Here is a 278,900-nt window from a genome sequence, read left to right on the forward strand (position 1 = left end):
CAAAAGTAGGCCTAGAGAACTACAGAATAAATAAATGCCTGATTTTAAGTAGAAGATTAATTCTAAAATGATTTGTTATAGTTTTTAATAATGCATTTTAAATATTTTACACTTTTTTTATTTGGACACTGACACTAATTATAATGTTAGGATTAGTAATGAATATGCCGTGCTTGTATTTTTTCTTCTGTCTGAATTAATTTTTTGTCATTACTGAGAAGACTAAAAAAAACCTGACATATCATGTTATGTGTAATAAACACATACTGTCTTCCCATAAATAAAACGAATTGCATAATTCTTATTTTTCGTGAATAATAGGGATTATCCACCACCTACTATATACCTAGTCAAAGTCAATTGTGAAGGTTTATATATCAACGTCACTATCAATAAGGTCATATGTAAGGCTGCAGTCGCGTGCTCAAGTTAAAAAATCGGATTAGCTTTTTGCAGCATACGTGCTCACTCAGTTTTGTTTTTGTTTATTTCCAAAATATAGTATAATTTTCTGGCTGAAATTCAAATATCAGCGAACAATTATGCAGAGCCCATGTGTTGCGATTTTAATAATAACGTTTGTTTGACTGTATTGACTAACTCCCTTCAAAATATACAAAGTAAAACTAAGTATTATATATTATGGAGGGAGGGTTCCCTGAATAGGATTTCCTTGCCCAAATATCAATTTGTGTCATTTATGAAAAATGTTAGATATCAAAATTTAATTTTCAGGTCCGAGAAATAAAGAAATATTATCAGGTAATACGTCATCTGATTTCATTTTATTTGTCTTGTTAAAATGGGTAGAACGCAATTTTTTTTTATTTGTATTTTTTCAACTGTGTCCAAAAAGTATAATTCATAATTAACATTTTGGTAGCTAAAAGAATTATTGTTAATGCGGTAAATTACATGACAACAACACCGGCAAACCATTCTCTTAATTATTAGTTTGCTTGTTTCCTTTCATTAAATAATAATTAATTACTGATTGATTGAATTTATTTGATGCTCAACATTAAAATTACATACAGACAAAAGACAAAATAACGAGCATCAGGAACACCCATTAGGCCGGAAAAAACCAGCCCATTTTCAATGGGGTCCAAATTGCACATAATAAACAATAAAAAATACAACATTTATAAAAAAATACATAAATATATATATATATATATATACATTGAAAATATAGCCCAGCAAAACAGAAAAATATAAAGAGATAGCAAAAAAGTAAAGAGTAAGATTGCACGTTGTCAAGTCCATTATAGTTATCATAATTATTATTAATATTAAATATTAAATATTACTTTCAAATAGTAAATAAATAATCAATATTTGTTTGTCACGTATACCTAAGTGGGTTTTATAACGATTTCAATAACAATCCTTGGATCGAAAGCTATTCTGACGTAATAATAATTAATAATTATAAGATTATCCTACAAACATAATTATACTTCTTCCAATTACTAAACAGCGGAGGTGAAAGCTGGTTTTATTGATTATTCGTTTATTCTGTACACATATATTTAATGCAAACTAGTAATAAATATATTGTGGTCAGGTAGAAAATTACTATCAAATTGTCACGTATGCTTTGCTTACCGTCACGGGAGCTTAGTAACTTAGGTTGAGATAGCTTCCTGGAATCGGAAGCTGTTCTGACGTTTTTAAGAAACGGATATTTAAATACAAGTTTTGAGAAGAATACAAAACAAACATCTCTTAAACTTGATTCAGTAGACCTACTGAGAAATCAACAATCATCGGGTAGCACGCAGTACTAATGAAGAGGACATCTACGAAAATGAGATCTTTGAGTATTATATTATCTTTATCTATGATTCAGTTGCACATCGCTGTTGGACAAGGTGGGTGATTGGCCATGTATTATTGTTAATACTTTCAGACAACTTATTGTATGTCATTTAATTGGCCTACTACTAAATGTAAACGGTAAAATACAAAAATGTTGTTTCTCTCTAAACCATCCGTAAAGATATATTAGGGAAAAATTTCGTTTTTATTGTTATGTTTGCATAGGTTCTTTGATCTGATACAAAAGTGTAGCCTACATACATTTAATTTTCTTGTTTTCTTTCCAAAACCATCCGTAAAAGTATGATGGAGCTTTTATTTTATGTGATGTATTGCTACGGTTCTTTAATCTGTAAATCGTACTACTATTCACCATATGGAAATAAGCTACTAAGCTTCTATAAATGTATTTATCTGTAATTTATAATATAAATTTACGTAAGGGCAAAATTCGGTAAATCGCGCGTTACTTCTAGCATTTTTACTCGATGATATATAAAGTTGGTTCATACTTTCGGTACTGATTTATTTTAACCACCTGACGTAACCCTGTTTACTAATTAAGTTGAATTAGGTAATTAGTTATTGATGATTAAAACTAATTTAGGTTCAACGGTTTTCCGATCGTGGTATACATTGTTTAATGGATGTTGATGCTGAAAAATATGAGGATGCTTCGCATTTACCTATCTCCTTCTACGATAATTGTCTTAATAGCTGGAAACCGATTAAACAGCTCGAGAACAGCATCATCATCATAATGTTGAAGACAAGCCGATTTTCTTTAAAAAATACTATTTTGATAGATTTAATAATACGTTTATACAAAAGGATTGATTGGCGATGAATGGATCTCTCAGTTCCCCAGTATAAGTATTTGGTATAACGCAAGTAGGTACATTTATGAGCCCTTGGGGGATAAACTTAAAACCTTTGACAATAAACTTTTTTTTTTGGCTATTTGAAGCGCAAATTTCTTGTGTGAGTACTGTTTATGCACATAATTATACAAATAAACTTTTTTACTGACAGTTTCTTCTCAACGTTAATTGTAATAATTAATAATTACAAAAAATATAAACGTTGTAGTGGTGTATCGTTACATGTACTTTACTATTTCAATCACCTATGACAGTTTTAACAAAGTATTAAATCGCAAATATTTTACTGTGTTTAGTGCATAAACTATATGTATAAAATGTATAAAACATAAAAACAAATATTTCGTTACGGATAAAAGATATTATTTTAAAATGTTTCCTCTATTTGTACCCATCCTCTTCATAATCCTTTAACCCTAATGTTACATAAAAACACAAATTGGGTTTGTTTCAATTTGACTCAAGTAATTCTCAGGGTGCTAATTTTAGTTGACTACATAAATCACCGTGTATATTTATTCATATTATAATCCTTTGGTACGTAGGCTACATTTGAAATCGCCAGTTTTGATTACGCTGACATTACTGTGTATTCGAGAACCATCTTGTGTAAGTAATTAACGTTATTACTTTTCCCATTTTCCAAATAAATTCAAATTCAATAAAAATGTTATATTATAGATTTCAATGCGTGTGGTAATCCTAACCCTTGTCAAAATGGAGCAGAATGTATAGGTATTGTCACGGGCGATTACACATGTCAATGTCTCTATGGATGGGCCGGGAAGGACTGTGAACTGGCTACAAGTAAGTATTTACATTTATTTCTAGAACTCTCTCATGCTATATATATATTTAATTATATGAATTGTTTGTGACGTCACTTTATCGGACTTATCACTAGGATGAAAGAATGTCTAAATTCCTTAACATGGGAATTTATCGTCAATGTTTATCTTGCGTAGTAAAAATTGGCCTCAAAATATCACGAATTTCTTTCAAAACGCACTATAGACTTCTACCTAATTTGATAAATAATAAAATACTGATATTATAACATTAAACTAATCGGCGGTAATATAAACTTCTATGTCGGGGTGCAATCAAATCTCATTAAAGCGGCCTCTGTGTAAATTTAGTTAAGAGAAGCATGGAGGCTACACTCATCCTTCATGATCGAAAACGGAACTGCCGCGAGAGGGCGTGCAAACTAGGAAATCTCTAAACGAAGCGTAAAATAATTTCCTACTGCGGGCCTTTGCTTAACTCACTACAGTATCTTGAGAGAAACCATGGCAAAATAGTTATCTTTTATCAAGTAATGAAACATGTATTAATGAAAGTTGAATCCAAGTTGCTTAGGCCAACATAAGAATTTTGAACGAGCGCTAGATATTCCAAATCATCTCATCTCTTGATTGGCCAGGTTCTCATGCGCGATTACGGAAATAACTGAACATGACATTCGGGGAAAAACTCTATTAATAGGCTTACTGTAACTATAAGTGTACTGACCCTACGATTTTAATTCAACAGCACATACTAGGCCTACAAAAACAAGAAAAAAATCATTTGAAATATTAAATGAATAAAATCAATTATACTCATGGAGTATAAAATCTGTTTGTATTAGGCCTAAATTAATCAATACAAGAAATAGTTATATCTGTAATATCAAATATATGCAATCAAAAGCCAAATATCCAAGTTTAACATAATATTAAACTATTTCCTTATTTTAATATACAAATTTATCTTGGCATAATAATGGATACATTTTTTATGTCTTAAGTTTTTGTAAGCATATAGGCCTAACAACTAGTTCAATCGCTCGTGCTGTCACATATTGATTACGCCAATGCATTGTATTATGGTCTACCTGCTAATACCCTTGCTCCAATGAAGAGGTTACTGCACCAAGCTGCGAAAATAATTGTCAGGAAAGGTCGGTATGACAGTGCAACTAACGCCATGCGATCCTTGCACTGGCTTCCGATGTCTCATAGATGTCAATTCAAAATAGCGTGTCTTGTATGGCGTTCGCTTAAAGGTTCCGCTCCAAGTTACCTGAGAGATATTCTTACTGTGCGGAATGTTTCTCGCAGTACTCGTTCAAGCACCAGCAATTATAACCTGACAATCCCACGAACTAAACGAAAGACATTTGCTGACCGTTCGTTCGCCGTAGCAGGACCCAAAATTTGGAACAGTTTACCAAGTCACATTAAACACTTAGACGACTATAATCAGTTTAAAAAACATTTAAAAGCACTATATTTCAAACAATGTTACGATACTAATTGATGTGAAGCGCCGCTGATTATAATTAAATGTTGTATAAATGTGCGCTATACAAGTAATAATAATAATAATAATAATAATAATAATTGATTTTTGTTTAACTTTTAGATCAAAATTGCGGTTATAATTTATTCGCAAGAAGTGGAAATCTAACAAGCCCTAACTATCCGGAGAGCTATAGTAACAGTGATGAATGTCATTACTATGTACGTGTACATGGTGCTAAGCAACTAACATTCACTGTAGAGATGTTTGACACAGAGGTACGTAAAATCGAAATTAAAAATCTGCAATGATTTAAAAGTAATAGTAATAACGCAATAATAGAAATAATAATGTCACTTTTCAATAACATCCTTCTCCTAAAAGTTACTTGACTAACAAATAAAAAGAGCTATATCCCACTACACATTGTGCTCAGTCAAGGCGTACTCTTGTCTGGACATGGAAATGTGCAGATTTTTGTGGCACTGAAGTGTATTACACTGATGGTGAGATGGCGAATATGAACGTTTACTTGTCCAAAAATTGCACTCTTACACTAACAATCTCTATACGACACCATAATTCAGAAAATTAAAATAGGAACTATAAAACTGATGTTAGTGTTCCAATTCAAAATTAATACTTACAAAGTTGAAAACTTCAGCCATAGCATAATTTTAGGTGTGAAAATTAAGAACGTTAACATGCAGTACTTGCATGGATATTGCATCCATCCTTACACTAAAAAAAATACTAACTAAACTGAAGGCCATTATACATTTTGAAACTGTAAAAATTAAAAACCTGAGCTGCATGCATGTTGGAGCTGAGATAGAAAAACACAATCTAAAGGTCTGTTTGAATTTTTGTACACAGATTTTACTAATATTATTACACTTAATATATGATACATATTTTTTAATTGTAGTTTTCAAAAGATGTGTTACAGTATGCCCCTGGTGTTCGATGGAATTTTAGTGCAAATACTGCACTAGACGGAAACTTGACAACAGTTCCAGAGCAGTTTACAGTTGAAGGAAGCGACGTGTGGTTCGTTTTTGAATCCGATAGAAATATTGTAAGACCAGGATTTTTAATATCTTACGAACAGAGTAAGTGCACAACAGAATAATGTTATTATGCATGAATTAACGTCATTTTTAAACGACAAATTCAACTATATAAGCCTCCATGAATGCACAGCAAATAACAAATCAATTCATATCCTTACTGTTTATCATTGGTTTTTATATGGTTACATTGAACAACCAGCTAGCTTTTTCCAAAGTTATTTTTTCTGTAACGCCGTCTATAAATATAAACAGATTTTCCCGCCGATTTATTTTATTATTTTTTTTTTATGTGATTTGGTATTTTCGGGGGAAAAATTGTTTAACATAAAAAGTATTATTTTTTCTGTTTTGTTTTTTTATAATTGAAAGAATTATTTTTGCTCGTCTTTTTTTTTCTACAGAAGTGAATAACAGTAATCAAACTGTAAAATGGCCTATTCAAAGTCTGATTTTATTAAACAATATTGTAATTTACTGATTTCTATAATTACATAAATAAATATTTTAACAGTCAATATTTTATTTTGATTAGCTGATCCAAGTAACTGTGCATCAAGTTTGTGTCAAAATGGTGCAGTTTGCACTGATCTTACAAACGGATACTATTGTGACTGCCCAGCAGGATATGAAGGATCAAATTGCGAAATTGGTAAGTTTGTTCTTTTTCATTGGAACGCACTTAAAATAATAACAATAATCAAAATGTCAAAACCAGCTACATGGAGCATTACTGTGTATGTTCAAAGTGTATAGTTAAATTAGTACGATCAATTAAATTTAGTTAATTATTTTCTTCTTCTCTCAGACACTAATGAATGTGAAGGTGTTGTGTGCACAAATGGTAAAGTGTGTGTAGATCGTGTAAATGGTTACGTATGTCAATGTCCATCAGGATTCACCGGTCCAAATTGTGCTGATTGTAAGTTATTTTTAATGTTTGATGAAAAGAAAATGCAATACAAATGTTCTGGCCTCACGGAGACCGGCTGCCCGCTATCCAGACAGATAACCACACCGGTTACAATACAACACGAACACAGCACTTTGGATCCGTACAATTTAATATGTAAAGCGGTTATATGGTAACTGAAACAATAACAATAACAAATGTGTAAATAATAGAGCACGGGAGCCAAGTCCATCGGGCACACAATACGCAAATCCCGGCTATGTGAAGTGTTACCTACAAACAGTAGCACACCAGCCAATGCCGGCGAGAAAGCTATCATAAATAATAGGCCTATATGTACTAAGATAACAACGTACAGTAGTAGTAATCTATCAAGATCAATTTTAGGTTTAAGTTAAGTCAGTATATCGTAAATACATTATTATAAACTTAGCTACTTACGACAACTGTAAATGCACCAGCATCGCACGATACAATCCCTTGCATGATATGACGAATGTATAGTGATTCGTCAACTAGAACTACGTATACATAACGAGTCATTCGTGCGCTAAAATACTATTCAAATGAGCCACGCTTTACGGCGGCAGGTGCGCTAAGCCGGCACAACAAATATTATAAAATACCAGCTACTGTATTTGATTAGTTGATTTCGTGTAATGTAGTGGTATTGGTCATTTTGTTCCATTCAACGGCAAAAGTTTTCTTCAATAGCTGGCTAATTGGCAATATTTCGAGACTTTTGTGTCATATAAATGACAAATAAATAATATAATAATAAATAATATAAATGATGCGACATTGAAAAGAACTCACTTTAATAAAGTAGTTTGTATTTAATTACAGCATGTATGAATACAAATTGTCATAATCGTCTACATCCAAAATGTGGCAGCGATGGACAAACTTACCGCAACAGATGTTACCTGCAAAACGCTAAATGTATGGATCCAAGTTTAACGATGGTTTCAAGAGGTGCATGTCCTGGAGGAGGTACAATGACATTGATTAGTTTATGAATCAACATTCATTCATTCATTCATTTTTGTTTATTCACACAATACAATTACTATAGAGCCCCTCCTTTAGGACATCCCTATTTAGGGAACACTCATAATAAAGAATGCATACCTGTTATACGAAAAAAAGAAACCGGACACACATCGCGTCGGTCTTAGATCTATTTCATAGACACATACATATACATTATTATTCGCAATTGTCACGGTGCATTTATTTATTTTTTTTTAAATAAAAGGACCTATCGCAATCATAGGTGGGAACCAGCGCACGTGTATTACAGGTGGGGATAGTGACAGTAGTGATTCAAGCATCGAATTTACTCAATGCCCTGCAGGTATGTAGATCACAAATAACTTATTCTATCAGTTATTCTATCTTTCAACCTACACTTAAACATAGATAGCCTACATTTAGTACCAGTTTCGATACAATTTTACTGGTACAATAATCGAAGTCTTGATATGATCACTTTTCTCTGTTTCTCTATATGTATTAATTAACTTGTGAGAGTACTGGAACCTCTGTGCAAAAACCTTTTAAAAGTAATGTTTGGTCATGTACTAGAATATCTATGTCACACCAACCCCTGTGATAATGATATTTCTACTCAGCACTCCACTTCCAATGTGTAGATTGTCTGTATGCAATGTTTTGCTGAAACGAAGAAATAAAATAATCTTTGTACTGAAAGGTATCAGTATTAAAAATAAACAAAAATAAAGTAAATATATCTTTCAGCAATGACACACATTTCACCATTTAAAAAATGCAAGTATAAAAGTCGATTCCTCTAACTACTAGTAACATTCTGAATAAATATGTTTTTCTTTTTTTTGTAGAAATTACTACTGCACTACCAAATCCGATTGAGACAAATACTCCAACTCCAGAACAGTGTATTGATAACTGTCCTTTAATTTATGAACCTGTATGCGGTAGTGACGGACAGACCTATCCAAACCTTTGCAAATTAGACGTCGTGAGATGCTTAAATGACCCAGCACTAATTGCACTGTATGTTGGAGAATGTGTTGTTATGACAACTCCTTGCCGTGGAGATTGCTCGGCAAATGCCCCATGAACTCCATAAGTTTATAAACAATGCAAGTATGTAAATTATAACAATTATTATAATATTATGCTATTAAATTCAACACGGATGTAACATTTTTTTCGTTTAGGCCTAGGCCTAAATCTATATTTTCTAAATTGTAAATTATATCAAAAGTATAAAAAAATAGTATGTTTTGCAGACCCTTTAGTATAATAAATTAGATACTCGTGTAAACTAAACTACGTTTTTATTCAGTAGAGAACGAACCAAGGGCACCGCGCATCAAAAATACATATATAACACATTTCTCCTATTATTATTATATATTATTACTGCATTCATAATTATAATGTGTCTGTATGGTTTATCTTTTAAATGTAATAATAAAGTTCAACTTAAATCAACTTCTTGTTTCATGTTTATTTATGTATACACATTCAGATGGTTACTCAACAATAGTACGTATTCAAAAATATTATAACATTTGGACCCATTTCTTTCTGTGATTTACAGACGTACCTTACTTTGGTTGTGCAAACTCCTGGAATTTATAAATAGTATTGTCTGCCTCCCTGGAAACCCAGATCGTCAACAGCAATGTGACAACACAATATAAATAATTTTATAGATTGTATACTGTATAATGTTAGATTGTATGTATGTATAAACAATGTGGGGTTCGATAACCATGCAATGACTAATTTCCCATCGGAGCTAATTCCCAGAGTGACAATAACTTTTGACAAATTTAAATTTATCTCAGGTGGCTTTAAATTAATTATACATTTTGCACTTTCCAGTTATTTACACTAATGTTTACAAGTTAAAATATACGCCCTACCCTCACAAACAATAACACGGTAGTTTTAAGAAACATAGGGTTCTGTTAGCACGAAAATAATGTCTCAAACAGCTTTCCTGCAAATCTGTAAACTCACTCATGAAGACAGTGATATTTATTTAATACTAAAAACTAGGTATCAACTAACATTGATATCATAGGTAATGTCCTGGGTATAACATTGAGCTACATTGGGTCGAACTGTCCGAGGACGAAACTGCCAACACCATCTGGTAGTCTTTTTAACCGTTAAGTTGGATGGAGGCATGCATCCTGTAGATAAATACCAGTTATTAAAGCTTCAACAGTGGTATATTTGTCTTTCATATAAAATACCATTAAAAATAGTTTAAATCTGTTTTGAAAAGTGGGGGAAAATGATACTGTTGTGAGCGATGCCTGGCTTTCTGAAAAAGTGTAGGCTAGGTGGATTTAATCGGTTTACGATTACGTAAAACCTCGTCTATAATAAGAATGAGGTAGGTGGATGTTTTTTTTCTGTGTCCAACGGCTATCCGTGTGTATGCGATTAATTTAATTTTTAAAACGATACGGGAATAAAAACAGAAGCTGAACAACCTATATAACCCGGAACGGAATTCATTGGTGGAGGCGGGGTTATTTTCTACTGTTGACGTTGAGTTCCGTTTAGATTTCAAATCATAAAGCCTGTTTTACTGTCGAAGTCGTTGAGCTGTTGCGGCGAGTTACGCTGCATTGCGTTGATGTCTGTAGTTGAGAATATACTTTCGTGTACGTATACTGATACTGTACGTATTTTTTTCAGAAACTATGAACTTGAGTTGATTGTTGCCCCTCTCTTGACCAAAAAAAACAAAATCTTTCTTGAAATATACGGTTGTAAAGATAAAATTTTAAATAGTGTTTTACTCAAATATACGCCACTGCTGAGTGCTATTGAACAGAGTTATACAGCGTTTTAATTAATATTAACAGACCATAATTTAATGATTTATCAAACGACAAATGTTGACTGAGTCATTGTGTTGTTACGTAGAATGAGTGGAGCCGCGTATTCCTAAAATGGATAGACAATAAAAAGAATTGTCATTGAAGCAATTGTGCACACACCAGCAGTAACTAACCCACCAACACACTATATCGTATTAGCTACAGACCAGGCTGATGGCAGGCATGAGGATGAACATCTTATTGTATGTTTTGACGTTTTTGATGTTGTCCGATGCTCATAATTATCAAGGTATGATCTCTTTAAATCCTGTTTATGTCTTCAAAACATTAATACTGTATTTTATACTTCTGTTTATGCTTCTTGAATTATTTTGTCTCTAAACTGTAATGTAAAACAAGAGGCCTGTATAACTAATATATTACTGTATTTAATACACCAATATCTTGTATTGTTGAAACTGTTTTGTTCCGTTAGAAATGTATGTATTATTTTGAACTGTATCAAATATAATATATACAAATTTGTGGCATTATTTTGTATTGTTTACACGACATAATTTACCAAACTTAAATTAATTCTCTAGAAAATTATAATTAATATATCTGGCCTTTCAAAAAAAGTATATTATAATAGTATATTTGAGTATTTAATACTTCATTATACTAATTTTAATTTCTCTTAGTAGCCCGCCGGCTAAGTCCTAGATATTCAACTATCGCTACCTCATTATCGAGGTAGATTTTAACATACACGACTGTACTTCATGCTTATATTTAATCAATACAAAGAGATGACAATTAACAATTATTTAACATAAACTGGTTATAACATATCCAATAACATGATGTACATAATTAATGTTATGACAGGTTGTAAGAAGAACTGTCACAACATACGCTCTCCAAAATGTGGAAGTAACGGTGTGACGTATCTAAACAGATGCTATTACATAAATGCAAGATGTGATGACCCTTCGATTTATATTGTTAGTAAAGGAGAATGCCAACAGTCAAGTAAGAGCAGTTTGTATTTATTTAAATGCTATTTTGATTGATATATAATATTAAGCATGATTGATTATTCACGTTGCGCAATATAATATTTTAGTAATTCGTTTGATAGGCCCATATATAGAATTATTTTAAGCTCCATGAGTATTACATTCTATAAACTGTAAAAATGGTATTCAATATACTAACATTGTTTGCTAGCCGACAGGCAATAATAATATCATGAATGATTCCAGATTTCTGCTTAACCTGATCGGAGAAAAAATAATACAGCCGGCTTCTCTTGGCCAAGAAATTAGACAATTTTTTAATACAAAAAATGGCCCAACAAATACAAATATTTTGGAAAAAAATAAATAAATTTTAATATCGAAAATATTTAGAGTAAAATATTCAAATAGTTTAAATTGTCTATATCTATTATAATGGTGACGGGAATGGAGATCCGTAAATTAAAGTATACAGTAAAAATCAATAATATTATTAAATAATTGAGTATTTTGATAACAAATTATTATAAAAATATTTTGAGTCTTTTATATTTTTTCATGGTGTCGATCAAGCTCAATTATATGCAAAAACACTAGGTAGCTTGAATGACTGTCACTCAAGCCCAGTAATGTATGATTGTTGTTGTCGCCAACCGTAAAACTATTTCGTATAATGATATTGTAAATATCAACCAATTATATGGCTACATTTCATTATTGGTGTTTTAGTTATGACGCAATGGAGCAAGCGTTAGAATCTAGTACACTATGATCTGAAGGGAAGCGTGTTAACCAAAAAGCTACAGACCCCGTGTATCGAATTGGTAATGTACGTTTTATTAATTTTGACTAGAAATTGAGCAAGAGCATTCGAGAGTCAGACTGTGTTTAAATGTTGGAGGAAGTGATAGTGGCAGTGACAGTGGGGAAGCAATGTTTGTTGACTGCACACGTAAGTATCAATTAAATATTCGATTTAATTAGATTGATTATTTATGCACACTGGTGTGACTGTATGAGATAATAATGATGTTTTGTTTCACAGTCGGTCTTTCCGATCAAAATCTAATGTGAGGGTAACGCTAATTGTTAATTGGACTCGGAAAGCAGGAAAAAGGCATGACCAATAAACTTTTTGTCCAGCGATTCTAGATTATCATAATTCGCTACATTTCGTGATGGTTATATAAAGCCATGAAGAATTCATAGTACTGAATACTGAGTATAGTACTGAATTAATAAATGTTAATGGTTATATTATATAAGCATAAATAATTGTAATTCTTTTTCAATACAACTAAAATTTAAATGCTTATTATGATGTAAATCAACCATTAAAAATAGGTGCTCATCTTTATTTGTTACTTGTTTTGTGATGGCTATGGTGTGTTGTCAATTTGTTTTTCTTCCTGTTAAGATGTTAGCGGTAATAACCGAGATAGAAATACAGGTAACCAGGGAAATACAGGGGCTGGTGGTGGTGGTGACGGCACAACCAACAACGGTGGTGACGGAACTGGCGATATCATAAACGTCAATAATGGTGGTAATGGTGGTAATGGCAACAATGGTGGTAACCAACCTGACGGTGGTGATGGCGCTAACGGTGGTGATGGTGCTAACGGTGGTGATGGTGCTAACGGTGGTGGTGGTATTAATGGTGGTGGTGGTGCTAACGGCGTTAATACTGGCGGTGAAAAAGGAAATGGTGAAGAGAATAATATAAATGACGTTACTCCGTCCAACGGTCTAGGTAGTAATGGGCGTGGAGACGTTGTAACTGACCCTAACAGTTATCCTAATGGTAACGGTGGTGTTACGGCAGATCCAGCCGGTACATTATCTTATCAGCGTGGTGAAACCACTAACATTAATTCAAAACCGTTAACTGAAAGTGCTTGCCCTGATAACTGTTTAGCATTTGGCATGGCTTGGGTTTGTGGTAGTGATGGAATTGATTACAGCAACGAATGTCAATTGAACTCTATAAAATGCTCAGTTAAGCCTTACCTATACAAGGTCAGAGATGGCAGGTGTCCACCACCTCGTGGAGATATTTAGTAAACTCTGGTGGTATACTGTATACATACATACTTTCTGCGTTTGTTATTTGATGTGGATTTAGGTATCATTAGATTAAGAAAGTTATGTTATGGCTTATATTTTGTTAAAAAATGTCGTAGTCAGCAGCATTGTTTGGTTTTTTTTCAGTACATTATTGTGGTACATTATCATTTTAATAAAAAAAACCTTTTTTGCAACCCGACCGAAAGTGTTGTTTCTTTTCTTATTTATTTATTTATCTGGTGCGCGTGCGTACAATTGAGGGACTAGTGGTGTTCCGCCGTACCACGCCGCCGAGAATGTTAAAGAGTCGCTATCCAATCAATCAAGTTTGAGCAATACCATAAAAGCCCCAGTGGTCTAATGGTTAGGATATCTGCATATCAAGCAGAAGGTTCCGGGGTCGAGTCTCGGTTGGGGCATTCTCCCAGATTTCCTCATCTTTATCGTTTCCAATTCAATTCAATTTTCAGTATATCACCGGGCGGTTTAGAATTTATTCTGTGCCTGTGGTGTTTATATAACCCGATGTTGAACATATAACAGTTCCCTGAATACATGTGTTCATTATAATGCCAACCAAGTAATGTAGAACTAATGAGGGATAATGATTGGATTTTTCTGATGATGGCCACATTGCGAATTTCCGATTCATGGAAGAAAGGAAGAATACAATTATCATGTAATCACTATACTACTGTAATAATTATTTCTGTGGCAAAACTCATTCCTCTATAAGAATCTTCAAATATTTTGCTGTGCTTACTAAACAACTGATCTAACTGTACCATTTCCTAATATAATCAGGTTGATCTTCAAAATGTTGGTATAATTTATAATATAATGGTCCAATATAACCTCACTACTATCAGTATGGTGAAATATAACTATCCATTGTACACAAGCGTAACAAAGATAAATGTATACGCCCTCATTTTGTAGTATATTAATTAACATGGCGGGATATTTTGACATGTATATAGAAAACAAAACCACCTAGTGATATACTGGAAATTGATTTTATTGTATTGAATTGTGAAGATAAGAAAAAACTGTGAGCGTGGGAATAAAAGCATTACTCTCCAATACAGTAGACCAATATCATATTTATATCACAATTTCTTCAAGTTAAATGATGCACTATATTAATAATAGTCTTAAATTGCCCTGTATACACGTTAATAGAATCAGTTGTTAATTCAATTTCCGTCGTTCGCGTGTTCAAGTGGATAATACGACTAACAACCAATCCGTGTGTATCCTGATCGTTTCCGTTAAACTTGAATTTAAGAAGCTTTAAAGAATGTTTAAAACTTCTGTAATCATATTACTAGAAACCACTTGACGCTAACACAGTTACATTAAAGCATAGTAAAGGTAAGTGTCACTGTTTTGTTGTCGATATGTTTTAACTTTCATGTTATTATAGATGACACCGAGTCAATGTGTTGAATTAAAGAAGATAGAGATTATAATATCGCAACGCTTTCCTGATTGAACATGAAATATGTTTTTAATGTATTACAAAACTACGACATGCAGTTTCATAATACTGTTAAAATATAAAAAGTCCATCACGGTTTGTTTTGTTTTTCTATGATTATTATAATACAATTAATTAACATGTTATTTAGGTGCGTGTTTTTTTAAAGTATTAATTTATCACAAGACTTAAACAACAGATACGATCCAGACAACTTTTAGAAATATAAAAATAGTAGTTGTTTAGATCAGCAAATCGTAATACAAAATGATGATTAGGCTTGTTGAACACAGAATAGAAATCCAAATATGAAACTAAAATTACGGAAAAAGTCTAGACTTTACATTCGATTTCAAAAACAACAATTTCGGTTGCAAAGAAAGAGGTTTTATTATTAAAATGATATGTAACAAAACTGAAATTGATATAAAGGTGAGGAAAAGTCTCAGTGCAATGAGTAAAACATGTAGACTTTAGCACAATAACAAACCATCCTGCCCAAAACAGAACAATATGGAAACAAATCGTGGAAATCGTAATGACGGAATGACGGAAAGGTTTCAAGACAGAGAGAGAGATGATAAACAAATAGTTACAAAATATTTTAGATATATAATAACTATATAATACTACTTACTATACTAAAATAATTGATGATTGTTACTACATATTTGTATGTTTTATTTTTAAGCAATATATTATCGTTTGTATTCAGAATTATCATATAGGTACGTGACATTATATTGACCACATCCCCAATAACAAGTATGTGGCGCTGTATCACGGAACTATCAAAATAAAATTAACAAGAATCACAGATCACATTATCTCGGAATCAGGTGGTTCAAATACACCAAATGAATACTATTTAAAATTCTTTGCATATTTCAAATATTACTATTTAAGTTAACAACGTGTTGTACGTATAAATATATATATATATATGCATGTTATTATTACCATTATATATATATCATTGTCTGCAATATTACCATTTCCTTGTCGTTATCAGCATTTTTATTAAATGTATAAACACATGTCTATTTTCGTTCTAGATGGGAAAATTACTGGCAATAACAGTATTACTATGCATCATTGTCGTAGTAGAATCAATATGTAAGTCGTCTATTATTAGGGTCAGGGGATGTTGATGTATTATAAGCAAAGTAGTATTATTCAATAACCAGAACAAGTTTCGTGGGAACAGGATACGATGACGCATTTAAGGGATTTAAAAGTGTCGTTCTAGTAAAACACAATCACTGTAAGTCTATTAAAAGATTTTCCAGAAGAAACTTCTTTCTACCTCTAACTCTTACACGTCAGTATCTAAATAGATTTTGCAAAATGTAGAGTCCAAAAATATTTAAATTCACACTACTTCATCTACCAATGGTTTAATATTATGATAGACCGTCATAGTGCATCACATATAATGTATCTGGCTCGATACAGGTCATATGTGACAATGTTTTTGATACACATGTAGCACACTCGACAAATTGTGCTGCATGTCGTGACGAAATTTGGCTGTACCTGAAAACCCGCCACAATAATAATCTTATAATTGTATGCTATTTTGTTATCCAGTTACATGCGACAAAATCTGCCCAAGACGAAGAGTTAGAGTTTGTGACCAGAATGGTGTTCGATATCGAAATCTCTGCGAATTTCAGAAGGCAAAGAAGTGTTTTGGGGGAGACCCACGACTAATCAAGAACAATTGTGATAAATTTGGTAAACTTGCTTTTACGTATCTAAATTAACATTATCACTATCATAATCCTCATCATTATCATAGCATCGTAAAGAAAATACATTTTCCCGGGATTATCATATATCAATCTCTATTATACTACTTTTTCTGATTATAGAACAAAATCAGCAAGTTAACGTAGCAAACTGTGCCTTGTCATCAAGTGAAGAAATGCAACCAGGATGCCGAAGGAAACATGGCAATAAAAGGATACCATGTAAGACACTGTCTGTTATTAATAACAATTATTTCTATCATTTTTAAATGTTTAAAGGTGACATATTATTCTACAAACAGTACCATGTGATATGTTTTCTGTTGAGCCAAAAACGTATTAGTGTTTTAAATAGATATTTCCTGTATTTTGCATGATTCTGAAACAGTAATCTGTTTTATAATTCTTATAATCTTTTCAATGTTTAATTTTTTTTTGTTGCTAAATTGTCTCTTTGGCACTAATAGGTTTCAGGTGTCTATAGATAATGTTAACACTTATTTATAGAGATATGAAAATGATAGCAAACCAATATTCTTATCTTTTTTATTTAAAACAGAATATATGATGTTACCTATATCCATTCATTCTTATTTAGTTGTGACTAAAGCACCAGCAATTCCAACAACCGAAGCAACCGCAGGTGTGTACTGTGAAGAAAACTGCCCTCTAGTATTCGAACCCGTTTGTGGAAGTGACGGAATTACTTATCCATCGAGATGTGTTCTTGATGCTCTGTCGTGTTCAAGAGAAAGAGAAGCCATCCTAAGTGGACAGACCAATCACATAAAACTAATACCTGTATCCGTCGGTCAATGTCCAATTCCTTCTGCTAATCCAACACCGATAATAGGCTAACTAAAGTTAACTTTAAAATGCAGCTACTGGATAGTTGCTAATAAAGTTGACTGGTTTTCTTTGTAAAAAAAACTATAAATCTAGACTGACTGTTATCCTAGATTCATTTAAATAAAATAGGCTAAAGGCCCATTTATACTAGGACTATAACAATCGACGATAAATAGATAGACGTATATTTTACATGCATAAAAGAAAAAAGGAAATTTAAAAATATTTCTTCATTCTTCATTTCTTTTGTTTTTTAAGTAGGGAAATGTATATTTATCTAGTAAGTAATCGTTGATTGTTACCGTCCCAGTATAAATGGCCTTAAGTTGCACAGTAATTGTAAAGTGTTGCACTTCTGTCTTCAGTACTATCGTATTAATTGATTTACTTGCCTTCAGCATGAATGTTTTCAGCTGCTGACAAGGCATTACGAGCCTATTGAAAAGGTAGCCACTACCCCTCTAGTGGGACATCTATTTCAGTAATGCATGGATGGACATAAATACAAGGGAAAATTAGTAATTAAATAATGTTATTCTTAAATATTAAAATATCGGTTAATTAATATATGTTTGAAGTTGAAGTTTGGTTGACAATAGGACGCAACACAATATGGTAGACGCACAACGTATCAAGGCAAACCTCAGTAAGAAAATACCCTTGCGTGTCACAAGTGAAAACCGCAAAAAGGCTGCAAATATTTCAGGAAGGTAATCCACGGAGTGTTGACAAAATGCGAGGCAGCGAGGCAAGCGCGGTATGCGAGACAAGCGCAGTAGGCGAGGCACGCCAAATATTTGTGCGAGGCATCATTTTATCTAGTTTACAATTTCAAAATAGTGCGAGGCATATCTTAACGTGCTATTAGGCTATATTACAGAACTAATAATCAATTATTCAATAATTAATTATTTATATAATATGCCTAGCGTATCTAAATGATTCGTGTATACACTCATCATGTTGTTTATTTTTATGTAACGATTGTTTTTTTCAGTCAAGTCATATCGTGTCAAATTTGACTTTTACAAAAGTGTCCAAACTGTTCACAAGTTGTCTGTCAATTTCAGTGTTTTCCTGCCTCGCACTTTTAGGAAATGATAAAATGCCTCGCATTTTTTGATGATGGTAAAACGATGCCTCGCATAAATTTCTTACCTGCCTCGCGTGCCTCGTTGCCTCGCACTTTGTTACTACCCTAATCCACGTGGCATTTCGGCAACATTGTACCTACTTTCTGTAATTCGTTCCTTTGCTTTTGTAAATTAAATTCATAATGATGCCAAATAAAAAATCTCCTTCTAACATTTCTCTAGAAAAAATTAAAATATATATATAGGATTTATTTGTCATGATATTATTGAACGATTTAGCACCAAAATTATGTTCATATACATGGTCTAAAATTGGAGTTACCAATCATGTTCCAAAATAGGCGCCATTTTGAAATTCAATATATTGACCGCCGCCAAAACACAATGTAGTATAGAATGAATTTCAAACTCAAAATGTTAACTTTCGGGGGCCTGGAGCGGCATATCTAAACAGTTTTCGTGCGGCCCGACACGAACTTTACAAACGTCATATTTGTTTCAACTTTGCATAAGAATCGTACGAAACTTTGAAAATTATTCAAAAACCAGCCTTAAACGTCAAACAATGACACGTGTATGTTTTTAAAACTATTTTTATCTGCAACAATTGTTACTATACTATAATAATATACACACTTTAAAAACGTTTCTCAAAAACAATCATTTAAATGCAATACTCGGCAAATAATTCGCATTTAAGTAACGTGGACAGCGTGTCTATGCACTGTATTTTGCTTATCATCTTTTTTCGGTAGATTTTACAAGATCAAACAATTATTTGTTCAATTTTTTTTTTTAAATCATAGAGTAATGTAGGCTAATCATTTTATTGCGCAAATTATGTCCATATGACTTGCCGTTAAATAACTTTTTCTTTTTGAAATCACGACTACAATCTTAAACAATCCACAACAATAGACACGACATCTCGTTAATATTGACAATACTGTATGCTAATAACTGAAACGCTGTAAAGTGTTTCCATTGATTGATTGATGATCTATTGATTGAAGCATATAGACCTGTCAGCATGTAATAGTAATAATATCATCGAACAAATTACCAAGTATGATAAAAGTACTGAGAGTGTAATGTATTTAGAAAATTAGTTTTAAACAATCTGGCATCGAAACGGCATAGCATCTAAATTTAATTTGTAGTCGCGTGCAACGCGACTCTACAGCTTGTCGGTCGGTTGGTCGGTCGGTCGGTAAACACTAACTTGAGCACGCGACTGCAGCCATGTATATGGCCTTGTTTTCTTTATTTAAACTTTGTTTTAGCTCAATCAAGGACTCCAATGGAAATAAACGTGCGTTAATGGTTTTGAACGATCCAGATCAAAATCACTTTGTCCCCCTTTTTATTCATATTTTTATGAATTTTTAACAGTTTTTAAATATTTTAGAAATATTTTAAACATAGTTTATACGGTTTTAAATGTTTGTGTTGTGTTCATTCATGCATGAAATGTGCCAATAGAGGGGGTTGTCAATACTATACTAGCATGAAACATGGAATGTTTGATGCTAGTGATGGATGGCGTGCACGACGGAGTTTCCATGATTAATACACATAATGAATGAAAGTACAATGGTACAAATCATTTCATTAGGTGAAAGATGAATGCCTATTTTTCTCGAGGGGAAGGAAAGATCTTCTTTAAAGAGTCATGAGAATATAGTGTTCCAGAGAAAATTGTTGTGATTAATATAACGGCAGTCATACATAGCATCACAAACAAATTTGAAATCATAACACTCAAGATTGCTCCAAACTATTGATGATCAGATTTTAGCTATAATTATTATTCATAGTTTTTAACTATTTCATAATAGATCATCTTTTTTCCATCATGGGGAGCGTACTGATTGTCAATGACAGATAACATGTTCTATTTGCCTTTATGACAACCTCTGTCATCATTTAGCAAATAATATACCTAGATAAAAAGAGCAAGGGTCATTAACACACCCTAATCATTGATAAATTGATGAAATCAATCTTCAAACAATAACTTGAAGTTAAGTGACAATGTGTAGCAATGGCGTCGAGATATTCGATTCAGATATTGAAATGATTTTTAGTAAAATAGTTTTTCTTCTTCTGGCGTTTCTCGCGCTTTCTTCTTCTCCTGCTAGATTGTGCTACAAGTAAATACGATTCTCTATTCATTTATTTGTATTCATTTACTGGCATTATCAATGTTGATTATGATTATGTCTTTTAAAAAAGTTTCCGGTCCGTTTTTGTTGATCCTATGTTTAAAACTATAACAATTATTCCAAGCAAGCGTGCTGGGTTAGTGTTTGCTCCTGACAATTGTATACCAACCAGTATATGTTTTGTTCTGTATCCAAATTTTGGCTAGAGAAATCGAATAATTCTGAAGTATAATGCATGACGCTCATGTGTGAGTCATGGGTACGCGTCTATCTGCTATATGTGTTATTAATTATAAATACGATTTTTATTTAATATTAATACTTTTTATTAATAAGATTTTCTTGTAATTTTTTAACTTGACTGATTCATATTATGAATGTAACAATGAGTATCATGTGTACTGTCTGTCACACTTTATATTACCATGGTAATTATTATTAATGGTATCTGTCACACTGAACGAATTGTCGCACTTTGTAATAACTGCACTCTTGTTTTTAAACAAACCACCGGTACCGTACGTTTCATTCTAGGATTCAAAACAGTCCTGCTAGTTTCCCATAATTTTTTAATTTTTAATTTTAATTTTTTTAATTTTATGTCTTTAGGCAATGTGGCCAAAGATTACCAATAGTGAATTAATCACTGTCCTATCAGATAGGTGGTAATCCGCCTGAGACAGGGGTTATTTTGTGAACCAGTTCACCGGGGTAAAACCCTACTCTTTTCGAATAATGAACTGGGTTCACACAGGTTATAACTGTGTGTACACTGGACCTACGGTTTATAGTCCTTATCCGAGAAGACTTGTTCCGCCACCAGAACTAGGAGCGAGTCGGCCTCGAACCCTTGCCGATGTTGTTGGCTCTTTAGGTACGGTAAACGGCGCCTCTGCCTAAACCGCTAGGCCATTTGACCCATTTGAATCAAATAATAATAACACACATGGTCAATAAACTACATGTTTCGTGAAATACCACCAGATTCTCACTGTTGCATCCTTTTTATTAATAAATTGAAATCATTTTCGTTTTGAAAACTTTCTTTTAAATGAAAGACTTAGCATACATATTATTTATAATAAACATTGGTATCAAAGGTAACAACGTTAGGTTAATGTCATTGCACAGAAAACAACAAAACAAACATTCGATAATGTCTTTATTATCATAATCGAATCTGATAATAAGCCAAATTACTGTTAGCATAAACCAGGTGCACCGACACTGATATTGTACACTGCAGTACGTATAATATATTACATACATATTTTGCTTTTGTTTACTGACCAGGTGGGGGCCCATCCGGTCCGTTCCCCTTAAATTTCGCAAATTGTAATGCAAAAGATAAGATATCAAATTAATCTCAGCCCTTCAATTCAACCTTTTTAGGCCTTGGCGCATCCATCACTCTACCCACTATTTCAAAATCCTGCATTCGCCACTGCTGACACTAAAAAAATACCATTTATCGTTTAATTAGTTATCAAACCATCGCGTGGTTTAGAATTTGTTCTGTGCCTGTCAATTGTAACATAACATAAATCTCTTTATTTATCTCATAAACAAAAACAAGTGAGGAGTAAAACATGTTTTAAACGATGAAAGGGACCTCCAAGAAACACCAAGGGGCTTGTGATAGGAGGCCCACTAAAACTAGTTACATTGATAAATAAATAAATAAATAAAAAATAAAATAAATAAATAAATAAAATAGACGAGTAGACCATAAATTATAACATGGGACGCGCGAGAGAGAAAGTTAGGGAATACCATTGTCAGGACAACCAAATACCAGATGAGGTTCGAAACAGAAGCAGAAAGGTTAAATGAACCCACATAGGCCAACAAATTATGTTCAGGTGGTCGATAGATGACACCAATGACAGTATTCTGATTTTTTCCTTCAATTTCAATGAACAAGGATTGGGAATTAACGTCATTGATATAAATGTCATCACGTATTTTTATATTAAACTCATCTTTAATAAATAGACAAACACCACCACCCGATCTATCAGTTCTATCTTTTCGATAAAGACGATACCCATCCAGTGCTGTCAGTGCTGCGTTATTATCATTTATCCACGTTTCAGAACAGCCGATAATGTCAAAATCACAGTCTAAAACAAGCAGCAAATCTGACAGTTCATCCAGGTGTTTAGAGAGGCTCCGCGTGTTAAGGTGAAGAATGGACAAAAGGTTGTTTTGACAATAGGCATTCCTAAGATTTTTTACGTAACAGGGTTCGTAATACCTGTCAATGTCAACATGAGAACAATAGGCGTCCGCGTTGTTAAAAATATCTTGGTCAGTGTCTAATGGCGTGCTCAGCACCATGTCAAAAAAAAAAAAAAAACAACAATGACAATGTAAAGATAAAAATTACAATAAAAATGGCAATATATACAGGTTTTAAAAAGTTGATCGCTTGTTTCAAGCGCTTAAAGTACCGACAATGAGAGAATGCAACCGAATACACCGGTTCATAACTACAACATATTGATGGAAAACATAAATAATACAGTACAATTACAATTTCAGTTTGCTTAGATCTGATTTCTTAGTAACTACGAAACGTCTATTGTCCTCAGATAGAATGTTAATTCTACCGTCTTGAGTCCAAATAGCAATAGTTTTATCATTATAGTCCTTCTTTATGTGTTTGAGCAGTCCAGACCTGATAGCAGTAAGGTTTTCATATATACACACATAGATATTACCCGACTTTTTCCTCTTTAGTTTCCGCTTAGCCTTGTAGACTTCGTTGCGCTTTTTGTAACTACAGAATTTTACGATGATTCCCCTAGGTTTTCTATAGCCAGGCCTCTTTGGTGGACCGAGCCTATGGCTCCGGTCGATATCCTTGGGGTCTATCTGTACATTTAGGTCAGTAGTGATTAGTTTTCTTACCAGTGTGTCCATGTTTTTCCCTTGCTTCTCTTCCACGCCCATTATGACCAGGCAATTTCTCCTGCTGTATTGTTCAGACAAGACTAGCAATTTGTTTAGCGAATCAGAATTACCTTCAGTGGATTTATCAATATGTGTCTTGATGGCATCTTCTATCAATTTCAATTCAATTTTTCCTACACCTTGGTCCGATTTATTTTTCCCGCCAGTGGACACTTCCGCATCGGCCATGATCATTTAAGGTGTGGTATAAGAACAAGCAAAAATCCAAGGAAAATTTAGTAAAACAATAATAATAATAAAGTAAACGATGTGGTATGACTTGTAGATTTTAGAGTAGTTAGAACCGGTGGTCAGTGGGAGCTCAGTTAAGCACGTCCGTCTCTCATGACGATCAAAGTAATATTGACCAATTTATACTATAAAAGGGAATCAAGTAGGCCTACACTACATATACATAAGATGAAATAGTTGTAAGTTACTATAATATCAAGGGAGAGTGAGATTAACAAATATATAAAAATGAAGGGAGCAATACCTTTATATACCGTAGTAGGCCTATAGGTAAAACATAATGAAATTGTATGTAAAATTTAAAATAAAGAAAATGTAAATGAAAATTATTAAAGTTATTTAGACACTCTGTGCATAGAGGTATGTGCATCTCTGTGTTAACCTTACTATGTTATTGTGTGACACGCTTAAAAACAGGTACTGTACTTTGTTTTGTTGTCTTGCGGACATTGATGATTATTACCACCATGAATGATGTAACATCCACAAAACTAGACTGATATTAATAGTCGTCAAGGACAATTGCTTCTTCCGATATATTATATTTTTATAAAATGTATGATTCAAGTAGAAGAAACATCACTATGAACTTCAATGTGCCAACGTAAAAGACACATATAATATAACTGTTCTTTCTATCTAATTAGTAAATTAGAGCTAAAGCGGACAACTTCCACAGCCACCCGACAATTGTTTTACAATTAACATATAAAATACTGAAATTCTTTTTAATGACTGAATATATGATTTTAAAATAATATACATAATTAAATTATATAACTTTAAAGGCAAATTACTGGAAAATGACAATGGGTCTAAGTGGCTGGATCTTAGTAGAGATACAACATTTCTTGAATTGAATTGAATCGAATTGAATTGGGTTCCAGAGTTACGTCATAAATGATTATTAAGAAGTTAAAAGGACGTCCTCTATATGATATTATGGTTTACGTAATATTCAACGCAGTCACAGGTAATTGTACAAAGGAAGCGTGATAGATAATAATAGGCTTATCTGTAGGTGAGGGAAATCAGGTCCAAAGTTCAAGACACCCTAATATCAGCATTAGAGATGAGTGATATTACAGTGATATAAACGAATTTATCAATCATACCGTAAACATCGTTCATTGAAGAAAGAACTATCTTGAGAACGCAAATCGATTCTGTTGTTATTAGTAAGCATGGCTTCGATTATTCCAGAACAGAAAAATAACAATGAAACTAACGGTGGTATCGCTGTTATTTCCATGAATGAATTTAAATCTGATGAAAGTAGCAAACACGTGTATGAGGACAGTGAAGAAGAGGATGATGAGATTGATAGAGGAGGTTGGGGTAGTAAAATGGATTTCATCATGGCGTGTATTGGATATGCTGTTGGTCTTGGTAACGTTTGGCGCTTTCCATATCTTGTGTACAAAAATGGAGGAGGTAAGACTTAATGAAATATTTTTCCCCTCAAAAAAGGGGATTTTGTTGTTTTTTGTTGTTGAATATTCTATTTTGTCTCAAAATAGTTATTTTAAGCAAAATATAGTCAAATTGTCTGTCATGGTTTTATTTTTTGTTGTCCAGTTCCAATACTGTCTGTCTTTTGTCTTTCTGTACCAGTTGGTAATTCTCCAGTACTACACTACTATGAATAAATAACTCGATATGGTCTACTGTATTAATGTTAACATTTACTTACGTCTATTACAGTAGGTTAAGATTAAGTTTAAAATACCATTACTTATGTAACACTGTATTTCATGTTCAAAAGGTTGATACTAAGCGTATTTTATGAACATTTCACTTAAATACAATAGAAAAATCGAATCAATTACCGTTATAGTGCTCAACCATTCTATAGCACAAGATAAATAGTAACATGTATTTATTTTGTTCATACATTGCATGTGCATTTAGTTTAAAAAAATATAAATTAAACAAGCGGTGTTAAAGTTGAACCTTAAATACAATAACATTTGTACTGCTTACAATTAATAATGTACCGTATTAAAGCAGCCATTCTGCCATACTGCTTACAATCAATAAGGTACCGTATTAAAGCAGCCATTCTATTATTTTGCTTGGGTTGGTTAATAATTAACATGTCATAGTTTACGAATTTTTCCACTTGGGATGAAATATCATATCATTATATAAATACATAGATAATGATCCCTATATACATAATCTATTAGCTGATGTTATCATTGTATAATCATCCGCACTTACGTATTTTATTAATTTTCTGCAACTTTATCTAATCTCTTGATAACATAATTTCATTTAGGTATAATTGAATGCAATACAAGGAACTTAACTACCACTACATACAACCTATTGCGATCATCTAAACGACTGATATAAATATTAACGAACGAACTAAAGCCCTTTATAATAAATTATAATCCAGAAATGGGTACAGTATAGAGTAGCATTATCAATATACTTTTAGATTAGATGTTAGCATGGAAATTCAACTTTGTATGACTTTATTCATCCCTCAGCAATATGGTACAAAAGATAACGAATTGACGCGGTCTGTGAACATTACAGATGTTTAATACGTTTACCAGTGTACTCAATTTATTATGTTATCCTAAAAATAATTCGAAATTACAAGACAATATAGTTCACAGTTGTTACGTTAAAAGTTTCGCTTTAAAAAAATTAGGACTATACTAAAGTGTGATGAATTTAATATTATTATTATTACCAGAGTTTTTTTTTTATAACTGTGTAATGTTAATTTATTCCTACCTAATATTACCGGTACTTCTTACTATCAGTTTAAAGTCATACGGTACTTTATCAACACCATTTTCTTTCAACTAAATCAAAAGATAAAAAAAATACATCACTCTTAGTAATTGGTGAGTTTTTAATTACAGAGTCATAATTATGAACGTTTTGTTTACTTTCTATCAAAATACTAAAGATACACCAATAACTAAACGATATAAATCGATTGTATTGACGGTCATAAACGTTTTATATTCATTTGTGTACATTATGTTTATAGTTTAATACCCTAATATACACATACAGTACTGTTCTCCACTTATAACAATATTAACATTGGTAATTACCGTGATATTTATGATGATGTATTTACAACAGTGTGATAGGTTTTATTAAATGACCAAGCGATTAATAGTGTAAAGGTCAAACACATAAGTCTATGTGTACATAAGGGGATGTCCAATAATTCAAAAGGGTCACGAATTTGTAAGGGCGTGCCTGTGATCTATTATTCCGCTGATGGATAGCAGCTATGCCAATATTAATTTAACATAAACTTTATCTTATCGTAGCGTGATGTCAATTGTTTGAAAACTATATGACCAGTCGTTTAGATATGCCTCTCGTTCTGTTGTTCCGTGACTGTATCTAATATGAATATACCAGTAGAGCTTATCATTGCATTTTTAGAGGTTGGCCACTACCAAAAGACATCTAAATTAGCATATAGGCCTATACCCACCAAAAAAAAGTATTGAACGTCATGATATTCTACAATTTGTTGCCTAAAACTAATTACTATATGAATTTAGAATATATAAAGAAACAGAAACAAAAGTGTCCGTCTTCATGCCTTTTGTATAATACATTTCCTTCGAAAAGTACGCCCAACGTCACAATAGCATATATGTATTATTAATTGAAGGAAAACAAAACTAGTAATTTTTGCTGACTATTACCATTCTTATACTAATATATTATAATTAAATTTTTGCAGGTGCTTTTCTTATACCATATTTCATTGCCTTGGTCATTTGTGGCGTACCTTTGTTTATGTTGGAAGTCACTATGGGACAACTTCTAAACACTGGAGGTATCAGTTCCTGGGACATTTTTCCAATACTGAAAGGTAAATAACGCTACTCGTTTAGCTAATTACTGATTTACTTAAACTGAATTGAATTGATCCATCAGAACAATATTACAACGAATCACAACACAGAATGATTTGTATAAAATTAAAACGATATAAATTGTATTTCATTAAGCATTTGTGCTTTATATATATATAATTTGGAAAAAAATATATAAACAAACGCCTTAAAAGTGTTTATTTTCTTTACAGGTGTGGGCTTTGCAGCCACAACAATATCAGCGATGTTGAATATATATTATATTATTATCGTATCATGGTCGCTGTTTTATCTGTTCGCCTCCTTTCAAAGTGAGTTGCCCTGGGGAGAATGTGACAACTCATGGAATACTGCGTACTGCAATGCTATCAGCAATCAAAACGATACCGCTGGCACGGGTTACTTCAGATCAGGGAATGGTACATTGTATCCAGTAGAACTAGGAGAGTCACCAGCTCAACAGTACTGGGAGTAAGTGCCAACTAACCCATTGTGCATCACAATTAATTCTTCACGCATCCTCGTATATTGAAATGTCCATAATGTTAAACTCAAATCCTTACTTAACAATAATCTGTTATTGATATCATTGAAATGTTTTATTGATCGAACACCCAATTCTCTCGCATAGTACACTATGTGTAGATTACCGCTTTTTCAAACGTTAAATATACGTCACATCTATTTGGCTGAATGGTTAGTGCTTTAGTTTATTAGCTACTATCACTACTATAATTTTACATTTTACAGACGAAGAGTTCTAAATATAAGTCCTGGAATCGACGAAATAGGCGGTCTTCAGTGGGAGCTTGTTGGATGTCTTGCACTAGCCTGGGTTCTTACATATGCGTGTATTTGGAAAGGTGTTGCTCAAACTGGCAAGGTACGTATACATTAAACATATTGGTATGTCTTGAACAACCATCAGTTTAGGGTTATATGTCAAAGTGATATTGGTAGAGCCAGAAATAGCCGTGGTTAAGATAGTATATAATATGATGACGCATTATATTTACGTGTCTATGTTAACTTTAAAATCATAAAATGTAAAAAAAGAAGAGATAAAAAATGTTTACCACAAATAATTTGACATGGCGTCTATCTCTCCTGTTTACCACACAAAGGTTATATACGATAAACCATGATTGTTTAAGGGTTAATGGTTAATAGGTTTTAAATTTACATAATTGTTTTCATTTTTTTTAATTATGAACATTTGTTGCAGATTGTGTGGTTTACAGCGTTAATCCCATACGGAATATTGACAGCACTTCTCATACGTGGTTTAACTCTAGAAGGACATCAAGATGGTATTGAATATTTCATAACTCCTGACTGGGAGCGCTTGAAGACACCAACTGTCTGGGTTGATGCAGCTACGCAGATTTTCTTTTCTTACGGAGTTGGAATTGGTTCTTTGATCTCACTAGGAAGTTACAACCCTTACCGAAATAACAGTTTGATGTGAGTAAAAGGTTACTTTACCATCATAAATCATGACAAATATTATTATTCTCCATCTATTACCAAATGTAAGTTAAACCTTGCAAATTCTACGCTAAACATTAATTAATTAAACAATTTTCAAAATCAATTCAAAATGCTAATGTTCTGTAAACTGCAGTTGCTTTAACGGACACAATGGTATTATTATTAAAGCCTGTTTTTCAGTAGACGTTAAAGTTTAGAATAAATAGCAATGGTGATCGAGCCGCATCGCTAATATTTAACATTTTTAAGCCGGCCACGTGTTTAGAAAGACAACATCAAGTGAAAGACAAGTAAAATGCTTAAACTCTAAAATCAAATTATTTCTTGATTTCAGAGATACTTTAGTTGTTGGAGTCGTAAATGCTGGTACAAGTCTTTTTGCTGGATTTGTCATTTTCTCAATATTAGGGTTTATGGCTAACGAACTAGGTCTTCCGGTCTCAGAAGTTGTTGATGAAGGTAATTAAAGTTGTTTTTTACAGTTTAAATAAATTAGGTTTATTAGCAGACTGCGATCAATGATTACAATTCACTAATTTACAAACTATAAAATACAAATCGTAAAAATAAATTGTACAAAATAATGTTCATGTTTACCATTATAATTTATTTCCATAGGTCCTGGACTTACCTTCATTGCGTACCCGACGGCCGTGTACCAAATGCCACTTGTTCCTCAGTTATGGGCCGTCATATTTTTTCTAATGTTGATTATGCTTGGTCTTGATAGTCAGGTAACTAGTAAAGCTCAAACTAAGTCTGATAGGCCTACTCCTACTACTTATTTTATTTTGCAGAAGAATTATATTTATATTAAAATGATAATAATTATATAATAAATAATATATAACAGAGGCTGTTTATAATATCACTGCTTGTCAAATTTAGCCCCAAACCTACATCAAAGAGGTTTTTCTCTGACAATACACACAATCTTAAGAGTAAGCATAGCCCTACATTTCCATGGCATTTTATGGAATTGCGGCTTCACAATTACGGTTGAGCATACTGTTGTGAATTGTTTAAATGTAAATACAAATAATTAATTATTGAAATAAAGCATTTATGAATGTAATTCTTCCCAGTTTTGTGTGGTTGAAGGCTTCGTTACATCTGTTATGGACTACTGGCCTCAGTACAAGTTACGCGAAAACAGAACTGTATTTCTTTTGGTTGTTTGTGTAATCGACTTTCTACTTGGATTGGTCTGTGTTACAGAAGTAAGGTTTTAAAATATTCTTTATCATCACAACAGAAACAATCCTATTTAATATTCATATTATTAATAATTTTAGTATTATAAAAGATAATACTCATCGTACCGAACCCTTAATGCGTGGTTCCCACTAGAGACACAACGAGGTGCTTCTCTGGTGGGAACCATCACGCTTAAAGAAAATATCTGCCCCAGCTAAATGATGCAGTAAGTAAAAGAGCGAAGTGATTATTTTAAAAAGTGTATTAGTTTATGGTAATTTGATGATGACAATCAAAATAATATTACTCAAAATTTTGCTTTTAAAGGGTGGTATGTATTTTTTCCAATTAATGGACTCGTACGCTGCAAGTGGTATGTGTTTACTTTGGGTTGCAACATGGGAATGTGTGGCCATTTCATTTGGACTTGGAATCAAGAACTATTACAACGCCATTTCAATGATGATGGGCTTTACACCAGGATGGTTCTGGATTATCTGTTGGGCAGGTACAGCACCAATTGTCAGCTTTGTAAGTTTCTTTCTTAACATTCGTTTAGTTTTATAAATATAGCCTAATTTTAATTTAATCCGAAAGAGGGAGATTTAATTATACAACGCTCCTATCATCCTATCCTATCATGGACAAAGAACCAACTTTCGAACCCTGAATGGTATATTAAAGATTTAATAGCGCTTTCTTTCATTAGAGTTGACAAATCATATATTATACAAATATTGAATGTTTATGAGTGGGATGGTAAGAATATTTCATGAGTTGAAAAATTAAGTGCTCTATTTTAACGAGGCGGAGCTGAGTTGAAAATAGAACAGTCAATTTATTTGAATGAAATATTCTCTCTATTCAACGAATACGAAACATTCATTATATATTTTATAAAACACCTACTTTTAATCAATGTATCCATTGTAATTCATTGACGCGACCTAGGCCGAGAAGCTATAGGCCATTAAAAAAGGCAGTGCTCCAACACGCGGAGTAGAAAAGTTATAGACAACACGCAACAAATTGATTTCCGAACGCGATCAGTCAACGTCGTCGCGTGGTAAAAATTCTAAAAAATGTTTACAGAAAGCTGAACGTGCATTAAAGCGCGTTAAGTATCACTATTGGATATTTTTCGTTACATATGGCTAATTCAAATTGACACGTGATGCGTAATTGACTAATCAAATTGCAAGAATGCAATCAAAAGTGTTTTGAAATGAAATAAAACATTTACATTATTTACAACAGGGAATATTCGTGTTTGGCCTTGTCGATTATCAACATGCCAGATATGGCGAAAGTTATGTATACCCAGTGTGGGGTGAAATTTTGGGCTGGTTTATGGCGCTGGCGTCAATGCACTGGGTCATCACATACGCTGCATATATACTGCTAACCACAAAAGGGTCGTTCTCTGAGGTAAGTTTTTACCAATTTTACCAAAGTAGTTTTCATATTTTTTTATTAACAGTTGTAACTATTATTATTACAAGCATCTTGTTAACATGTTCAATGGCACCGCCGATGAATGAACTATTATAGTAGCAAACATCACAAAGAAGATAATGTGGTGAAAATAATGACTATAAACAAAACAGGATAATTTTATTCGTTATCAAATATTTTAACGAATATTCAATATTACAGAGATGGGCATCCGTAACAACAAATCAATTCGATTTTATGAAGAGAGAATTGAAAGAACAACGAATAGAGAAAAGATTACAATTGAAGCTACAGCAGGAAGAAGCAGAAGCAGCAGTGAATGTAGAAGGTGTCAAAGATAACAATTCCGATTCTATGCAAGCACGTGACAATGTCAGTACACCACCGGAATATGACAACATAGCGTACGAGGCCGAACAAGACGAAAAGTTGACGAAGATGTGAACAAAAAATCAAAATAGATTGAAGAACTGAAGAATATGAGGCAAAAACAGCAACGACTCATGAAACAAATAAAAATACTACAGAAATACGGTTTCTATATTTTGAGACTCAACATTTTGTCGTATTTTGTACATCCATGGATTAAGAACAACATGGCACTTTATGTAACACACAAAGTCAGATTTATTTGTACTATTATCACTATTCACAGTAACAATTAATGTATAACAAAATATTTTTTTTATTTCAAATTAAAACAAAATGTCAACAATAATTATAGGCCTATATAAATACTGTTCATTGTTTGCATAAGATCAATCTTAACAGTGTTTTTTCGTTCTGTAGAATGACTTTTTTCAAACAGTTTATTCAGAACAATGCTGTCATAAATTGAGGTATTTTACGTATCTAGTAGCCGGTAAAAGGGTTCATAATTAATAATAACCAGACTTCACGTAAATACTATATTTTTTGCAAAAGTGAATTATGTAAGAGCCTTACTAAGAACATTTTCTTTTTGAAAAATTGAAAAAAAAATGTTACAATCAAAATATTTTCATTTTCAAAATTGCTGTTCAGCTATTTATTATACCAATGTACGATATATATCATGCATATATTCTACATACATACAAGTCTTTACCACAGTCATGATAATTGTCTTTTTTTATGATTCTATAAAGTTTTTACACGGGTATAGGTAATAAGAAAATGAACAAATCGTTTGTGATTATATGTGACACAACTGCTATTTGGTTCACCGTATAGATATGTATATATATATTGTGTACATACGTTTGAGAATTTAATTAGAGGGATACAGTAAATATCATAATGTATAAAGTTTAATTGTGATTTGAATAAAGATATATCATTTATGGTATTTACGATTTTATTTGTTAAACCCCGGTGTTGCTAGGTTGATGTGGAGGGTCTGTCTGAAGTTTCTCGAAGTTTTGAATTGTCACAAACCCCGGGGCGTCTCCGGAGATCACTGCGGAGATGGGTATGAAAGGGATATAATTATGTATATACCTATTGACACCCAGGACGATATCTTAAAAACTGTGGACGTTAACATGCAAACAAAAAACAAAAGAAAGTAAAATATAACTCTGGAATTTACTAAGTTGTCTCAATGGCATCTTTTAAAAGAAGACTGAGGACCCTTCCCCGGGAATAAAGGGTCAAGTATCAAGTAAGTATCAGATGAAGCACTCAGAAGCTGAGGGGAAAATATAAATCCGGTAACACTACATTCGGAGAAAGAGGGCTCACTACATGATATTTGTGGTCCATGTTAAAGCAATACAGAGGGCGTGCTAGTTTTAAATATTGAAAGATACAGATATGTCAGATTTTAATATAATAATAAGCTTTTGTAACACCCAAACATTAAGACAACAGCATAATAATCGTCATAGCGAAAAAAAACCCAATAAATATAGCAAGTTATGTTGCCAAGTACCATAAATAACAAATGAAATCACTCAGGGAAACTATATTCGGGTAGAGAGGACTCAATACCATATTCTGGCCCAAGGTTAAAAGAATACAGAGGGCGTACTATTCAATATTTAGCTGACAATGACGATATGATTTATTTCTTTTGACGACCCTTTTTAGGGTATGAAAGAATATTTTGTCAACAGTTGTCGGACATATATGCTTACCTCTATAATTTATGCTTTTTATTATAAAAGTTTACAGATTCTTGGAAGAAATCATGCATTGTTTCTGTGCTCAAACGTTCTGTTTCTGAGATCTTAGACCAGAAATGATTTGTCGGATATTTTGTTTGTACAATAGCCTACACTCGTGTATCAAGTAGGTTTTCCCATATACTATTCCAATTCAATGGTGATGGTGTACGATGATGATTCCCACTATATTGAAGAAATTCATAGTATTCAGTCATGTGTGTATTATGATGATAATTATCTAGAGTTGAATACATCTAAAACTAAGAAAACGATTGTTGATTTTATAAAACAGAAGATTAATTAATGAAAAAAAGAACAATGTTCTTATAAAAAATAATCATATTGACCGCGTTGATAAATTCACATACCTTTGGAACGTATTTAATAATTCTTTTAATTGGGATGATGATCACACTGATTTTGTAAATACAAAGTTAAACTTGTAAAGGTATAGTTTCAATAAATATTATTATATAGACACGTCCTGCGTCATCAAAACTACGTTATGCTATATCTGATCGCAGCATTCACCTAGTTTTCGCCCTGGGTTTGTTTGTGAAGTTTTTATCTGAATCTCACCAAACGTTGACACAGTGACATGACCCAAAATATCGCCGGAGTTTGATATTGACTAGGATAGTTCATTGTTCATTCAGGGACAGGGTTGATCAAGGTCACAATCTAAAAACTATTTTTAAAAAATTCTTTATTATAATATGTCATTGGCTACCAGAGCATTGTCCAGCTTGGCCGTAAGGTTCTGAGTCAAATGTCACGCCACAAAAAAACCTATTTTTGAAAATTACGATAAAATTTCATTTGCAAAATAATAAAATAAAATACACTCAGCAACAATTGAACCAGAGCACCTATAAAAAGCTGGATACATAAACAATGTACATTTACTTGAATTAAACTTGAATACTATAACGCACAAAATTTAAACAAATAGTAATTTGTAATAATAATAATAATATCTTTACTGTTAAATAGGCCTATTACTGTTTTTATAATGCCGACGGTTGCAAAGTTCAATTTCGACGATATACAATATTGGGAACCTTATCTGTGTAATGTGTGTGTTTATAAGCTGATTGTTACTAATGAACATTTCATTCCACAACTGATTATGAATTAGTTCTCTTTGTGGTGTGCATGTAAAACCGATTATTTGAATTTAGATCTGACTATTTTGTAAATAAATGACGCTAGATTCTGATCTTCAACAATAACAATTTTGTTGTCAAAATGTTTCAAAATTCAGACAGAAACGATTTACTGAAAGAGCAAGATATAAACGATGGAAGTAAAAAGCAAACTGAAACTGATGGAACGGATGGTGGGTCAGTTGCAAGCTTATTAAACGTTATCGGCAACCTTGGAGCATCGGTAATCAGAATATCAAGTACTGCAAGAAGGTACCCTGAACAGTTCAACAGCCTAGAAGAGCGAACCAAACGAATTCTCACAGTACTTGTAGAACTTAAAACGGAGTTGGAAAATAATGATTTGGCATTAACCGTTTTACAAGACATTAGGTCAAATCTGATAAATACAGAGGCTTTTTTACTCAGTCGCTTGGGGGATCGACGAACTTGTATGGGATTGTGTTTATCTTTGCTGAGACATAGATGGGTAGATCATAAATTGCAATTTCTTCATCAAAATCTTGATAGCTGTTTACTTAATATTCTCGTAATTCAATCACAAGCAAACAAAGTAAGTTTTAATTTACATAGAGCATGGATTAATGAATTCATTAATCCATGCTTTTAGGTATGGATTAGTTATAGTGACTGAAATGTATAAATCTAGAAATTCAAATAAACTAAAAGAAATCAAAAGCAAAATACACAATGTACCAGAATAGTCTCAGTTAAACCTAACTAAAAAATAAATAATAAGTTTGAATACGTTATTTTCTAATAGAAATGAATGCACTAGACATCTAGACACATGTTTTTGTTATGCTGTGTACTGTGCTTCATTTTATAGAATGTTCTAATTCGGTGTATAGAAGACGCAATACACAAACGAAATATACCTGAAAATAGGGACGTGTTCACACAAACAGGTTAGTACTGTATGTTAGCTTTGATCTGGAAATATGTAGGCCTATTGCTGAGTATATAACGATATACTGCACCGAATGACGGATAGAGGGCGCATACCTATTGTCTCTCGAGACAGACGGCTGCCAACATTGAATGTGAAAGTAAATGAAGGAAAGGAAAAATATTTCACAATGCAAATTATTCCACTTTGACCTGTCATGATAAATATGATCTGATACCGAAATCGGTCCGATGATAAGGCCTACTAATCGGTATATACGATTTGGGAATGCAAAATTTGTATCGAACATAACGCTTTAATTTCTAAATTTGTTTTCTGGCAGATATATCTGATCCTACGCCAACTGACAACGCATGAACGACATTCTTAAATGGAAAAGAAGAAGATAAAGTAGTATTATTGAGTTAGGAATTAGGAATTAGGAATAACAATAACAATTGTTATTAGCATGATATTTACGGATGCCATCATTTGTAAATATTATCAGCCTAAAATTGGTATTTCATTGCCTGTTTAACGATACCGACTAGTCGTGGCTGTAGGCCTATAACACTGTCGAGTATTTTCGTGAAACTGTAGAGTCTAGACAGACTCTTGTTGTTATTTCTTTGCAAGAAACATAACTATGTAATGATGAGCTTTATTTCTTGAAAACTTTGCATAATGATTTTAATTGTTATCCCACGTCTTCTATTGATACAGATCGTGCCCGTTATTCGAGTCGAGCGGTCTCAATCAATAGTAAAGATTGCTTTTAATAACAGTTTAATATGTATCATTAGTTTATTCCTGCCTTTCAGAAGCTACAATCAAAAGTAATCTAATATTATACACAGCGTTTCGTAATTAATAATTAATTTAAGGAAATGAAATTGCATTTATATAGTCTTTTAATATGATTCCCAACGTTGAAACATTTTAAAAATTACTGTTTCGGGTTTTCAACTGATCCCGACTTATGTAGGCCCATGGAGAAATGTCTCCATGGCAGGCCTCGGAATTACCTGAGATTTTCATTTTGATGAATAAATAGAAATAACATCCAGTTGTGTATCTACTTTGGTTTGTGTTACGAATGCAAATATTAATTTTCTTTAATAGCAAAATAATACTGTATCTCAGTCTAACCAGGAGTACCTGGAAACCCTGTACATAATAATGAACATATTAAATTATATAACACATTAGGAATTGTAAACAGGGCAAACTTATATAAACGTCGATTCTTACAATTACGCCATTACGTCATAATAGTGATTATTTTCTTGTACTAAACTGAACTAAACTACTGTATAACATCTATATACTTTGAAACCTACAGTGCATGTATAGGCACACTGTAAGCCTACGTATAGGCCTACTATGATTTCTAAACAAAAGTATCATCCTAAGTTTTGAATCCTTGAACATAATGTAGGCCTACGGTAAATGTTTAGATCAATTAACTTCAACGCGTGTCCACCCAGATTCATCTGGTTTATATACAATGTTATCATAAGCGTGTACGTTTTTAATTTCATCATTTTGATCATCGTCTGGTTTCTTTATACTACTCTTGATTTCTGTTAGTTCTGTAACCAACGTTTCAAGCTTTTGTTTCTGTCGTTCTTCTTTTCTTCTTTCTTTAAGTTCTTTTGCTTCGAAGTCAAACTTGTTTGTTGTGACAATGGCCCAACGCTGCAAGTAAAACATTTAAGTGATTAGTAGGCAACAACAATTTTAAATAAGCCAAAATTCATATATTTTTGTTGAAATATTTGGCGTTCAGTTAAGTTTTAAAACGGATATTGATTTACTTCATAGGCTATAATAATCTTGTCTTCATTAGGCCTATGTTAAATTAAAATAAATTAAAAACGACAGCGTAATAAATTAAAGTTACCAAAAAAATCAAGCCCGTCGTTGGATCTAACGATTTATTAAAGTTCCAAACACACATTTTTCGAATATCATAATTGAAAAATAAATAGTTACCAAGTTAAAAAAAATTATGATACAATTATTGTTTAATTTAATGACAGTTAATGTTTGTAGCATATACAATAAGTTACAAGATCAAGTAAAGCATCAAGTTAATATTATCTTTGATGTCGATCTTATTTTTTGAATTGTTTGTATCTATGTTTTACCTCAGACCAAGATCCTCGTGTCGTGAGTAATATGTATACGGCATAAGTGATGATCCAATGCATTGATGCTAGTGCCATAAACCAGCCTAAGATTTCGCCCCACACTGGATAGTAGTAGTTTTCTCCATATGTGGCGTGTTGGTAGTCAACAAGAGCAAACACGAATATACCCTGAAATTATAATTTGTTTATACTTATGTATTTATTCTTTTGAAATGTGTTGACCGTATACATATATTTTGCTAGCTGTTAACCTTCCCGTTAAAAATAAAATACCGTATAGGCCTACTGACAATATTTACAGTAATATTTTGAAACTTACTAAACTAACAAATGGAGCCGTAACAGCCCAGCAGAATGGCCAGAAAAGTCCAGGAGAAAATCCTATCATAGTGCAGACAGCGTGGAAGTATGTTTTTATTCCAAGACCATATGATACAGCTACACATTCCCACATTGCTACCCACAGTAAGCACATTCCACTGACACCGTAGGAATTCATCAATTCAAAGAAGTACATACCGCCCTTTAACCAGAAGAGACAACAGACAATTATTGAATTATTTATTTTCTAAACAAATATACACCGTAAAACCTCGAAAAGAAGCCCATGGACTAAAGGGGATGGGGATTCGTTTCGAAATAACTGTTAGGATTTTCAAAACATTATCTGCCAATTTTACATAATTATAATTATAAAATACCATTTTAAATTGTAAAATAAATGTTTGATAAACTCGATAACATCCATTATATCTGCATCACGAGTTATCTGGCATTATATCACCTTGTTCCTTTGATATTCAAATAGTCCATCTTGAAAAGATGGGTTTCTTTTCGAAAGAAGCCCAGTTGGGTTTCTTTTCGAAAGAAGCCCAGTTGGGTTTCTTTTCGAAAGAAGCCCAGTTGGGTTTCTTTTCGAAAGAAGCCCAGTTGGGTTTCTTTTCGAGGTTTTACCGTATAACGTATTCCAAACTGTATTAATCCATCATCAAATAATTGTAATTATTATTGTGCATGATAGTAAGTTGAAAAATATCAGTAACTTAGAGTTAGTTTGAAAGGTGTATATTATGGACAATGGGTTAAAATGATAATAATATATTTTACCTCTGTAACACAAACTAACCCAAGAAGAAAATCTATGATGCAAGTTACCAGCAAAAACAGTGACCTGTTTTCTCTAAGTTTATATTCAGGCCAATAATCCATTGTCGATGTTACAAAACCTTCAACAACGCAGAACTGTAAAATATATACACAAAAGTGATACAATGCAAATTAGTCCTTAATTTTAAATCCATAATAAATAATAGATTCAAAGTTAACAAGAAATAAACATATGAGTTATTATTTAACAAAGGCAGGAGCCTGTGTTGCAATGAAACAGAAAACAACATAACAACAAGAACAAAGCATTTGTCATTTAAACGAAGGAACTGTGGAAGCTGACTGAATTATTATGAAATAGTAATTATAAATGATTAGATTAAAACAATTACATTGCATATTGAAGTAACAAACATTTAGTAAACACTTTAAATTGTCTTTAACGATTTAGCGAGTTTGGCATAGTTGGGCAGAGAGCATTCCCAACATTTGGACATGAGGAAAAAGTAGTTTGACCTTTGTTTGATTGGAATTAAGATATTACTGTATGTTTATTTCTAGCCTGGGTATTGTAATTATATTTACGATGAATAGGCTGTAAACAAGTGATTATGTGAACCTTGTAGCTTGATGTTTCTACGATACAACGTAAACCAAATCACAATTTGCCTTTAATGCTAAAAACGGTATGCTTATCTATAGATAATATCGACATCACTGCGTATAATCGGAAAATCAGTAATGATTTCTTTACAGTAACAATAAATAGTTATAAAATAGTTATAACACAAACCTGACTATCCAAACCAAGCATTATCAGCATTAGGAAAAATACAACTGACCACAATTGAGGAACGAGAGGCATTTGGTACACAGCCGTCGGATACGCAATAAAAGTAAGACCGGGGCCTAACAAAACAATGCAATCAACGTTTCTTTAATACGTAAGAAAAATATTGTTATATTTTACAAAAAGTTTCATTTTTTTAAATGTATGTTAGAAAGGCAGTGTGATTCCTTGTTATCTGACCTTTATAATTGATACCATAGGCCTAAACAATTATTACAACAAAATTATTTACCTGAAAAAACTGTAAAAATGTAACCGTTTTTATTGTCTTTTTATAAATGAGATCATTTTTTTTTGCTAAAGTGATTAACTTTATTAAAACTACAAAATCTGATTTTATTGATCTTCATTTTTCCTGTCTTTTGACTGTTTTCACTTTCATAGACAAATAAGCCCCCAAAAACAGTCTGGTAATATTAAAACTTCATCATTGGTTTATATCCTACCTTCTGATACAACTTCAGAAACCGGAACTCCAAGTTCATTTGCCATAAAGCCTAGAATTGAAAAGATAACAAATCCGGCAAAAAGACTGGTTCCTGCATTAACTGTTCCCACAACAAGAGTATCACTGTAAGATAAGTCACGTAGTATCCTTTCATAGTTAACTGATTTAATTTATTAAATTTACTAGCAAAAACCAGATATTGCACGCTCTCTATCTAATGTGAATTACGGGTTGGACGACGATACTTGGGTTCCTCCACAAGTGTTAAGTGTTAATGATTTAAATGGTTTAGCCAGAAATTATTTCTGGCAAAACTTAAACCACCTCCTCTAACTAATTAATGCCGACATAAGCAGTGAAGCTATTTTTTTGTAAAATTATCCAAATTATAGTAATTCATAACAAAAACGTTTTAAGGGTGACATGCTTACATTAAACTGTTGTTACGGTATGGGTTATAGCTTCCAAGTGCGATCAAAGACCCGATACCTATCCCGTAGGAAAAGAATATTTGAGTAGCTGCATCGATCCAAACGGTTGGAGTTTTTAGACGTTCCCAATCTGGCGTAATATAATAATCAATACCCTGCTGATGCCCTTCTAATGTCAACCCACGTATAAGTAATGCTGTCAGAATACCATACGGAATCAATGCTGTGAACCACATAATCTGAAACGACAGTAAACATTGAGAAAATGATGAAAACTGAAATCTCAAAATGGAATATGTGACCATTAAACATAATCAAGATACACTTAAAATAATATATTGTGTAAAGGCTAATTTCAATACAAACTTTATACCTTTCCTGTTTGTTTAACTCCTTTCCATAAACATGCATATGTCAGAATCCAGGCTAATAAAAGACATCCGACAAGTTCCCACTGGAGACTTCCGATCTCATCAATTCCAGAACTAATCTTCAAAACTCGTTTTCTGTATTAAAACAATAACAATAACCTCTAACTTCTGATTTAATTATAGATTTTATGTGGGCATCTTACACTTTCTCAGGAGTGCATATGCCTCTCCAATTTCTAACAGACCATGTCATGTTAAGGGGTGCCACAAATTCATAAAGATGCATGTCAACTTACTCCCAGTACTGTTGAGCAGGAGACTGTCCAAGCTCTACCGGATATAATGTTCCATTCGTTGCACGGAAATACCCTGAGCCACGGGTCTCATTTTGAAGTGATACGTCATTGCAATAAATCGTATTCCATTCGTTGGTACACGTGCCCCAAGGAAGTTCACTTTGAAACGAGGCAAAGAGGTAGAAAAACGCCCACGATACAATTACAATGTAGTAAATATTAAGTATTGCTGAAATAGAAATAGCAGCAAATCCAACACCTACAGTGGAGAAAAAATTTAAAATTTCGTTTTTTTAAATCAAATCTTGACATACTGACATAGGCAATATTTCTATCTTAGGAAGATATTATAAAGGGTTTTAAAACAAAATTTCTTATTTCATCGGTAGATTTTCAACCGTATGCGGTAGAAGTAATTTCCGGGTTCACGTTGAGTCAATCACCTTGCAACTTCCTAGTTTCAACTAAGTTGGCCGTTTGTGGCGATACCCATTTTAGTTTTTTATTTATTTCCACGTGTGTGAAGGTACATTAGTTAGCATCAAATTAAATATATTCATAAAGCATCGGAGTATATTGTGGGGAATAGTATATAAAATTACATCGGGGGAACTGATGATAAGACCTTTTGTTTGAAATCGGTGAGTAAGCTGGCAGGACTATTATAAAACTGTTCGATATCTGCGTCCCGTTAGGACCCTAGGATACTTAATCTGCCCATGTTGCAAGCCGTCTAAAACGTCTTTCGATCCTTGTCGCGGAATAATGTATTAATTATACCATAAATAGGATGGTATTTATTTGAATAAACGCCCAGAACACCTCCCAAATAAAACATCACTTAACATAGTAATCGGTTTTCATTTAGAAAGATTAATTTAGATTGATTTTATCACTTCATTGAACTTTTTATTAGGAATTGAAATGGATACTACAAAAAGAAATAATATACTTGTACCACGAACTATTAAATATATATACAGTAGAAGGTGATGGGTGTCAAATACAAACACGCTAATATTGTTTGATTAGTTCCGCTCAGATTGCAATGATATATTACACGGTAGATTACTTATTTTAAACTCACCTTTCAGTAAAGGAAAAATATCCCAGGCACCAATACCGCCTGTCGTTAAAAGTTGTCCCATAGTTACTTCCATCATAAACAGAGGAACGCCACATAGGACTAATGCCATCATGTACGGAATTAGGAACGCACCTATATAATTTTAAAATAAGGCTACTGTTCTTAAAATAAAATTTTCCAACATTTAAAGAACAAAATTAACTAAATAAAAGTATACGTACTATGTTTCAATTTTACAAACCTGAAACATCAATGCACCTTTCTACCATTTCTTCACATTAAAATATTGGAAAATCAACCTCCAATTAAACTGACACCACCTACTTATTATTTTGACGTGGTAAGCGGCCATCTCTCTTAAATGACCACAATGATCCCTTACGAGAGGTGGTGGTCCTTTAGAAGAGGCGGTCGGTCGGTGATAACCTTTCCCTTATGAGGATATGTTCGATTACGAGTCGCTTACGGGGTCATTTAAGAGAGACGGCCGCTTACCAGAGTCAGTCAATTATGAAAAGCGGTCCCTTAGCAGAGGTGGTGGTCAATTATAAGACGCGGTCCCTAACGAGAGGTGCTCGTTTAAGAGAGGTGGTCACTTATGAAAGGTGGTCGATAATGAGAAGCTGTCCCTTAAGAGAGACATAACACATTGCAGGATAAACAGACAAACGTTGTGAGTATATTAGAGGTGATGATCGTTTAAGAGAGGTGGTCACTTATGAGAGGTGGTCGATTATGAGAAGCTGTCCCTTAAGAGAAACATAACACATTGCAGGACCCTAAACGACAAACGTTGTGAGTATATTAGAGGTAGTGGTTGTTGGTGGTCGATTATGAAAGGTGGTCGATTATAACCTTCCCTTTCCCTGAGAGGATATGGTCACTTACGAGAGGTGGTCGATTATGTCAAGAAACGGTCCCATAAGAGGTGGTCACTTACGAGATGGCTGTTTTTAAAAGTCGGTCGTTTTACGAAAGGTGGATACTGATAGCTATAGTATAAGTAAAGAGATGTATTTGCGCAAATTTAAGCGTAATGTTTGTAAAAAACACAGGATTAAAACTGAACTTCAAAAAAGTCCAAGATTTCCAACTTACAAGAAATTTTCCACAACAAAAATACAGAATATTTTCTAAATTCAAACATATCTCAACATTTTCTAGTGTTGTTACGTTAGTGGTTACACTTTGTTACGTTAGTGATTGATTTTTTTTACGTTAGTGGTTAATGTTACATTCGTGGTTGATTTTGGTTGCATTAGTGGTTACTGTCACATTAGTGGTTGATTGTTACGTTAATGAGTGATACAGACGCAACGCAAGGATAACACAACATAAGTGATTTGACCAATTACAATTGATGGATTATTCGAACAGTGGCTTGTCATTGGCCAACTCGCTTGCGTTGCGCGTACGTCTTTGTGTTGCGTTGGAAACCACGCTTTAGTGGGTTATACATGGCCCACCCAATCGTCAACAATATTGAAATGTACAGTACTGTATATTGAAGTAGCAAATACAATAACATACCGCCTCCGTTTTTGTAGACTAGGTAAGGGAACCGCCAAACATTGCCAAGACCAACTGCATATCCAATACAAGTTATGATAAAGTCCATTTTACTCCCCCATCCTTCTCTTTCCTCTTCTTCATCTTCGTCTTCATAATATTCATCCTTCGTTTTACCATCAGTTGAATTATTACCTTTCAAATTTTTTTCAATGGGAAACTCTGACATAACAATTCCGTTTGTTGATTCGTCATGCTTTGATGGATCTATCGAAACCATGGCAGTAAACCTACACTTTTAAAACAATGAAAAGCTTTGAAAAATAAAGGTTTAATTGAAACAACAGGCTGTCGGGTTATTAAATGGGTGTTGCTATTTCAAGATACAACGTTCAATGAAAAAACTTAAATTTGTCTAATGATTAGAGGTCAACTGATACGGAATTCATTGATTAAATAATGACCTTTAGCGATAGTTAGATAAACTGAATCAATAACTTTCGCAATATAGTTTTCTAGAGTAGAAAACCACGCAGTTTGATTCATAAATGGTATAATATATTTTTATTAATACCTTTTAATAGAGCTGTTCAATTTATTAGGATGAAAAGTCAACCTACCTGTATACTACAAATTACACTGAATAAAGAAAGTTACATCTTCACTGTCAGCGAATCTTTTCAGTAGCATGCAGACAATCATCACTATCATTTCGTTTAAGTTACACAATTGCTTATCAACAGTGTGAAGTTTCTCACTACGTTTTTTTAAAGCGTATTAAAAAATATTAAATAATTTTGTATAAGCATTACTGTTGTATGGTGAAAGAGAATTTTATATTGTTGTTGATTGAAATGGTAGGCCTAAATATGCGATATCGTATTTTATAGTTTTATAAATCGTACATTTGTTTAAACTTGTTCACTGCCAACTGTAATCTTTTATTTGTATTCTAAATTGTTTGTCAAATTGGCCTGCAAACGATAGCACCAACTTCTCTTGAACATACTAAATATTTCTTACAAAAACGCCGCTCGACTATTTGACAGTTTTAATTATTGCTTTTCTTCGGTAATTCTGTTTTTTTTTTAAATTGATATTCTATTTAAAAACATATTCAATTCAATTATTTTTGTTAACAGAAGCAAACATTTTGTGTAACGTAAATATAGTCTGAAATGAACAAAGTCCGTGGCCTACTGTACAGAACACAAATATAAAACTTCTGTATAGTACTGTATTCCGGGGTGGGGTCGTTACCCCGACCCACATACCCCAACATCTAAGTAAACAAATTTGTTTAAATTTCCAGCCGCCGACAATTGTACTCACTAATCAAACAATTCTTCATCTATAAGTTTCCGCGTGATACAGTTGAGTTAACTAATGATTCCGTCGTCCTCTTGAATAGAGAGTTTACGAAACACGACGGGAGCTCAGACAACGAGTGATTGACAGTGATAGCCCCGCCCACTGACGACACTGCGCCTGCGTCAGTAATTTCACCAGAAGTTGTCGTCTGGTCGAAGACAACATGCTGTTCACAGTGTACGAATAAAAAACACAAACAATGACTTCTCAATTAGCTGCCCAAAGTATGTATATTTGGTTATGTTTATATTTAAAATGATTATCAATTAAATAATGGGATCCTAAATAATGTTTGCATCGATTTTTAATTTATGACCTGATTTAATAATAGATAAAATTATCACTTAAAATAAAGTTCCCTCTGCTGCCTAAAAGTAGGCTAGAATAGGTCTACCTACTAGACCTAGCCCGTAGTAGGCGCACCTATGCTAGTAGCTATCTATCTAGGCCTAGGCTACTAGGCCTAACTAAACTACGGCCTATTCTATGCCTAGTCCTACATAGGCCTATACTAAGTCACTAACTAGGCCTAGCTAGGTAAGTAGCCTAGCTAGGGCCTACTAACTTTCTTAATTAGGCCTAGCTAGGTAGTAGTAGTAGGCTAGGCTAGGCAATGCCCACTCTGGTCTAGTAGTAGGCCTAGGCTAGTACTAATAATAGTAGCTACGGTAGGTCATACCAGTAATTTTTCATCCAGTCCTGTCTACATTAGTTATACCTCACATTTGTTCCATCTAAGTTGAAGTCAAAAGATGGTGAATTATTGTTTGCAATGTCTTTCCATACTTTTCCACGTTGCTGTGTTCTTTCTCTGTACTGGAAAGGATCCAGCGTAATCATCTCCTTCACTAGCTGGTCATCCTTTTCTGGAGACCACTTTGTACATTTAGTGCTTAGTAATATGTTTATTTAAATTACATCCAAACACCATGAAGTATGGTCTTGTGATATTTCTCACGACTCAATAAATCAATTAGCATTTTCTATATCAGACCCTCATAGGTCATGAAGTTTAATAATAAAAGTGTATATATAAAGTAATTATAATTGTGCAATATCTGTAGTAAACATTAATGTGCAATATAAAATTTAAACAGTTTAGTTAATTTACAGTACTATAAATGCATTTTTTTTTATTGTTACAGCATGAAATTATATATTTTTCAACTAATTGCATATACTGTAATACACATTGTAAATAAAAGTGTATAAATAAGTAATTAGTAAATATGAAATATTTAAAAAAATGCAATAACAACTTTTAAAGTGAACAATATTATACGGTATACAAAACTTACTGAGTAATCTTAATGGATTACTGTATTAAAATTAATAATATTTAAACATTTTAAAATCATTTTTGTTTTATTAAAACTTGTATTGCTTGTGTAACTTATCGAAAATATTCCTCAAGGGCAGGCGGATCGAGTTGAAAGCTTCTTGACGTAATATTGCCATAAAGACAAGTGTGGGCATTTGTCAACAGACAACAAACTACATAGATTTTCCCAATTGCACTCAGGCCTATTTTTTGTGTTTTCTTAAAGTCTACAAATTTCCAGTTTTCTACAATGTCTCTAAACAGCCATCAACAGATACTCTAACCTGGCTCATAGATCTGTTGTAGTCAACTTGAGCCTGTGTTAAGTTTCCTTTAAAAGGAGCCTGTAAATGAACACGAAGGGGGTATGCAGGGTCTCCATAGATACAAAGGGGATCTCCATTTCGACATACAGCATTGCGTTCTAACTTGTGTAGTAGGTTTGATTCCCTCAACATGAAGGCATCATGACGACATCCTTCGATGGGTCCAAACAGATTTGCTATAAGTCCATTTGGCGTGACGACTGATTGAAATTTTAATGAGTGAACACGCTTATGACCATTATAAACTATTCTTTGATTTTCTCCGGGCCTGCAAATCGGACGCACTGTCCCATCCACGAAACCCCAACAATTGTCAAGTGCAGCACCGGAACTGTGTATTGCAGCAGCAAAACGTTCCATATTGCCTGGAGATAGCCAAGGCTGATCAAAGCAATTGCTAAAGAGATGCTCAAATCTGTTGTATGTCATTCAGAGCCATATTGGTTATCATGCATAGTTGGGGGATGGGCCTGGCAAACATTGGCACCATATCAATGTACCTGCATGGATATGCAAGTCTCTTAAGCAAAATGCACAATGTTTCAATGCCAGTAATTTTAAGTCCATTTACACATCTAATTTCATCCTCTATCCGTAGAGCTCTCTGCAGTCTGTAGATATCTTCTTTTTGAAATCTTTAAATAAAAATTAAAGCTGTGACTAACTTGATATTAAGGATAGGCCTAGGCTATTATATAAATATGTATGTGTTAATGAATAAAATATCAACAATAGTATGACCAACAGTCAACTTGGTAACATTAATTCAGACACTAATTTATCTCTAGACAAGGTTAAGTCTAGTTCGCTAGTATAAATAATAAATGCCTACTTTCTAGCCTAGGCCTACAAATAAATAATTAATTTAATTTTAAATGTTGTTAATTATCAAATTACACTACTTGTATTAGTAATGAACCTATTGATGTAAATTCAATTGAATTTAGACCTACTATCAGCTATTTGCTTTCATAAAATATAGGCTTTACTAGATTCTTACTTAGGCCCTATGATTGGTTGGTGGAGACTTACCTGAAAAACGCGTTGCATTCGTCGTCATTGTACGATGCAAGATTAAAATTATTGTAATCTTTGTACTGTACATTTATATTATTGCTTTTATTAAAATCATACAAAAGTAAATACTCCTCGGGGTCAATTATATCATTGTAAAGTGCGATATTTAATGCATCTTGTAGGAGTAAGGGTTGTAAGATATCCATGCGTAAAGGCAAGCAGACAAGACAATTGATTCTTGTGCGGTATAAAACGGTTCAACGGTACAACCCATGTTTGATGGAGAGGGAGCCATCAGGGTGGGTGGTAAGATACCCATGCACAGAGGCAAGTAGACAAGACAATTGATTCTACAAAAAAAAAGTTTTATTTAAAAGATAATAATTTTCAGACAACATAAAAATGTTATACACACGAGATAAAACAATACGCTCAATGAATGGTGATAGTCTATACACACCACGTAAACAAATACAGTATATTTACAGAAATAAAAAAACATTTTCTCAATGGTTTTTTATAGCAACAACTTAAGTACGACAATTGTATTATAAGGGAAAAGAGTGAGATTAACATACTCACTCTTGTCTGATACTATACGCTACAGTAGCTACACCACTGTCTGGAATACAGCAACTTGGTCAATTAAACTGCAAATGTCATAAAAACCGAACATTAATAGGCATCTTCTGGGAAATATGAATTTGTGGATAATTTTACAGAGCATTGGATAATGCATAAAATATTATGTTTGAAGCATAATTGCAATAGCATGCAAACGTAACCATAACCATAAACAAAAGAAAATTAATGTAATCAAATTAAACAATAACAGTACTGTTTATTGTGTTGGTAAAGTTAACATATATTTAGAAAAACCTTTGAAAAAAAAGAAGGAAGCCCTAGTGATATTTAACGCTTTGTTCATCTTTAAGAATAAATATACTGTACCGATAAACCATATGAACAGAATATAATTCGAAATAATCAATCACTTGCGCTTACATCCCTTACATCCCTCGGAGTTTGTCTTTTATAATATTTATTATTAATGTTATTGATAAATACTTATCGTTATAAATATAATAATATACTAGTGGCCATTTCATCGCAATCTATTATAACCATGGTTAATATGCATGTCGCCATGTTGATGGACCATATGTTGCAAGATTTTGACATTGTTGATTGTTATCATGCATGTCTTGGTCAAAATGAAGATTCTGCTGGTTCGGTTGACAATTTGAAATATTTTGTGGAATCTCAAAATTGTGTTGGTTACCATACCATGGAGCATTCAGATGGTTGTTGGGTATATCAAGTTCATTGTTGTTTTCCTGCTTCGTGTTAGGTTCATTGCATCGGATATTTGTTTGATTATGCATTTCACTTATTTGGTGGTTGTCATTGTTTAAAATCAGTTCAACATTCTGCTGCCGGAGTTCTACGTTCTCAATAACTATTCTTCCATTTTGATATAAGACATGTTTTTCCACATTTCGTTTATTACTCATTATATGTTGATTGTTGTGAGGTTCAGTATGTGGATGAATCTGTTGGGGGATATTAGACCCATTCGGTGTATTATTCATCATTCCACCACATTGGTTAGCTGGCACCTCAAATTGTTGATGGTTGTCGATCATCGACATTTCCGGGTTATTGTTTATTAGCATTCTCTGTTGATTGTTGTTAATTATTGCTGTCAGTTCTTGTTTTAAAAGGATCTCAATTTTCTGTTGAGTTCTTAGTATTCCAGTTTCAAGTTGATCTCTATTTACTGATATAAACTCATTCATCACTGGTATACATTGTTGGCTGTTGACAGGTTGATCCATAATATGAAAGTTTCTAATACCTCTTTCTATTTGCTGGTTACCATGTATTGACATATTTTGTTGGCTTCTTGGATCACCCGTGAAGGTGTGTTGGTTGATAGGTATTGACATACACTGTTGGTTTCTTGGATCTCCACCCATTTGTTGCTGGTTGCCATGCATTGGTATACACTGATGGCTTCTTGGATCTCCAGCCATGTGTTGCTGGTTGTAATGCATTGCCACACATGGTTGGTTTCTTGAATCTCCACCCATTTGTTGCTGGTTGCCATGCATTGGCACAAATGGTTGGTTTCTTGGATCTCCACCCATTTGGTGCTGGTTGCCATGCATTGGCATACATGGTTGGTTTCTTGGATCTCCACCCATTTGTTGCTGGTTGACATGCATTGGCATACATGGTTGGTTTCTTGGATCTCCACCCATTTCGTGCTGTTTGCCATGCATTGGCGCACATGGTTGGTTTCTTGGATCTCCACCAATGTGTTGCTGGTTGCCATGCATTGGCGCACATGGTTGGTTTCTTGAATCTCCACCCATTTGTTGCTGGTTGCCATGCATTTGCATACATGGTTGGTTTCTTGAATCTCCACCCATTTGTTGTTGGTTGACATGTATTGGCACACATGGTTGGTTTCTTGGATCTCCACCCATTTGTTGCTGGTTGACATGCATTGGCACACATGGTTGGTTTCTTGGATCTCCACCCATTTGTTGCTGGTTGCCATGCACTGGCACACATGGTTGATTTCTTGGATCTCCACCCATTTGTTGCTGGTTGACATGCATTGGCGCACATGGTTGGTTTCTTGAATCTCCACCCATTTGTTGCTGGTTGACTTGCATTGGCATACACTGTTGGCGTCTTGGATCTGCACCCCTTTGTTGCTGGTTGCCATGCATTGGCACACATGGTTGGTTTCTTGGATCTCCACCCATTTGTTGCTGGTTGCCATGCATTGGCACACATGGTTGGTTTCTTGGATCTTCACCAATGTGTTGCTGGTTGCCATGCATTGGCACACATGGTTGGTTTCTTGGATCTGCACCTATTTGCTGCTTGTTTCCATTCATTGGCATACATTGTTGGCTTCTTGGATCTGCACCCCTTTGTTGCTGGTTGCCATGCGTTGGCACACATGGTTGGTTTCTTGGATCTCCACCCATTTGTTGCTGGTTGCCATGCATTGGCAAACATTGTTGGCTTCTGGGATTTCCACCCATTCGTTGTTGGTTGCCATGAATTGGCACACATGGCTGGTTTCTTGGATCTCCACCAATTTGTTGCTGTTTGCCATGCATTGGCACACATGGTTGCTTTCTTGGATCTCCACCCATTTGTTGCTGGTTGCCATGCGTTGGCATACACTGTTGGCTTCTTGGATCTTTACCCACACTTTGATGGTTACTATGCATGTTATGTTGCATAAGTTGCTGGTTACCATGTGCCGCAAAGCGCAGTCGATTGCCTGCTCGAATGTGGCTCTTTTGTATGTTATGTCTTTTGTATATAGATCTGCTTAACCTGGAGAACTTCCATGTTTTATATTTATCTTGTACAGATTTAGAATGACGAGACCTATCAATGGTGTGACGTACTTGGGCACTATTATGATGTCGATACTTTTTAGCCTGAATATTCTGTCTATCATATTTAATCCTTGTTGCTCTAATTTTGTGTTCACTACCTCTGTCTTTAGTGTCATGACCTTCTTTATAATTACTCCAACACTTTTCTTTAATTGAATCAACAATTGGTTTGCTTTTTTCCTTGAATCTGTAAGCCTTATCACTTCTCAAATTTGAAACCTTTTCTTTTTTTACCTCGTATCTATTTTTATCATTACGTGGATGGTGTTTTATTGATGTCATGTCATCTTTTTTTGTGATTTCATCATATCTTCTAAAATTTCTTGTTTTAAAGTTATTTTCTTTTTTAACTATGACACTTCTTAACACATCTTGTGTTTTCTTTCTAGCTTTTTCACTAACTTCAACTTTCCTAATTGGAATATCATTAGGTCCCTTTGTAATTTTAATTTGAATATCTTCAATATGTCTACGTCTGTGATCACTTTCATTACTTGTTTCTTGTTTTCTGTTGTGCAGTTTTTCACCAGCATCAACTTTTCCACTTTCTTCAATATCATGCCTCCTTTTAGTAACATGTTTATTTTTATCCTTACTTTCAATGTTGCTAATTACATCGGTTTCCTTTTTTATTTCTCTTACCGTAGTGCGGTCATCAATATTCACTTTTCTAGTCTCAGCTTTGCTGTGCATATTTGTAACTTTAACGTGAATATCTTCAATATGTCTACGTCTGTGATCACTTTCATTACTTGCTTCTTGTTTTCTGTTGTGCAGTTTTTTACCAGCATCATCAACTTTTCCACTTTCTTCAATATCATGCCTCCTTTTAGCAACATGTTTATTTTGATCCTTACTTTCAATGTTGCTAATTACATCGGTTTCCTTTTTTATTTCTCTTACCGTAGTGCGGTCATCAATATTCACTTTTCTAGTCTCAGCTTTGCTGTGCATATTTGTAACTTTAACGTGAATATCTTCAATATGTCTACGTCTGTGATCACTTTCATTACTTGCTTCTTGTTTTCTGTTGTGCAGTTTTTTACCAGCATCATCAACTTTTCCACTTTCTTCAATATCATGCCTCCTTTTAGCAACATGTTTATTTTGATCCTTACTTTCAATGTTGTTCATTAGCTTAATCTCATTTTTCATTTCTCTTACCATGGCGCTGTCTTCCATATTTACTTTTCTAGTCTCAGCTTTGCTGTGCATGTTTGTAACTTTAACTTGAATATCTTCAATATGTCTCCATCTACGTTTTTGATCACCACCTTCACTAGAACTTCCTGTTTCCTTTTTTCCATCAAGCAGTTTTTTCTTTCCTTGTTTGTTTTGCTTCTTAGCATTGTATTTATCTTCATTTTCACAATAACTTTTGCATGCACCATCATTGCTGTCATTTGGTAAACATGTTTCATTCTTGATGTAAACTTTTTTCACATCTATTACTTGCTCTTTGTCTTTTTTGATTTCTTTTTTAATTATTTCTTTACAGTCGGTTTTGCATCTGCCAAGCATGGTTCGCTTTTGGTCTTCTTGAAAAATCATTTCAGTGTTACCATTTTCTGTACCTTTGCATACAGTGTTATTATTGTCAGCTGGTAAAAATGGTTCAGTTTTGATTTCTTTTTTCATATCAATTTCCTTGCCTACCCTCTTTTTTATAAAATTACACTGTGGACTAGGATTTGTTATCAGATCTATACATTTAGTTTTGCGCCTACCAAATATCTGTATGATTCGATCACATTTTTGGTCTTCTTGAACAGCAATGAAACCATCTATTGTTTCAGTATTGCCTTTTTCTGCAACATGGCTTGATTTGTTAAAGATTGTAACTTCTACTTGGCATTGTTCCGTTTTAACCAAGTTTTTGTCAATTAAATTTGCAGACTTCAATTGTGTTCTTGATAATTTACCATTTTCACTTTGTTTCCACTGAGCGTGCTCTGTTTTCAAGTCGGATACACATGCCTTAGTGTTTTTTTCTGCTTGACCATTGTTACTGAAAAATCAGAGAAAAATCATGTTAATCGGCATAATTATTTTTTTTAAACATAACAATAATAAAAAAATATTTTTGCATACTCAATCAACTAAAATTATCACTATTCCTTCAATCAAGAAAATAAATGTTAAATTCCAATATGATGTATAGCTTCTTAAAGTGTTAATTCTTTATAGCTAAACAATGAATCTTTGTGATAAAAAGTGTGATCACTTCCAAAATGATGTTGAATAATTATTCTGAAATATTCTAATTTAGTACAGATTCTCAATGCTTTTAATTTGTTATGCACTTAAAGTAAAAGAGAATTTGATAGTTAACATTATAACATGGCTTCAAGGATGTAGCCAATCAAACGCGGTGAAATGAGTCATGTGTGCGCTCTTTATTTTTTCACTATCATGCACGGGAGTGTAAAAAGTGCGCAGCAAAAAAGCATAACAGCACGACTGCAGGCAAATCGTATACCGATCACGCTGTACGATTTACGAGTACGAACCAGGTCCTGCACGATGGCTCAATTAAAAAACAAACACACACCAATCTTCTACATTCTGCTCTAGACTAGACCTAGGCAGACAATGATTTGGTCGCCGAGCAGTGGTGCTTGCCGTGTATAAGGTATAAGTAAAAATAGTTCATAGAACCATGTTATACAACAAGTAATGCACAAGTCTAAATTTGTACGTTAGTTGAGATGCGGCGCACTCTCAGGTATTCACAATGTCGTGCAACATGCACATGTCGCAACCTGACTTGTGAATTATTTGTATACTACTGTTTAGGGTATGTAATTACAACTGACTTACTTCAAATCTATAGTGGTAATTACATTTTGTAGAATGTTTCTATTAGCATGTCACTTTAAAAATATAAAAAATATAAAAAATATTGTTTATAATTAACCTGTTAATACTTTTAACACAGAAAAGACACTATCGTGTTTGATACAATTCTGAAATAATTTAATAGTATGAAATTTCAAGAACGAATTCTGAAATATGAAATGGATAATACAAGCACAATACTATAACAACATAACAACATACACATCTAAAATACTGATGCAGAACATGCAGATGTGAAATATTGAAGAAATAATAATACAAACATAAGTAAATATTCATAAACAGCAAAATGATTTTTTTTTAAAAGCTATGCAAAACATAAATGGAATGTTTATAGTAAGGGAAACATGTAACTCGCATGTTATTGGTAAACATGTAAATGCATGGTACATGTTAATTAGTAAACATGTTAATGATGTAAATGGTAACATTTATCAGATGAATTATCAGCTGGTAATTATGGTAAACAAAATATATATTTTTGCTGGATTCTGTAAAAAGTTCTACTTAAACAGGTTCATCAATTTTTGCAGTGAAAAACAAAGCAAACTGTGAAAATTGTGCAACATGCCCTAATAACAAATATTTAAAATTATATTAGACAGGTCCAAGCCAAGAAAAAACTGCCATTGTCAGTGGATTTGTCATCCCAACACTATACTTTACGAAATGAGCTTGGGGGCCACCCCGATTTTTTCCCCAAATTCAAGATGGCGGCCAAAATCCAAAATAGCTGCCAATTTGATCTAAATTTACAATGCCTGCTAAAAAAATGCCCTTTAAAAACTTTTTAGAGTGGATATTTCATCCTCAGCACATATAATATTGAGAAGTTATAGTAGGGTCTCTGAGACACCACTATAAAGAACAAAATATTTTGAAGTTTTAGTAGGGTCTCTGAGAAACCACTATCAAGAACATAATATTGAGAAGTTTTAGTAGGTTCTTTGAGACACCGCCATTATAGTTCCTAGTTCATTTTATTTGTCCAAAAGGAAATTCATGTTGACACACAATTGCTCAAAATTAGTTGAAGGTTAGTAACACAGAAAATGACAATAATATTTTTTTTAAAAAAACAGAGCTACTAAATTACTCTGATAAACAATGAATGATTAAAAAACCTGATTGAATGTGTGGAATAAAATATTAAATTAAGGAATCGTTTGTTCAACCTCGAGCAGTCATCAATCGCCTTCCAGATCTTAACCATTGATAATCACTATGAGTGGATGGGCCTTGTCTTTCATTATGATACTAACTTTATCATAAACTTTAACATTACAAACATCATGATTAAAATTGTCTGATTAATAATTCTACATGCCCTATTTACTAAACATTGCACATTCTTTGGGTCTGATTTCCTTAAAGATGTATTGTCCCTTGAAACACAAAAAATGAAGGTCAAAATATTCTAAATTTAAATTGGCCCTATCAAAGTAATATTAAAGTTATTCACTTTAAGTCGAAAATTTGAGGCAAAAACAAAAATTTTACGTAATTAACAGCTAAATTAATTTGATAACATTTCGTCTGGAAAATCGAAATTGAAAAAGTAAACAAAGATTTCAAACCATGAGTATACATTATGCATGATGCTAATTAGGATTGTTTACAACTCGTCACGGTTGAGAAGGTGTTTTCACACAGATCGCGAGGAAAATTTTATGATTATGCATACAGAGTAGCCAAATAAGCCCGTTGCATTATGAGATATGTTTTGATCGAAAACTTTGACTGGAAGTCAAAGTTTTTTTTTTTGAACCAAAAAACGTCTGTATTTCAGTTAAATGATTTTTTTCCGCACTAATTTTTGGTGAAAGTTAATAACTATTATGATACTTCAAAATGACCCAATTTTTTTTCGAAATCTTTTTTTTTTTTTGGGGGGAATTTGACAAAGGGACAATACATCTTTAAGCTACTGAAACAGCTATAATTCAAAACACTTTGCATAACCGACTTATAAAAAAGACCTAGTATTTGTCAACATTTAAATGAGTTTGATTTTCTTAAATTACCATACCTAGATATTTATACTTGGATACAATATTGACAAGTTGTAATCAACTTTCTGTTTGTTGAAAAGAGAGATCTTATTTATCTTCTCGATATTGTGGGCGGTCTCTTTATTTCATAAAGTATAGTGTTGGGATGACAAATCCATTGACAGCAGTTTTTTCCTGGTTTGGATCTGTCTATGTGAGGAAACAATAACACAAGACTTTTGCATTAGAAACAAAGATAAACTTAATCCATTAATCAACAACATACTGTTTATTACAAAACACAATCTATTTTTTCATTTGGCTTTTTAAAGAACACATTAGTAACAAAAATCACAGAACCATGCAGAAAACCATCAATACATTATTAAAGTGCGGATGTCTGCAATTTACATCTACAATACAGAACAGATCAAAATGCGCTCAATCAAAGTTGTATACCTTCAACAAAACTAAGCGTTTGCAACCTTTAAAACATTCTTCTGTAAAAATAAGGTATGTAGTTTTTAAGAGTTTCTTCATATAATAATAATAATTAATAATCACATATCATTAAATAAAACAATATAAGAACCCTTTTAGTTTGTAAAGCCCAGCCTATTTTTTTTTTTTTTTTTGCCTTATATTTCAAAGGTATTATTATAAAGGCAAAGAAATTAGTGTGTATTGCAGAACTATTGTAGGATGATAACTTGTATTCCTAATAAAATTCCTCCAAAAGTTTGATAAAAGCAAGATCCAGGGTGGGCACAATCATCAGCACAAATCTGTATTTTTTTCTATAATTTCAGGCAATACTGCCTGCATTTAGGCCATTGACATATAGATCGAAAATATTTTACTTTTTGATCATAGTGCACTTTTTTTATACAAATCTGTATGTACACGTACTTCATACAAAATTGGTGAAAAAAAACTGTATACTATCAATAAAATCATTTTTAATCAAGGATAAAAATGAGTTCTTTCATTAACTATGATAAGTTTTTTATCCTCTAGTAGATATACAATTGAGTACAGTATACTGTGTGCAAATAATATCTAAATTTGTTGAATAAAGGATTACCAAAATTTATTTCCAAATACAATATTTAATATTATTATATCGAGTTTTACCTTCACCAAAAACTTATTAAATTGTTTATGAAGTTGAACATAATTTGCATTTTTTTAAATGCTGTAAATGCAAAATTGACAGAACATGGTATAATTTAGATATATATATATATATATATTATAAATATATTTAGATACTTAAGACATAAGAAACTAAAAAAAAGCATTGAGAACCTTTGGTTTTTTCTAAATTGATTATTTGAAATAAAACATTTTGTTGGAACAAGAGCTGTTAAATCTGTTCATGCCTATGCCTATTGTTTGCTCCTACCAAGATTGTGCTTAATATGCCAAATAAATATCATTATTATTATAAAGTTGTTCAAGATTATATAATTAATGTATTGCATTGTTTGCAAAAAAAATATGAAATTGTAAGTATAGCAAGGAAATGAACAGTTTGAGTAGTTTGTAAGTGTATTATCATGTGATCTGAGCAAGCAAGAACAAATCCTCACCTTGTATCTTGGATATTACTTGTGTTTATGCGACCCTGGACACTACTATCTAAGCCGAGAATTACAGATGTAACCTTTATCAAGAAAAATATTTTTTAAATTATTATGTACATGAATTATACTACTCTAATTTGAAAAAAGAATATACTGTATGTTTTCCATAACCACAAATAGATGTAGCCACTACCTTAATTTAGCCAAAAACTAAAGTGTATGTTATTTGTCGTAAGTTCTGGAAAAGAGCTTTATTTTTTAAGAGGAGATTATATTTGTTAGATCTGCTGACAAATGGTATTACATAAACATGGACATTAACAAAGTTGAGGTTCTCAGAAACAACAATTAAAGTCTAACGTTTAAAATCAAAGGTTCATCACCAGTGATTTCAATCATGTATTGGACAGCATCAAAATCACTAATGCATCAGCAAGATCTGGATTTGACTGCTTACATATCCATAAATAAAAACAACTCAACACAATGCTAAACTGTCAACCTCAAAAATGCGTATGCCATCTTATTGATATATGAGTTCAGTTCTCTAGAAGCAGTTCCTTAACAATCACTTTATTTGAGTAGTCATTCCATGCATTTTAGACAATGTAATGATGAACTCTGAATCATCATTTTTACACCTGGGTGGAGAGAGGAAACGTAAGTGTAAGCTTGCATATGGATACAAGCATGTGGCGATAGTTGGATTCAAACTCACATTCACAATGTCACAATCAGTAACCCAATTTCCAACACACTGCACCATACGCAGTTAACATAGAAATGAAGATAATTTACCTTTTGAACTGATCTGGCAGGATTTCCAATTGTTTGATTTCCGTTTAAACTTATTGATAATTTACACTGATCTTCCATTTGGTGACAACTTCCCAAATTAAGAGAGGTGGGATCCTTTTGAAAAATACCAATCATTTGTTGTGCTTTTGATCTTGACTGTGGTTTATTAGACCAACCATCAATCTCTTCTTGTTCTGGTGGATGAATAGAACAATTTGCTACATCAGCAACAAGGTTCAAGTTACACTTTGCATTGTTTACTTCTTTCGATTGAACAGATTCAAGACTATCTAATTGATAACCACTTTTTAATATAGATGCAGGTTCCTTCAAAGTAACATCGACCACATTCCGAGTTTCTGACCTTGATTCTTGTTTGGTATCAGAATAACCATCAAGCTTTTCTTGTTTGGATGGATGTATAGAAGGAGTCCGACTAGTTTGTATGTCAGAAACAAGTTTCAAGTTACAATGGACGTTAACTTCTTTTGATCGAACTGATATTGGACGATTCGAGATACGACTTTCAATTCGCTTCACACCAGTCTTTAAACTCTTACACGCTGCAGCTCCAATGACAGGAATTGGTGCTCCTTCGGCAACAACTTTTTTATTACAAGCAATATCATCCATCGGCTTTTGCGGTACCGCTTTTTCCTTGCTAATAAATATTGAACTTGATTTTGTCAAATTTAGTTTGATGGGCTTAATCTTTGGCAGCTTCTTGGTAGCTACGTTATCTTCATCTTTCACGGTGCAACCTTTTCTCTCTGGTCCATCTTTTAAGTCAACATTCTCATGGTCAGATAATGTTTTTGAATCAACTTCATGAAATGTTTTTACAAATGATTTGAGATCTCCTTGACTATGAGACAGAATTTCATCCTGAATATCATTTGAAATATTTGGTTTAAATTCCACTGCACTTGCTTTAGTAAAAGGAACAGCAGGTACATCATAATTGTACAATTCGTACAATTTTTTACATTTTTCCCGGAATGAACCAGACTCAAACGTTTTCTTACATCCAATCTTCTCTACTTCTTCAAAAAGTAGCTTATCTTCTATATCCGAGACAGACACTGTATCTGACGTTGTTTCAGTTGAACAAATTTCTACAACCTAGTTTTAAGATTAAATAATTTTTTGTTATTCAATTTCTATAATTGCTAGTATAGTTCAAAATAGAACAACCAGATAAAGTTCACTAGTTGTAATGTTTAACAATAGATAAAAGTAGGTGTGATTGCATGTATGGACAATATGTGCCATACATTACTTTTAGTTTTTTTTTATTTAAAAAAAATTTATTTACAGCATTTTGGAATGCTATTAAGTATTTTGTTGACTTGTTTTTGACATAAAATGTGAATATGACACCGCATTACTCCCCACAGGGTAAACTGGAAATGCCTGTGATTACACTCTTTGTTCAATTGGATTAACCATTTATTTAATCAGGTTTAATTAAGTGTATTTTCTTTGTTTCCACAATGATTAAACTTAATGCAAATGGTCAGATCATTCTTAATTAACATTCTATGGACAAAAAAATTGTCACTGCAATTTTTTAGTCCTGTATCTAAGATTCATTCAATTTCATTGTAGCTGTAATTTTTAATCTTTCTATTTATACTAGTTTCGTAGAGTGTATGAATTATGTTACCTTATTTTTGGATTTCATCTTTTTCCTGTGGACTGTAGACAGTATTCCATCAATCAAAGATTGACTCATATCATCACCATCTATGCTCACATTTCTAGCAAAGTAAACAAAATGCAATCATATAACAAATGTACTGATGGATACAGCATCAAGTATTGCACCACCAAAGAAACCAAATGACCAATGATCAGTTGAGGACAAGGAAATAGAGAAATTAGATTTCAGAAGAAAGATACTCAGAAAAATTAAAGAAAAACATCAGTTGAAAAGTAAGAGTACACAGAAACAGTAAAGAATGTAAGGAATGCCATTAGAGTAGTAGCAAATGGAAACATATTAGAAGGCGGAAAAGAACCAAAGAAATTTGAACAGATTGAAAAACTAAATTATTTAAAAGTTTTTGTGTTCATTGACATTAAACTTTTGGGAGATTTGTTGTACAAAATTTGAACAGATTGAAAAAAAAATAATAATAAAGATTTCATACAATAACAATTTTATTCTAAATGGTCACCTTTATTACCTCAGCTCACCACAGGTTATGTGCAGTCTAAAATAGGGCAAAGATTTTGTTGCGCAATTTGAGAAGCAAATCTTCACAATTTCAAGATTATTTCAGCCTGTATTATTACAATTAAATACGCTATGTGGCTATATTGAAACATATTATGTTAGAAAAGCCTGTGTATTAGAATTAGGTTATTACATCAATTTTAACTAAACTGATTTTGGTTGAAGAAAATGATTTGCACATTTTTAAAATATCAGTTGCACATTTAACGTGAAAACTGATTTTTTTTAAATTTTTATACATTTGATGGTGCCATTTTTGCACAAATGTGGTTGAGAGGAAGCATAAGAGAAGATGGAAAGATAAAATAACCAAATACACAAACACAGCAACAAGGACGAGAATGGCATATGATAGAAGAAAATGGAAATTGCTAGGGGAGGGCTTTACCCAACATGGATGAACACAGCCTGATGATGACAACCAAACCTTTAGACTTTATAACAAAATGCAATCTCAAATTAAGGATTTATACTAATTGCATTATTATCATACCTGTTCATATGTAAGCTATGGAGAACACATTTAACAAGTTCATCCTCTTTAGATGTAGCATTGGCCCACCAGTTCATACGGTTTATACCACAAATAACTTGTATGGTTAAATCATTTCTTCCTTTGCGTTTTACAATCATGTTAGGCCTTGATTGACACAAGGTCTTTATAAAACTCTTCCGGCCTTCTACATCACTGCTACTAGAGTCTTCATTAATACTGCTAAGGCGGTTTTGAGGCTTCTTTATTCTATGTACATTGTTATAGAAATGTAGTATATTCTCTTCACTGGAGTCAAAAGCACTGTCGGTCAAGGTATCTCTTTTTAACTTTTTATCCTTTTTCTCAGAAAAATAAGATGGTGCAATGAATTTTCTTTTAGAGATCAAATCTGTATTGTGAGTTGTCACAGAATGTATATGTGTTTCAGATGATTGACAATGGAGGGTTTGAAACATTTTTCCACTTGACTCATCCGACAATTTCATATGCGATTCTTCAGATGAATGTTCATGTTTAATTGGAAGTTCATATGATTGTCTAACTAGTTCTTTAGTTGACTGCTTCTCGTTCTTAGATGATGGTTGAACATCTACCTCAAACATCCATTTGTTTTGTTTCTCATACAAATGATGTCCTTCAGATAACTGTCTGATTTGATTTGTACATAATTTATTTTCCTCGTTACATGATTGATAACTGTTTACACAAGACCATGGTTTAATAGGTTGTTCAGATAAATGTGTAGTGTTCACCTCTGATGCCTGCCTGATTGGATGTAGAGATGATATACTTCCCTCTTTAAATGATTTCTGACTTTCCTCCTTAGACAATAGTTTATTTTGTTCGTCAGATAAATGTTGAATGTGTACACTAGATGATTTCAGATCTGAACATAATGTAGTTTTTTCATCTCTTGATCGTTGATTTTTCATTTCAAACAATTGTTTGTTTTGTTCCTCAGATAAATGTTGACTGGGTGCATCAGACGATTGCTTTAATAGATCTACACAAAATCCATTTTCATTCTTACATGTACTTGGTTTTTCTACCTCAGGTTCTTGTTCTTTAGCTACAAGTATACTGTTTACAGTTGACGATTGTCTGATTTGATCTGTTTGAAGTGATCTACTTGCATCCTTCGATGATTGTTCAGTTTGTACTTCTTCAGCAGAATGAGTAACTGTATTCTCAAATGAATTACACATAGATGGTAGTTCAATGCTTTGCTTATCAATTTCATATGTATGTTTACTATTGTATGTTTCATCAATATTCGGCTGGTGTTCCTCGTCAATATGTTTCTGCAATTCTTTAGACTTGAAGACGGATTGATCTGTAGAGTTTCTTTCTGTATCCCTTTTTTGTCCATCAGAGACTTGCCAACTAGAGATTCCTTCAAATTTTGAATCTGCAGTCTGGTCTTCAGAATTTGTGATTTGTTCATTTTCATGTTGAAATTTCTGGGGAATTATGGATTTCAATAACTCCTTTTCTGTTACTGACTCATTGACTTTTGACATTTCAACATGTTTCTCAAGGTATTGACTCTCTTCAATAGTATTTGAGATGTCCTCATTCTTGATAGCTATGCTTTTGGAAATTTGAGTCTCTTTACTTTCTCCAATTTTTACCTTTGTGGTGTTAGAATTATCTGCAGATTTACTGTTTGTGTCGAAGCAAAGGTATTTTGAATCGGCTTCAGTTGTTTTGGAGTTGTTCCTCCTCTTAGATTTGGACAATCCTACACCAGCATTCAGTAAACCTTTAATGAAAGAATATAGGCAACATTACAAACTATAGTTTCTGTAATTCTGTTTACTGTATGTGTATATTTTTCTGTACAATTCTAACCTTTTTGTTTTGATGATAAAATAGTAATTCAATGTATTTTTGCAATGAGTAAAAATGAAGCCAGAATTTTAAAAAAATATACGTTTTAATTATTTTCCTTAGACCAAGTCCTCAAAAGTACTTACATTTATGTTTTCCTCTATTAGAGTTATTAGTCTTCAATTTTCCATGTTTTGATTTTTGCTTGGATTTTATTGTGTAGGAATTTAGAAACTCTTTCATTTTGTCTACCTCACTAAGTTTATGACTTGAATGTTTTAAGGCAGTATTCAAGTATGCTTTCATATCTGAGGCTGCAGAAATAGTCTGACAAACTTCAAATGAACTTTTTTCTGAATCATCTTCAGACATCATTTTTACATTTTTTACTTTGTTCTCCTTGGATTTGCAAAATGATTTCACCTGCAAAGTTTCTTTAGAATAAATTTGCTTAGAAAGTTTCTTTAAATCATTTTCTGGTAAGTGCCTTCTTCTTTTACCTTTTATAGTGTTTTTGGAAATGTGTAGTTTATTATCTTTAGATTTACATGCACTAGGATTATTCTTACATTTTGATTTGCCTTTCACATTATTTCTTACATGCTGAAACTTGCACCTTTTGTTTAAAGGTTCTTGACCACTGGTTGAAATGTGGATTTGTTTCTTTTCATTTTCTATTTCTGGATTAACTGTTCTCTTATCTTTCCCTTCATTTAGTTTTGTAAGAGGATACGAAACAACAAGGTTTGGTAGGCAAATACTGTGTTCTGTAATGTTTAGATCTGGAACATTTGCAGGAGTGATTTGCGTATACTCAGGACCAGAATTGTGCTTTAGCATTTCAGTTGTGTTTACTGGAACAGTTGAAAGAGTATCCTTATCCAATGAAAAACATGTAACATCTGATTTTGTTTGACAGGAAAATGACTGTCTAGCACTCTGTGATTTGCTAGGTTTCTGTGAACAATCATTTAATGTTTCTGACACCTCAGAATCTGATAGAAACTCATAGTCCATGCCAACTGATGTGTAGTCATCAAAAGAATCGGTTGAATAATGTTGGGCACTTGAAGCTGTATTTGGTGGTGGGAAGTTGGTAAACCTCTCATAGGTAGCACAAAAAGAGTCACCATAACTGACATCAGAATTATTTACAACAGTTGAAATAGAATTATCTCTCGAACCAATATTGATACCGCAAGTAGCATATGGACCATTAAGCTGACTAGAATCAAGTCTATAAGTTTGTGAATGACTGCGTGCAGGTCTGCAAGGTAAGGCATTTACTGTTACATCCATGGATTTGGCTTTTTCTGTTATATCTGTAATTTCTTTTAATTTTGTAAAGACATTGTCAGGAATCTTCACTTTATCTAGTGCAAATGTGTTGGATGCATTTATTGCTAAAAATCCAATATTCTCAATAGTTGGCTCTGGACTTGCTGGTGAAAGGAATTCATCCTGTTGTGGATTAGTATGTGTAGGTGTGTTGATATTATCTCTACTTGACATCTGAATTTCTTCCTTCTTTATTTGATGTACAATATGCATACTTGGTGTGCTTGAATGAAATACAGGCTTGCCATTCTATGAATTTAGAAAAGTAAATAAACTTCAGAAGAAAAAATGAAATTGATTTTCAAAATCTTTAGTATTCTGTGCCTCCTCCTAGATACAATATATAAGATATATAAATATGTATATGCAGAGACAAAAGAAATAGTGGTAGACATGGAGATAAGAACATCGTTAAAATAGACCTGCTAGGTCCCCAGAAAATGTAAATGAGGGTGACTTATAGATGGTAAGGACAGAAAAATACATTTTTCTGTAATATGTTTTCCCCCTCTTCTTTATTGTAAAGAATTATTTTATTTTATTTTGGGTGAGGGTGATCCATCCATTAGGGACCCTCAGAGGTTCACAAGCCAAACATATACCCAAGATGCTCTACATAAACAAAGTCTTATTACAAGTCTTTGGAAGTGGAGTTGTAAATTTGTCCTTAGAAAAAATTCTGATATGTGACGGGACAGGACCCTTGGAGTGGTAGCCAAGCATCATAACCACCAAGCCACAATGTCTAAACTTTACTTACTTTACAATGCCCTAAGCAGTGTTTTTCGAAGAAAACTTATTTACATTTATTAAAAACTAAATTAGACTTTAATTTTCTACATAATTGCAATTAGAGATTAAGTTGTGTTGTGATTTTAAAATAAATAATATTTGTAATTTACAGATTCTATATTTCCAATTTTAGTATCAATTTCAACTTAAATCTTCTAAAAAATGTCAACGTTAAAAATTTGAATAATTATTATACAAGATCAATGGGAAAATTAATAAATGGGTCTTTGGTTCTAATCCTGTATTTTTCATGACAATGACACTTTCTTTATGTTGAGTGTTTTTGAAGAAATTGATATTTGACAATTTTCCTCAATAATATTAATTAAACAAACCTGAAGAGATTGTGGTGATCTTTGTTTGTTTGCTTTTAGTTGAGTAGTATTCTCAAGCTCCTCTCTTGCCCTATGCAATGCAAACAGCTGCTCTTGCAGTTGGCGCAGTTTTCTTCCTTGAGACTTAATCATTTCAGTGTCATTAGAAAAATCAACATTCTGTTCCTGTTCTTCTTCCCTAATGTACATTAATGAAACAAGATATAACTATGATTGGATATAAATTTAATAAACATGATAAATGTGTGAAAAAAGAGGACACATCTTTCCCAATGTGCATCAAAAGAACAATGATTGAATATAATTAATAAAATTAGGCCTAAAATGTTTAAAATTGCTAAAAGGCTGCTCTCGTCTTAACATATTTTTCTAGCCTAGAGGACGCTATAAAAAATCAGTCATGTTTGCAATTTAAATTTTAAAAAGACGTTTGACTGAAAGATGCTTACGATAAGCTAAGGGCAATGCAAGCTAAGTAGTTGATTAGGAAATGATTAGGAAAATTGCTTTTTAATTTTAAATGTGCTTTTCAAACAATTTCTACCTAAATACCCAAAAAAGACAGCACTACATAACAAATATGTTTAGGCCTTATGGCAATTATAATAGCAATACCGTAAAATAATGTAATGACAACACACAATTTTTAGAATAACAAAATGTCAGGTCTGAATAATTGAATACTGTAGTACAGAGCACATGTCTTCCCATGGTACATTACAGTATTAATGATAATAAACAGTGATTGATTGAATATAAAATAACATCTTTTTTTTCCTCCTCAAATATAGGTATAATGGTAATGTATTATATATAATACATGTATACATAGTGTTTTACTATTTAAATCATTGATTATTAGCATTCTAAAGTGTATTTATGTTCATTATAATATTACCCATTTTGACACCTAATCACTGTGTTGTACTGAATAATATATATGATTAGAATTTAATGAATCACTCTCTGTTTATAGGAGTTGTAACCACCTGATGTGTGCATTATTGCTCTTTTATTAAAATAATGCCTTAATTACTTTAAACTAATGCAGTAAATAAATTTTAAAAATCTGTAAAATATATGAATCTTTGTAAGACTGTAGAATGAAAAATGTTGCAAAATTAAAACTGACTTCTGTACTGTATCTATCATTATCTAGTGTAAAACCATCCCATACAATTTTGTTGAGAAAAGGAGATTTAGAAAGTAGACACCAATTTCAGGTCACATGACCACATAATTATGATCAATAAAAACCACTCCAAACAAAAATATTAGTAATTTCTAAAATTATAATTTTTTTGACATATTTAAAATTAAACATTTTCTTTCAACAAATATTCAGAACAGAACAACAGTGAAAGGCTTACTAATATGACTTTTGATTTCAATACACTTCAACAAAATACAGTATGCAGTTATTTTGAAACTGTTGAATAATAATTTTTCCCATGCTCACATATTTCTGAGTGTACATAAAATGACATAGTCTAGACTCTGAAATACTGTCAACTACAACATGCTGTTTAATATCAGACAATAAAGAAACTTACGGTGGTGCCCATCCACTCCCAAATGTACCATAATCAGAAGTGTCAAGAACTGGTGGAATAATAGGGGGTGACTTCATTTGAGGCTTGGGCGATAGTGATGGCCAAGACTCAACTGGACTCAGTTGAGGAGAAATTTCAGACACATTTTCTGATGGAATTGGATGTACTCTGTTAATTGAAGGATCAGTTGACAATGACAAGGCTGTTGGGTTGTTCTTCAACAGCCTGGGATCTTTTGTACTTTGTGTAGCCTCGCTTTGGTTTTGTTTATTAGCTGGCTTCTTTAATTGTTTCACAAGTTGTTTTAACAATTCTGTTTTTGCTTGCATTTCCTCGATATGTTTACATTGCTCAGTGAAAATCTTAACTAAGCGTTCTTGGGCGAATGGTATCTTCTTTGGAAATGGTAACAAACCATCTGCTTTATCATCAGATACATCTATAGATACAAATAAACTATGTGACCATTTCATTGAGATATTGTTTTACATTTGTTAAACAATTAAAAAGAAGCAAACGACCAAATCTGTCTACCAAACCCCTTACTTGATTTAATTTTATTTCCTTATTCCTTGTCCTTGATTTTTTTCCTTTTATTTTTGTTTTGAACTTGTTAGAATATGATAACTTAAAAGTAAACAGCTAGCATTTTATGCTTCATGTTATTGTATATTTCAGATTCAGATTTATTATTCCTTACGGAAATATGGAAATTCATGTCAGACTCAAGATTACAAAAACAAACAAAATTAAAAGTAAATATCAATAAAAAGAAATTAAACATTAACAAATACACAGATATAAAAAGACAAACTTTATAAAATAGTAGCAATAAAAAGGTCTTCATTTAAGGCATTATATGCATGAATGGAATGAGGAATGAATGTTATCAAATAATGATTCGTTTTGCATTATAAATATTAGCTTGCCTGACCGTAACAAGATCAATTCATTATACAGAGGGTAATCAATGTTAAGCAATATTAAATATATACTTTACCTTTCAAATTGCTCATCATCTTCGTCTTTGAAGAAAAGAGACAATAAAGTGCATCAGATGCTTTCTCAGAGGAATAGAAGAACAATTCATATGTCCCTGGCAATCTAACAACAGACACCTGTAAGAATAAAATAGTAATGAGTGAAATGAACATTAAAACACTGGGGTATATCACTATATGTCCGATAAAATTTACCCTTTCACTGCATATACTCGTTACTACTGGGTATATACAAATGTTGTGAAAATGTGTATATCGGGTATTACGGGGTATAGGACAACTAAATAATTGTTTTCTCCACTGTAACTCTCTCTATAGTTTACATATCAATATTTTGAAATTCATTCTTGTGTAGTAAAAATATCTTAAACTTTATGTGCCCACTATTGATTTATATATTATACCTAACATGTCCTTCCCAGGATTGACATCATGCATCACATTTCCATACCCCCGGGGGATGGGTTCCGATACTAAGTACATGAGTAACAGCCCCACCATGGTTGGGGATGTGACAAAGCGATTTTTGGAACTCAATCATCCCATCCAAACATTCAACATTTGTATACTACACCACCATCTTAAATGTTTTAGTGCAATTTATCACTACTATTACTACTTTTTGCACCAGTACACTTTTATTGTATTTGAGAACAATCTTCAATTTTGGCCCTAATAACCTATTAAAAGGCATGCATGAATTAACACTAAACTATTAATTGGTATACCACATGGATGAGTGTACAAGTTATAATACAACAAGAATCATGAAAATCTCAATAACACTATGCACAACAATTTTTTTTACTCTCAGTAAAAGAAAATAAAGCTTACAATTCTGTGTTTTTGAAGGTATGAAATTAGGTTTTGTATCTTTGTTTTTTCACCAAAGCTGGATTTGCAGATACAGTTCAAGTAGTATCTGCCATTCAATTGTACTGAAAAAAAAAAAAAGAGTATGTATAAATTCACAAATGATAGGCTGCATAAAAATGTAAATGATTTTGATGATTCTTTCTAATCCTTTCATCTTCCAAAAATTAATTTTACTGATTTTTGTACAATGCATAATCATTGCACCAACAAGATACCTGTTACTGCAACAAAGTAGTGAAATTATTTAGCCTGAAAAATTGAACACAAAATGTATTAGCAATATCAGTCAAATTTAAAATTTAAATCTGAAACCTAATTTAACAAGAGATACTAAGAAAATAAATACCTTCCAATAAGTTCTCTGCTGATACGTTGAAGAGTTGTTCAGGCAACTGAGTTTTCAACCGTTCAATTGGCACTTTCATAGTCAAATCTAGGTAATTTGGTCTAAAATAAAATTTTGAAAAGAGGACATTAATACTGATATTTATATTACTATTTTCTTTTAAAAAGTCAGTAATTAAGTGAAGTAGGTTAAATAGGTTTCGCAAAGTTACAAATACAATAACAAAATGGATACGTCATACATTTTAAGCTAATGTAAAGTGTATTTAGTTTTATTAATATCACAGTAAAAAGTGTGTGTGACTTACAACTTGAAAGGAATTATAGGAACTCCTTTTGAAATAAGTTCAACAGTAAAAAGAGGATTCTTCTTATTGGTCAGCTTGCCTTTCCAAATAATGTAACTGTCAATCATACCTGCTAAAGACAGAAATCCTTCAATCAATATTCAATCAGTAATTTTTCATGTACATATAAATATATATACAGTATTGTACACCAAATTTAGAGTTTGAATTTACTATTTTACCACATTGTGTCTTTTGTATTTTTGTTTCTAATGAAGTGAATATTTAAATAAGAATGTATCAGACTATGATACAATGGTAGAACATGGTAGTTGTCGATTGTTCAAAAAGAAAAAAGGGTTTATAGAAGTTAGAACATTTTAAAAATAATTCAAATAGAAATACAAGCAGCTCTATTTTTCAAAATTTTTTTACAGATGAGCCCAAGGCTCGCACTTACAATTTTGCACCCCCGGACAGCAACCAGCCTACGCCTCTGTGATTACTAATATACCTCGTGGGTATGTTTTACGTTCGCGTATATTTTCTATGCTACAATTTATCCAATAAATATAGGCATATTGTAAACTTTAAAGTTCACTTCATTTTTAAAATTGAAAGAATGGATTGACACAGTCATCGCATCAGACCTTGTGCAGTATTTTATTTATGTATTATAAAAAATGGAAAAAGTGGCTACCATAAATCTGATTAAAATGGCCTCAAATGATACTAGAACGCATTGCTTCCGGGGCCTTCCGGGTTTCCCCCAAATTGTATAAACGGAGCCTGGTAAAAACAGAAAGACTGTTTATGGGTTTAATGTTTTAAAGTAATATGCATTATTTTTACTAAATGTCACAAATTATAGGGAATGGGTCTAAGTGTTAAATCAAATAATAACGATGACCTTATTCTTATTCAGTCTAGAATAGATGCATATGTATTACTAGCTAGGCTTAGTTTTGTAGGCCTAGCTGTTAAACATTGGTAACGTACGAACATCATACGCTAGCTATAGGCCTAGCCTGACGTATAGTTGCTGTATTAATTGTCTTTCTGTTTTTGCCAGAATGCGTTGATACAAATTGTTTTGGCCTCACAATCGATCGAAAAGTGGGTGAATTACAGAATAAAAAAGAAAATATCAATCCATGTGCAATGCATGTTGGGATTTATAGCGGGCGCTTAAATTATTAGAATTGGCTTTTAACATTTTTAGCCGTTTAAAGACAAAAAAAATTAGTTCAATAGGACCATAGTATTTATTTTTACATTAAATGTAGTTTGTGACCTTAAATTAGATATAAAAACGTAGGGAATGGGACTTTTAACTTGTTCAATCGATTGTTTTTCCTGACCAATTATACGTTATGCAACAAAAAGAGGTTTAAGACTCCTTTGAGTAGGCTTTAATTTTAAAGACTGCTTACAGGTTAGACCGCGGTATAACAATGGTCTATAATAAAGACTATTTGTTATATCACGAATTACAGCGCTAAAACCGTTTATAGACCGCTTATAGCAATCCGCCCCTGATACTGTCATTGCCTAACATTTTAACATATATACCTGACTTCTTGGTAAGGGTCTTTTCTTCAATTACTGGTTTTTTCACATTCACAGTTGATTGAGTCTTGGCCACTGTGTTATCTGAGGAAGAACTTGTAGACGGCAAAGGTTTTGTGACAGTGGATGGCAAGATTACTGTCTTTGGCAAGTCTTTTTGAACCTCTTTAACGTTGAATTTTACAACTGCATATGGATATGCATGTCTTGGTCTGGCAACCATATCTTCGTCCCCATACTCGTACAAATATACCTTTTAAAACAAAATTTAAATGTTAGGTACATCCCGATATTAGTAAGTCATGATTTACTAGTCAATACAATGGGAATCATTTAAATTGTTTAAATGGTTAAATACATGCCGTTCAGTATTAGTTACTGAACGGAAAAGCTATATTTTGGCGATATTAAATGGTTCTAAATCGTCCAAAATCAGAGTGCTGACTTTTTAAATTACCTAGTTGGACCACAGACTCCTGCATGCCTGTTGATTGATCAGTATCTGAAACTAATATCAAATTCATAGATAGTGCCACTGTTTACCTGATTGACATCATAATTTGTCTTCTGTTTTGCATTTTTTGAAATATGACAGTCATAGTTTGGGGTTGGTTCTAGAGTAACTGTATTTGAGTAGCTTTCCTGAATTGATTTTACCTTTCCCTAATAAAAATCAAAAATGTAATAAAAAAAATTAATAACAAGATCTCTGATGGTTCCGATTCCTGTTTATAATTATTTGGTATTAAAATAGTACCGTATTGTGTCTAATAAACGCCCCATTTATGTTATAAATGTATTGTCAATTTTACTATGTAATGTTGTTTTTAAAATTTAAATTAGGAAGTTGCAATGTTTTCAATGTGTTCTTTTTGTATTTGGAGACCCAAATGGAAATAAGTTTTTTTTTGGGTTATCCTCAGTTCATTCAAGTTAATATGGTTTTCTTGTACTTTTCTTTTTAAAAATTGTCTGTTTGTAAAATTGAATAAACTGAAAAAAAATGAAATGAATAGGTCCTTTACAAAGGCGAGTAACTCATTGTGAAATTAATATTTTCTCTTACTAATTTAAGGTCGCCAGGCTCCTATGGACTGAATACACGTATGCTATTCTATTGAACACTCATTATAATATGGAAAAAATCTCAGAGGGGCGTTTATTAGAAGCAATATGGTAAGTATTTTATTTGTTTGTTTATTGAATGTTGTATTACTTAAACATATTACCTTTATTATTCTAAAAATAACCAAGAAATGTTCTTGAGAATTTGGTACAAACAAAGCAGGTCTTACAATATCAGAATGACGGCTAACATACACACCTGAAAAGTAAATTCAAACAACAAATGTTAGTAAAGCAATTTCATAAAATGTTTACATCTAAGGATGTACATTATATTTACATAGGTTAGTCCTCTTAAAAACAAGGTGCTAATACACTCTGAAAAGACTAAATAAAAAGAATGGGGAAAATAAGCAAGTTTAGTTTAACCCTCTCATCCTCTTTGTAATGATTACTACCTATACTGGAATTTAAGTAAATCCCACTTACAAAGTCAAAAAGTAAATATCATTTATCATGTAATGTTAATTTTATTGAAAGACCTTTTATGTGCCATACAATTTGTATTTTAAAAAACAGAATTATACAAGAAAAGATAAACTGAAATTTAATCAAGACTTATTAATAAGACCTGTGAAACTATGCAGGGCCATGATCATATTATCTTTGGAAAAGCAAGCCACAAAAACATGAGGCCATTTGTTATGAACAAACTTCTCTATTTTCCGTGCACATGTTTAGTGTTTTTTTTTTTTTTTACACCATATTTAAAGAGGGTGATCCATCCAGCAATTGCTGATCATTAGGGACCCTCAGAGGTTCACAAGACAAACATATACAAGATGCTCTACATAAACAAAGTCTTATTACAAGTCTCTGGGAGTGGAGTTGTAATTTTGTCCTTAGAAAAAATCCTGACATGTGACGGGACTTGAACCCAGGACCCTTGGAGTGGTAGCCAAGCATCATAACCACCAAGCCACAACTCCAATCCAAATTATTGAAACCCCGCAATGGCCTATACAGACTAAGTGTGCAATATTTTTTCTCAATTCTACAAACGATTAAATATATATATTTTGTTCATTTTATTTTCTTCAAACGTAATTTAAATGGTTAATAAGGATTTTCAAGCATTCAAAGGCTATGGTTTTTTTTTCTTTTACTGCCTTTCTACGGTATACAATGAGCAGCAAATATACAGTACTTCGCGTCCACTGAGCTTTTAACTCTGTAATTTGTCTTACTGTTTTTAAAATGTATAATTAATAGGCCATAAGTGTTTTTCATGCATACAATCAATGCCCTTTGCAAAAAAGCCATATACGAACATATACAATTTACATGTTTTGTGTATGTTTCGAACGAATGCAAAAAGGGACTGTCGCACTTTTTACAAATGACACATCAAATTTGCAAGGATGATAGCGTACGTTGGTAGCTATAGACTTTGACATTTGTTACTTGAATTTACTCTTTTATAATAATGTTCAATTTACTATACTTTATTGTTAATTTTGTATATATTTATTGTATGAAGGCAATTTGCAAAAAAAGTCACAATAACGTACATGCATGCAAATCTGTACCGAATTGTTAAACGTAATAAATTAATAGAACAGAATTGTGATGAAACAAACATTATGTCCGATTTATTACCTGATGCCGTTTTCACTGCAGTTATAATTAATACACTACATATATTTTTATATTCGACTCGCATGAAACAATTTTTGAAATTCTATTTTGTGGATTTTTTTCTTGTAGTGTACCTCAAATGAAATAGTTTTTCGCATTAACACGCTTGGTATTTTTTTTACCAGAGGGGGGCTTGTACGTAATGGAATTGTTTTTTCAACGATCGTTCGGCTCGCATGAACACAAATGGTAATTTTCTTACAAGAGGGGTGCGGTGTACGTCAAATAGAATTTTTCTTTTTTTTCGAACGAACATTCGGCTTGCATGAACAGTATATTAAATAAATATTCTGTATTCCATCTCCATTTTACGTTCTGCTACTTATATCACGATGTTAATTCTATGTGAACGCTCTTCCTGTTAACGTGATATTTAACATCATGATACAAAAGCACGATAACATCTAAATGTGAACGTGGTTATTGTTTATTAATCTAAATCAAATTCTTTGTGTACATACTAATATGCTAATTAAAGTGTTCATGGGGAATGATTGTGGGTTGAATTAATTTGGTTCAATTGTTTGCGATTATTTGTGACCTGAATTTTGCATTTAATTTTTGTACAGTTTACTTTATATTGAATATATAGGTCTATTTTTAGTTAATTTTTAATTGAATTTTATGTGAATTTATGTATAAGCATGGGAATTGTCTGATTAATAAAATACTATACAATAGATTATATGTAAATGCATGCACAACAAATCGCATAGACGTCAAGAACGGGTTTAGGAAATTAAAAACCCTCTTTATTCGATCAATCTTCGGACTTGTAATTTGTTTGGTAGACGTATTGTTGGTAGACGTATTGTTTCTCAACGATTGTAAACAGACCTGAATCGGGAAAGAGATTCTCCGGATACAGTAAAAATATATCAGTGCATAACGTTCGTAGACTACTTGTGCAATAACATTTATTTTTTAAATGATGACTATATTTGCCTGCATGATTGAATCGTGAAATTCGCTGATGTAAGAATTTTTTATTGCATTTATGGCTGTTTTTAGGCCTACAGCTTTGACCTGTCTACACTGCCGATGGGATAGCTGAAATCTATGTAACCTCAATTTCACGAATATTTTGAATGATGAACAGCAGCAGGCCCGTACCAAACGTTATTGTACTATACTTACCCATGGATGGATTTCCTAAGCATTTTATCAACGATGTTTTAATTCTTAAACCTCTTGCAGCAATTTCTTTTGCCTATAAACAGAAAAAGAAAGAATAATGATGTAAAGATCACCTGTTTAACTAACTTTTTGTATGTAGCACTATTTATAAACCAACTAGAACTTACTTAGTAGTACATTTTGATTCAGGTTCGCAGTATTTACTCAATAACATTTACATGGTTCATACACATGTAAGCTAGTAAAATATCAGGACATTTCAAGGACATTTAATGTCAAAAGTTTAAAATTTCAAGGATATATAACATCAATATTATTAAGTTCAACAGAATAACAATTTTTAATTCTTAGAATTTAAAATTTCGTAGTTATGATGTTTGTCAGAAAATTCAAGTACTGTAGCCACTAAAACATACAGTTAAACATGCACGCTTTTGTATTATGACGTCATCGACGAACATATAAAAATTGAACTTAAAGTCCAAATGAATACGTATTGGCGAACGGCCTAGAAAAAACATATATTTATACGCTAAATACTTCATAGCCGACTTTACATAAGTACTGTCTCGTATGCTATCCAAAAATTCCTCGTCAAAATCACTTTCTGACAAAAATACAGGTTAAAATAACCAATATGACGATAATGAAGGCACCAGTAATATCAAAGTACCTGCCAAGCCCACACAGTATTAAACCTACCATGCGCCGTGGTCTCAATAACTAGACTCCTAAAAAAATTGACATTTGAGGCGGATGTACATAATAATATTTACATATTAAAATAAAGAATATTTAAAGCCTGATAACATGCAACATGCAAAAATTGCTCCACCACCTATTATGGCCGCCGTGCGATTGCGTTTTGAAAATGGGTAGGTGTTTTCCAAAGTCATTTTTAGTGCGTGGATTTCAATTCGCGTTTTCTACTAAAATATTTAATAAACATAGATTAAAATATATATATAAATAAACCCTTAAACAAGATCTTTCCAGACATATAATTTTGTCATTCTTATCCAATGTTTGCAAATCGATTTTCTATGCGCGTCTTAGAAGTCTTTATTTTTAGACAAAAATCGACTAACATAAAAAAGACAATAACTACAGACTTGGGGCAAGTGTAGTATAGTGCATGGTTGTTGTCTAAAAAGGTAATTGTCCGGGGTAGAAAATGTTGAGGCATTCTCTGTAGTAGTAGTAGTAGTAGTATCACTTACTGTAGAAAGTATTGGACAGTAGTAGAAGCCATAACTATCTTTTAGTTCTTTATCATTCCTTCCTTCTTCTTTCATTTCCCTTTTCTTGTCCAAGAACTAAAACAAAGTGATTCAATAGATGAGTGTTATCTAACATTACCGACGGACACTTTTCCAAAACATTTGACTTTTATCAATTTATAAAACTATTCTGGTGGGAGGTTTAAATTCTTTGTATGTTTTTTATGCAAGTATATTTATTTATCTTTTTTTTTATTACACCTTATTTATAGAGGATGACCCTAAACAGCGTATGCTGACAATCAAGGGGGCCCTCTTGATGAGTGACAGTGGCTATGTGTATACTAGTACACCTGGGTAACCCCGCTACTCGTTTCGAAAGATGTACTAGGTTCTTTAAAGTGCACATGAGCCAGATGTGTACACTGGACCTACGGTTTATAGTCCTTATCCAAGAAGACTCATTCTACCACCAGAACCATGCATATATAATTTCTATTGGTAAAGTAAATTCAGTCTCAACTAAAAAAAAAAGTGAAATAATCCAAAAACGAAATTGTTATGGACGGACACTTTTTTGAGTCACGGACGGACACTTTTGCTCCTTCAAATGACTAATTGGCTACAAAAAACATGGTAATACCTATTCATTAACATAGTAAAAAGTTTAAAAGTTGTTATATGATCCTATTAAACAGTTTAAAGTATAAAATCTCATTATGATTCTCATTAGCATTGGTAGTTACACTTTTTGTTTTTGTTGGTGCTCCTATTATTTTTGTTGACCCAATTAAAAAATGCCTATAGTGTGTAATATGTCCGTCCATAACAAAAATATAACGGATGGACATACATTGTAAATGGGTCTTTTAATTGCATTTTTTATTTAATTGGATTTTTTACTAACCTCCGTCAAAAGCTGTTGGTTATTCACAATGTAAGCTGTGACATAAGCAAATCTGTTCTTTGACATCTGATCTCTATAATTCTGCATTAATATTGGGTGGATTTCTTTCAGATACTCTCTTGAATCTAGTTTCACCTCTTGGAGTAGCTCTAAAAGTATATAATTTAACTTAATCAAAATAAAGGGATTGAAGAAAAAAGTTGAAAAGATAATAATTATAAGTAAAAATAATATAACATAAAATTGCAACATATATTTAATATGAAACCTTCAAAATCTTTAAGGATCCAATCAGCAACACAGATCTTCAATACTTTTGCAATGTTAGGGAAATTGGCCTTTTTAAGGATTGGCGGTTAGTTTAGGTAAGGGTACATCTACAGTACTGAATCCACACCAAAACCATGCACCTAAAATCTCAATTTTGTTATCTTTGACAGAGTTGGATAACATGCACTGGATTATTTAACTCAATAGGGAAATATGAATCACATCAATTAGAAAAGAAAGGCCAACTTAACCATTTTCATAAAGAAAAATACTAAAGCCATCTGTACTGGGAAATGGAAAAAACCAACCCATGATCGCAAAGTCACCCCTGCAGTCGCCCCATTACAAAGTCGTTCCTCCGCACCCACACCATTGCATGTTTCCGCCATGTAAACATTAAAACAGTTAAATTTCAAACATTATGTGCGATTTGCGCAATGATATTCTAGCACAATTTGAACACAAAAAACAGTGTGTGGCAAAAGCATAAGGAGAAGCCCTGCCATGTAGTCTCAGATTGCACTATCTCGGCAACGCTCCCATGAGAGGAAGCCCCGCCGTAATTACTCTGCGGCTGCACTACTAACATGCTAGCTCACCAGGGGGAAACCCCCGTAATTATTCCATGTTTGGACTACCAACGTGATAGTTCACCAATAGAAGGGGAAACCCTGCCGTAGTTACTCCAGTTTTTATTTTATTTTTGTCATGATAAAATTATAAAGATGTTGGGATCTAAATTATTTATTTTACCGTGTGGATATTTTTTATTTGGTCGATGAATATTTATTATAAATAATTACATTGTTTTATTTTACAGGTCTAGGAGAAAGATGTTTGCCTTCAAAAATGACAATTTGTAAATTAAGATTATAATATTCAGCACACAGTATGTTAACAGTACATATTATTAACTAATGTCTTACACTTTACAGGGAAGGTAGACTAAATATGTGTCTTTTATTTTATATGCAACAACGTTTAAACAATTTATTGATAAGCATTTATTTTATTTTACTATTAGTATTAGTATTATTAATGAACATTAATAGGCCTGAATAAAGCAATCCATGATAAAATTGCACCATATTCCAAATCCATGGTGTTAAAAATGTATTCTATCAATTAATTTCAGTTATATGCATTATCATGCATGTAACCTTATTAATTCTGTCAGAATCTTTATTTATTTATTCTTTCCTTAGCACTATTTTGTCCATCAATTATCTTGATATCAGTTTAATCTAGCTATGTCAATTTTTCAGAGTATATTCCTTATGGCCAGGAATCGATGTGGTTATGTTTTCACGGTGTGCTATGAAAAATTACGTGGTCTACAACGGAGTCTGGCAAAAATAGAAAGACAATTAATGCAGCACCTATGCAAGTCAGGCTAGGTATATAGCTAGCGTACGATGTTCGTACGTTACCGATGTTTACCAGCTAGGCCTACAAAACTAAGCCTAGCTAGGCTAGGCCTAAACACCGTCCACGAGAGGTCATTCGCCGCGAGCTACTTAGGTAGTGCATTGTTTCTCACTTTTTATCATAATTTACCATAAAACGTACATTTAAGACAAGGAATGACCTGGTTTAATGTTTTTAAAGTAATATATAACCTATGTATTATTTTTACAAAACGTTACAAATTGTAGGGAAGGTGTCTTTAATGTGGAAGAATTTTCATCAATTTCGCTTGTCATTTCAACCAATAGTTAATTATAACAACAAAATAAAATTAATGTTTCAATAATATAATAAACATCACTCGCGGGAGAGAGAGGGGCGACGGTGATCGACGACTTGTGTGATTCTTACGCATGCGCAAAATAACTCTGTGTATCTAGCAAGATATGCATGTGGCTATGTGACTTACCTTTTGGTGACCATGACGCACCCATTTTGACGCACTGTGACCATGTTTTTTATGATATTTTGGGTGGTAAAAGTGACAGACATTGACACACCATTGGTCATTGATTTGACGTACCATCTAGGTTTTTTGACGCACGCCTGCGTCAATAATTTTGTGTAAATGACGCACCCCTCTCGGGGGTCGTATAGTGGGTCATACTTTGACAAGTGCATAAAGATCAAAAGAATTAAGTTTACTTCCTTTCAGTATCAATCGGCCAAAACCTTTACAACAACTTTACAGCATCTCACTCACTCACAAACAACGTAAATACATAATAATAAAATAAAATGTGTTCATACTAAACTTACCCTTGTCATTTTTTTGTTTGCGTGGAATAACAAAAGGTTTTTTCAAAGGTGCATAAGGTTGTCGTTTTTTTACATTTTCCAATAGTTTTGTAGTCAATGTTCTCTTTTTAACTGAAACAACTTCAACATCGCTTCCGGATCCAGTTGCATCAAAGGAAGGCGATTTTCTTGAAAAAGTTGAGTCAGACTCAGGTTCAGCAGAGGCATTTGTCCTAATTTGGTTGGTCTCCATGTTTAAATTTTGAACGTTAGCATTTTCGATTTCTGTTGATTCACAACACGATCTGGGAGTTTCATCACAATTTATACTTATAGACCTAGGCAGCAAAAATTTAGTCCTAGGCCTATCAATCAAGGAAGTGGCGATAGGCCTATCCCCTGTCTTTCTGTTGCAGCAGGTTTTGCCATCGACATCTCCCGCGATCAAATCATGTGCAGAACCTCTTTCGAAATTTTCACCACTCTCAATATTCTGTGAATCTTTACTGAGGTCACTTTTCAAATGTTTACTTACTAGCCTATCAAAAACATTTGCCATAGTTTTTTTATAATATCTGAATCTTACAATTTAAGCTTCCTTCCTTTTATACCATCAAGCTTGCTGGCTAGGCCTAGCTAGTAGTTTTTTAAAACGCCATTTTTGTTCATTGAAAGAATGGAGATGTACGGGGCGCAGTTTGGTACACTAAATTATGTGACGGAATTCAATTCGGACACATAACGCTATCAACAAACCATAATGTAAAATATACAGAGATGGTCAGGGACTTAATTAACTCTTCTCATACATAATTGTTACAGACGGTACAGAAATAATTAGGTGTTAATAGTATATTATGTACTACATAATTAATTCTGTTCTAAAAAATACATTATTGCTTATCGTGGACTTGAATTCATTTTATATCGACAAAATTAAGTCTGTGTTCTGTGTCGAAATAATTAATTGTGTACGCAGATAATTCATTATATATGGACAGAATTAATTCTGTGTGGACATAAATCATAATATAGAGAGACACAGAATCATTTCTGTGTCACACAATGATCGTTGTGCCGAGGTCTTGGGTGTCTCACGTAAAGCCTATGTTTTAAATGGTGTTTCAAACTGCACCCCGTAGTGTGGTGTGCATGCGCGAGAGTGGCTGCTGCTGCATGTGTGTCCTCGGTGTCGGCTCCGCATCGTGTGCTCGTCCGAATCCGGGACGATTCGACCATGAGACGATTCGATATTTTTTTTTTAAAATATATTTTCATATGTTAAAGATGTATTGTCCCCCTGAAAATATAATTCTTAACACAATTTTTGTTGAATATGCCATTTTAATGTAACATAATAGTTATCCACTTTGACCAAAAATTGGATCGAAAAAAGATGTATTTACCTGAAAAAAACTTTAATTGAAAGCAAAGAATGGTCAAATTGGCTGCCAGCCAATGGTTTTTGGTGGACATATATTTTGTCATTTTATAAGTTAAAATAATTTGTTTTTTCTACGGAAGTGATTAACATTAAAACTACAAAATAACATATTCAAAGTCTGATTTAATTAATCTTTATTTTTCAAGTTTTTGGGGGACAATACATCTTTAATACATTGTGCTCAAGTGGACCAAATTTATAAGACTATACTATTGTCACCTTTCATTACTCGTGAACATTATGGCATAACGTGTAGTGCTCTACTAACTATCGTTTGGATTCTCTCAGCTATACTAACTGGGGTTCGAATGTGTATGGATTTATTTTTTTAAATAAATATAAAATGTTTTTCTTTTATTTTGAAAGAAAGATATTTAGAGAGTCAAGTTAATTTAGGATAATATAATGTAAAATATTAACAACATCAAAATTCAACAGGGTGGCGTGTTGACTAACAATTTAATGTCAGAAAAATGGAATTATAATTCTCTTCGTTACGTTTTTAGAAAAGAATTTATATCTCATCGTAGTTTGTGGTATGTCTGCGTTGTTATGCAAATGAGTTTGTGCAGGTGTAGTGGGAAAGATGGTATTGTTAGTCATTCGCGGTCAACACGCCACACTGTTAAATTTGATTTTTGTGCTAAACATAACAATTTACAACATCAAAAATCGGGTGGCGAAAGCCACAGAAAAATAAAAGATGTTATGGTATGCTCTCCCTGCCTCAGCATTAAGGCCAATTGAAGCCAAATGTGCTCCTTAATTTTTTAGTACTCTTGGGTGGGCTTCTTTTCCAGATGGACTTCTTTTCGAGATTACTTTCAAACTAAATGAGGGGATCTGCATGCTAGGTTCCCGCTCGGAGAAATTGTTTTTTTTACATGATTTGAATAATCTTCTAATGTAAAGATTAACAACATCAACATTCAACAGTGTGGCGTGTTGACCGCAATGACTAACAATACCATCTTCCCCACTGCACCAACTCATTTGCATAATAACGCACGGCATACCAACTGTTCAATATTTGTATGGGGGTCGCAATCAATGGGTGGGTTGGATGGATGGCCAGGCTTGTTCAGGCTGCTATTGTTCATCATTTAATGTATCAGTTGATTTCATTTCATTTAGGCCTAATTTATGCTCAAACACAGTAAAATGTAGTACATGGTTTGAAATAATTTTCGTTTGTTTAAAGTTAAAAATTCACACACAAACTGTGAAATTATTTATTACAATAATGCATATGTATTTAAATAAATAGAGATAGGCTAATACACTAGCCAGGCTAGGGCATCTTTACACATTTATATTTATTTGTTCTTAATTTTAGGTGTTCTTAAAATTGAGGGCGCCAAACATAAAATTTACAAGATCAGAAAGAGGTGGGAAGCCAAAAAAAATGATGGTGTGCTCCCTTGCCTCTAGCACGGTAAGGCTCTCTCACAGCCTTGGGGGTACCACACATCAGATGCTTTGATGTTATTGCCTCATGATGTGTGGTGGAAAGGGGGACGTTTAAATCTGTGAACCCCAAACACAGAAGCTCGCATAGCTTTAACTCTTTTCCACCGACCGGCATGGGGTTTGAACCCACGATAATCGTGTTCCACGACGCTCTACCGACTAAGCTATCCGGCCCTCCGGTTAATAGCAAGGTTAAAACTATATTCGTTTCCTCAAAATGACGTCATGAATATGCAAATTTATGACGTAACGATTAGAATGACGTAATATGAAGCGCGTATAAGACTATACTATTGTCAACTTTCATTACTCGTGAACATTATGGCATAACGGGTAGTGCTCTACTAACTATCGTTTGAATTCTCTCAGCTCTGCTAGCTGGGGTTCGAATCTCTACGGATTTCATTTTTTAAAAAATAAATATCAAATGTTTTTTTTTTTTTCAAAGAGAGATATTTAGAGAGTCAAGTTAATTTAGGATAATATTATGTAAAAGATTAACAACATAAAAATTCAACAGGGTGGCGTGTTTAATGTCAGCCTTTTCTAATAATTTCACCAACTTTTAAACAATTTGATAATGGAAAACAATTTCCGTATTTCCACATTAGGAATAATACACATTAATATTTAAAAAAATCGAAATTATTTAAATTTAAATGTTAAATTTTAATATCATAAATTTTAAAACAAGATTGGAAGACCCGGGCATTGATCCCGGTACCTCTCACATGCTAAGCGAGCGCTCTACCATTTGAGCTAGTCCCCCAGTCGAAAAATCTAATTCCATGTAGGTCTAATGTGATGAGCTCACAATGAACTGTTGTATGGAGTGAGTTCGTAATTGGTTATCCGCACTTGGCGGATAACCGCTTGTAATTATTGTCAGGATCCTTTTCTTTCTTATTCTTCTTTCTTTCCACGAATTTCTTTCTCTACACATAACATTGAATAACTATATCAGAAAATTGACCTCTATCTGAAGATGTCATAATAAGGTTTTCGGTGCTGTCCAAGTTGCGCAGCGTAACATACGCATGATTATACGATTTTTAAAAAATTATCTTAAATTCAGAACCAAAAGACATTTGTTATTGAAACTTAAGAAAATGATAATTTATATCAAGGGTCACATTTCTACGGAGTGAAAATGGCGGGTTTATACACAAAATTACGCGCGCACGCGTGTTTAAAATTTTAAAATTCGAAAAGTCAAATTCTAAACTATGATGTAACGATTAGAATGACGTATATGAAGCGCGTATAAGACTATACTATTGTCACCTTTCATTACTCGTGTACATTATGGCATAACGTGTAGTGCTCTACTAACTATCGTTTGGATTCTCTCAGCTATACTAACTGGGGTTCGAATGTGTATGGATTTATTTTTTAAAATAAATATAAAATGTTTTTCTTTTATTTTGAAAGAAAGATATTTAGAGAGTCAAGTTAATTTAGGATAATATAATGTAAAATATTAACAACATCAAAATTCAACAGGGTGGCGTGTTGACTAACAATTTAATGTCAGAAAAATGGAATTATAATTCTCTTCGTTACGTGTTTAGAAAAGAATTTATATCTCATCGTAGTTTGTGGTATGTCTGCATTGTTATGCAAATGAGTTTGTGCAGGTGTAGTGGGAAAGATGGTATTGTTAGTCATTCGCGGTCAACCTGCCACACTGTTAAATTTTGATTTTTGTGCTACACATAACATTTACAACATCAAAAATCGGGTGGCGAAAGCCACAGAAAAATAAAAGATGTTATGGTATGCTCTCCCTGCCTCAGCATTAAGGCCAATTGAAGCCAAATGTGCTCCTTAATTTTTTAGTACTCTTGGGTGGGCTTCTTTTCCAGATGGACTTCTTTTCGAGATTACTTTCAAACTAAATGAGGGGATCTGCATGCTAGGTTCCCGCTCGGAGAAATTGTTTTTTTTTACATGATTTGAATAATCTTCTAATGTAAAGATTAACAACATCAACATTCAACAGTGTGGTGTGTTGACCGCAATGACTAACAATACCATCTTCCCCACTACACCTGCACCAACTCATTTGCATAATAACGCACGGCATACCAACTTTTCAATATTTGTATGGGGGTCGCAAACAATGGGTTGGTTGGATGGATGGCCAGGCTTGTTCAGGCTGCTATTGTTCATCATTTAATGTATCAGTTGTTTTGATTTCTCATTATCAATTATTCACTTAATTCAATATCATTTATTCATGCTCAAACACAGTAAAATGTAGTACATGGTTTGAAATAATTTTCGTTTGTTTAAAGTTAAAAATTCACACACAAACTGTGAAATTATTTATTACAATAATGCATATGTATTTAAATAAATAGAGATAGGCTAATACACTAGCCAGGCTAGGGCATCTTTACACATTTATATTTATTTGTTCTTAATTTTAGGTGTTCTTAAAATTGAGGGCGCCAAACATAAAATTTACAAGATCAGAAAGAGGTGGGAAGCCAAAAAAAATGATGGTGTGCTCCCTTGCCTCTAGCACGGTAAGGCTCTCTCACAGCCTTGGGGGTACCACACATCAAATGCTTTGATGTTATTGCCTCATGATGTGTGGTGGAAAGGGGGACGTTTAAATCTGTGAACCCCAAACACAGAAGCTCGCATAGCTTTAACTCTTTTCCACCGACCGGCATGGGGTTTGAACCCACGATAATCGTGTTCCACGACGCTCTACCGACTGAGCTATCCGGCCCTCCGGTTAATAGCAAGGTTAAAACTATATTCGTTTCCTCAAAATGACGTCATGAATATGCAAATTTATGACGTAACGATTAGAATGACGTAATATGAAGCGCGTATAAGACTATACTATTGTCAACTTTCATTACTCGTGAACATTATGGCATAACGGGTAGTGCTCTACTAACTATCGTTTGAATTCTCTCAGCTCTGCTAGCTGGGGTTCGAATCTCTACGGATTTCATTTTTTTAAAAATAAATATCAAATGTTTTTTTTTTTTTTTCAAAGACAGATATTTAGAGAGTCAAGTTAATTTAGGATAATATTATGTAAAAGATTAACAACATAAAAATTCAACAGGGTGGCGTGTTTAATGTCAGCCTTTTCTAATAATTTCACCAACTTTTAAACAATTTGATAATGGAAAACAATTTCGGCCACGTCTTTCCGTATTTCCATATTAGGAATAATACACATTAATATTTAAAAAAATCGAAATTATTTAAATTTAAATGTTAAATTTTAATATACCTATAAATTTTAAAAAAAGATTGGAAGACCCGGGCATTGATCCCGGTACCTCTCACATGCTAAGCGAGCGCTCTACCATTTGAGCTAGTCCCCCAGTCGAAAAATCTAATTCCATGTAGGTCTAATGTGATGAGCTCACAATGAACTGTTGTATGGAGTGAGTTCGTAATTGGTTATCCGCACTTGGCGGATAACCGCTTGTTATTGTCAGGATCTTTTTCTTTCTTATTCTTCTTTCTTTCCACGAATTTCTTTCTCTCAACATAACATTGAATAACTGTATCAGACGATTGACCTCTATCTGAAGATGTCATAATAAGGTTTTCGGTGCTGTCCAAGTTGCGCAGCGTAACATACGCATGATTATACGATTTTAAAAAAATTATCTTAAATTCAGAACCAAAAGACATTTGTTATTGAAACTTAAGAAAATGATAATTTATATCAAGGGTCACATTTCTACGGATTGAAAATGGCGGGTTTGTACACAAAATTACGCGCGCACGCGTGTTAAAAATTTTAAAATTCGAAAAGTCAAACTCTAAACTATGACGTAACGATTAGAATGACGTAATATGAAGCGCGTATAAGACTATACTATTGTCACCTTTCATTACTCGTGTACATTGTGGCATAACGTGTAGTGCTCTAGTAACTATTGTTTGGATTCTCTCAGCTATACTAACTGAGGTTCGAATCTGTATGGATTTTTTTTTTTAATAAATACAAAATGTTTTTCTTTTATTTTGAAAGAGAGATATTTAGAGTCAAGTTAATTTAGGATAATATAATGTAAAAGATTAACAACATCAAAAATTCAACAAGGTGGCGTGTTTAATGTCAGCCTTTTCTAGTAATTTCCCCAACTTTTAAACAATTTGATAATGGAAAACAATTTCGGCCGCGTCTTTCCGTATTTCCACATTAGGAATAATACACAATAATATTTAAAAAAATCGAAATTATTTAAATTTAAATGTTAAATTTTAATATACCTATAAATAAAAAAAATAGATTGGAAGACCCGGGCATTGATCCCGGTACCTCTCACATGCAAAGCGAGCGCTCTACCGAATTGTATTTATGTATTTGTTTTGAGTTAATTTTACGATTTCCGATTCTACACTCGTTTTGAAGCACATTTGGTTAAAACAAATAATTTACAAAAAATGTTTTACGATTTAAGGCTGTAGGCCTACACCACTTTACGTAAATATATATTACTACGGCATTTATTGTTACATTAACCTAATTAAGAATTTTAAGGGCATTTTATAAAAAAGAAGAAGGTTAGACCCATTGTAATTATTCACCAGTAGGCTACTACTACTAGTGTACCTCTAACCATTGTGACAGATATGCCAAAAGTAGGCCTATATAGCTACAACGGTAAACAGTTCGTCCCTGGCTAACTAAGAACGTGCTTATTTCTGAATTAGTAATGTCTTATTTTGTGCCAGCATAGAATATTCTATTTATTATATGATACAAGGCTATACAAAATAAAGTACTGGCCTCAAAGGTGACGCATCCATCGATACCTTGTTGCTAATAGTTTGGAATCCCGCCAGTTTTCCACGATTTCAAAACAAACGCACGTGGAGTGACTGGCACCTCCATTTAGCCACATACTGAAACCAATTGTATTGTGAACACAATTGCTTTTGCAAAGGAAATAATCTCACAGCTGAAAACATAGTGTAGTTTTGTAGTCTTGTGCAATACTTTCAGCCTACTGTTTGAATTATTTCCGTTGATTACAATGTATACATTGACGTTTGATGATCAGAAAGACCACTAAGGGGCACTGAAGAACAATATAACGTCAAATTCAAGATAAGTAATATTTCCGGATTCGAGTCGATGGAAAATCCATTTCAATGACGAAATTGCATTGTGCTATAAAATAGGTCTTCCCGGAGGATGCACACGCATTTTATATTGAACAACAGTCACTGGTAGGTATGAATCTGTCTATTATGTCGTAGTAACATAATTCCTAGTCTATAATAGTGTATCGTACGTACCATATGTTTACAAATGTTATTTTTCTGTTTGTAGGCCTAGATCATTGAGTCTAAAGTAATAGCTACAGAGCTATCTTGATATCCGGGCCGATTAAGAACGGTATGAACTATTATTACTGTGACGTGTGTTTATGTCATGTTATTTGTTTATTTATGATATAGGTTTTAAATCAAAGATGAAATAATTAAAAGTAAGTTTAAAGGGGTGTATCATCCATTTAAATGTATTTTAATCAATAATATTGGTGTTAACACTCTGGCAGAGGAAATGCTGTTTTGTAGGCTACGTGTATTTATTTTTCATAATAAGCCTATAGTGTAGTAGCCTACGTAAGCAACCATTCCGAAAACAACAATAAGAGAATTAGGCGTAGGCCTATATAATTTCTTCATTTTCAATGTATAGGGTCTAGTGCTAAGGAAACCCTTAAAATGAAGCATCCTCATTTGGATAATGTTATGATAGCAGCTTCTTTTCTGAATCCTGTAGTATTTTTCTGAACATGAGTTCATAAGGAAGAGGCTATAGTAAAACCAACCTCATAATTTGTACAACCCCTAAAGAATTCTATCAAGTTGAAGGGAGTGGTGCAAATAGCAATGATAAAACGTTTTGTTAGACTGTACAGTTATGTTTACGATGTTATTGTTAAATATCATTTCTTATTGTTGAATATTTCCAGGTACCTCATATTCACAGACCTTCGACATGCCGCGTCCAATACCAACCACCTCCAGTTCTGATTCTGAAATCAATTCTGATTCATCAGTAACCAATGAAGTCGATTTGGTAATAGGGGATTTGTATTCATCAGATGTTATTCAAAATCAAGAAAGGCCTAGATTGCTGTCGTTTAACAATATATTCAAGGATCTTGAACTACGATGCGTATGCCGTACAGAAAGGTGTCGCTACAGTTGGCCTCAACGTGTGTCAGAAAGACCTATGTATGCCTACCAAGCTCAAGATATAGAATGTAGCTCCATCGTAAACTTAAAACCACAAAGAAAGAACACGAAACACAGTAACAACAAACCAAACGCAATACTGTCTAAACTACGAAACATTGCATCATATGCCACCAATAAAAATAATGAAAAACTGGACGACAAAAAGAATAGACACGACGCTAACAAACCTGATAATGTTTTGGACAACGAAAATTTGACAGATACCGAATCAGATAGTGGATCTACCAGTGCCACTTGTGATCTTACTATTCCATTCCAATCATATATCGACAGTTTGAAATATGCAAATGAGGAAACGTCTTCGATAAGCTCATCTGATTCTACAATGATTTCAACAGATTATTATTCAGACGAAGAATTCAGACGAATTGCAGAGGCCGGGCGATTAGCCACCATAAATGAACTGAAATTGGTGGAAATTATTACGCCATCTCCGGTGGTCCGTTTACTTTGGATGGATACAAGCTTGCCATTACCATGCACAAACACTACGACAGAAATAGTTCCTAATACTCAAAGTGAGCCTTTTCAATCAAGTAACACACCTAAAGCAGTTGTTGAAAGTACCATAGAAGAGAAATTACCAAACGTCAAACGCAAAAAGTGGACAAAAAAATTAAAGATCAGCAAACCGAAGTTTTTGAAAACTATTAAAAACAAAAGCATAGTGTCGGAATCCACCGGTGCGGAATCTGGAAAGTCAAGCAGCATGTTGCAAAAGAGTAAAAATACGTATAGAAATAAAAGCAGTGCCAACACATCTGGTTCTCCTTTACTGCCCACAGTAAACACAGACACCATACCATCTAAAGTCTCCTTCAAAAATAAAAATGCCCATGTCACTGAACAAAATGAAATTCGCCAAGTACCCCTACCTTCATCGATTGATCACAGTGACGAAAAGCAAAATTATACAAATTATTCAGATAACAAAGAATTATGTATGACTGGAGCAAGCAATATTCATAACTTTCTTGTCCATAATACAACTCATTCACGATTGCGCGAAGATATTTCGTCCAGTGATGATTCAGATTCTACTGTATCTGAGGTAGACGAAGATGAAGTACGCAGTATAGCACATGATCTTCAAAGTCTTCAGATCGTCACCAACATCGACAATCCTATACGCCTAATTGGTTTTGGAAAATTAGAAACAAATTCAGTCGCAAATCAACAATTTTATTTACCGTCAAATCGTTCAAATCGTTTTCACAATAAAAAATTTACCTTAAGTAATATTTACCCACCATTGAATGAGTGTGAACCAAATAAATGTCCCGATCTGATGTCTGGTGACATTAGTGACGTAAATACCAGTGATTCTGAGGATGACACTGAAGATGGTTGGCGGGCTGTCTTTGATTTCACGAAGCCTATATATAGAAACTTTACGCAAGACTGGTCAAGTGATATGATCTCAACTGATCAGGACACTTCAAGTAATTCTGATATGTTCAGTTCAGATGATGATAATTTAGATTTAAATTATAGCTACAATGTTCTGCAACTTAAAAAGACAGAAGGACTTACTAAATCTGAGAAACTTCGAGAGTCAGTACCAATTAAGTTGATTGGATTTAATTCGGCTAACACTACTTTCATTTAAACTGAGAAGGTATGGCTCAATACAATTACATTTAAAGGCGGGTCGAGTAGGAGTTTCCCCGAGAATAGTATTAGGGCTCTGTAATTTACGGACAACCTTTATATGCACTCACATACATGTGGATGATGCGCGCAAACACAGACATACGCGTGTCAATGAAACTGTGGTGTTTTTATGCATTACAAAGATTGAGAAAGTCAAAGGCAGACTTTCCAGTAATGACAAACAAACAAACGCCCTTTAATATGGTTTCAGAAGCCGTGTATCCATTCCGATCCTGTGTAGACTGAATTAAAATAACATATACTAAGAGGGGTGAACAAGTGGTGATCGGAGTCCAATAATATACTATGGATGAAATCTATATTATTTCCTCCTTGATTGTATACCACCTATTAAAGAGCTCACAATTTATACTGTAAATCATAATATTAGCTAATTACACATTATATGTATATTTCTGTTTGATATTAGTAATAATTATAGCCTAACAAGTTAAACATTGTAGTTGGATATAGGTTTAACCTAAAGTAATTGCGTAAAAGGGTTTATACATAGTCGAATTGGTGTAAACATGGAGGAGTTTCCTCCATGGTGTAAAGAGCCACAACAAAAGTCTTGACAAACCTGACGAATGGTTGATTTGAGGTCAAATTAGCTAAAATTGCAAATAAGGCCTCCTGTGTCAAGATGTTTTTATAATAATAATAATTAAATATGAGGTTTGAATACAAGTAATAGATTACATTTTTAGAGTACTCTTTTCATTTAAGAAGGATAATGAACAGAAAGAGAAAGACAGTCATGTAAAATTTAGGATTAAATGAAACAGAAGTACTGTACTGTGTTATTCTATTGTGCCATTATGTTTTATACATTTATATGCTGACTATACAAATTATAATAGTAAATAATAATTGAAAATAATATTATTTCAAATACTGTAGGCCTACATATTGTTTTTACTTAATAATATATATTTAAAGTACAAACTTAAAGGACTGACGGTGTTATGTTATTATTCTACTGAACTCTAAAGTTAGATAACTTCGGTACTGATATTAAGAGACTCCACCATACAATCAACTGTCAGTATGTACAGTTGGAAAGGTCTATGAATTGAAAGTTGAAATAATTACCATATTTATTCGAATAATAAACGACGCCACACCAATAAAACATCCTACTTAATAAATTATACACCCCTCGAATAAAAGCGCCAGGGCGCCAGGGCGCCACATTCATATACAAGTATTGTAATACATTTCTATTTTTGTATAGAATTCATTGACTTCCGTGATCTACAATTTACCAAGGATTTTATTTTTACAGCAACCGTTTTAACCGGACCCGTACATTTTTTTTAATCCAATTTTTTTTCAAAGTGAATATTACTTCAGAACTGCTAAGGTCCCCGTAAATTTCACTTATAAATTGATATATGAAACAAAATTATAAGTCTAGAATCAGCCCATAATGGTTGGGACGGAGCTAAGACAATTTTGAAAAATAGAGTTGCTAGGTGGTCTCCGGAAATTGGATTATACTTTGATATATGAAACAAAATATGTCTCCAGAACCAGCCCACCATTGTTGGGGCTGAGCTATGACATTTTTGAAAAATAGAGCTGTTATAATAGGTCCCCGGAAAATGCACTTATTATACTTCGAAATATGAATTTATAAGTACTGTATTAAGGACCAGCTATACTTTGAAAATGTCAGGCCCAGAGGTCTAAAAAGGTTGACCTTTTAAGGGATAATTAAACTTTTATTTTTAATTTAAAACTTTAAGAAAATATTACAAAGGAGCTAGAGAGAAAGAAATTTTAATAAAATAAAAATGTGTACGACGTGCGTTGTTTGGTTGCTCGATTTTATTTAAAAACCGTAGATATAATATAAGTACATAAATACTTACTGTAAATTATCTATGGTTTTAGTATTATATCTATGCTAAATGCTGATTTATCTTTGGCGCCCTCTATCAATTATACTTGCATAATTGTAATAATTATTTAACAATTGGTTTTAGTTTTTATAGAAATAAATGTTCATTGAAATATAATGTTTTATTTTCATAATTCTGTATACTGTTTAAAAGGTTTTTTTTATTACTATTTTTTAAAAAATACAATAATTAAAACATTTCTTTGAAATTTGTAAAATAACATAATGTTAGAGGACACAACAAACGTCGCAGGGGGTAATTGTTTAGCCAATCATAGAAAAGTAAAGGCGTTCGTTTTCGTTATAGTAAATCATCCAATCACATTGCAGCGACACATAAGGGTTTGGAGAAGAAGGTCACGAACCCTGACCCGTTTGCTGTATTTTTCGAAAAAGTATTTGTTCATATTTCTGCCGAAATTTAAAGGTAAAACGTTATATTTTAAATTTTCAATGCTAATGTTACTTAGTTAGATGTTTGATATTTACTGGTATTAACTATCCATGCTCTTTGAATTGTTAAAATTGCCAAATATTTACTTTCAAATGTACGTAATTGCGAGTGATCGTAAACTGTGTTCAAAGAACATGCTTTTGGCGGTGTCTTGTTGCACGCCATTTTCCAACAATACTCCGTCACACCCACAATATATGTTGGATTTGCAGAGGTAAATGTGCATTTTAACTTTCACTTTTTACCCTGAAAATTCGAAAAATGGGTACAACAATCATGTTAGACACCATATTTTGTTATGTTTTGGTTTAGTTTACAATCATGTCCTATTAACTTTGACCTTTGTGCGGGTAGGCAAGGTAAGGTTTTTGTGAAAAATGACCCCGCGTATGTCCGTTTGGTTCGACGTTGTTTTGATATCTAAAATAATGGTGATTTGTTGTTTCAATAATAGGACTATTTTGGTGGAATTACACGCGTTTTTATACTTATTTTGTGTTTAATAATAGTCTATATTACACTTTACAGCCGTTGGTATTTCGTGTGAATAATCGGTTAATAATAATAATAATATATAACAGGCTAGCTGGGTAGCCCTACTACTACTGTACTACTAGCTAGGCCTATAGTCCTACTAGCCTTTATAATACAGTTCTGTAGACCTAGGCCTATACTATATATATATATATATATATAGGCCTAGGAGTTTAGTTAGTAGGCTAGACCGTAAGTATTAGTAATTAGCTAGACTAGTAAACTATAGGCCAAATCTTTCGCACCCAAATTTTATTTTATTTAAAAACTTTCACCCATCCTACCTGCCTGGCAGTGGTGATAGTGAGTGCCTGTGAAGTCTTTTTTTATTTGATTCAGCTCATAATTCAGGTCAAGTTATGTTCTACATACATAATATTTTAAAATAAATCCATATGGTTCAGAAACTTAATTAGGCTAGGCCTATAGATAAGGAATTATTCAAACCTTATTAAACTTAAGTCTTATGCCCAGGTAACAGCCCGACAAGTTGACAAAAGATACTGTCTACTGTACTAAAAAAATTAATTTAAATAAATACTTAAACCTAATTTAGTATTAACTAGTTCAAATGTATACTTCGTTGGTGAACTTTGGTTGCAGTACTTACTGTACAGTATGCCTGCCCTAGAGGATACATAGGTATTTGGCTTAGGACAAATGAAATGTTGTTTTAGTATTTAAGTACTGTATGTAAACCTAAAATGATTTCATCATTTGTTAGCTGTTTATTTGTTATGCCCAATAATAATATAGCTGTGAATGGTTTCATACTGTTTAGGTAATTCAGTAAGAAAGAATTACAAATAAGGCTGTTTTTTAAACTATGGATGGTGTTCTTTAATTTAAAATTACTGTCTGGAGGTAGTACGCTAATTATTAACTTTACCTAAGAAAGAATAGATTTCAAGGTCATATTTGAAGAGTTACATACAGTATAACATTGAATGTGATATGCCATTTTAAAATTTGGGTGCACCATGCACATTTCATACTGTACAATGCATGTTTAGTTTGTAATGTAGTTAGAGCATTATTCTTACATTTTGTTGTTTAAAATCATGTTCAGTAACTTAATGTCGTTATTATTCTAACAAAAGCATTTAAACGAAGGGATTGTTTTAATATTAAAATTCAACTAGTACTGCTAGTAACCTGTTACTAATTCGTCTGGGATGAGTAAGTATAATAAAAGTGCACTCTTCCCTGATAAAAATACTCTTGACAAATTAATTTTTTAAAAACAAATTGTCAAGAATGAAATTCTGAACTATTACGGCCATTGATTTTGTAACACAAAGTAATTTCTGTAATGTAAGCAAAAAAATGAAAGCAATACTTTATTGTGTTAAAATTTTACGAAATAAAAGACGCTTTTAAAGAAAAATTGTGCTGTGTAAATATTAATCTAGGATGTGCATCAGAAAGTGACAACATGCATACATACTGTACATGTCAAATACGAGGGCAAGACGTAGATGAGAGGGACATGCAGGTTGAACTCTATCAATCAGTCGGCAGTTTAAAACATTTCATGGATAAAATATGAATTTCTAATTTTAGAAAAATGTGGAAGTATTAGAATAATAAAACTACAGCTGCTTACGGACTTGAAATCAACGCAAAAAAATACACATTTTGGGTTGTAACTAGTCGAAATTAGATGATGTGGGCGGACATACACTAAACGAAACTATATTTTGGGTGTATTTTTCATGTATTATTTTATATTTTGTTTGTTAATTAGATCAAATGAAAAACACGGCCTAAATCATACAAATGACCTCACACATATTCCGTAATATTTGGATTCGTTTTATGTCTGTATTTTTATTAATTTACATTTTAAAAAATTTCAAATGGTTTTTTTGCTACTTTTATAAATAAAATGGCGTGGTATTTGTCAGTACACAACATAGGAGATTGCATAGTTGATATGATTGTGACGTAACTATTCGCGAAACCTGCCTGCTGAGATGTTAAATTACTGTTATTTTTTTGCCTTTTTTTTGTGTTTTATCCTTAAAATTCAGGAACGTGATATAGCCTATCATCGTGTGCAGCCACTCAACATTAGTGTGCCAATTGTGATTGGTTTCGGAGGTTTATGCGAAAAATTTAGTAGCATTAATATAGATATTTAAGGCCTTGTGCACACTTTTTTTTTTAAACTAAGAATTCAACTCCATACTCTACTGAATATTTGGACACAAACATGACTGGTCTTTTAAGAACTCGCAAACGGAATGTTTTAATACCGTATAATGGCTCTACAGTATAATGTACAGTAAATCTCTGCAATACAAGTGGTCAGTGAATCAGTAGGAAGCTTTCAATTTACAGTAAAATGACCGACGACCAAACTATGTCAGACTCATCCATTATGCACTTGCAGAGTTATTGGGACAATATCAGTATGCAGCAAAAACAGTGCCTACTGTATGATTGTGAAAATGTGTGATCGGTTGACGCCTGTTCTCTACCTGTACAGTACTTGCAAATTTCAGTCCGATCTTCTGGTCATTGGTCCTTGGATTTTAAGTATTACATTACAGTACAATTTCTTCCACACAAAGAAACCAATTAATACTGACTGGTAAATGAAAATTTAATGAGTGAAATACAGTTACTACTGTAAAGTTAAGATTACAGCCTACTGTACCATACAGTAGGCCGAAGTTTTGTGCCGCAAACATTTTTGAAGGGCTGCATGAAATGATTTTTAGCGTCGTAAAGCACTCTTTATTTCAGCAATATGTAGGTTTACAACAAATGAAACAGTGTCAGAATGGTGTTTGATGTTACAGTACTGGTTAGTTATGTTATTGGTGGATGTGGTTTGATCTTGCTGAAAATGTTTGTAAACATACCAAATTGCCATTGATACTGTACTGTATGTGCTGCTAAAGTTTTGATCGCGATGTATTGTAATTGTAAAATTCTGGATGGATCATCTGCACAGTTTTTATCCAAAAAGAAAAAATTACAAAGCACTTTCAAACAGCAATTGTGTTTTGTATTATTTTGTATATTTTATATACAGTGTACAATCCTCTAGTAAACATGCTGCAGTTTGATAATACTGAACTACTTTAATTAAGTCTTGTAAAATTTACAAACTGTATACATTAACATACATAATATCATTAAATTTAACATTAAAATTATTCATTGAAGAACTAACATTTTTATATTCTGAAATGAATTTCCCCATTTATTAGCATACTGTATTTGCAGTAAGCAGGAACAAACATTTATTTTATGAAATTAATTAATGTTCTTGTTGCAAATGATCAAATTAATAAATATTATTTCATTTTGTGCAAGAATTACTGGTACTGTAGTATGCAATTTAACAATCATACAGTACACAGTACATGGATAAGAAAAAAAAATACATGTTTGATAAAAGTTGCACAATAAAGGAATCAAATTTCTACTGAAATAGTCTATTTGTATTACAGTAGTATGTATCCCAATGTAAAAATTCAAATTAAGTATTATTTTTCTTTCAGTTAATCAAAAGGAACTTACTGTGCAATTTAAATCATTGAAAAATCTGATTATCCGTTCTAAAGTTATGGTTGAAGTGGCCAAAAAAAAAGAGGATTTTTGTTGAAAAAAAATTGCATTTTTTGCAGGATTATAAAATAATAATTACTTTCAAGTTCTGATTTTTGCCAAACCCATAGATACCACAGAGGTGTTTGCACTATTGTGTGTTGACTTGAATGACCACTGTAGAATGTAATATTTTAGTAATATTATTTTATTGACATGTACAGTCTGTAGTTATTTCTGAAATATAAAAATATATAAAATATTTGTAATAACTGTTAGGAATATACAGTATAAATTGTGTAAAAAGTTAGTTTTGCTGTTGGTACTACAGTATTCTACTACTGTACATATCTCTACCGAAAACGACAAGCCTAAGAAAGGACATGCAAAACATCATTAGCCTGGACTGGTGGGATAACGATGTACTCCAAAAGTTAACGCACTAATCCTTTTTATTCCCATGAAGTCTCTTGGTATAATTCTCCCCACAAAATAATTGATTGAGTGTTTTGATCATGTTTTGAAAATGGGTAGGTGTTTTTCAAAGTTATTTTTGCACGCATGTCTCGCACGAACATCTTACGCTAGCTATAGACCTAGCCTAATGTTGTGGCATATAGTAGCTGAAAAGTTCAGCTTCTTTTATTTGTTTACCCTTCCACGCGATTAATCAAAGTGGGTGCATTATCAATCCGTGCGCAATTGATGTTGGGATTTTTTGCAGGCCACTAAAATTATTAGAATCGACTTAATTTTTTACATTTTTAACTGTTTAAAGGAGAAAACAATTATCGCAATAGGTTTTTTTGCATCATTAATATTTTTTACATCATTAATATTTTTTACATTGATCATTTTAATAAGATTTTGTTTATAAAAGAATCAACATTACTTAATGTACAGTACATTAAAAATGTTTACATTTAGAATTAATTTCTTGTGAACAGCACTTATCAAAGTTAGACAATTCCTACTGTAGTGCAAGTCATTATGGATAGCTGCTTCAATTACAATGAGGCCCAGATACTGTAACCCCACCACCTATAAAAATAATGATAATCCTAATGTTCTTTAATTAAATGATTTTTCTATCTAAAGGTATTCCAGAGTTTAAAGGAATGCATTATTTAAAAGATACTCGGTTGCATGCACTACAGTACAGTATTTTTTTTAATACAATTTACAGTATATAATTGTATTCTGAATGATTTACAAATTTTATATTTTAATAATATTGACAAGATCATATTTTTAAATTTATATTACAAATTGAACATTTAATGTACAGTTAGACCTCAGACAACAAGCATTGTTCATTTGTTTATATTGCTTTGTCTGAGCATTTAATACTTAAATTGTTCTATGAAATCTATCAGTAATTTTGTTATGCATGCAAATTATCTCTGGCATCAATCTACATCTTTTTATATGCACTCATGACATGCAGTAATGTAGGACAAGGTTCATGGGGTCAAAGGGTCAAAACTTGATGTTATTCAGCTGACGCCATTTCTCCAAGGCATCCAATTAGAACCTTCCATTGCTCTGCTTGCATTAGACTGTCTGATTGGCTATGAGCCATGTATCTACAAATAAGATTCTATGCAACATTTTATATTCATATTGTAATTATAATATTTTATAAATTTACATCAGTATGTTTTGACAGTTACAGTACATATTCCTTCAAATTAGTAATTTTTTTTAAAATATTGAGTCAGTATTTTTAGGATTCATTTTTTAATAAGGTTTTATTTATTTATTATTATTTACCATTAATTACTGTACTCAGTATGATTAATTTTTTTAAATATTAAATATTATTTTTTAACCTTACAGTTTTACGGTTCCTGTACAATAATTATTTGATTATTTGAAACAAGAGATATTTACTATTAGTATAAAACAATATTATTATATTGGCACTTGGTGGAGATAATTAAACTGTTATGTACAGTACTGTAGGCCCTACATGTTATTGTTCACAATGTATTAGGTAATTACTTTAAATGTTGTTAATGTTAGTGTGTAATCTGGTCAAGCATCGATGCGTTCATGCTGTACACGTATTGCTAGCTTCTTGACATAAATTATGCAGCAGCAGTAGTCAAATTCTATTTGTTAATTTTATTTTTCTTGCATTAAATGTATACAAGATGGCAATAAACAATTGGCTGATGTTGTATTTGAAGAATTAGGCATATACAGTATTGCTGTTTCTACTTCCAATTTATTTTAAAAACACATGTTAAATATTGGAAAATATATAAATTATTATTTATTGATTTAACAAAAAAAATGATTTTGTTGCTTTTATTTTAAATAATGTAATGTAATGTGATTTTATCAAATTACAGTAATTCCGGTCTCGATCACAAAGAACCGTTCTGAAACCGGTTTCCGTGGAGCAATTTTTAGCTGCAACACAATCGCGGTCTCAATTTGACCCCAAAAACTGAACTCTCTGTGGTCAAATCGCAGTCAAAACCGCGCGATAGATTTTTATTTCTCTAGATAGTGAGTATTTTATGTAACTAAAAAATGTGGACAGATGCAATTACAAGGATCGTAATAAATATTTGGGGAGAAGAAAGATGAGGGGAGGCTAGCCGGGAGTCGGAAGAAAGACTCGCATGTTTATAGAATATTGTAGAGCATGTGATTGTGAAAGATGAGAAAGAGAAAGAGTTCAATCAGAGGACCACAATACATTTCAGGTAATAATGACAGAATTACCTGCCCCTTCTATGACCAACTGGATGCAATTCTTTGGGATTGTGCTATGCGAAAAAAGGTAAACATGACCTTGATCCAATCGCGCTTCCGCCTAACGAACTGCATTGTGGTATATAATGACATCGTACACAACGCACATTTATAAACTGCCGAGACCAATTTCCAAGAAAACCGTTCTTTTTTTTCTTTTTTTTCAATAGAAACAGGCCCTGTCAGATTTACAAATTTACTGACAGTCAGAGATAAGAGCTTTCAGTAGCAATACCATCATCAATATGTTCACTCAGATCCCAAAACGCCAGACCACAAAAAAAAAGTGTGATAAGAAAGACTAAGAGCCTGTTCACACGTATGGCGTAAGCCGTGGTGTATGCCTTGCATAGCCTACGCCTTGCATGTGAACTAGGCAGTAGCGTTATTAACGCAGCTCACTACGCCACGTCCATGACGCTATTAACGACAGCTACATACAGTACCCCATCTTAACTAACGCCACGGAGCTAACTCCAGCGATGCTTGAATGATTTTGACCTTATTTAAAGATATTTACCAATTCTTGTTTTTTACTGTAAATTTTATTGCTGATAATATAAAAACAAGCTATTTAGCTACTCTCTGCTCTTCGCATGAATTGTTTAGGGTGAAATAAAAGAAATTAATGGCCAAAAGCAGAGTGTTTTTCAGGAAAGAATTGATTTAAAAATCAAGTGCTGAATTATATTTCAAGAAATGGTTAAAAAAAAAAACAAAAGATGGTCATCAAGACAGTGTAGAATCTAAGAAGGAACCAAGGGTTTAACTTTTAAAACGTAAACGATACTTGGACTTCTTTGATATAACGAACGCTGTACGTGTGAACACATGAGTATTTTAATCTGTAGATTACCTTACCGCTTACGTAAGCCACACCTTTCTTACGCCATACGTGTGAACGTACCCTAAAGTGTTATGAGATCATTGAAAGTATGTTGCTCGGGTTACAGTGAGTACCAATCTTACAATGTACAGGTCTACAGTAGACTACAGTATGTTCTATAATCTACAAAGCAAGGTCGTACTATACAGTACAGTATGTACTGTATAATGTAATTACAAATCTACAGTAGTGAACTTAAAAATTACTATAAAGTATAATATTATTATTTTTCACCAGGTGTGTCCACATAGTCTTCTGACCAGATGGATAGTCTGCAAGTGGTTGAGCAAGTGGAGATGCAGGTGGAAACCCTGGAATCGGAAGCTACCACTCAAGATGTGACAGAGGAATCTGTACAGGAACATCAGATAGTACATATGACAGAAGGTGATATGCAAGTCACAGAGGTGCAAGAAGTACATCCAGGTGTAGAACAGGTTACAGTTCAACAGGTAATCATTGACTTTTAATTAGTAGTTAAACACTTCTGTTTTTACATTCATTTGTAAACTATCCTCTGGGACAAATTAGTAGCAGTGTTCATGTTACATGTTAATTCATTGGTATATAAAAAACGTTCAAACCATGTTGTCTGGTTTTAATGAATAAATACTACAGTAATATTGAAAGTATACGGTGTATGTAATTTATAATTACTCTGCAGTTATAGTATTGGTTTTTTTTTTTTACTATTTTTTTTAAAGAACTTTTCATGAACAACCTTGTTTACCTTTGAAACTAGGGTTAATTATAGGGGTAACTTAAAATTATATTACTCTTTTGAAATTTTGGCCCTTGTATGTCACACTATTATCCTAACTTCACAGACATACCTATATAATAGTTTAATACCATTTGTTGATACAAAATGAATGATATTCTGTAAAAATATTTATTTTTAACCAGTTGACCTGATATGCAGTTTATCTCTTTTTATTCCCCAATGATTTACTGATAAATTATTTGACTGTCTTTGATAGAATTAAAATGTCTGTTTAAAATATTAATTTCTAATCAATTTTTTTTTATCATTTATTTCTGTTTTGTCCCTTACATCACAGGAGTATGTTAATTACAAATCATTAATTACTTATTTAAATGTTTGTAATATTTGTCATAAAGTCTTTATGTGACATGCCTGTATATAAACAAACACAATTTCTTCTGGTCCTGTAGTACATCACAAATATATTAATTATCAAACAAAATGGATGACAAATTATTTGATGTTCGTTTAATAATGAGGCACTGTAATGCTGTTGGGGGTGACTACAGTCCACAGGGTTCTCACCAAGGTGGTCGGCCCCATCCACCACTTTCATGATGCCGGCCACCACTATATTTACGCGTAGGTAGATCGTAGCCTATTGTTCATAACTTACTACTGTACGATGTATTTCATGTCATGTGACACTAGGTACTGTAGAATCTTTGTCTTGTTTCCTGCCATGTGACAAAATAAAATCCGCGATAACATTCTGATAAATATTTAGAATGAAGTTTAACCTTTTTTTACGATCTTTTGTTGTCGGTATCGTTTCTGGATCGACTGGACGTTAGAGTAGGTAAAAAACATGCATGAAGAAAACGATTAAGATTAAAAAATAATAGTTATGTATACTTCTTTAAAACTTGGTCCTCCGTCAGTCCAAATTTACTCCTTAATTTGGCACACACAAATAACATCGTAGGGTTGTTTATAAACTGTATTTTTTCCCAACCTTATTCTGAAATGCGTTGGCTGCTGGAGATGGGGAAATTTCCTGGGGTAGGGAGGGTTGCCGACCACCACTCATAACATGCTGGTGAGAACCCGGAGTCCAGGAGTAAATACAGAGGTAAAAATGTCTCGTGGAGAAAACCAGCTTGCCCCCAACAGATAATCATCTAAAGGCCTGGTTCTACTAGGTTTTTACCATTAAAAATTACAATTTTTATAATGTAAACATTAACACTACTGCACCCACTTTTTAAAATAATTTATAATTATAAAATTCCCTTTTTACATTTGATAGGTTCAAATTCAAGGTGGTTTACAGCAGGTTCAACAACAGATTCCAATTCTACAACAAGTAGTAGTGACAAATCCACAGCAGATTGTGCAGGTTACATCCGACCATGCTAACATTTCTTCACCACATCAGGTACATAAAACTGGTTTTTTTCCCTTTTTGCCATTGTTCCGTAACAAAAGTATTACATTCTGTTTGTGTAAAAATTGAAAGAATGTCTGATTTTTTACAGTACAGTATTTATAGTTACATCAGGGTAGGGCAAACATTTGACCAATTTAACTCCCTGACACAAAGTGTCTTCAATTATTATGCCTGATTTTGTTATCAAAGAAACAACTTAAAAATCAACTTTCCCAAACAGCGGCCACTACAGTATGTATTTTCAGAAAGCAATTTCAGTAGTACTTGAATGAATTTAGTACTTTTTGGCCAATGTTTAGAGTTTAGTTTCTAGAGAATTCACTAGATTAAAGATGTGTTGTCCACCAAACATAAATAAATAAAATCTATCTTTAAATATGTTATTTTGTAATGTTATTAATTTCTGCAGAAAAATTTTTTTTTTTTAATAATTTGTTGAGTTTTTGATGTTGTTTTCTATAAATTACATTTTTTCATTTAAATTTAGGCAACTGTATAGTGAAAGAAGCAAAATAAAGTGTTATTCCACATTTCTCATTTTATGTTTCTAATTGATTGACTACTATAGATGCTTTTATTTAGTGGCAAATAACACATCATAGTTGATGTGATCATTCATATGAAGCATCCATGATAACAACCATCTGGTGACTTGGATGGCACCCCCAACCATGCCCCAACTAAATGCCAACCAATCCAACAATAAGAATTGGAAGATGTTAGCTAGAACAGGAAGCGTGAGTCACTCATGTCAGGTCGAAAGGAAAAGTTGAGTGGAGGTCTGTTGGGTCACATGTTTACCCTGACAGCGAATCCCTGACTAATGCCATTACAAGTTTCCTTCTACTCCTCACAGTGATGGTAACCTTTTGCCCATGGTACTGCTTAATTGATTCGCTGACATAAATGCTGTATTCTTCAGGCTTGCCAACGTATTTTGATTAAATATTGCTTATTTCTTTTAATACGATCCATATGTAGATATTTCTAGGTCCTTACATTTTGTATTTGTAGTTATTCATCTTCCATCATGAACCTGGTATGTATTGTTTAGTAGTTAGATGCAAACTTGCTCAACTACAACGTTTTACTTTACTTGTTCAGATCACAGTTTCTATTTTTCGTGAATTTCATTATGTAGTATTATGTTTATCTTAATACATTTTTAGTTTGTTTGGACCTTCTTAGAATTTAGATTAATGTATTTCAATGTTTTCTTTTGTAGATCACAGTGCAAGCTGGCCCTCACCCAGTTGAGGCTTACAAAGTTCAGCAGGTCAGTGTAAACCAACAGACAGTCGATCACATTGTGAAGATCCCCACAACAGTTGCAGGGCTAGACCATCAAACAATGGAGAGGCTGGCCAAACTGCGTGATGAGGACTTGATGATCAAAAGCCCAGGCACGCCAAAGTACTCGCCACAACGACCTGTTGAGTATTGCGTTGTATGTGGAGATAGAGCATCAGGTAAATATTGCAACACAAAATGGCGTCAAGCTGGGCATGTGCACTGTTATTTTGACTAAAATGTCATGTTACCCACATTATATGTGAAATTATTTTTTATGTGAAGATTTTTTTACTATCCATTCAGAAGGTGTACTTATTTGATTGATTTATTTATAACATTTTTAACATGCAAATAAGTTTTCTATTTTTCCAACAACTTTACTATTCATTTTTTTATATTCTTGCCCTAATAATGATTTACACAGGAGCTCCTGTTTAAAGTCACTATCCAAAAGAGAAGAGTGTGATGTGAACCCATGCCAAAAAAGCTACTATATTACAGGGCATTGGCATTAAAAAACTATTAAAAACTACTAAAATAATAGGACTACATTGTACTGTAAATTAAAATGCATAGATATTTTGTTTTTGCTAATAGTATATTTGAATTGAATACATCATTGTTTCCCTTAAACCTAATAATATTCAATTAAATATTAAATCTTTTCTAAGATACTTTTCATAGAATCTAAAATCTAACAACAGATGGCTATTGTTTCATGAACAAGAAAATCGGAACAGTATTTCCTTAAATAAAAATGAACATACATGAGTCACTAAACATTGCATGACATTACTGATTGTATTTTGAAATCTACTTCCTACTTAGTATCATTATGAGTTATTTTATGACAATTATGAAGACATTTTCTACATTCCATCCAAAATTTGAAAACCCAATTCTGTGGAGTCAACACTATTAGGGCCTGTTTCTGCTGCATAAAAATAACCGGTTAAAATGAATAAAATAAAATAAATTAACTCCATTTTCTTGGGAGCAGAAACAGGACAAATTTGTGATAACCGATTAAAAGGCAGCTCAAAATAACACCCATTCAATTAATTCAATAATCAGTTATAGCTGGGCAACAGCAACACAAAATAATGGTTATTTGATTTGACAGCTGCTGACCCTGTCTCAACTACACGGCAGTAACGTTTGAATTAACCGCCAGAACCAATTGCATTTTTGGTAATTCTAACGATTTTTGTCAACGACCACCCATTGATTTAACCGGTAATATATTTTGGAGCACAAATTTAGCAGAAAATTTTCAAAACTGGTTTCTGTACCAAGTAATTAACTATTAATTTATCAACTGATAAATGTAAATCTCAATGAACTATTGTATGCCAACTTATAAAAATACTGTAATATGGTGAACGTCCAGTTGATCCAGAAACGATGGCGAAAAAAAAATATTGTTAACCAAGTCAAACTTCATTCTAAATATAGTCGATCACTCAAAAGGACAGACATAGATTTTTGGTCATATGGCAAGAAACACAATACTCTGTTGACCACAACCTTTTTTAAACAACTTAATTTATCAGCGCGTATGTGTGGCTGCTCGACTCGATGATTTTGTGTCCATGTCAATACTCTCTAAACTATTCCTACTTCGGGCCTGTTTTCTTTTAAACACACATGTCGTAATAGTAATTCAATAGGCCTATGTTAAATCTTAACATGGAATATTGCATTTTGCATATGTGTTTTATGTAACATCATAATACATTGTTCAGAACAATATGATCTACAATCTAACTACACATAGATACGAAGCAGTCATTTCTTTCTGTACTGTACGTTGATTTTTGTGATTAACAGTTTGAATTTTTGTTAATAGTGTTACTTAAACAATGAAAAAACCCTAACCCTTTCAATAATCCCTTCCCAATACAAAACACTAAAAAACTCAATTCAAGAGCATCAATGCCATCATAGTATTGCCCTCTGTGCTATGGGTTGATCGCAAAGAACTGTTTTCAATTTTTTGTAATGTCCATGCTTACATCACATGTTAATTGTCATGCATTAAATTGAAGTATAGAAGAACATCCCCTATAACCATTAAATTGTTAGATAAAACGGTTATGGTGGCCAATTCCATTTCTGTGTTTCTAAAAATAAAATCACACAGAAAATGTAACTGAACACCAGAAGCATAACAGGATATTGTATGCTTCCTGTATCTCTTGAAACTTAGATGTTTCCACTTTTACATGTGTTTTACCCGGTTACAATATAATTGACAGTATAAAACCTTTTATAGGACGTCACTATGGTGCAATTAGCTGCGAAGGATGCAAGGGCTTCTTCAAGAGATCAATCCGCAAGAGTCTTGGTTATACCTGCCGAAGCAACAAAGACTGCCCAATCAACAAACACCACAGAAACCGATGCCAATATTGTCGATTACAGAAATGCCTTACAATGGGTATGAAACCAGATTGTAAGTACCACTCCTTTTTCTTGTCTATGCTCTTGCCTTTTGTGCTTTGCTTCCTGGTTCATTTTTGACATACAGTACCGCTATAAAACTATTTTTAGTTTGTTTTAGTTTTTTTTTCTTTAAGCAATCTAAATTGAATGTGTTTCAATAAACAATAATCATAAAATACTTTTAGAACCTTAAAAGTTTTTGTCCCAATTCTTATATTCTCAGTAGCACACTAACTGTCAAATAGGCTTCATTCAAAGCAATTTTGGACCTCTGGTGCAAAATGTAGCGATAAATGTCTCCACTCACTTTGTCACCAAATCGATATCCTCCTGTGTTGAAAAATATAAATATAAAAAATCAAGTCAAAAAATTTCAGATTGTATAAAAATATAACGTTAAAAGTGTATAGTATGTACACATAGGATTAATAAAACATGAAATGTATGACTTAAACAATTTTTAAAAACTGTTTAATTGGTAACATATTGTAAGGTCTATGAGTTGGTCCCTCTAGCCTAGTCCAAGTAGGCCAATGATAAATATTGTTGATGAACTGATTTATCTAAAACAAAAGGAGGGTGTAAAACAATGCTATTTAAATTCATTGTCACTGGTATTGCAATTTTACAGAATTCAAGAAAAGCACGATCATGTTTATTTCAACAAAGTTATATTGCAATTGAAATATAAATATTGTAAAATTATGATTATATTTGAAATAAAACAAAGCAAGTTAAAATTTTATTCTCTTGAAAATATTTTGAAATCATATATGTACTGTAAAGGTCTGTTGGTTTTCTCTTTTGATTTCATTTAGTGTCTATCTTCTTCTATTCTAATTTAGTACTAGAAAATTCTATGTTAACATAATGTACTTTAAATTATTAAATATACATATAAGGCATAAAATTAAATATAGTTTGTTGTCAAGTAACCTACTGTATGTATGTATGTTATACCTGCCAACTCTTGCGTCACACACATGACAGCAGATTTGTTAGGTGTCGCGCATACTGTACATGGCTATTTCTCATGCATCCATAAAAATATGGATTGTTAAAAATTAAAATTTCTCAGCCTCATCCAGGCCCTCAACTTTTTTGATGTTGTTTCCCGCTAAACCCTGAATTGTCCCGCCTTTCAAAATATTTTACCATGTTTGTTTTTTTTAAATTTAGTCTGGGAAAATCCATACATCAAATGGTTTAATTAAACATTGACTGCTAATTCTTAAAAACAACATTACGTATACTGAAATAAATTATCAAGTCTAATTGTTATTAAGATGGCATGCTTTAATTTATGTTTGCTACATGGGGTTACCATCACATTGCTATGGGGTTACCATCACATTGCTAAAAAGCATCTTTCATTGATAGTAGAATATTGAACAAGAGAACTATGTTTTTAAAAAAGCAGCTGGATGGAACATAGGCAAGATGTTTCTTAGATATCAATATTTATAAATTACTAATTTAATTCTATTCAGGCCAAACATTTCACTGTCTCATTGTCTAACTACAGTATGCCTAATATAATGTTAAATGTACTTTAGTTCAATGTGTAAAAATATAGTTCGAAAGCACAAGGCACAGACTGTTGAAATTATTTAATAATTAAAAACGAGGTTGTTAATTATGTTTAATTTGCCTCTCTCACCAAAATGAATTAAACAATTTTAAAAATAAAATTAATAAAGTTAACTTTAATGCAGAAACTGCAAGCTATGTTTTAAAATTGATACTGCTTTGGTGATTGGTGTCTTGTTCTATGATCTGCTATCATCTTCTCTGCCACCTTCCATCCTTCACGCACTACAGATTTTCCTTACTTTGTGCCATTCTCACACAGTGCAATCCAAATTACATCCATTTACTCCAGCTGTCCAGTGTGAGAGAACGCCTTTGAAGCAGAGGGAGAAGTCTCCTGGCAACTGTGCTGCTTCTACAGACAAGATCTACATTCGCAAGGATCTCAGAAGCCCGCTTGCAGCTACACCAACATTTGCACCCACTGCAGGTAAATACCTTCTTTTTTTATTCAATAGGCAATTTTGGTTAACTTTTGACGTAAACTTATAATTGAAATGGTCAATAAATTATTAACAATTTTGCAATTGTAACTAATAGTAATACTTTATATAATGTAAATTTGCCTGGTAAACTTTTCTTAAGCGCAATACATGATTTGTTGTGCTGTGGAAGATAATGCATATTTTCAGGCAGAATATTAATATTAATATATAAAATTGGGTGTAAAGTGTGTACCGATATATTATTTATGATTTGTTGTTTTTTTTTCAAGACAAACCAGCAACATCACGAACAGGGCTGTTTGATCAAGGCATCCTTATTAACGTACCAACAAGTACAACAACGCAGCTGAGCACAGAAACCACAACTACAGATCTAAGCACACTGGCTAGTGTGGTCACGTCACTTGCAAACATGAACAAGAAGGGAGAGTCAGGCTCAGCTATTGAAGGTCTAGAGGAAGAGATGCTTGTGATAGCTAACGGGGAAACTAGCGGAGATCTGCAAGCTGGAGGTGACAAGTCAAATATCAGCAAAGCTTTTGATACATTAGCAAAGGCATTGAATGCACAGTCTGAAAATGCTGAAGGCGGTGGCTCTTCAGAATCTGGGTAAGTCATGGATGAATTGTTGCAATATGAACCCAGAACACATTTTCATACACATTCGCAATTGTATTATCATTGTATGGTTGGGGTGCTATCAGAATATTATGCATGTGAAATACCAGGGCAAGAACACATGTGCAGTAATAATTCAGAACAAAAAATTAATATACTGAAACAAATATTTTAATCAAGTCAATAAAATTTGAACCAACGACAATTGCAAGCCCTCTGTATTTATAGTTAAAATATCTCTCTTATAAGTTTGATCCTCTACCAGCAAACCTCTTGTAAGTTGTCATGTAAGTGGACTTCCATTACACAAGGGGGACTGTCTGCTTACCAGAGGTTTACTGTACGTGTAAATAAATGTCAAGTAAACAATGATACATTTTGATATGGTACATTCATTGTGTGTTTAGACATTGTATTTTTGTCTGCTGGTTCAGTTCTGTCACATTCAATGCATGCACAGTGCAACTAGTTGTTTACTATTTTATATTTATTTAGGACCGGTGTTTCATTCAATGGTTCATTGAGTCAATCTGATGATCAACCGCTTGTGGATTTGGAAGGTGCTATATTGAATGAATCTCACATGCAGTTTAAATTGACTACACCATCACCCATGCCACAGTTCCTTAATGTTCACTACATTTGTGAATCAGCATCGAGATTGCTCTTTCTCTCTATGCACTGGGCCAGGAGCATTCAAGCATTTCAAATTATGGGGTAAGTTGATTGTCAAATATTGTTTGTATACAGTATTAAGCCTGATTCGCACTGGATTTCTTTCTGTCAAACTAACTGATGGGTTCGGTTGAGTCAGATATTCTGTTTGTTTCTACTTGAATTGATTCTCAGGTTTACCAAGTCAGTTGTTGTAACGTCTCAGGTTTACCAAGTCAGTTGTTGTAACTGACTGTAAGTTACGGATTCTACTTAAAAATAAGTAAAATTAACTCTTTAATTGTTATCCATATGCGATTTTCATTTGATTGCATTTTCGCAATTTGTATGGGTGGTGATAAACACATGATAACATATTTTCAGAGCTCTGATCTTTTCCCTTGGCTGTTGCCTATTGCTTGCTCCTAGCAAGATTGTACTTGAAGACATACCGAATAAACATTAATATCATAATTAGAAATTAATTATTTCGCTGTTAACTTAAGGAACTAGAATGTGTCACAGAAAATATAAATGCACATAAAGTCATGTTTTCAAAAGGCATGGAAAATGAAGTATTTTTACATGAATTTTATATGCATTATGCTTTTTGTCAACAGGAGTGACTGTCACACAGCAATGGTTCAAAAGTGTTGGAGTGAGCTGTTCACCCTAGGGCTTGGACAATGTTCACAATCAATGGCTCTCTCAACCATACTCACAGCTATTGTGAATCACTTGCAGACCAGCCTACAGCAAGGTCAGTTTCTATACAGTAACACATTTATCACATTTTATATCAATAAATGTGGTGTAACCACTTCATACAATCACATCAGAAGCATCACAGCTTCATTGTTTTTTGTGTGTTTCTCTGATTTTTATGCTTAAGTATTGGCCTCGCTCAACTTTTTGTAGAAGCCATTTTAGGTTCCTTTTTGTTTAGTATTTGTTTTATCTCGCTGCATTTGTGGCACATGCAAGCAAAATCAGACATCAGTTGGAATTTTCAAAATTGAGATAATCCTTGTCTAAGTCCTGACTTAAACAAAGATGTGTGTTGTCCACGACTTATTCCTACTGTATTTAGAAGACTTAGGGACTTTATGAAACAGGACGGGAAGCCACAGGACGGTGTTCTAACAAAGTGGACGGAGCTTAGCGTGAAATTCTGTCTTTATTTTTTGAGGACGATAAGGTTGCCATTTAACATATAACCTTAAATATACAGTTCAAATTAAACTTAAGAGTGGAATATTCAAGAATTTTTTCTAAATAACATTTGAACTTCTAATTTAATTGTATAACATTTTTATTGAGTTAAAATTACTGTTAAAAGCAATACATTTTGCGCTGCATTTGAATGTGAAAAAGGCAAAAAGGACGTCCGAGAAGAAAATACTTGGACATAATCAAAGAGCATCTTAATGGGCAATTCTCAAAAACATCTTGATACCATACTACTTCCTTCCAGAGATATTACAGTCTAAAGTTTTAGTTGTTATAATCAGTGTTTTGAGAAAAATGCTTTTAAAGTTAAGTAACAGGAAATGAAAAGAACAGGGTATTTAAATTTACACCTTAGCAAAGGGGTATTCTAATTGTTTTATTTCAATGAAACTCCGCACCTTCGTTCATTAACTATTCTATTATTATGCAAAATGTTTATTAAAAACAACCCATTGGAACACTTTCAATTTACGAATAAAACATGATAGGTTTTATGAAAATTATACATAAATTTAATAATAATTTTTTAACAGACAACATAAAATGTTAACATTTATGAATTTATTTGTCTCAAAATAGAAACATGCCAACTGGTTTAACTATTGGCTTCTGATAAAAAAAATCAGGCTTTAATTCTTTTTGACTGTCTATACAAATCTACCCATGTGACTATGTCTGATTTCGCTTGCATGTGCCACATTTTGTTATGTATAAAGAATGTATGTGTGTATTTAATTAATTTTCTACAGTACCTATTAAGTTTCTTGCCAGCTAGATGTTTTTTATATAGACATTTCACAAGAAAAACACTTTTTTTTATATATTCAGATAAGCTTTCAGCAGATAGAGTGAAAGCAGTTATGGAGCACATTTGGAAGTTGCAGGAATTTGTTTCAACTTTGTCAAGGTTACAGGTTGATTCTAATGAATATGCATACCTGAAGGCTTTGGTATTATTTAGTTCAGGTGAGTTTGCTTTCTGAACAGTTTTTGATTAGTCTGACATAATTGTACCAAATACCCAGTAAATGGCCAAATTTGAAAGTTGTTCTAGTGTTATGCTCAAACTCCATGTGCCATCACCAAGTATAAGTCGGATTTTACAAAAACAAGTTTTTTTTTTAATTATGAAACTAGAGATAATTACCTTTAATATGGAAAAAAAAAATTATTTTGATACAATGACTTTCGCAAAGATCGAAGTTAAGGCAATTAACAAGTGTGTTTCGTGAGAACGATGGGTTTTGATGCGCGTTATACTGTCTTCTCATGATTACATGTGATTTTGAGAACTGTACCATCTTGTCCTGCAGGATGATTTACCTTCTTTTACTTGCTTGAAGTTTAAACTTTGGACTTTACTTGAACATATTTGAAAATTATAAAAGTATTTTGTTTCCATTTAGATCACCCTGGATTACCGAATCCAAAACAGATTAACTTGTTCCAGGAGCGAGTTCTAAGGGAATTTAGGGAGTATGAATGTACAGCATACCCTAACAACCCAGACCGATTTGGTAAGCTGATAATGCGGTTACCGAGTCTTCGGTTACTTAGCCCCACTATCATGGAAGAGCTATTTTTTGCTGGTCTTATCGGAAACGTGCAAATAGACAGCATCATCCCATACATTTTGCGCATGGAAACGACAGACTACAATGCTCAAATAACACTTGCCGTTTCTACCTGAGTCGGCCTTCATGCATGTACTGGTTACGCGGTTCCAACCGGAGGAAGTGTCTGTTTTGAAATATTTTTGTGAATTTAACCAAGAAATGCATTGTATCTATCATATTAGACATTCTCCTATGTGAACAGTCTGCCAGTACCTTTTTAGGCTAAATCTAAGTTTGGACAAACATGTCAAGTCACTTGAACATTTAATGTCGTACAGACTTTGTAAAGAATTTTGAACCATATCATCTTATTGTACAATAGTAGTTTTTTGTCAGTGCTTGTTACCATAGGTTTACTGTATATTTTATCAAGGTGGTTAAACCACATTTAGTTTTGAATGTCTAGATAATTATCATGTTTTGCTTGGTGTATTTAATTGAATGAGGTTTTTTTTAGATGGATATTGAAAGGCAATTGCAGTTGGGATATTTTGCATAATTTAGTATCTTTCTGTATTTACACATTTTAATTATATCTGTTTGAAATGTTGACCACTTTATATGGAATTCCATAATCAGCTGCATATTGTATGATACAGATTTAGCAAGCATCTTGGTTGAATGATCATGACAATTCAATTAATTTTTTTCATTCTGAAGTTACATTATTCCATTTTTTTTATAATTACGGTTAATGGTTAAGCTAAATTTCAGAGTAAATGTTTCACAAAATGGGTCATAGCATGTTGTGTGATTATAGTTATGCACAAAACTAGGATCTATTTGAAAAGTTAAAAGTGTATATCAAGAATCCTTTATCCTTGGAAACCCATTGAATAAAACCCGGGCCATCCATATTTTTTATGCTTTTTACGTGATAAGTTCAGTAAATACATGAATTCTATATGGAATTGTAACTAATTCTGTTTTGTTATTGTTTCATCATATTGCTGTCCTTAAAACAATGTTTTTTTTTTTAATGTTATTAAAGTGTAATTTGCTATCCATGCTGCTTGTATTTAAATAGTTTTACATAGTACATAAATGTGTTATGATGTTAAAAATGCTGTGGAATAATCTAATACTGTACCAAGAAGTGTAAGAATGTAGGCTGGTGTAAATAAAAATGGACACAACTGTGGTTTATGGTCAACGCAATGACAAATAACGCTTAATGAAAAGTCTTAAAATTGTTCATACCTATATTGAGGTTTTAATGTGGGTTCAGTTGCAGATGTATGTTTGAGCTTCATTAAAAACATTTGTGTATGCTTTTATCTGATTAGTCAGAAGCCATTGGTTTCCAGGCTGTCAAGAAAAAAAGTTAGTCTTAAATATTTGATACAGTTGCTAACTACCAACATTGAACAGGTTATCGGTATTGAAACAAAAGATATTTATTTTCCTTATTTGGAATTGAGATTCAAGGTTCTGTGATAAATATGACACTGTATTTAAATTCCTTTAAATAATTTCAAAGATACACAGGGTCATGTGATGTAATTGATACCAAATTGCACTAAACAATGTTATTGTACAAAATACAGTATGTATGTGAACATTGATTTTTTTTTACAGTGATTAAATAACAATAGCAAATTAGAAAACATGTTATGTATAAACTTTCTTTTCACATGTTCTCTCTTTACGAGCACCACAATTGCTTTTTAGATACCTTATTGTAAAGACTAAATTATTGTTTTCTGTTTCCATGGTATTGTTGCGTTATTTTTCATTTTGTAGTGCTTGAAATACTATTAATGCATGTCAAAATAATTTTAATTTATATAAAAACAAGATACAATCATTTATGTGTTTCTTCAAACTTGCTTCATCAATCATAATAAGGATTATTTTTACCTTCTTTGTGATTATGTTAATTAAGAAAATATTTATGTGTAATTATTTAAAATTATTAGTTTATTATATAGTGAGTTTTGCCTTTTCTAACATTTATGGCTAGTGTAGTACTAGATGGCAATTTGACACATGGCATTCAGATTGAATCACAAAAATCAAACTATAACTAGAGACTTGGGGCAAGTCCATTTCCAGGATACTGTATATTCATTTTTATGCTGGCTTTAACAGTCTCATACCCAAGATAGACACCACTTAAGTATAAAATGGTTTGATGAAACAATAATTTTAAAAACTCCAGTGTGAATAGTGGCAATTAATGGTCACATTTGATTGGAAAACAGCAATACAAGGGAATATAACTACAGTACATTCATTCTTGGAGAATGTCAACATCTTTTTTGCAGCAATTGTTCAATGTAATATTACAAGTTCACCAGGATCTGGCTGACGCTCTCATGTACCATAATAACATGGTTATGAGTAAACAAAACGTTGTAGAAAACTGAACATTTGCCCTTTGAGAGAATTGAATATTTCAGACATTTAGGCATAACATTTAATTAGTGGATTGTGTCACTGTATCTTTGTAATTGATCCCCATACAGCTGACATGTCAAAAGAATGGGTGTGTAGGTGAACAATATTTTAAATATTGCTTCTGGTAATACCATGTTTTCTATAAAGAAAAAGACATTTGTATAATTCATTATATTAAAAGTGAAATATATGAGTCTTGAGTTTGTAAATAATTTTGAATGAACTGGGGGTAAAGTAAGAAATAATCAAATGTATTGAAGGATTATGCTCCGATTTTATTATAAATTTACAAATATGAAATGGCATAATTACGTTATTTATATTATCATTAGTTAACTTTATCTTTTTTGTTGCAGATGTTTTTCTTTGATACCATACACCAATTTATTTGTGTATGCTAATTAACAACATTACAGTAGTAAACCATTATTAATATCTTGTGGTCTTTCTCATAATTGATGTTACTATTGTATATATTATATATAATACCATTATATTGTTGATGGCACTGGGATTCTATGAAATGACATCTTTTAATGTATATTTGTCCACATTCATTTTGTTATCTTAATAGCAACTGATAATATACAATCTGATAAAGATACACGCCTATCCCATATACTTATTGTATTTGTAATCCAAATAATTCATGCAGGTAAAGCCAGTTTTCTGGACGGATCCCAAGAGTTGGTTCATACACATTGATGAATATTCATATTTTCCATCTCTGCCAACCGTTTCGTAGGAGTTTGTCATTTAAGTTAAACCTACCATGTGAAAAATACGAGCAACCTTTCACAGATCGGGAAATGAGTTGCAACAGACGTACTTTCGAAATGAAAGTTCCCACTCGTGCGCAACACAATGATAAAAATTTTAATTTGTGAAGACCAAATTTCGTCTAGTAGAAAACCGGCTTTAGACACTACACTTTTGTGTGGTGCTTGGTGCCAAGCTTATGTTTCAATGCAGTCATTTGGTTTTCAGTAGTAGACCGCTATTCATATTTAGGTTGTTGCATCTTATTGTAAACCCGCTGTTCAATTATATTTAACGATATTTAATGTGAACGGAATTTTGGTATCATCATTTTTATAGATTCTATAGTTGGTTTAAAATGTGGATCTTTTGTATAATATCTCTGTTATTGCAATACTGCTGTGCTAAAGGCTTCTCAATAAAAACATCCAGTTATTATTATTAATTTTGAATATTTTCTTTTTTATATACAGTAATTGATATATGTGGGCTATTTATTTATCCCTGCGTATACCAGGGAGTTGCGTATACTATAATCAAAATAAATTACCCTAAACATGAACAAAATACAACAAAGTAATTTTGCGCCGTTGTCAAGGCAGCAGTGCATTTTTTGAGCAGCTCCTAATTTAATCTAAATTGTTTTATATTGTTGAAATTCGATGTTCTAACTGATGTTAGAGGGATTCCACCTGGTTTTCCATTGGCTGGTTCAAGTTTGGTGAAGTTTGTGACTTTGTGTTTTTGTGATTTTTAGTCGCGACTCTACAGCTCACCATGTCGGTCGGTTAGTCGGTCGGTAAACACTAACTAACATTTGAGCACGCGACTGCAGCCATGTATATATATATATATAATCATTGCACTAACTTTAGGCCAAAGCTGTCACACTTGATTATCACTGTGTTGGGATAACATTTGCCTTTTCATTGTAACAAGTGTTTGGGGTTTTTTCAAGTCTGTCTGGCCTAGCTTTCTCTTTTGTTCTTGTAAAGTCGTGGTCAACTGACTCTTTTGTTCTAACTCCAAGTTCAATGCTATTGTGCTGAATTAGCAAATCATGAGATCACTGATACGTTATACGATTAGCGAAATTAAGAATATTGGTAACAGAGCTAATTAAGGAAACCTACAATCTTTAATGAGAAGATATGACAGAGATCTCGGAATTTGCAGAAAACTGCATCTCTTAACGACCACACCTCTCTTAAAGACCACCTCTCTTATAAGGACTAATTAGGCCTATTTTCATTGCAAAACAATTGCATTCCTCTACTATTTTTTAAACGGACATTCAAATACGGACGATAACTGATGTATAGACAAGACATAATCTGTCACAGTCTGACAGTATCACATTAAAAAATTAAATGTATATCATATTATTTTCATGTCAAATGTCACTGACTGAAAATAATAAGATATATTTAATTTTATCGTTACCGTTGTAACAATTGGCACGTTTTGAGCGATGAAATCGACGGCTTATCTGATAATATGTTTAAGAACGTACCTGTTGCTATAATTTATTTCATTTAATTTTTCATTTATTTATTTCAAGACCAAAAACAAATCAACAAAAATAAAATCAGTTCAGGAAAAACAAAAGCTACCTAGGCCGCTTGAACCAAGCCACCTTCATACAATATAAATATATGAATTTGGTAATTATGAAAATCACTATATTTACAATAAAATCCTATGTTACAGTACATACAAATTTAAGATTTCGGGATAAAAATATAAATCGATCTGTATAAATTTATGTAAAGAGGCTTTTAATCTCTCTCTCTCTCTCTGGCGGAGAGACAGCCAGAAAAACAATAAAATTCTGAAAAATTACATTTTTTTTACAGAAAATGATAGCTGAAACAGTATTTATTTACATTACCTTGGTGTTTTTCTGTTTTGAGACAAATAAATACATTTTTTGTGGCATGTTGGTTAACAATGCAATATAGTGGCTGCAGTCGCGTGCTCAAGTTAGTGTTTACCGACCGACCGACCGACCGCGACCAACTGTAGAGTCGCGTTGCTAAAAAGATGGTGTAAATTATGTATGATTTTTATAATGTTTTATGCATTGAAAGTGTTCCAGTGGCTTGTTTTTAATGAAAATTTGCATAATAATAGAACAATAGTTAATTAACGAAGAATACCCTTTTGCTAAGGCGTACTTAAACGCCCTGTTTATTTTTTTGTATTTGTCATTTCCTGTTACTTACCTTTAAAACCATCACTGATGTAACAGCCAAAACTTTAGACTGAGATATCTCTGGAAGTAGACATGGTATCAAGATATTTTTTTCAGCATTTAAAATCTTGGATTATGTAGTTTCAGTATTTGTCTCAATATCTCAAATTTGAAATTTCCGACTTATGTCTATTTCCCTTGCAGATGCCACATATAACAGCAACGGATACTCACCATAAACATAAGAGAGTATCAGTGGTCTACCACACGATTTCTCAAAATTGTAAAACCAACACAAAACGGAAAAATCAACAACAAAAAAACATCCTTAGAAATCAACGCAATTTTTGAATATTTGGCTTCAAAACTTATTTTAGAGCTGCAAAATCGTAAAATTCTTAAAATTTCTATGCAATTGATAAAAAATTAACTCCTTGACACTTCATTAACCTCAAAGGTGGTGGCACTTTTTTTTTAGCGCTATAGATTCCAAATATACTAATATTAATAAAGTAGCAAACAAAATCCAAAGTAGACCTAGACCTATGTCCGCTCTAAATCCGTGTCTGGACTACGCGTGGGTTAGTTATTATTTTGTATCGGTTTCTTGTATATGATTTTGTATACAGTATATTATGTTTGTTGTCTAGCCTATATATTTATTTGTAAGAACGCACCGCGTGGACGTGTGAATTGTGCCACCGTTCTTATTGTAAAGGTAGGCCTAGTATTTATTACAAAAGTTTGTCGGTACAGTAATTGTTTTGGCGGCGCTCTGCTGCTGCAGCGCTCTCTGTGTTGTTTTTTATTAATACAACAATTAAAAGAACCGCGCTGTACGTTTGTATCCAAAGTGTTGTTTGTATGCGGAGATCCGTTAATAGTTTTAGGCCTACCTTTTATAGCTAGGCTAGTCAGCTAGGTTATTCGATATTATTTGCAAAAAACAAGGTAAACTTAATTTAAAAGTTCTGGGGCCCTTACTTGTATAGGCCTAGCCTAGTATTATTAGAAGTACAGTAAGTATTAATTAGGCCAGAGGCTAGCCTAGGCCTATTATGCCTAGTAGTAGGCTAAGGCTAGGCCAGGCCGTCCCTAGCTAGGGCTAGGCTAGACTGAATACAAGGGTGCCGGTCAACACGAACCCAAACCAACCCGTACCCATTTCAACTCGTACCCGAATAATTGGTCAACTTGTACCCACTTTGGCTTACCCGTACCCAACCAAGGGCCAAACCAACCCAACCCGTATCCACCATGCAAACTCGTACCAAATTATTTGGCTTACTTGTACCTAAGTATTTTGCTTACTCGTACCCCATTGGCTTACTTACTGTACTTAACGATTTGATGGCGCAAAACTAGAGGTAGGCCTATGCTTTTGCAGACGGTGTGAATATTTTTGTATTTACATTTTTTTTTTTTTACAGGTTTCGGAGAAATGTGTGCCAATAAAAATGACCATTGATTGTAAACCTCGTTTAATTAGACATATTTAAATATAATATTTTAAATGTAATATATTTTTATAGAGAACGTATGTTTGTGTCTTATTTACGCAAGGAAGAGAACATTTAATAATAATAAAAATTCATTTTACTGCAGTGTTAGTATAGTAGGCCTATATAGTATTACAATTCAATCAAGCCCAGGTACTGTACCAACCACGTATCATTTTTATACTTATCAGCTAATTATTTTCAATGATTACATATATTTGATCAAGTAAATATTATTTCTATTTAGATTCAATAAAAACATTATGTACATTTTATTGGTATATTATTATATAAGATTGTTGAATAAAGAACTCCCTGTTTTAAGCAAAAAGCCTGCAGTAGGACTATGGGGTCTAATTAGACAACGCAGTAATGACGTACTGTATGATCGTTTTTCATATTAAAAAAAAAAAATAAGTTCAGTAAAATGATACACAGTTTGTTTAGGCGATAAACATTTTGGCAGATGTTTCCTCTATAACAGCTACGTGTTTTTGCTGACTGGGGATTCCCCTTTTATAAAAAAAAAACATGCATTTATAGTTGTCAAATAGACAACGCAATAATGACATTATTTTTTTATTAAATAATTCAGTGAAATGATAAAACACGTTGGTTTAAGGCAAGTACATTTTAATAATAATTATTTAATAGAATGCAGTCAATCAATATAGCAGGCATGGGCCTACTTATTATAATAATTTAAGTCTTCATCACACAGAACTAAGCAGCCACTGGGTACGGGCCAGCCCATGATGGGTACGAGTGAGCCAGCCCATGATGGGTGCGAGTGAGCCAACATTTTCGGTACGAGTAAGCCAAAATTTGGGTACGAGTTGACATGGGTACGGGTTGACCTGTATCCAATACGGTCAACCTAGACGATCGGGCCCATTGTAAGACGATTGGGCCTGTAGCATGAGACGATCGGGCCCAACAAGGTTTTAAGACGATCGGGACCACAGACGATCGGGCCCAGACGATTGGGCCCAACAAATAAGACACATTTTATTTTGGTCGCAATGTAAAATGTAAAAACCGTTGAAAATCACCAGTTTTTTACGCTGAAATTACTGTGTATTCGAGAACCATCTAGTAATTAAAAACATTTTGAACCATATTTACCAGACAAAACAAAAAAAATTCTGTTGCAATTTAACTTATCTTTACTGGACAAGTGGCTATATCTTGAAAATATTGTTAGAAAAACCTGTTGACTATAGTGGATTTATAAATACATTTTTACAGATTTGCACATTTGAGGGTGCCATGTGTGCTCAAATGTGGTTGTTTTTTGCACATTTCAAATTACAAAATAACTATTCAAAGTGTGATTTAATTAATCTTCATTTTTCATGTTTTTGGGGAACAATACATCAGGTTAGCTATTAAATAGAGAGACAGTGTTCACATATCGTCATTTAGCTCATTCCAAATAAAAAAAAAACCTTTGACACCTCTAATTATAAGCTTCATTTTTAGGTTATATATTTATCATGCAATATAACCTTATTGTCAGAATCTTTATTTCTTTCTTTTTTCTTCCTTAGCATTATTTTGTCTGTCAATTATCTTGAGATAAGTTTTATCTAGCTACATACATTTATGTGATTACTGTAGCTTTTCACGGTGCACAATAAGAAATTTAATTTGTTAGATTTTAATGAAATCAAGTTTGTAATCATATCTTCACAAGCATGTATCATAATTAAACCGAATTTGGTACTCATAAATGTCATGTGATATTTCATCATATGGCAATACAATTATGTGCGTATATAATGCATACATGCACTCAAAATTGTCACTATTTTTTTTGAAATTAGAGTACGTTTCAGGCAATTGGTGAAAAAAATGGTGAAAATTGCTTAATTTAAAAATTAATATAGATCGTCTGAATGTTTGGTGACCCCTATTTTTCATTTCATTTTTTTAAAGTGTATGTATCATACTGTACAGTATGTATGATTTATTATGAAATTAAGAGAACAAAAGTTGATTATACAATCATCATTAATTGCATAATAAATATTTTTGTTTAATTTCGACAATCAAACAAACTATGACATTTTTTTGGACCGAAATAACAAACTTTAACCTTAACATTCTTCTTTAAAATGTTCATAAAGTTCAAAGTATTGCTCTAGTAGCTAGATCAACTTTCGTATGTACTTTGAGGTCCAGAGTATTTGACTTCAGAAATTGGTTTAGAATGGTCAAACAATTGTTTTTGGCTTGGTTACTTGTGACAATTTTTTGACAATTTTACAAAATTTTCCCTATTTTTTAGTCAATGGGTTGTCAGGTCTGCAATGGTTTAATCTCCATCCCTTTGTCACATCTTGCATATGGCCCTTTGATACCATTAAATGCAAACCTACTGCTGGCTTAACAAGTTTAATATAGAATTGAGGGGGATATTTATGCTTCCAAATTTTTGTTAGATAGAGGAACAATTTGCCCTTATAGTTTCAATTCTCTACAGCCTGCTGTTCCTTAGACAAGGCAAGAATGGTCAAAGCTCAAAATTATTGACAAGAGGAGACTATTACCACATTTTATTAGGCCTATACAGTATTATTAAATTCACTGATAGAACACTCAATCTGTCAATCAATGAAAATATTTAACTATTGTTTAAGCTCATTGAAAAACAGTTTATTTTTACTCAAACACTCTACATTTTATAAGGATAAAAACAAAATTTACTTTCATTTTAGATGAATGGTTGCTGGATCCCAGATACACCTATTGCTGTGGACTATTGGAAAAGACAGACATGTCCAGCTACAGTTTTCTTCCTCTCTCATATGCATGCAGACCACACATCAGGACTATCTTCCTCATGGAAAGACAAGGTATATTGCTCTGAAATAACTGCCAAACTTCTTGAATCAAAATTTGGCATAAAAAACAAATTAATTTGGCCTTTGACAATGGGAACAAGCCATATTGTGGATCTTGATGTTATTAACTGTATCACAATGACTGTTACACTTATCGATGCGCATCACTGCCCTGGAGCTGTCATGTTTTTATTTGAGGGATACTTTGGTACAATTTTATACACAGGAGACTTTCGGTTTTGTTCAGAAATGTCAGCAGATCTTGGTGTTATAAGTGGTAAATGCATTGATACCTTGTATTTTGACAACACCTATAATTCACCAGAGTTCTGCTTCCCTCCTAGAGAAGACGCCAGAGAGCAAATTATCCAAATTATTAGTGACCACAAAGACTCTGTTGTTGTTATTGGAATGTTCAATCTTGGTAAAGAAAACCTTTTAATTGATATTGCCAAGTATTTTGAAACAAGAATTGTTGTGAGTCCAGAAAAAATGTTTCAGATTAACTTGTTAGACCTTCCAGATGTGTTTACAACTGGTGTTAGCACAGGGTGGATTCGTGTTGAGAAAAAAATGAAAATCACCAATAGTAACATTGAAAAGTGGAATAAAGAGAAGAGTGCTATTGCCATTTTACCAACAGCTCTTTTTTCAAGTTCTCAGATTTATAGAAATTCTAGAAGCATTTACACTGTGCCATACTCCGATCACTCATCCTACCCTGAACTTTTACAGTTTGTGGCACGTGTAAAACCAAAAAGACTCATCCCAATTGTGAAAAAAAATGAATTTTACTCAAAAATGAACATTACTGACATACAACATTTTAATGATTTTCTTGATAAAAATCCACAAAAGTCTGTTATTGTACCAGATGTGTTTCAAAACTACATCATCTCTTCTGTAAGTAAAGTAGTAAGGCCAAAGAATTATAATTTGAAGAGAAATCGTTCACTTGGTGTGCAATTTCATGATTCACCTGAGAAAGTAAAGATTCCGCCAAAGCAGCTACAATTAAAAAATCAAGATGAACTGACAACAGAAAGCATTTTTCCAGCAAGAAAAAATCTCAAGAATATGACGAAAGAAGACCGCCATATTTACCATCAGTGTATAGAAGAAGTGATAGATCATTTTGAAATGGAATGGTCTAAAAAATGATAGGGTGAGATTTTACAGGTTTGAAAAGTAAGTGTACAGTACTTTGTAGGATAAAAATCACTAGAATAGAATTAAAAAATATTGTAGACACAAAATGTCTAAAGTACTGTACTAAATAAATGACATTCTCCTCACTTCAATGATCCCCCTCTACTGTATTCATTTCTTTCATTTATGTGATGAACACTTTCAGCATCACAGTAATGGTTTGGATCAGTAATTATACTGCAGACTCTGATACATTTTATACCATCACCTACATACTTACAGTGTTCCAGTAAAGAAACATTTGAAAATTTGAACTGTAATAACTTTAATACTTGTTTATATATTTAAAACTTTATTACAATATAATACTTTCAGCCAATTCGTTGGTTGTCGGGGCTGATCAAGATGTTCAATGTCATTTGATGCCATACAATTTTGGAATTATGCGAAGTGACTTTATTTCAGTTGACAATTTTCCTCTAAACCCTGATGGTAATCATCAAGTAATTTATAATCTTTTAGATGAATGTAACATTGGAGGTATAGAATCAAGACCAGTGCCTTTCCCAGGATTGAGCCTTTAACAAATTATATCAGATTTTTATACCTTTCCAAAAACCGGGGCTGGACTGGTTAAAGTTGATATTAATATCTCCCATGATATACGATTCACAATCGGATTTTAGAAGTGAGAACAAATGTTCCAATTTATCTAGGAATTTACAATCTTTGGATGGTCTGTAAATGCTTCCAACTTTGAAGGGTTTGGTTTTTAAACAAGATGGATATTAATCAGCCTCAGTCTTCAGGTACATCTGATCTATAGCTTAGCATATTTAACTTCTTTATCCTTCCGCATTGATATGGTACTGTAGTTGCATTTACATTCAGCGCAATTTCATAGCCCCATGTAAAGTTAGTTCTCATTGTAATATATTTGGAGGTTATACACAATGGCTGACATTTTCCAGAGAGAGGGCTCACTCTATGTATACAACTGAATCTTGTATTACATTCTTCCCCCAAATATTGTCACTATTAACTAACATAAACATTAACACAATATATCATTGTTTGTAACCACTTAAAAACTACAAATCCAACCTATCTGGTGCTTTCTGCACTCTATAATGGATAGCGTCATTCCAGATTTCTCAAACTAGGTGAAGAAACCAGATTCTTTTTAACTAGAATATCGGCTGTCTTAGTAGCATTTCTTATAGTAGATGGTACATTTATATCAATAACAATATTACTACAGTACTACCATTTACATCTGGTATTTCTGGATATTCCAGGAGAGATGTACATCGTCTTTTGTCGCTTTTGTTTGCCTGCTTCCGTAACTTACTTCAGTTCTGCCTGGGCAGCATCACTGTCGTGTCATGCGTCTGTCACTTTCTTTTCCTCTTGGTTCAGACGCAGCTCCAATTCTGCCAGGCATTGTTGAAGAAGTTCTATCTCAGACATAGCAAATCGCTAAACAATTATTCCTACAGCCAGGGGTTTCTACGGTTATTAGTTAGTGAATCCTGCCGACTACGCCATTTTGTGACACACGATATTAATGAACGGCACAGACATTTGTGTATCAACAAACTTTTAATTCACATGGACTCTGGAAAACCCCCAGCTGGAATTCAGTTGGTTTTTATAAAAAAAAAAGACAATTTTAAAATGTATTCTACAAAAGGTACCTATGCTGAGGACTGACTGGTAATGAGGTACAAGTATGCCCATTTACATTCCTAGAGGACATTGGGTTATCCCATTTCCTGCAAAGGGGTATCACTGTGACAGGATCCCCCTCAGTCAACAACACATAGTTTTTGCCTTGTGGAATTCATTTATTCCAAAAACAATGGACCGTGCTTCTTGCTCAATTTGAGCATAAATTTGTTGACTCTTAGACAGGGTTTGAAAAGCAAACGCAACCATTCTCCATTTAGCATTATATGTGAAATCACAGTCCGACCCCATACGGCGGTGCATCACAAGCATAATGAACTAATATCTGACTGTCTCTTTCTTAAGCGCAAACAAAATTGCTAGTAGTAAACACCCTTTTTAAATAAATCGTAAAAAAATATAAATGTTGAGTTTTTTTTATTGTTTCTTTACCTATCTGAAAATTGTTGCAAATTTAAGCCTAACATACAGGTCAAATTAGCAATTGAAATTACGGGTACCTATCTCTTGTATGTGAAAACGGTGAAAACCTGATCTGAATCTGAATTCACATTCCTGAGAACGTTCTCAAAATATGATTCTCAGAGTAAGGTTGTCCTTTAACTGTGATCAATGTTAATGTGTTTATTAATTTTACCAGGCCAAACAAATGTCAAAGTTGATGAATCTATATTAAATCAACTACAGCTTGGAGCAAGACACTGCCAGCACTTTCTGTTAAAATAATCTGCGTGTTCTGCGGAAGTGATTAACTTGATTAAAACTAGAAAATCACCTATTCAAAATCTGATTTTATTGATCTTAATTGTTCATGTTTCTGGAGGATAACATGGTAATACCAGTAGAACATTTACATTGACAAAGAGATGTGCAAGGAAGATTTGCCTTGCTACACTTGGTGAAGGCTTCAGGTATTGTTGTCTAGACTGGTTCACAAGATCCAGCTACCATTTTCCAAGCAAATCCAGTTGGACTTGGAAGCTTTTGTTCTGAAACATGCTTGTAGCCCAAATACTAGCCTGATACACTGTCCTGTTTGTGTGCTGCAAAAGTGCATTCTGGGTAGGTGGAATTTTGTCTACAGCTTGACTTTTCTGGGAGAAGAACTCCATACATGCACTGTTTACATCCATCAAATTACTTGTTTTGTCATATTTATACAAACGTATATTGCTTGAATTTACCGATTCGATGTTGAGCATGCTGCCTCTTTTCCTACTCCTAAAAGTTCTTCGTGTATTGTACTGTTGTAGCAGTACCTAATGGCAACGAAAACTTGTTCTTTATGGGCTTTTGTCCTTTGATTCTTTGGCTAACACCGCAAAATATTTGGCATAAAGTATTCTCACTGATTTGGTCCAGAACCATGTCTTTCATAATTTCAAGGAAAGCATTTTGAATGCTATGATGACTATATTTTGCATTTGCTGGACCAGATGGTACTCAGCTGTCTGTAATAACTTCATCATGTTTTGCTACCAAAGATAAAATGGCCAAGAAGTTTCCGCATGATGATCCAAAATTCAATTTGTCCAAATCAACATTTCCTTTTCTATGTAACGACCCCTGAACTATCGATATGTTGTTGACTGAGTTTATGTTTTATTAATTTGTTATGACAAGAATCTTGTCTCCGTAGCATTTTTTCCAGTTACGAAATCCGGTGTTTAGAAATGTAGATTCTCCTTTAGAGCTGTTCGAAAAATGTCTGCAATGAAAACAATAAACAGAGTCTTCCTCCTTGGAATATTCTAACCATGGATGTTGATCATAATGACTTGGTTTAAATGCCCTATACCGCTGAGTGATTAAATGTCAGGGAAACTGGATATCCCGTGGTTTTTCACTGGCCTTTCGTCACACGACCGATATGTGGCCTATTGCTACTTCTTCACATTGGTGATGATGCATAGATTGATCTGCACATCTGTCCCCCAACACATTATCTTGTTCTTCTCCAAAATCTCCATCATCGTATCTGTTGTATATATTACATGAAATTTATCTTTGTCCATCTCCACATCAGTCTCCTCTACATCCGAAATTTCCCCTGAAATGGATATTGATAATACTTATGACCATAGGCTGTACTTAATATTTATTATTTATGTTAACAGTAATTCTATTTATTACTGGTCATAAACTACCAAACAGTGTAACATTTTACCCGAGTCCTGAACAGTGTCAGTCTCTACATATTCTGCTTCCAAATCCGTCATAAGCTCATCGGTACCCCCTATCCGTCATAAGCTCATCGGTACCCCCTAATTTAAACGCTGAACTTGTTCCAGGCATCACATCTGTAAAAATAAGCACGAATTGTGTTACTCTTATAATATTAAAAATATTTTTATGTGATAATACAAATTCGCATTAGTAGAAAATTAAACAATTCTTACCCAATAGTTCGCTTTCATTAATTACGCTATCATCATATCATCAAGTCTTTTTCTCTTAAATGCTTGTGCTGTCGTGCAACTACCAGAAAAAAAAAAGTCCATTGTTTTCTGATGCTCGCCTTCAATTATTGAAGTCGTTACACACCTTCCTGTCAAAAACACATCTTTATGCTTCAATTTTGTGTGTCTTTGTGCATAATCGTTTTGAAATTCTTCGTTACACTGAACAGGTTTTGTTGAACGACAAGGTTGGAAATGATAGGTAGACGGGTAATGATTAGGTCCAATGTATGGCCGTGTTCATGAGTTGGAGTTGTAATGTGTTTAAACAGTTGGTAATCATTTAGAAGTTGCATAAATCGTCGGGAGAATGAATCCTGTACATTGTCAACATGGATGTTGAAATCAAATTCTTTGAGAAAGTGTCAGCCCCGCTGGCGCCACCACTGACATAAACCATTTTTTGTCACCATTTGAGGTACAAATTTCTTACTGTGAGGGTGTGTACTGTTTAAACACATAATTATACAAATTTTATTGCAAATAAATAAATTGCTAAACAAGATTTTTAATTATACCATAACAATATTGCGATAAACCAGGGTATGGAATGGGTTCTGGTAAAATAAGTGGAGGTATGTTGTTTACATTCTTGAGCAACTGTAGGCTTTGTTCTGGCGTATCAATATACTCCTTGTAATACACCATTCCAAGATTTTCTGACGAGAATCGGATGTGGTGCATCTTTAGGATATTAGGCAATTTCCTAAAATACGGTGATAGGAAAGAATTCCAGTCATATGTTTCTAACAAATACTACCTTCCATCCTTCATTTGCAACATGTTGGGGAATGTTCACACTCGTCGTCGAACTTGTATGCACAACATCTTCCATAGTGAACTAACGAAACATCGAAAGTAACGCTGCTTCAGAAGTCCGAATGCCCAATCCGGTAAAAACTTTGTGCCATATTTGAAGTAAATTGGGCCAGGTTGATCTGGATCAGATGGATAAAGAACCTGCTGTGCAAAGTCAAAGCTGTAATTACTTTTCATTTTCCTTGAAGATGGAGCATGAATCCCTAAATTTTCACCTTTCAAATTTGCTTTTGCATCCAAAACATTACTTCTATAGAATTCTCTTTCTTTACTGACTTTGTCCAAATGATCAAGTTGATTGGCCAGTCTATAGAAAATAAAAACAAAGTTATTGGGGTATACAACAAACAAAGTTTTTTTTAGGGTAGGTTCACACTAGGTGTTTCTGTTCCGATGTTTAGTTTGTTGCTAAAAGTGAAGAAAAAAAAGTAAGCATGCCATGGGTGGAGGATACCAGCACAGCACTACATTTTCTTCTTTACACAACATAGGCCACTTTTCGGTTTTGTAATTTTGATGTACGGACAGTACTCCTTCCAAATCTTATACAATTTTTCTTGCAAACCGCAGAGGAATATGACCTATGAATAAGAAAGAAACAGGTTAAGGGTATTTATAGTAAAATAAAATTTCATATGAACCTTTAAATACTGTAATGGATGTATCTTTTTTTTTAAAAGAAGTTTATGCACAGTGATTTTTAAGTGAAAATTATAATAACTAGGTGGTACAGTACAGCGTTTATACATCTGTTTTGCGTTCAAGTGCAGCAGATTATGATTTTAAAAATCTGATTAATTTTAGGCTAAGAACTGCTGGAATTGATAGAACTTGGCCTAACACTGTTATCAATTACCGAGCTTATCAATGCTATCAATTTCAATACCTACCTCTTGGGGTTCGAACTTGCAGTGAGGAGATGCATACTTAACAGCCATCCCAACATTAAACTTAGCACTGTCTTTAATACTACTCAACAACGTACGTCATGTCTTTTTGTTGGGTTTAGTACCAGTCATATGATGTCTTAGCCAGCTCCAGTACGGTGAGTTAGTCTTAAAACAATTCCTCGACTTCTGGATGGAGTGGATGGTTCTATCATAGCGTTTCTTGCAACTCATACACTTTGAATATTGCTTTCTTTGTCTTACAAGTTGGTAACAGTCTCATTACATCCTGGAGTCATCGCAACCCACTCCCATAGTTTTACCCGGCAAGGCATAACCATTTCTCTCTGCATATGTTTCTAGAAACTACTACATCACATCACTGTGCGATAAGGCTGTTTTTGGTCTAATTTTATTTTTCACGATATTATTATTATTCACAATTGTATGCAATGCAAAACAATTGTTTATTATTTTTTTACACTTACCAATGCAAAAACTCAAAGGCTTGTCAACAAACTCTAAAACCATCAACTTTGTATGTACAACTTGTTTTTTTGTTTTTGGGCCTTTCGCTTGGTTTTTATGTTAAAAAAATAAGATTGAAAATCTTTTCAAATTTGCTGAAATTGAACTTTATGATAGTTATTACATGTGTTGGTCTATTGCAACACAGCACTGCTTTCTATTGCAACACAGTTTCTATTGCAACACAGCGCCTCTTTCTATTGCAACACAGCGCCGCTTTCTATTGCAACACAGCGCCGCTTTCTATTGCAACACAGCGCCGCTTTCTATTGCAACACAGCGCCGCTTTCTATTGCAACACAGCGCCGCTTTCTATTGCAACACAGCGCCGCTTTCTATTGCAACACAGCGCCGCTTTCTATTGCAACACAGCGCCGCTTTCTATTGCAACACAGCGCCGCTTTCTATTGCAACACAGCGCTGCTTTCGAGCTGGAGCGCCTCAATTGTTATCATAATCATTAAAGATCATTTTTTATCAATAACAATAAAATGAATATTACTAATTTAGTCTTATCTTTTGTGTTGGAAAAAAAATGCCACTTAATAAGGGTTGAATCAGCCATTTGACACACTGTATAGTGTCCCCATTCCTTTAATAGGAGTGGACGAGTGATATACATTGCCCTTGTTGCGTCAAAAAGGAGTGGTTCTACTATAATTATTTGACGTTTTTAAATGACAATGAAGACTTATTTACCACAGAGTTTTTGAGTTTCTAATGTTATTAGAAAAATATATAATAAACATTTTTTAAAAGCTCATCATTGCCAGATGCTTTTCCATTTTAGCTATATCTATATCAAGTTCAAAGTATACAATTTAGTTCCTCCTCTAAAGTGGTATTATTTTTTATATTTGTGATTTCTTTTTTAACGTTATACATATTAATGTTAAAACTGGCACAGAGATTCAAAGAAATTTTTTAATTTTTCATTATTTTCTTCATGGCTTGTATTGTAACAATATTTTCTGTGCCAGAGACTTTTAAACATTGAACTTTGCACCCCTCAGTAATTGTCAGAATTCACCTTGCTTTTGCATGTAACCCCAGAATTTAATATACGTTTAATACATACGTCTTATCGACAGGTTTCTCCGGTGGCATCACAAGGTTTTTTGGTAATTTGTATGTCTCACAACCTATTTCACTTATGAGTACACTTGCCTTTTAGCATGTGTGTTGATGTCTTTTGTAACAAAGTACGATTCCAAACGTTCAGTGTAGCATTCAAAATCATCTTTCTGATGACCCAATTTTTTATAATTTATCCACTTTTTATCACTACTGTTGTATATTTTAATACTTTACTTGGATGTGTGTGGGTGACTTGACAAAAGACTAAACTAACACTACACTAACACTAACAGGGTATTTCCAAAAAACAACTCAATTATTTATTCAATAATATATTATTATAATCCATGTGAACAATCATGGGCAATGTTGCCCTCAATATACTACACACACCATAACCGTAATATATGCTAGCCATGAAGTCGAGTTTACTTCAAAAACAATATCCACATTAAATGTGTCTTATGACAATACCGCACGGAAGGGTATGTTTTAATTTATATTTTTTTATGGTACCTCCCATTTAAAAAAATCATATTTTCGCTTTTTATAATCTGCATTTCAACTGCTTTTGGTTGAGTATCCATTGAAATGCTAAGCCTAGTATATCCAGGACTATTGGATTTTCATTTGTTAACAGTTTTTATTAGGTATCAGAAATGTTTGTATTGTCTGCAAAAAAAAAGAATGTAATAAAATGCTCTACAGTATAAATATATTTACTTAGGCCTAATATATGCTTGTATTGTCTGCAAAAAATAATGTAATAAAATGCTCTACAGTATGAATATATTTTATTTAGCCTAAGGGACAGATGCAGCGGGGTAGTGCTAGAGGCATGCACTCAATTATTATACAGTTTAATAAATTCTGGATCCGCTTCTTTTTATCATCTTTAATAATGTATTTATTTGTTCAAATTTCAGCCATAAATATAGTTTGTTTGCAATATAAGCCATTCATGTCTAAAGCTCTGTCTACAATATCAAACTAGTTTGACAAAAATGTGTGATGTGCCCAAATATGGTAGTAATATACCCAAATATGGAAGTGATATGACATCATCATGTCCATATGTTTGAAAGTGCAGACAGAGCTTTATATTTGAAACAACATGAATATGGATATGTATATTGTCATTCATCCAGGTAGTATTAAGTTTAGAAAATAAGATACCAAATGCCACAATTCCATCATTCAGCCTGATGATACGACAATGTTTACAAAACAAGTCCAGTGGATTAGATTTTATCATGTTGGAAACTAATCTGTGTCATACCAGGTCATAGGACAGATAACATTTGGTTATGGAAAGTTGGACAAATGCTATTTTTTTGGATTTTTATAAATGAATATTTTGATTGACAGTTGACCCATGTAAAGGGCAGATTACTTTTTCATCTTTTCAAACTTTTATGTATGTAGTGAATGTATTTTTAGTTATATTTAAAGCAGTGTAAACAGGTATTTACATAATGAGCAAAAATAAATAAACACAATTTATTGGTGTTATGTATTTTATATTTTATCAGGTTTTTTTGTAACCATCACAAATTACTATAAATCAATTTCTTTAAACAAATTACACACACGATAAAGAAAACTATTTGCGGGGAAAAATTTATGTTGTACATGTTCAAAGAAAATATTAGTTTGTGATCTTAAATTAGATCTAAAAAACGTAGGGAAGGGGGCTTTAAGTTTTATTTTTTTTCAAAATGAATATAACAATTAGGCAACCTACACAGTACATATTAATACAAAAAAAATGCAAATTTGATCACTAAATACAAAGTTATTAGAAAAAATGTAACCCCTTACCCTATAATTTGTTAATAACAAATTACTATTAACGGACAAAATGTCCTCATAAATTCACAGAATATTTGTTTGTTTCTTCAATTTTTTTTGTTCATTGTGCCTATAGGTTTAGGAAAATATTAACATAAGATCTCTTTTTAGAATTGCATTTTTGATTAAAGGTCATTGACCTTTTGACCTCTAAAGACATCAATAGATGTTGGATTCATTTTTAAAAAGTATATTTACAATAAATAAATCCATACACTACATACTATTACCAAGAAAATGCAAATCTGTTCACTAAATCTTAATTTATTCGCAAAAATGTTATCCCCTACCCCATAATTGACGATAAATGCCCATCTTGATTTCCTCCTGGTCTACAACACTCCACTTACAAAAGGTGAACAGAATGTATTACTTCAAACAAAAGATTTCTTTCAAATCCAGCTTCTGTTCTAAAAGCATATTGTGACACAGTTCAAAATCTAGTGTTCACTTCCTGTTCCTTCGGCACAGATTGTTCCTTATTCCTTCCTTGTTCCTCCTTATTCAAATTCTTTCATCATACACTTGTTTGCAATGCTGCATCTTGCTCATCATCAACATCAGGAAGGCCTATTTGTATACGTCCTTTGCCAGCCTTTAAACAACCAGCCTTCATGTCTCTATATTTACCACGCATCTCTTTTGGAAGAGCAACTTCACCAGGACATGTGACTTGACCATCAATCTGGCAGATACACTTCCTGCCAAAACGTCTACCAAAATGTGCAGGATTTACTAGCTGCCTTCGCGCCAACTCTTCAGCAGCTAGTATTAGTCTATGAATTTAAAATAAATGTACAAATAATTAATTTTTTAGTTGAAGGGAGAAATATTCTTTTTTTTACTGTCCTAAATGAAAAATTTATTCAACTAATTTGCTTTTAGTTATCAGCACAATAAGGTTTGAGAAACTATAGATTGTGCACTCTTCAGGGTGGTTTGAATTAGAAACTGGCATAACAAGTTAAGCAGAGTTATGCTCGACTTACGGAATTGTAAAAAAAACGGTAAACAATAAACCATTTGCTGTTTTGTACACCAATGAGGTGTTTCTGATATCTGTTCCTTCTATGTAGAAGTTGATGTGCATGCTGAGGCTTAGATTTGATTAAATGCTATGCTTACATTCTAATGCTAACCATACAAAATCAATAACAAAATCACTTACTCAGATTTGCCTAATACTTTATTAAGGCGCTCAACAATTTCTGATTGGCTGTAATTGTCAATATCGATTAATACTTCTTCACAACCATCTTAAAAAATCAATAACAAAGTTTTGAATAAATGTTTGTCTAGATTAACTCCATCAATTACATTCATTTTTTAATTATATGAAAAATTAAATTCCTTAATTCATTCCCAAAAATAGTTACTGTTTATCTAACACTCAATAGTCTTACCTAAAAAACATTGTATATATGGAGATGGTGTGAGATTGGTGAGTGTTTGCATCTGAACTTTTGGGTTATTATATTGTAGCTGTGGAAGATTGTAGAACACGAAATCTCTGAAATGAGATAAATATATCTGAAATAAATATCAAATTAAACTGACATAGCCTAAACAAGCTAGTTTAATAATATTGTGGATATAAGACCAGTTTAAACAAGAAATATTTCTTACAAAAAACACTGCTAGCTTATTGTTATTGCTAAGGCCAAGTCTGGGGGTCACTTCATCACGCTTAGATACTTCAAGTGTGAAGGTTTTGATAATGATTCAATGATTATCCTGACAGCAAATTACAGTATTATTATATAATATCAAGGGACTCATAAATACCCGAAATGCTTTGGGATTTGTTGTTCAACCGTTAGACTCTTTTCCCAGACATTTTTTGGGTCCAGCAGCTGGTACCTATAAATTATAGCTGAGAATCCTTTTTCGCAAAAATGTCAGTGTCTAGTACTATAACTGCTGCTTGCTTTATATCTGAATGATTTATCTCTTGTGACGTAGCGGGCCAGAGCAGCAGCGTGAACAGAAATTTGATGCAATATTAATTATGTGGTGTATAGGTCATGCCCATAAATGGTTCTCGACATACATACATTGATTTCCAATTCGATCGAGGTATTTGAGGAAAAGGTGCTGTTTTGAAAGGCCTTTTTTTTATTGTGATATAAAGAAAGGTAATTTAACGGTGGCTAAATTATGTGAACATGTTACATAAAAATGTTGGTGTGAGAAAAAATTCAGGTGAGAAATCGAAGATATAACAGTGTGGTGCGAAACTGCAGTAGCGTCAATTATATGACATAGGCTAGGCCTATGCTTTTTACGTCCCTGGTTAAAAGTGCCGAATCGTCTCGTTCCCATCTCATCTCAGTCTGTCTGACTTACCTAGCTCCTTGACTTTTTTCTCCAAACGTGTTATACGTAATTGTAAATACCTGAACACGTTCCTTGAAATGTACTTTACCCTCTTTAAGGTATCGTAATGTTCTACGCAAAGGGAATTTACCTATCATAGGCATGTTATTGTTACAGCGATTTCTAACTTGACTAAACCAAAGTTGTGCACACCATCCACCACCTATTATTTCACATGTTCACATAATGACCTTTAACACAGACAACAGCAATACAGTATTATCAATATTTCTGGGAAAAAAATAATAATAAATAAATAATATTTTCTAAAAAATTAAAGTTATTTAGGATTATATTTTTAAACAAATATTTATAAATCAAAGTACAATTAGGATCTTAATGAGCAATAGCCTTTTTTAAAACAAAACAATTTGTTAAAAAAGAAAGATGTCTGCGCCCTATCGGCTTTTTAGTGGAAGGCTCAACGTTACGATAATTTCAATATTTGCAGCTTCTGCTTCAATATGTGCTGTATTTAAGCTGTTTGGGTTGTTTAATAATCTAAAAAAAAATGACCCAAAAAAATCTATCAAGAATACAACTGAAAATGGTGAGTAAAAATTTGACTGGCTTAGGTTAGCCTAGCCTAGCCTTAGGTAGCCTAGGCCTACTCTATAATAGGAGGCCGGTGCGGTAGCCAATGAATCCGGCTGCCTTGTCAGTTTGGCGCGATGACTCCAGCCACAAATAAATTTGACTTCTTGTGTAAATGAGCAGTTTGTATAAAGAAGCGCCACCGGCTACGTTTTTTACATTATTGTTTTTTTTTATTATTATTTTTGAACGGTATTATTTTTTAAGTACACCACCATATAAATGTTACCTCCTTAGGCTTATTATATAATTATATTAGAGGCAAGGGGGGGGGGGGGGGGGGTGGGGTGGGGAGCAGGTCAGCCCCACGTCAAGTCGGACCAAAGTCAACTCGGCTCAAGTCAACTCGGCTTCGCATCATCTCGGCCTTGGCCAAATACTAATCGGTCAACTCGGTCACATTAAATTATGAAACGCAAAAAGTGCTAACTAATACTGTAGTTAAAATGGCGGGATCCAGTCAAGTCGCCCCATCGCAAAGTCGCCCCATACAAAGTCGCCCAATACAAAGTCGCCCCATCGCAAAGTCGCCCCAAAACAAAGTCGCCCCGGCACAGTCGCCCCATCGCAAAGTCGCCCCATTACAAAGTCGCCCCATCGCAAATTCGCCCCATCGCAAAGTCGCCCCAACGCAAAGTCGCCCCATCGCAAAGTCGCCCACTGTTTTAATCATATGGTTGCGTTTGATATCGATTGCGTTGTTACTTTGGTCGCGCTAAATGTCGTATACATTATAATGTTTATCCTATTATATACATAATTTGTGTTTTAATTTTTATTTTACAGGTTTTAATGGAGTGATGTGCTTTTTAAAAATCATTAAAAAAAATAGTCCCTTGTTTGAAAGTTCTAAAAAGATTATCCCTGATTTATAGTTTCGAAAATGTTAATTTAAATGATTTTAAAATTAGTTACCAGAGCCACAATTACGAATCTTTCTTCAACCTACGCGTGGATACCAGCTAACTTTTACCGGCGTGAAGTTGGTTACTTATTCCTTATTCGATATTCAATTTTTTTTGTGAAGTTGGATCCTTATTCGACATTCACATTCACATGTATGGGGCGCAATATGTGTAATATTTTAATTAAATGATTTTATACTTACGGCTTAGATTAACTAGGGCTATGATTTATAGGGCTATAACTTCGTTATAAACGGCATGGACCGGGATGACGATACATGGATTGGGGCGAGTAGGATCTAGTCATTTCAGAAAAATAACACTTGCCCCGGTCTAGCTGCCATTTTACGCCATTTTAAAACGTTACCACAATTTAAGTTTTTTTTAATAAAAAATGCAATATAACCGTATGATTTATAGGGCTATAATTACGTTATAAACGGCATGGACCGGGATGACGATACATGGGTTGGGGCTAGTAGGGTCCTGTAGTTTCAGAAAAATACCACTTACCCCGGTCCATGCCGTCTAGCTGCCATTTTACGCCATTTTAAAACGTTACTACAATTTAAGTTTTTTTAAAATGAAAAATGTAATATAACCGGATGATATATAGGGCTATAATTACGTTATAAACGGCATGGACCGGGATGACGATACATGGGTTGGGGCGAGTAGGGTCCAGTCATTTCAGAAAAATACCACTTGCCCCGGTCCATGCCGTCTAGCTATCATTTTACGCCATTTTAAAACGTTACTAAAATTTAACGTTTTTTTTTATAAAAAATGCAATATAACCGAATGATTTATAGGGCTATAATTACGTTATAAACGGCATGGACCGGGATGACGATACATGGGTTGGGGCTAGTAGGGTCCAGTCGTTTCAGAAAAATACCACTTGCCCCGGTCCATGCCGTCTAACTGTCATTTTACGCCATTTTAAAACGTTACTACAATTTAACGTGTTTTTAAATAAAAAATGCAATAAAACAGGATGATGTATAGGGCTATAATTACGTTATAAACGGCATGGAAAGGGATGACGATACATGGGTTGGGGCGAGTAGGGTCCAGTCATTACAGAAACATACCACTTGTCCCGGTCCATGCCGTCTAGCTTCCATTTTACGCCATTTTAAAACGTTACTACAATTTACGTTTTTTTCAAATAAAAAATGCAATATAAACGCATGATTTATAGGGCTATAATTACGTTATAAACGGCATGTACCGGGATGACGATACATTGATTGGGGCAAGTAGTGTCCAGTCATTTTACTCACGTATCGTCATCCCGGTCCATGTCGTTTATAATGTAATTATAGCCCTATAAATCATGCGTTTATATTGCATTTTTTTTTTTTAAGTTAAATTGTAGTAACGTTTTAAAATGGCGTAAAATGACAGCTAGACGGTATGGACCGGGGCAAGTGGTCTTTTTATAAAATGACTGGACCCTACTTGCCCCAACCCATGTATCGTCATCCCGGTCCATGCCGTTTATAACGTAATTATAGCCCTATTATATCATGCGTTTATATTGCATTTTTTATTTTTAAAAACGTTAAATTGTAGTAACGTTTTAAAATGGCGTAAAATGACAGCTAGACGGCATGGACCGGGGTAAGAGGTATTTTTCTGAATTGACTGGACCCTACTCGCCCCAACCCATGTATCGTCATCCCGGTCTATGCCGTTTATAACGTAATTATAGCCTTATATATCATCCGTTTATATTGCATTTTTTATTTTTAAAAACGTTAAATTGTAGTAACGTTTTAAAATGGCGTAAAATGACAGCTAGACGGCATGGACCGGGGTAAGAGGTATTTTTCTGAATTGACTGGACCCTACTCGCCCCAACCCATGTATCGTCATCCCGGTCCATGCCGTTTATAACGTAATTATAGCCCTATATATCATCCGGTTATATTACATTTTTCATTTAAAAAAAACTTAAATTGTAGTAACGTTTTAAAATGGCGTAAAATGGCAGCTAGACGGCATGGACCGGGGCAAGTGGTATTTTTCTGAAACGACAGGACCCTACTAGCCCTAACCCATGTATCGTCATCCCGGTCCATGCCGTTTATAACGTAATTATAGCCCTATAAATCATACGGTTATATTGCATTTTTTATTAAAAAAAACTTAAATTGTGGTAACGTTTTAAAATGGCGTAAAATGGCAGCTAGACGGCATGGACCGGGGCAAGTGGTATTTTTCTGAAATGACTAGATCCTACTCGCCCCAATCCATGTATCGTCATCCCGGTCCATGCCGTTTATAACGTAATTATAGCCCTATAAATCATACGGTTATATTGCATTTTTTATAAAAAAAACTTAAATTGTGGTAACGTTTTAAAATGGCGTAAAATGGCAGCTAGACGGCATGGACCGGGGCAAGTGGTATTTTTCTGAAACGACTGGACCCTACTAGCCCCAACCCATGTATCGTCATCCCGGTCCATGCCGTTTATAACGTAATTATAGCCCTATAAATCATTCGGTTATATTGCATTTTTTATAAAAAAAAACGTTAAATTGTAGTAACGTTTTAAAATGGCGTAAAATTATAGCTAGACGGCATGGACCGGGGCAAGTGGTATTTTTCTGAATTGACTGGGCCCTACTTGCCCCAACCCATGTATCGTCATCCCGGTCCATGCCGTTTATAACGTAATTATAGCCCTATAAATCATTCGGTTATATTGCATTTTTTATTAAAAAAAACGTTAAATTGACTGGACCCTACTTGCCCCAACCCATGTATCGTCATCCCGGTCCATGCCGTTTATAACGTAATTATAGCCCTATAAATCATTCGGTTATATTGCATTTTTTATTTAAAAAAACGTTAAATTGTAGTAACGTTTTAAAATGGCGTAAAATAATAGCTAGACGGCATGGACCGGGGCAAGTGGTATTTTTCTGAATTGACTTGACCCTACTTGCCCCAACCCATGTATCGTCATCCCGGTCCATGCCGTTTATAATGTAATTATAGCCCTATAAATCATACGTTTACATTGCATTTTTTATGAAAACCTTAAATTGTAGTAACGTTTTAAAATGGCGTAAAATGACAGCTAGACGGCATGGACCGGGGCAAATTCTATTTTTCTGAAATGACTGGACCCTACTCGCCTCAACCCATGTATCGTCATCCCGGTCCATGCCATTTATAACGTAATTATAGCCCTATATATCATACGTTTACATTGCATTTTTTATGAAAACCTTAAATTGTAGTAACGTTTTAAAATGGCGTTAAATGACAGCTAGACGGCATGGACCGGGGCAAGTGGTATTTTTCTGAAACGACTGGACCCTACTAGCCTCAACCCATGTATCGTCATCCCGGTCCATGCCGTTTATAACGTAATTATAGCCCTATAAATCATTCGGTTATATTGCATTTTTTATAAAAAAAACGTTAAATTGTAGTAACGTTTTAAAATGGCGTAAAATAATAGCTAGACGGCATGGACCGGGGCAAGTGGTATTTTTCTGAATTGACTTGACCCTACTTGCCCCAACCCATGTATCGTCATCCCGGTCCATGCCGTTTATAACGTAATTATAGCCCTATAAATCATACGTTTACAGTGCATTTTTTATGAAAACCTTAAATTGTAGTAACGTTTTAAAATGGCGTAAAATGACAGCTAGACGGTATGGACCGGGGTAAGAGGTATTTTTCTGAAATGACTGGACCCTACTCGCCCCAACCCATGTATCGTCATCCCGGTCCATGCCGTTTATAACGTAATTATAGCCCTATATTTCATCCGGTTATATTGCATTTTTTATAAAAACGTTAAATTGTAGTAAGGTTTTAAAATGGCGTGAAATAATAGCTAGACGGCATGGACCGGGGCAAGTGGTATTTTTCTGAATTGACTTGACCCTACTTGCCCCAACCCATGTATCGTCATCCCGGTCCATGCCGTTTATAACGTAATTATAGCCCTATAAATCATACGTTTACATTGCATTTTTTATGAAAACCTTAGAATTTAAAGAAATGTTTGCATTTTCCAAATTAGTATTGAGTATCCTATTATTGGTGACCATTCAATGTAATTTGATACAGGGTCTAGATTGTGTAGTAGTATAATACTGAGTATAGCAAAATATTAAAGTACAGTAATACAATAACAATGATGCATTTAAATCAATTTTTTTAGATTATTTATAATGAATGGATGCGGGCAACTCATCGCTGATTGAACGAGGTCATACTATTTGTGTCATAGGTCAATCTATTTCAGGTCAAAGGTCAAATAATTTGGTCGTATAATTTAATGTATATCCTGCGCACATGCATCCAGCTCCATACAAAATAGCGCGACCACAATAAAATGCGACCGACTTCAAACGTGACCGATATCAAAAGTATTGTTCTAGCAGCTGAGTTGATTTTATCGCGACCAAAATCAGATGTGACCGATTTCAAACGCAAACAATATCATCTTATAAAACTAATAATAAAAATATATAAAACCTTATATTTATTTTACTGTTAGAATGTAAATTAAAGTTAGCAAGAAATTAATTTCTACACATCAATTCATTGCAATTTTTGTGTAATTTGATTTATGCTATTGATTTATGTGCATCGCTTGATGTAATTTGGTTCGCCAGATTCCTTGGTCAAACTTTCATGGATCACTGATTTTGACTAAAAAGTAAAACTACACAAGAAGCGCACAATCGCAGAGTCAACGCTGACCCATTAGCTGAGCTTATTTGCATTTGCTAATTTCAAATTTCCTTTTTTTTTTATTTGAATCAAAATACTAAAACATCCCAAAGTATTTTCAATATTAATTAAAACCAAAGCTCGGTAACCCCTTACTTATAATATCCTAAATTTATAAATAAATATGAAAGTATTTTAATATTGTTTAAATAGCTTAAAGCTCAGTACATAAATCAAATACCTTATATTTAATAGAAATCACAACGGAAAAACATGGATTTCTCTTAAAATAGCCAAATACAAAAATTTGCAAAATTCTGCTATAAAAAGCCAGACAGACCGTTTTTCTAAAGTTTGTGGGTATGCGGTAAATAATATTTGCTATAGCACGAAAATAAAAACATCAGAAACGTAAGAGTTTAATTAAGAAACAATTTGTTCACAAGATTAATTAAACTTTCGTAAATATCAACTAAAAATACTGTCTGTACTTTAGAAAACTATAAGCAAAAACAATAAAATAAAAACTTTATGTTTCTGTAACTCATGTTAAATCAGTGCTTTTGTTGAAATTATGTCACTATTTTAAGAAATATTATGATAATTCTTTTTGTTCATAGTATACTGTTACTGTATATAGTTTATGATGCTGTGAGAACAGCATCCAGGGGTCTTTAATTGTACAATTTACAAATTTGTATTTAAACTGGACAATTAAATACTGTAGAAGTAAATAATTAAGTATATCTTTTCAGGAATACCAAATGAATCCAAGAAGGCAAAAGCAAGCCAGGAAATTACATTACCGGCTGTGAATGGTGTCCTAGATAGGCAACAGATTTCAACTCTAATTGAATTTCTGAAGACAAATTCAGATGAAGATGTACTTCAAAAAGTTGTGACAACAATAGCAAATGCCTGTGCTTTTAAGCATAATCAGGTACACTGTTTTTTTAGTTATCCGCTTGGTATACCAAGCGGATAACTCCTTGTTATTGTATGAGATCAATATTTTTTTTCTGTATTATTCTTCTTTCCTTCCTTCCTTTTTGTGAGTCGTGTTTCTCTAAAATGTGTAAACATAACATTTCATAACTTTGACAACATATGGGCATTTATGTGAAGTTGTGCACCTCCTATTTTTGAATGACGTCATAGTTGCGCAACGTGACTTACGCGCAATTTTATGAATTTCAATGATTGATCATAGATTAAAAACCAAAAGTCATTTAGTATTGACACTTTGACAAAATTTAAGTCATATCAGGGGCAAACTTTCTACGGATTTAAAATGGCATGTTTCACAAGAAGTTACGCGTGCACGCGCATTTAAAATTTCAAAATGCGCAAAATTAATTTCTAATCAACTTTTTACGCGTTTCTTGTCATTTTGAGCATGTCAAAAATTCCCACGGGCGCGCAATTTTTTACGCGCGCGGTGCGCACGTAGCGTTAAAAACATATTTTTTTCTCTTGAATTATATTTTTCAAGCCTTTCCTAGTAATTTTGAAAACAATTTAGACCTTTTTCAGTTTAAATAACACCATACGAACACGTTGAATTAGACAATTTGTGCGCGTTTTTTATGAAAAAGCTTAAAAAATCGTCAAAATTATGTCTTTTTTTTAAACAGTCATAGTTTCTAAAGTAAACCGTTAACCGTTTATTTTTATTACAAAATCTAGAAGTTGATGAGTTGTAGATATCGGATCATGCATCAATAAGGCTAAAAAAACATTGTGACGTCATCGTATGGCCACACGAATGTAAAATATAGGATTTTTGTCTCTTTCGTTATTGCTCATCACATTCAATGGAGCGCATCACGCTTATCTGTATTCCTTTTTCTCCTACATTTATATATTGTGTAGGTCAATCAACTTTCTTTAGCATGAGATAAAAATATTTTAATTTTTATGACGTCATCATGCCTAAAAATTTTAATTACGTGGGTCATTAATTTCATCTTTACAGTAAATTTTAATCTGTAATAGCTCGTAAGAATAAAATGTGATAATCACGATTAAAACGTTTTCTGGAAGCTATTGGATTGTAGATACGAATTCATGTAAACATTTTGCCAATCGGATGTTGTGACGTCATCATATGGCCAGTTGAATAAAAAAAGTCGTATTTTCATATTTTGCGTAATAGTTCATCACATTTAAAAGGGTGCGCATCTATATTTTACGTATTCAAATTTCTTCTACACGTTAATATGTTGTTCCTGAGATAATTTCCTTCTGAAATTGCTATCTAAGTGTTTCATTTTGATACCGTCGCCATGTTAAAAATTGGAATAAATGGCGGGTCCCGTAATTTCACCTATTCTACACTGTATGTAATATGTATACAGATTATACTGTTTGCATGTATATACTATATGACACAAATTGACAGCATATCATATTCTTCAGTTCTTGTCATAATGCCATAATCTTTATCTGTGTGCAATATTCCAACGTATGACGTGCACGTGGCGTTTGTCGTTGTGCGGATAACTAACTTGTCAAAGTGACGAGTTTCATGTCTAGTGTTTGTTTTCTTTTTGTATCCTGGCTGTGTGAATTTGATTACCGTGGCATTACTGTACATACTCGACAGCGAATAAAGATTTAACCACAAAATGAAGTAGTGAGGCGTGATGTGTCACAGGTGAACCCCAATAAACAAGGCAACTTCTAAATATACTGTAACTCTAATTGATTACAGAAAGGGATGCAGACAGAAAATCGAAAAAAAGAATCAGATCTTTGCTCTCTACCATGTTCCAAATATGGAGTGCAACATTTGTTGGTCACATGACATTTATATGAACTCTGTAATAAGATCGTTGATCCATGCTTACTAATTATAGTGTACCATACAATCAATACAAAATTTCATTTGAGGTATATCTTCAAAATTTCCGTCTGCTTCAATAATAAAAGTAAGAATTTACCTGAAAGGCAATTTTTTGAAACATCATCAATCTGTCCACAAAATGTGGAACTTGTTTAAAATAATACTTGGACACTCGTTTTACAAGATGACCAAGTACTTGAATCTGTACTGTTGGTTGACAGCAATTCGATTAAAGAAAAATACATAAACTGAATAAAAAATGACAAAAAGTTTATCTTTAAAAAAGTTAAAATCGTAAAGGTTACAACAATGTAATGGATGTGTCATGTTGTTGATCATGTTGATGATTTTATGAATTTTCATTTTTCATTGATATAATCAAAGACAGTGGTGTGATACATTTGGGCAATTTTTCTGTTCCAAAATTACAGTACAAAAACATATGACACTAAATTTGTCTGGTAGAAAATAACCATTGTTTTGCTGTCAATTTTCAGTTCACTAATGTTTCTTAAAAAAATAATAAGATAACGCTGATGCAAAGTTTATTTTCTAATATAGGATTTACTTAGAGAGTTAAATGGACTTGAACTGATTGTAAACTTTCTACAATCTTCCTTCTCATTGCCACTACGCATATCTGCTTCTCTTGCCATCTCTAATCTTTCAGTCAATTCTGAGAATAACATGATTTTGCAGGTAAGATTGGTTGATTGTGTTCGTATGAATGGAACTAAACTAAACATACATTTTACTGCAGTATGTATTGTTGATTGATTTGTTCACAGACAAAATTATGAATGAATTATAATGAATGGTTCTAACCAAAGGCCAGATCTGCTCAGTATCTAAAATCTGAGCTCAGCCTATCTGACATGACTTTAAAATCCAATTCAAAATGGAATCTGGAATTTTAAATAATTATCTGAAAGACTAAAAAAGATTTTTATGGTATTAATATCTTTCTTATCTTATATACTGTATATGTTTTTAATTAATTTGTTGTAGGAATGCATTCCAGATTTATGCACTTTAATGGTGTCACAGGATGAGAAAGCTGAATCTTGTCATTTCGCCTCACTTCAGGCTCTTACCAATCTATCTTTAATCAACCCTTGCAGTGTGTATTTCCATCAATCCATCCAGTATTTATTTGATATGTTAAGCCTTGATGACCTGAAAAGTAGAGTGAACCTACAGACACTAAAGGTCCTTGTAAACCTTTCATGTGATGATGCTATGGTTGAGTCTCTGCTAAAAGCTGAGGTTAGCAAATTAATAATTATTAGTAGTTGTTTTGGATTGTATAAATCTACAGGTAGTTACAGCAAAGATTGTATAGCACCGCAAGATAGATAACTGCGCGAGACGTTTGTAATCCATGGACGCCATTCCGGCAGACAAATTTGAACCGTAATAAAGTCAAGGCAATATTGTACGATGTTTTAGTCAAATGGTCAACGAAGTTGTCTAACCAAGCATGTCAATATAAACACACAGAATTAATTGGAAAGTGCCCAGATCCGAAAGAAACTTTTATTTTTCTTTGTTTACATAATTTCTTCCATTTTCCATGAATCAACCCTTAAGACACTTCGATGCGGACCGCAAAATTTAAGCCATTTCCATTTTCGTGATGTGAAGATCACATCTTCACTCTATTATGTTGCCGATCAAATGTAGGCAAAACTACACATCTAGCCTTCATAGTGTTTGTCAGGATGACCTTTAAAATCTGTATGTGTAATTTGGAGGCTTATTAGCTCTCTCTATGATGATTTAAAGGTAAAGTTAGAATAGGAGAAAGTATGACATATGAATTTAATATTTATAAAGGGTACAGTGTGCTCTCACCAATTTTATTCCCAATTTTCATAATAAATTAATTTGGTTGGGTCTCAACTACATGAAATGTGTAGAACAAATATCGATTTATAGTATTGCATTATTGCTTGTAAATAGTTTTTAGTTTAGTTATTCATGTCTTCTTTTTCTTCTCTTTCAATATGTTCTGTTTTTTTTCTTAGACCGCACCGCATATTGCGATTCAAAGGTGCATGGTCTGATAAACATTGGTTTTATAAATGCTGATGTTTTGTTTTTATTTTGATAGCCACCAGCTGCATTGCTTAATTATCTTCAACCTCCTGTAGAGGATGATCATGCACTACGTGTTCTGGCTTTGTTTGCTAATGTAACTAAAGATGTGCAAATCAAAGAGAGAGTAGAAGAATGGAAATGTTCACGGAAGAACAAACAGCAGCCATCAACATATGTTGAGGAAGAATGTAATAGCAATCAGGTTGATAATCAAGTCCGTAGTCTGCGACACAAACCATTGTCAATGATACAAGAAGAGGAGGAAGTTGAAGTCGTTGATCAAAGTACATTGGTGAAGCCAGCTGTCTCATTGCAGAGTTTAGATTTGATTCCAGATAACACATTGTACGACATGGTTCATGGCAACTCATCACTGAGTCTAAGATGTTATGTTATGATGCTGAAATTGTATGAACATGAAGACATACAACAACAAGCCAATATATTGTGGGATAATTTGTATTGAAATTGTTTGGATGTCAGGTTTTACTTTTTAACTAAACCTTTTTTTGTCAAACTAATCTGGCTTGCGTTTTTTTTACCATGAGCTTCTTTGGTTGAGCTAACAAAAAGTCTATGTTCATATGCATGCATAATGAGTTTTTTTGTACCATAGTTTACTCCAGTTGAACTAACTTCTTCACAAACATTGACTAAAAAAATCAATACTTACTTACTTGTACCAATTTAATTTTATTATAATAATTATTGAATTTATTTTAATTTGAATTTTACATTTGGTTTTTGTGGTTAAAAGTTTCATTTAATAAGTTCTGATCATAATGAATGTTTGTCCAACAAGTAGTTGTCTTGTTTTGTAAAAAAATGTATTCTATTGTAAATATATATGAAAATTTGAAAGGCTGTAGAACATTTTGTTGCTGTAATATGTCCATCTTTATGTTTTGCATGTTAAATAAGAGATTTGCATGAAATATATCTGGTTTGATGATGGATGATAATCATTATATATGCATGATAATTATAAAGATTACTGCAGTAACAATAATGTTCAGTGTAAACATTTACCAAGAAAATTTGTTTAGCGAAAGATTTGCATGAAAATATTGTGAACAGATTTGTGAGTGACTATACCATATTTTTTGGACATTTTGAAATTGACAAACATTTTGTACAGTGCATTTTAGCTTTTTGATATCTGACTCATTGTTAAGGTGTGGCATTTCCTGGTTTCTTCTGTCATTTGTATACAAGTACTACTTTAAGTAATTCGTATGAATATAGTTCAGAATATTCTGTTAACTAAATACTAAAAAAATATCAATTTCCAAAAGAAAACCTGAATACGCCAATTGACATGTACTTAAGCCAATTGACATGTACTTAAGTTCTCTCCTTTTTTCATTCAATTTACAGGTAACACTACTGGGGCTTTTTCCTAGCTTTCACTTAGCACTAATCTGTCAGTTTAAATTTGACATAAATTGTTAAACATAAATTGTTCCTATTCTTTTCATTGTAGTAGATGTCGCTCTTTAGGGATTAAAAAAAATCCTATTTTCCAAAAAAAAAAAAAAAATCCTGTTTTTTAAGTTAAAAAAATGTAGCAGGTTCACGTTATTAATTTCCATTAAAAATAATAATTTTCTCAATTTTTTTTATATATCTTACAAAGTCTGAGAACAAATTAAATATTTTAATTTATTGTTTAACTTGTGGTGGGAAAAATAGTATTTACCATATTTTATTAATGTTTACTTATTTTTCTTTTGCATCAAATGCAAGTGAAATTAATGTAATGAAAGTGCAATATTATGTTATTCAATTCAATGTTTGCCTATGAATGTAAATATTAAACAATATATAAAATAATCATAATTTTTCTTTATTATGTAATAGCAAAAAGTATAATACAATACATATTGGCACTAGGCAAAAATGCAAAGAGAATATACAGATAGATGATGAGGCTCCATTCAAAATAGAAATCAATGACGCAATTGTGCATCTGAAAGGAAACAAAGCTGCCCTAGATGTTACTCCCTAGATGTTAAAAGTTGCTATAAAGAATCCAATATTTGTAGATCATGTGCATGGATTGTTTCAGAAGGTTTGGAGAACTATAAAACAGTACCAAGTCAGTGGGGACTGTCTAAATTAACAACTATCTGGAAGAAAAAGGGCAGTCAACTTGATCCATCAAAATATAGTAGATATCAAAGATACTTATGATCATCATTCTTTCACGCTTCTCCACCTTTTATGAAAGTCAACTTCTACGCACATAATTTGGATTCAGGTACAACAGAGGTTGTAACGATGCTATATATGTCATCAAGCAAATTCAAGAAATTGCTTATCGATCAAACCTCAAACTCTACACATGCTTTATCGGTTTGACCACAAACTTCACTTTTTAAGCATTAGTAACAGGTTCCATCCGAACCAGCCTACTACTATGATTGACATAATACAGTCACTGTATAGTTCAACAAAGGCATACCTTGCTGATGGTGATCCTAATGATCAATTTGAAACACTGTCCGGTGTTATATATATTTATTATGTTCAAACAACACTGTAAAGATGAAAGATTGTAATCACTATCAAGTTCCTATTAAAGCTACAAATCATGCTCAAAGATCTAAAGCACCGGCAAGTGGCATCTATGACAACTTCGAAAGTGGATATGCTGATGACTTTGCTGTGGCTCCTGGTCACAAGATGAAGAACTGCAACATCTTGAATGAAGTTTGTCTGGAATTTGTTCTCAATATGTTCTCAAAACAGAAACCATTATATGGAACCGGAAAGAGAAGGCTGAAGAATACCCAGAATGCATCATAAAAATTGACAATGTACATATTAGTAACATAAAACAAATAGCTTGGTGTATGGACTACCATCACCCAAGAAGTAAAATACAGAACCAATTCAGCTATGTGTACTTTTGCAGAAAAAAGAGCACTGCTTACAAATAGAAAGATCCATCCATCCATTAATGGTCTGTTTAGGAGTAGACTTACCTATGGTTGCCATGCTTGGAGGGCAACAGGAAATGAAATGTCCAAACTTAGCACAACATGCAATACCTTTCTGAGGAGAATGTTAGTGAATGGCTTTCAAAGAGTCTGCCCACTAGGCCATGAAGACATGCCCTCAGACGAAGATATAGATGGAAATTATACTGCTGGCGCTATGTGATTAGTAATGACAATCTTTACAAAATCAGTGGCTGTCAATCACTTGTAGATTACCAACTAAACCTGGATATGAAACGTCATTACAAAATAGAATGACGATCCTACAAAAATACTGACTTTTACACAACACCAAATAAAAAACAGTAGTCAGCAGCCCAGTCAAGTGTATTTATCGTTCACATTCATTATACACACCATGTAATTGCATCTAATACAACCGTCTTACTCATACCATTGTTCTTGTTGAAATTATATATAGGACCAACAACCTGTAGACTAATATGCAAATTATCTCGGTATGCAATCGCAAGTATTTGCAAGTACAGTACAACTACGAGGTCCGAAGATACCATCAAAGTTCTTTTTTAAAAGAAGCCCATCTCAAAAAGAAGCCCTCTTTGAGTTGCAAAAGTAATCTAAAAAAGAAACCATATCGAAATCAAGCCCTGTTGGCTTCTTTTCAACATAGTATGGTCTTCTTTTCGAGATAAAGTGTAAGAAATACTAGAAATGTATATGATCGTGTTTATCATAATATCAAAATATTAATGACTTTAAGGTAATTTACAAAATAATAATCTGCGCATGTGTATAAGCCCAGTTCTCATCGGGACTATAATTGGCCTATTTAATGATCGGTCCAATACATGGAGAAAAGTTTATGGTGTCATTTTGAAAAAATATACAAAGCAAATGTATATATAGTATGTATAGACTGTGCATTCACTTTGCTTACAGTGTCTGCGGACAGGATGTCAGGATGGGATGACTCAAAATAATCATCATGCTCTGTTAATTACCATCCTGATGCGAAAGCTCCCTACTATCATTAAAAACCAATATGGCCATCATTATTTTCTATCAGGAAACCATGGTCTAGTAAAATTAAAAAAGGCAATAAAATGGTTCCTCAAAATTCTGCTAGCCCAAGGATTCACAATTTGCCAAGAACTTTGGAACTACATAACCTTGTATCTAATACACTGAGCTCATAATGGACCCAATTTGGCACGAGCGGAGCACAGGGATAGAAAATAGAAAATAAAATCACTAAAATGTTATATAAACAGTTTGGTATGCCGTGCGTTGTTATTCAAATGTGTTTGTGCAGGTGTAGTGGGAAAGATGGTATTGTTAGTATTTCGCGGTCAACACGCCACACTGTTGAATTTTGATTTTGTTAATCAATAGTACTACGGTAACTGGTCCAGTGGATCAAATTTGGCACCGGTGGAGCACAGTGATATAGAATAGAAATAATTCACTAATTTAAATATATTTCGTATGTTAATACACTGTGCTCAAGTGGACCCAATTTGGCACAAGAGGAGCACAGTGATATAAAATAGAAATAAAGTCACTAAATTTGAATACAGTATCTCATTCGTATCTAATACACTGAGCTCAATGAACCCAATTTGGCACGAGCGGAGTATATACAGGGATATAAAATAGAAATAAAATCACTAATATTATATAATATATCTCATTTTAAACAGTTTGTGCACGTGTATTATGGGGAAGATATTATGTTAGTCATTCGCGGTCAACACGCCACACTGTTAAATTTTGATGCTGTTAATCTTTACATTAGAAGATTGTTCAAATCATGTAAATAAAACACTTTCCGGGCGGGAACCCAGCAGCTCTCGAAAAGAACTCAAGGTGGAAAAGAAGCCCACCCATGAGTACTAAAAATGAAGGAGCACATGGGCTTCTTTTCGAGGCTTTATGGCAGTCTATTTAATGAAAAATAATGCCATGCAACCTTGTTTCTGATTTTTTAAAAAGTCCACTTGTTTAGGCCTGAGATTTACAACCCTCAAAATATCTCACTTTCAAAAACAATATTTATTTTCAATTAAAATAAATAAATAAATAAAATAAAAAATATCCGTAGAGGTTCGAACCCAATGCTGACAGCACTCAAACCTGAGCATTACCCGTTACGCAACAAATCAGTACATGACTGAAGAGCTGATAATAGTCTATTTATATGAAATGAATGATGAATCAATGAAAAATAATGCTATGAAACTTTGTTTCTGATTTTAAAAAGGTCCACTTGTTTAGGCCTGACATTTAAAACCCTCAAAATATCTCACTTTCAAAAACAATATCATTATATAGCATTACCCGTTACTCCATAAAGTAGTACACGATCGAACAGTTGAAAATAGTCTATTTATACGTGTATTACGTAATTCATCATTACGTCATAAATATCATATTAACCTTGTTAAAACCAAAATGACCAGTTAGCTCAGGCGACTGCGTCGTGTTAACAACACGTATCTCGTGGGTTCGATTCCCACGCTGGTCGGTGGAATAGAGTTAAAGGTATGCGACCAACTGTGTTTGGGGTTCACAGAATTATACGTCCCCCTTTTCACCACACATATTGAGAAGGCACTAGCAATGCATCTGGTGATGATGTGGTGGAAACGACCCCAAGGCTGTGGCAGGGCCTTAGTGCTGAGGCAGGGAGAGCACATTTTTTACTCCTTTTTTTTGGCTTTCGCTACATGTATTTGATCTCGTAAATTTTATGTTTAGCGCCCTCAATTTTAATGTAAAAAAGAAATTAATTATCTTCGTTACGTGTTTAGAAGAGAATGTATGTCTCACTGTAGTTTGGTATGCCGTTCGTTGTTATGCAAATGAGTTTGTGCAGGTGTAGTGAGAAAGATGGTATTGTTAGTAATTCGTGGTCAACACGCCACTGTTGAATTTTGATTTTGTTAATCAATGTTGCTACATTGGTAGCGAAATGTCCGATTCATGCAAGATATTGTATTGTAATATGTTATGAATAAACGTTTATGGTAGTTGGTGTGTATGGCCGCACCGTCCCAGAATAAACATGTTTTAAACAGATAGTTTGTCTCCGATGATTTTTGTATGGGGTTAATGGAGAGTGAAATAAGATCAAATATAGAACATTTGCAAAGATGCCGATTTCCAGACCGATTTCGAAGCTATTAGACTAATTCCGCCGCCGGGCTAGCCTTATAGGCATATACGAAGTCGAGTTTTTAAAGTAGAAAACTCCACCTAAAATGTTGAAGTCGCAACTGGATAGTTGAAATGTTAACATTATCATAATTATCATAGGTGATTATGTATAGTAATAAGTATAAGTATAAGTGCAATTCTGGGTTCTCTAACCCAGTACTCTAGTATAGTACTGGAGACTTAATATTTAATTTCATATTTCAATGAATATGTGCACTTTCCGGGGACACTAAATAATTATTTATCTTAGACAAATGCAAGTTATTAAAATCACTGATATGGCTTGAAACTAATTTTTCTTTTGCACTACGGATGGAGTAACCGATATTGAACACTGGGTCCAAAATTGGGTCCACTTGAGCACCGTGTGAAAACATACGAAAAGATATTACAAATTTAGTGACTATTTTCTATCACCACTGTGCTCCACTGGCGCCAAATTGCAGGGTCCACTTGAGCACAGTATATTAACATACGAAACGATATTAAAAGTAGTGACTTATTTCTATTTTATATCATCACTGCATGCTCCACTGGCGCCAAATTGGGTCCACTTGAGCATAAGGATACAAGGATACAAGGAAACTTTATTCATCCCAACTTGGGAAATTGTGCTAAATTGGGTCCACTTGAGCAGTTACAGTAGTACTATTTTTATTATTGAAGTTAATAAAGGCATAAATGGCGCGCCGTATAGAGAAGTAGAGATAAGAATGCTCAAGTGTCACTCGTCAGGATGACGCTCTGAATATACCTCCAAATTAAATACGGTCGAAGCTGTGCTAACATAGCCTATATTATACTTTTTAGGTCAGTAGGTTTTGCCATTATGATGGTTTATAAATATGTAATAAAACTGGGTTTAAATGTACTATAAATATACTTTGAATAGCATTAAACATGGGTACGAGTGAGCCAGCCCATGATGGGTACGAGTGGTAGGCGGACGATTCGGCCCTGAGACGATTCGGCCCTGGGACGATTCGGCCCGGCGCTATTTGGCCCGGGACAATTCGGCCAAGAGACGATTCGGCACACTTAAATTTTATCGGCTTTAATATGCATTTTATAAGCATAAAATAAGTTTTTTTCCCCAAAATATAAAATTACGTTTTTTTTTAGTAATTTATTAATTATATACTAGGCTAGAGGGTGAGCTCGCTTCGTTCGCTCCCCCTCCTAGCCTAGGAAGTGTACACCATGGTTCTCAGAATGATAATGACTCGGGTAGGTTCAGGGACGATTCGGCCCTGAGACGATTCGGCCCACTTTTGGTGGGACGATTCGGCCCACTTTTGGGCCGAAACATCCCACTTTGTGGGCCGAAACGTCTCACTTTAGACCAAATTCATATTAATTTTTTGGGGTATTTATCAAGTTTTTAAAGGTGTTTAACAATCCGTATTTTATTGATATTGACAATTTTGAAATAATATATATAATAAATTACTAAAAAAACGTAATTTTATATTCAATTTATTACTTCGAAAACCTTGTTTATTTCGTGCAGTCGCCAAGCGGCCAACAGAGGGCGTAACTTGTTTACATCGTTCGCGTGACTAAAAATTAATCATTTTCGACAATGTTTTCAAAATGTTTGCTTTATTTACGGTGGCCTATAAGTGTCACGGCAACTTTCAAAAAATATCACGGCAATTTTTTCAAAAAAAGCCACGGCAATTTGAAAAAAGCCACGGCAATTTGAAAAAAGCCACGGCAATTTGAAAAAAGCCACGGCAATTTGAAAAAAGCCACGGCAAATTAAAAATAAAACATCACGGCAAATTAAAAATAAAACATTGCGGCAATTTAACAAAAATACCAGGACAACTTAAAAATGAAACACTACGGCAAATTAGTATTGAAACACCACGGCAAATTAATAATGAAACACCACGGCAAATTACAGAATGCCACGGCGGAAGTGAGTTACCACGGCGGAAGTGAAACCTTTGGAATCTTCGATTTTTTTCTGAGGTAAGTAATTATTTGTGCATTGATGTAAATATTATATTAATTTATTTAACTGCAGCAGTTTACGTGTTTATTGTACTCTTCTTGAACTTTCTAGGCCGGGCTAGACCATAGGCCTAATTATTACAAGGTAGGCCTAGGCCCTATAACATTCTACAATGTTTTAATATATTTACAGTAATCTGTTTTTTATATAACAAGTTTTTTTTACAGTAGACCTAGCTACTACTGTATGCCTAAGGCCTAGGGCTAGTAGTAGGCATAGCTAGGCCTAGTGCAATAAACACGTAAATGCTGCAGTTAAATATAATAAATTAATATAATAATATTTACTTCAATGCACAAATAATTACTTACCTCAGAAAAAATCGAAGATTCCAAAGGTTTCACTTCCGCCGTGGTAACTCACTTCCGCCGTGGCATTCTGTAATTTGCCGTGGTGTTTCATTACTAATTTGCCGTGGTGTTTCAATACTAATTTGCCGTGGTGTTTCATTTTTAAATTGCCGTGGTATTTTTGTTAAATTGCCGCGATGTTTTATTTTTAATTTGCCGTGGCTTTTTTCAAATTGCCGTGGCTTTTTTCAAATTGCCGTGGCTTTTTTTGAAAGTTGCCGTGATATTTTTTGAAAGTTGCCGTGACACTTATAGGCCACCGTATTTATTGCATCTTTATCCCTAGTAGGGATCAGGTGCCGTTTTCGGCCACCTCGACTTATATGGACTATACCATTATTATGATAGGGGTGTGGTGTATTATGTTTTATGTAGAGAAGGGTGTCTATTGAATGGGAAGACAATACAATTGTTCTGTTATGTAATCTACAGTACAAACTACAAGGAACAATACAATACATCAAAAACTAGCAATGCATGTACTTTTTATAAGGCATGTTATTATTAGGTACTGTGTTAGGGAATGCCAAGATTTTGTAACAATATTATATTAACTAAAGATATTTTAAATAAAACAAATTTTATAGACAAATTTAATGAAGAACCATCTACTAACTGGATAAAGCCATTTAGGAAAAATAATAAACAAGTTGATCATAACGAGTGGTTTTCAAAGGCCCAATGCAAAACAACGTTAACGGAATATACTATGTATAAAGGAACTCCAAACCTTGAACAATATTTGTTAGATAAAACTAATTTTAAGAGTATCAATTTAAAATTTAAAGCAAGATCAAACTCTCTAGATCTTGAGGGTCGTAGACAATCCTGGTCAAATCATAACACAGGATTATGTAAGATGTGTAGTACTAACGAAAAAAAAACAGTAAACCATTTTTTATTTAAATGTCCTTCATTAAACTCTGTTAGACAATAATTAAGTATGTACTTGGATAATTTTTGTTGGATCTCAGGAATTAAAACACCATTTTATGCTAGACAATTTATTTACTGAAAATGAAACATTAGGAAAAATCTTTGATTTTTATTGTAAAAAATATTTAATGAAAGCATGGGTTACTAGATCTACAATTTTATCAGCATTACCTCTCTCAACTAATTGATTAATATAGTAAACAAGCTACAGACATCTCTATGAGGATGTATCTGTAAGTTTTATTTATTTATTAGGCCTATCCTGTATTTTTGTTGTTCTGTTTTTATTTTTGTAGTTATATATTGTACAATTTACGTATTATGTATTTTCATACAGATCTAATTAATTAGTTAGTTTACATTTTGTTTTGATGTTATGTATTTGTATTTAGAACTTTGTGGCTTATGTTATTTGTAAATTGGATGCACCATTAACTGATAAATGTGTGACACCGATATAAAGGTGATTCCTATGAATAAATAAATAAATAAAAACTATATAAGTAGGTATACTTACTTATTATATATAAAAACTAAAGTTAGTAACTACAGTATAATCAAAATTAAAGCATATTAAATACTAGGCCTATGTTATTCCTATCTGGATTTAAACACTTTAAATTTTAGAATTTACAATCGGATTCGAAATTAGAAAATCTTAAATACTACAATACAATCGAAATTAAAACATGTTAAACTACAATACAACTAAATACTACAGTACAATCGGAATCAAAACATATTAAAACTACAGTACAATCGGAATTAAAACATCCTAAATACTAACAGTACTATCGATATTTAAATATCCTAAATACTACATTACAATAGGTTAAATTACCTACACTCTATAATGTTGTGAAATATGTAAAAGAATGTTAGCAAATGCATTCTAATCGGTCCCAATCCTATCGGTAGATAAATCATGTTTTTTATTTGCAACATGGATTTTAACCAAGAACCTGGCATCAGTAATTGGTCTGACAGTATACATTAATTAAAGTAAAGGAAGTAGAGATCGTTAACAATTATAAGTATGTGGCAGTAGTGTTTTTTGACTAAAACTTAAATGGGTGGACATGTTGATCGTAGTTAAGAAGTTAAATACAAGGCTGTACTGCTTGAGGAAACTCGGTTCTTTGGGGTTAAGCAGGATATTTGTACTATAGAAGGTTTATGTTTTACTAATCAGTGATGTTCTATTTGGGCATATTGTATATTGGGCTAGGAATATCAGTAAGGGAAATGTAAGGGGGATAAAGACCGAATTGAGAAAGTGCTGGGTAGAGCGGGGAAAGTAATTGGTTTGTCTATGCAAATGCTTGACTCGTTCTACAGCGAACGGCTTGCCGATTATATTGGAAGACACCAATCATCCTCTTCATGGCGACATCATCAGCTCCGTTTTGCATTCGCTATTATAACGTTTTGATGCAAACGTTGTTCAATTAGAACATGTATTTCTACACAGAAACGTTTAAAAACGTGTTTAAAACGTTTTAGAAAAAACAAACCTAAAAACATGCAATGTCAAACGCTGTGTTTTCTGGGAACAAAATGGTACAGATTCATTGACAAAATTATAATGTTTATTTGTTTTACTGATTACCTAATAATCAGTATGTGATAGATCTTATTAAATGTACTACTGTCATCTTTATTAAATGTACTACTGTGTTATCGTTAGGTAAATTATATTTTTTATTTGTAACTGGAATAAAAACTTTCTTTATATACTTTCTGTATCTATAAATCCGTAAAAATTATTCAATATCCACCTTAGGGAATCCACCTAATATATTAAGGAAGGATACCTAAAAATTATATAGAAATAAAGAGCCATAATATACTGTAGGCCTATTAACTTGAAAACTGAAATTAATTCTACAGCATGCAGGGCGTAGTTGTTTTCCCTTTGTTGCTGAAACATAATGCACTAAACAAAAGAACAAAAGCAGCAGTATTTTAACACATTAACACACTCAATTAATAAATGGGACACCCCTATTTTCCCATCTTTTTATAATGGTATAGTCCATACAAGTCGAGGTGGCCGAAAACGGCACCTGATCCCCTAGTAGTACTACCCCATAGTCTCTCTGGAAATAAAGTTTGGGGAAAAAGCTTATTTTATGCTTATAAAATGCATATCAAAGGCGATAAATTTAAGTGTGCCGAATAGTCTCAGGACCGAATCGTCTTGGGCCGAATCGTCCCGGGCCGAATTGTCTCAGGGCCGAATCGTCCCGTTACCATAAAAAATATCCTCTGAAAATTGTTGCCGTTATTAAAATAATTTGTTTGTTTAAAGTTTAATTTCTAATAAATAATTTTTTCATTAGATTTTTAGATATGCCATGGATGAAGATAAACATTTTTATAATTGTTTGTGTCTTTGTCATTGTAAATTGCAAAGCATCAAGGGTTACCATAGCAACTTACAATCTTTGGAATGTTATGTTTAATTGGGAAGTTCGAAAGCAGTATGTTGCAAAAAAGGTAGGTGCATCAATAGAGATTGGAGATTTTTTGATTTGCAAAACCACTATTTGCCATTCACTCTCTGACCTGAGTATGAGTGGACGTAACGGTATGCAAAACTTACTGAACTTCCAAAACATAGGGAGAGAGATTGATTTTAAAAGTTATTAGACATGAGAATTGCTAATGCTCCAAATTTAAATTTTTGAAAATAAATAGGATGGGCTTAATTTATTCTTGCGTGACATGAAGATTAAGCCATCAGCTGTAGCCTGTATTGTTTCATTTCGATCCGATAAAAGTGGCATTACATATTTTACGTAAAACTTGTTGCAAATATAATTAGATGATTAAATTATTATGATTCAATGATTTCCTGCAGTTTTGAAGTAGTTTTAATGTATGTATGTATGTATATATGTATATATATATAGCCTGATGATTTGTACTGATGAAGGGCTATTGTTGCCCGAAAGCTCTGCTAACTTTTGTGGACAGAAAATCGAATGAAAAAACACATTGCTGCGGAAACACAAATTGTTTTTATGTTCAACAATTATTAAATCATTTGAAATCGTTCCGTTTGTGTGTGTTCATTTTTATTTCTTTACATTTATTTTTTATTTCAATGGTTTTGATATTATATATTTTTTTTTTTGTGTGGGAGATTTGTTACCTATTTGCTACATTTGTAAATTGTGATCTAGCAGTAACCCATGCTCCGCACGATCTTGTGTGCTTTAATAATTCGCATAGTATAATAATAGTGCTCATGATAAAGTGACAATGGGCATGAGAGGAACGTTGAAGTCTGTCAATCAGTTGGCACATTTTACTAAGAAGTATTGGAATAAAACTTTTATGAAAAAAAGTGTCGAAATTAGATGATGTGCTCGGACACAAACTCTTAAAGATGTATTGTCCCTTGAAACACAAAAAAATGAAGATCAAAATATTCTAAATTTAAATTGGCCATATCAAAGTAATATTAAAGTTATTCACTTTAAGTTGAAAATTTGAGCCAAAAACAAAAATTTTACGTAATTAACAGCTAAATTAATTTGATTACATTTCGTCTGGAAAATCGTCGCGAGCGAAAGTAAACAAAGATTTCAAACCATGAGTATACATTATGCATGATGCTAATTAGGATTGTTTACAACTCGTCATGTTTGAGAAGGTGTTTTCACACAGATCGCGAGGAAGTTTTATGATTATGCATACAGAGTAGCCAAATAAGCGCGTTGCATTATGAGATATGTTTTGATCAAAAACTTTGACTGGAAGTCAAAGTTATTTTTTGGACCAAAAAAGCAGAGAGGCCTGAATGAAGCAGTGAGAAATGGGCAAGTGGTGTGATGGGGCTGGAAAGGGAGGAGGAAGAGACGGGACGTTTTGTACTTGTTAAACTACTTCTAGAATTGTTCTGATGTACCTAATATAGCAGTTGGATGTCCAACGACCAATTGTTTTAAAGTGTTGGTAATGACCACTTATTTGTAGTATATCATGAAGCCAGGGTAAGAAAATTACTCGTGATAAGGTCCGTACTAGATTCACTAGTGGATATGCCCCTTGTCTTAACCTAATAGCTATGTAGTTTGACATTGTTTGGACGGGACTTAAATTATCCTTTTTGAAAATATGTATTTCTAGCCCTGTTCTAAATGGGTCGGTTTTAGATGCCTTTAAACAAAGTAAAACACATTGTGGAGTCTGCTGTCCCCCACTGTAACATCGCGTAAACCTGCTTTAATATAGTGGAAACGTATTCCCACCAGATACAAGTATATAAGTTGGTCCTCGTCAATTAGCGTAAGTGTTGCTTTCTTTACAGGTACGCCTGACATGGTCAAAATGTTAGGAAACACCGCAATGCAGATTTATATACTCTCTTAATAGAATCAGAAATAGAGTTGTCCCGTAACTGTTTGACTTGTAGTTTCAATTCATTAGAAGCACTGAATGGTATACGCATGGTGTCGGAAGAGCACTTTTTGTACAGGAGCTAGCTATTTTTTCTGTTTAGTCTACAGTAACTTCCATGTAATCGAATCGAGGCATAATACGGAGGTATTCTAACGATGTAGAAGGTCCTTCTGTTTTCTTTTCTGATAGTGGAATACCAAAGGTTTTAAACATATACGTTTACGGGTTCCAGCCCTCGGCCGTCGGTGTGAAAGAGGAGGCTAACGAAAACACGGATAACATCATTATTGGCATAGCTGAAAATAAATTAGGGCTTAAGTTGGTTCCTGATAACATTGATCATTCTCACAGGGTTAGTAGAGGGTTAGTAGAGAACAGAAGAGAGTTAGTGGAAAGGCGAGTGGAAAACAGGTTGTCAAATGGATTGCATATGCTGATGATGTTGTTGTCTTCTCCAAAAGTATCGAAGAGGCACAACGCGTCCTCGCTATTATTGCGGCAACGTGTAAACGGTTCGGCCTTGCAGTATCTCTGAAGAAGACAAAAACACAGGTCTTTGGAAATGAAGTACTCGCAGATCAGTGCTCTCTTGTGAAGATTCATCATGAGAAAATTAAGAATGTTAGAGACTTTGTTTACCTAGGACACACAATTACCAACAGAGAAGAATGCTGCTTTACTGAGCTTCGCCCATCATCAGCTAATGCAAAATTTCAAGAAATGAGGAACGTGTTGAAAGACTGTAAAGTAAATATGTATACCAGAAAGAAAATTATGGAGAGTTGTGTAAGATCAAGATTAGTGTATGCAACACAAGCCTGTTATCCAAAAGAAGCTGAAATAAAGAAATTGGAGACATGTTGGTACTCGCTCATGAGACAGATGATAAGAGGAGGATATAAATGTAAAGAAGCGAAGGTTACAGGGAACCAAGAGCAATCTACAGAAGATGGAATTTTCAGTCTCCTGTTCTCAAATAAAGATGTTGAAAATATCGTCGGTGCAACTCCACTAAAAGATTATATACATGTTCACTACCTGAAGTACATAGCCCATATCTGTCGAGAACCAAATAACACATTAACAAAACGAATGCTCTTTGCACAAGCCTGAAAACCATACTATCGTGACCCATGGATCAAATTAAGCAATCTCCTTCAGTGCGATCCTAGTCAAGCTAAGAAGCTAACCCAGTCAAGGAAGCCCTTCAACAGTCGGACCCAGCATATATTTGGATGCTAGAGAAGACTGCCTCTTGGATGCGACTGGCATCAGTGGGAGGAACAAAACTGTACTGTACTGTACTGTTGGTAAAAGGAAAGAAGATCAAAATAAGCCTAGGCCGATCATTGCGAAGTTCGTCTCCTATCGATATCGTAGGATGGTAATTAAGAAGCTAAAGGGTTCTGGCCTATACAGGAAGACCTAATCCGTAAACGCATTGATCTGTTATGCAAAACAGGTGAGCATAAGTAGGGTATGGTCAGCATGGTCGGTAGATGGAAGAGTGTTTGCATGCAACCAATTCGTTCTTTTGCTGATCTTGAAAACATTTAACTCTTATTTTTCACATACATTTATATATAAAGTGTTTCATCAACTTGTTTATTCATAATTTCTTTCTGAATTTCGTTAATTAATTACTGAAATAATTTTTCTTGTTTATATTTCTGCAACATAAATAAGATATTTTGAGCCTAAACACATTAAGACCAATTTTTATTTTTTTTCACTTATTAAATGTTTTTCTTATTAAAATGATTTGTTATCATTATTAAAGACAAAAAAATGTTTAGGCCCTATATCTCTATGGAGACTGATCTCTGGTTTTCCACTTGGTAAATTTATTTTTCTCATTAACCCCACCTTATCTGTTTTTTTTTTTGTGTTTTTGGATTTGTGTATGTATATATGTCACTTTCTTCCCAAACGAACCACTGTACTGAAAAATTTCCTAACCAAGATCGATTAAATAATTTAATCTTCAACCCATACGCAGACGATGATAAATATGATCATGACCCTGATACCAATTTTTTTCACTTCCTCTACTCAGCCCAATTGTAAGTAACTTACAATTGGACTGAGTATAATGATAATAGAAATGATAATACGCTACAATTTCATTGTTACTTTTATTCTAATCATTTTATATTTTTGTTTATTACTTTAGGTTTTACAGTTAGATGTTGACGTCATTGCTTTTCAAGAGGTACGGTCACATCAAAGTTCATCATGGTCTCAGTTGCATGAACTTCAACACATGCTACCTACTTACAAATGGTTGCTATACCAACCAGTTCAAAAAGTAACACCCCCAAAGTATGGTGCTCCTATTGGATGGGAGATGGAAGGTTTGTGTACAAATATTTCTGTTTTTTATTTTAAAAAACAAAGGAAAATTTAGAAAAAAAATTACAATGCTGTGGATTGTATCAGTGGCTGTATCTCAATGGAGATTAAAAATAAAATAAGCAAAAAGCTAAATCATCAGTGTGAGAGTATTTACAAATAAATATGTTTTTTGTATAATAATACATATTTTGCACATAGAATTTAGTGTTATGTATTTGAGATTTTTTAAGCTTATTTTCAGTCACGTGCAACGCGACTCTACAGCTCACGGTCGGTTGGTCGGTAAACACTAACTTGAGCACGCGACTGCAGCCATGTATATGGCCTTGTTTTCATACTGGAAGTTCTGTTTATTTTAATATCCGCAACTTTTGTTGTGAATGTCAAATGTTTTTTTTTTATTTTTCAACCAACCACCTAACTTCATTGAAACAAGCTAAAATTGTACATTTATTGCAGTAAAAAATAGCTGCAGTAGAATATAGTCCCTTACCAATTTCCTTTTAAGATGTTTGCTGCCAGAGTATCTATTATATTTCCACCATTGGAATTTTGTATACCCTTTAGAACCTCTTAACACATACGGCGTATGCCATGGCGTACACCTTGCATAGCCTACGTCTTGCATGTGAACTAGACAGTGACCTTATTGACGCAACGCCACGTCCTTGGTGTTATGATCGACAGCTACATACCCTATCTTAACTAACGCCACGGAGCTAACTCAAGCTATACACTTGAATAATTTTAACGATATTTACTTCATGTTTTTTACTGTGTATTTATTGTAAATTTGATTGCTGATATAAAAACAAGTAGTCGAGTCAAACTGTTTCATTACCCCAAAAAAATTGCAAGAAAATGTTTTTTGTTGAATTACAATAAAAAATGGTCTTAAAAAACATATATCAAAAGTTTACCAAAATCGGACTACCGCAAAGGTTCAAAATTTGACGTTAAAAAAGATGGCCACCAATTTTTGAAAATCGGTAACCGCTTGTAGTAGACAGCTGTATTTGGTGTCAAATTGTTCAAAATATATATGTTTATATTTACACTTTTTGAACATTTTGTTGAAACATGACCGGAAATTCCATTTTGTGACCTTTGACATATACGGCATGACGTTTATATATCTACGTAACTGCAAATCACAGAGTCTTGATATTGGTGTCAAAATGTTCAGAACATACATATTTATATTTACCCTTTTTAAACATTTTGTTGAAACATGACCGGAAATTCCATTTTGTGACCTTTGACCCATATATGACATGAAAAAAATGTTCATATCTACGTAACTAAAAATCATAGAACCTTGATATTGGTGTCAAAATGTTCAGAACATACATATTTATATTTACTGTTTTTGAAAATTTTGTTCAAAAATACTCGAAAACACAAGGTTTTCCCTTTGACACGATGTCTATGCAGAGCCTGTAAGTGTAATATACATACAGGATCTGGAAGAATTGCATGTGAAAATGGATTAAAGGAAAGGCAAATGGCAGTGAAAACAATCAAATGCAAACAATGGCAAAGGAACTTGATTGTGTAACTATACAGTTTGAAAATAATGTAAAAATAATAGATGCAAGAGAAACTAGACATGAAACTCGTCACTTTGACGAGTTAGTTATCCGCACCACGACAAACGCCATGTGCACGTCATACGTTGGAATATTGCACACAGATAAAGATTATGGCATTATGACAAGAACTGAAGAATATGACATGCTGTTAGTGCTGAATTTTGTGTCATATAGTATATACATGCAAACAGTATAAGATACATATTACATACAGTGTAGAATAGGTGAAATTACGGGACCCGCCATTTATTCCAATTTTTAACATGGCGACGGTATCAAAATGAAACACTTAGATAGCAATTTCAGAAGGAAATTATCTCAGGAACAACATATTAACGTGTAGAAGAAATTTGAATACGTAAAATATAGATGCGCACCCTTTTAAATGTGATGAACTATTACGCAAAATATGAAAATACGACTTTTTTTATTCAACTGGCCATATGATGACGTCACAACATCCGATTGGCAAAATGTTTACATGAATTCGTATCTACAATCCAATAGCTTCCAGAAAACGTTTTAATCGTGATTATCACATTTTATTCTTACGAGCTATTACAGATTAAAATTTACTGTAAAGATGAAATTAATGACCCACGTAATTAAAATTTTTAGGCATGATGACGTCATAAAAATTAAAATATTTTTATCTCATGCTAAAGAAAGTTGATTGACCTACACAATATATAAATGTAGGAGAAAAAGGAATACAGATAAGCGCGATGCGCTCCATTGAATGTGATGAGCAATAACGAAAGAGACAAAAATCCTATATTTTACATTCGTGTGGCCATACGATGACGTCACAATGTTTTTTTAGCCTTATTGATGCATGATCCGATATCTACAACTCATCAACTTCTAGATTTTGTAATAAAAATAAACGGTTAACGGTTTACTTTAGAAACTATGACTGTTTAAAAAAAGACATAATTTTGACGATTTTTTAAGCTTTTTCATAAAAAACGCGCACGAATTGTCTAATTCAACGTGTTCGTATGGCGTTATTTAAACTGCAAAAGGTCTAAATTGTTTTCAAAATCACTGGGAAAGACTTGAAAAATATAATTCAAGAGAAAAAAATATGTTTTTAACGCTATGTGCGCACCGCGCGCATAAAAAATTGCGCGCCCGTGGGAATTTTTGACATGCTCAAAATGACAAGAAACGCGTAAAAAGTTGATCAGAAATTAATTTTGCGCATTTTGAAATTTTAAATGCGCGTGCGCGCGTAACTTCTTGTGAAACATGCCATTTTTAATCCGTAGAAAGTTTGCCCCTGATATGACTTAAATTTTGTCAAAGTGTCAATACTAAATGACTTTTGGTTTTTAATCTATGATCAATCATTGAAATTCATAAAATTGCGCATAAGTCACGTTGCGCAACTATGACGTCATTCAAAAATAGGAGGTGCACAACTTCACGTAAATGCCCATATGTTGTCAAAGTTATGAAATGTTATGTTTACACATTTTAGAGGAACACGACTCACAAAAAGGAAGGAAGGAAAGAAGAATAATACAGAAAAAAAATATTGATCTCATACAATTACAAGGAGTTATCCGCTTGGTATACCAAGCGGATAACTAATAATAGATGCAAGAGAAAAAATATCACGATACACACCAAGAAATGTCAACAAAAGGAAGAATTAAAACCATCTATAGCACATTGGCCTCTGATATGATATCAATGAGTTAAAAGCTGAACAGTTACAGATTAAATTAAGTAATTGGAAGCAATAACAAGGGAGAAGTGAAAGGAAGGAGGTTAAAGGGGGAGAAAGTTGTAAGAGCTGTGGTGCAATAATAAAAACAAAATATAATGGAATTCTTCTTGAACATGCCTCAAATCTTGAGCAAGCAAACTTGAAGAAATGACGAAGAAGTGAAAAAACAGAGTGATGAAGACGTAATATGAACATGGACATTACAATGATAAAATAGTTAAATAATGGATTTATTAAACAACAACAAAGTATATTGTTGGAGCTAGAAATGCTATAGACTACAGGTGTTTAACAACTTGGAAGCTTGGAGGCAGAGCCGTTATCAAAAATACACATGGATTAGTTGTCATCCTCGCAAGAACTGCTTGACAAATCCAATCATACATTACATCTAGATGGAACGTCTAAAAAGGAGAAAACTATGGCACAGTTGGAATTGTCACGATTCGAACATCTACCAAAAGTTATGGGAAACTGGGAACAATGATGCCAAATCAACAGATGAATTAATTATCAAATTTGAAAGTAATCATTCACCACAACCATTATACAGGCTCTGCTGAAGAATCTACACCGGATCCACTTTCTCTGCAAATATTTTCCGACGAAAGACAAAACTGTGAACAAAATTCAAATACTGTACAAACCAAAGATGACACAATTTAACTTCTCGCTACAAAATATGGCAACAAGAATCATAAAAACATCTGAACTCTCCATCGAAATGTAAATGTGCATCAAATATTCACATTCCAGATTTTTTTTGGAAAGTGTGTGGAGCATTTATACGAGGACGAAATTACAAAGGAGCAGAAGAGTGGTATGTCGGAACAAACACTTAAACTGAACGTCCACAAACCTGGCAGTTATTACAAATAAAGATTCCTCTATATTAATCTGTAATCAAGTTAGGAATAATTTAGGTATTTTATATTTAACAATTTTTACAAAACACTACGTTTGAATCTTCAACACGCTGTGTGTCTAAGTGCGTAAAAGCTGATTACAGGCTCTGCATGAAAATATCATTCGCGTAAAACATGCCTCATGTACATGTATGTGAAAATATTTCATGCCATAAGTATCAAAGGTCAAAACCTTATGTTTTCGGTTATTTTTGAAAAAAATGTTCAAAAACAGTAAATATAAATATGTATGTTCTGAAGATTTTGACACCAATATCAAGGTTCTATGATTTTTAGTTACGTAGATATGAACATTTTTTTCATGTCATATATGGGTCAAAGGTCACAAAATGGAATTTCCGGTCATGTTTCAACAAAATGTTTAAAAAGGGTAAATATAAATATGTATGTTCTGAACATTTTGACACCAATATCAAGACTCTGTGATTTGCAGTTACGTAGATATATAAACGTCATGCCGTATATGTCAAAGGTCACAAAATGGAATTTCCGGTCATGTTTCAACAAAATGTTCAAAAAGTGTAAATATAAACATATATATTTTGAACAATTTGACACCAAATACAGCTGTCTACTACAAGCGGTTACCGATTTTCAAAAATTGGTGGCCATCTTTTTTAACGTCAAATTTTGAACCTTTGCGGTAGTCCGATTTTGGTAAACTTTTGATATATGTTTTTTAAGACCATTTTTTATTGTAATTCAACAAAAAACATTTTCTTGCAATTTTTTTGGGGTTAGGCCCTATATTTTCATATTTTGACCCGACTAAAGCTATTCATCTGTTCTCTGAACTCTTCGATCTGAAGAAAGCGCATGAAATAAAAGTAAATAATGGCTAAAAGCAGAGCGTTTTTATAGAAAGAATTGAACTCAGAAATTGGAAATCAAGCGCTGACTATAATTAAGATGGCCATATTTAAAAAAATGGTTTATAAAAACAAAAGACGATCATCAAAACAGTGTAAAATCTAAAAAAAGACCCTGGGTTAGTACTTTTAAAACAGGATTTTTTGGGGAGCGTGTACCATCTAGTTCATAGAATTTTCTTTTTCTTTTTTGATAATTACAGGCATGGGAATTCTCAGTAGGCTTCCGATAACCAGCCAGACATTACAGTCATTGGTCCAAAAATCTCGCCTTGATCGTAATAAGCGTGTTGTTTTACATGCAAATGTACAATCAGGAGGTAAATCAGTTACCGTCTCGGTAGTACACTTGTCATCTGACCGTAACCAACAGTGTGACAATGTAGCACAGATTTTAGATCAACTAAAACGTATGGCAACATGGTATTTGTTATTTTAAATGTTTCATTGTTTTATTAATTATTGGTTACCAGCACTTTATGGCAGATATCCTATTGTGATTTTTCAACCATTAAGGCCCATTTACACTAGGGCGATAACGATCGACGATAAATAGATAAACATACATTTTTCTTGGATAAAGCAAAAGAAATTGAAACAGTTTTGGTTCTAGAACTATTAGATAATCAGGGGCGGTCGCAGAAATATTTTAAGGGGTTTGCCCACGAGTCCAGGACCGTAGATAACGATTTTTTGGGGCCTGTGGCGAAACAAATTTTGTTAAATGACACCCCTAGAGGGCCGGATATGGTACTCTCGCACGTAAAATTCACGATAAATGGCACCTATAGTTCGCCGAAATGACACTATATATCGGGCTACCAAACAGCAATACCATCGTATACCGCCTAATTTTTCTGCTGGTAAAACATACGCGACATATTTAACGTCAGAGGAGGTCCCCGACGAAGGTACTTCGGGTAAGCTAATAAATTCTGGCAATTATAATCAATAAATACAAATTAATTATTATTATAAATCAATTAATAATTTAAAAAAGTTAAACAAAAAATATGAAGCTTCTGCTATAAATATATTAAGCAAAACATGCAAGTGGGACAACCCCCCCTGAGATAATCATGTATGCTGTATTTGATAAAAATAATATTTGTGAAAATCCAATGAAATGATGTCATGATCAATAAAAACAAAAAAATCGTTGTATTGCCACGATATTATTTCTCTTACCAATCATGACATCATTTGATTGAACGTGTGGAAATATTATTTTCATCAAAGGTAGCATAGGTGATAATCCTATAGTTCTAGGATGAAAACTTTTTATAATTCTTTTGTTTTAGTTATGAAAAATGCATATAATTTATCTTTATCGTCAATCGTTATCGCCCTAGTGTAAATGGGCCTTTCCACCATTTTTGTTCTGAGGGTTTCTCTAAAACTTTGGAAGCGTTTAGGCCTTTATCTGAACATGCCATAATAAGGTATAAAGGGTCAACCTTTTTATCTTACAGAAAGTGTTTATGTGCGCACACGCATTCGAAAATTAAATATGCGCAAAATAATATCTTTACAGTGTAGGCCATTTTGAGTATTTCAAAATTGTAAAATTGTTCACAAACCAAAATTAAACCATAACCAAGATGTTTGATTTTAAAATGCCAGACCACCAGAAGACTGAAAGTGTGTTTTTCGCGCCGCTGCCAGCGATGTCCTATGAGGACAAATTCATTAATAAGCTGTTTCATAGCGGTAGCTTTAGTATCTAAGGCCGACAGTTTTGCAAATTTGCAAACTCGACTATAATTTATAGGTCCGACCTGCTGGACCCAAAAAACGTCTGGGAAAAGAGTCTATGAGTGCTCACGGTTGAACGCGAATCAACAGATTGTGGAAGAATTTTCACTTGTGCCACCGTGAAGTCACGTTGTCTCTAGAGGGTATTCAGTTGCACGCCTACAGTTCAGGTTGAGGTCACACACAAACAGGCTACAGCACATTAAAGTTCAAAATTGACCATTTTTAAATGCCATTTTTGAATTAGTAGATTAATATTTGTTGGCAAATAATACATTGTTGGAAAGGTACACATGTCTTCTTTCAAATGCTGTGTATACAATTAACTAGTGAAAAAATGGGCATGTGATTCATAATTAAAGAACTATCTATGATTTGTATGTATCTTTGCGATTAAAGGACATCTTTTTAATAATTAATCATAAATTAATCAAAAGAACAATGATTAATTTTAAAATGTTGAGCGACATATTTCTTGTTTATATTTACATTTTGGGTTTGTTTTTTTTTTTTTTTGGAAAATACCATAATACATCATTGAATAATAGTATACTAATATACTTTTTATATAAATTCTCTAGAACACTCAACCAGTTGTTCAATAATATTAGGGGATTTCAACACCTACACTAACTACGAATGGCCGGTACTTGCCCTAATAGCAGGTAAGTTTTCCATTACAAACAAATGCTCTACCTTCCACCAACATGGTCGCAACCAAGTGGAGATTGATGAAACTTACATTGATGTGTGGACACAAGCTTATCCTACTGATAAAGGTTACACTTTTAGTAATATGGTAAGTTAAATTCCATTCTTTCAAAATCCTCATTAGCAGGTCTTTTTTAGATCAAACTAAACCATGGGACCTGATTAGATTGACTACTGAATGAAGTCCTTATTTACAGGAACTGACACAACCATTTTATTTTATTCTTTATACTGGGTGGCCTCTGTGTCAGTGGCTGTGTGTGTATTATTACACTGGGGTAACCCAAGGGCAAATCCAGGATTTGTTTGTTGCGCTTAAAAGGTTTTACCAGAACGAGAGATTGAGTACATGACCCACCACCCACCTCTAGATGGAAATGATATTCTCGCACATCAAATTAATTATATGGAACCACTAGTTGGCCAGAAATGACACTAATCATATGTAGCACGCTAGGAATCAGCAAATTGAACATACTTTTTCCGCCGATAATAATTAAGACAGGTGGCCATCTATGAGGCCATTCTGCTACCTATTGTTGTGGGTTGCGAAACAAATTTAAACCGGGTCACGAAATTTTGTCACGTATACACACTTATAAATGATTTGATTTTAATGTACAGTTTCTGCCCCCTGTTGATGCTTTTGGCGTAGGCCTACTATACACACATAATGGAAGACTGGGCACAGTTGGTTGTTAACTACAAGTGGGGAATCCCCTTTTACGACGTGGACAAATACTGGTTGGCCGAACGTAAAAGCCTGTTTTCCAGTAGCGAGTATTATTCACGCATGTTGCGCATACACTGACACTTTTTTTCCATTTGTTTTGCAAATAAAGTCTAAAGCAATTGCCCTAAACAGGCTTTACAAGGTTTTAGGCCCGATTATCTGTGCTTGATCGTTAGTGGCTGGTTCTGATTGTCCGTGTTACAATCTTGTTGGTCGATTGTCCTGAACTGAGTCAATCGGTTGGGGTCTGATAGTTCGTGGTTTCAATCTTCTGACAATCAACATAATTATACACCCAGATACAAAAATAGAAAAGGTCCTCATGTCTACGTCTCGTGGCCCTGATGTTTTCATCTTTATATGCCTAACTGCGTTATCTATATGATTTAGGGTCATGAACATTTCCATGATTTAGGTTCGGGGTCGCAGCCAAAAAGGGTTGTGAAACGCTGATCTATAAGATTTTTGTGTAAATAAGTCCAACTCGGGCACAGCGTTGTAATTTTTGTGAGATATGCCCGCGTGTTGTTGAACCGTCGATTGCCATGATTTGCCTTGTTATGAACGTCTAGGAAAACTTAACATCGGTCACGTTGAACGAAACAAAACACTAAACACAATTTCGTTTACATTTGCTTTTTCCTAGTTTTGATTGATTTTTCTGCAAAATCTTGAAGGATGTACTAGGTTCTTATAAAGGGCACATGAACTAGATGTGTACACTAGCCCTACGATTTAATAGTCCTTATCCGAGAAGACTTGTTCAAATCGACCATGGAGCGAGGGGGCCCTTGAACCCTTGGCTACGTATTATGGTTCTCGGCCACTCACTCACTCAAACAACCAGCCAAACCAAATGTTACATAAAAAGATTGACATAATATTTAAAGATATATTGTCCCCCTACAAAAATAATTTGTTCAAAATTTTTTGTAGAAAGGCCATTTTAATGACACATAATTTTTATTCGCTTTGACCAAAAATCAGATCAAAAATAAAATTTATTTACCAGAAAAAATGTAATTTAAAGCAAAAAATAGTCAAATTGGCTGCCAGCCATTGGGTTTTGGTTGAATTTAACTGTTTATTTTGCCATTTATAAGTGAAAACATTATTTTTCAGTTGTTTTTCCTATGGAAATAATTAACTTTGTTAAAATTACAAAATTGCCTATTCGAAGTCTGATTTTATTATTCTTCATTTTTCATGTTTTAGAGAGACAATACATCTTTAATAAAGATATTGTTTCTCTTATTTAGCCTGAACCAGGATTTGAAAGTAGACCAGATCGTATACTAGTAAGTCATAACTGTGCAGTGGTTTTAAACGCACAACTTGCAGGTGTTGGCAGTGAATACAAAAACCAGTTTGAAAATCAAATTCTATGGAATCGTTATTGGTCATTGTTCAAAAGTGCAAAATCATCGTATTACGCTTACTCAGGAAGTTCATGTTATTTTGACTGTGGCCCGCATGCATCTTGCCGCTGCGGAATATGTGTAGCTGGTGGTGACAAAAATGACTGTCTTCTACCAAACTGCTCAGAATGTAGTAGTACGGTTTTTAAAAAAATCATCACTCTTGCTATTGTAACTCTTTACATAATTTTTAACATTTTTTATACAATTATCAATTTTATAAAACCTTTTAAAACTTGGAATTTGGGTAACTTCGTGCAAAAAAAACAACAACATTTTTATTCCAAAGAAAAGAAAATGTGCAGACATTGGTGGATGTATTTTTGTTTATGCTTCTACCGTATTCCAATCATATTTATGATTATTTTAAATCTTTGTTTTCTTATAGGAATTTATGTTTTATGCCTAAATATTTTAAATGAATCATTATCTTCAATAAATGCAATAATACAAGAGGAATTTAACCCTTCTGATCATTTAATGCTGATTAGCCAATTGAAGCTTGTTTAGATTTCAAAGTATTACTGTACCAAGCTTTTCGTTTTACCCAGGTTAAACAATTTATTTCTGTGTAATTTTTTGATAGTAAGCAATAAAGTTTTTCTTTTCTGCTATTTACGTTAACATGTGTTTTTTATACTTTAGAAAAGTTTAAAATCAAGAACATTGACACTAGGAGTTGGTTCAGGATGTTTGGTTGAGATAATAGTGTCTGGTTGAAAAGAAACAAACATTTAGACACACACATAAATGGCAACTTAAGAAACATTAGACATGCATGTGTTAGGGCTCGCTTGTAAGCTGAAACAAACAATAACAATATAACAAAACACGTTGTAGTTGTTGTCCATCTTTATTATCTCCCCTCTTTACATGCAGAAGGCTCACTCCTGTGTTACAGACCCATCACACAAGCATGTTCACACATCATTTAGCCACACATGTCATTGTTGTAAATGTTGGCACATTAAACATTTTGGCATTAATGATATTATATCTCGGTGTATTTAGTTACACATTTAAAAAAACATACTTGTCAGCACAAGGCTGAAATGCGTCTGAATGACAAAAAAATGCGTATAAAATTACTTACACACAAGCACAGATAATAAAAAGTAAAAAATAAAAAATGAGGCGCAACAATCAGGAAAGATACCAAAGAGCCAAGCCGTTTTAGGAAATGCTTATCAGTTCAGTCACAAAAGGGACAGGGCTGTTCCTTGGTTGTACAACAATACCTCTCAATGTTACGTTGATGTCTAATATGCAAGTGCTATACTGAGGGGCAGGGAACCAGGTGGAGAATTGTCCATTGTCAATTCATGACCAAGTAGACACTGAGTGGTTGCAGATATGCAAATATAGTCAGGTCGCTTAGCACTTTTGTTGTGCACTTGGCAGAAACCTTCTTTAGGACCTAACTAACAATTCTAGAAGGGGTGCCCAAAAATTCGAACAATTTAATGACGTAATTTTGACCACGCCCATTTTAAATATATTATGTAGAATATGGCTGTTTTACTTTATCGTTTTGATTTAGCTTTTCGCTTTTTTTTTGTATCTCCATTGAGAACCAGCCACTGATACCCACAGCATTGTCATTTTTTCAGTAATTTGCCTTTGGATTTATGTAGAATATAAAAATATAAAAAAAATATAGATTAAAAAAATATAAATTACATAAATATGTCAAGTTTGGTATCAAATTATAGCTTATGACATGTACAATACCACTAACATGACTAACTATAATATCACAATATAATGACGTCATTAAAGCCACACCCATTATATATTACATAAATTCGTGAACAAAATTAAGAAATCAAACAAATATGGCAAGTTTGGTATCAAATTAAAGCTTATGAACTGTACAACATCACGGAACTATGTAAAATATAATTTGAACAATATAGCCTAATGATGCGATTAATTAAGCCACACCCATTATATAAATATATTACATAACTTTGTGAAAAATGAAAAAAAAACATGTCAAGTTTGGTATCAAATTAAAGCTTATGACATGTATACCAACACGAGCAATTTGAAATATATTTTGAACAATGTAATGACATCATTTAAGCAACAACAATATATACTCGGGTAATAAATATGTGTGTAAACAAGCTTAAAATCATACATCACATTAAAGCTTATGATTATATAAATTGCATGAGTGTAGAAACACACCGACAACAAAAGCAGCATTTTTTTTAATTTTTACCGAATCATAAAATTATGTTGATGTATATTTGGTGTAAAAATAAAGCGCAAGTACCTTAGCATATGGATCAAACACCACTTTTATTCACATTCATGTTATCTCATGTCATTACATAAAATCATATTATTTAACACAATTTTTGTTAATTCTAAATTCTAGCATATTGCTTTTAAATGAATTCCATAAAGATTTACCCACTGACTTATTTAATGCTGATAACATTTTTATTCTATAAATAGTGAAGGCTGCAAATGTGTAAATATAATCTACTAGCTTATCTCCCGTTCCTAGTATTAATTGCTTAAATGATATATTATTGTGGTTTAAACTTACAAAGATACTAAGCATTTTCCTCCTAAAAAAAAAATGATTTTCAATTTCTCCACATTTGTCACACGTTTGTGTTTCTTTAACTTTCCACTGATAAAGCCGTTTATTCTATGTAACATCTTATAATTGAATTGTGCTAGTTTCTTATCCTTCATTTTACATACATCCAACTCGCAGATAGCCTGTAAATATTTTGTCTGGTTGCGGTATAGAGTGTATTATATCTTTTCATTTTTTTTTTCAGTTATTATTATTTATTGTTATTATTATTTTCAGTTCTTCACTATTAGGCCTACTGTTGTCAATTATTATTTTTAGTTAGTACTACTTAATTTTTATGTATATCTCAGACACCGACTACGACAGCAATCGTGTCGGTGGGTTAATTATTATTTTTGAATCTGTTGTATTGATTTTGTATCTGTTTGTTGTCTATATATTTATTTTAAGAACGCACCATGTATGAACGTGTGCCACCGCTATAAAGGTTTAGTTTCAATAAATAGTATTGTTATTATTATATACCGGATTAGTCGAAACGTCGTTTGTGATTGGTCATCTCACTTGCGTTGCGCTTACGTCCTTGCGTTGGGTCCTACTTGGAAGAACCAATTGATATTTAAGAGGCTGCTGTCATGACTCAATGACCTTACTTCTGCATATTTATTTTCCTTAATATTGATTTTATATTGTGATTTTATTTTCTTGATAATCCCCTGAATCAATGTGAATTAGACTATACTAGCCTATTGTTAATTTTTATCACGTATTTTCGAGTTGATGATATTGAATTATATAATTAATATTTTAATTAGATCGCCTTGAATTGTTGAACCTTTATGAATTGATTGAACTAAACGTTACGGTAGGCCTCGTTATATTATTATGAATATAAATGCTTATGAGATTAAATATGGGAAGAATACAGAATTGAAACCTTTTCTACAAAACGGTATGACCAACTTAAATTAAATTTTCTATTATTACATTAATCGATTTAGTTTCTATATAATGTAAGTATATAGACTAATCCAGATATTTGAAAAATTAAATGCTGTAGGCATTTCGTGTTTAAAACGAATCAACATGTGTTTTAGGGTAATTTCGGGGTGTTGAATTCAAATCTCAGGTTCAAGTTTTATACGGTATCTTCACCCTAGAAAATGTTAAAAACAAAATTGCCGCCATGACTTATTTTCTTTTATAACTTACCTTAAATCAAGTCATTAGACAAAATATATTTTAAATGGCGGCCATCTTGGATGGCGGCTGAAATAAAATATTTTCAACTTTAATAACAATATATTTGGAATCCTTAGTATCACAAACATAGATATAAACACCATTTTTAACCTGCCAAGTCTCGTAAAAGTCAAGCTAATAAGCCAATACGTTTAAAATGAATGAACTATAGTAACAATATATTTGGAATCCTCGGTATCAGAAACATGGGTGTAGACACCATTTCATTTTTCTCAAATCTGGACTAGTCTAGTATAGGACAAATTTAATTTATTCAAAAACGATAATAGGCCTAATAACGACGATTACGATGACGAGAACAAGAATAAGAATATTTTAAATACTGGTAGTTTAGAGATATATACAATTTAAATTTCATTACAGATATCTATTATATTTTAATCGACGTTATAATCAAATTAAAATTTTTCTTTAGAAGTGTACATTTTCAGAATTGGTATCAGAATCACGAATAATTCGATCCAGAACAACTCCAGTATTATAAAGCGGCATGTTCGGAGATTTTCTAAAATGACGATATTTTTATTGAAATCCGGGGCATTCGACGACATGGGGTTAATTTTATTGAATGTGGGCAAAGTAGTGTTACCTGTATTGACAAATATGATTAAAGGTTACAGCAATTACCAATTGCTATACCTTCACTAATCTGGTTTGAATAACCAATGCATTTGTTATGTAACAATATTATGCAAACAACGATGCGTATTTTAATCGAAGTATCCTCTTGAACAGGTGGTTGCGTGCATAGTAATCATAGGTGAATTAACATATTAAATTGGTTGCGTGCATAGTAATCATAGGTGAATTAACATATTAAACAGACAATTTTATTAGCGTAGCACTTTAAATATTATCAACATTTAACAAGGCTTCTATAGACTACTTTATTATGTATTGATATTTTAATTTAAGCAAACACTTGCTAAATCGTTTTATCCCTATGATAAATATAATAATAAATGAAGAGCTTTAAATTATGTTAATTTACATGTTGGATAAATATATAACAAAATAGAGGAAATCAAATTCGAAAGATCGGTTACGATCGATCCAAATGCAATGTTTTGATTTGATGTTTTTCTTTTATGAGATGCATTACATACATCGAGCTAGTGAAACGTTTTATCCGGGATCATAAAGATTTGTTCCAACTCTGCTTTCATACATTATTACTCAAAAGGATGCTATTTTTGTTGTTGTAGATCCCTGGATGTTCAATCGTGAAATTTAAGTACGATGCGGTATTAGCTCAGTAATGTATGTTGTGTAAATTCATCCGTAGAAACGCTATTGGCTGCTCGTTTCAGACGGTTGCACTGACCAATTAAAAAACGTGAAGACAGTCCGTTCATCATCATCATAAATCGGTAGGCGATCGGTGTTGTAGTGTGTGTATATGAAGCATGAATTTACAAAATGAATCGCATTCCATAGTTATTTCAGCTAAAACGGATACTATACACTGGGCAGCTATGTCTGGAGTAAATACCACGCAGGAGAGCTCCTCTGAACTTTGTAGCGATGCCATACTTGGCTTAGAAGTATGGGGTATTGTACGCACATCTTTGATAGTGCTTCTAAGTTTCGCAACATGTATAACAAATTGTGTTGTTCTTGTAGTTCTTCGTCTAAATGATGGACTTCATTCTGTTTCTAGCACATTTACTTCGGGAGTTGCTATTGCGGATTTATTTATTGGATTATTTATAATCCCGCCAAATATACTGGACACATCTTACCCACATTTTTGGAATAATTCGCAACCAATTTATTACTTATGGGTAACGTTGGATTATTTTCTTTCAATTACAAGCATTCTAAGTATGATTTTGTTAAATTTAGACCGATTTTGGTCCATTACTTATCCGATCAAATATATTCGCTTACGCACAAAACGGCATGCTATAATGATGATAGCGATTATTTGGGGAATTGTTTTTGTTATTGTCGCACCATTTGCAGCCACCTGGAAATATGTGTATGCAGGTGGTGGTGAAACCATGACCGCGCGCTCAGATTTTGTAAGGTATGGTGCAGCTTCTTGGTATTTCGCAACTGGTTCAGTTTTTGTGTTTATCATACCATTGTGCATAACTTGTGGAATGTATTTTCATATTATCAAAGCTATTCAAAAACGGTCAACAATGGCGATAGGCCGAATGAGCGCTGGTAGCATGGCCTCTAAAAACTCGAAAAAGGATAGTGATAATGCGTATAGTTTAGTAAGTCAGAGTGACCTATGGCATTTACAGTCATTGTATGACGATACTGTCAATAGCCCTTCACATTCATCTACTCCGTGGAATTGCCGCTACGCAGGTAACACCCGTACTGTTCGATGTTATGCTAGCATTGACGAAGAGGCAGAAAGTGACGGGAACGTCAAACAACCAACGCCAAGTTCATTCGAAAAAGAAAATGACGAGTTGTCGTCACTTTTCGAAGGTTTAACCAGAAATCATAAACTTGAAGCCAATGTAGGTAGTTCTTCTACCTCTGGTATCTCTAAAGAGCCGTCTGGATGTGTAGAGGCTGCCACAATGGAAGTGACGGATATTGAAACTTCTGTTACGCAGGTGAAACATGAAATGGTAAACGCAAGCAATCTTAATCAAACAGAAAGCAGTCGCCAACGATGTGAAACTGGCGGATCAATCGGTATCGTATTTAATACGATCGAAAGTGATAAAGAACAAAAGATAAAAATCAACAATTCTCCAATAAAAAACGGTGATGTACAGAGTAATCATACTGAAACACAAAAACGTGCAAGTCAGAGATATCTAACACGTCAGGGCCTAAGTGACAGCTGCCTACCGCGTAATGGTCATACGACACGGCGAATGCGTGGCAAATTATCAGTGCCACAGGCAAATGACGGTCACCCATTACAAATTAAGACGACGAGCGCAGGACTACGATCAAGTGCCTCAAGCCCTCATAGACTTTGCCAGCTACCCAGTACAACGTCACTGCCGAACTATGCCTCACTGAATGGCCATGCCATTTGTATAGGAAATAAACGACGAGATATTAAGCGTAATGGAGAATATTCCGGAAGTAACCCTTCTTTCCGTGGTTCAACAGGTTCGGTTCGTGCACGATTACGTCATTCATTGACAGGACTCAGTGGTCGTGGAAGTAAAGTCCTTTTGATTTTAAAACGAGCTCAGAAAGCGGCAAAGCAGCTAGGTGTAATCCTAACGTGTTTTTTAATATGCTGGATGCCATACTTTGCGCAAGTTATAGTATACGCAATCTGCCCGAACTGCACCAAGCCTAAACTGATGACAGTTGCTGTTTATATGGGTTACGCACATTCCCTCTGTAACCCCATTCTTTATATAACGTTTAATTTACGTTTTCGGAAGGCTTTTCAAAAGTTAATTTGCCCTTGTTTTACACCCCGAAAATGGTATCGCAAACACGCATTACGTCATGGCTCACGTGAACATCAGTTAAGTCGTTTGTATTCTGAAGCTCAACTATAAGGCGCCTTCAAAGCATACAATAGATATTCATATTTTAATATTATGATAAATAGTATACAGTTATAGTGTCTTTCGTTCGATTTTGTGTGTTTTATATTAACATGCTTTTAATTTTGCCCTTGGCGTTATCTCAAGTGATATTGAGCGAAAATGTCTAACGGAGGATTAGAAAGGACTTTAAAAGAATAACAATCTACTCGTAGAAAACGAAATTTGGCTCGTATGTATAAAGCTACACTGACCTATTCAGCACTCATGTCGGCAATGCACAAATTAACTAGGCATTATGATGCGCTCATCGGTACACTATAATACCAACTTTATCATACATAAATAGTACAATGTATGTGAAAAGGAGCCAAAAACTATAGACCTATGACGGGTAATGTGTACCTATATTTTGTGCTGTTCAAACCTTTACATTTGCGATTGGATCCATAATATTTGTCCAATTCTGGAATAATGTTTTATATGTGTTTATAATATAAAGTACCGTATTATTGCTTTATAAAATGTGTGCATAGACTGATTAAATTATTACACGGTGGTATGCAGCAAAAATTGAAATTATACCATTTTGAGGATGATAATTTAATAGGCTTACTACATCGTACCTCCTCGGATGTTTAAAATGCTGGTGAACCTAATAAAATGTGAGTATTGATAATAAGTGTTCAAAATTGTACAAGCGTCACAGCCATTGTGCATCCAGAAAAAAACGTAAGGCTTAATACGTGTGACGTATGTTCGAAGACAAATGTCACGTTTCAATTTGTTCCATTGTGACGTGGTAAGCAATTACAGAAAAGACATTGTCAAGATCATAATTAAATTAATTTATTACATTTATACATCTTTTTCATGTATGCTTGTAATTATGAACAATTTTTCACAATATTTCAGAGAACCAAATTGACATATTATTGAAACATGTTTTTAGGTTTATATACAGTCAAGTCTATATATTTGAATGATTATAATTGATATTGTAACTAATATTAGTTTAATATCTATGCAATATAGAAACTTTAGATTGAGATGACAAATAGGCCTTGAGTAAGTTTGTTTTATTGGTGATTTTGATTCAGTAGGTAATGCTGACAAATATATCTAAAAGGGGACGCGAGTTTTAACCCAGAAGTCGCCTCATTTGTATAATATGTATATTGGCTATTTTTGTTTAAAGATAATAAAAATAAATAAATAAATTGCTCATAATATGTAGGAAATTTTTTTCTAAACATTGATTTATGATAAATTAAGTGCATAGACCAATGTTTCGAAGGTGAGAGAATATCACATGACCGAATGCATAAATTAAATTAAAGTGGCAGACGTTACAATATTTTGATCGTATAAATTCGATGCATTCAGGTACAATATGAGGTGATTGAATATATTTTAAATTATATTTACATGGTTAATTATATGCAGATGTAAACGTGCATCATAATAAAAAAAAATCGCTAAGGAAGTGATAACCTATCAAAGTCTGATCTTCATTTTTCATTTTAACCCTGAAAACATTAAACTCAATAAATGCTATGTATTTGAATATTTAACCTTTTTATTTTTTACAGCTAATTGTCCAAATAAGGTGAATACCTGGTTGAAACTCGCGTCCCATTTTGGATATGTCATTCAGCATCAGCAATAAAACAAACTTTTGCAACTTGTTTGACTGGATAGTGTAATTCTGCTCAACCCGTGTCCGTGTTCTTACACATAACTTTTGGAGCTTCAGTTGATTTTGTTAGAGTGTATAGTTGCTTACAATCGAGGAAATGGAAATTGCTACTTGTTATAATTAAGTGTCATGCAGGCTTCCTAAATTCGATATTAAACTTTAAACATCATTATTTGTAATGTATTTACCAAAAAGCATAGCCGATTCTCCTAGTAAAATATGAGAATTCCATCGATGGAACGGACATAAAGCCTAAAATGTCGAAATACTGAATCCTAAATGACAATGGCGAGTATTTCTTCGTGTATTTACTTCATGGTATTATTTTATTTTAATGTTTATTTACTAATCGTACATTACCGTATACTACTGTATATTTTGAATAATTATACTATGTCTCAACATTGGTGTAGAAAACTCAAATATATCTGATATCTGAGTTTTCTAGACACCCCTCAACGTGTGATCAATCAAATTTCACTGTAAACTGAAGATTTTAACGTTCAAATAGGCCACTTAGGTTCTGTTGGTGGTTGGGTATTTTACTATTAGAAATGTGAAAAAGTACTTTTAAATCAATAAAACGATTCTACCACAATCTGGAAAATGATCAAAACATGAATTTAATTAGTTTTTTCACAATTATTGGTCATGAGTTATACCTAAAAACATACCAAATGATGAATAAAATAATTTTCTTTTCTTTGCATTTTGTAGTCACATTTTAAATATTTCATTTCAAAAATTAAAATTTTCAAATCCACTAAAAATTACACGGGTTATTAAAATTTTTGTTTAAATGTTAAAAAAAAGGCCATACATGGCTGGCAGTTGCGTGTTCAAATTTGAGATAGTGTTTACCGACCAACCGACCGACCGACATGGTGAGCAATGAGTCGCGTTGCAGGCCACTGAAAACAAACACTTAAAGTTGACTAATTATAATGATTTTCACTCCAATAATAAAGTTGTTGATAAACGAGGTAATTTAACTATTAATAACGTTATAATTATATCTGTGTTAAATTTGTTGGTATTATTTTTGATAACATTTATTATGGATTCTTAATCATGTTTGTGAAAATGATATGGTATTCTTTTTCAATGAAGAAATTTCCCCGTTGGAAATTGGGAATTCGTATCAATTTTTCTTAACGAAAAAAAGATGTTTTTTTAATTACAGATTTCTAGACATGTAAAACTGAGTTATATGTTCTTACATTTGATATAAGATCTATATCACGAAAGAACGCCTCATTCAATGTCTGAATGCTTTTCACCTATTACTCATCCTTGTACTACAAGGCTAAATAAAAATGTTAATTTTGCTTTACCCAAAATCGTATTAATTTAGGTTTACTGGTACAAAATCCTGGAATGATCTTCTATTTGAAACATTTCTTGTAGGAAAAGTTTTGTTATAAAAGTCTTTTTTTATTTAAACATGTATACAATTACAAACAATTATATATTTATTATGTGCTATATTTTTATTTATTTTTTGGTTTATGTTTTAATACTGGTGCATCCAAACAATTTCTACAAACAATCCTTGATTTAACAATATGAATCTTTGTTGGTGTTGAGCTTCGAATAGTTTTATAAACTACACCTTATACTGTAATATAGATATTGTTCTCTTGTTATTAAGATAGACCTATACAATCATAGAAAGTTCAATGTTCTCATTAGATATTGTATTATTGGTTTTGTAAAACAATGCCTATTTATCATATTACAACTGGAGGTCATATGAAATTGTTTTGTATTTCGTAAGCTCTGTCTACACCACAAACTAGTTTGACAAAAAAAGTGTAATATGCCCAAATATGATAGTGATATGCTCAAATATGGGCTCATACATGAGCACATCACATTTTGTTGTCACATAATGTTCAATAATAATTCAACATTTATTCTATCAATGTAAACAATACAATAACAAAATGGTAATATATAATGAAACAATGCAACAATACCATTAGAGGATTTTGTAAGAAGAGATGTATTGTCACGCAATACCCATAAACGAAAAGAAAACATGCACTTGTATATAATTATATATACAAAAGAAAATAAGGTCATGATAAAAACAGTTTGAAGGTCTAGTTTGAATACAATGATAACTAGAAAGCCACTCCGAGAGTGCCCTCCGCCTACTGTAAAATTCTCATACATAAGATTCCTCCGGGAAAATATCTATATATATATATTTGTGTGTCTTCATGTTGTGTGTGATTTAGGCTAATTTCACTACAAGAATGTGTATGCGAATTTGGTGTAATGGTTATGTAACAAGCCTTTCAATTAACAATAGCTTCAGTTGACTAACAATAGAACAGCAACGCGAAAATCAAACGAGTGAATTTGAAAAGAAATAGGTTTAACTCTTGCCTGAAGTTTTTTGGACAATTAGTTCTCCAGAAAATGCAATTTCAGTTTACTTGTTACTTTAAGACTGCTCGCCGGCTTTTGAAACATTCTGTCCTATCTTTTAACACTAGCAGGTCTGAAAAGTATACTAAAAATGTGGTCCAGAATTGGGACCATGGTCCCAAAAAATGGAATGGTCCTTGACCACATATCTATCTATACATTCATTTTGGTAAAGATCTTGTAATCACTTTTTGAGTAATCCTGCAAACAAACACACGCGATCGATTGGCGGAGGTAAATAGATGATTTTTTAGTTTTTACGAAAAGTTGAGAGAGAGGAAGAGTAACAATACCGGTATCTAATTGATTCCATATTTAAGGTCCAGAAACATAAATCAATGGCAAGAAATACAATGTTGAACTTACAAAAGGGATAGTTAATTGAAATTTATGAACTGTACTTCTTAGATTATGACCATGATTAAAATCAGCAATGTTAAATAAATTCATCAGTGTAGACAAGGCTTTAGAAAATGTATTGCTACCGACAAACATTTTTAACTTCGAAATTACCGAAGCAATACACCGAGCAAAGATGTCTGCATTACAACTATAAAAAGTGTAATCTTTTACATAGACTGTTTTAAATAGGCCTAACAGATCACAGTCAACACCTTTTGTAACATTAATTCTTCATTACCATATTGTTGACCGACATCTTCCTATGTGATGATTGTACATCAGAGGCAATAAATATTTCCTGATTTTCCATACTGTATCTGAAGAAAGCACTGTGATACAGTATAATAACGTTTGTCACACTATTAGGTTAAAGTTTAATCAAAACTTTACATGTGATACTTTGTTTAGGAATATGCCTATGATACTGAGATGTATAAAATTGACTAAAATCTTCAACAACGGTGCCTGCACAATATTAATTTGAAGATTATTATGACTTTCCATTTGTGACATAAAGTTAATTAGAGAATGAAATTAAATTGGCCTGGTGGTTTTGACATTATTTAATAATCCAGTCCGTTTTTTACAATAATTATAATCATTGAATCTTTCATATGATGAGCTATTCCATACGATATTTGAAAAAATATTATTTAAAAAAAACAATTTATTATAAACCTTTGCCCATAATTATCGACATTTCTGTACGTGTATATATTTCGTGCGACAAACGGTCTTTTCGTGATTTTATTCTGGTGGTGACACGTCGTGTGTAACCTTTACATGGTAGGTAATGAACGATCGTTATTTACTGCAAACTACTGAATTATCGGATGACACTTGCTTTGCATATGCCGCTTGTGCTTTTACGAGTAATTACATAAATTGCATGATACATTTCGTATCGGCGTTTCCATCAGAACAGTATGTTATCTTTTTCAAATTAGTTATTCTATAATATAATACCACTAAGCCAAAATGTGTTCCTCTATCTCCTCTTAAACCGCAAGTCCGATACTAGCGCCGGGTACCTTTTACTTCCCTTTAGGCCTATCTATCAGTCTATGTTAGAACGGCAAATTTGTACGAAAAAGGTGACCAATTTCTTTGCAACTGCCGAACGCTGATGAATCTACCTTTTACTTCCCTTTAGGCCTATCTATCAGTCTATGTTAGAACGGCAAATTTGTACGAAAAAGGTGACCAATTTCTTTGCAACTGCCGAACGCTGATGAATCTACCTTTTACTTCCCTTTAGGCCTATCTATCAGTCTATGTTAGAACGGCAAATTTGTACGAAAAAGGTGACCAATTTCTTTGCAACTGCCGAACGCTGATGAATCTCACGGGCGGTAAGTACAATACTGTATACTTGCTCATGTTTCTACCTAATAAACGCCGCTCCTGCCAAACATACGATTGAACACCATTTTTATAAACACCAAACGCAGTGATAACACTATGCTAGGTTATGTTTTTTATTAATTACTATCCTAAACTGCCATAAGCAATAGCTGAATGCGCGCGGGATGATTAGGCCCAGGTGTGACGAGACGATTATGTCACAACAAATATGGTCCGGGCCCAAAATCGGCAGGACCAGTCACAGCCACTGCCAAAATCGGTCCGGGTTTTTTCAAATTAAATTAATTAAACTAAGTCTACGATATATTTTAAGTTGTTTATGGCTATAGAAAAATATCCCATGATATATGTAAGTGTCTTGTAAATACTATAAATAAATGTATTTTAGCTAAAAACATGACGTAGGTGTTCAGTCACATTACAGCTTGCCACACTCATATAAACGGGTATGGGACGCTGATATTTTGGCTAGAAAAATATCCCATGATATATATAAGCAAGTTATCTTGTCTTGTAAATACTGTAAATAAATGTATTTTAGCTAAAAACATGACTGTTTTTACTGTTCTTCGGTCGAAAATAACATTAACATACTATTATGAAATGCAGTATTACGTCCTATACCAAACATGACGGAAAATAACTGACATAATAATGTTCATTAATAAAATAATAAACGTCTATTATTTCAATATACCCTTTGTTTTTTTTACAGTGAACTAATATTATTTGCGATGACTTTTCTATTTAAAATTGCTTGCTTTTAAAATTAAAACAAATTAGACACTGAAATATAAAGAAGAATACAGTATATCTATTAACTTTATCTTTCTAATAATTATAAATGCTGTATAATGTACCTCTGCACTATACATCCATTTATGTGTGTATTCTGCATTGTACCAGAGAAGAGTGAACCTGATTGTACTATATTACTGTACTATCTTTTTCATTCCAGAACCTCACAATCATTATTATTAAGATGTAGTAAAATATATTTTTATTAAATGAAGTTTTACGTGTCCTCCCCATCACCATCAAAGTGGGGAAAAGTGGGGAATTTTGGTCCCATTTTGGCCGCTAACTTGAATTCAAGATGGCGTATAACGTTGAAACTTCATAATCATTCCGAGTGCAATTCGGTAGTCATTTACGTACAAACTTACGTACTCTCTCTTTTAATGTAGCACTATTTATCTGCTCTTACCCACTCATTTGTTACTGTTATTTGTATACCGTTTTTATGCCTATAAATTCTATGAACAAGAAATAATACTCTATTATTTTCATTACTAAATTTGAATTTAACCTGTTTTCAATTTGCCGAATTTATTGATTCGCACGATGTGCATTTCCATCGACGTTTTGCGATGCGAAACATGTTCAACCAATCAGAGCTCAAGAATGTTTTCATTCGTGCAAAATGTATAACGAACCTGGCAGCAAACGAAATCTCTTATTATTCCTGTTCATTTTCAATCGAAATCTCTGAAATATTCTTATTCATCTCACTAGGCCTAAGAACACACTTTCTATTTGAACATCATTATGTGACGTACCAGTTGTCTAAAACAGAGAAAAATAAAAACTCATCGAGAGGCATGCTTTAAAAAACTGTCAGTTAGTACGATCCTCTATACTGCAACATTAATGAAAACATATGATTATAGATGTTCAGTGCTGAATTGTGTCTGTTTTATATTCCAATGTGATTAACATGATGACGTCATCAAAATAAATATGAAACATGCAACGGAAGGAATTTAATTATCTGAGCAACAAAATATTAAAATTGTGGAAGAAAATCGTTATCTAGCAGAAGCTCTTTTTTTGTTATAGTGTGATGAACTACGATGAAAGAGACATTTTGAAATTCAACTGGTCACAAAATCTAATAGGCAACACCTTTACATTACAGCATTTTAAGTTATAAACATGAGGGTCAGATTCAAATATACAATAATTATAGATTAAATTATGTGATACACTTTTTAAAATGGCAGTAGATCATGCGAAAAATCATTGCCTGGAAAAAACATACTACAATTGGGACTACAATTTTGACATTTTGAACTACAACTTTCATAAAAAGTTGTTTTATGGCTTTTCATTCTGATTAGATATTGTCTTCTTCTGTGCCATGTCCTACAAGAACGTTGGCGATTATGGATTTCCAAATAGTTCTTTTCACAAGAATTTTCTTTAGTTTTAATTGTTAATTCTTTCTATAAACATAATTCTCAGAAATTTCCGTTATTGATAATGTAGGTCTCTGGTAGACTGTCGACAGTCTTCCACACTGAGTGTGGCCACAGAATAGGGGGTGGATAATGCAATTGTTACAGTTGCTTAATATTGTAGTGCACCACCAAATGAAGGATTTACCAAAGTGTAGTCTTTTGAGAACCTCTATTAAATATCGCCTATTAGTCGAGTCAAATGCCTTTTTTAAAATCAACGCATAGCAATATTCCCGGCAAGTTTTTTGCTTGGGTATAACGCAAGATATCTTCAATTAGCCTTATATTGTAGTGTATATTTCTTCCTTTAACAAAACCGTTTTGATCATTATTAACTAATAATGGAATCACTTTTTTTAGTTTCGCTTCTAAGCATTTGGTTAGAATGTTATAGTCTATTTTTAAAAGGCTAATGGGACGCTCAAGCATTTCCAGTGTAGATATAGCTTTCCACTTCTGGAATATTGGCCATGACCAGCTTCTGCAAATATGAAAGCATACTGTAGATGATGTCTGACGGTGAAGCTCCCGATTGTGCAATCGTGCCTAACAAAGTCTGACAACAAATGCAGCTCTAACATCTGCAGCAGGTAGTTAGAGCTGCAATTCTTTAACTCACATTGGTTGATCAAAGGTTATTATGATTGGCAGATGAACAGCTAGATATACATTTGTGCATCCATACATGCAGACCAGTTAGGGTGACCAGTCTTGATCCCCCTCTGTGTATACCATTTTTTTTCATTGACATAAGATCTGTTGTTTTATCCATAAGTTGGTTGTACTCTAAACTGCAAGTTGACCATGCTTCTCTTTAAGATTTGGAACCAGATCTTGTGATTAACTTATGATTGATAGTATCACCTATAGTACATACTGATTATTATCTGATCTTTCCGACTCTGTATTTTAGAATGTTGAAATATTATTCTGTAACCATCAAAACATCACTCAGTTCATTATGTATAAGAGCTAAGAAATTAGCAAAAATCTGTATTTTTATGGTGGCGGCCATTGAGTGAATTTTGAAAATACTGCCACTAAAATCACGTCCTTACATGATGTAGAAGCTGATATATGAGCAAAAATCTGTATTATATGGCGGCTTTCTCCAGGCCAGATGAGCTGGAACTTTTTTTGGTGGATATATAAACCCTATACTGTATACTTGCTCATGTTTCTACCTAATAAACGCCGCTCCTGCCAAACATACGATTGAACACCATTTTTATAAACACCAAACGCAGTGATAACACTATGCTAGGTTATGTTTTTTATTAATTACTATCCTAAACTGCCATAAGCAATAGCTGAATGCGCGCGGGATGATTAGGCCCAGGTGTGACGAGACGATTATGTCACAACAAATATGGTCCGGGCCCAAAATCGGCAGGACCAGTCACAGCCACTGCCAAAATCGGTCCGGGTTTTTTCAAATTAAATTAATTAAACTAAGTCTACGATATATTTTAAGTTGTTTATGGCTATAGAAAAATATCCCATGATATATGTAAGTGTCTTGTAAATACTATAAATAAATGTATTTTAGCTAAAAACATGACGTAGGTGTTCAGTCACATTACAGCTTGCCACACTCATATAAACGGGTATGGGACGCTGATATTTTGGCTAGAAAAATATCCCATGATATATATAAGCAAGTTATCTTGTCTTGTAAATACTGTAAATAAATGTATTTTAGCTAAAAACATGACTGTTTTTACTGTTCTTCGGTCGAAAATAACATTAACATACTATTATGAAATGCAGTATTACGTCCTATACCAAACATGACGGAAAATAACTGACATAATAATGTTCATTAATAAAATAATAAACGTCTATTATTTCAATATACCCTTTGTTTTTTTTACAGTGAACTAATATTATTTGCGATGACTTTTCTATTTAAAATTGCTTGCTTTTAAAATTAAAACAAATTAGACACTGAAATATAAAGAAGAATACAGTATATCTATTAACTTTATCTTTCTAATAATTATAAATGCTGTATAATGTACCTCTGCACTATACATCCATTTATGTGTGTATTCTGCATTGTACCAGAGAAGAGTGAACCTGATTGTACTATATTACTGTACTATCTTTTTCATTCCCGAACCTCACAATCATTATTATTAAGATGTAGTAAAATATATTTTTATTAAATGAAGTTTTACGTGTCCTCCCCATCACCATCAAAGTGGGGAAAAGTGGGGAATTTTGGTCCCATTTTGGCCGCTAACTTGAATTCAAGATGGCGTATAACGTTGAAACTTCATAATCATTCCGAGTGCAATTCGGTAGTCATTTACGTACAAACTTACGTACTCTCTCTTTTAATGTAGCACTATTTATCTGCTCTTACCCACTCATTTGTTACTGTTATTTGTATACCGTTTTTATGCCTATAAATTCTATGAACAAGAAATAATACTCTATTATTTTCATTACTAAATTTGAATTTAACCTGTTTTCAATTTGCCGAATTTATTGATTCGCACGATGTGCATTTCCATCGACGTTTTGCGATGCGAAACATGTTCAACCAATCAGAGCTCAAGAATGTTTTCATTTGTGCAAAATGTATAACGAACCTGGCAGCAAACGAAATCTCTTATTATTCCTGTTCATTTTCAATCGAAATCTCTGAAATATTCTTATTCATCTCACTAGGCCTAAGAACACACTTTCTATTTGAACATCATTATGTGACGTACCAGTTGTCTAAAACAGAGAAAAATAAAAACTCATCGAGAGGCATGCTTTAAAAAACTGTCAGTTAGTACGATCCTCTATACTGCAACATTAATGAAAACATATGATTATAGATGTTCAGTGCTGAATTGTGTCTGTTTTATATTCCAATGTGATTAACATGATGACGTCATCAAAATAAATATGAAACATGCAACGGAAGGAATTTAATTATCTGAGCAACAAAATATTAAAATTGTGGAAGAAAATCGTTATCTAGCAGAAGCTCTTTTTTTGTTATAGTGTGATGAACTACGATGAAAGAGACATTTTGAAATTCAACTGGTCACAAAATCTAATAGGCAACACCTTTACATTACAGCATTTTAAGTTATAAACATGAGGGTCAGATTCAAATATACAATAATTATAGATTAAATTATGTGATACACTTTTTAAAATGGCAGTAGATCATGCGAAAAATCATTGCCTGGAAAAAACATACTACAATTGGGACTACAATTTTGACATTTTGAACTACAACTTTCATAAAAAGTTGTTTTATGGCTTTTCATTCTGATTAGATATTGTCTTCTTCTGTGCCATGTCCTACAAGAACGTTGGCGATTATGGATTTCCAAATAGTTCTTTTCACAAGAATTTTCTTTAGTTTTAATTGTTAATTCTTTCTATAAACATAATTCTCAGAAATTTCCGTTATTGATAATGTAGGTCTCTGGTAGACTGTCGACAGTCTTCCACACTGAGTGTGGCCACAGAATAGGGGGTGGATAATGCAATTGTTACAGTTGCTTAATATTGTAGTGCACCACCAAATGAAGGATTTACCAAAGTGTAGTCTTTTGAGAACCTCTATTAAATATCGCCTATTAGTCGAGTCAAATGCCTTTTTTAAAATCAACGCATAGCAATATTCCCGGCAAGTTTTTTGCTTGGGTATAACGCAAGATATCTTCAATTAGCCTTATATTGTAGTGTATATTTCTTCCTTTAACAAAACCGTTTTGATCATTATTAACTAATAATGGAATCACTTTTTTTAGTTTCGCTTCTAAGCATTTGGTTAGAATGTTATAGTCTATTTTTAAAAGGCTAATGGGACGCTCAAGCATTTCCAGTGTAGATATAGCTTTCCACTTCTGGAATATTGGCCATGACCAGCTTCTGCAAATATGAAAGCATACTGTAGATGATGTCTGACGGTGAAGCTCCCGATTGTGCAATCGTGCCTAACAAAGTCTGACAACAAATGCAGCTCTAACATCTGCAGCAGGTAGTTAGAGCTGCAATTCTTTAACTCACATTGGTTGATCAAAGGTTATTATGATTGGCAGATGAACAGCTAGATATACATTTGTGCATCCATACATGCAGACCAGTTAGGGTGACCAGTCTTGATCCCCCTCTGTGTATACCATTTTTTTTCATTGACATAAGATCTGTTGTTTTATCCATAAGTTGGTTGTACTCTAAACTGCAAGTTGACCATGCTTCTCTTTAAGATTTGGAACCAGATCTTGTGATTAACTTATGATTGATAGTATCACCTATAGTACATACTGATTATTATCTGATCTTTCCGACTCTGTATTTTAGAATGTTGAAATATTATTCTGTAACCATCAAAACATCACTCAGTTCATTATGTATAAGAGCTAAGAAATTAGCAAAAATCTGTATTTTTATGGTGGCGGCCATTGAGTGAATTTTGAAAATACTGCCACTAAAATCACGTCCTTACATGATGTAGAAGCTGATATATGAGCAAAAATCTGTATTATATGGCGGCTTTCTCCAGGCCAGATGAGCTGGAACTTTTTTTGGTGGATATATAAACCCTATATACACAAATTAGTTGAGAAACACTTCAAATTTTTTCCCAGGTTGGCCCTTTTAGACTTATAATAGGAATGTATTTATATACATATTGAGTTGTTTCAATACTGGTGGGTGCACGATACGCGTTGGATTACTATTTTAAGCTTAATTATAGCTACGCGCGTGCACGTTTCTGTAAGGTCTAGGTCACATATCATTGCTATTTTAGTGTGTGGTTGACTTACTATTATGAACAAATAGTTTGAAGTCGATGTTCAGTGTTTGTTGCGTGCGTGCACGATTCTACAAGGTCAAGGTCCTTTACCAATGCATGCTACTTGTAGTGCGTGGTTATTAATTTGTTGACTTACTATTATGTATACTGTAGTTCCAAGTCGATGCTCAGTGTTTGTTGTGCGCGTGCACAATACTTCAAGGTCTGAGTCATAACCATTGCTACTTGTAGTGTGTAGTTAACTGTTGGTGGCTAATACTATCATGTACGTATTCCCAAGTCGATGTTCAGTGTCGCGTGACACTGCAAGGTCATGGTCATTTAATACCATTACTACTCACGTAGTGTGCAGTTAACTCAATGGCCTACTGTGTGGGCACGCATAGTTTCAAGTAGCATGCAACTGTTATATGGTTTTGTAGTATTGTGCACGCGCGTTGGAATTATGTACATAATAGTAAGCCACACACTACAAGAGCATACAATAGAGAATATTGACCTTGTAGTATCGTTCGCGCGCGCAGCAAATAACAATTGACTACGAGTTACACACGCACTATAAGTAGCAATTGAACAAAACTATACATATTATATAATGCAAATAGCAAACATCAGTAATCCAACGCGTTAACGACGATCATAACTGCACGCGTATCGTGAACACACAAGTGTTGAAGCAACTCAATAACCCCGAAAATAGCATTAAATTTGACTTGATTTTTTTTTAAACATTCTTGGGCGAAGAGTTCTTTTTTATATACATTTGTGGGCGTTATCACATTTGTGGACAATGATCGTTTTCACATTAATTTGTGGGCGCTCTTTATTCCATTTGTGGGTGATATGTTTTCACATTTTGAGGTTGATTTCACATTTTTGGGTGATGCGTTTCACATGTGTGGTTGTTTTCACAATTGTGGATGATGTGTTTTCACATTTGTGGGCGTTTTCACATTTCTGGGTTTAACAAGGGGGAATGGGCCGGCCCCTATTCACTCCTCGGATAGATTATTATTATTATTATTCATTATTTATAAGGCGCCTACAAAGAAAATTATCAGAAGCCATATACAAAAAATAAATAAAAATGCTAATTAGTTAACAGATACGTTTTAATTGTTTCTTTAAAATACGAGAACAAGAAGCATGTCGGATATCTAGATAAGAGGGATGCTGTTCCAAAGTTTCGGACCATGGACAGAGAACGCATTGTCGCCAAAAAACATTTTTGTGGCAGGGACAGAAAAGGCGTAAATTGTCCATGAATGATCTAAGGCCAGAACGACGAGGCTCATGCAAATTACTGATATCTTGCTTATATTTCGGGGCAACACTGTTGTACACATGCAGTGCGATCTTAAAATCAATTCTCTGGTGAATCGGGCCAATGAATTGGAAGTTCTAGAACGTCTCCAAGGCGGAAAATCATCCGCGCAGCGCGATTTTGTAATATCGGAAGGCGCTGCGCATTACCACGCGAAATGCCACCAAGCAAGGAATTGCAATAATCCAGCCTAGAAATAATCAAAGATCGCACCGCGCGTGCACAAGTATTTTGATCTAAATAGCGTCTAATTCGAGAAATATTTCGGAGGTGATAATTAACAGTACGACATAAAGATGAAACTTGTAGATCCATCTTAAGACAGGGATCAAACATCATTCCAAGGTTCCTAACTGATAACGAAGGTGCAATTATAGATTCACCAATCGTCAGATTAAAACATTGAATGGAATTTATTTGTCTCTATGATGAGATCAAAAAGAATTCAGCATCAGCAGCATCCGCGTTTTCACCGCAGCAATGCAATTAGAAAGACGAGATTTCGCCGCATTTCCGTCGCCCGGTACTTTAGGATTGTAGCTGACATCGAAACGCCTGATAATGTCAGCAACAGGCTTAGAATAGGCTGTGAAGATCGACGGACCAGCGACTGATCCCTGGATAAATGGATAGATACGAAAAGATGGCATTTGCAAAACGAACAGTGTTTTTGTTCAGTTATTTTAATTAACATTCTCAAATGTCAAAGTTGACTAAAAAACTACAGCTAAAGCATTACTACTACGTGACCACATATGACAAACAAGAAGACTCAAATATCCAATTGAAAGCCTTATATTATCGGGATGCATCATTTTAAATCATTTTAAAACAGTGATATTATGATGTGTAATCTATAAACCACGAAAATTAAAAATGCTGAAACCTATATCTTACATCATCACGTTACATCATCCAAGGATATGAGAACAATCATAGCTGATTTTCTAGTTATTGTTAATTATTCATTCATTGTGTCCCAATATTATTGATAAGACCAGAAGTAATTAAAGTAAAGGCTATCTTAATTAAGGTATTATTAAGACACTTTCAATGTATGAAATTAATAAGTAATTATTCCTTGCCACTACGGTAGTGTTAAAGAAGTGTTTAAGCTTTGTTTTTGTTTTGATTGGTTATCATGATTTATAAATCAACATTCCTGTTTTTAAAATACATAAATACGCCTTTTGCGATACGGTACGGTATACCTCTTCGATCGATGACAATATTGGGCAGCTAAACGTAACTAACAGAAATAGTATTGCTCGGCGAGCATAATTTTCGGATAAATTACTTTAAAAAAAAAACATTAATTAAAATACCTTAATGGACATTCGTATGGACAAATATTGTTTGCATTAAAAATGTTCACAAATGATATATCTGGGTACCACAAAACACAGTCATATTACTTGCGGCCGTATATTGAGTGTAGACTTAATTTTACCCGTACTCTCTTCACCATTTATTTAGTAATTTTGCTTATTTCCAAATCGAATGTAACACCAAAAAAATAAAACGGCCATTATCACACAAGTCAAGGTTTGAACAGTAAGGCAGGATTGGCTATAGCATGAAAATTGAACATGGAAGTATAATTAACTAGCAGTAACTAATAAATAGCAGTAACTCAAGTATATAGCAGTAACTCAATAGCATATAATAGTTCTAACTACATAGCAAATACGTCACTAAATAGCATTTAGCATTGACTCAATAGCATCTATAACTAACTCAATAGCATAATTTATAACTACATAGCAAATAATTCAACAGCATTTAGCTATAACTAAATAGCAAATAGCTGTAACTAACTGCAGGTGAAATATAAAATTTGACATCCCCGAAAAAAAATTGATGAGTCGCGAAATTGTTTCCGATACTGAAACTTTTTATCAATTATACACTGATCTATATGTGAAAAGTTCTCAGTTTTGTAGAATCTACAACAATGATTACATTTTACATCTACAGTTTCCCCCCCCCCCCCTATGTTGACGTGCGGCGAGTCCGTAGCGTACACACAATTGGGAATCGACGACGGGGGCAGTGGACGCTTTTTGACGCATAGTTCGTTGTTAATATAGAAACGATTAGGAATCCCTTTTAGGACGTGGATTTAATAACCTACCAACTGGTTCTACGACGCTATTTTTCTGTAGTTTGCAAAGAAAGGAGTGTGTAACTTGACTGAAAAACTGCGAACTTTGATGTACCGGCGGTACAACGAACATTCCAAATTACACTCATAGCGATGTTGTTCAGGCCCTAGCCCAGGGGGGAAATCTTTATGGTTCGGGAGAACCCCTTGACGTTAGCATTGAACGCAAATGTGTTTACCGGCGGAAAAAGTAGCTGGCTACGATCGTTTTGCCAATTGCGAGCGCGCAATTTATTAGAGTTGCATTTCCGGCCAACTAGAGGTGCCATTTATCATAATTTTTACGTGCGAGAGGACCATTTCCAGCCAGGGGTGTCATTTAACAAATTTCGCTTTGCCACAGGCCCCACCATGGGTAATTTGTGCATTTTTTGATGTGCTGGCAACAGGCTGCGGGTGGTAAAATGCCTATGGCCTCATTAATAATAGAGATTACTATAACGATGGTGATTATGTATGCATCATGAAATCGCAAAGATAACTTACCTATTTCCTAAATTAACTTAACTGTCTCAATATCAAAATAAAATAAAAACAATATATTTCATTAAAAAAAATATTTAAAAAATCCGCAGAGTTTCGAACCCAAGCTAGCGCTTAGAGTATTCCAACAGAGCATTACCCGTTACGCCACAAAGTACATGACTGAGCAGCTGACAATAGTCTATTTATACGTACTTCATATTACGTAATTTATCGTTACGTCATAAATATATTCATGATCTCCAAAGCTGGTATTAACCTGTTTATATACAAGATGACCGGTTAGCTCAGTCGACTGAGCAGCGTCGTGTTAACAACACGGATGTCATGGGTTCGAACCCCATGCTGGTCGTGGTGGAATAGAGTTAAAGCTTTGTGGGCGACTGTGTTTGGGTTTCACAGAATTATACGTCCCCCTTTCCACCACACAAGCAAGTCAATGCATCTGATGATGCCGTGGGAACGACACTATGTCTCTGCCACAGCATTGTGGTCGTTTCCACGACATTACCAGATGTAGGGAGAGGACACTATGACAATAGCACTGGGTCACTTAAATTTTGGTTCAGTCAGTGTTTTTTTCTGTAAATCTCGTAAATATTATGCTTAGCGTCCTCAATTTTAAGAACACAAATACATGTCAGCAAATTAGGAACAAATGTAGAACATTGTAAAGATGATGCCGATGTCTAGACAAACTTCAATGGTGGACTTTGGCATATGAAGCCGAGTTTTTTAAATAGGGAAAAACCCACCTAAAACTTTGAAGTCGCATCTGTATACAGTAGTTGAAATGTTAACATTACCATAATTACCGTAGGTGGTTATTGTAATTGTTTTATGAATTGTACAAATATTAAAATTAGTAATTTTGCTTTTGTGTGGTTCGCGCTGTTTGTATTTTATAATTTTACCCTCATGTTTCGCAAGAATTACTGTACAGGCATTGTATTCCTGACTGGCTCGCAATTTGGCAACACTCACCATGGAGATTTATATATTTCGTTTCAAAGTATAGGCCCTAAGTGCAATATTTTTTTATATTTTTAGATCAGCTAGGAGTGAACCCAACTCTAACATGAACAAATAAGTCCGGTGGCAGGAGGGGGTAGGGGGTAGGGGGGTGGGGGTATCACCACCCGAAAGGGGACAAATTGCCATCCAACTTTTCTAGACCAGAATTTTCCGTAGATTACGAATATGGAAGGTAATCGTTCAGGATAGGAAGCGTTTTCTAGATATAAGGGGTGAAAGTTCAAAATTGACCAATTACAAAAATGTAGCCTATTATGTATTGTATTATAACAAATTTATTGAACCACAATTTGGTCTTTTAATACATTTTTTTTTCAATCATACGCAATGTAAAAGAGCGGATACATCAGTTGACGTAAGGTCACTTTCATCAGTTGACATAAGGTCAACATTTTTATATGAATATTAGTTACCAAATAAATACAAGTTGTCCATTTTTAGGCTAATCATATTCTCTATAATTTTTATTTATGTGTGTATCTTTGTCATGGAGAAAAGTGAATTATTATATTTCCAAAAACCCTTTCTTCTTTTTTTTATCAAGTGTAGCCTAATTAAAGACATATTTCGCCAAAAAATGTTGTAATATTTGTTCAATGATTTTAGTTGATTTTAGATTTGCGGAAACATATGTCGTAAAAATAATATTTAACTAAACGTTGATTATTTTTAATATTTTCTTGATTTTTACGTTTTGATGGTTTCTAATCCTTCGAGGATCGACAATTCTTTCCAAGCGCTGATTGCATTGCTAGATTTTGCAACAAAGCCTGGAAAAAGCTCTTCTTGTTAAGAAAGTTCGCAAACTACCACAAATTACTGTTGGGAGACTCATCAAGAAAGTATGTGCCACTATATTTACCTCAAACAGCCACACATACGAAATTGTCAATACTAAATTTCCAGGTAACCCCAGTCCATATATAAGTAATGAAAATCACCACAAAAAATTATGTTGATTTTAGTAGTCAGTCAGTTTACTTGTTTACTTGTAATCCCTCATAGTCGTATGAATAGAGTGAAATTGAGGCGAAGCAAAATTGGTTATAAGCCGGCCCCTTGTACAAACGGTGTGAACTTTAATGGATGGTTTACCCAAGCCTCATTTAACCTTGTTTAGTAGACTACTATAAAATTAATGATAATAGTAATGATAATATTAATGATAATGTTTATAAAAATAACAATTAATAATAAATTGTGTAATTCTAAATACCACACCACCTAGGCTAACAATAAATTAAGGCCTTTGATATTCTACATTTTTAATGAATTTTAGTGTGCAAGAAATACGCCCTCAGTCGTTGAACGTTGCTGCCAATACCAACTTGACTCCAAAACAACAACAATCGGGCCGGCAATCAACGGCCGGACGGCGGCGGACCAATAAAAAAGTTAAAGCAGGGAGTTCTCCCTGGTTAAGTTTAAGTAGGCAAAAACATGGCTTCCTTGAAGGTTGTTGATCCCGAACTTCGTAGATATCTTAAAATACACAAGATTCCAGATATATTTGAGGTAATTAATTCACTAAAACTAAATATCAACCTCTTTCTTATAATGGGAACAGCGATCGGGACCACGGACGATCGGGCCCAACAAGTTTCTAGCCTAGGGCCGGCCCAGGCTAGGCCTAGGTAGTAGCAAAGATTTTAGAGCGCCGCTCTACGCGGCACAAGATAGATGACTGCGTGAGGCGTTTGTAATCCATGGACGCCATACTATACGATTTCTAGGCTAGGGCCGGCCCAGGCTAGGTAGTAGCAAAGATTTTAGAGCGCGCTATGCGGCACAAGATAGATGACTGCGTGAGGCGTTTGTAATCCATGGACGCCATACTATACGGTTTATTGCAAATTGCGTGAGCGATGCATAATGCCAACAATGGGAAAGGTTTGGGAGCAATAGAATAGGGCCTAGTGTCCCCACCAGAAGTAAAGTAAAGTTTGTATTTTATAGTGGCACTATTGCTCTCAAACCCTTCCCATCATGCATTGTGCAATGACGTTTCTCGCGAAATCAAGGTATTTGCGATAAACCTTATTCCGGCGGACAAATTTGAACCGGAATAAGTCATTGTCAAGGCAATATCGTGTATGATGTTTTGGTCAAAGAACAAAGTTGTCTAACCAAGTATATGTAGACATCGCTCGTGTTATGGTGACATCTCTCGTGTTGAGTTTAGACATCAGTCGTTTTATATTGACATCGCTCTAGTTGAGTTTATACATCGCTCGTGTTATGTTGACGTCGCTCGAGTTGAGTTTATACATCGCTCGTGTTATGTTGACGTCGCTCGAGTTGAGTTTATACATCGCTCGTGTTATTTATTTATTTATTTTCAATCTTTCTACATAGCAAAAAACAAACATAATATAAGTATAACAGGGGAGTAGCGGAAAAGCTCGAGTCCGTAACAAAAATGTTTAGGGACGGACGCACGATTTAATTTAATTAAAAAAAATAACAAGAGGGCCTACAAAAATAATTTAATTTTTTTCTGTTTCTATCAAACCCAATGAGATACAGTAGCTAAATGTTTTTTGGAAATTTTATGTTTACAGGATCATGCAAAAACTTACTTTATTTAATAATTTTGTTACATTTACTGCATTTCTCAGTTATATTTATCCAAAATGCAGTGGGGTTTTTTAGGGGAACGAATCGGCTTTTCAGTCATTGGAGCGTTTTTAAATATTATTATTTTATTGTTCCCGGATATGATCCCATTGTATCCGTTTGTTGTTCGTATTTGAATTCTTATGAGTATGAGTGAATGCCACCGATTTAAACATATTCAATAAATTATGTTATCATCTGAAACCGTGGAAGAATATTCGACTAATTATCATAACAGTAGATTTAGAAAGTTACGTTATTGTATGAACTTGCTAAAAAATCAATGACAATCAACAATTTTGCGTCGCACCTAAATTACCTGCAAAGCAATGGTTGTTTGATCTTATTTTTTACTTAAAGATGGGATGTAACATCACATACACATCAATAACCTTGCTACCAAATACGGCTATATTCCGAAAAGTTACATCACATAACCGGAAATGACATAATTACGGTAAATTATGAAATCTCAAAGTGCTATTTGCTATTTCCGGGAGCAGAAGAGACGTCACAATATCATACAGTAAATAGGTTTTACTGTATATATTCTTATTCTCCAAATCAAGAACTTTGAAATGACACCAAACACGGCTATATTACGATGAAAATCGAGACGTCATATGGCTGCATCCGGTTTGAAATTAAACAAGAAGTATTTCTTACAAAAAACGCTTACGGTATTGACGTAACAGTTTTAAACTTAAAGATATATTGTCCCTCTGAAAAATATTTTTTATTTCAAATTTGTTTTTTAATGTTTCATTTTATTGGAAAAAATGTAATTTAAAGCAAAAAATACTTAAATTGTCTGTCAGACAATGGTTTTTGAGTTATAATTAAACGTTTCTTTTCTCTTTTTATGTGAATTTTGTTACAGAAGTGAATAACTTTGATGAAACACAGACTCAATTAGTTTATTTTATTGCTAAGGTCAAGTCTGGGGGTCACTTCATCACACCTAGATACTTCAATCATGGACTGTTTTGATAATAATTCAATGAATATCTGACAGCGAATTACAGTAATATCATGGGACTCATAAATACCAGAAATGCTTTGGGATTTGTCGTTCAACCGTTAGACTCTTTTCCCAGACGTTTTTTGGGTCCAGCAGCTGGTACCTATAAATTATAGTCGAGAATCGTTTTTCGCAAAAATGTCAGTGTCTAGTACTATAACTGCTGCTTGATTTCATCTAATAAATCAGTCATCTCTTGTGACGTATCGGGCTAGAGCAGCAGCGTGAAAAAGGACATGTCCCTGTAGTATACCCATGTTAAATCCCAGCTCAATACTACAACGAATAAGGGAGGAGTGGTACTTTATAAATCGCACTTTTTTTTTTTAAGACGTCATAATTCTGCATCCGGTTGAAGTACGAAAATGTTCTCTCTATAGCTTTGTTCACCTATTACCCTAGTATAGCATGCCATGTTTCAGAGCCGTCAGACGACGCGTAAAGAACTAGTAGGACTTGAAAGTTGGCTCAATAGTGTCCAGATGGAAGAGAAGATGAGGAGAAGATGAGCTAGTACCCCGAGTAAAAAACCGTATTTATCTTAATACGAAGGAGACCTTTTTCATTATACATGAATTCTTTTTCATTCTTCAAGATGTGCATAATTCCCAGTGTATTTTTTAACATGAAAAAAGAATGTAAGAATACGGTTAGGTCAGGTAATTAAGTACCGGTACAATACAGATAACCTTCAAATTAACAACACATTCCCAGCCCTTAAAATTAACGCCGGCATTCGGCATTGCCGACGTAAACGACGATGTGAGGTCGCCAGACGCCGGCGTGATCCTAGCTAGGCCTAAGCATACAACAGGATCAATGTAAAGAATTTCTGACGTAAACAGTAGATTTTGAATGAAGTATTATTTATTGTTTTCGAAGAATACTGCTGTTATGCTTTTTTGCTGCGCACTTTTTGCACTTCAATTTTTTATCTTTGAAAAACCTGTTGTCTCGGATAATTTTATGAATGTATTTTACCATTGAGTGGAGATTTAATAGTGTCATTTGTATATTTTATTTCTTTTTTGTGCAGTCTGTGATTACAAGTCTAGCTGTACAAACACCAGATGACCCATATGAATTTATAATATGCAAATTAAAAGAACTGATAGTGATGAAGAAGGAGACAGTACATGGCCTAGAAGCATTAAAATGGTAAAGTATACTTTGACGTAATGGATGGAGCATATTGACTGCTAAACTTTCAATGAGAACTTTCTCAATCTTAGGACAATGGGTGCTCTGTAAATGCAAGTTGTATACTTTTTTAATTACTGATTTCATATAATTCAATTGAAAATTAAACAATACTTATACCTGTGGAGGAATTGTACGAGAGACAGTATTGCGCATGTGTTAACCAGTAGAGCAGAATGTTGGTTCAATGAGTGGAGGAGTTTGGGTAAACATCTCTATAAGGAGGGCGTACAACACCTCCACGTAAAGTCAGCAGAAATGATATCTTATGCAAACTAATAAATACAGCGGTAGGAATAGTAAAAAAAAAAATTACATCAGCACTGATTGGATTCAGTCATAGTTTTACAGAAAAATTAATAAAAATGAAAAGAATATTAATTGATTGTGTGTACTTCGGTCTAATTCGATCTTCTGTCAGCCCGAATCCATTGCTGCTGAGACTGACCTGGCCACACACACTATCCAATGTGAGTGAAAAGAAAGAAAAACATGAGAGATGCTGATGTGGGAAGGTGGTATTGTGTTTCATGTGACCCAAAAAATCTAGGTAAACTTTGATTTCGTAGGTTTGGTAGAACGGATGAGTGGCGTTCAATTCGCAACTTAGTCCAAGATTGTATTAGAAAGGCAAAAAACAAATATTATTGTAATTCCTTATTAAGTCTTAAACGTAACAACCCTGCCATGTGGCATAAAGGTATTAAACAACTATGTAATCTTAAGACTAAAAATTCTAATTTCTCCTTGCCTGGGCTGTCCAAAGTTGAAACTGCCTCTGAGATTAATGCCCATTTCTCTAGTGTTTGTAATGCCATCCCTCCTCTTAATTTAAACGATTTGCCTGCTTATCTCCTAGCCCCTGGGCCACCACCTTTAATATATGCTGGTCAGGTCCTAAAAGCCCTTTGTAATCTTAAGCCTAACAAAGCTGGCCATCCAGATGAACCCCCTATTAAATTATATCGAGATTTTGCTCCTGAACTTGCTGAACCTGTTGCGGATATCTTCAATCATGCATTGAAGGATGGTGTTTTCCCCGACCTTTGGAAAAGGGCTACTGCAGTTCCCATTCCTAAAACTGTGAATGCTAGTTCTGTCTCTGACCTTAGACCTATTTCCCTTACCTATATTCTTGCCAGGGTATTTGAATCTTTTATTGTTAAGTGGATTCTTGAAGATATTAAGGGTAAATTAGATTCTCGTCAATTTGGTAGTAGGAAAAAGGCTTCCTCAACTCACTATCTTGTTAGTCTTATTGACTCTACACTCAAAGATGTTGAGAAGGGTAAATGTTATGTGAACCTATGTGCCACTGACTTTACTAAAGCTTTTGATCGTGTTGATCATAATGTTATTATTATAAAGTTGATTGAACTGGGTGTGAGGTCGTCCATAATTCCCATCGTCTGCAGCTTTCTCACTTCCCGTTCTCTCAACACCAAGTTTGCTGGGACTTTGTCATCTTCCAAGTCACTGACTTGTGGTGTCCCACAAGGGACATTGCTTGGCCCTGTACTTTTCCTAGTACTTATTAACGATGCTTGTGTTGATTGCTGCAGAAGATGGAAATATGTGGATGACCTCACACTTGGGGAGGTCGTTCGCAAAGGTGATTTGCCTTCCATGCAATCCCTGTTAGATGATCTGAGTGTTTGGTGTTCATCCAATAACATGATACCCAAACCCTCCAAATGCCATATCTTGGTTGTCAATTTTCTTAAGGACAAGTCGGACGATATTATATCGCCTTCTTTTAGTCTGAGTGGTTCCATTTTACAAGTAGTTGATCACATGACGCTTCTTGGTGTAATCATTCAAAATGACCTGAAATGGGAACTTAACACTAATTATATTGTGTCTAGAGCTTCTAGACGTTTATTTTCCTTGTGCATTTTGAAAAAAGTTGGAATCTTAATTAATGATCTGTTGACTGTTTATATGGCTTATATAAGACCTATTTTAGAATATGCTGCCCCTGTTTGGCATGGTGCTATCACTAAGAATATGTCCAAGTCTATTGAAAAGGTACAAAAGAGAGCATTGCGAATCATGCTAGGTAACAACTATTTGTGCTATGATCATGCATTGTCTGTTACTGGTTTACCTACTCTTGTTGAGAGAAGAAACAAACTGGTGTTGTCTTTCGGGGAAGGCTTACTAAAATCCGAGCTGTTTAGAGAAATACTTCCCCCTCTTCATAAGCCAGCTCGGTCTCTCAGATTCAACCGATTTCTAGAAGTACCTCATTGTAAAACCAGCAGACTTAGGTCGTCTCCAGTTCCCACCATGGTGGATATTATTAATAGGCATCACTAGCTCTTTTTTTTAGATATGTAATAAGTGAATGTTTTAAGGTTTTTTTATTCATGTATGGTTTATAATTTTATGGTACGATATCTAATTTTAATAAGATGTTTCTATTTTTATAGCAATTTTAACTAATTTTTATTTATTTGTAATACAATTCATTTCAGTCTTTGACTGTCGTTTTGTAATATATTTTTATATACCGATTAAATAAAAAAAAAAAAAATAAAAATTTTCGACTGAATGTTGTACAGTTGTTGTCGCATCCTTTCGACAGACTGAACGTTTCGAGTTCACTCGATCTTGCTTCTTCTACTACTTTGTGGGAAATTTCTAATTTACATTTCCCCCCGAAAATCTTGACTATTTAGGCCTAGGCTAGCTAGGCCTACTGTATAGTCTAGAGATTTTTCATATAAAATAACTAAAATTAAACAACATTTTCCCAGAACAAACATGTTATTCACAATTAACACTCCTGGCATTTTTTATAATGACACCAAGTATTTAAAACAAAAGTATTTCTTAGACCCTTTAGAGCCCACCCACGAGATAAAAAAGACTTTTTACATACAAATGTCAGTGAAACACTTTATTAACAAAATTATCATAGGCCAGGTGGCTATTATCATCATCACCCATGTTTATCCATCCACTGTTGGTTGAAGGTCTCAGCATGCAGTCTCCAATATCGTCTGTCTAATTCACAGTAAAACTCAATACGAAATTGTTTTTAGTTTATAAATGATATTTGAATACATAATATCAGGCTGGTTCTAAATGGCGAAAATATAAATATAAATTTTCAACAACGAATTAGACTAGAGGCACGATGTTCCACCGGCAAACTAGCTACACTTCTAATAAATGGCATTTTTTCCAATTATATTTGGAACCATTTTTGAAGGGTTATAACTTTTATATTAATAACTTTAAAGTTCTTATTTTTGCCAAACATAAATGCAATTATGTAAAAGATAATTGTTTTGATCATGATAACAACATACTAACAACAACTAAACGACAGGCAAAGAGAAACCCCAGTGAAATATGGACGCCAATTAAGTATGTGTTATACTTTTACGAGTTTGATCAACCCAGTAACTCACCGATGCCTTACCGGTAAACAACTATGTTGAAACTTACATCAACAGCCACTTAATTGTATTTATTATTTCTCATTTAACACTCCTGTCGCACATCTGTCGTGGGTCACCTGATTAAAGCATGAATGGACAGACATATCCAAAACAAAACAGCCAGGTGTGCGGCATAAACAAACAAACTTTATTTATTTTGTTTATTTACAATTTATAACGGTAGAAATACTACAGTCACGTAACAATTAGTCTACAGTACCGTGCTATAAGACAATAATAGACTGCAGTAATGTAGGTATGAAATCTAATTCATAAATATTAATTAATTGTGTTAAATTGAACATTAATTTGGCTTAATGACTTATAGTTATTTTATTGGCTTGTATGGCTTACCGTCGGTAAACAGTTGTCCATTTCTGAATACGGGGTTACTTTTTCGGCATGCCTGCACCATAATTGTAGATAATTCTCTCTTTTTCTTCATGTCCGCGTCAGGTAAATCTTCAGTAATAAATACTTTTTGTGATTTACTTTTCGTAGTTTTAGAACTTGGTTTCTTTGTGATCGGTACAGAATTTTAGCTATTATATGCCTCGGTTTGTTGTCTAAATGGCGTTTCCCGCTGTCCTCAATTCTGAGTTCTTCACGTAGTATAAGTCCTGGGTGTTTTCTGTAGCATTTTCTATAACTCCTCCAAACCTTAGATTAAAACTCCTACTGTATCTTTCTTGTTTTAGGATTTAATTTTCCATGTCCGCCATTTTATCCTGATAAGCCACCATTTTATTTTCATACTCCTCCATTTTCTTGATTTTATTTCCAATTTTTTTTATTTCATCCTTCGTTTCGTTAGTTGAATCATGCGCATATTCCACACTTTTTTCTAGATCTTTTACAGTTGTTTCCAGTTTGGTAAGCCTTTTGTTGTAGTTTTGTTGATTTTCTAGAACTTTATCTAGTTTACCATTAAGTTGTTCTGATAGCCTACCTAGTTGTTTAGCAAGCGTTTGAGTTTCCCCCTCTCGATCGCCGGTGGCTTCGATTGGATCGTCTGCTTCTGGACTTTGGGAGGGTCTAGCTTTTCTTCTTAAGTCAAATAAGCACCTACTAATATGTACGTATTTGTTTTAATCCCATTCAATTTTCAAAATTGCTTGTTTAAATTATTATTCACACACAATATATCATATATCAATATATCAACATACTAATTAAGGCAAACCTCATTCACATTCAATATGCATTTCAGTTTTTATTTCAGGGATTATCTTGAATCACTTTTTTCTCATTTTGTTTTTGTGCAGGGACTATCTAATTCCAGATTCACACAAGCCTACTAAGCAGTTAATCTCTGGAGTTTTTATTGATTCAATTTTAGTTATTGATGATGAACATCTTCAGGTATGTATAAAATAACAGTTTTTATTTGATTGATTGATTTGAAAAAATATTGTTAAAAATTCCTATATTTCCGTATATAGTCATCGAATGTCTTTAACAGGATATAAACCTCTCACGTATTGCATGGTAAACACAGCTCATAAATATACGCTAACGCCGATTTTTTTTTTGCAAAATTGGAAATTCTTTAGCAAATTTTAAGAAAATAAAGGAAATGGCCAAATTGTTCAGTAAAGAATATTAAAGATGTATTGTCCCCCAAAAACATGAAAAATAAAGATTAATAAAATCAGACTTTGGATAGATTATTTTGTAGTTTAATAAAGTTAATCACTTCTGTAGAAAAAACCCCGAAAAAATCATGTTTTGACTTATAAAATGACAAAATAAATGGTTAAATTCAAGCAAAAACCCATTGGCTGGCAGCCAATTTGACTATTTTTTGCTTTAAATTACAGTTTTTTTAGGTAAATACATTTTTTTTTCGATCAAATTTTTGGTCAAAGTGAATAACTATTAGGTGACATTAAAATGGCATATTCAACAAAAACATTTTTAAGAACTATTTTTCAGGAGGACAATACATCTTTAAATGTGTAGGTTGTTGTTTAGTGTTGTTTTTATCGATTAAAAAAATCAATGACATATCTCTGAATGTCAATTAATATATCAATAAAATATACACTATACATTCTAACAAATACAAACAAAAATGTAATGAATTAGTACAGCATCAGGGAAGGGTGAAATTACATGGAAACTCACGAACCTTTATGTTACATGAATTAGTACTACTAGCATCAGGGAAGGGTGAAATTACATGGAAACTCACCAACCTTTACGTTACATAATCAATGGATGTGTACTCAAGAACAGTGACTGCTACACTGATGATGTCATCGCCGGAACCGCCACAGCCTAGCCACCACTTGGTAACTGGACGTGCAACTCTCTTTGCAGTGATTGCAAATTTCTATAAAATATATTTATCTAGGCCTAGTCGGTCCAGAAGTGCTGTGCATTTCATGAAGTATAGGCTAGGCTACCTGTCGACTAGCTAGTCCTAATTGTAAGTTGTATGTTTTGAACCACACTATTATATTAATAATTATAATATCGTCCCAACATCAATAATAACAACAAGAGCAGCACAGCCACTACAACAGAGTTACTCTTCCTGCTAGTTCACCCAGCTTTGATTTCATTTACTGTACTGTAGACCTATGCTTTTTCCTGCCTGAAATTATTGTATTGCATTATCACCCTTAATAAAAAAGAAATAATTCACGCCTACTGGTGTAAGGTAAATGCAGTAAATAATTAAATTAGGCAATGTTCTGAGGAACCATATGGTATTCTTGATATGAGAAAAGTGAAAGACATATGATGAGACAAGTTAAATGTTTGACTATTTAAAACTAGAATGTTTATCAAAATCAGTGTATTGTTTTGTTTATAAGAAAGAACTTAAAACAAAAAGAATAAATTTATATTTCAGAATGTGTATAACAAATTCAATGTTTTGTATTATAGCTGAATCAACATAATCAAAATATAGAATACCTGTACAGTAAGGCCAAATCACTGTTTTAAAAATTCCGCTTCCATTTTCAAATACTGTACCCTGCCAAAAATATCCACAATAAGCGTCACTAGTATCTAGTAGTAGTAGTATTACTGCAACACAGACAGTAGGCATATGGCTAATTAACTAACAATACAAAAACAGTAGCTCTAGCTTATTTAGCCCTAAATACATTTTATTAAGGCTAGAATTGTAGGGCCTATACCTAAATTTACATTTGATGTTAGCATGGTAGATTTGTATTTGTATTTTTTTAATAATAACGAATTTAATAAACTTAGATTAAGGAAAAATTACACTCTTTCCTGCATTAAGTCATATAGTAACTATTGCCCAACAGAATAGGAAGCCTAGCTAGAATAGCACAGCGCTTCAGAAAAACTGGTTGAAGCCTACCAACTAACCGATCACACTGAACCTGACTAAAATTGGTTCAGAAATCGTCAGTTTTTGCTTTTTGGTCTTAATTGATCTCAAATATAAATGGGACCACAATATAGATATTAATAGTTTCAAATATTTTAGCTAGAAGTTAGGCAATTTTAGGCTTTGGTCCCAAAATGCTGATTTAAAAAATGATGGGGACGCTTGTGTAATGCGTGCAAAATAGTCTCAATTCAGTCGCACTTATTTTTTTTATAAAATAAAAAATGTTTTTTGAAAAAAACGACTGGTAACAAATCTATACAAATTTACAGGTTGGTGGCAGCATATTCAGTAATTGGCGGTGGGATAAAAGGGGTACTATTTATTCACAAAAATAAAGAACAATAGCGATTTAATTGGATTAACACGGCTTGTGAGTTTTCCATGTAATTTTACTCTTCCCTGGTACAATAATATTACAAAAGTTACAGATACAGAAATTGAAAAACTGTGGACTTTTTTTAATCATGTTCGGGACATCCAGCAAAAACGAGCACAAAATGGTTTCCATATTAGAGAGGTTGGTGAGTCTCAAGAAGATGGTCTGGCTCAAAAGTCAACTGTCCACTCACAATCAATCTGAGATATGAACCTTTTGTGATTTAGTGATTTAGACCATGTTTCAAAAGGAAAATTGGCTGTGTGTTCTTTGAAATTGATCTCTCAGGGCATTACAGCACATACCATAGTAGTTGTAGATTACGATTGTTTTCTATAATTAACAGTTTGAAATTTAATAATAATTACATATTAATGTTTTTTATTATTAAGGACAGGGAGTGTACGGACTCTGAGCACCTTTTAGATTGTTTGAATGTAAGCTGGTAATTTCCACAGAATATCAAAATCATATTATTTCTTACTTTGCGGTATTTTCTAATCTAATACATTGCTTCTTAATAAACATTAGTTACATATTATACAGGCTCGTAGTCAGTTTTTTTTAAAGGGTTGTTCCCCCTCCCCTTTTGCCACAAACCCCTTGAAAAAACAAAAGCCCCACTTTCAAAACTTCCAACACTAATATCAATTATAGCAGCATTGTGTAAAGGTTATTTGTTCATTTATTTGTTAGCGATCAAAATAGTCCGATTTTAAAAGTAGAACTCAAAACCAAAAAGGCATCAGGCAGCAGTAGAGAGATATGGTTATGAATTTTAATAAAAGAAATGGACTGACCAATCTCATGCTTTAGCCGGGCTTTAGCTTTAACATTGAGACGCTTTTTCCACGAGGCGGAAGACATCTTCGATCGATGACAAACAATACTGTGCAGGGAAGCGTAACCAACAGAAATAACAACGTAGTGCGATGAGCATATTTTTGGAGGTTACTTAAAAATTTGTAATTCCTAATAACATACAGTCTTTTGGACAATAGCCTATATCATATCAGATTTTAAAAAAAATGTGAAAATTGTTTTGATCGCCTAATATCCAACAGAAAATAAACCCCAGTGTATATAGCATAGGCACCGGGATTTCAAAGAAAATGGTGGTATCACACATGGTGAACAATTTACTGTACTTATACCACCTATGCTTAATGAATTTTAGGCGATCAAACTATTTTTTTGAATTTTTTTTATTCATTTCAATAATGTTCAATGTTTTATAAACAGTTTACAGTAATTTTTTTTTTTTTTTGATTTTTAAATTAACATAGGGCCTGTTTCTGCTGCATATCCTCAAAATATGGAATAAAATACGGCATATTTACTAATCCGTATTTTGAGTATCCTGTTTCTGCTAAAAGTACTATCTTGGGTGGTCATATTAAAATTCATCATTTTTACCCAACCTTGCCCTTCGATCCCCTAAAATGGGGAAAAGTTAGTCCTTCCTGCTCAAATTAGAATTATCTTTGGCGATGTTTTACATCTGCTTTCACAGTCTCTTTTTGTTTTTTTATTGACTTGATTTCAAGTCCACACCCCATACTCTCCTTTTATTTATCTTTCTAAATCTGGCTGTCCTGTTGCCTTTTAATTTTCCCGAAATCTTTGTTTCCCCCATAATTGGCAGCAGAAAAGGGTACACAAAATACGGTATAAATTTATAAATATCATATTTTATCCACAAATTTGGTGGGGCAAAATACATTTTTGCGAGCACCGTTCCTGCTACCAAAAATATACCGTATATACAATTAAAAAAGATTGTATTATATACAGTATTTATTTGGCAGAAGCATAGTGTTATTTCTGTTGGTTACGCTTCCCTGCACAGCATTGTTTGTTATCGATCAGAGATTTCTTCCGTTTCGTGAAAAAGGCGTATTTTCCACACTCTAGAAAATTCAAACTCGAGAACAATAACCGATTTTTTTGCATCCTAAGTGACTAAAAAACACAAAATTTAAGGTCAATATTCTCACACCTATAGGCTATACTGAGAGTTAGTAAATTATCTGAAATTACTTTGAGAGCCATAGCCACCAGGGCCCTTGACTTCCCCCTGTCTCCCAGCCATAAGTTGCTCACTGTGGTCGAAGAATACGTGTCCAACATAACATGTCCCTTTGATGCATCCTGGCTACGGGCCTGTTATATCATATACTGTACTGCAGTATGTCACATATATAGAGGACTAATACGTGTCCAACATAACCCCCTTTGATGCATCCTGGCTACGGGCCTGTTATATCATATACTGTACTGCTTTTGAGTATGTCACATATATAGAGGACTAAATACAATTACCAACAATTTTTTTTTTTTATCATTTGGTGGTCTTTTGTTATTAATTTTTATTTTTACATTTATCATTTAATGCCTTTTTTAAAAGTGCAATCACTAGTTAGTATCTAATACAGTATTCACAAATAGGTTATGGTTTGTATAGCTTTTGTTCAACAAATTGTTTTTTACCTTGTTTTAAATGGATTGACATCAATTCTGAGCTTAAATAATAATAACAATTTAAATTTCAACAATTGTTGTTTCAACTAAAAGTCTTACTCGACTGGATCGTACTGAAAGTACTGTTTTTGAAGCCAAAATGACATCTGTTTAATCATTGGTTGATTCGAAATCCATATTTATATATGTCCCTCCCCATATAGCTAAATACGGTATGTTAACCCACGTCATTCTTGTCTGATGTTTGCGGTCTGCAAATCGATTTCTATACACGTCTTAAAAGCCTCGAAATAACTACTAAGCTGGTGTTTGTGATCATGATATTAGGGACTTTTAGATTTGAGTCAACGTCAACGAAGTCCACATCTACATGGGATGTAGTCGACAAATATGAACGTTTAGATTAAGTGGACATTTACGTTCATATGCTAGTGACTTTGGGATCATCTGATAGCATTAATGGTTTTCGAGATATTGGGAAGACTGTAATTTCACCCCCTTATTTGCATTCATGTAATTTGTACCACTAATTTGCATACTTTGAGGCTGACTATAGGAAAACTGTATCCGAGTCATTTGAGGCCAAAACAAAGTCTCAACAGACATTTTAGTTGCATTCTGTATGCATTGAGAAATGGGGTCAAAGGTAAAATGGTCATTTTTTGTAAAATGTTTCATTAGAGCAAATAGAAATATGTACATTCTGAAGAAGTTTTTGAAAAAAATCACCTCTAGCCTTAGTGGTTTTTGATATATGGGAACCTGTAATTTCACCCTCTAATTTGCATATTAATTTCATGTATTAAACTTGTACTACTAATTTTCATACTTTCCAGGTGAGTGATACAGGTGTATACAGTCCTATGTTGGCTATTAGAAACCTGTATCTGAGTCTTTTGAGGGCAGAACAAGGTCTGCGGTGTGACAGAGAGATTTTAATTTCATTATATACTGTATGCAATATTGAGAAATGGGGTCGACGGTGTAATGTCGTACTTTTGGCCATTTTTTTTGTAAAATTTTTCATTAGGGCAAATAGTTATATGTACATTCTGAATACGGCTGTGAAAAAATCAACTCTCTAGCAGTTTTCAAGATTTAGGATGACTGTAATTTTACCCCCTTATTTGCATATTTGATTCATTTAACTTGTACTACTAATTTGCATACGTTCGAGGTGTGTGATTTTGGGAATTACATAACGGTCCTATGCTGGCTATTGGAAACCTGTATCTGAGTCATTCGAGCAAAACATTGAGAAATAAGGTCGAGGATCAAATGTTGTACTTCTGGTAATTTTTCATAAATTGTTTCATTAGAGCAAATATAAATATACATTCTTAATAAGTGAAAAAATCTGACTAGTAGTTTTTGAGTTTTTTGGTAACCCTGTAATTTCAAGTATTTTAGAATGTATAAAAGAGATTGTGTAAAATTCTATGTACATACTGTATGTATGTATCATGCCTCTTGAAAATATAAGAACAGATTTTGTTAAACTGATTATTGTCACCCAATTCAATTTTCAATGTTACAAATTGTTCCAGATTCTTGCAATTTGTTGGTTAATTAAATTCATCGTAATTTGTAAATCATCGTAGATGTTTAGGTTTTCTGATTATCAGTCATATAACCCTGAGTATTTTACCGCTAGTCTGTAAAAATATAACATAACACCTAAACATTTAGATCGAAAGCCCCTAATGTGTTTGTAACATACAAATATGTAACAATATAGGCCTACAGTATGTTTGCTAAAATAAAATCTAGGGCAAGTAATCGAGGCAGAGTATGCAGACCTCTAAATTTTATTAAATATTGGGAAGTTTTAGGAAAAAGTATAAGGCGCTACAATAATACAGTAAACCATAGAGGGTAGGGAAGACCTAAACGCAGTGTTATCTACTTTTGTAAACATGGGTATGTCAGGCGTGCAAAAACTCACTGCCGATCCTGTAAATATTGTGTTGTCCGCGTCTTTCAGATAACAGCATGTTTAGAAGAAAGAAGTATAGATATAATTTATATTATTATATTAATTATAATATTCAATCCTTCTGGTGGTAAATTGGGTAATCAAATAAAGAATAATTATCTTCTACTCTTTATTCATTTAACCAACAGCTACATTTTTCGTTCCCAAATATATAGCAATAACTGTCATTCTGAGCACCATAGGTATTTCAAAGAACCCCTTCCATTGTTAGTGCACATTAGTGACTTCTGTCACTGACTGCAATTACTAAAATTACATATCACGTCATTGTACATATCACGCCATTGTGTCAATGAGACGGCAGGTTTAATGAAAAAGTAGAGAGTTCTACTGTATCATAATACATTAAACCATAGATGGTGCTATTGAAGACACAAATATATTGTCATCTCTTATTGTAAACATGGGTATGTCAGGCGTGCCAAAGGGGTTAGTGTTACAAAACACATACTGCTTTGAATCATAATTGATGAATTTCAACATGTCATTAGAGCGATAATTGTGAATTTTTATTTATTATGCCATTAAATCCCATTTGTTAGGTTATGTTCTCAAGGTTCTAAAAACAATTTCTAAATGTCAATTACAGTACTGGTTATCTCAAATTCAACTAGTAGATAAGAACAATTAGCAGTATTTATGATTCAATAATAAATCTTTTATAAATTGTCATTGTATTATTATATTTACCATTGTATTCGTTGATACCTACTGTACAATATGCCTGATGTTGAAGTTTAACATGTATTTTTTTCCTTCAATTTATGTGCATATTTCATCTAGCCATGGGAAAGCAGGGTAATTACAATGTTTTCTTGTTTATTTGAAGTGTTTATCACACCATTGTTAATCTTATTTTGCACTGTTTTATGAATCATGCACAACATATATTTGATGCAGTGACATAACAGCTATGAGTGCTCACTGGCTAAACCCAGGGCCCTAGAGCATGAACATCTCCACCGCTAATAAATAAATACAATTATGCAACATCGTTATAGCACTTCTTATGAATACTAAGGAGGCCTTTTTCTCCTGCGTTACGCCGCTGATTAGATGTGATAACATCTCACCATTAAAGTACACACCGTGGCATCTTTATCAATGCTCGAGTGTTTAACTCTGACAGACATCTCGCCAACTTTCTTTTTGTTTTTTGATAAATAATATTATGAAATTCAGAATTTAATACCATATGTAGTATTTTGTGACTGCATGCTTGTTTGTGAATTGCATCTAATAATTTCCTTTCACTATTTGAGGGTGTAAATTTTATTCAACAAATTAATTTAGAGACATAGGTTTGTTATTCATGTTTTATGTACAGTTATACAATTACAAAATGTGATTAGAACCAAAAGGGATGATTACCCACGGCGAGTGATGGCCAAGCAGTTAAGACAAAGCCATAATATCAGCAAGGGTTCGAGGATCACTCAATCTATTCTTAAAGAGTAGCTACTGTAGTAGTATAAACCGTAATTCCAGTGTACACAAAATGCCGGTGCAGGAGAGTAGAGGGTTTCCCCAAAGTACTACTATTTCACAGACAGCCACTGCTTAAATAGGCCTTCTCGTAGGCCTCCTAATTCCGTAATAATCATTATGTTGATTGTGTAACTTGCGCTGATGGAAAAAAATGGCACCAATTTCTAAAAAAGATAAAAAGCAAAACAAACAATTACATGCCTAGTTTTATAGTATACTATAAGGCGTGATGTATCGAATATCCCAAACGACAAAATTGCGTGCAGGCAAGCAGCGAATCTAGGACGATACGAAACGGTGGGCGTCCTCATTAAAACATCTAATGAATATTCATGATTTTACCACAAGCATTTGGACGACGTAGTGCTTGTCGTTTGGACGACGCAGTACTTGGCGTTTGGACGACGCAGTACTTGGCGTTTCAACGACGTAGTGGCGATTAAACGATTATTATTTGTACTTGTAGTGTCATGGAGCTATGTCCATGTTGTATTAATGTTTTGAAAATGTCTTGATTCTTGAAACACATTTATTGTAGTTAGGCCTACACTTTGTCCGTACTGAAACAATAACGTTCAACCATGGACATGATAGGCCTACACTTTGTCCGTACTGAAACAATAACGTTCAACCATGGACATGATAGGCCTAGCCTAACTTGGCTAGTACTACTGCAAATCACAGACTTCCTAATAATAATTAATATTATGTTTTTTTGTTATCGATATAAACGCACATTTGATAATTTTAATGTTTGCAGTAACTATATGTTGAAGTACTCACGAACAGTCATTGAAACCTTTTGGGTAATACAGGAATTAACAAAACAAAATGAAGACAATGAATGTGTAATTAGGTACACAAACCATGTGCTTGCTCGACGTTAGGGTGTGAGTATGTGCGTTAAACGTAAAACTTTGCGCTGCTAAGGTGGCAGCAGTGTGTCTAAATTGCTCCTGAATTTTCTTCTAAAATTTGCGTTGTTTTCTGATTTAAATTTCTTGATGTTGTACTGATTTTACTTTAATTGTACCTGTTGTCTGTTTTTCCTAGTCTGGTGAAGTTTGTGACTGTTTTTTTTCCTTCTGTAACTTTTGTTCAAATTTACTACACTGCCTAGGCCTAACTGTTTACCTGAATAAACTGAGGTTATATAGGGGAAAGTAGTCTGTTTGAGGCCTCCTGCTTTGGTTCCAGACAAGCCTAGACTGACCTGTTGTTCAAGTCTAGTCATGCTCAGCTGATTCTTTTGTTTTAGCTGAACTGAACTTTCTGCGAACTCTGGTTTTTCACTGCATACTGTATTATTGGCATTTCTTGCTCGGAGTGAATGGCTCAACTCATCTGACTTGCATTCATTATGAAGTCACTTGTACGTTACACGCTGAATGAAATCAAGAATATTGGCAAACAAGTAAACAGACCACAATCTCTTAGTCAACAAGTATGGCAGCGACTGAGTGACCTCGGTATTTGTAGAAAGACCGTACGAGGATGTAGAGCTGGCGTGAAAAAGCGACGACAAATAAAAGTCGTTACGACATCTCGCTTTTCTGACACAACTGATGTATGCTCTCAGAGGAAGTTGGAACTTCGCGTCATTAATTATAACAATCTTGTGCAAATAAAAGCGGAGAGTAAAAAGTATCTCGATGTTCACTGCTGGAACGCACAATCTATCGGTAATAAAACTCAAACAATTTATGACTACATTCTCGACAAAGATGTTGATGTTTTGACTATCACAGAGTCTTGGTTGTCTGAAGAAGACCCTGTTATTATTGGTGAATGTACGCCATTAGGGTACTCTTTCTTAAACTTTCCAAGACCTGGTGATAGACACGGCGGTATTGCAATCATCAGCAAATCAAGTCTGAAGCTAGGTATTTCACCTACAGGAATAGATACCGTCACTTTTGAACATGCTTCAATAACTGGCAACTCAAAGTTTGTTCGTTTTATTGCAGTCTATCGACCACCACCCTCAAAGAAAAATGGTTTGACAGTCTCCTGGGTGTCGTATCTACACTCCCTGGCAAACCATTGATTTTGGGTGATCTGAATGTTCATGTTAATGATCCTACAAAACAAGACGTGTCGCGATTTTTAACTTCTTTGGCAGAACACAACATGAAACAGTACGTTAACAGCCCAACGCATAAATGTGGAAATACGCTAGATCATGTTATTTGTCATCCAGAAGATGATCTTATTACATGCGAGTCATCCATTACTGTATCACCATGCAGATATGGATCTGATCATAACATGATAGAGTGTAGTATCAATAGGTTTAAACCATGTCCCGAAAGAAGAATTATCACCCGTAGATCGTTTAAAGATCTAGACATGGAATCTTTCATACCAGATCTCGATCGTGCGACGAAGTGTATTCTTCTGACAAATGATCCCAATTCTCAAGCTGAGTTATATAATAGTTCTATTCGCGAAGTACTTGATAGACATTGCCCGGAGAAATCACGGTCCCTGAAGCTGATCAGACAACCTAAATGGTATACTGATGATGTAAAAGACTCGCGTCGTGAGCGTAGACAACTTGAACGCAAGTGGAGAAAAACTCTCTCTGGTGAAGATCGTGAAATGTACCTTAAGCAAAATGTTAAAGTTACTAAACTTATCAAGGAACGTAAAACCAACTTTTTCCAAGAAACACTAAATGGTGCAAATGCTAAAACCATGTTTAATACTCTTAATAGTCTGTTAAATTCATCTGTCAGTAAACTTCCTGCAAGTTCCTCTAACCTTGTTCTGAGCAATCAATTTGCACAATATTTCACTGATAAGGTGTCTAACATTAGATCTGAACTTGATCAAATGTGCCATATAAATAATGATAAGAATGATAATGTATACAATGTCAGTCAAAACGAAATCTTAAATTCTGACAATAATATCCTTAGTGATAAATTAAGTAAGTGTGTAAATATGTTAGATACTTTTGTAAAACTGAACGAGGAAGATGTTAGGAAAATTATCACTAAACTTCCTAATAAAACAAGTCCACTGGATCCTATGCCCACTTGGTTACTGAAACGCTGTATTGATACATTATTGCCGAGTATCACGTCCATTGTTAATAATTCTCTGAGAGCAGGGATATTTCCTATTATCCTTCGTCAAGCGATTATTACCCCTTTGATTAAGAAACCAACCTTAAATCCTGATGTTTTTAAAAATTACCGGCCTGTCTCCAACCTCCCAACGTTAGGTAAAATAATTGAATATCCCGCAGTCTCTAGTTTTAAAGAGCATCTCCAGAACAACGATCTTACTGAACCGTACCAGTCTGCATATAAATCATCTCATAGTACGGAAACTGCCCTTTTGCGGGTTAAGAATGATATGTTAAATGAACTTGACAAAGGTAAATCAATTATGTTGGTCCTACTAGATCTCTCCTCTGCATTCGACACCATAGACCATGACATCCTTGTAAATCGAATGCAGAGTGAATTTGGTATCTCCGGTACTGTATTAAACTGGTTTGCTAGTTACCATCATGAACGTGTAAATAGAGTCTGTGTTCTAGGTGAATACTCGCAGAATCATGTTTTGAGATATGGTGTACCTCAAGGGTCCATCGTAGGTCCATCTATCTTTACTATGTATGCGCAACCTATTGCAGATATCATTAGGCAATTTGAAGTAGCGTATCACATATATGCTGATGACATACAGCTTTACGTTAGCTTTGATTCAAAGTCGGAGGAGGATATCTCCGCAGCTAAGTTTAAACTTACCGAATGCATTACTGAAATACGTTCGTGGATGATGATCAACAAACTAAAGCTCAATGATTCAAAAACTGAGTTTTTCGTGATTTCATCTAATAGGCATGTTAAGGCTATACCCCAACTTGATTTGAAAATCGGTGAATCTATAATCACCCCATCCAGTAAGATTAAAAATCTTGGTATCATGCTTGATAACCAACTCTCTATGAAAAGTCATGTTAGTACATTGCGTAGTAGGGTAAACTTCCATCTTCGTAATTTGAGTAGGATTCGGTGTTTCATAGACCGCTCTACTTGTACACATGCAGTAAGATCTTTAATTCTTTCCCGACTGGACTATGGCAACTCTTTGCTCGGTGGATTGGCTGTTTCAGACGTCCGACGTTTGCAAACACTGCAAAATAGCGCTGCACGTCTTATTTTTCAAGCTAGCAAGCGCACCACTGCGTCTCCTCTCATTGGGGAGCTGCATTGGTTACCTGTCCAGCAGAGAATTGAATTCAAGATCTTAGTGCATGTGTACAACTGTCTGTATGGCTCAGCACCTGGTTATTTACAGGACCTTATAAACAAACACCATTCTGGTCGGCATGGACTTCGATCTACCCAAGACCATACCCGTCTTGCCATCCCCAAGACCAAGAGGTCGTTTGGCGATAAGTGTTTTTCTGTCATCGGTCCTAGATTGTGGAATAACTTACCATCTTATATTCGTGAAGCCATAAATGTGCAATATTTCAAGAAAATGTTAAAAACCTATCTCTTTCCTAAATAATGTTTATGATATTACGGTAACTTTTTGTATAGGCCCTCATAGTTTTTATATATATATATTTTTGTATTTTCATTCTATTTTCTATTTTTTGTATTTTGTAAGTTTTGTTGAGTATATTGTATTTTCTATTGTACAGCGCTTTGGTCACTTGGAAAAGCGCTATATAAATCCAAAATTAAATAAATAAAAATCTAACGCACCACATTAGACTCAGGCAGTTATTATGCATCAATCAAAATGTTAATTTGCATACAAGTCTAATGCAGTAGAGATTTAGCCTACAGGCTATTTCAGTAAGCAGCCAAGGTTGAGCCTTGACATTCTCTATAATAATTAGAACTTGTAGGACATAATATTGTGAAGCAATCTTCAGTTTCTGTTTTTGGCCGTAAACCTGCTAGCCTATGTGGGAATGATTCAAGCTAAAACTAAGTAATAAAACAATAAGTCAGCAATTTCGACGGCGAACAGCAATGGCATAAAGCCTGGCCTAGCTATACTACAATTTCATGTAACAGTATGTGAATTTAATCATATTATTACCTTTACAAAATATTTCAATATACATTCTAAATCCACATGTGCCGACAGGGCCCGACACGACTATCCGGACAAAACAAATAATGCTGTTCAGCAAAGAGCAACTAACATAAATAACATATTAATAGAGCGCGGCGATCAAGCATATTTGAAGAATTAATGTTAACAGATGTTTGTGTCATCGCTCGAAAATATCTTCTCCGGATTGTGAAAAAGGCGTACCAATAAAAAAAAAACAAAAAAGATAATTTCTCTAATCTGAAAGTAGGCCGCGGTGGAATACGATTCATCGAAAATAGGCTTCTTTTTGCAGTGGTTGCTGTGAGCTTGTACTCCCATCACTGGTCATTTTCTAAGTTTAATCGTCACGACTACTCAAAAGGTGTACATTCAAGTGGAGACGCTGGGTTGTTTTGGTGGGCGTGCATCGTCGATCATGTTGTCACATGACCACACAATCTAAGTACCGCTTAATACAAGCGACATCCCTTTGATCGTATCACTGTACCGTAAAAGTTTATCGTGGAATAATAATTAATAACCACATCTACGAATAGGACGCCTCAAACATATTTAATGAATAAGTGTGTATTTATATAAAGTATGTTTCTCTATCTATATTGTTTTATTACATAAGCTATACCATTAAGAAATGATTCTCCATATTGCTGGCTATGCTGTATCCAAGGACAGCTGTTACCAATTTGGTGAATTAACAAGGTGTCTATAATGCTGTACTTAAGTAATTAATAATTGCTTAACATTAGTGGAGTGAGTGAGTGGCCATAACATCGGCAGGGATTCAAGGCTCACTCACTCCATGGTTCTGGTGGTAGAACGAGTCTTCTCGGATAAAAAACCGTAGGTCCAGTGTACACAACTAGCTCGTGTGCACTTTAAAGAACCTAGTACATCTTTCGAGACGAGTAGGGGGTTACCCCGGTGTATTAGTACATCACAGCCACTGATCACCAACTGGGGCCTCTGGGAGACCAGTCTTTGACTGAAGAGGTCGCCCAGTATAAAAATAAACAAACAAACAAACAAACAATGCAATTTAATATATACCATACGACACCACAAATACTAAATAAGGAAATAATCTGCTTGTGACTATATAATTAGCCAGGATTCATTAAGCTTTGCTTGTGACAATAATTCCCGACCCCAATCTCCAAATGCAGATTTTAGTAGTCTCTGCAGTCACGATACGTTATGAAATTAGAGTACGTTTCAGGCAATTTTAAGCGTTTAAAAAATTGCCATGAGTGCGCAGTTAAACATGCGCCCTTTTTTTGTCCGATTTCTGTTGTACAACCTTTCTTTAATAATATCATCATATTTTATTCACTTTTCAACACGAAATTGCGTTATACGAGCACGTCAAAAGTGACAGACTATACGCACGTGTAAGTTAACAAAATGGTGAAAATATGCTAAATTTTAAAATTAATAAATGCTTGGGAATACCTATTTTTAGTTCATTTTCTTGAAGTGTATGTATCATATGTATGATTTATTATGAAATTAAGAGAACAAAAGTTGATTAAGTCATCATTAATTGCATATTAAATTTAAAAAAATTAATTTCGACAATCAAACAAATTATGACATTTTCTTAGGCCAAAATAACAAACTTAACATTAACTTTCTTCCTTCAGAAGTTCATATATTAAAGTTAAAAGTATATAGTTTGACAGTGCATCATTTTTTAAAATTTTTAAAGATGTCATCATAGTAACAAGTTATAATTCATTGCGGTATGTAATAATCTATCTGCACTAAAGTGGCTACTGAATACAGTAGTAACTACACAGAGGAATCTTTCTACAACTTTTAGTCAGTTGTGTATGGCTTGGTGGTCTGTGCTCGTGTCTATGACATTCAAGGTACCGAGATCGAGTCTCACCTTGGGAAACCAAACGAAATAAGATTTTTTTTATTATCCATATTGTTTGTTCAATTTTATTTCTTAATCTTAGTGTATAGATTGTACACATTTTATATTTGAAATCTAGATAAAAAGTAACTTATGTCTTTATTATGTAACAAATGTGGTTTATGACATTATACGCAGAGGGATCTTTGATCGGATTGTGATACCGGCTATTTGCATTAGCAAGATCCTATCATATATTATAAATAATTAAAGATTCTGAGAAAATCAATCAGTCATTACAGTATATCCTTTAAAAATCAATTATCTTTATTTAAATCAATGCATATAAACCTATAATTCGTCATAGTGACGAATTAAATCTAGTTTATTATTGAAATCATTTTCATTTTTCATTTATGACTTTTAAATATAATATTTTCTCTTCCTACTTTACTCTTTATTATGATTTCATAGAATATTTGGCAGGTATACTGTTTATAGTATTCAACTCCTAGTCCTTTTAAATGATGATGATGATGAGAACCAATATTCAACGAAATGATTATTAATTTCACTAGATTTTACTTTTATACCAAAACAGTGTTTATGAGTTCAATCAACTCTTTAATTGTGATTTAGTGTGCTCATTCAAACACAAATTTACATTGATGGCAATTTCTGATGGTGTTCACTATAACTATATAGATAGTTCACAGCTATACAAATGCAACAAAATGCTTACTCATTTCACTATTACACTGCATACTGTATGGTCTCTTCAAGCTGAAAAAGTATGGTGGCTGGTTCTGTAGACTTATAATTTTGTTTCATATCTATAGCAATGTATTTAGGGAAATCGGAAAAAAGCCACCACTGTAAAAAGCCACCCAACAATGGACTTTACCATTGTAAAGTGGGAGTGCTGGACAATCAATTTTTATTCGATTGTGTTATTATGAATAGGAATTTGGGTGTAGATGTCATGTTGAAACAATATCAAAGTTTTTAAAATTAGTATAAACAAATATAATTGTTTGTTTCTTGAATGATAAAAGTGTCATTTTTTTTTCTCTATATAGCCTCCTCCTGAAATGTATCAACGTGCTTACCATGCTTATAATTCAAAGTTGATTACAATGACTTACAGGTAAGTACTGATTGAAAGTGTCATTACTGGGATTAGCTGGCACATCACGCAAAAATAATTTTTCTGTTAGATCAAATGTTGGGTCGCGAAAAATTCCCAAAATAGGATCATGGGGTCGCGGTCAAAAAACGTTGCAGAACGCTGGTTTAGAGTCGATCAGGCGTTTTTTACTTGCGCTATTCAATTTTTTGACATTTGGTTCGCCAAATTGTAGAAGATGACAAGAAACTGAAATCGCAAAAATGTTGAGCTTTACAGTATATATTTATAGTTGTATGCAATGTAAAATAGACGAAATGTCTTGTTGGCAAAATTACATGTTGGCCAGTAGTCTGTGGGTGAAGTGGCATGCAGCAAAACGCTCCTTCACCAATGTACAGTAGAACCTCTGTTTTATGTTCCCTGGATTTTACGTACGCTTAAAATGACCAAAGCACAAAGCCATGGCTGTGTGAGACAAGCTACACACATGCATTTCCCCCTATTAGCAGCAAATGTTTTTATTGATAGAAAATACAACAACATTGATATTTTATTTAAACATCGCACAGCCTGATATATATTGTACTTTTCTAGTTTTAGGCTGCCTCACATCTTGCTCGATTAGTCTAGGCAAGACCTAACTAGTGACCACCTGCATGCTGTACAGTAAAGTAGGCAAACACGGCAGCCATTTTAGCTACGATCTACATATTTGAGGTCAATTTAAGGTCAACCTGGATTTTACGAATCCCGTGTTTTAAATACTTTTCAGTCCTGTACTGTATGTAAAATGAAGGTTCTATTGTAGTAGATTTTCAAGTTACAGTAGGCCCTACATCACAATAGGACAAATAGAGTGGAGTTGTACAGTTAGTTTATTTGCAGTCTAAATAAAAACACAATAAAATTATGAAAATGGACAGAACAGCAGCAACCACATGTGAATGGGTCAAGACGGGCATTAATGTGAAGCTACCCAGAAAATTTCAATTCTTATTTAAAAATATCATACTTCATATATTCTTTTAAAATTGTTGTCAATGTGTACGATTTTCTTGAAAATCACGCCTTTTCGCGATTTGAAGGATACCTTGTAATACCTTCCTATTCTTTTACATCCAAAAGAGGGGGGTATATTTGAATAATCCTAAAAAATTGTTTTGTTTTATTTGGTTTTATTCGTGTATAAATACAAAACGTAGCAAAAGGCTAAAATTATTGTATTTATAAAATATTATGCATTAATAATATTCAGCGTTGCTAAGTATCGTGGTGCATGGAAACAATAAAAATATGTTGAGAGAGGCACGGCTAGTGAATAAATGCAAAAGAATATCCGTTGGAAGACCTATGGTACCTTTTTCAATACTTAAGCAGTATTATTCACAGTCATGTTACGCCGAAACTCATCTCAAATAAATGTATTAACAATTAAAAAGATCCAAAAACAGTATGAAAACATCTCATTAATTTTTATCTTTGTGATGAAGTGATTTTTACAATTTAGTGCCGAAAGGACCATTTCGTTGTGCTTTGCCATTGCGATCCACATGTTTCGTTATCCTCTATCCCTACTTGTCATGATCAGAGCCTATATTCTCGAGCACATCTCTAATTTTTAAGCAAATTGTGATCTTCCTAAAGTCACTATCTTTGCTAATAGATAATAATATTATTTGGCATATGCCCAAAATTGAATAGTAGAAGGCAACATTTGTCTTAAGACGAAAAATCTATGCTGCTTGTGCATTTCTCTTAACGACATGGCACTGTATAACATTTTATTTCCATATTTTATCACTCTTATCAAATGACTTGAAATGGAGAAAGAGCACAAAAGAGTGAAATACATGACGTATTTAAACACTCTTATCTCAAATCAAATCAACATTATTTATTTGTGTTAATTATTGTCCATGTTTTCTTCTAAAAATTACTTTTAAATACATTTATTTATATTGATTTTATTGTTTTTAAATTCTTAATGGTCGTCACATAGTTATTCACTTTGAGCAAAAATTGGATTTAAAAAAAATATTTTCCTGAAAAAACTGTAATTTAAAAATAGTCAAATTGACTGGAAGTCAATGGGTTTTTCGTTGAATTTATCTGTTTATTTTGTCTTTTAAAATTGAAAACTTTTTAAAAAAAATCTTCATTTGTTATGTTTTCGGGGGTCAATAAAATAAATCTTTAACTCTCTCTCTTAATTAGAGTTACTTTTAAGTATTTTTAATCTGATTTTTTTTGTATTGTTTTACTGTTAAACTGTACCACTTTGAAAAACAGTACACTTGTATTGAAAGTGTAAACAGTATAAAGAATAAATAAATAAATCATTTAGAGAAAGTTTTATACTATGAGATTATTTAGAGCATTACTATAAGTATGTTAGATTGAAAACAGTGATATAGAGCTGCAAATTGTCCAAACCATTTCCAACATTACAACTATTTGAAAATGTATCACTATTATTTGTAATATTCTTTGTATAGGGCATGGTTTAAATACCACATGGGGAAACGACAGAAGCGTATCAATTTAGAGCGGAAGATGAGAGCGGCAGCCGAGTACTATCATAAACGGAAAATACGAATACACATGGAAAAGTGGGTGAACTGGTACCGGTTCAGGATGAATAGACATTCTTGTAAGAATAATAATATGATTTTATATTGGTTTTTTTTTAGTGTAATAATATACTTGAACTTCCCCCAACCCCTCTACACTCTTATTCCTTAATGTATTTTAATGTGTTTTCATACAAGATGATAATTTATTTTATATCTAGCGGCTTACCAGGTGATCGAGACTGTATACAATATGTCGTTAGGTCGTATGGTGTTTGAAGCTTGGCATAACGTCATGCTAGATGCACGGAGAACACGGGAATACTTTGAGGTAAGATTTTAAAATAATTTTTTTTTTTACGAATTGTATTGTAATTTTATAAAAAAAATGTTCTTGATATATTGTTCAAACACTATTCCTTTACAATTTTAGTATAGTATAATTGCCTTGATTTAGATAGATTTGAAACGCCTTCAATAAATATTTTTCTGTTCACTGTGTACAGAAATAATTATCAATTGAATTAATCTCTATTTTAGAGTATAATCACACACTAAATCTCTTACAAACTTGATTTGAACTCGTCACTTTGACGGTTATTCGAGCAAACGGAACATGCACATACGAAAAACATACATACATAAAATATGAACGTCGACAATTATGCCATCCTATGACATGAATTAAATATGTTTACAGTGCTAAATTGTACCTGTATTTTGTGTCATAAAACATAACAGTATTAAGGAATACACTGTATATGTTATGTACAGTGTAGCAAAGATGAAATTACGAGACCCATCTTTTAATCCAATTGTCATCAAAATGTAACATAAAGATAGCAATTTTATAAGATAATTATCGAAATAATTACATTAAAGAAAATTGGAAGAATTTTGGGAAAGAAAATTGGAAGAATTTTGGGCACGAAAATGCGAGATGCACCCTATTTTAACATGGCGAATGTTTACTAAAAAGATGAAAATCAGACTTTTTAAATTAAACTGGCCATATGATGATGTCATGACATCTGATGGCCACACATTTGTCGGGGTGGTCTCATTGATCAATGAAACAACATCTCAAATTTTAGCATATCTTCTAGGAGCTAACCACTTTTGCCTTCTTTGTAACAGCAGAAGAATTCATTTTTCCGTCTCACCCAGAAACAATCTGCCAAATATTGGGCTTGTTTCCATCTTCTCCGGAAGTAATTTGATTTTCTTCAGAAACGCAAGGTGGTAGATTTATGTCAACTTTAAAAAGTATCAGTGGGTTAGGTGTGAGTGGTTTAAGATTTTTACTATTCTCCTGGTTGCTGGTTGCTGGTTATTGTTGACGATATTTTTCACTTCACAAATGAATGTATGTAAGGTATCATCAGCTAACGTCTGATTCTTAACTATTGTAATTTGATGCTCCCGTATTCCACCATGATGGGATCCAGTGGGTGGATTGAATAACCAGTCAATATCCTTTGCAGTAAAGTTAAATGAATTTTGGCTTGGTTCCACGCTTTTATTTCCTTGCCCATCTCACGACATGCTCCAACTAGGTTGGTAGCATTATCTGACCTAATTTGCTTCACTAGAAAAAATACCTTCAGAATGGAACACAAGTATATGTCCAATTCATAAGAAAGGAGATAGAAAAGACTTTCATTGTAGAGGCATATCTTTATAATTATTCATGTGTTTAAAAAATATTCAATAGGATAATTGCAAAAAATTTATCACACTATCTTGAGAATAATGATGTGCTTTAGACCAGGATACAGATGTGAAGATCACATATTCACATTAAAAAGTGTTGATGTGTGTCTACGTAAAAAAGAAAAGATAAACACACTTTTAGAGGGACAGCTTATTAAAAGCGGCGTGGACATCAAGCATTAGAGGCCGTGTGTGGCAAATGATGTCTTTACACAAATGTACAAGGTTTTATAAAATTTGGAGATATATGTATACAGATTATTTTTATATTGAACAAGGTGTAAAAACTATGCTGTGTACTTTCTCCTGCACTATTTTGCATTTTTATACATGAATTTACAAAACTTTTGAAATCCCATAATATAGGAGTACGAATTAACAATATTTCGTTAGGGGGCGATTTTTTTGGCCCAACATGAAATGAATAAAATGGTAGACATCGCAACTCAATTTGCCAAAGTTTGGAAATTAAAATTTAACTAAATGATAAATCAAACGTTATAGTAGGGTGTGATAATTTCCCTATTGCATTTTGTATTAATGATGTTTTATGTGATAAGCCTATAACCCCTGATTCCATCAAGATAATGACAGACAAAAAAAATGCATACTGTTAATTGGAAGTCCGTTAGTAAACAGGATATTGATATGTACACTTATCATCATCATCATTATTTATTGGGTCTATTTGAGTATACATAACAACAAAAAAACTTAAATTGGGGAGACCACCCAAAGTCAGTTTACACATAAAAGACATAAAGACAAAATACAGTTACAGCGAATCAAAATGAATATGAACTTTTCTAATGAAGGCTGATGGGCTTTCTAGGACTGCAGCATCAGTCAACAGTCTGGGAAGCTGGTCCCAGACACGGGGTAACCTGATTGCTATAGAATGGAAAAATGCCTGTGTCCTTGATGCTTGATGTCGGAAACACAGGTGATCATTGTGACAGGTATTTATTGTGCTGCAGTCCAGAAACCCCACCAGAACCTTAATACAAAATATAATAAGAAATTTATCTCTTCAAACGGACAAGGATGACACTGAAAGCAAATAACCTCTCCACAGATGTATTACTTAAAGATATATTGTCCCCCTAAAAAAATATTTTTTTTAAATTTTTTTGTTGAATATGTTATTTTAATGTCACATAATAGTTATTCACTCTCACAAAAAATTGGGTCTGAAAAAAATTTATTTACCTGAGAAAAATGTAATTTTAAGCAAAAAATTGTCAAATTGTCTGGAAGACAATGAGTTTTTGGGTAATTTAACTGTTTATTTTGTCTTTTTATAGGTGAAATAATTTTTTTCCCCCGTTTTTTTTCTTATGGAAGTGAACAACTTCATTAAAACTGCAAAATGGCCTATTTAAAGTCCGATTTTAAAAATCTTTATTTTTCATGATTTTGGGGGACAATACATCTTTAATAGTCTTTTAGTTCAGTCCGAAGCTTTTAATTGCCATAGATATGTCTCATTATAATGATATTAATGACTTGCATGATTCTATAATTGATTGTCTTATCCAATCTTATTTGCTTCTCGAAGCAAATAAGTAAAGAACATAATTTTAATCCAGTTCCTGGTTGGAACGACAGAGTCTCTGATTTTCACTCTATTGCTAGAGAGGCATTTTTACTTTGGCGAGCCAACGGCAAACCCAAATTTGGTTCCCTTTTTAAAGCTATGAAAGTCTTTAGACAATGTAAAACTGACAGATTAAGGCCGGAAAAATGGTAATATGAAATGTGACACTATGGTTAAAACTAACTGATGTATGTGATATGTGGCACAAACACTACTACAACTTGTTTATTAACTGTGTAGATAACAAAGTACAAGAATTATGTTAATGATGCTTTTGATTGTCAATCTTATAATATTAGTGATCCTATTGTTACCCCGCATTTCGTAAACAAGCTTGTATTAAAACTCCCCATGGCCAAAGCTCTAAAGTTCTAACACCGAATTGAATGGGTGTTTGGTTTCAGTTTTTGTTGCTAAATTCATCGTTTTTAACATAAATTCGGACGATTTTTGCTATAAAATTTGGGTTTTCATAATTAATTAACCATTATCTTCTCCTCCTTGGTAGGTATTTGCAACATTCTGCGTCCCCTTTGTTTCCGTTTGGTGGTTTTATCTGTGAATCTTTTCTATTGCCTGCCATCCTTCCCCATACTTTCTCTTCCCCCCACAACTGAATAACATATCTTGTATCTTGCCGGTTAAACGGCGTTGTAACACCGAATTGAATGGGTGTTTTTAAACAGTTATTTTGAGCTGCCTTTTAACCGGTTACCACAAATTTGTCCTGTTTCTGCTCCCAAGAAAATGGAGTTAATTTATTCACACCGATTTTAACCGGTTATTTTTATGCAGCAGAAACAGACCCTAATGACTATAATAAAACTGACCTTTGTTCTCTTTTGGAACAAGGATTTCTTAATTGCATTCCCTTGTTCGTTATCGTATTGGTCTCTCGCTATGGATTCTTTCCATTCAATGGGTGTGGCATATTAATATAAAGCACCATGTATTCTATTAGACAATTTTGTCTTTTGGATAGAGTGGATAGAGACATCAGGTGCTATTATTCTGTTATTTACTACAAATATCATTAATTACTTTTTATCCAGAATGTAACCATGTTTCAAATTTTTTTCAAAATTCAAGATTTTCCATTAGTAGTATTAGTATATGTACCTATTTTCATTTTTAACTCCATGAATGATGACAATGATATTAAGAAACAGTATCAAGCTCTGTGTATCAGAGCTAATACATTATGCAGGACATTCTCCAAATGTTCCGTTGAAGTGAAATGTCAGTTATTTAAACGTATTATGTTGATTATGTTAATGTATACTGTATGACTCTATAGACGGTACTGTGAACTCATTTGCTTTAATAATGGGTTACGTAAGCTACTGAAATTGCCTAGATATAATAGAGCAAGCATGATGTTTGTAACAAATAACATTCCCTGTTTCTATGAATATTGGAGGAACTCTATACATAGTTTTAAGAACAGAATTCATGACAGTTGCAATAGTCTGATTTAAACCATAATAACTTCAAATGGCACGAGGTATTCTAAAAGCCTCTCGTAACACACTACTAACAGCATTGTATGGTGAACTTGGCTGTCGCCTATCTCTGTAACTCAGGTTAATTATCGAATAAATTACTTTAATCGCATTTTAAAAATGCATCAAAACTGAATTCCTTATTTGATTCAAATTGTAATTTTAGCCATTTAAACTATAAGATGTTAATTTACTTAAAAGAGTTATTCACTAAAGGTAATGCTACTAACACCTTGATTATATTCGTAAAACACAAAGAAATTGTTAACTCACATTGCTAATTGGAATCAAGAGCTAAATGAGAAATCATCGCTCAATGAATATAGGTCTCTAAAGAAAACCCCAGGCTTGGAAAACTTTAGTGTAAGCATTAAATTTAAGTTACGTACAAATACTCTGCCATTGCAGGAGGGTAGCTGGTCACCAGTGAGTAATGGTATATGTAATTTATCTAATATGAATTGTATAGAAAACCACTTCTTATTTGTATGTCCTAAACCTAACCCAAACCTTCAAACAATATATAAGATATCTTAGTTTTAAATAGAGATATCTTAGTTTTAAATAGAGATATCTTAGTTTTAAATAGAGATATCTTAGTTTTAAATAGAGATATCTTAGTTTTAAATAGAGATATCTTAGTTTTAAATAGAGATATCTTAGTTTTAAATAGATCTAAAGGCAAATTACTGAAAAAATGACAATGCTGTGGGTATTACTATCAGTGGCTGGATCTCAATAGAGGGCATGGAAAAACGCTCTACTTTCCTTGCTATCAATAGATTTTTATTATTATTTTATCTATACATGCTGATTCTGTATTACAGCAAAATACATGTTTAGGCCTTGAATTTCTTTTTATGCCTTTAATATTTTTCGTTGTTATTACCCTTTTTTTATAAGTGTGCCGTTGATATAAAAGCGTATTGTTCAATGAATTATTATTAGTATTATCATTGCCGTCGTCGATTTTGTTTTTAGAAACATTGAAAACAAAATGTATCTTCAAAACCTCCCACATACATCAGTTGATTAATTTTTTCTATAATCTTTTAGGAACATTGATATTTAATCATTGATGTGCAATTTGCAGCCTTGGGGATTAAAATAAAAACTCATCCTCTTATTAGTAATAACAACAAAGTAACACTAACAAAGCCACTAGCTTTTACTTGTATATTAATAAAGATCAGAACAAGCTACACAGGTAATTTTTCATGAATTTGTATTAAAGTCTGAGATGGTTAACTAAAATTGGTCTTAAACTTCAGGTAGAAGTTTTACCAAACAGGCTATGAGCACCCACTGGCTATCAGCACCCACTGGCTATCAGCACCCACTGGCTATCAGCACCCACTGGCTAAACTTAGAATATAAAGTAAAAAATATATAATAGTATACTATTGTATATTGTATTTATAGGAAACATGGCTTTAAAACAAGTTTATGTTTGCTACTGTTGCTATTGTCTCTCGGGGCTGCCTTTTGTTTTAGACCGGTTCCATTTCTCGGTCTAGAAAACAAGTCAAGGTGAAATTTTGGCTAGAAGCTGCCAAGACCATTTCTTTAATTTTATAGCTTTCATTCTGTCAGACCTCGTATCAAGACACTATTTTTTTCTGTTGAGTGGAAGAGCAGTTTATCTTCTATTGTCTGTGGTAATGACCATGTTTCTGCACCGTAAGTTTTGCTGGCAGATTTCACTGGTTTTAAACAGACACAATGATGTTTTGTTTTCATTATGTCATTAGCTTGACCAAAAGCACCTCATCCTGCTCTTATCCTTTGCTTTATTTCTTTATTTCAAGTGGTTATGGTTTGTGTTAATTTGCCCAAAATTTGTCCACTTCAATCAATAATGTTTGGTTATATTGGTTTCTTGAGAGTGTAACTATAATAACATAATTTTTTTTGCTGATATTCATTTGTAATCCTTTGATTTCTTTATCACTTTATCATTAGTTCTATATACTCAACTGGATTGAAGATTTGTTCAATCCAATTAAGTTTACATACTGTTTCTTCCAATGCAACATTAAGTAATTTAGAGGAGTCTCCTATATTTACAAACGTTTTCCGAAGATTATGAAAAAATCACAGGTTAAGAATTATTTACAGGAGGTGTAAGAAGTCTAAATCCATCATATTCATTTATTTTCCAGAACACATAACAATACAAAAAACACATGACACCATTGTCAAAAAGCAATAAAAATATCGCTGTAAACAGACTCTCAACAGCTTTATGCCACTGTAATAATGCTAGATGAACGTCTTTGCATAAATGATCATAATTGATGCCATAAACCTCCAATTTTCATTCCGGATACATAATCGTTTAAATGATTAAATGTCAATATCTCAGAAATTTTAACTTCCTCATCAAATTCTTCTGTTCTGTTATAGATGTGTTATCTAAAGTTTGAAATATCCCAGATCAACACTCCAGATATAGTACACAGTTTTAAGAATACCTTAAACTTAGTTTTAAGAAATCACCTTAGGCATTTTTTTATAGATCTTTTATAATATTCATAACTAGAAAAAGCTCAATAATATTATCATTATCACAATGAGCACTTATTTTGAAATTTAAACATAACAATAATACCACATTTTGGCGATAGAGTACAGAAATTTAAAGTTATTTTAAATATAATTATAATAATAATTTCAAAATTTGACCTTGATCAGATTTTTCTGATTTTATCATAATTTTAATTAATAACACACACACACACACATCGCATCTTCTCCTGTCTTCCCCAGCTTCACTTTTGCTCAACTCTCAATTCACAACATAAACAATGATCTGATGATTCATAGGCTTATAAATAGGCTAGAGTTAATTAGGATATTTAATTTATATAGGACTAGTAATAAATACATAGTAAATATACATACAGTTTATTAAATGTGCTTTTATGTATATAAAGAACAAGCTAGTTTAGAGTTCATTTATACTGTATTAATTTATATTATGATTTATAAACTGAAATTTTCAGTGAAAATGTGTTTTCTGAGAAAAACAAAAATTAATTACAAAGAATCGAATAGAATATCATTTTCTTTGATAATTGAAGATAAAATCTTTTTTTTGTGTGTGTTTTTCTGATCAGAAGAAATAGAAGATCACAGGTTAGATAACAAAGGTCATTGGTTTACTGTACATGGCTGTCACAGGTGGGATATGAAGAATAACAAATTACATATCATTAAAATGGATTATTAAATAATAACATTCTTGAAAATTGTTATTTATTATTTCTGAAATGAAACAAAATTATTAAACTCGTGGGCGTAATGAAAATGTCTTAAGTTGTCAAGTATGATGTAAAAATGTTCTACAAATATTTTATATGAATTATGACAAACAAGATGACCTTTTTTTAAAATACAGGGGAATAATAAATAAATCATCACCGTGACAGGTTCGGGTTATCGTCGCAAATGCAACATGCACATACGTTAAAAATAATATAATAATAATAAAATCAATGTATTTGAAATTAAAATTAAGAATATTTTATTACAACTGATTGTGTTTTCTTTCTATTTTTAATACAGAGGATTGAACGGGGAGAACTTGATGGTGAAGACTATTCCTTTTACCTTAGAGGGGGAGCTAGAGTTGATATCTCATTACTTCCACGCAAAGTAGCAGTTAAGGTATTTCAAGTTTGCCATTTGTTTTTTCGCACATGTCTCCTTACAACCATGGATTGCATTGGAATATCAATTATATAAACAAAAGAATGGAAGTCCAGTCCAGTATTTCCAGATATATAGCATGTTTGTATGAAAATAGCGGCAATTTTGTTTATGCTAATTATGCAAATTGCTCAATGCTGACAGCTGTCCAGTATTAAAAAATTCTTCATTCTGATTGTATCGAGAATCAAAATCCATATTCTGGCGCAAAGCTATGGAATAGTTTAAATGATATAAACTCAAATGCAATTACAGCTCCTAAAATGTGGCACATGCAAGGGAAAACTTGACTCAATAGTGTCCAGATGGAAGACATGAGAGAGTCCTAGACTCGGGCATCTTGAGTAAAAAAATCCGGCTCTATAGCTTTGAGGACATGTCCCTGTAGTATACCCATGCCAAATCCCAGCTCAATACTACAATGAATAAGGGAGGAGTCGTACTTTATAAATCACACTTTTTTCAATTGGTACCATGTTTATGACGTCATAATTCTGCATCCGGTTCAAAATCGAACATTTTCTCTCTATAGCTTTGTTCACCTATTACCCTAGTATATGCATGCCATGTTTCAGAGCCGTCAGACGACACAAAGAACTAGAGTAGGACTTGAAAGTTGGTTCAATAGTGTCCAGATGGAAGAGAAGATGAGAGAGTAATAATAACCCACTAGAATACAATTTAAAAAAGCATAAAACGTCATAGGTTTTATGAAAATCATACATAATTTACACCAGTTATTGATTCTATGACACTTATCATATTATATTTTCAGATTTTTTCCTACCTGAATCTAAGTGACTTAAGCCAATGCTCTCTAGTTTGCCGTTCATGGAATATGATTATTGGAACTTGTTCTTTATGGAGTCGAGTAAGTTTATTGTAAACCAAAATTGTGAAAAATACAGAGGCAGATCTGGAGGCAGTCATAAATTTGTATTCATTTGCTCTTTATTGAACGTACAATTTGTAAAGTTTTTTATGCATGTGTGCCATTATTTAACATTTAGCGTTCATGTAACGTTTTTTATGATGTGTACACCGGTATGTGTGTGTGAACTTCAGAGTTTGCTAGGCGATGTACTGGTACTGGTACTGGTTCAAATAACCGTCTCACAGAGACATCTGGTAGCCATTGACTTAAAGTTGGCATTTGGATGTGTTACTTTTAAATGTAGGCCTACAGTATGAGAGTGACTACTACCAAATTACACAGTCTCAAAACAACTTATAAACAGTTCATATATACAGTTAAAACATTGCTGGGAATTATAAATTTCTGTTGAAGCAGGCTCTAATGAAGTTGCATCTAGTAAGTTGACTTTGTTGTACAACTCTATCAAGTATTGATGGTATCTTCCGACCTCTTCGTTTACTTTGGGTTGTGTGAAAAGTAAGAATTTTTGTAGGATCTTCATTTTCTTTTCTAATTACATGTCCGATCCAGTTGAATTGTTGCTTGTAGACATATTCTTCTAGCGGTTGACAGCCAGTAATTTTGTAGAGATCGTCATTATCAATAACGTAACGCCAGATGTGATATTCACTTTTACTTTTTTTGTTTGTTATGCAAATGATTACATAAAAATGTATTGTACATTACATTATTATTAGCATTATATTATCATTATTAATATTATCTTCTTTTTGTAGGTTGATTTGTCTGCAGTTAAGAATAGGTAAGATGAAAATTTTATTTACATGTTTAATTAGAAAATGAATATTAAGTCAGTCAACTAAATAAAGGTACATTATAAAAAGAATAAGAGATTGAACATTTTATAGAAATATATATAAATTAATAAGAATAAATTGTGTGTGAACAGAGTACAAATAACTCAAAATGATCATTGTTAAAACTTGTTACATTTTGCCTACGTGTGAAATGGGTATAAGAAGATATTTGCTCTCTAAACTTGATTATACAGTGTGTATTTTGCCTTACATATTAACTTAATTGTACACAAAATGATTCAAAACAAAGGGGGAGATGATCAATAAGCTTTTAATATTTTGTTTCCTGCAATGTTCATTTTGTTGACATAATAGAACAATATGTTATTTTATTTTAACTTTAATTTAACATTATACAATACAAAATTTGGCCCTTAGTTATTGACATTTCTTTTCCCCTTTTATCTATTGAAAATGCAAGGGACCATACTGATTTTCCCAATATCACTTTCCCTTGTTTGTGTACAGTTTCAAAAACCTGCACACAGTAAAGCCAATTGCTGTGGAATGTGACAAATCATTGGCAGGTCCAGATTTTGAAATAAAACAACCAGGAATAGAGACCAAAATGCCTTCATTTAATTATTGTATGCTGCCCTACAACTGATATATATATAAACGTAAAAGAATATAACTATTTGTGTTTTTCACAATTATAATATTAGCAAACTACTGTTTTAGGGTAACAGATCGATCTGTTGGATTGTTGCTACAGAAGTGTCGTCCATATTTACTTCATTTAAATTTAAGAGGGTGCAATCGTCTACAGAAGTCAAGTATCCTATCCATCAGTAAGTGAAAACGCTGCATTTAAAAAAATTAATTATTACTTTGAACTTTGAGCATTTAGAAGGCTATCCCCGGTACCATTCAAAATGATTGCGTTATTGTTTTGTTCTTATATGGCATCAAAATAAATCAAAATCATTGTTTTATTTCCAATAATGTCTTATGATTGGTGAAATTACTTACATTGCGTCCTAGTGGCAACCAAGGGTTATTGATGACTTGCAATCTTTTACAATAGAAATTAATTGCCATTTTGGCTGCATTTCAAAAGTTTCCATGAATTTTGAACAATAGAATGAATATTCGTTGAATACAGACTGTATCTGTGTGGTCTGGAACAATTTGAAAATTGGTGTTGCTTTGTGCGCTAAGAAACAGGGTTACGTGCACAGAACAATGTAAAACATGTTATGTATAGGCTTGTGCACTTTACAAGTAGTAAAATGTGTTGTGTAACATTTTCTTCCATTGTTTTCCAAAAATCATTATTAACCCTAAATTCCTTTAAAGTCCAATAGCTAGCGTACAATGTTCATACGTTACTGCTGTTTACCAGCAAGTTTTTTTTAAAAATTCAGGTCAATGTAGAAATCTACAAGATTTAAATCTATCAGAATGTCAAGGACTAAATGATGGCATTATGAGAGAGATTACGGAAGGTTGTCATATCCTGTTATACCTCAACATCTCTTATACCAACATCACTGATGCAACACTTAGATCTTTAGCAAGGTTAGTAACTACCTATTTATCCTCATCAAGCCCTGCAGCCTAGTAACTATCTTATAGTCTTAATATCTATCCTTTTTTAAGCTGCTGCCTGTAAAATTAGTATGCATATTACTAAAGGCCAATGCACACTGAATAATGAAGCACCACGCATCGAACGTCAAATCATGTGAAGATTGAACAAATTTATCTCCAATAAACTTGTATTTTTTAATACATGCATCCACTGAAAAGACATTTTCTCTGGTTTCGTGATTTTTATATTCAAGTGCACCTTTTGTCATAAAAAGACAAGAATACTCGTGAATTATGGCCATGATATTTACGTCGCTGTGACAACATTTATGTTGAACAAAAATGTTTGATCTTGATTGATGACATCACACATATCCCTTACGATGCTTGGGATTTGATTAGTCAGATTAAAGTGAATTTGCAGATGAAAGCAAAAAAGTTGCCAATGGAGCAACTCTAGTGAATTAACGCACAGAGTCTTCGCTAGTTTCAGAATTCACCACATTGAAGTTGAGAATCCGAACAACGGCCACAAGTTTGATTTGATGTTCACACTGAAATCGTCCGTTGCGACAAAATTAATCAATTGCATGTTATAATCATTTCGACCTTTGAAAGTTGTATTATTTATTATCTATAATGGCGCAAAAACATCGTCCAGTTACGGAAATATTGTGCTCATCGTAATAAGCAAAAAATTCTGAAATAATCGTTAATTTTTTTTTAACAGACTTTTTTGGAAAATGTCATTTTTCTACAATTTTGACCCAAAACTTTGATTTATGCATATTTATGCAATTTTTTATAAAACGATAAAAATAATTATTTATTATACATATCTTCATCAATATCCAGAGGGAAACCCATATTCCATAAGAATTTCTTATAGAAAAATAGTAGCAGCTAGTAATCGGCGCAAAGTTGTGTCTTGATCTAACCGGGTTCGCATTTATACACCTGGGTGGAGAGAGGCAAACGTAAGTATAGTATCTTGCCTAAGGATACATTTTAACCGTCTTCACAATATTTTGTTCGCACTGCATGTCAGAGTTCTTACGCATCCTTAATTTCATTGAAAGTCATGGGAAAATCAATTCTGTTTTTCAAGTACTGGAAAGTCCTTGAAATTGAAATCATCATGTCTAAAAATTAAAAAAACGTGGGTCACTTATTTTCATTTTTACAGTAAATTTAAATCTGTTATAGCTTGTCAGAATAAAAAGTGATACTCATGATGAAAACGTTTTCTGGAGTGGAAGCTATTAGATTGTAGATAGAATTCATGTAAACATTTTGCCAATCGGATGTTGTGACGTCATCAGATGGCCAGTTGAAAGTCGGATTTTCATCTCTTGCGCCATAGTTCATCACATTTAAAAGAGCGTGCATCTATATTCTACGTATTCAAATCCCTTCAACATGTTAATATGTTATTGCTCAGATTGATTGATCATGTTTCATTTTGATGACGTCATGATGTTAAAAATTGGAATAAAAGGTGGGTCCCGTAATTTTACCTATGCTACACTGTATATGTAATATGTATACAGAATTTAGTGTATATTGTATATATACTTAGACACAAAATAGAGAGCACACTAACATTTTATTTTCTTCAGGTCATAATGGCATAATCTATTTTTCTGTGCGCAATATTGTAACATATGATGTGCACATAGTTTGCCTTGCGGATATTAAACTAACTCGCCAAAGTGACGAGTTTAAATCTAGTGGAATTTGTTATTTAGTGAACTGTATGTAACTTAACTTGTATTATCTTTTATTATTTCCTTTCCTGTTTGTAATGTAATATCCTGATTTCTATCTGTAAAAATTGCTAGAAAATGTTCATACAAGGGCGAGTTAAACATACCCAAATCCAAACCTATCTAAAATAGATTTAATTTCAGATGCCCAACAGTCAGTTCCATTTTTAGTCTACACTCTCTGTCTTTGGTAGCCTATTTTTAGTCTACACTCTCTGTCTTTGGTAGCCTATTTTTAGTCTACACTCTCTGTCTTTGGTAGCCTATTTTTAGTCTACACTCTCTGTCTTTGGTAGCCTATTTTTAGTCTACACTCTCTGTCTTTGGTAGCCTATTTTTAGTCTACACTCTCTGTCTTTGGTAGCCTATTTTTGATAATCTTTGATTTTTCATCATTCAAGTTCAAGTTAAAATTTATTGTCAAATACATAATAATTTAAATTTGTATTATAAGGTTAAAAAAACATGATAAAGTTACATACAAAAGACAATACAATATTTTTTTAGCATATTTATTTTAATCCAGCAAATTGTGTGTGCACCTGCTAAATGCAATTGATTACACAGGATGATTATCATAAAAAATGCCTGCAAAAACTATGCCTTTAAACTACTTTATATTGTATAAAGGTTTTCAGTTTGTTTTTTTTATACTGTAGTACACTATATTTTTATTATTTTATTCATGGAGCCTTGATACAATTTTAATATATAAACTAGTTAAAAAACATATTCTTACAGTTTTCTTTTAGATGATAAAAAACATACATATATTCCTAGAATATCTTAATATTTTTATTTTCAGTAATATCAATTTACAACATGTTATTATAATTAATGTATTACTATTTTACCACTGTGATCATCATTACATTAAGTATTAATTACATTACATTGAGTGTAAATAAAAAAATAAAAAATGAGGTGCTGAACTAACCAGTATAAGTAAAGGATTTGATTTTTGTCTAAGTTGTTTTCTATTGGTATGGCGAATAAAAAAGTCTAGTAAAGTAAGGTTTGTGGTATACAATGTAAAAAAAGATACATAAACATATAGTGTAATGTTCGGTATTGAAAAGAGTGGTATTTTTATTAATTTTTTTTTATTAGGTGGTCTTGTAATATGCAGTATTTGAGCCTTGCTTATTGTAAGAGATTTAGTGACAAAGGCCTTCAGTACCTTGCTACTGGCAGAGGATGTCGAAAACTGATTTACCTTGATCTCTCAGGATGTCGCCAGGTAATTATATAAAAGTATAGAATACATTCAAAAGAAAATAATTTACATTTTAATTGGCTGTGATTTACATTTTAAGATGATATTAGTGAGCTTTCATCTTCTGGACAAAGGAGACGGAGAGAGACAGTGATGGGCATGTAACATTCTTTTGTCTTGTAGCAAGACAGTGACGGGCATGTAACATTCTTTTGTCTTGTAGCAAGACAGTGATGGGCATGTAACATTCTTTTGTCTTGTAGCAAGACAGTGATGGGCATGTAACATTCTTTTGTCTTGTAGCAAGACAGTGATGGGCATGTAACATTCTTTTGTCTTGTAGCAAGACAGTGATGGGCATGTAACATTCTTTTGTCTTGTGGCAAGACAGTGATGGGCATGTAACATTCTTTTGTCTTGTAGCAAGACAGTGATGGGCATGTAACTTTCTTTTGTCTTGTAGCAAGACAGTGATGGGCATGTAACATTCTTTTGTCTTGTAGCAAGACAGTGATGGGCATGTAACATTCTTTTGTCTTGTAGCAAGACAGTGATGGGCATGTAACATTCTTTTGTCTTGTAGCAAGACAGTGATGGGCATGTAACATTCTTTTGTCTTGTAGCAAGACAGTGATGGGCATGTAACATTCTTTTGTCTTGTAGCAAGACAGTGATGGGCATGTAACATTCTTTTGTCTTGTAGCAAGACAGTGATGGGCATGTAACATTCTTTTGTCTTGTAGCAAGACAGTGATGGGCATGTAACATTCTTTTGTCTTGTAGCAAGACAGTAATGGGCATGTAACATTCTTTTGTCTTGTAGCAAGACAGTGATGGGCATGTAACATTCTTTTGTCTTGTAGCAAGACAGTGATGGGCATGTAACATTCTTTTGTCTTGTAGCAAGACAGTGATGGGCATGTAACATTCTTTTGTCTTGTGGCAAGACAGTGATGGGCATGTAACATTCTTTTGTCTTGTAGCAAGACAGTGATGGGCATGTAACATTCTTTTGTCTTGTAGCAAGACAGTGATGGGCATGTAACATTCTTTTGTCTTGTAGCAAGACAGTGATGGGCATGTAACATTCTTTTGTCTTGTAGCAAGACAGTGATGGGCATGTAACATTCTTTTGTCTTGTAGCAAGACAGTGATGGGCATGTAACATTCTTTTGTCTTGTAGCAAGACAGTGATGGGCATGTAACATTCTTTTGTCTTGTAGCAAGACAGTAATGGGCATGTAACATTCTTTTGTCTTGTAGCAAGACAGTGATGGGCATGTAACATTCTTTTGTCTTGTAGCAAGACAGTGATGGGCATGTAACATTCTTTTGTCTTGTAGCAAGACAGTGATGGGCATGTAACATTCTTTTGTCTTGTGGCAAGACAGTGATGGGCATGTAACATTCTTTTGTCTTGTAGCAAGACAGTGATGGGCATGTAACATTCTTTTGTCTTGTAGCAAGGGAGCTTTCGATTTCAGTCCATGTATAAATTTGTTTAATTAGGCGCGCTTCACTCCAGTCACGTATGTCCATTGGTTCCGCTTTGTTCAAACAAGTAAATTGGTCCTGCATAATTGTACTCCTCACCAAAATTAGATCAACTTCTACTCCGAATAATTTGTTATCTGTAACATATTGAAATGATCATTTGTATTGTGGGCTTTCCGTGTTTGTACGTTAATTTAAGAATTCTTAATTTGCACAGATTACATCAGAGGGGTACAAGAATATTGCTAATGGCTGCTCCAATATTCAAACCTTGTCTGTGAATGACAACAGTACTGTTAGGGATGACAGTATTGTTGCATTAGCATCACGATGTCATAATCTTCGCAACGTGTCTTTTCTTGCTACGCCAAACATTACAGATGTGTCGATCAAAGCTATTGCGCAACACAAGAAGCTCCAGAAAATCAGAATAGAAGGTAATTCATTAACCCGATTATTAATTATTTCAGACGACAAAACAGTGGATGGCAGCATGGACATCATCTTCATCGACGTTGTTAATAAAAATCTGCATTTTTAGTTTTGTATTCATTTTTCGAAACTTCACACATAATAATAAACAATATATAACAAATATATCTGAACCCCTCCTTTACAGCGAACCCATATAACCCTTACGACATGCCCAATACCCTCACCCCATCTCTGACAATCCTCCAAATACGTGCCCAAAGGTTATTCATACATTGAAAACTCATTCATGTATGAGTGTGTGTCAATACGTGTCTGTAGACTTCCAAGAGTTGCGAATAAATTGCTGATTTTTGACTGGAAAATAACTACTCATTTTGGTCCCTGGATATAACATGATATAGCCCAGATATTGATGCGTGTACTGCAGTACAGTTTTCTTTTCAAACAGAAGATTTCTGGGAAAACTGAAAACTTCTGGTTGTGGGTGAGCCAGGGGCTCAAAAGAGATCTCGACCGTTCTTCCATGTCAGATCAATGACCTGCATGGGGCTCCGGCCAAGAACCTGTCCCACGGCGACGGCGGCCGCCCACAACAGATGAGGTGCTCCGACTGGATATCTGGCAGGAGGATAGTCCGGTCTGTTGGACCCCATCAGCAGTCACCGATCTTCATTTGTGGCGATGAAACGCAGGCCATTGCGTTGATCGGCTGTAAAGCCCGTCACTCGGCTGGTCACACTTAAGTATTTCTTGGGGAAATGCTGGAGGTAGGCCGTTTCTACGCCTTTCGTAGAAGCGTAGTCTGCCAGAAGCAGCCGCTGTTCCTTCGACACGCGACTTAGACGTAGGATGTCCAAGACGCGATAGTAACACTCCTCCCCAGTGAACATCGCCTTGAATTCCAGTAATGTCCAGACACAGGAGGCCCAACACCCTCTTTAGCAGCTGATCTTGTCTTGGCCAGACCGTAGGCGGGGACGAATGGTCCAATCCCACTCTCCCGATTACTCGAACATCTCGAGATCAGGCTAAGGCCAGAAGCCTATCGAATTGGACCGTTGTCGGCGAGTAGCCAGGAGCCACTCCCAAGCCCACCGCACAGCCGTTCCTCGCCAATCCACCAATCTCCCGATCCCGCCTACCACTTCCACAGGCTGAGTTCCACTGTTCACTCGCTCTACATGCCAGAGGTCCGAACGTCGAGAAAGTTGCAGGTCTCTCTGCAGCCGGTCCAGATGGAAGCAGGCGTCAAACACTTTGGGCGCCGAACCAAGCGAGGCCGATGTTCCCTGCACAATTGGTGCCGGGGCATCGCGCTTGGTCAGTCGCTCTCCATGCTCTCATCCTGACGCTTTCCTCTTCGCCGGCTTTTTGGCGGTCTGGTCCATTGCCGGCTCCTCCTCCTCAGCCTGACGACCACACTCCTTCAACAGCTCTTCACCAAAAGAAGCGATGAGAGCCATCACACAACGCCAGTGTATGAGAGCCGACGGGTGGCTGATAACCGGAGCTATCGTGAGATGCGGGGGCCTCTTTCCCCCAATCACCCGTGTCAGCATCCGGATGGCACCACGAGTTTTTCTATCCGGAGGTAGGACGTCAGTGCCATCTCCCATTAGGTGCAGGACGTGGAGGCAGCATCTCAAGTCCTCCTGTGTCCTGCCTTTACCAAGGCTCCGCTGCCAAACTGGAGAGTGCCCGCCACTGCACTCGTGCCCTCCGCCAAGTAACTTCGTTCCAGTGGTCGAAAACATGCCAGAGCATGCGTCTTCATGACATGGACTCGCATGTTGTCCACTGGACCACATCCCAGATGGCAGGTTGGTTTCCGCTTGGCTGGGGTGCTCGCCTCCTGTGCACCCGGACAAGCCAGGAGCACATCTTCCTCCATTTCGGAAACCTCCGTCCCACTTTCGTCAGCGAACGGTAACTGATCCATATCTGAGGGAGAAGAGAAGGTAAACGTGAGTACTTAATTGTTAACTGAGGGCTTGCTGTCCGCACATCGATAAATCGATGTCCAAGGCCTCAGAGGGTGCAATATTCACACATGCACCGTGGTACCACACCTCGCAATAGTCACATTGTATCATAAATGAGCCGGCCCAGGGCTGGCGACAAACGATACAACGGTCCTGCATCATCATCTGTAGGTGAAGAAAAAGAAGGTAAATTAAATCAGCCAGCCATTTAGGAAGTTGTCGATCCCGACAGAGCTTCAGCTTGTCATGATTTAAAACCACCATCTTATTTCTCAGCTGCACCTGAAATAAACAAGAACTAATAACCTTAGTAATAATACCAGGCCCCTTCCAGCGAAGACACAACTTCTTGCACTTCCCCGAGGGGTAGCGTTGTCAAAAACGATTCGACACCACCAGACAAGTGCGTATCCATTGTTTAGATGGCTGGCAGTCAGCAAGCATAACATGTATAGCCCTCCAACGTTTACATACAGTACGTCAAAAATGAAATGCCGCGATTACCTACAGTATTTATGTGTGTCTATGAAGTATAGTGTGTCATTGTGACAGAGATATTATAGTACACTATAAAATATCTCTATGGTATCATGTACTGTTAGTTTGCATATTGCCTGCGTTTTTTTTTTGTCTAGGCCGCCTGCCGATATGTACTGGTCAACTATATCAAAATCTTTACATATTTAATTTCCTTGACAAATTGATGTAAATAAGAGCTATAATATTAATAAGCATTGAATTTTACTTCTTAACACTGGAAGTGTGCTGTTTTTGGGGCTTTCTCTAGATGCGCGTTCGCATCGAACTTGAACGCAACGCAATCAAAATAAAATACTGAGTGAATACAATCAGCAGTTCCACCAGAACCACCGTACATTTAACATATGGCAAAAAAATGTTATCATCTTTTAGTTAGTCCTGTGTGTTTACTGGTGGAAAAAGTATGATTGTTTTTCTCATTATTGGTAGCATGCTACATAAGTCTCTTTATCGGCCAATAAGAGGTGCTATTTATCATGAATTTTATGTGCGGCCATCTAGGGGTGTCATTTAACAAAATTGGCCAATTTGTGGCTCAAATACTTAGTGTTCGAATCACCCTTGTCAGATTCTGTCTATGGCCCTGGAATTCGTATTTGTGCACACAAAGCACTTCAACTGTAGAAGACCATCAAGGATACTGAATCGAGTCCAGGCAAACAGACATCTTCAGTTCAGGTAAAACGTACGTAGCCTGAAGAATAAAATGGATGTTTAAGATTCAGATCTGAATTTAATTCAGAGAAAGTTGGATATTGTCGTACTTTAGGAAACTTGGTTAAATTGCAACATGCTCGATTCTGAACTTTCTGTTCCTAATTACACTCTATTTTTAATATTTTGATGTGATACTCAGGTGCGGATCCAAGGTGAGGGAGGGTTGTGTTCCCCCACCTCCTTTTTTTCCGGAGGTAAAAATATAGGGACATACAAAATGGGTGTTAACCTTAGTGTTATTATCGGGAGTAGATTCCATGTTATTCAATTTCCATAATTTTACTCCTTGTACGTTAATATATATTATTTCAAACATTCAACCACCAAACAGGTGAATAATATGTGGTTAAAACATCGTATCTATCATTTTTTTTAAACATTTTGTAGATAATGGCATACTATATGAATTTACAATTTTTTATAAACAGGCAATAGCAAAATAACTGATGCTTCGTTAAAGTACATAGGAAGATGGTGCAGCGACCTGCGTCATGTTTACATGGTAGACTGCCCACGATTAACAGATGCAAGTCTCAAATCTATTGCCACCTGCCGTAACATTAACATTGTCAACTTTGCAGATTGTATCCGGTAAGAAAGTCATCCTTAATATCTTGTTTTGTTTAGGATTATATTATTGTTCTGCAATAGGCCACAGACTTAGTTCTAAAGTGAAATAAAAGTTTATTAAATATATTTGATTGATTAATTGATAGAAAATTGAATCCAATTATAATACACATCCTTAAAACATTTATGTATTTAATACTCGATACACTTTGTAATTCATTCGAACTATATTTATGTTACACAAAATATTTGCTACTGTGTGTTTACTACTGATTTGTTGAAACAAAAATAATTGATAATAAATCATTTATATCTCTTAAATTATTAAATAGAATATCAGTCCGTCAACTGGAAAACAGGCTTAAGTATATCATGTGAGAATACTTGCGAAAAAATATGCAAGTAATTTTTATGTGGGTGACATGTAGACCACTGAGCTAAGGTTAGATTTGAGCGCAAGAAAACTCGTCCTCACAAATCAATCAAATTCACTATACATAAACTTCAGTCAAGGGTAAAAATATTAGCAATTAAAAATGTATGCAAAAATCGGTCATTAAACATTTAAAATACTTAAATTACATTTTGATCAATAGAGCATTAATCATTTTTCAAAAAATAACTTTGCAAAACATGTTTTTGCAAATCGCATTCTACTCATCTTCCTTAGTATAATCAACAAATTTGAGTCCATTTAGACTTAAAATAGCACTATAATTGGATCTAGTTAGGTCAGACGCTGTTGATTCCTGTTTTAACTTACGCAAGATACAGAAATTAAAGAGTAAAATTAATGTTCAAAGTACTTCCTTTAATCCAAAATAATATCGGCACTTGCAAAGTAATAATCCAAAACAAAAGTAACATCCCAGTAATATCCAATAGAAATAAGGTTTAAAAAATAGGGTAAAGAGCAGGAGCTGGTAAGGGAAACAACAACTGAGCAGATCAAAAGAACATCAGGACAAAGAAAAACAAAGGAAAAAGCACACTGTGCACACTTGGCAAATAATATGTAAATGAGAAGATTTCTAGAAGAAATCAAGTTTCTTGTCTCGAGAAAGACCCCAGAAACAATACACATACATTTAAACTAATACAATTTACTACATAAAATAATAAATAAAAACAAAAACGATGAAATAAAAATAGATACTTTCAGTGACTACAGTCATAATAATATTAAAATTAGTATAAAAAAATAAGATATTCTTTTTAATTTTTACGAAAAGTATAAAGAGATTTAAAATGCTTTAGTTTGTCATCAAGATCATTCCAGATTCGCGGTCCTGAAACAGAAATAAAATATTCGGAAATTTTCAGTCTAAAAGGAGGTACATCAAGATGCAGAAATTTATTGTCGATACGTAAATTGTACTTGTGTGATTTTGTATGATGAATTAATAGATTAGACATTGTCACAGGGAGTTTGGTATTAAAGAATTGAAAAATAAAGGAAGCAATTTGTGTTGTAAATAGATCATGTAGACTAAGAATATTGAGTTGTTTAAATAAAGGTTGGGAAGGGGCGAGATAGTGAGAGAAAGTAATAAAATTATTATATTAATTTTTAATATACATCCATATCTTTGTTCTTGTTTTGTTTGTGTAAACATATTAAAATAATAGATGTTTATTATTTGATTGATTAATATTATTATGTCAGTTATTTTTCGTATTCATGTTTGGTATAGGACATAATACTGCATTTCATAGTCGTCGTCTAGTAAATTGTCATGTTTTTCCGCTTTGTAGGCCTACACTCCTTGAAAATAAATAAATAAATTAAAAATCCCCAAAAAAATAACAAAACACAATGTTAGCATAATGTACTTCACAATATTTCATATCTTAAAATACTACCAGGAGCTAATGGAATTAGAATCCTCTCTTAGTCACACATTATATCAGCCTAAAAGTTTGCCGAATCGTCCAGTAACAACCAGCTTGAATGGTGCTAGTGGGTTAGGATAGAAGAATACATTTTGGCTTAGTGCTATTATAATATAGATTAATACATAAATGTATAATAATAAATAATTTATTGTTTTGTTCTTTGGTAACTTTGTTTACAGAATTTTTTCTGCATATCCTTAATAGAGACCAATGAATTTTTTTCTATTAATAGAATCAGTGATAATGGAGTACGAGTTCTTGTAGAAGGTCCATCAGGACCAAAGATACGGGAGATGAATTTTACAAATTGTGTTCGTGTCAGTGACATTTCTATAATGAAGATTATGCAAAAGTAAGTACAGTACAGTATATGGTGTTGCATTTCATTAAAAAGATATCCAGTTTAGAAAAAGACTAAAACAAATTTGACAAGAAAATCACAATGATTTTGGTGCTAACCATTGTAAAAGATCAGGTGATTGAACACAGAATTGTGAGATTTCCAAAACCTTGAAAATGATTATTCTATTACAACAGATGCTACAGTTTGGTTTATGGTGTGTTTTGTTTCTGCGAACATGTGACTGATGCTGGTGGTGAAATGCTAGGAAACCTATTCTCCTTGACCTCTGTTGACCTTTCAGGTTGTAGTTTGGCTGATACGGTAAGTAATCATAATAATATTACATTTTGTTTGCTGTATAGTATTTAATAATCCATTGTTGTAAATCAGTCTGTCTAACTACTTTTCAGTGCCAAACGATAGATTATAGTCTTTGTATGTTTACTTGAGCCATCAATTACTGTATTACAAAATCACTCTTACTGTACTTTGACAATTTGATGAATAAGGACTATACCTATTAAATTAATCAGTTTTAACTTTTGGTACCAAGATCTTTTTGTTTTATGCATAATGTAGAACTATAGGTTATTAAAAATATGTATTAAAACATGATGATGACCATTTAATTGAAAGAGCCATACAGAGTAACCATCCAGGGTAGTAGAAAGTGAGAGAACACAAACATTAATAATGGAAACTATCTTAATATACTTGTTTTTTTGCTAAATGCAATCAAATCTACAACAAATACTGTACAGGGAGTAAATTAGGTACAGTATGTAGTTTTTCTATTGTACTGGATACTGTTTGAATATTTGTTTGTCGTGTTCGATTGGGGACACTTAATTAACAGAGTATTTTGAGCGTTGAATTTGTTAATGTTTTCTATTTGAATGATTTTCTGTTGAGCACAATCATTTTACAATTTACCATACAAATACAAAAGTACTCTACGAAGTTGCCAATCAATTGAGAGCCAGATGTAATCTAATTGTAATGCATATTTTAATGGTTTTATACCTGATCAATAATTAATATAATAATATCCTGGATTTATATAGCGCCTAATGTAAGCACTGAACATTATTACCTCAGACATTTTTTTGGATCAAACACGTATGGAAACATACTCCCATAATGCAGCTAGTAATCAGTTCAAGGTTGTGTCTTGATCTAACAGGGTTCCCATTTATACACCTGGGTGGAGAGCCTAAGGATACAAGCAATGCGGCTAGAGTTGGATTCGAACCTCGATTTCACGATCAGTAGTCGAACGTCCAACACGCTGAGCCACACGCCCTCACTTAAGCGTCAAGAGTTTTTTATTGAATATTTGAAAAATAATGTATAGAATTATCTGATTTTATCTAGCCATTGCTTTGAATTGTAATTACTTGTAACTACAGTAGGTCCACTCCATATGCTATGTTTCTTTTCAGTCTTGTTAATGTTTTGCAGGAAATAATAGGTGTAGCATAGCAAACTACTATACAAATAATAGGTGTAGCATAGCAAACTACTATACAAATAATAGGTGTAGCATAGCAAACTACTATACAAATAATAGGTGTAGCATAGCAAACTACTATACAAATAATAGGTGTAGCATAGCAAACTACTATACAAATAATAGGTGTAGCATAGCAAACTACTATACAAATAATAGGTGTAGCATAGCAAACTACTATACAAATAATAGGTGTAGCATAGCAAACTACTATACAAATAATAGGTGTAGCATAGCAAACTACTATACAAATAATAGGTGTAGCATAGCAAACTACTATACAAATAATAGGTGTAGCATAGCAAACTACTATACAAATAATAGGTGTAGCATAGCAAACTACTATACAAATAATAGGTGTAGCATAGCAAACTACTATACAAATAATAGGTGTAGCATAGCAAACTACTATACAAATAATAGGTGTAGCATAGCAAACTACTATACAAATAATAGGTGTAGCATAGCAAACTACTATACAAATAATAGGTGTAGCATAGCAAACTACTATACAAATAATAGGTGTAGCATAGCAAACTACTATACAAATAATAGGTGTAGCATAAACTACTATACAAATAATAGGTGTAGCATAGCAAACTACTATACAAATAATAGGTGTAGCATAGCAAACTACTATACAAATTATAAAATAGCAAAAAACACAATACAAAATGTTCTAGACTCAAAATGATAAAATTAATCAAATTTTTTTGTGGTTTGTATCTTTATATTATTTGTAAGATGTTCATGTGCATATTGGGTGTATGCAAATGCTTTCTGTGTAGTAAATAATAATAAAGCCTTTTTGTTATGGGTTTATTGGTATGGAATTTTAAATAACAGAATGAATGAATATTTGTTTTATCTCTGGTTTGTGTCAAGCTTACAATTAAAACAATTTGTTTATTAATATTGCATAATAAATAATTGGTACATGTTTAAATTGTTTTAATTACATTGTGTCATTTGTGTCTTATACTTGCAGGGTTTAGCAGCTCTTGGGAATAATGTGCAGTTAAGAGATGTTACCTTAGCCGAGTGTTTCCAGATCACGGATCTTGGTATACAAAAGTTTGCGCAACAGTGCCGCGAACTTGACAGACTAGATGTTTCACATTGCACACAACTTACAAATAATGCTATCAAGAATTTAGCTTTCTGTTGTCGTCATTTACGTGTCCTTAACCTTGCAGGCTGTATTCAGGTTTGTCTCCTCCTTGGTTTTTTGTTGTTGAGAATCCATGCAAAGCAAGTTGTAGGCCATCATTGAGAATTATCTTCAATCTAAAAAGTTTAAACATTTAAAAATCCAAGATCCCTCCCCGAGTGTTACCAGCCACCACACATATATTTATAAGACCACACAAATTGAAACCGAACTATATGTATACATTCATGACAATGCATGAAAGTTTACATCGTAAAATTGGTTTTACGTTAATAACCCTAGCAGGAGAGGGTAGATTTAATAACGCTAATCCAGTGATGCATCAGTGATTTAACCTTAACCAATGAAAAGACACGACCACGATTAGCAGACAGCAACTACATACATGTACCCTAGTATACGACAGTGAAATAGCTATGTCAAATGTATTTTCAGGTTTTTAATTTTAAAGAACAGTAAAGTTGGCGTTAGTGATATGATATTTTCATAAATTAAATCAATTTAAATCAGATAATTGTCCATGTAATAATTACATTTTAAATTATTTTGAATTAAAATGCAATTCTACAAGTAGTAAGAACAAATCAGTATATTTGAAGGTAATAAAAATAAAAAAAAAAGAATTTTACGATGTAAACTTTCATGCATTGTCATGAATGTATACATATAGTTCTATCTGTTTTGACCTGATCAGAGTGTTTTAAACGCAAGCCATTGGAATGTTGATCGTTGTGTCTGAACACCCTGGCTTTTAACACCACGGATTACCGTACGCCTTGCGTAGATAACGCTACCTTAACGTCGTGAGTCTATACATACCCTTAATGAGCGATCAATAGCATAATAATTAGCTTTTTTTATAGTTGAATGATCTCAGTCTTCAATACTTATCTGGCGTATGTCATTACCTCATGGACCTTGACATTTCTGGTTGTTTCACAATCACCGACCGGGCTTTGAAGTTTTTGCGAAAGGGATGCAAGAGGTTAAAAAACCTGACAATGCTCTACTGCCGAGGAGTTTCAAAGTAAGATTTCACAAAGAATTAAAATGCTTATGTTTATTTCAAACAGAGACTTTCTCAATATTGATATTTTCCTTACAAAATAAACTTAGTTCAAATAAAAAGAATAGAAGAGCAAAATACATAATATTCCTAAAGATTTTTATCTCCATGGAAAAGTCATTTTTAAACATTATTTTGTTGAATATGCCATTTTAAGGTCACATAATAGTTGGAAAAAAAATTTAAATACAAAAATAATCAACCAGCAACAGTTTTTTTTGTAATTTTATAAGTAAAATCATTATTTTGGGGTTTATTATAATAATAATAACTATAACTTGATTAAAATAACTTGAATAAAACTATGAAAGTGGCTTATTAAAAATGTTTAATTGATTTTTTTTATTTTCATCTTTTTTATATTTTGGGAAACAATGCATCTTTGTGAATATACAGTATTTTGCATAGAAAATAGTTTGTACCCTTGCATCCAGTGATTTGTTTATCAGAAACCCAAAAATGGCTGTTCAGGCCTTTTTCTGCTACCAAGAAATAATAATTGTTTTGTTAAATAGTAATATAAAAATAGGATATTAACAAATAATCTGTTTAAAACATTAAAAACATTTAATGGATGGCAGAAAATCCATATCAGTAATCAATATTTTAGTGGTAGTGACCTTCAATGATAGCATGTTTAATGTTTTGCAAATGAAGTTTATATGGTCATACTTTTATTAATATTTCAGAACTATGTATCAGAAATTGTCGTCAAAAATACAGTATGTAAGCTGGAGTGATGATCCCATTCCTGTAAATTTTGGACCTGGTTTTGACTACCTAGAAAGCCTGAACCTTGAGCAAAAGTCACCTGATCGTGAACCTAAATCCAACAAGACCAAAGCAGTAGAGGATCAAGGTGATGGTGTTTTTACTCTGGACATGCGAGAAACTCCAATTTCAAGAGCACAAAGTAGTAGACTTGAAATGACAACAGACTCGCAGGCTTTGCCTTTGATGGTCCCACATACTTCAGCGACTTCATTACAAGCTACTCATGCTTAACTAATGAAAGGTAGAATTGACAGTGAGGTGCTTCTGGTGTCGATTTAGTACAAGAACTATATAATGATAATATTATATAATAGTCATTTCCAGAGTATTTACCAAATTATCCAGTTAATGGAAAGATGTAGAAGATTTGTTTTGTTATGGTGACTTTTTTTTATCTCTCACATAAGAATTGAATATGGACTGAATAGTATATCCTCGTTAAAACTTCATCTGTCTGAGTGTATTTAATTTTTAATCAATAATTATATTTCTACATTCAAGGAAAATTTGTAAGTTTATTGAACCAGTTGTTCTAGGAAATATTGATAAATACATTAACATTAATCTTCAATTTTGATGTAAAGTGTCACATTTTCTACATTAGTTACAGGAAAATTAGAAAGTGTTCATTTTCTACCCAAGGTAGTGCACTAATTATACAGTGTAACATTCTCAATTATTCTTTTGATTCAAGAATTTAATACAGTCATCAGTCGTTCCAATTAATATTATGCGATGATGTGCATTGCTTTAAGCCACAGGTTAGCAGTGTACTTGCGTTGTCAACTTGTATATTCCAAATGTCAATTAATGTACATTACAGCAAAATTTGAAATCTGTTTTTACTGTAAATTGTGTGTGAATTCACTGGCCAATTGTCAGCGATAATTACATTAATAGAATAAGTGGTTCACTAACATTTATGCAATAATTTATTTAGAGTTTGAAAATTGATAGATGTCTTATTTATTACGTGATGTACAGTTCCAGTCTGTTTATGTACAAATTATTAGGTAATGTAAATATTTAAAGAATTTTTGTGTGCTCTATAAATCTTCCCAGCCCACCAAATTGTCTATCGTTTATTTCTAAGAAAAGAAATCATTAAATTTGAATTCTTTGTATTTGTTTTCACAGTTAAAGGTTATGTAGTTCAAAAGTTCTTGGCAAATTGTGAATCCTTGGGCTAGCAGAATGCATTAAATAGTTTTGAGGAACCATTTTATTGCCTTTTTTAGGGGTTAGGGTTAGGGGTTAGGGGTTAGGGTTAGTAATAATCTATCTGCACCAAAGTGGTTACTACACGATTATTTGGTGATGTCACAAAGTATTCATTGATTCATTGTGGTGGTATGTAATAATCTATCTGCACCAAAGTGGTTACTACACGATTATTTCCTTAACTTTTATGGTGGTCTTTATTTTTATTTAAATCAATGCATATAACCTATAATTCGTCATGGTGATGAATTAAATCTAGTTTCATTTGTTATGGTACATACTGTGTGCAAAACACATTGCATAGTGGATTAGTGGACAAAATCAACTCCCGTTTATTTATGTTATTTTACACCTTTTGGACTTTTATTGGGATCTGGATTTACTAGTAATGAACAAGGAACTCAAATAAAGGAGGTAACACTTTTTTTTATTACAGAAAATTACTAGATTCAAGTGATTAAGACCTTCTACACCCAGGCCCACGGATAGACAAAGCTTGTACCATAAGGACTATACCTAGGGTTAGGGTTAGGCCAATAATACCGCGTCTCTTCGGCCTTTAAATCGGCCAATCAGAGCGAAGCGTTGTTGTGCTAGGCAACACATAATATCTATTGTCTTCTGCCTATAGAAATCGTACCAATTCATATGCAAATACACAAGCAATCGCGATAGCGTTATGGCAGACAAATCAAGTAAAAAGAAAGGAAAATGGTAGAAAATCTGGGACTATATTGGTCATGGATCGAATGCCAAGCAAATACAGATATCTACCACAGAGCCCAATTTCCAGTATTTTTACAATATGGGTAAAGCCATCAAATACCAAACGCTAACGATGTGCACGTAGATAACATACACACTGACGATATTATTTTACTTATAAAGACGGACGTATACAGTAATACATGAAAATGAGGATACTGAACTACACAGAGCATTACTAGACTTACCACCAATGTTAGGCTAGGACTATCCCACATACCATGGTATAATGAATAAATGAATGAAGAACAAATCACCCCAGATTCATTCATTTATTTCGTCAAAATCACAAATTTCAAATACAATACATTATATATACACAATTCAAAATAGTAAAAAAATATAAAATTGCTAAAACAGAATAAAAAAAAAATTAAATCCGTAACAAGTGTTAAAAGAATAAAGCACTAAAAATTATAAAAATTACATCTAAATAATGATAAAGGTAAAACAGAAAAGTAAGGGTACAAAATAACAATAAAATATGCGTTAAGTACGTGTTTTAAAGCAATTTAAAATGCGTATTTTTAGTGTTTTTTTACTAAGTATTAATAGCACCACTTTTAAAGTGGCAATATGACCACACCCCGCACCTCGGGCCTGGTTCACGATAGTATAGATTGACGTAGTATGGTACTGGCTTTCAGGAAATGTGTCAATTGTCCTGGCCCAGTGCGGGCAAGTACGTGTTTTAAAGCAATTTAAAATGCGTATTTCTAGTGTTTTTAGTCGCGTGGACGCGACTCTATAGTTCACTATGTCGGTCGGTCGGTCTGGTATCACTATGCGTTTTAGCACGCGACTTATGGCTGTTGGCCTTGTTTTACTAAGTATTAATAGCACCACTTTTAAAGTGGCAATATGACCACACCCCGACGCGTCGGACCGGGTTCACAATAGTATAAATTGATGTAGAATGGTCCTGGCATTCCATAAATGTGCCACTTGCCCCGGCCCAGTGCGGGCAAGTACGTGTTTTAAAGCAATTTCAAATGCGTATTTTTAGCAATAATTTACTAAGAATTAATAGCACCACTTTTAAAGTGGCCATATGACCACACCCCGACGCCTCGGGCCGGGTACACAATAGTATAGATTGACGTAGTATGGTCCTGGCATTCCATAAATGTGCTACTTGCCCCGGCCCAGTGCGGGCAAGTACGGGTTTTAAAGCAATTTAAAATGCGTATTTTTAGTATTAATTTAGTAAACACCACTTTTAAAGTGGCCATATGACCACACCCCGACGCCTCGGATCGGACCGAGTACACAATAGTATAGATTGACGTAGTATGGTCCTGGCATTCCAGAAATGTGCCACTTGCCCCGGCCCAGTGCGGGCAAGTACGGATTTTAAAGCAATTTAAAATGCGTATTTTTAGCATTAATTTAGTGAACACAACTTTCAAAGTGGCCATATGACCACACCCCGACGCTTCGGGCCGGGTACACAATAGTATAGATTGACGTAGTATGGTCCTGGCATTCCAGAAATGTGCCACTATCCCCGGCCCAGTGCGGGCAAGTACGGATTTTAAAGCAATTTAAAATGCGTATTTTTAGCAATAATTTAGTAAACACCACTTTTAAAGTGGCCATATGACCACACCCCGACGCCTCGGGCCGCGTATACAATAGTATAGATTGACGTAGTATGGTCCTGGCATTCCAGAAATGTGACACTTGCCCCGGCCCAGTGCGGGCAAGTACGTGTTTTAAAGCAATTTCAAATGCGTATTTTTAGCATTAATTTACTAAGAATTAATAGTACCACTTTTAAAGTGGCCATATGACAACACCCCGACGCCTCGGGCCGGGTACACAATAGTATAGATTGACGTAGTATGGTCCTGGCATTCCAGAAATGTGCCACTTGCTGCGGCCCAGTGCGGGCAAGTACGTGTTTTAAAGCAATTTAAAATGCGTATTTTTAGTATTAATTTAGTAAACACCACTTTTAAAGTGGCCATATGACCACACCCCGACGCCTCGGATCGGACCGAGTACACAATAGTATAGATTGACGTAGTATGGTTCTGGCATTCCAGAAATGTGCCACTTGCCCCGGCCCAGTGCGGGCAAGTACGGATTTTAAAGCAATTTAAAATGCGTATTTTTAGCATTAATTTAGTGAACACAACTTTCAAAGTGGCCATATGACCACACCCCGACGCTTCGGGCCGGGTACACAATAGTATAGATTGACGTAGTATGGTCCTGGCATTCCAGAAATGTGCCACTTGCCCCGGCCCAGTGCGGGCAAGTACGGATTTTAAAGCAATTTAAAATGCGTATTTTTAGCAATAATTTAGTAAACACCACTTTTAAAGTGGCCATATGATGACCACACCCCGACGCCTCGGGCCGGGTACACAATAGTATAGATTGACGTAGTATGGTCCTGGCTTTCCAGAAATGTGCTACTTGCCCCGGCTCAGTGCGGGCAAGTACGGGTTTTAAAGCAATTTTAAATGCGTCTTTTTAGTGTTATTTTACTAAGTATTATTAGCACCACTTTTAAAGTGGCCATATGACCACACCCCGACGCCTCGGGCCGGGTATACAATAGTATAGATTGGTGTAGAATGGTCCTGGCATTCCAGAAATGTGACACTTGCCCCGGCCCAGTGCGGGCAAGTACGTGTTTTAAAGCAATTTCAAATGCGTATTTTTAGCATTAATTTACTAAGAATTAATAGTACCACTTTTAAAGTGGCCATATGACAACACCCCGACGCCTCGGGCCGGATACACAATAGTATAGATTGACGTAGTATGGTCCTGGCATTCCAGAAATGTGCCACTTGCTGCGGCCGGCCCAGTGCGGGCAAGTACGTGTTTTTAAGCAATTTAAAATGCGCATTTTTAGTGTTTTTTTACTAATTATTAATAGCACCACTTTTAAAGTGGCAATATGACCACACCCCGACGCCTCGGGCCGGGTTCACAATAGTATAGATTGACGTAGTATGGTCCTGGCATTCCAGAAATGTGCCACTTGCCCCGGCCCAGTGCGGGCAAGTACGTGTTTTAAAGCAATTTAAAATGCGAATTTTTAGTGTTATTTTACTAAGTATTAATAGCACCACTTTTAAAGTGGCCATATGACCACACCCCGACGCTTCGGGCCGGGTACACAATAGTATAGATTGACGTAGTATGGTGGTACTGGCTTTCAGGAAATGTGCCACTTGCCCCGGCCCAGTGCGGGCAAGTACGGATTTTAAAGCAATTTAAAATGCGTATTTTTTGCATTAATTTAGTAAACACCACTTTTAAAGTGGCCATTATGACCACACCCTGACGCCTCGGGCCGGGTACACAATAGTATAAATTTACGTAGTATGGTCCTGGCATTCCAGAAACGTGCCACTTGCCCCGGCCCAGTGCGGCCAAGTACGGATTTTAAAGCAATTTAAAATGCGTCTTTTTAGTGTTATTTTACTAAACACCACTTTTAAAGTGGCCATATGACCGCACCCCGACGCTTCGGGCCGGGTTCATGATAGTATAGATTGACGTAGTATGGTACTGGCTTTCAGGAAATGTGCCACTTGCCCCGGCTCAGTGCGGGCAAGTACGGGTTTTAAAGCAATTTAAAATGCGTATTTTTAGCAATAATTTAGTAAACACCACTTTTAAAGTGGCCATATGACCACACCCCGACGCCTCGGGCCGGGTTTATGATAGTATAGATTGACGTAGTATTGTCCTGGCTTTCAGGAAAAGTGCCACTTGCCCCGACCCAGTGCGGGCAAGTACGGGTTTTAAAGCAATTTAAAATGCGTATTTTTAGCAATAATTTAGTAAACACCACTTTTAAAGTGGCCATATGACCACACCCCGACGCCTCGGGCCGGGTTCATGATAGTATAGATTGACGTAGTATGGTACTGGCTTTCAGAGGAAATGTGCCACTTGCCCCGGCCTAGTTCGGGCTAGTACGTGTTTTAAAGCAATTTAAAATGCGTATTTTTAGTGTTTTTTTTAGTAAACACCGCTTTTAAATTGACAATATGACCACACTCCAACGCCTCGGGCCGGGTTCACAATAGTATAGATTGACGTAGTATGGTCCTGGCATTCAAGAACTGTCACTTGCCAGAACAATACTACGTCAATCTCTACTATTGTGAACCCGGCCCGAGGCGTAAGGGTGTGGTCATAATATTGTCACTGTAAGAGTGGTGCTATTAATACTTAGTAAAATAACACTAAAAATACGCATTTTAAATTGCTTTAAAATCCGTACTTGCCCGCACTGGGCCGGGGCAAGTGGCACATTTCTGGAATGCCAGGACCATACTACGTCAATCTATACTATTGTGTTCCCGGCCCGAAGCGTCGGGGTGTGGTCATATGGCCACTTTGAAAGTTGTGTTCACTAAATTAATGCTAAAAATACGCATTTTAAATTGCTTTAAAATCCGTACTTGCCCGCACTGGGCCGGGGATAGTGGCACATTTCTGGAATGCCAGGACCATACTACGTCAATCTATACTATTGTGTACCCGGCCCGAGGCGTCGGGGTGTTGTCATATGGCCACTTTAAAAGTGGTACTATTAATTCTTAGTAAATTAATGCTAAAAATACGCATTTGAAATTGCTTTAAAACACGTACTTGCCCGCACTGGGCCGGGGCAAGTGTCACATTTCTGGAATGCCAGGACCATACTACGTCAATCTATACTATTGTATACGCGGCCCGAGGCGTCGGGGTGTGGTCATATGGCCACTTTAAAAGTGGTGTTTACTAAATTATTGCTAAAAATACGCATTTTAAATTGCTTTAAAATCCGTACTTGCCCGCACTGGGCCGGGGATAGTGGCACATTTCTGGAATGCCAGGACCATACTACGTCAATCTATACTATTGTGTACTCGGTCCGATCCGAGGCGTCGGGGTGTGGTCATATGGCCACTTTAAAAGTGGTGTTTACTAAATTAATACTAAAAATACGCATTTTAAATTGCTTTAAAACACGTACTTGCCCGCACTGGGCCGCAGCAAGTGGCACATTTCTGGAATGCCAGGACCATACTACGTCAATCTATACTATTGTGTACCCGGCCCGAGGCGTCGGGGTGTTGTCATATGGCCACTTTAAAAGTGGTACTATTAATTCTTAGTAAATTAATGCTAAAAATACGCATTTGAAATTGCTTTAAAACACGTACTTGCCCGCACTGGGCCGGGGCAAGTGTCACATTTCTGGAATGCCAGGACCATACTACGTCAATCTATACTATTGTATACGCGGCCCGAGGCGTCGGGGTGTGGTCATATGGCCACTTTAAAAGTGGTGTTTACTAAATTATTGCTAAAAATACGCATTTTAAATTGCTTTAAAATCCGTACTTGCCCGCACTGGGCCGGGGATAGTGGCACATTTCTGGAATGCCAGGACCATACTACGTCAATCTATACTATTGTGTACCCGGCCCGAAGCGTCGGGGTGTGGTCATATGGCCACTTTGAAAGTTGTGTTCACTAAATTAATGCTAAAAATACGCATTTTAAATTGCTTTAAAATCCGTACTTGCCCGCACTGGGCCGGGGCAAGTGGCACATTTCTGGAATGCCAGGACCATACTACGTCAATCTATACTATTGTGTACTCGGTCCGATCCGAGGCGTCGGGGTGTGGTCATATGGCCACTTTAAAAGTGGTGTTTACTAAATTAATACTAAAAATACGCATTTTAAATTGCTTTAAAACCCGTACTTGCCCGCACTGGGCCGGGGCAAGTAGCACATTTATGGAATGCCAGGACCATACTACGTCAATCTATACTATTGTGTACCCGGCCCGAGGCGTCGGGGTGTGGTCATATGGCCACTTTAAAAGTGGTGCTATTAATTCTTAGTAAATTATTGCTAAAAATACGCATTTGAAATTGCTTTAAAACACGTACTTGCCCGCACTGGGCCGGGGCAAGTGGCACATTTATGGAATGCCAGCACCATTCTACGTCAATTTATACTATTGTGAACCCGACCCGAGGCGTCGGGGTGTGGTCATATGGCCACTTTAAAAGTGGTGCTATTAATTCTTAGTAAATTAATGTTAAAAATACCCATTTGAAATTGCTTTAAAACACGTACTTGCCTGCACTGGGCCGAGGCAAGTGGCACATTTATGGAATGCCAGGACCATTCTACATCAATCTATACTATTGTGAACCCGGCCCGAGGCGTCGGGGTGTGGTCCTATGGCCACTTTAAAATTTTTGCTATTAATACTTAGTAAAATAGCACTAAATATACGCATTTTAAATTGCTTTAAAACACGTACTTGCCCGCACCGGGCCGAGGCAAGTGGCACATTTATGGAATGCCAGCACCATTCTACGTCAATTTATACTATTGTGAACCCGGCCCGAGGCGTCGGGGTGTGGTCATATGGCCACTTTAAAAGTGGTGCTATTAATTTTTAGTAAATTAATGTTAAAAATACCCATTTGAAATTGCTTTAAAACACGTACTTGCCTGCACTGGGCCGGGGCAAGTGGCACATTTATGGAATGCAAGGACCATTCTACATAAATCTATACTATTGTGAACCCGGCCCGAGGCGTCGGGGTGTGGTCATATGGCCACTTTAAAAGTGGTGCTATTAATACTTAGTAAAATAACACTAAAAATGTGCATTTTAAATTGCTTCAAAACACGTACTTGCCCGCACTGGGCCGAGGCAAGTGGCACATTTCCTGAAAGCCAGGACCATACTACGTCAATCTATACTATCATGAACCCGGCCTGAGGCGTAGGGGTGTGGTCATATGGCCACTTTAAAAGTGGTGTTTACTAAATTATTGCTAAAATTACGCATTTTAAATTGCTTTAAAACACGTACTAGCCCGAACTAGGCCGGGGCAAGTGACAGGTCTTGAATGCCAGGACCATACTACGTCAATCTATACTATTGTGAACCCGGCCCGAGGCGTCGGGGTGTGTGTTGATATTGCCAATTTAAAAGCGGTGTTTACTAAAAAACACTAAAAATACGCATTTGAAATTGCTTTAAAACACGTACTAGCCCGAACTAGGCCAGGGCAAGTGGCACATTTCTGGAATGCCAGGACCATACTAGGTCAATCTATACTATCGTGTACGCGGCCTGAGGCGTCGGAGTGTGGTCATATGGCCACTTTAAAAGTGGTGTTTACTAAATTAATGCTAAAAATACGCATTAGAAATTGTTTTAAAACACGTACTTGCCCGCACTGGGCCGGGGCAAATGGCACATTTCCTGAAAGCCAGTACCATACTACGTCAATCTATACTATCATGAACCCGGACCGAGGCGTCGGGGTGTGGTCATATGGCCACTTTAAAGTGGTGTTTACTAAATTATTGCTAAAAATACGCATTTTAAATTGCTTTAAAACCCGTACTTGCCCACACTGGGTCGGGGCAAGTGGCACATTTCCTGAAAGCCAGGACAATACTACGTCAATCTTTACTATTATAAACACGGCCCGAGGCGTCGGAGTGTGGTCATATGGCCACTTTAAAAGGGTGTTTACTAAATTATTGCTAAAAATACGCATTTTAAATTGCTTTAAAACCCGTACTTGCCCGCACTGGGCCGGGGCAAGTGGCACATTTCCTGAAAGCCAGTACCATACTACGTCAATCTATACTATCATGAACCCGGCCCGAGGCGTCGGGGTGCGATCATATGGCCACTTTAAAAGTGGTGTTTAGTAAAATAACACTAAAAAGACGCATTTTAAATTGCTTTAAAATCCGTACTTGGCCGCACTGGGCCGGGGCAAGTGGCACATTTATGGAATGCCAGGACCATACTACGTCAATTTATACTATTGTGTACCCGGCCCGAGGCGTCGGGGTGTGGTCATAATGGCCACTTTAAGAGTGGTGTTATTAATACTTAGTAAATTAATGCTAAAAATACGCATTTTAAATTGCTTTAAAACACGTACTTGCCCGCACTGGGCCGGGGCAAGTGCCACATTTATGGAAAGCCAGGACCATTCTACATCAATCTATACTATTGTGAACCCGGCCCGAGGCGTCGGGGTGTGGTCATATGGCCACTTTAAAATTGGTGCTAATAATACTTAGTAAAATAGCACTAAAAATACGCATTTGAAAATGCTTTAAAACACGTATTTGCCCGCACTGGGCCGGGGCAAGTGGCACATTTATGGAATGCCAGCACCATTCTACATCAATTTATACTATTGTGAACCCGGCCCGAGGCGTCGGGGTGTGGTCATTTGGCCACTTTAAAAGTGGTGCTATTAATTCTTAGTAAATTAATGTTAAAAATACCCATTTGAAATTGCTTTAAAACAAGTACTTCTCTGCACTGGGCCGGGGCAAGTGGCACATTTTTGGAATGCCAGAACCATTCTACATCAACCTATACTATTGTGAACCCGGCCCGAGGCGTTGGGGTGTGGTCATATGGCCACTTTAAAATTGGTGCTATTAATACTTAGTAAAATAGCACTAAAAATACGCATTTTAAATTGCTTTAAAACACGTACTTGCCCACACTGGGCCGGGGCAAGTGGCACATTTATGGAATGCCAGCACCATTCTACGTCCATTTATACTATTGTGAACCCTGTCCGACGCGTCGGGGTGTGGTCATATTTGCCACTTTAAAATTGGTGCTATTAATACTTAGTAAAATAACACTAAAAATACGCATTTGAAAATGCTTTAAAACACGTATTTGCCCGCACTGGGCCGGGGCAAGTGGCACATTTATGGAATGCCAGCACCATTCTACGACAATTTATACTATTGTGAACCCGGCCCGAGGCGTCGGGGTGTGGTCATATGGCCACTTTAAAAGTGGTGCTATTAATTCTTAGTAAATTAATGTTAAAAATACCCATTTGAAATTGCTTTAAAACACGTACTTGCCTGCACTGGGCCGGGGCAAGTGGCACATTTTTGGAATGCCAGGACCATTCTACATCAATCTATACTAGTGAACCCGGCCCGAGGCGTCGGGGTGTGGTCATATGGCCATTTTAAAAGTGGTGCTATTAATTCTTAGTAAATTAATGTTAAAAATACCCACTTGAAATTGCTTTAAAACACGTACTTGCCTGCACTGGGCCGGGGCAAGTGGCACATTTTTGAAATGCCAGGACCATTCTACATCAATCTATACTATTGTGAACCCGGCCCGAGGCGTCGGGGTGTGGTCATATGGCCACTTTAAAATTGGTGCTAATAATACTTAGTAAAATAGCACTAAAAATACGCATTTTAAATTGCTTTAAAACACGTACTTGCCCACACTGGGCCGGGTCAAGTGGCACATTTATGGAATGCCAGCACCATTCTACGTCAATTTATACTATTGTGAACCCGGCCCGAGGCGTCGGGGTGTGGTCATATGGCCACTTTAAAAGTGGTGCTATTAATTCTGTCCGACGCGTCGGGGTGTGGTCATATGGCCACTTCAAAATTGGTGCTATTAATACTTAGTAAAATAACACTAAAAATACGCATTTGAAAATGCTTTAAAACACGTATTTGCCCGCACTGGGCCAGGGCAAGTGGCACATTTATGGAATGCCAGCACCATTCTACGACAATTTATACTATTGTGAACCCGGCCCGAAGCGTCGGGGTGTGGTCATATGGCCACTTTAAAAGTGGTGCTATTAATTCTTAGTAAATTAATGTTAAAAATACCCATTTAAAATTGCTTTAAAACACGTACTTGCCCACACTGGGCTGGAACAAGTGGCACATTTATGGAATGCCAGGATCATTCTACACCAATCTATACTATTGTGAACCCTGTCCGACGCGTCGGGGTGTGGTCATATGGCCACTTTAAAATTGGTGCTATTAATACTTATTAAAATAACACTAAAAATACGCATTTGAAAATTCTTTAAAACACGTCTTTGCCCGCACTGGGCCGGAGCAAGTGGCACATTTATGGAATGCCAGGACCATTCTACATCAATCTATACTATTGTGAACCCGGCCCGAGGCGTCGGGGTGTGGTCATATGGCCACTTTAAAAGGGGTGCTATTAATTCTTAGTAAATTAATGTTAAAAATACCCATTTGAAATTGCTTTAAAACACGTACTTGCCTGCACTGGGCCGGGGCAAGTGGCACATTTTTGGAATGCCAGGACCATTCTACATCAATCTATACTATTGTGAACCCGGCCTGAGGCGTAGGGGTGTGGTTATATGGCCATTTAAAATTGGTGCTATTAATACTTAGTAAAAAAACACTAAAAATACGCATTTTAAATTGCTTTAAAACACGTACTTGCCCGCACTGGGCCGGGGCAAGTGGCACATTTTCTGAAAGCCAGTACCATACTACGTCAATCTATACTATTGTGTACCCGGCCCGAGGCGTCGGGGTGTGGTCATATGGCCACTTTAAAATTGGTGCTATTAATACTTAGTAAAATAACACTAAAAATTCGCATTTTAAATTGCTTTAAAACACGTACTTGCCCACACTGGGCCGGGGCAAGTGGCACATTTATGGAATGCCAGCACCATTCTACGTCCATTTATACTATTGTGAACCCGGTCCGAGGCGTCGGGGTGTGGTCATATGGCCACTTTAAAAGTGGTGCTATTAATTCTTAGTAAATTAATGCTAAAAATACGCATTTTAAATTGCTTTAAAACACGTACTTGCCCGCACTGGGCCGGGGCAAGTGCCACATTTATGGAAAGCCAGGATCATTCTACACCAATCTATACTATTGTGAACCCTGTCCGACGCGTCGGGGTGTGGTCATATGGCCACTTTAAAATTGGTGCTATTAATACTTAGTAAAATAACACTAAAAATACGCATTTGAAAATTCTTTAAAACACGTATTTGCCCGCACTGGGCCGGGGCAAGTGGCACATTTATGGAATGCCAGGACCATTCTACATCAATCTATACTATTGTGAACCCGGCCCGAGGCGTCGGGGTGTGGTCATATGGCCACTTTAAAAGTGGTGCTATTAATTCTTAGTAAATTAATGTTAAAAATACCCATTTGAAATTGCTTTAAAACACGTACTTGCCTGCACTGGGCCAGGGCAAGTGGCACATTTATGGAATGCCAGGACCATTCTACATCAATCTATACTATTGTGAACCCTGTCCGACGCGTCGGGGTGTGGTCATATGGCCACTTCAAAATTGGTGCTATTAATACTTAGTAAAATAACACTAAAAATACGCATTTGAAAATGCTTTAAAACACGTATTTGCCCGCACTGGGCCGGGGCAAGTGGCACATTTATGGAAAGCCAGGACCATTCTACACCAATCTATACTATTGTGAACCCTGTCCGACGCGTCGGGGTGTGGTCATATGGCCACTTTAAAATTGGTGCTATTAATACTTATTAAAATAACACTAAAAATACGCATTTGAAAATTCTTTAAAACACGTCTTTGCCCGCACTGGGCCGGAGCAAGTGGCACATTTATGGAATGCCAGGACCATTCTACATCAATCTATACTATTGTGAACCCGGCCCGAGGCGTCGGGGTGTGGTCATATGGCCACTTTAAAAGTGGTGCTATTAATTCTTAGTAAATTAATGTTAAAAATACCCATTTGAAATTGCTTTAAAACACGTACTTGCCTGCACTGGGCCGGGGCAAGTGGCACATTTTTGGAATGCCAGGACCATTCTACATCAATCTATACTATTGTGAACCCGGCCTGAGGCGTAGGGGTGTGGTTATATGGCCATTTAAAATTGGTGCTATTAATACTTAGTAAAAAAACACTAAAAATACGCATTTTAAATTGCTTTAAAACACGTACTTGCCCGCACTGGGCCGGGGCAAGTGGCACATTTTCTGAAAGCCAGTACCATACTACGTCAATCTATACTATTGTGTACCCGGCCCGAGGCGTCGGGGTGTGGTCATATGGCCACTTTAAAATTGGTGCTATTAATACTTAGTAAAATAACACTAAAAATTCGCATTTTAAATTGCTTTAAAACACGTACTTGCCCACACTGGGCCGGGGCAAGTGGCACATTTATGGAATGCCAGCACCATTCTACGTCCATTTATACTATTGTGAATCCGGTCCGAGGCGTCGGGGTGTGGTCATATGGCCACTTTAAAAGTGGTGCTATTAATTCTTAGTAAATTAATGCTAAAAATACGCATTTTAAATTGCTTTAAAACACGTACTTGCCCGCACTGGGCCGGGGCAAGTGCCACATTTATGGAAAGCCAGGATCATTCTACACCAATCTATACTATTGTGAACCCTGTCCGACGCGTCGGGGTATGGTCATATGGCCACTTTAAAATTGGTGCTATTAAAATTTATTAAAATAGCACTAAAAATACGCATTTTAAATTGCTTTAAATCACGTACTTGCCCGCACTGTGCCGGGGCAAGTGGCACATTTATGGAATGCCAGCACCATTCTACGTCAATTTATACTATTGTGAACCCGGCCCGAGGCGTCGGGGTGTGGTCATATGGCCACTTTAAAAGTGGTGCTATTAATTCTTAGTAAATTAATGTTAAAAATACCCATTTGAAATTGCTTTAAATCACGTACTTGCCCGCACTGTGCCGGTGCAAGTGGCAAATTTATGGAATGCCAGCACCATTCTACGTCAATTTATACTATTGTGAACCCGGCCCGAGGCGTCGGGGTGGGTCCTATGGCCACTTTAAAATTGGTGCTATTAATACTTATTAAAATAGCACTAAAAATACGCATTTTAAATTGTTTTAAATCACGTACTTGTCCGCACTGGGCCGGGGCAAGTGGCACATTTATGGAATGCCAGTACCATTCTACGTCAATTTATACTATTGTGAACCCGGCCTGAAGCGTCGGGGTGTGGTCATATGGCCACTTTAAAAGTGGTGCTAGTAATTCTTAGTAAATTAATGTTAAAAATACCCATTTGAAATTGCTTTAAAACACGAACTTGCCTGCACTGGGCCGGGGCAAGTGGTACATTTATGGAATGCCAGGACCATTCTACATCAACCTATACTATTGTGAACCCGGCCCGAGGTGTCGGGGTGTGGTCATATGGCCATTTAAAATTGGTGCTATTAATACTTAGTAAAATAACACTAAAAATACGCATTTTAAATTGCTTTAAAAAACGTACTTGCCCGCACTGGGCCGGGGCAAGTGCCACATTTCCTGAAAGCCAGTACCATACTACGTCAATCTATACTATTGTGTACCCGGCCCGAGGCGTCGGGGTGTGGTCATATGGCCACTTTAAAAGTGGTGCTATTAATACTTACTAAAATAACACTAAAAATTCGCATTTTAAATTGCTTTAAAACACGTACTAGCCCGCACTAGGCCGGGGCAAGTGACACATTTCTTGAAAGCCAGGACCATTCTACACCAATCTATACTATTGTAAATCCTGTCCGACGCGTCGGGGTGTGGTCATATGGCCACTTTAAAATTGGTGCTATTAATACTTAGTAAAATAACACTAAAAATACGCATTATAAATTGCTTTAAAACACGTACTTGCCCGCACTGGGCCGGGGCAAGTGGCACATTTCCTGAAAGCCAGTACCATACTACGTCAATCTATACTATTGTGTACTCGGCCCGAGGCGTCGGGGTGTGGTCATATGGCCACTTTAAAAGTGGTGCTATTAATACTTAGTAAATTAATGCTAAAAATACGCATTTTAAATTGCTTTAAAACACGTACTTGCCCGCACTGGGCCGGGGCAAGTGCCACATTTATGGAAAGCCAGGACCATTCTACACCAATCTATACTATTGTGAACCCTGTCCGACGCGTCGGGGTGTGGTCATATGGCCACTTTAAAATTGGTGCTATTAATACTTAGTAAAATAACACTAAAAATACGCATTTGGAAATGCTTTAAAACACGTATTTGCCCGCAGTGGGCCGGGGCAAGTGGCACATTTATGGAATGCCAGCACCATTCTACGACAATTTATCCTATTGTGAACCCGGCCCGAGGCGTCGGGGTGTGGTCATATGGCCACTTTAAAAGTGGTGCTATTAATTCTTAGTAAATTAATGTTAAAAATACCCATTTGAAATTGCTTTAAAACACGTACTTGCCTGCACTGGGCCGGGGCAAGTGGCACATTTTTGGAATGCCAGGACCATTCTACATCAATCTATACTAATGTGAACCCGGCCTGAGGCGTCGGGGTGTGGTCATATGACCACTTTAAAATTGGTGCTATTAATACTTAGTAAAATAGCACTAAAAATACGCATTTTAAATTGCTTTAAAACACGTACTTGTCCACACTGGGCCGGGGCAAGTGGCACATTTATGAAATACCAGCACCATTCTACGTCAATTTATACTAGTGTGAACCCGGCCCGTGGCGTCGGGGTGTGGTCATATGGCCACTTTAAAAGTGGTGCTATTAATTCTTAGTAAATTAATGTTAAAAATACCCATTTGAAATTGCTTTAAAACACGTACTTGCCTGCACTGGGCCGGCGCAAGTGGCACATTTATGGAATGCCAGGACCATTCTACATCAATCTATACTATTGTGAACCCGGCCCGAGGCGTCGGGGTGTGGTCATATGGCCACTTTAAAAGTGGTGCTAGTAATTCTTAGTAAATTAATGTTAAAAATACCCATTTGAAATTGCTTTAAAACACGAACTTGCCTGCACTGGGCCGGGGCAAGTGGTACATTTATGGAATGCCAGGACCATTCTACATCAACCTATACTATTGTGAACCCGGCCCGAGGTGTCGGGGTGTGGTCATATGGCCATTTAAAATTGGTGCTATTAATACTTAGTAAAATAACACTAAAAATACGCATTTTAAATTGCTTTAAAAAACGTACTTGCCCGCACTGGGCCGGGGCAAGTGCCACATTTCCTGAAAGCCAGTACCATACTACGTCAATCTATACTATTGTGTACCCGGCCCGAGGCGTCGGGGTGTGGTCATATGGCCACTTTAAAAGTGGTGCTATTAATACTTACTAAAATAACACTAAAAATTCGCATTTTAAATTGCTTTAAAACACGTACTAGCCCGCACTAGGCCGGGGCAAGTGACACATTTCTTGAAAGCCAGGACCATTCTACACCAATCTATACTATTGTAAATCCTGTCCGACGCGTCGGGGTGTGGTCATATGGCCACTTTAAAATTGGTGCTATTAATACTTAGTAAAATAACACTAAAAATACGCATTATAAATTGCTTTAAAACACGTACTTGCCCGCACTGGGCCGGGGCAAGTGGCACATTTCCTGAAAGCCAGTACCATACTACGTCAATCTATACTATTGTGTACTCGGCCCGAGGCGTCGGGGTGTGGTCATATGGCCACTTTAAAAGTGGTGCTATTAATACTTAGTAAATTAATGCTAAAAATACGCATTTTAAATTGCTTTAAAACACGTACTTGCCCGCACTGGGCCGGGGCAAGTGCCACATTTATGGAAAGCCAGGACCATTCTACACCAATCTATACTATTGTGAACCCTGTCCGACGCGTCGGGGTGTGGTCATATGGCCACTTTAAAATTGGTGCTATTAATACTTAGTAAAATAACACTAAAAATACGCATTTGAAAATGCTTTAAAACACGTATTTGCCCGCACTGGGCCGGGGCAAGTGGCACATTTATGGAATGCCAGCACCATTCTACGACAATTTATCCTATTGTGAACCCGGCCCGAGGCGTCGGGGTGTGGTCATATGGCCACTTTAAAAGTGGTGCTATTAATTCTTAGTAAATTAATGTTAAAAATACCCATTTGAAATTGCTTTAAAACACGTACTTGCCTGCACTGGGCCGGGGCAAGTGGCACATTTTTGGAATGCCAGGACCATTCTACATCAATCTATACTAATGTGAACCCGGCCTGAGGCGTCGGGGTGTGGTCATATGACCACTTTAAAATTGGTGCTATTAATACTTAGTAAAATAGCACTAAAAATACGCATTTTAAATTGCTTTAAAACACGTACTTGTCCACACTGGGCCGGGGCAAGTGGCACATTTATGAAATACCAGCACCATTCTACGTCAATTTATACTATTGTGAACCCGGCCCGAGGCGTCGGGGTGTGGTCATATGGCCACTTTAAAAGTGGTGCTATTAATTCTTAGTAAATTAATGTTAAAAATACCCATTTGAAATTGCTTTAAAACACGTACTTGCCTGCACTGGGCCGGGGCAAGTGGCACATTTATGGAATGCCAGGACCATTCTACATCAATCTATACTATTGTGAACCCGGCCCGAGGCGTCGGGGTGGGTCCTATGGCCACTTTAAAATTGGTGCTATTAATACTTATTAAAATAGCACTAAAAATACGCATTTTAAATTGCTTTAAATCACGTACTTGCCCGCACTGGGCCGGGGCAAGTGGCACATTTATGGAATGCCAGTACCATTCTACGTCAATTTATACTATTGTGAACCCGGCCTGAAGCGTCGGGGTGTGGTCATATGGCCACTTTAAAAGTGGTGCTAGTAATTCTTAGTAAATTAATGTTAAAAATACCCATTTGAAATTGCTTTAAAACACGAACTTGCCTGCACTGGGCCGGGGCAAGTGGTACATTTATGGAATGCCAGGACCATTCTACATCAACCTATACTATTGTGAACCCGGCCCGAGGTGTCGGGGTGTGGTCATATGGCCATTTAAAATTGGTGCTATTAATACTTAGTAAAATAACACTAAAAATACGCATTTTAAATTGCTTTAAAACACGTACTTGCCCGCACTGGGCCGGGGCAAGTGCCACATTTCCTGAAAGCCAGTACCATACTACGTCAATCTATACTTTTGTGTACCCGGCCCGAGGCGTCGGGGTGTGGTCATATGGCCACTTTAAAAGTGGTGCTATTAATACTTACTAAAATAACACTAAAAATTCGCATTTTAAATTGCTTTAAAACACGTACTAGCCCGCACTAGGCCGGGGCAAGTGACACATTTCTTGAAAGCCAGGACCATTCTACACCAATCTATACTATTGTAAATCCTGTCCGACGCGTCGGGGTGTGGTCATATGGCCACTTTAAAATTGGTGCTATTAATACTTAGTTAAATAACACTAAAAATACGCATTTGAAAATGCTTTAAAACACGTATTTGCCCGCACTGGGCCGGGGCAAGTTGCACATTTATGGAATGCCAGCACCATTCTACATAAATCTATACTATTGTGAACCCGGCCCAAGGCGTCGGGGTGTGGTCATATGGCCATTTAAAATTGGTGCTATTAATTCTTAGTAAATTAATGTTAAAAATACCCATTTGAAATTGCTTTAAAACACGTACTTGCCTGCACTGGGCCGGGGCAAGTGGCACATTTTTTGAATGCCAGGACCATTCTACATCAATCTATACTAATGTGAACCCGGCCCGAGGCGTCGGGGTGTGGTCATATGACCACTTTAAAATTGGTGCTATTAATACTTAGTAAAATAGCACTAAAAATACGCATTTTAAATTGCTTTAAAACACGTACTTGCCCACATGGGCCGGGGCAAGTGGCACATTTATGGAATGCCAGCACCATTCTACGTCAATTTATACTATTGTGAACCCGGCCCGAGGCGTCGGGGTGTGGTCATATGGCCACTTTAAAAGTGGTGCTATTAATTCTTTGTAAATTAATGTTAAAAATACCCATTTGAAATTGCTTTGAAACACGTACTTGCCTGCACTGGGCCGGGGCCAAGTGGCACATTTATGGAATGCCAGGACCATTCTACATCAACCTATACTATTGTGAACCCGGCCCGAGGCGTCGGGTTGTGGTCCTATGGCCACTTTAAAATTGGTGCTATTAATACTTAGTAAAATAGCACTAAAAATACGCATTTTAAATTGCTTTAAATCACGTACTTGCCCGAACTGGGCCGGGGCAAGTGGCACATTTATGGAATGCCAGCACCATTCTACGTCAATTTATACTATTGTGAACCCGGCCCGAGGCGTCGGGGTGTGGTCATATGGCCACTTTAAAAGTGGTGCTATTAATTCTTAGTAAATTAATGTTAAAAATACCCATTTGAATTTGCTTTAAAACACGTACTTGCCTGCACTGGGCCGGGGCAAGTGGCACATTTATGGAATGCCAGGACCATTCTACATCAACCTATACTATTGTGAACCCGGCCCGAGGTGTCGGGGTGTGGTCATATGGCCATTTAAAATTGGTGCTATTATTACTTAGTAAAATAACACTAAAAATACGCATTTTAAATTGCTTTAAAACACGTACTTGCCCGCACTGGGCCGGGGCAAGTGGCACATTTCCTGAAAGCCAGTACCATACTACGTCAATCTATACTATTGTGTTCCCGGCCCGAGGCGTCGGGGTGTGGTCATATGGGCACTTTAAAAGTGGTGCTATTAATACTTAGTAAAATAACACTAAAAATTCGCATTTTAAATTGCTTTAATACACGTACTTGCCCGCACTGGGCCGGGGCAAGTGGCACATTTCTTGAAAGCCAGGACCATTCTACACCAATCTATACTATTGTGAACCCTGTCCGACGCGTCGGGGTATGGTCATATGGCCACTTTAAAATTGGAGCTAATAATACTTAGTAAAATAACACTAAAAATACGCATTTGAAAATGCTTTAAAACACGTATTTGCCCGCACTGGGTCGGGGCAAGTGGCACATTTATGGAATGCCAGCACCATTCTACGACAATTTATACTATTGTGAACCCGGCCCGATGCGTCGGGGTGTGGTCATATGGCCACTTTAAAAGTGGTGCTATTAATTCTTAGTAAATTAATGTTAAAAATACCCATTTGAAATTGCTTTAAAACACGTACTTGCCTGCACTGGGCCGGGGCAAGTGGCACATTTTTGGAATGCCAGGACCATTCTACATCAATCTATACTAATGTGAACCCGGCCCGAGGCGTCGGGGTGTGGTCATATGGCCACTTTAAAATTGGTGCTATTAATACTTAGTAAAATAACACTAAAAATACGCATTTGAAAATGCTTTAAAACATGTATTTGCCCGCACTGGGCCGGGGCAAGTGGCACATTTATGGAATGCCAGCACCATTCTACGACAATTTATACTATTGTGAACCCGGCCCGAGGCGTCGGGGTGTGGTCATATGGCCACTTTAAAAGTGGTGCTATAAAATTCTTAGTAAATTAATGTTAAAAATACCCATTTGAAATTGCTTTAAAACACGTACTTGCCTGCACTGGGCCGGGGCAAGTGGCACATTTTTAGAATGCCAGGACCATTCTACATCAATCTATACTATTGTGAACCCGGCCCGAGGCGTCGGGGTGTGGTTATATGGCCACTTTAAAATTGGTGCTATTAATACTTAGTAAAATAGCACTAAAAATACGCATTTTAAATTGCTTTAAAACACGTACTTGCCCACACTGGGCCGGGGCAAGTGGCACATTTATGGAATGCCAGCACCATTCTACGTCAATTTATACTATTGTGAACCCGGCCCGAGGCGTCGGGGTGTGGTCATATGGCCACTTTAAAAGTGGTGCTATTAATTCTTAGTAAATTAATGTTAAAAATACCCATTTGAAATTGCTTTAAACACGTACTTGCCTGCACTGGGCCGGGGCAAGTGGCACATTTATGGAATGCCAGGACCATTTTACATCAATCTATACTATTGTGAACCCGGCCAGAGGCGTCGGGGTGTGGTCCTATGGCCACTTTAAAATTGGTGCTATTAATACTTAGTAAAATAGCACTAAAAATACGCATTTTAAATTGCTTTAAATCACGTACTTGCCCGCAGTGTGCCGGGGCAAGTGGCACATTTATGGAATGCCAGCACCATTCTACGTCAATTTATACTATTGTGAACCCGGCCCGATGCGTCGGGGTGTGGTCATATGGCCACTTTAAAAGTGGTGCTATTAATTCTTAGTAAATTAATGTTAAAAATACCCATTTGAAATTGCTTTAAAACACGTACTTTCCTGCACTGGGCCGGGGCAAGTGGCACATTTTTGGAATGCCAGGACCACTCTACATCAATCTATACTAATGTGAACCCGGCCCGAGGCGTCGGGGTGTGGTCATATGACCACTTTAAAATTGGTGCTATTAATTCTTAGTAAATTAATGTTAAAAATACCCATTTGAAATTGCTTTAAAACACGTCCTTGCCTGCACTGGGCCGGGGCAAGTGGCACATTTTTTAAATGCCAGGACCATTCTACATCAATCTATACTATTGTAAACCCGGCCCGAGGCCTCGGGGTGTGGTCATATGGCCACTTTAAAATTGGTGCTATTAATACTTAGTAAAATAGCACTAAAAATACGCATTTTAAATTGCCCTTAAATCACGTACTTTCCCGCACTCTGCCGGGGCAAGTGGCACATTTATGGAATGCCAGCACCATTCTACGTCAATTTATACTATTGTGAACCCGGCCCGAGGCGTCGGGGTGGGTCATATGGCCCCTTTAAAAGTGGTGCTATTAATTCTTAGTAAATTAATGTTAAAAATACCCATTTAAAATTGCTTTAAAACACGTACTTGCCTGCACTGGGCCGGGGCAAGTGGCACATTTATGGAATGCCAGGACCATTCTACATCAATCTATACTATTGTGAACCCGGCCCGAGGCCTCGGGGTGTGGTCATATGGCCACTCTAAAATTGGTGCTATTAATACTTAGTAAAATAGCACTAACAATACGCATTTTAAATTGCTTTAAAACACGTACTTGCCCACACTGGGTCGGGGCAAGTGGCACATTTATGGAATGCCAGCACCATTCTACGTCAATTTATACTATTGTGAACCCGGCCCGAGGCGTCGGGGTGTGGTCATATGGCCACTTTAAAAGTGGTGCTATTAATTCTTAGTAAATTAATGTTAAAAATACCCATTTGAAATTGCTTTTAAACACGTACTTGCCTGCACTGGGCCGGGGCAAGTGGCACATTTATGGAATGCCAGGACCATTCTACATCAACCTATACTATTGTGAACCCGGCCCGAGGTGTCGGGGTGTGGTCATATGGCCATTTAAAATTGGTGCTATTAATACTTAGTAAAAAAACACTAAAAATACGCATTTTAAATTGCTTTAAAACACGTACTTGCCCGCACTGGGCCGGGGCAAGTGGCACATTTCATGAAAGCCAGTACCATACTACGTCAATCTATACTATTGTGTACCCGGCCCGAGGCGTCGGGGTATGGTCATATGGCCACTTTATAAGTGGTGCTATTAATACTTAGTAAAATAACACTAAATATTCGCATTATAAATTGCTTTAAAACACGTACTTGCCCGCACTGGGCCGGGGCAAGTGGCACATTTCCTGAAAGCTAGGACCATACTACGTCAATCTATACTATCATGAACCCGGCCCGAGTCGTCGGGGTGTGGTCATATGGCCACTTTAAAAGTGGTGTTTACTAAATTAATGCTAAAAATACGCATTTTAAATTGCTTTAAAATCCGTACTTGCCCGCACTGGGCCGGGGCAAGTGGCACATTTCTGGAATGCCAGGACACTTCTACGTCAATCTATACTATTGTGTACTCGGTCTGAGGAGGCGTCGGGGTGTGGTCATATGGCCACTTTAAAAGTGGTGCTATTAATTCTTAGTAAATTAATGCTAAAAATACGCATTTTAAATTGCTTTAAAACACGTACTTGCCCGCACTGGGCCGGGGCAAGTGCCACATTTATGGAAAGCCAGGACCATTCTACACCAATCTATACTATTGTGAACCCTGTCCGACGCTTCGGGGTGTGGTCATATGGCCACTTTAAAATTGGTGCTATTAATACTTAGTAAAATAACACTAAAAATACGCATTTGAAAATGCTTTAAAACACGTATTTGCCCGCACTGGGCCGGGGCAAGTGGCACATTTCTGGAATGCCAGGACACTACTACGTCAATCTATACTATTGTGTACTCGGCCTGAGGCGTCGGAGTGTGGTCATATGGCCAATTTAAAAGTGGTGCTATTAATACTTAGTAAATTTATGCTAAAAATACGCATTTTAAATTGCTTTAAAACACGTACTTGCCCGCACTGGGCCGGGGCAAGTGCCACATTTATGGAAAGCCAGGACCATTCTACATCAATCTATACTATTGTGAACCCGGCCCGAGGCGTCGGGGTGTGGTCATATGGCCACTTTAAAATTGGTGCTATTAATACTTAGTAAATTAATGCTAAAAATACGCATTTTAAATTGCTTTAAAACACGTACTTGCCCGCACTGGGCCGGGGCAAGTGCCACATTTATGGAAAGCCAGGACCATTCTACATCAATCTATACTATTGTGAACCCGGCCCGAGGCGTCGGGGTGTGGTCATATGGC

At 34.2% G+C, this 278,900-nt stretch overlaps 13 protein-coding genes and 1 pseudogene across 22 annotated transcripts; 10 read left to right on the forward strand and 4 right to left on the reverse strand.

The window, feature by feature from the left end:
• Positions 1-1,717: 1,717 nt before the first annotated feature.
• LOC144856523 (uncharacterized) lies at positions 1,718-9,430 on the forward strand. Its single transcript, XM_078714536.1, has 9 exons — positions 1,718-1,877; positions 3,387-3,512; positions 5,115-5,269; positions 5,920-6,103; positions 6,597-6,713; positions 6,870-6,983; positions 7,821-7,967; positions 8,233-8,331; positions 8,837-9,430. Exons 1-9 carry the CDS (start codon positions 1,793-1,795, stop codon positions 9,076-9,078), a joined length of 1,269 nt encoding a protein of 422 aa, XP_078570662.1. The 5' UTR covers positions 1,718-1,792; the 3' UTR covers positions 9,079-9,430.
• A 1,525-nt stretch (positions 9,431-10,955) lies between these two features.
• On the forward strand, positions 10,956-14,092 carry LOC144856530 (uncharacterized). The gene is made up of 4 exons (XM_078714546.1): positions 10,956-11,114; positions 11,696-11,839; positions 12,680-12,778; positions 13,244-14,092. Exons 1-4 carry the CDS (start codon positions 11,039-11,041, stop codon positions 13,885-13,887), a joined length of 963 nt encoding a protein of 320 aa, XP_078570672.1. The 5' UTR covers positions 10,956-11,038; the 3' UTR covers positions 13,888-14,092.
• Positions 11,131-136,431, reverse strand: LOC144856537 (small ribosomal subunit protein mS25-like). Its single transcript, XM_078714555.1, has 5 exons — positions 136,246-136,431; positions 135,303-135,409; positions 135,068-135,155; positions 134,362-134,675; positions 11,131-11,141 (listed from the first exon to the last, which is right to left on the reverse strand). The coding sequence occupies exons 1-4, from the start codon at positions 136,377-136,379 to the stop codon at positions 134,417-134,419; spliced, it is 588 nt and encodes a 195-aa protein (XP_078570681.1). The 5' UTR covers positions 136,380-136,431; the 3' UTR covers positions 11,131-11,141; positions 134,362-134,416.
• LOC144856539 (serine protease inhibitor dipetalogastin-like) lies at positions 15,176-18,030 on the forward strand. Its single transcript, XM_078714556.1, has 5 exons — positions 15,176-15,267; positions 16,429-16,489; positions 16,964-17,110; positions 17,248-17,346; positions 17,723-18,030. The coding sequence occupies exons 2-5, from the start codon at positions 16,429-16,431 to the stop codon at positions 17,980-17,982; spliced, it is 567 nt and encodes a 188-aa protein (XP_078570682.1). The 5' UTR covers positions 15,176-15,267; the 3' UTR covers positions 17,983-18,030.
• On the forward strand, positions 25,624-33,691 carry LOC144855252 (sodium- and chloride-dependent GABA transporter 1-like). Its single transcript, XM_078713056.1, has 11 exons — positions 25,624-25,873; positions 28,170-28,301; positions 28,518-28,776; positions 29,056-29,188; positions 29,531-29,769; positions 30,131-30,255; positions 30,415-30,530; positions 30,882-31,016; positions 31,321-31,524; positions 32,251-32,421; positions 32,650-33,691. The coding sequence occupies exons 1-11, from the start codon at positions 25,624-25,626 to the stop codon at positions 32,890-32,892; spliced, it is 2,007 nt and encodes a 668-aa protein (XP_078569182.1). The 3' UTR covers positions 32,893-33,691.
• LOC144856514 (sodium- and chloride-dependent GABA transporter 2-like) lies at positions 37,517-45,172 on the reverse strand. The gene is made up of 11 exons (XM_078714525.1): positions 44,924-45,172; positions 43,394-43,525; positions 42,307-42,565; positions 42,013-42,145; positions 41,640-41,878; positions 41,207-41,331; positions 40,704-40,819; positions 39,911-40,045; positions 39,123-39,326; positions 38,801-38,971; positions 37,517-38,348 (listed from the first exon to the last, which is right to left on the reverse strand). Exons 1-11 carry the CDS (start codon positions 45,129-45,131, stop codon positions 38,109-38,111), a joined length of 1,962 nt encoding a protein of 653 aa, XP_078570651.1. The 5' UTR covers positions 45,132-45,172; the 3' UTR covers positions 37,517-38,108.
• Positions 47,532-49,143, reverse strand: LOC144855253 (uncharacterized; annotated as a pseudogene).
• Positions 49,462-81,405, reverse strand: LOC144856508 (uncharacterized). Of its 4 annotated transcripts, XM_078714515.1 has the most exons (20): positions 80,784-81,405; positions 78,288-78,436; positions 77,381-77,476; positions 76,161-76,233; positions 73,490-73,584; positions 72,804-72,923; positions 72,264-72,513; positions 70,713-70,824; positions 70,406-70,506; positions 70,018-70,121; positions 69,183-69,300; positions 68,183-68,621; positions 66,630-66,807; positions 64,311-65,751; positions 62,332-64,096; positions 61,266-61,359; positions 59,902-60,721; positions 59,600-59,793; positions 58,808-58,881; positions 49,462-54,373 (listed from the first exon to the last, which is right to left on the reverse strand). In XM_078714515.1, the coding sequence occupies exons 1-20, from the start codon at positions 81,319-81,321 to the stop codon at positions 50,068-50,070; spliced, it is 11,067 nt and encodes a 3,688-aa protein (XP_078570641.1). In that variant the 5' UTR covers positions 81,322-81,405; the 3' UTR covers positions 49,462-50,067. The 4 variants fall into 4 exon arrangements, with proteins under 4 accessions (XP_078570641.1, XP_078570640.1, XP_078570642.1 ...); XM_078714514.1 differs by having other exon boundaries at positions 59,600-60,721; positions 70,713-70,821; XM_078714516.1 differs by having other exon boundaries at positions 59,600-60,721; positions 64,734-65,751.
• Positions 88,670-93,247, forward strand: LOC144856515 (uncharacterized). The gene is made up of 3 exons (XM_078714526.1): positions 88,670-88,893; positions 88,997-89,062; positions 89,646-93,247. Exon 3 carries the CDS (start codon positions 89,672-89,674, stop codon positions 91,541-91,543), a length of 1,872 nt encoding a protein of 623 aa, XP_078570652.1. The 5' UTR covers positions 88,670-88,893; positions 88,997-89,062; positions 89,646-89,671; the 3' UTR covers positions 91,544-93,247.
• Positions 93,843-117,346, forward strand: LOC144856512 (orphan steroid hormone receptor 2-like). 4 transcript variants are annotated; one of them, XM_078714521.1, is made up of 11 exons: positions 93,843-93,920; positions 101,932-102,146; positions 103,710-103,838; positions 105,076-105,319; positions 107,419-107,598; positions 109,441-109,608; positions 109,894-110,233; positions 110,738-110,959; positions 111,517-111,656; positions 112,955-113,092; positions 113,533-117,346. In XM_078714521.1, the coding sequence occupies exons 2-11, from the start codon at positions 101,958-101,960 to the stop codon at positions 113,814-113,816; spliced, it is 2,034 nt and encodes a 677-aa protein (XP_078570647.1). In that variant the 5' UTR covers positions 93,843-93,920; positions 101,932-101,957; the 3' UTR covers positions 113,817-117,346. The 4 variants fall into 4 exon arrangements, with proteins under 4 accessions (XP_078570647.1, XP_078570649.1, XP_078570648.1 ...); XM_078714523.1 differs by having other exon boundaries at positions 109,471-109,608; XM_078714522.1 differs by lacking the exon at positions 93,843-93,920 and adding an exon at positions 94,055-94,161.
• Positions 119,870-149,195, forward strand: LOC144856527 (armadillo repeat-containing protein 10-like). Its single transcript, XM_078714542.1, has 6 exons — positions 119,870-119,931; positions 123,315-123,452; positions 143,240-143,424; positions 145,891-146,028; positions 146,338-146,595; positions 147,443-149,195. Exons 2-6 carry the CDS (start codon positions 123,374-123,376, stop codon positions 147,893-147,895), a joined length of 1,113 nt encoding a protein of 370 aa, XP_078570668.1. The 5' UTR covers positions 119,870-119,931; positions 123,315-123,373; the 3' UTR covers positions 147,896-149,195.
• A 5,108-nt stretch (positions 149,196-154,303) lies between these two features.
• LOC144856521 (uncharacterized) lies at positions 154,304-174,032 on the forward strand. 3 transcript variants are annotated; one of them, XM_078714532.1, is made up of 6 exons: positions 154,304-154,418; positions 159,257-159,413; positions 163,498-163,678; positions 169,005-169,211; positions 171,138-171,355; positions 173,260-174,032. In XM_078714532.1, exons 2-6 carry the CDS (start codon positions 159,267-159,269, stop codon positions 173,926-173,928), a joined length of 1,422 nt encoding a protein of 473 aa, XP_078570658.1. In that variant the 5' UTR covers positions 154,304-154,418; positions 159,257-159,266; the 3' UTR covers positions 173,929-174,032. The 3 variants fall into 3 exon arrangements, with proteins under 3 accessions (XP_078570658.1, XP_078570659.1, XP_078570660.1); XM_078714533.1 differs by having other exon boundaries at positions 169,005-169,121; XM_078714534.1 differs by lacking the exon at positions 169,005-169,211.
• A 4,591-nt stretch (positions 174,033-178,623) lies between these two features.
• Positions 178,624-183,128, forward strand: LOC144855762 (uncharacterized). The gene is made up of 2 exons (XM_078713686.1): positions 178,624-181,385; positions 182,313-183,128. The coding sequence occupies exon 1, from the start codon at positions 178,645-178,647 to the stop codon at positions 180,730-180,732; it is 2,088 nt and encodes a 695-aa protein (XP_078569812.1). The 5' UTR covers positions 178,624-178,644; the 3' UTR covers positions 180,733-181,385; positions 182,313-183,128.
• A 16,889-nt stretch (positions 183,129-200,017) lies between these two features.
• On the forward strand, positions 200,018-255,650 carry LOC144856510 (F-box and leucine-rich repeat protein 13-like). Of its 2 annotated transcripts, XM_078714517.1 has the most exons (20): positions 200,018-200,154; positions 203,313-203,434; positions 208,191-208,287; positions 215,938-215,952; positions 224,671-224,738; positions 227,216-227,370; positions 227,512-227,621; positions 235,670-235,771; positions 236,589-236,684; positions 237,467-237,492; positions 238,229-238,338; positions 238,915-239,068; positions 241,957-242,086; positions 243,774-243,993; positions 247,659-247,821; positions 249,929-250,048; positions 250,234-250,360; positions 252,538-252,756; positions 253,584-253,747; positions 254,476-255,650. In XM_078714517.1, the coding sequence occupies exons 1-20, from the start codon at positions 200,080-200,082 to the stop codon at positions 254,789-254,791; spliced, it is 2,589 nt and encodes an 862-aa protein (XP_078570643.1). In that variant the 5' UTR covers positions 200,018-200,079; the 3' UTR covers positions 254,792-255,650. The 2 variants fall into 2 exon arrangements, with proteins under 2 accessions (XP_078570643.1, XP_078570644.1); XM_078714518.1 differs by lacking the exon at positions 215,938-215,952.
• The last annotated feature ends 23,250 nt before the right edge of the window (positions 255,651-278,900 follow it).

This window comes from Antedon bifida, chromosome 11 (assembly GCF_963402885.1).
Source record: "Antedon bifida chromosome 11, ecAntBifi1.1, whole genome shotgun sequence".
In the NCBI taxonomy this organism is placed as follows: domain Eukaryota; kingdom Metazoa; phylum Echinodermata; class Crinoidea; order Comatulida; family Antedonidae; genus Antedon; species Antedon bifida.

What these genes read in the sequence shown, in the direction of transcription:
- LOC144856523 (XM_078714536.1), top strand. Translation starts at nt 1,793, where the DNA reads ATGAAGAGGACATCTACGAAAATGAGATCTTTGAGTATTATATTATCT. An exon ending in GCACATCGCTGTTGGACAAG is followed by an intron (nt 1,878 to 3,386) that starts GTGGGTGATTGG and finishes GTTATATTATAG; the next exon opens with ATTTCAATGCGTGTGGTAAT. An exon ending in CGGTCCAAATTGTGCTGATT is followed by an intron (nt 6,984 to 7,820) that starts GTAAGTTATTTT and finishes ATTTAATTACAG; the next exon opens with CATGTATGAATACAAATTGT.
- LOC144856530 (XM_078714546.1), top strand. Translation starts at nt 11,039, where the DNA reads ATGGCAGGCATGAGGATGAACATCTTATTGTATGTTTTGACGTTTTTG. An exon ending in CGATGCTCATAATTATCAAG is followed by an intron (nt 11,115 to 11,695) that starts GTATGATCTCTT and finishes ATGTTATGACAG; the next exon opens with GTTGTAAGAAGAACTGTCAC. An exon ending in AGGAGAATGCCAACAGTCAA is followed by an intron (nt 11,840 to 12,679) that starts GTAAGAGCAGTT and finishes AATTTTGACTAG; the next exon opens with AAATTGAGCAAGAGCATTCG.
- LOC144856539 (XM_078714556.1), top strand. Translation starts at nt 16,429, where the DNA reads ATGGGAAAATTACTGGCAATAACAGTATTACTATGCATCATTGTCGTA. An exon ending in GAACAATTGTGATAAATTTG is followed by an intron (nt 17,111 to 17,247) that starts GTAAACTTGCTT and finishes TTCTGATTATAG; the next exon opens with AACAAAATCAGCAAGTTAAC. An exon ending in TGGCAATAAAAGGATACCAT is followed by an intron (nt 17,347 to 17,722) that starts GTAAGACACTGT and finishes ATTCTTATTTAG; the next exon opens with TTGTGACTAAAGCACCAGCA.
- LOC144855252 (XM_078713056.1), top strand. Translation starts at nt 25,624, where the DNA reads ATGGCTTCGATTATTCCAGAACAGAAAAATAACAATGAAACTAACGGT. An exon ending in TACCGAAATAACAGTTTGAT is followed by an intron (nt 29,770 to 30,130) that starts GTGAGTAAAAGG and finishes TCTTGATTTCAG; the next exon opens with AGATACTTTAGTTGTTGGAG. An exon ending in CAGCACCAATTGTCAGCTTT is followed by an intron (nt 31,525 to 32,250) that starts GTAAGTTTCTTT and finishes TATTTACAACAG; the next exon opens with GGAATATTCGTGTTTGGCCT.
- LOC144856514 (XM_078714525.1), bottom strand. Translation starts at nt 45,131, where the DNA reads ATGTCAGAGTTTCCCATTGAAAAAAATTTGAAAGGTAATAATTCAACT. An exon ending in TGCTTGGTTTGGATAGTCAG is followed by an intron (nt 40,046 to 40,703) that starts GTTTGTGTTATA and finishes TATATTTTACAG; the next exon opens with TTCTGCGTTGTTGAAGGTTT. An exon ending in CACGAGGATCTTGGTCTGAG is followed by an intron (nt 38,349 to 38,800) that starts GTAAAACATAGA and finishes TTTTACTTGCAG; the next exon opens with CGTTGGGCCATTGTCACAAC.
- LOC144856508 (XM_078714513.1), bottom strand. Translation starts at nt 81,321, where the DNA reads ATGGCAAATGTTTTTGATAGGCTAGTAAGTAAACATTTGAAAAGTGAC. An exon ending in AGCAGAGAACTTATTGGAAG is followed by an intron (nt 70,122 to 70,405) that starts GTATTTATTTTC and finishes TTTTTTTTTCAG; the next exon opens with TACAATTGAATGGCAGATAC. An exon ending in GATCACCACAATCTCTTCAG is followed by an intron (nt 65,752 to 66,629) that starts GTTTGTTTAATT and finishes CTAAATTCATAG; the next exon opens with AATGGCAAGCCTGTATTTCA.
- LOC144856515 (XM_078714526.1), top strand. Translation starts at nt 89,672, where the DNA reads ATGCCGCGTCCAATACCAACCACCTCCAGTTCTGATTCTGAAATCAAT.
- LOC144856512 (XM_078714521.1), top strand. Translation starts at nt 101,958, where the DNA reads ATGGATAGTCTGCAAGTGGTTGAGCAAGTGGAGATGCAGGTGGAAACC. An exon ending in ATGTGGAGATAGAGCATCAG is followed by an intron (nt 105,320 to 107,418) that starts GTAAATATTGCA and finishes AACCTTTTATAG; the next exon opens with GACGTCACTATGGTGCAATT. An exon ending in GCAGACCAGCCTACAGCAAG is followed by an intron (nt 111,657 to 112,954) that starts GTCAGTTTCTAT and finishes TTATATATTCAG; the next exon opens with ATAAGCTTTCAGCAGATAGA.
- LOC144856527 (XM_078714542.1), top strand. Translation starts at nt 123,374, where the DNA reads ATGTCCAGCTACAGTTTTCTTCCTCTCTCATATGCATGCAGACCACAC. An exon ending in CTTCCTCATGGAAAGACAAG is followed by an intron (nt 123,453 to 143,239) that starts GTATATTGCTCT and finishes ATATCTTTTCAG; the next exon opens with GAATACCAAATGAATCCAAG. An exon ending in GTGCTTTTAAGCATAATCAG is followed by an intron (nt 143,425 to 145,890) that starts GTACACTGTTTT and finishes TTTCTAATATAG; the next exon opens with GATTTACTTAGAGAGTTAAA.
- LOC144856537 (XM_078714555.1), bottom strand. Translation starts at nt 136,379, where the DNA reads ATGCCTATGATAGGTAAATTCCCTTTGCGTAGAACATTACGATACCTT. An exon ending in GAAAAAAGTCAAGGAGCTAG is followed by an intron (nt 135,410 to 136,245) that starts GTAAGTCAGACA and finishes ATCTCATTTCAG; the next exon opens with AGATTTCGTGTTCTACAATC. An exon ending in AAAGTATTAGGCAAATCTGA is followed by an intron (nt 134,676 to 135,067) that starts GTAAGTGATTTT and finishes TTAAATTCATAG; the next exon opens with ACTAATACTAGCTGCTGAAG.
- LOC144856521 (XM_078714532.1), top strand. Translation starts at nt 159,267, where the DNA reads ATGCCATGGATGAAGATAAACATTTTTATAATTGTTTGTGTCTTTGTC. An exon ending in AGCAGTATGTTGCAAAAAAG is followed by an intron (nt 159,414 to 163,497) that starts GTAGGTGCATCA and finishes TTATTACTTTAG; the next exon opens with GTTTTACAGTTAGATGTTGA. An exon ending in GATTTTAGATCAACTAAAAC is followed by an intron (nt 169,212 to 171,137) that starts GTATGGCAACAT and finishes TAAATTCTCTAG; the next exon opens with AACACTCAACCAGTTGTTCA.
- LOC144855762 (XM_078713686.1), top strand. Translation starts at nt 178,645, where the DNA reads ATGAATTTACAAAATGAATCGCATTCCATAGTTATTTCAGCTAAAACG.
- LOC144856510 (XM_078714517.1), top strand. Translation starts at nt 200,080, where the DNA reads ATGGCTTCCTTGAAGGTTGTTGATCCCGAACTTCGTAGATATCTTAAA. An exon ending in ACACTTAGATCTTTAGCAAG is followed by an intron (nt 239,069 to 241,956) that starts GTTAGTAACTAC and finishes TTTTTTTATTAG; the next exon opens with GTGGTCTTGTAATATGCAGT. An exon ending in AACTTTGCAGATTGTATCCG is followed by an intron (nt 247,822 to 249,928) that starts GTAAGAAAGTCA and finishes TTCTATTAATAG; the next exon opens with AATCAGTGATAATGGAGTAC.